This window comes from Botryllus schlosseri, chromosome 13, assembly GCF_051294905.1.
Source record: "Botryllus schlosseri isolate E-star chromosome 13, Bs_hap1, whole genome shotgun sequence".
Classification (NCBI taxonomy): Eukaryota; Metazoa; Chordata; class Ascidiacea; order Stolidobranchia; family Styelidae; genus Botryllus; species Botryllus schlosseri.
In genome coordinates this window covers 20027588-20272775 of record NC_137248.1, presented here as the reverse complement: position 1 = coordinate 20272775, position 245188 = coordinate 20027588, and the positions used below count along the sequence as shown (strand labels likewise).

Below are 245188 nucleotides of genomic sequence, written 5' to 3'. Positions count from 1 at the left end.
CACGCCATTCCAAATATTTGGGCCCATATATTCAATGGACTGTTGGGTCAATCTGGAGTTCATGCGGTGAACATAAAGATGACCAGATTCCGATGATCTAGTAGAATACCCATGCACAGTGGAAGATTGCTCAAACAAGCTATTAAAGTAAGGGGAGATATTTCCATTTGTAAATTTATGCATCAGGTTGGCTATTTCATAATTATACAAATCGGGTGGCTTAAGTATCTTGAGAGCTAAATAACCAGGAGTAGCAGATGACCTAGAATCTATTCTACATATATTTCTTATGGCTCGATTATGGATGACACAGATTCTGTTTAAATCCGTCTGATTGGCCTTCCCTCATACACATAATCCATAAAGCAGATGAGGGTGAAATAATGAGAAATAAATGGTTCTCAAGGTCTGTCTAGGGAGAGAATTCCGGCCGTAGCAGATAGCTTTTTACATAGATTGAAAATGTGGGTATTCCATTTAAGATTGGAGTCAATGATAATTGCCAGATATCGTGTATCGGTTGAGGGTGCAATAATGACATCAGATACACTTAGTGAAAAAGTTGAGGTAGCTTTACAATTGAAGACCAGCACCTGAGTCTTAATTGGATTAATGGTTACTCGGTTGGTTTTCATCCAAGCAGTCATCTGACAAATCTCAGAATCAGCTTTGGTTTGTAGAGAGATCAAGTCTGTAGCAGATATAAGTACACATCGAAAGAAATGTATCTCTAATTTTGGTATGCTAGACGTTTTGAGGTGCATTTATGAAATAGAGAAGGTGCTGACAACCAGTTGTACGCCTGACAGTTCTATGAAACAATAATTACAAAAATTCATTGATTCAGTCACGTTGATGTCACTGAAATTTCTTCTTCATAGTTTTATTGTACGACGTTTTTTGTTCTTTTCGATGCATGCATCGATGGTTTCCATCCTTTTCCTTTTAATCACAACTCACAAGCTCCTCGCAGCAAATTTTGAAGCTCCCGTAATCCTGGATCATTGAAATTGGCGACTAATTTCATATTACCAAGCACTGAAAATTAATGTCCGCCAATATGCTAGTATTCAGCGCAGGACCGTAACTGCCGTGCCCCAACCCCATCAGTTCAGGCGGACAAGATTGAAGATGCCCCAGCATTATAATGTAAATCGGCAAAAAGTAGTCTTTACAGACATATTTTACTGGTCTTGAAAATGTTCTTCGCGCGTGGCGCGAATTAGTTTAGTTGGATTTCGACATTTTTATATGGGTATATGGAAAAAGATATTGCAACGAACAACACATTCATATTCGCAATTTATTCACTCTAAGCTTTTTAACTGACACTCGTCGGTAGTGGCCGTCAGTAAATACGGAGACTGCAATTCGAAATATAAAGATATGCGTAACATACAGAAATGAGTCCATGGTAATTATGAGAGAATGGCATCTTACTCGCATGAGCATTTTGGATTATTTAGTCTATGGGTGTAAAATGTGTGGGAGTACGTAAAAAATTCAGATTTCGCGTCATCTATGCAGACATGGGTAATCGCGATTAGTAATCGTAATCGATTACTATGATTAAAGCATTTTGAAGTAATCGTAATCGCAATCGATTACATTCGAAAAAAATCTGAAGTAATCGTAATCGTAATCGACTACTTCCCATATATAATCGATTTTTTTGTGAAAGAACGATTACTTTTTGTTTGTACAGGGACTATGACATAAACTGAATATTCGTGAACAAGAATGAGATAATATACCACCTTAGCGATAGCACAAACGTCTGTTTTCAAACGCCACTGACTCATTATTACGTCAGAAGTATTAGCTCCGCTCGTCATTGCGTAACTAGTATCCACACATAGTAAACAGACATGCGATGGACATTGTAGTATGATTGTAAGAACACCTCCCGTGGTGTATATCAGGCTATCAATACACTACAGAAGCCGCTACCTCGCAGCAGGATATTGATCACCACTCTGCCTATAGATTCAAATAGTAACTTATGTATTAATGTTTGGTTGTGCTTAGTTAAACGCAGTTTACCATTGCTGCTTGGCGAGCCTGACGAAGATTCGGAATTTTTTACTCGTCGAATAAGACATTGCAGTTTCCACAACGAAGCATTACAAATAAACAGCTGCAGATATATATCATAACCGAGCCGTGCTTAGCCGTTTCTCGTAACAGCAGCTCGCTGTATATGTATTAAGTTAAAGGCAGAATTTTTATGTTAACTATATCTTAGTCCAGTGGTTCCCAACCTTTTTCGTCTCGTGCCCCCCTTGGCCGATATTTGAGCTAAAATTCCCCCCTATAAAAAAGTTGCCTGTGACTGAAAAAATGTGCTTTTTATCGCGCAACCACTTGTTGAAAGAAAAGGAAAGGACGTAGTTTATTTTTGTCCTTGATGTTTTTCCGGCATATACACCGACTCATGATACACATAGGCCTACATACGATCTGTGCATATACATACCATTAGCGTATGGTGTGTATATGCCGCTGGACAAGGAAGTGCAGATATAGCCTTTACGGCTTTTTAAGTCATGCACCACCCATCCATGCTATCCCAGTAATGCATGAGCGCCAAGCAGGGAAGTCATGGATACCAGTGTTACTGTAATCAGGTCTTTGGTCTGACCCGGCCGGGGATCGAACCCACGACCTACCGATCAAGAAGCCGGACGCTTCACCATTACGCTATCTTGGCCAATTCAGATATGTCCGAAGTATGGCGAATGCGGACCTCACTAAACTTTGGTGAAGTACAGTCAGATTTGACCTGTTTTTCACCGGTTGGGTAGCGGCTGACGAAAAATAAATCACCAAGTCCGCTCGCTATGGACTTGAGTTGAATCGATGAATTGGTACGGTATGTTTTCACGTTAGCTCATATGTTGGCTTAAAGTTAAACAATTTCATTAGCGGCCTTGTGCTGAAGTCGGCTTGACGTTTTCCTGCTTAGTAGCAATTTGGTCGAGAGGCTGTCGTGGACCCAACGAAATCGTCTCTTGAGTCTCACTTTATCAGGGGGTGTAATATATACGGAAGGCATTTGAACATACACCTAGCTTGAAATACGCCAAAGAAACATACAATTGTTAAGAATTAATTTCTACTTAACAGTTCTATACCATAAAAATCTAAAAACCTTGTGAACCCAGTGTATCTTCCGATACAATGCAAAAGCCAGATTCCCCCTAAAAAAGTTAAGACAGATTCCCCCCTAAGAATATCAAAATTCCCCCCAAGTGGGGAATTCCCCCCCGGTTGGGAACCACTGTCTTAGTCTCATATAACTACTTGAAACGGGCGTCAATCGTTATTTCACAGTTCGTTACTTAGCATTTGAACCTGCCGCCATAACCATCCGCTTATATAGCCTGACATGTTAGCGTGGGTTGTCGCTAGAATCAGCAAATCAGCCAAAACAGCAATTCCCCTGTCCAACCGTTGGTCAATTTTCAAAACTGAATTTCGTCAATAATATTGGTAATTGCATTATATCACTATTCATTTATAACCTCTCTGAGCCCCGAGTGTCAGATTTACCTGTAAAGCTGGGGCACGTAATTCATATTCATAGCATCTGGTATGTTGTTATAATTATTATACTGTATGTTGTTAATTCGCGACCTCCAGTCCGTTGTATAATCACAAGATATTGTACTCGCCCAAACGTAGCAGACTAAAGAATATTTTTTGTGAGACGCACACACAAATTGTCATGGCTTTAATCCTTTGTGGATGCGCCGGGTGACAGTTGCATTGTGGGCCCAGATTGGAAGGACAGGAGTTTTTAATCACGCCCACTCAGCGCGGCTATTGATAATGGACGAATACCCTAAGTTTCGGCCAAGGTATTTCTTTGGTATCACATCTCGTGGAGTTGCGTGTTGGCCGAAACTGCATATGTCTTTTGGTGTGTTGTGGGATCGTGGTGCGGTAATGACCGGCTCCGAAATGCCTGTTCCCATAAAATATAGCCTATGTATGTTTTTTCTTGAGAGGAAGAGGTATGCATTTCAAACCCAGCTATCTACTGGAGCAGGGGTCACCAACTGTTTTGAAACAAAAAGCTACTTCTTGTGTAGTGTGTACTGATTATCGCGACGACCGACGGGTTACCACGTACTCCCGTCGTTTATCCTACCGCATGCAGAGACGTGATGATTATCGGGATATGGTAATTTTCTAACAAATGCAGAGATTTGATGATGATTGACACATCTGTACGGAATCCTATTCTTGCTTTACGCGGATTTCCATGTTTATTCGTTATTATCTTCGAAAAAAGCGCATAATCTAAATAGGGGAGCCCTTCGACCAGCGCCCCCCCCCCGGCGACCGCCCACCTCGCCCACCCCAAAAGCCACCAATACTACAGTGACCGCGGGCGACTCATTTGGTCCGCGTTGGTGACCCCTGTACTAGAGACATTTGAATCGCAAAGCTCGAAAAACATTTTCAAGAATTAATTAAATTCTCGAAAATACTCTATAATATATGTTGGTTTACGAAATACTTTTGAGTCCACTTCGAGCACGCTCCCCACTCTATTAAGGAATTTGGGGTGCGGAAGGTAAAGACCTGGCAATAATGCAAATCGTTGGATGCGATAAATCATCCACTATAAAGTTGGGCAATTGATATATCATGACGTAATTACCAAATGACGCATGATGTATGAAGAAAGTTGATATCTCATTAAGCCTTTTCATCCCAATCCTTGTATTGTCTTCCCATATATCATTTAAGATTATAGTCCTAAGCAAAACAAATGTAATCGTGAGTAATCGTGATTACTTTTTCAATGTAATCGTAATCGTAATCGACTACTGCCTGATTTTGCTGTAATCGTAATCGTAATCGTAATCGCGTGATTCCGAAGTAATCGTAATCGCAATCGATTACATTCATAAAGTAATCACCCCATGTCTGCATCTATGGCGTTTATAAGTTGTGCCTGTATAATCGGCTGGCAGTCAACGCTAGGAAGGAGGGCGATGCCAAAAAAGGAGTATATTTGGGCGTCGTTGACGATATTTTCGATTTACTGAAAAAAGAAGACAAATCCTCCTAAAGGAGGTCGTATGGTAATCCTAAACGAGATCCATTCTGTAAACATTGCACACTTCACGAGCACGTGTAATTCAGAATTTCTTGGCAGGAATATGAGACACTCGACAATGAGGGAAGCGAGTGGTGCAGTTGGTTAAACACTGTAGTCACGACATCGATGGTTGATGGTTCGAGTCTCGGCTCTGCCATGTTTCTATGTGTCGGCGGTTTATCTGGGCTCCTCATCGCCGATCCCGCTATAATACAGCGCATTGAAAAGCCCAGACGAAGAGAGAGCCGAACTCGTGAAAGGAGGCAGCAAATGAGCCGGAAAAAGACTGAAGTTCATGAAGACATGCGATTATGAAATTTACTGTGTGGGCGCAAATAACCACGAGTTGCAAGCGCCAATTATATGCGTTAATAAAAACAACAACAACACTCGACAATGACAATATGCAATACTCAGGAAAAATGTTGGCCGTTTTCAATAGCGGCCAATCCCTAGGAAAAATGTCATTAAAGGCATCTTTTAGAGATAGGCTGTATCCGCGTGAGGTGGTGACTTCTGTTGGACTTGTCGTAGCGTCGGTCGTTACGATGTCGGGCTCACCAATGAATGTAATCTCGGTTGTAAATCCCATCGCGTATGTATGACCTTCGCTGTAGTACACAGAATAGTCAACCTCATTGACTGGAATTGCCCACTCTGACGTGTAGCCTCCTCCGCAAATGGACGACGAAGTAGTAGATGTATCAGTCCTGCTCTCCGAAGCAAAGCAGACGGAATACTAGGTCAGGTTGCTGACGTGAAAATGGTAATAGCATGTGGTCCGCATGTATATGGTCGTACCCGGTGGTGCTCGTATTCTCCATGGACATTCCTGTATCGAGAAGGTATTTGTCTGGTACGTGGGTATATATTAAATTGTTGGTTTGATTAATTACAAAGGGTGGAAAATTTAATCTGAAATGAGTATGTGAACGCTGACGGTCTATTGGTTGCGGTTATGCGGACTTTTGTCACTTCAGGTGGCTTTATTATTTCCAACTCACATGGAAGAGTCCTGGGAAGGTTAGCTTGTTTAAGAACATTGGCGCAACAAGTCTGTCTGGCAAACGAGACTATGCAGCTCATAAATAGCCAGACAGTTTGTTGCGTCACAATGTTCAACTCGATCACAATGCAAAAATTGTGGTTGATTTTGGGGGTTCCAGTTCCATGAGCTGAATATAATTTATATTTTAATAATCAGTACTGCGGCGGCTTCTCATTGATACCCGTTTTATCAAAGTTAGCGCTCGACAAGCCGGTCAAAAATGGTCGTAAAATTGCCTTTGGACAAATGGAAAGTATGACGTAAACCAAATGCAGTCAGCCGTCCAATCTCGCTGTGCCACACCATTTTGGACACCATGCTTTCACCCCTAATGGGCGGGCTGTACCCAGATTAAGAAACCTGCCTTTCACAAACGCTCTTCTCGCTTGTAACGCGGTCCTGTTAACACAACACCGTGAACGAAATACACTATTCGGCAGGCCGTGTTATTTTTGGCATATGCCAAAAATAGCTTATTTTTGGCATTTTCAAATTTTTATTTTTGGCAGTTTTGGCATCTGGCTCCTGAAATGCCAAAAATAACACGGCCTGATGATAACCCATTACCCTTACATGAAGGTGTTCTGAGTCATCATAGCATAAACATTGTACTTTCGCAAGATTTAACACATATTGTTGAATCAAGTCTATGCCTACAGAAGGAGTTCGTGTACTTTCTAAAAATTGCCCATTGAGCTAAAGCTCTCTCTTCGCCCCGATTATTCTAAATTTCATGCCGGTGACGTCATAGTTTGTGATACGATTGTTGATATATGATGTTCTTTCTGATTCTCCACTAGTTGCTGACGAATAGCCTACCCCTCACAAGTGTCAGCCAAAAATATTCGGATCCATTTCAACAGTATATTGAAGTTCTGTACCTTCAAGAAGCTCTTCACTTCATCTATGTACCACTTATTGTGTCATGGTCGTAATTTTTTAGAAATCGAGGGTTGGATATCATATAGAGCAGGGCTCTTCAAGCGGATGTGTCGCACACCACAGGGAGTACCATAATGCGTAAAGGGTTCATAGGGTGTACTGTGTACCAGATATCGCATTACAAAATACTAATGACTAGTTTTCACAAAGCAAGTTCATGTTTCACAGCAGGTTGACCGGGTGCGCAGTATCGTACAATGTTCATTGTTCATATCAACTGTATGCTTGTAAATTACATTCCTTTTGTGATGTCCCCAGCAAATCTTTCGCCTCATCATTCAACCGTTGATAATGGGATTATTGGTTCCTTTTGAAGTAGGCCTACAACACGAATTAGTCAATATGAGTTCAGATTGCGATATCTGTCTATAATGATTCTAGCGGAAAAATCGCCACGATTTCTTAGAAATTTTGAATTGGTACTTCCTGCCAGGTGGTTATAAAAGCGGAGTGTAGGCCGACATAATTGCAGGGGTATAGCCAGTGGTAATTGGGTTCGATTATGAGAACCACTGTCTTAGATGGTAGCCCGAGAACCTCGAACCCGGATTAGTATTTAGCATTTACTATACATTGCAGCTTTGCTCATTCTTATTTCGATTAGGCCAGGGGTGGCCCGCCTATAGACTAGTACGGAGCAGATCGACAAATTCTCTGGTCCTACTCCGATCCCGTTTTTTAAAAATCTGGTCCGACTCCGGTTCGACTCAAAAGCCGGATTCTGGACGTGTACCGTGATCAGGTCCGAAAAACCCCGATAGTAGTTATTCACTCTCAGGATAGTATTGAATAATTATTGACACAATGCAAACAGACATTTAAAAACTCGAAGATCAAGCATAACCCCTATCTGCAGTATTTATGCCAACTTGGACTTAGCATGTGGATTATTTCCATGAACGTTTCACTTCAACTCTTGATTGAATTTAACTATTGGTGGAAGAGGGTAAGGCTGCCCCATAAACTACTGATCCGGCTCCGGCCATATCAGAAAAAGTACTGAACCGGCTCTGAACCGGTTCCGGCCAAAAATGAGAAGTCCGGCTGGACATCCAATCCCGCTCCGGTCAATGCTCCGCCCTACTGTGGACGCATGCAGCCGCAAATCCGTTTATAATTAAACGGCCATCCGCACATATTTATGTTAGCGTGTGTTGGGGGCCGTTAATATGCAATTTGAATTGGTTCTCAAATCCTTTAAGTCGACTTTAAAAAATTCTCCATGGTCAGCACGGTCTCGGGTAACTTGGATTTATCCGTTTTTAATATTAATAGTGTCCTTGCAATCTGAGCCCCACCGTACGAATGCGAAACGCACAAGAAATTGATGCGTCTCACGAATAACGGTTTTCCTAGTATATTTGAGTGATTCCAATATATTTTGGCTATACCGACAATCCTGATGGGAGGTCAAGAAATAACAACATGGAGAAAAGTGATTAACAGTACTATAGAGGATGCATCATCATTAATTTTGTGACCAAAAGTTTCGAAGCCAGCCCCTCAATCAAATCTACTCATTAATTTGATCACGTAGGCCAACATTATCGAAGAAATTCATTCATGAGGTTGAAATTATTTTCGCGAATATCAAATGAATCCCAGGTACTTTTTTCCTAACAATAATACTCGCAATTTGGGTGCATAGTACTCCTGTGGGGATGTTCTACTTCTACACTTAGAAAATAGAAGAAGAAAACAGAGATGGCACAGAACCTCGCGAGGGCTCTCCGCGGTGCGATATGTTGCCGATACGGCTGGAATGCGGCCGTAGGAATAAGGTTGAACACCCCCGTATAAGGCTGAGCAAACGTTAAACGGGTGTACCACGACGAAAAAACTTGAAGAGCACTGATGTAGCGTGGCGGTACACGTCTAACCCGTAACCCCACGCACTTAACCGAGCTATATTGTGAAACGGTTGGAAAGCTGGATCAGAATTAATTAATACCGTATCGCGAGATCGGTTCAGGAGCAGAAAACGACTCTATCGCTCACCTCTAACTATAGCCTTCAGTTTACGGTTTTGGGATGCTGGTTATACACAGAATAGCATGTGTATACATCCACACATAGCCTACTTACCTTGCTCGGTATGTAATGGGTGATATGAGAGAGAGAGAGAGAGAGAGTCTTTATTTTAATCGAACCAAAATACATAACAAACGGCAGTGATGGTGGTACAGAAAATATGCGTGCACAGTATTCGGTATTAGATAGGAATGATCGATAAGACCGTGAAGGTCATCTAGTCTGATCACACCAGCATCAAACAGGTACACTTGACTCTGAACAGTCTGGCTGTAAAGAAATGTTTAGTTAAAGGAAAATAGAAAAAAAAATTAAACAATGAGTTAAATTTCCGCGCTCATACCGCAAGATGGTATTGTTGGTACTGATAGTATTATTGCAGGGGATTACTTCTTCATCTGGGCAGCTATCATCCTCTGGAAAGAAATCGTTTTGATTTGAGGAGACGTGCGGAAATGAAATGATGATGAAGCGGTGACAGTTAAGCTTTCACCAGGGTAGTAGTTGTGACACTTTTGAAGTTCGCATCCGTAAGATTTAAATGTGTCTGAATCGGCAGTAGATGAAATTACATTCGTGATGATCGAAAAAAACGAGACTGGAATCAGTTATGAAAATACAGGGATTTATATCCCTGTGAAAATAGTTGCTGCCATTCTTTCTCTTAAGCTTAGTTGAACGCACCTTGCTCCTCTACAATATTAGTCGAGTTCCACCCCGTCGTCGCTATACTTTTCGATATATATATATGCATAGGTTAGAATCGATGCAAGTAGCTTATGCATATTGCGGTAGTTAAAAACTACCACGTTTATTCTGTTCAATTAAAATAGCTTACAATATATTTTATTAACTGATCAAGTCATGTCAGTCAGTCAGTCATCAGGACGGAATACAAGAACACGCATTGCTCTATCAAGTATGCCGGACCCCAATTGTGGAACAGCATCTCGCCGGCTATCCGACAATCGTCAAGCATGTCCGCATTCAAGTCGAAATACAAGCAATTTCTGCTAAATCAGGAGGGAGCAACATACGGCCCGCGGGCTGGATCCGGCCCGCGAAGGGATTTTGAGCGGCCCGCCGAGAGTTTCTGGTCATACATGATAATGTAGCTCGCGGCCGGAGAAAGATGGCCATGAAACTAGTTTTTCTGTTTGGATCCACATACATTTGCGAGCTAACATTTTCGACCATGAAAATGAACAGACAAACTGCGTTCCAATCTAACTGATGCTCATATGCAGTTCAAAGAGTTCAAAGAACTAATCGACAAATTTGATCGACCACAGATCTCATTGACTTCAACAAGTCTTCAAGTATAGAATACGGTAATAATATTTCATTAAATACTGTTTCTGCCCTCTATGCTTTCAACTTAAAATGTACTTCAAATATGATTTATTCATTGTATAGGTGTATAAATACACGAAAAATGTATAGATTCCGGATTCAGACCAGCCAACTACTTGATTTTCCTACATCCGGCTCGCCGACTGGAGAAGTTGCCCTCCCCTGTTCTAAATGAATACTAGCCAGCCTTCAGGATTACCGGGCCACGACCCAACATCGACCTCGCCCTCCGCCACATGCCACCTCATTTTGTCGCTTGTGTAGCTGCACATAATACACCTACAAACTATATCCAAGCGATCGTGACTCACAAATGTATTACGCTTATTCCTGACGCGTTACCATTCGAATATTAACATTCTGATACATTCGTACCGCTCTGACTTGCACGCTCAAAAGGTGCCAGTCAGAGAGCATGTTCATATTATTGTTGTTGTGATTACAGATTGAGTGTAACTATAGAGTATGACTGGAGTGACGACTCGATTGTTCTCCCATTGTTAGCCGGCAGAATGGTCACGGTCAGATGGATCCACCCAAAACAGGATAGCTCAGTGCTTGTTTCAATGGCGTTCAAGGCGATTCTTCGTGTATTTCTTGAAGTTGCGTCGGAATTAGTTAGACAGTTCAACATTTAGGTAGCGGTGGCGAGTCGTTATGACTAGTGAATAATACCGTGTAGCCTCTGTTATATTTTTCGCCAGATTTAGATCATATTTCGTCACGGAGAAATCGGTATCATGACTGATTCAGCTGCATCACTTTGGGATGACTGGGAGGGACTGACTGAAATGGAAATTAAAGAATGTTTCGAAGGACTCGATAACTGGAAAGGTGTGATTTGTGAGGAATGCGAAGCATCCTTTCCGACTGTGAAAGCTCTGAAAAAACATTACAAAAATCATTAAGTTCCCACCAGTACTTGGGATATATCTGAGGATGCTGTAATTGCTGTTTTGAAGAGGGTTTGTGTAAATACCAAACAATACTTTGAATGCGCCCCATCATTCGAGGAGCTAGACGTGACCAAAGCTGTTCCATTGGTGAAACAACTCTATTCTGAATATTGCAAACTTGGTGTTGACGGATTTTATCAACATTATTCCAATATCTGTCACCAAGCTAACAAGTTGCTGGGTTTGCCGCAATTGCCAGCTTCAGCATTAGGCTACTTTTGAAGATGTTTGATTCTCTCGTGTTCGGTAAAGAACAGGATCCAATCACAGAGATTAAAGGAGTCAACAGCAAGGAATCTGGTAAGTAAATAGCCTTTGATACTTTGCCTTTCCATGGAAAAACTTTGACATGTTTTTAGACATACTTGAATATATTGGTGGAGTGCTTTTGGGAGCCATTTCTAAGCAAGCTAACGAAGCAATTGCCACATGCCTAACATCTGCAGCGCCATCGGAAACCTCATTAAAGTGATGCAGAAAAAAGTCGGTGGATTGAAGAGCCTGTCTGAACAGTTTCATGGCATGGTTCTCCGCTTTTATGTTATCCACAGTAAAGAAATGGCAAAACCCCTGAAAAAGATCAATTTTTTTAGGGTACTTGACGCAATTCACTGTGATCCATTCTTTAACAAATTAATTCATACTGTGTCACTTCAATCCGGCTCAGACCTAAATGAGGTTGAGGATGCCATGGACAAGGCAATGAGACACTTGAATAACATCTTGTCTCACAATTTTGCAAAGTTTGGATTGCATGAGAAGCAAAAAAGTCCTCCAAATTTTCCAAAAGTTTGCGAGATGGCTTGAAAAAAAAATGAACAATATGCTCTATTAGTATGGTAGTTTTTTCTCTCTGTGGCAAATGCTGCCTATCCACATTGAGGTTCCCTACCTAAAAAAGGAAACCAATGCGTTGGTCGAAACCTTGACGTGGTGCATTGGCTTACTACTAATGTCGACCGGCAGACGTCTTCCCGTGTTCTTGGCAATGACAACGAGTTCCCTTCAAGTGCGATTTTGCACACTTTCAAGGAGTAAGCTCTGGCAATTGTGAGTCGAGCTCAAGCAGAACATTAACATTACACAAGGCTCTTGTTCTAGTCATCAGGGCCGTAACAACACTTCGTCAGCCCCCCCCAAAACGTTGGTCATGGCCCCCTCATAGGGTGATAAACCGAACTTCTAGGGGGCTTCACCCCCCCCCAGCCCCCCCATTGGCTATACGCTGTGTACCGCTACTCATCTTCTGTGTTCACCGTCCGTTTAGTGGGGCAGCTTTGGGCGTCCACACACGCGAAGCGCAAAAAATTTCAAAATTCATGATTTAATCGGTCAATATGATCGGGAATTGAATATATATTGTTATCAATTTTTATCCTCTCTCTGCCCACGTAATCAGATTTAATGGTAGACCTGAGTGAGGTGTGTTTGAAATGGTAGGACCCCTCAATAATAATTGAACATCTTCAGGCGTAGACCCGTTCGCAGGAACGAAACAGCACTTGGCCAGGCCCCCCTTATAAAACTTAGGTCTTGGGCTCCCATAGGGTGATAACCCCCCCCCCCCCCCCCCATCACGTTGTTCGCCTTTGCCACAAAATAAGGGCCACCGTTTAGTGAGCCAGCGCGAAGCGCGAAAATATTCGATATGTCATGATAAAATCGGTCAATAATATTGGGAATTGCATATATATTGCTATCAATTTCTTGTTCTCTCTGTTCACGTTGTCAGATTTACCGGTAGAGCTGAACGAGGTGGCTTGGAAACTGTAGGGCCCGTAAATAATAATTAAACATATTCGGGCGGGCGGCCCCATTGGTATGACTTCGTTACATGATGTCATTTCGTGATCTCCTGTCTGTTATATCAAAAAATACAGAATTGCCCAAATGTACTAGACTAACGACGCACGAGATTTCAAATTGGTACTTCTTCACGGGCATACAATTTTTCCCTGCGTAATGGTATTTGTCTTCTGAGGCTCGGATTGCCAAGACAGGAACATTCGGCGCCAGTCATTTAGGCACCTATGGAAAATTAAACCTATATGCATTTTGCATGTATAACGAAGTTTTCGGTCAGCGTAAGCGGGCAGTCCTTTTTTGCCCAGGTTTTCTCGCTGCCGATCGTTCTGGCACACTTCTTGGAGTCGCATGTTACATGTTCTAAAACTTGAAATGTCTCGCCGATATGTCCATTTCAATAAATCTTGCGTATTTTGTCTAGGTGAAGAGTAGGCTACCAAATAACCAAGAAAGTTGGCAACTTGAAATCACACGCAGCGTGAAATTTTTTTGAAAAAGTTGCATAAATTTTTGAAAAATACTCAATAATTTATGCTAATTCGCGAAATAATTTTGGGCCCCCTTCGGGATCGCCCCCCCCCAATTGGGGGGTTTGGGGTGAGGCAGTTACGGTCCTGCTAGTCATACTCAAGTTTCTGCGGTTATCGGACAGACATTATATAAGACTACAAGACAGTTGCAATATTATTTGTTATATTCATACTCGAGTTTCTGCAGTAAATATAGGACATTTTTTCAATCAACAATATTGTGAATTGCATATCGTTATAGTTCAAGATCTTGTTCACTTGTTCACTTTGTAGTATTCTTCAGTCTTTCTTTCCATTAATTCATCTCCCAATAGCCAATGCACACGAACCAGATATTCTATACCTTCTGTCATTATATTCATATACGTATAGTAAACTCTACAAAGGATCAAAGCCACAATATCACATCAATCTCATGAGAAATGTAACATAGGCTACACAGTATTATTCACTAGTCATAACGACTCGCCAGCGGTAGGGGAGATGTGGTACCGATGGATCAAAAATTGCAAAATGATCTCTGGCCCTCAAATCTTCAGCCGAGAATAGCAGATCTTTTGCTGTCTCAACACTTCGATACAAGCTCTACCTATTGCAGACATTTACATGAATATCCGTCTTTTCAAAAAATATTTATGAACGTTTAAAATTTGTTGCTCGAACGTGTCATCGGTCCCCACCCGGTGGGTCCGAAGGCACACGACCATGGGACCTATGAGACACACGCTCAAAAATTCAAATTAGTTTACTTGTTTTGTTGTGTACTATAAGCTAAGCTACCGCAAGTCAATGAAGAATGTTTCGTCGCGACCTTCAAGAATAAAATAGATTATATCAACTCAAATGTTGGCATAAAATCTTGTTTTAATTTACGCTAAAATTTACAAAATTAATACCACATACATATTACCCGCAAATCGACATTTTGACTTCAAAATACCTCGTAATAGCGATAAAACACCACAGGTAACTATGATTTACAGCCTATATATATGTAGGCGAGTTTCTGTTGCTAAGTGATTAGTTGGTCCATCTATTTTGCTTGATTTTGCCATGGTACCATAGGTCCCCCACCCATAAATATTGTAATTGACTTGAAAATAGTCCACTAGAGGATGGTATTGAATAAAAAAATATGTGCCAATATATAGCCTGATACAAGCCCTATACTTCACATCAAAAATTATGGCGGGTTTGTTAGTCTGAAAGATGATATAGAAAAATGCAAATGTCGATCGAAATTTACTTTACACCCCCTAAAACGTAAATCATTCGTCACAGACCCCATAACTCACGCGGGTCGAATTTTTTTGCATGTGAGGAAAGATTCTGCCAGCATGCAATTGTAGACAAATTCACGGAGTGAAATCATGGAATTATCATGGAGAATTTCTAAAGTATTTTCGGTCCCAGTGATCCATCGGTACCACATCTCCCCTACCTAAATGTTGAACTGTCTAACTAATTCCGACGCAACTTCAAGAAATACACGACGAATCGCCTTGTACGCCATTGAAACAAGCACTGAGCTATCCTGTTTTGGGTGGATCCATCTGACCGTGACCATTCTGCCGGCTAACAATGGGAGAACAATCGAGTCGTCACTCCAGTCATACTCTATAGTGTAACTATAGAGTATGACTGGAGTGACGACTCGATTGTTCTCCCATTGTTAGCCGGCAGAATGGTCACGGTCAGATGGATCCACCCAAAACAGGATCGCTCAGTGCTTGTTTCAATGGCGTTCAAGGCGATTCTTCGTGTATTTCTTGAAGTTACGTCGGAATTAGTTGGACAGTTCAACATTTAGGCAGCGGTGGCGAGTCGTTATGACTAGTGAATAATACCGTGTAGCCTCTGTTATATTTTTCGCCAGATTTAGATCATATTTCGTCACGGATGGAAATCGGCATCATGACTGATTCAGCTGCATCACTTTGGGATGACTGGGAGGGACTGACTGAAATGGAAATTGAAGAATGTTTCGAAGGACTCGATAACTGGAAAGGTGTGATTTATGAGGAATGCGAAGCATCCTTTCCGACTGTGAAAGCTCTGAAAAAAACATTACAAAAATCATGAAGTTCCCACCAGTACTTGGGATATATCTGAGGATGCTGTAATTGCTGTTTTGAAGAGGGCTTGTGTAAATACCAAAATAAAATACTTTCAATGTGCCCCATCATTCGAGGACCTAGACGTGAGGAACTAGACGTGATCAAAGCTGTTCCATTGGTGAAACAACTCCATTCTGACTATTGCAAACTTGGTGTTGACGGATTTTATCAACATTATTCTAATATCTGTCACCAAGCTAACAAGTTGCTGGGTTTGCCGCAATTGCCAGCTTCAGCATTACTTTTGAAGATGTTTGATTCTCTCGTGTGCGGTAAAGAACAGGATCCAATCACAGAGATTGGAGGAGTCAACAGCAAGGAATCTGGTAAGTAAATAGCCTTTTATACTTTGCCTTTCCATGGAAAAACTTTGACATGTTTTTAGACATACTTGAATATATTGGTGGAGTGCTTTTGGGAGCCATTTCTAAGCAAGCTAACGAAGCAATTGCCACATGCCTAACATCTGCAGACTGCAGCGCCATCGGGAAACCTCATTAAACTGATGCAGAAGAAAGTCGGTGGATCGAAGAGCCTGTCTGAACAGTTTCATGGCATGGTTCTCCGCTTTTATGTTACACAAGGCTCTTGTTCTAGTCATCAGGGCCGTAACCGCACTTCGTCAGCCCCCCCCCAAAAAAAACGTTGGTCATGGGCCCCTCATAGGGTGATAAACCGAACTTCTGGGGGCCTCGCCCCCCAGACCCCCCATTGGCTATACGCTGTGTACCGCTACTCATCATCTGTGTTCACCGTCCGTTTAGTGGGGCAGCTTTGGTCGTCCACACGCGCAAAGCGCAAAAAATTTCAAAATTCATGATTTAACCGGTCAATATGATCGGGAATTGAATATATATTGTTATCAATTTTTATCCTCTCTCTGCCCACGTAATCAGATTCAACGGTAGACCTGAGTGAGGTGTGTTTGAAATGGTAGGAGCCCTCAATAATAATTGAACATCTTCGGGTGTATACCCGTTCGCAGGAACGAAACAGCACTTGGCCAGCCCCCCCCCAATAAAACTTGGGTCTTGGGCTCCCATAGGGTGATAAGCCGCCCCCCCCCATCACGTTGTTCGCTTTTGTCACAGGCCCCCATAGGGTGATAAGCCGCCCCCCCCATCACGTTGTTCGCTTTTGTCACGAAATAAGGGCCACAGTTCAGTGAGCCAGCGCGAAGCGCGAAAATATTCGATAATTCATGATAAAATCGGTCAATAATATTGGGAATTGCATATATATTGCTATCAATTTCTTGTTCACGTTGTCAGATTTACCGGTAGAGCTGAATGAGGTGGCTTGGAAACTGTAGGGCCCATAAATAATAATTAAACATATTCGGGCGGGCGGCCCCGTTGGTATGACTTCGTTTGATGATGTCATTTCGTGATCTCCTGTCCGTTATATCAAAAAATACAGAATCGCCCAAATGTACTAGACTAACGACGCACGTGATTTCAAATTGGTATTTCTTTATGGGCAATGGGCATACAATTTGTCCCTGCGGATTATGGTATTTGTCTTCTGAGGTTCAGATTGCCAAGACAGGAACATTCGGCGCCAGTCATTTAGGCGCCTATGGAAAATTAAACCTATAGCCTATGCATTTTGCATATATAACAAAGTTTTCGGTCAGCGTAAGCGGACAGTCCTTTTTGGCCCAGGTTTTCTCGCTGCCGATCGTTCTGGCACACTTCTTGGAGTCGCATGTTACATGTTCTAAAACTTTAAATGTCTCGCCGATATGTCCATTTCGATAAATCTTGCGTATTTTGTCTTGGGGAAGAGTAGGCTACCAAATAACTAAGAAAGTTGGCAAATTGAAATTACACGCAGCGCGAAAATTTTTTGAAAAAGTTGCATAAATTTTTGAAAAATACTCAATAATTTATGCTAATTCGCGAAATAATTTTGGGCCCCCTTCGAGCTCTCCCCCCCCAATCGGGGGGTTTGGGGTGCGGCAGTTACGGTCCTGCTAGTCATACTCAGTTTCTGCGGTTATCGGACAGGCATTATATAAGACTACAAGACAGTTGCAATATTATTTGTTATATTCATACTCGAGTTTCTGCAGTTAATATAGGACATATTTTCAATCAACGATATCGTGAAATGCATATCGGTATAGTTCAAGATCTTTCCACTTGTTCACTTTGTAGTATTCTTCAGTCTTTCTTTCCATGAATTCATCTCACAATAGCCAATGCACACGGACCAGATATTCTATATAGAATCTATACCTTCTGTCATTATATTCATATACGTAGCAGACTCTACAAAGGATCAAAGCCACAATATCACATTAATCTCGTGAGAAATGTAACATCGGCTACACAGTATTATTCACTAGTCATAACGACTCGCCACCGCTACCTAAATGTTGAGCTGTCTAACTAATTCCGACGCAACTTCAAGAAATACACGACGAATCGCCTTGAACGCCATTGAAACAAGCACTGAGCGATCCTGTTTTGGGTGGATCCATCTGACCGTGACCATTCTGCCGGCTAACAATGGGAGAACAATCGAGTCGTCACTCCAGTCATACTCTGTCTGGCGTTCTCAGTATCGAAATGAGAGTTACGTAGTTAGTTAACTACTCAGTAGGAAACGAGTTCCTACATTGGTGACCCCGAACTACCTGGAAGACTCCAGAAGACCGCAAGTATTGTGCACAGCCAGGATTATACGGACGCTTTCCAACATGGATACCGGTACCGCCGCTATGCAAGGATTGACCGACGCACTGAAGAAACTCGTCATCCCTTCGTCAGCTAATGCGGTAAGCGTTAAACTTCCGTCACTCTGGACTGACAACCCTACTTTGTGGTTCGCTAGAGCTGAAGCTCAGTTCGAGGCTGCAGGCATCACTCGCGATGATACGAAATTTAACGATGTGGTTTCGGTGTTGGATAACGCCACTGCTAGCGAAATTTCCTCTCTGCTTACTGAACCGCCAGCAACAGAAAAGTACCCTGCTATCAAAAGCGCGCTAATCAAAGTATATGGCAAGCCACAAGAAGTTAAGGACTCTGAACTTCTTAACATAGCCGGCTTAGGAGACAGAAAGCCGTCTGGTTTGTTGAGACACACGCGTGCGCTAGGTGGCAGTCAAGAGACATTACTGCGAGCGTTCTGGTTGGCCCAGCTACCTGCTGCAGTGCGAACAGCGCTGGCCACATCCGCAGAAACAGATGTTGAAAAACTGGCCGAAGTTGCGGATAGAGTGTTTTTCGCAACTCAGACAGTCAACGTGAGCGCCCTACGCCACGACGCGCAGGATATCGCCCCACAGGCAGAAGTAGACAGCGCAACCGGAGTTTTCATTTGTCACTACCACAAAACTTTCGGTATGAAGGCTACGAACTGCAAACAAGGGTGCACATTTGCCCAGTTGGTGTCTAAGCAGAAAAGTGAATCTTCGGCACCGCACACGGTGCGCTACGCCCGTCGCAGAAAGACCCGACAGGGAAATGACGACGCCGATCGCGGTTAGAGGCTGACGCGGTTGGTGGAATTCGTAGCTGCCTCTTGATCATCAACGATGCCAAATCCGGCCGCGGGTTCCTGGGAGACACAGGAGCCCAGGTTAGCATCCTTCCCGCTCTACGCTCTGATCGCCTCTCTCGCAATACCGGTCCCCTTCTGGTAGCAGCAAATGGCTCAGAGATCAAGACTTATGGATACAGAACGGAAATACTGCACATCGGTACCAAAACGTACGAGTGCCGGTTTGTCCTCGCGGACGTTTCTCGTCCCATTCTCGGAGCAGATTTCCTTTTGCGGCATAGCCTCCTAGTTGACATAGGTGGGCGACGGCTCCTTGAAGCTTCTACATGCCTTACAGCTGTCGTAGGCCACCTGTCATGGTCTCGTCACATGCAACTCCATGTAGTCGAAAAGCATCCACATACGGTATACTCGAAGCTTCTCGATGAATTCTGCGAGATTACCAAACCGTCTTTTGAACTACAACAGCCGAAACACGGTGTGGAACACCACATCGTAACGACCGGCCAACCCGTCTTTTCGCGCCCACGCAGATTGCGCCCTGACCGTCTCAAAGCCGCGAAAGATGAGTTTGACAACATGGAAAGACTGGGGATTATACGCAGGTCCAGCAGCCAGTGGGCGTCTCCTCTGCATGTAGTTCCAAAAGCCAATGGCGAAAGCCGCCCCTGCGGCGATTATAGGCGCTTGAACGATGCCACGACACCGGATCGTTACCCGGTCCCTAACATTCAAGATTTCTCACACAACTTGGATGGAAAATCGGTGTTTTCAAAAGTCGACCTTGTGAAGGGATATTTTCAAATCCCCGTCAGGCCGCAGGACGTGGCGAAGACTGCAATCACCACGGCTTTCGGACTCTTTGAATTTCTACGAATGCCGTTCGGTTTGAAAAACGCGGCACAAACATTCCAACGCTTGATGGATTCTGTCTGTCAAGGGCTTCAAAACGTGTTTGTTTATCTTGACGACGTCTTAATTGCGAGCCAAGACCAAGAACAGCACTTAGCAGACTTACGGACATTATTCTCCCGTTTTCGTGAACACGGGCTTGTGATAAACCCCACCAAATGTCAATTTGGCCGGTCCACGCTCGATTTCCTCGGGCATCGAGTTTCAGCCAGCGGCATCAAGCCTCTTCCTGAGAAGGTGGAGGTAATCCGCAATTTTCCTGCGCCTCGGACGGTCAAGCAACATATGGAATTCAATGGAATGGTGAACTTTTACCACAGATTTCTACCGAGTGCTGCGGAAATTATGCAGCCTCTATACAGAGCAACCGCAGGTCGTAAATCCAAGACTCAAACTGTCCAGTGGTCAACAGACATGACCACGGCTTTCAACGCTACTAAGGCTGCTTTAGCCAAGGCCACGCTCTTGGTGCATCCTAAAACAGACGCGCCAACCGCCTTAACAGTAGACGCGTCGGATGTGGCTGTTGGAGGCGTCCTCCAACAGAAGTTGGGGAGTGTTTGGAAGCCGTTAGCCTTCTTCAGCCGTCAACTGAATAATGCTGAAAGAAAGTACAGTGCTTTTGATAGGGAACTGCTGGCGATTCATCTGAGCATCAGAAAATTCCGCTACTTTCTGGAAGGACATCACTTCACCGTCTACACCGACCATAAACCGTTGACTTTTGCTATGGCGAAGAAATCTGTACCGTGGTCGGCCAGGCAATCCAGACAATTGGCCGCAATCAGTGAGTACACGACTGATATACGGCACGTTTCTGGGAAAAGCAACTCGGTAGCGGACACACTGTCGCGTGCCACCGTCAACGCTACGGTATCGACGACGGCCTTGATTTCCAAGCGATGGCACGAGAACAAACGGACCTTGATCTACGCGATACCAGCCTTGAGTTACAGAGGATTCCATTTGACGGTGGGCGGTCCACCTTGCTTTGTGACGTCAGCACTGGGACACCGAGGCCGGTGGTTCCACCATCGTGGCGACGACGGGTTTTCGACGCTGTACACACCTTGTCCCATCCGGGCATTAGGACCACCAAGAATTTGGTAAACGCCAAGTATGTGTGGAAGGGTCTTGCAAAAGACGTGAACCAGTGGAGCAGGTCTTGCATCGCCTGCCAACAGTCGAAGGTCACCCAACACACGAAAACTGCTCTTGAAACGTTTCGTGTTCCGGAAAGGCGTTTCAGTCATCTGAACATCGACCTCGTAGGCCCCTTGCCTCACTCGCGGGGATACACGTATCTCCTTACAATTGTCGATAGGTTCACAAGGTGGGCCGAAGCCATACCGATTTCCGACATTTCCGCCGCCGGATGTGCCCGCGCACTGCTGTATAATTGGGTGGCGAGATTTGGCGTTCCGGCAGATATGTGATCTGACCGAGGGCCTCAGTTCACTTCCAGACTATGGGACGCAGTTTGTGAACTTCTTGGCACCAAACTTCACAGGACCACTTCGTACCATCCCCAAGCCAACGGACTGGTGGAACGCTTCCACCGTTCTATGAAGGCTGCCTTGCGTGCTCGATGCACGCATCCAGGCTGGGTAGACGAGCTACCGTGGGTTTTACTTGGACTTCGAACCACGCCAAAAGCGGACCTAGGGTCGACTTCGGCGGAGCTTGTGTACGGTGAGACAATAGCAGTGCCAGCAGATTTCATGGCCACGCCTGAGACCGTTACAAACTACAATCCACTGCTTAACCGCCTCCGAGAAACTGCCGGAAGTTTGCGCCCAACCCCTACCTCGTCTCATGGAAACACATCAGCTCATGTGACTTCGGACTTATCAAACAGTAAATTCGTTTTCGTGCGAAGAGGCGCACATGGGCACCCGCTGACAAGACCGTATGACGGACCATACGAGGTAATCTCCCCAGGAGAGAAGGTCTTCAGACTGAGGATTGGCTTGCGCGAAGAACTTGTTTCGGCGGACAGACTCAAGCCAGCCTACATTGACAAAGAGCATCCATTCGTGGCGGCGCAACCACCTACAAGAGGTAGACCACCCTTGCGTGATCGTTCGATACCATCTCCAGATCATGAGCAACGATCACCCGAAAGCTCCCAACGTGAACAGGATGACACGACGTATACGCGCAACAAGCAGATGAAGACTCGCTTCGGAAGAATGATTAACGTGCCCCCTCGATTCCGAGCATGAAAAGGCTAGTCACGATCTGGTGGAGGGTGGTGTAGCTGCACATAATACACCTACAAACTATATCCAAGCGATCGTGACTCACAAATGTATTACGCTTATTCCTGACGCGTTACCATTCGAATATTAACATTCTGATACATTCGTACCGCTCTGACTTGCACGCTCAAAAGGTGCCAGTCAGAGAGCATGTTCATGTTCATATTATTGTTGTTGTGATTACAGATTGAGTGTAACTGTATTTGTCTGGCGTTCTCAGTATCGAAATGAGAGTTACGTAGTTAGTTAACTACTCAGTAGGAAACGAGTTCCTACACTTGCGTCTTATATTCTCTGCATTACTTTTCATTCTGTGTGCATGCCTCTTCTTTACTTCACCTAGGCTAAAGGTGGGTGTCTGATCTGAAAGGCTATACTCCAAGTTGTTTCGAATCTTTCATATCTTTCCATTGTATCGCAGTCTTGCAATGCTTTGAAATGATGAGAATATTAATAAAAACTGATTGAAAAACTAATTGATTCATTTTATTTAAATTATCATCAGATCAAATTACAGCAATATTGAGATACAGCGAAAGAGATCTCGTCCCTCAATTTTGGTACATTCAATAGGATTTTGATGTATGCATGTTGATGATATGGACGCTTAGGCTTCTATCATAACCTGTACCATATTTCATCAGGTATTCGAGGCTATACGCACAATGGGTGTCGATTAACGCTGTAGTACAAAACTATGAATATTCGGTAGCACGACTCCTGAAAAATCAAGCCATTTTTTAATGTCTAGTCATGTATTGATAGTAGAGTTTTACATACGCTGTAATTCTGCCTGAAACGTATACAATTTAAGTTTTCTCATACGCTGGCAAAATAACTACAGTCTAGCCTGCCAACGGAAATCTCATTGACTGCCTAATAGACTTCTCAGGCCCATTGCATGCTCATGCTCATAATACAATGCTGATCGCTACGGATCCCTTGACGCAATGTCGTACTGTTGACAAAATAGGAAATTGGATCCCTCGGTAAATATTGTGACATTTGGTAAAAGTAAGCTGACTTTGTGAGCATAGTTTGGGCGTTTTCATAGCGATCCTTTTAAAAATACAGCAAACGCCTTCACGCGAAGCAGACTTTACAATCCCCGTTCAGTGATCCAAGACCAATTTGAACATAGCGCTTCAGTGGAGAGAATGTAGTAGGAACACGTAATCCTACAGAACGCAAAGAATAGTAGATATAAGATATGCGTTGAGTATAACGCCATGTAAACCTTGTTGTTTCATTTGACCGTTTATGATTCACAGTGAGCAGACAATGGCTTACGACATCGGTAGGCCGATCAAGTAGGCTACAAGCTGCAAAATGTCAAATGATAAGTTCTCCGACAGTGCAAACATCGACGACATAAACGAAATGCAGGTTGCAAAATTTCTTTGACTTTGTAAACAGTTTTTACAATTTTTGACTTATTTTGACATGTCAAAAACATCGCCCTAATTATGAGTGTCATTGATGATGGCTGGATGCGAAAACCTATGTCCGGTATATGAACAATGCACATGGTTGTCCAATAATGAACCACATTCACGCTTCTCTCCAGAGAATAAAACAGCCGCAAAAATCACTAAAATCAGCGCGGTGGAATTAAAATAAAAAATCAAGGGGAAATACCGGAAATAAATCGAGCTGATTTAAATCAGCCTGGTTTAAACCAGCATTCTACATACATGTCCATAAAAGCGCAGCATACTAATATTAAAAATGCATTCTTTTTGATGTGTGAGGCTTGGGTCGCGAGATGCCATTAATACTCAAATTCGGGTCGCGGTCTAAAAAGAACCACATGTGTAAGCAATGCGATGGCTGCTTGGCACCAATGTTCCCTTTAATTTTTGACGAGTCTGCGCACACTCACCAACTCACTGCGCATACCCTTGGACAGCAGTGCGTAACGACTAAAAAAAAGGTCATCACTTCAGATTTTTTGTGCGCAAAGACCGTGTGAGCACTGCGCATTTGCGCACGTGCGCAGCTTAGAGGGAACATTGCTTGGCACTATATTTTCCTGCGCGAGAGGGACTAGTCAACTGTTTCAAAATGCCGCGGACAAAGAAGCATTTCAAGAAAACAATAATTTAGATTAGAAATAAATTATTAACATTAGACCGCAGAAATAACATTTCACAAATCGGACTACAATTGGCATTTCGCTCTATTTTATTTTAATTAGTAGGGCAAGTTTTTGCAAAATTTGCAACATTCTTTACAGCTTCTGGGAGCTGTATTGTATTGCGCAAAATGCAAATGAGTTATTTAAAAAGACGAGCTATAAAACTATTCCTTGTATGGTTCTCTTTGATTTGCCTAACAATGAGCTGTGTGATCGATTCACCATGTAACAAAAATTTAGTTGAGCCGATTTTTTGATATGTTTCCGGCATTTTTTGCCACAAGTGTCGTTTAAATATGTCATTTTAAGCTTTTTAAACCTCCCGCACCATGTTTTTAAGCTCCTTTATTGAATTTCATATTACATGTGACGTCACATTGATCCATCATTCAATTCATAATAGTTTTTTTTGTTAGTAACAATCATCTTCTCAGTCACAGTCAGTCAGTATTGGCTACACTGCAGTGGTCGGGAACCTTTTTGGTCCAAAGAGCCATGCTGGACCTATTTTTCCATTTTAACTCCCAAAGAGCCATACATGCAAATCAGCTGTTACGTCACAATTGAAAAATCGTGACGTCATGGTAGCACTTATTCGAACTCACTACATGGGATTTGTCCAGTGTGCTACATTTTCCCAGTAAAAACTGGTATTTTTATTCTTCGAAAATAAATCTCGAAACGGTAGGTAAGGCACAGACTGGCCAAGCCTCACTATTGATAACGCAATCCATCGTAAATAGCATAGGATTTATTATAACTAGGGCAAGTTTTTGCAACTTTTGCAACTTTTTTTTACAGCTTCCAGCAGCTTCCTAAATACCTGTAAGATATGTAGAATGCCGTTTTAAGCTGTTTGAAGGAATCTTATAGTGCAAATTTTTGCAACTTTTATCCACTTTTTTCATGCAACTTTTTGCAACATTTTGCAACTTTTTCGATTTTTCATGAAAGTAATTTTGATTTTGGTGAAATAAACGGCCAAATTCGACTGAAATACTCTAAATCAGCACTGAAGATACGCTCTTACGGGTATTTCGGGAGCTGATCCGGAAAATGGACTTTTTTTTTAGTCAAACTGGGAAGTTGACCTTTTTTCTTTTTTAGTCAACCGAGAGCAAAATGTGGTCCTTTAGTGCAACTTTTGTGCGATAATAAATGCAACTTTTTACTGCAACTTTTGTCAAAATTAAATGCAACTTTCCACGGATTTAACTGCAACAAAAACATGCCCTAATTATAACTGATATTAATCGAATGTAACTGTCACACTGATTCCGAAAATCTAAACACTAATCGACTTATCAATTCTCAAAGTATTTGGCGGTAATTCAAGTTTGCGCTACACGCATAGCCTATGTGTTTCAATTTGTTACGTGATATGTTTCCAAATCCCTAATTAGTAAAACAAGTGATCAGTGCTTGCGATTACAATAAGACTATATTTATCACTCATAAAGTATTAACGGGCACGCCAAAAAAGAAAGCCGAAAACTAAAATTCAAAGAAGGTTTAGGTTTATAATTTACAGAACTGAATATTCGCATACTGGAGTCAGGGGTGGACTCGCCCTTTTAGTTTTTGCCGAACATGTTGCCGAGAATAAGGATTGTAATTATGAAGTCGGTCTTATGACAAAAGCACGAAACACTCGGTCAAGGGAGGGCGAAGTTCAGAAAAACTGCAAGCTTCGCTCAACATAAAGGATATTTAAGCTGCACAATGCTCGGAAGGCAGCGACCAAGAAAATAAGATTTGTACTATTGCACATACATTTTAAAGCAGTGGTTCTCGAACTGGGAAACGTGAAAGCATCAGAATGGTGGCGCGAAGCCGAAACTTATAGAAAAAAGTTTTCGCGCCCCGCGCGATAGCCCCAGCTTATAGTTGTTGCTCCGTGTATTGTCGGACTTTTGTATTCAACAATTCTCTCATCAACAGCCATAATCTTCCATGCCATTAAACTATCCGATGGGATTGCGAGCGTTCTGGTTGCACTTTTTATCATTTTGTGATATCATGATACGAGGGATCAAAATCTTTCACCATCATAAAGGGAGGCGTGCTTAAAAAGTTTGAGAATCACTGTTTTATAGGCCTAATAGACGAACGTGGATAGGGGTTTAAAGCGAGCTAAAATGTATCATGTTTAAAATTGTTTCAAACAGACATGAGGTGATTACTTCATGAATGTAATCGATTGCGACTACGATTATTTCTGAATCACGCGATTACGATTACGATTACAGCAAAATCAGCAAGTAGTCGATTACGATTACGATTACTTTGGAAAAGTAATCACGATTACTCACGATTACATTTATTTTGCTTCTTAGAAGTTATCTTTAAGACAACAATGATGCGATGAAAAGGCCTCATGAGAGAAGGCCTTTTTTTCAATATAAGACGTCATGACGTCATTTCCTGCATATGACATAGGCCTAATATACCATATTGCATGATTTACAGAAATAGGCATTTCGGTGCCGGCCGCGCCGACACCGCGCCGCGTCACACCAAGACATGCTACCTTGGCCGAAACATTGTGTATTTGTCCGTTGTCCATAGCCGTGCTCAATGGTTCCGACAAATAGTCTTCTCAATCTCATACCCACAATACAAATGCCATCCGGGGCACCCACTGAGGAAATTGATAAACCCCGTGTAGAAATGACAATTTCTGGGTGCGTCTCACGAAAGTTTTTCGTTTAGTTTTCTTATCGTTTGCTACGTTTGGCTGACTCCATTCTCTTTTGCTTTATAGCAGACAGGAGGTCACGAATTAACAACATACAATGAAGTTATAATTGTAAATATTCGCGCTTGGGGCGATTTGACAGCATGCACACAGCGAATCCACAATTCCACACCGCATCGAATCGTGTTTTCCAGTTCTTGTGAAAAGCCCGGTCGTTAAAGGGGGTCTGGGGGACTTCGCCCGCCAGAAGTTTTATTGATCGCCTTATGGGGGGGGGGGGGGCAATATCACCATTTGTGAGAAGGGGGTGGCGAAATGCTGTTTCGGTACTGATTTTAGCTGCAATCCACGCTAACATGGTATGTAAGCGGATGGCTATGAGTGGCAGATCCAAATAATTAGTATGAAATTGCGAAATAGAAATTGTTGCCCGTTTCAAGTAGGGCCGTAGGATAATATGATAAGGAAACATAAACTTCCCTCTACAGTCCACTTGATTAATACGGTTATTCCGAGCTGCCGTTATAACGAAAAATAACGGCTCGGTTATGATTTTTTATCAGCAGCCGTTGGTTTTTAAGGCTTCGATATAGAAATTGTCATGTTTAATTTGACGACTACAAGATTTCAAATATTTGTCGCGTGTATACGTGAATGGGCCTACCGCTCGCCAATCAACAATGGTCAAACTGCGTTTGCCTAAGCATAACAAAGCACCAATACGTAGTAGCCTACATACGTTACTGTTCGAAACCAGGCAGAGTTGTAATTATTATCCTGCTGCGAGGTAGTGGCGTCTGTAGCATATTGATAACCTGACATAATGTATAGCGGGTGTTTTTACAAACACAGTAAGTACTACATGTATATGGAATATCAATTTACTACGTGCGGATAATTCGTTACGCAATGAAGAACCAAGCTAATACTTGTGACGCAATATGAGCTGAGGCGTTTGAAAATCCGACATTTTTGCTATCCGAAACCTGTTTTAAATTGCACAATACAAAAGTAATCGTTCTTTCACAAATAAATCGATTAAATATGTGAATTAGTCGATTACGATTACGTTTACTTCGAATTTTTTAAGAATGTAATCGATTGCGATTACGATTACTCGGAAATGCTGTAATCGTCGTAATCGATTACGATTACTAATCACGATTACCCCATGTCTGGTTTCAAATCATGACAGAGAATAGATATTTTTTAATTAACCGTCACTTTCTCATTATCTAATATCAACACATTTACCGAGCAGCAGCATTTATTAGCAATGTAATTTAGAAATAAAATTATTATACGCTGGTGAATATAGCAAAAATTTTTGACTCGGCCCGCCAACGTATTTATTTTTCTTATTTGGCCCGCGGAGGAAAATAATTGCCTACCCCTGATCTAGAGAATATATAATCTCATCATTAATGTCAAAATCACAAATGCAATCTGCCTGTTGGTTATTGTTTTTGCTCTATCTGTGGTATGTATATCAGTTTGAAACAAGTTGAGTATAAAATATAGATAGAAGTAAGTTTTTTTATATACTTATATTACCTTTACTTTGGCATGAAAATTGGAGACAAAGATAAAAACTGGGCAATTCATGTAATCTGCAGGACATGCCGATGGAATATGGATTGATGTCTAAGAGGAGATCGGCATTCAATGTCATTGCTATTAAAGAATTAAAGAATTCGAAACCTTATAGATGACTGCTACTGTTTCTGTATGGGTGACATTCCAAGATTCAGAATAACTAAAAAAAAATGACTTCACATTGAAAATCCTTCTATGCCATCTCCTCTTAAGTAGCCTACCGCCTGTTCCGTATTGCAGTGAGTTTTGACTGCTCACACTATCAGGCAAAAAAGCTCCAGAAGACTCGGCAGGGGTTAATGATACAGAAAATGACTCTGATGACGACTTCAACATCTCTCATATAAATCCAGAACCACACATTCCGAACCAACACAAACTTGATGACTTAGTTGGGATTCACTATAATTAAAATGCGGAAATTCTGACTCCAAGGTTGAAACTAGGGAACATTTCGCATCCATGGTGTCGATGCACTTCGTCGAGAAAAGGGCATAAACGATTTTTCGCGATATTTTTCTGCGGCAGGTTCTCCTTGCTTATGCGGGAATGTTGGCAATCTTTTGTAAAGCACTTGACAATAAAATGACCGCGAGAGAAGCAGGAGCATTCAAGTTATTTCGAAATGTAGCCTAGTTGAAAGACAAAATGATCGCGATTTATAAATAAATAAAGTGGGGCATGTCCTTAAAAACGCATTGCCTGCACTTTCACCTTGATTTTATTATTTCAAATATGGGTGATGTATGCGAGGAACAAAGTGACGTATTTAAGCAGGATATGTATATGATTTGGAAAGAAGATCACTTAGGGTGGTGAAGTTGCGTCATGATGGAGGATTATTTGCAGTGCATAATACCAGCAGATTTCTCAGGTTTTGCAAAATTTTGTTGCATGGTGTTATTTGGGTTCCAAGAGAAGATTTCTCATTTCGCAGACGCAAGTCCCGCAAGCGAAATCACTTCTGACGATTTTTAAAGTGTTTACATTGCTACTTGATGCAAGAGTAGAAGCTATATTTGTTCACATTATCCTTTTCATTAGCGTTTTCTCACGTCCAATGAAGAATTATTGTGAATAATACGGATAAATTATGAGTAAAATCAAAAATTAGAAAAATTAACATTTCTTTAAAATTTGAGACACTTCAGGAAAAATTTTGGTATTTTGGTAATTATAGTTTAGAATACTAAAACACAATAGAATAGTATATTCATATTGAAATGAACCCGAATATTTTCGGCTGACTCTCGTCAAGGGTAATCGTCAGCAACTAGTAGAGAATTGGAAAGAACATTGTATATCAACAATCGTATCAAAAAATATGACGTCACCAAACACAATGCATAAAAATTTTTGCCAACTAACACTTTTGCAAAATTTTGTTACATGGTGTTAGCTGCATCGGCATCTCAAAGTTATCTATGACGTAATATGTCGTGAAGCTATAGAACGGTGGTTCTCAACCTTTTTGTCTTCGCGGACCCCTTTTGTACCGTCAAGGCCCCCGCGGACCCTCCCCCCTACACACACAAGTTTTAGTTCAAATTGAGCTCCATTATCGAGCAACCGTCATCTGTCTTGTGCAAATATTAACTGTAGTCTAGTGATTAGGAGCAACAAAATGACTTTTCTGAAGATAACATCAGTTCTGTATAAATTAGGTACACTTTGATTATTTCAAAGCGAATTATGCGGCTGCATTTTTTGAAATACGTGGCCGCGTGTTTTGAAAATTCGCACCTTCGATGTGATATGAGCTGAAATGAGTGCTGAAAATCGATTTTCGCAGAGATATGAGGTGGAGAATGTATTAATAACGCATAACGCTCCCGACAACACCTTTTCGGTAGGATCGAAACATATATAGGCTACCACCAAATATTTCTGAAGGAACTTATAGAACATCCAGCCTATAGTCATTTCTGTGTATCTTGTACTTCACAGGAGAAAATGGATTTTGCAAACATTTCGAATTCACCCTGATTGATCTTACTACTCCAACAACTTTTTCCACAATCCTCAACATACAATTTTCAGCGAAAATATATGTTTGCCTTAGTAGGCAATTTGGCAATTAAAATGAGTTTGCGCAATCATATATTTAATCTCAGACGGCCATTCTGTTGATGTCAGTAATGAAGCAAAACTGCCCAGTGATTAGGTTATTATTAATCATTTTGCAAATTATTTCAGAGGTTTCGCGGACCCCCTGAAAACGCTACGCAGACCCCCTGTTGAGAACCACTGCTATAGAAGCTCCACAACCCCAGCCAAGCACGACTGTGCCTGAACTATATGGAAATAGATCGCTTGATTCATTCACTGTCGTTTAAATTTAAGGCACTCCGTCATTTGTCGGATACGATACCCTTCTTCGGTAATGGAAACAGTTGATAGGCATATTTTCGATTTTCCCCCTACTGTATTAGCTTCAAGCAACTAGGTCTCGTCATTAATTGAAACGAGCCCCTTGATTGTAATGCAATCGATATTTTCGATTTTTAATGAGATCGCAGATCATATTCAACTTGAATATGGACATTGAACAAGGGACTATTGGACTGAATTGGTAGGCTCGAATTCTACGTGCCTTCGAATGGGGACGTAGCTCCGTGGCAAAAACGAAAGCCTTGCATGAGGTCTTGGGTTCAATCCACTGCGTCTCCCTCTTCTATTTTGTCGCACATAAATGTCTTGCAAAAATGAACAGTGGTGGTCAAAGTAGCGATGCAGGGTTGCTACTCAAGTAGAAGTATCGCTGTATTATGATTAGGGCAAGTTTTTGCAACTTTTATTTACAGCTTCCTAAATACTCGTAAGACAGGGGTTCTCAACCCGCGGCCCAGTTGTGAAATTCAACCGTGGCCAGGAGAGTAACAACAATCTTTTGACGCATGTTCTGAAACGCGTTGCGGCGCAGAATACTTAGGCCTAGCATTGGACGAAGCCACCGACTCCACAAACATTGCATAGCTAATAATTGTCCGGGTGTATTTTATCAGAGTGGACATATGTGCATGTGCAGAGGAAATGCTGCCAGGGCATACATGGGGAGAGGACCAGCAAATACATCAATTTGACAAAGCTGACTTCTGTAACTATTGGTGCAGGGCTCCAGCCATAGAAGAATTGGAGAAGGGTTGATTTCGCTCAGAAATGACCCCGAACGCCAGACGTCTTCTTATATCAATGAAAGGTCAAAGTGATAATGGCCTCACAAACGAAAAAGTTACCATAATATTAAGCTTTCTCACTCGAACATTGAAACAAGGGGTTCTGTTCGCTGGTTGAAGGTTTGCACATTGCACATACCGAGTTGGCAACGAACGCAATGCACGCTCCATGGAGAGATTCACTTGCGCCGCTGAAATATGACATATTCTCACAAGAGACAGCAACTGCAAACTCACGAAGGCTGTCCATTAAGGCTTTAGAATTCATAAAAATCTTCTAATGCCGGTATACGACTGGTAAATAGGCTACAATAGCCTAAATTTAATAGTAGCTCACAAATACACGGTAATAATGGTCTGCGGCCCGCGACGTTTTTTGCTGTTAAAATGCGGCCCGTGATACAAGGGAAGTTGAGAACCCCTGTCGTAAGATATGTAGAATTCTGTTTTAAGCCCGTTGAAGGAAACTTATAGTGCAACTTTTTGCAACTTTTGCGATTTTTCATGAAATAATTTTAGATTTTGGTGAAATACACGGCCAAATTCGACTGAAACACCGTAAATCAGCATCGAAATAACGCTTTTACGGGCATTTCGGGAGCTGAGCCGGAAAAGTGCTTTTTTTTAGTCAACCGAGCAAAATGTGGTCAAAATGCCACTTCTGCAACTTTTGTTACAATTAAAAAAATAAAAGCAACTTTCTCAGGTTTTTAGTGCAACAAAAACTTGCCCTAATTATGATTATTATACGACAACAACAGTGGTGCTTATCGCCTATTCAGGCCTTCTCCGCCACGACAATACGTTTGATAAAGTTTAGTGTCTTTGCTTTCATGGACGACTTATCATTCTCGCGCACTCCCATTATTCATACCACAGTGTCCTATATGGTGTGGACACAGCGAGAATGAACGGCTCACTCTACCACGTCATACTTTCCATTGGAACAAAGGCAACTTTACGGCTATTTTTGACCGGCTTGGCGAGCGCTAAATGTGATAAAACGGGTATCAATGGAAAGCTGCGAGAACATAAATTTATTTCTGCTCATGGCCCTGGAACCCCCTAAAATCAGCGTCGAAATTTGCAACGTGATCGAATTTGGCATTGTGATTTATGCGACGATGAGTGTGCTTTACAGCAGCCACTTGGCGGATATGGCTATGCGCCAGGATTCTATAGGGTGGTAAAATGAGGCTACACAGTGCACACAACACGAAGATGGCCACTCACGACTCGCGAGTTATTTGTATTTGTATTTATATTTGTGTCCTATATGGTGTGGACACAGCGAGAATGAACGGCTCACTGCACTTGAGTTAGGTCATATACTTTCCATTTGACCAAAGGCAACTTTACGGCCATTTTTGACCGGCTTGGCGAGCGCTAAATGTGATAAAACGGGTATCAATGGAAAGCTGCGAGAACATAAAATTTTATTCTGCTCATGGCCCTGGAACCCCCAATATCAGCGTCGAAATTTGCAACGTGATCGAGTTTGGCATTGTGATGGCTCTTTCTTCAGCATTTATGCGACGATGAGTGTGCTTTACAGCAGCCACTTGGCGGTTCTGGCTATGCGCCAGGATGCTATGGGGCGGAAAAATGAGGCTGCACAGTGCACACAACACGAAGATAGCCACTCACGACTCGCGAGCTATTTGTTACGAATACGATTTGGTTTCGCTGACCAAGAAAACTGTGGAAGGTGAAGTATGCTTCGGCAAATGATCGAAAAGTTCAAGTTTAGGGCCGCTATTGATCTTTTATTTGGCTAATACATTTGTTCTCCATTTTTTGTCTTAACGCTGATACAATGAGGCTTCTTTCTGCAAGCAATTATAAAACTTCCGAGACGCGGCACATTATGTGTAATGATTTTTATTGAAAAGATTGCTTTAACATGAAACTATTTCAAAATTTGCTGCAGTCTACTTGGGGTGGCATTTTCAACGAAAGCCAGGTGCTGCAGCACACGCTTAGTCTCTCATACACCACTGCTTTACAGAGGCGGTTAGTAACAAGTAGATTCTGCCTACTCGCACAACTTCCTCAAGTAGTTAAAATTTTAGACTACTTGTACTTCTACTGGTCAGAGTTCAGCTTTTTAGGAAAAGTAGGCCTAGAATACCGACCTATATGCAGAGGTGGTCAGTAACGAATTACTTCTACTTTTTCGAAGTACTCATGTAGTTTTCCTCTACTTCTGGTACTTACTCAAGTAGATCTGAATTTCACTACTTCCACTTCATAATATTTGGTGATCTACTTACTTACTTTTCGCTATTTTCAGTCTGTCAAGTAGAAGTAGTTTGATCCTCCAATCAGGAAGATAGCCTGAGAAATTTCGGGGCTGTTTTCACGGAGTATCGACTTTTAATTTTCATAAAAGTTGAGTTAAGCCCAGAATTTTCGTCGCGCTTCGCGCGCAGTGAAGTAACCAGTATGATTTCACGAAAGGAGTGGTGAATATCATTTCGGTAGCGGGTTGGAGTGGTTCCGTTCACACTGCATCGTCGCCCATCGCCATATGACGCATTTCATCAGAGTTGGCAATATATGGCTTATCATAACGTTTGAAACTGATGTTTCGCAATCTAGCATTTACTCATCATATTGTAATCAAGCTGTCCAATGTCCATGGTATGTCCTAATCTGGAAAAGTGGACTCTGACTTTTTATAGTTTTAGAGCTGTTTTAGCATACCAACCTTCGAAACTATCTAGACTAAAGACATTAAATACATGTTTTATATCACTTCTTTTGTCTGGATAACGTACATGTTGAAGTATAAATACAAGTGTAGGAATGACTTGAATTTCCAGAAATAAAGCTACACAATATTGCTTACGGTCCACCATATTTTTTATTAACGTTTACTAATCGCACAAAGTGTTTACACCGTATCCAACACAACATCTCCGCACTGCTCTTCGACTAAACTACAGGCCTTATAATATGGGGGAGTGCGCAGTACCATATTTTCTAAAACGTGTTGTTTGAGTAAACAGAGAATTAGTATCGCATTTCCATATCAATACTATCATTTTCATCCCATGTGGACAAATGCTTATATGCTATCGAAAATTGGAGACCTGCTGGTATGCGTCAATATGAATCAAGCTCGTCACCTTTCGCATAGCTCAATTTGCACCTTGTTACAATCCATGTGAACGAATTAGGATGGTTTTCACAACTACTTACTTACTTGAGTACTTTTAAAGTCAGTCAATTCTACTTCCACTTCAATTAGTTTTAGGTTGCTCATGGAAGAAGCACTTCTACTCGTACTTGAGTAGATTTTTTCGTCGCTACTTCTACTTCTACTTGAGTAGCTTTTTTGACTACTTTGACCACCTCTGCCTATATGTAGTTTATCTGACATCCTTGTTATACGTTTTATGGTAGGTTTTTCGACTTGCACCACTTACTAAATAGTTATGTTTTAGACAACTGCTTCTACTTAAAAGCACATATATATGGGATCTAAACGGATCTATATATCGATTTGTGTCTAAAAATACGATATTGATTAGTTACTGTAGCCGAGTATCAGTATCAGCAACAATTCTATCAATTCCAAACAGCACAAGACTGCGATACAAAAGATAGGAAGGTGTCAAAACGACTTGGAGTAGCCTTTGCAATCTGTCATCCACCCGGGCCTATGCGATGTAAAGATGAGGCATGCATATTGGATGGGAAGATATATGGGATAACCAACATTTATCCTCATTACAGTGCAGTTCGGTTCTATTGAGCACAAAGATAGTGAATAAAGTCCCGCTGAGGCTATATCGAACGTACAAGCTGTACGGAATCATTCGAAATATCACTGTAGGATCTCGTCTCGCACGAAGAAGCCAGAGAAAAGCAACACCGGGATGGTGGTAATCGAGATCGACGAAGGTTGCAACCTGTAAAGCGAATTGAAGTCCTCAAATAAAGCGCGGATTCAATGCGTCCGTGCGTATCGGAGATGAGCGTGGATATGAAGATTTTAACCGGATTTCGAGAGGTGATTTACATGCGACTATTTTTAACCTAGACTTCGACATGGAATTCTTGGAAAAATCTCAATTTTAAATAAATTAAGTCCACAAAGGATACGTAAAGTATTTCATTTCTTTGTTCTATTGTTTGCTTGTTTAAACTAACATTCCCTACAGCCAGACCACCTAGACCAGCGTTTCTCAACCTCTTTGGACATGCGCCCCCCTTGGACATGGTCAAAAATATTGCGCCCCCCTATACTTATCGTCATGTCAAAAAGGGTCCATCATCTAATACAGAGGTGGGCATCCTTTTTGCTGATCACGGCCAATTTTGATTACTTATGTAGCCTAAGGCCGCATTCCAGAGCATAACCGTGATGAGCTAACTGGACGCAAAATACATTTGTTTATCCGTCCATATCCATTCCCGGTGAACTCCGGACTATTATATCTATTCTACGCACCGAAATCACGAGTCGCAATGTTATGAATAGATGCTAGGATTGCCTAATATCGCGCGGAGCGCGAAAATTTTCAGATTCACGAATGAATTCCGTAATTAATAGTAGCAGTATCACATATTACTATTAAATATTTATCCTCTCTCAGTTCATGTGATCAAATTCGCCGGTAGGGCTCATCAAGGGAGTGCTTTCGAAAATTTAGGACAAGTTATAAATGATAATGCATCTTCGGGTGGGCCAAATGTTATTAGTCACTTTGTTACATGTTGTTATTTTTTGACCCCCGATCAGGATTGTCGATTGTATCGGTGTATCGATAGTGGAAATATATTAAAATCGCCCAAATGTACAATAAACAAATTTCTTTCATGAGAAGCACACGATTCCAGCTCAGAATAAGAAGGCTGCTACAGTATTAAAATCGAAAAATTAAGTAATATTGAATTGCGCGGAGCGTGAATAAAATTTCAAAATTAATTAAAATCTCTCAAAAATATGGGAGTGAATTCGTGATTTCAATTTGCATGTCTACGGATGCAAACACATACTAATTGAATTAGGTGTCGACGGCCGCACAAATTCCCTTCTACGGCAGAAGGCTGCCCATCCCTGGATCTAATAGTATCAATATGGTATGTCTTAAGCCAAGTTTGAATCCGCATTCCAGTTGTTCTTTAACATTTCTGACAAATCTCCCCAAACTTGTTTGAAAATAGCAAAAAAACATAGAACAGGACATCAATTTATTTCAAGGTAGGTTGCACTGAGACTAATCCTAATGCTGTTAGTGACTACTGAGAGCACGGTGTCGTTCTGTACTGCCATGCTAAATTTGATCAGTTTTGGAATTGAGTTAAATTGTGTTGATTTAGGGTAGCTTAATTGAGGGCGAAACCGGGCAACTTATATTGTATCTAAATCTGTCTTATTCAGTGCAGTTCGCTAACTATAAACAACAGCTACCCAGCGCACCGAGCTTTAGGCTACTGCCAAAGATATGAAGTAATGAATGACTTACACGTGGGAATTGCTCTAAATTTTCAAAGGATATCAAAAATTTGCTCAAATGAAGTTGAAATCAGCCTATAATCCGTTGAGCGCCACTGCTGGAGTTGGAATTTGACGAACTTTCTTGAATACGAAATAAGTTTCATCTTTAACAATCGTCTTCTTATAATGATTGTGAAACACATTTTTAGTCAGAATTCATACAGACTTGGTCAATTTCTCGCCCCCCCCCTGGGAGCCTCTCGCGCCCCCCAAGGGGGGCAAGTCCCCAGGTTGAGAATCACTGACCTAGACACACTGTACTTGTTTGATGCGGGTGTGATCAGAGACAGATAATTGACATTTACGTCGTATTGATTATTTCTATCCGATAATGAATACTCTGCATGCATACCGGTATTTGAGACGTTTCATCATTTTGAGCTCTGTTTGATCTGAATTTTGGTTCGATGAAAATAAAGACTCTCTCCCTGTCCCGGAATCAATATCAAATCTGTTAATCTCAGACCATCTCCCTCTGCAGGTACCTACCTGCAAAGAAGTGTCCAGTACCATAGGCGCCGAGTTACGGGGTGGCGGCCACCCCATACAAAATGCTTAAACGCCCGGCGTCTGTGCTGTCAGTTAGCGAGTCTGTGATTATCGCTTAAATGCCAACTATATTTACTATTAACCGATACGCACGCCAATAATTGAATACGCAGCTTAAACTAGTTCTCGAAACGCCACAATAAATTGTAATCCGTGATTAGTAATCATTAGGGCGGTTTTTTTACCTAAAAAAAGAAAATTTTGACCTATCAGCGCAAACTTACCGGCCGATTGTACAGTCCGATAAAATTGATCACTACTATGTATTTCGCACAGCGTACTGATGCTGATTTCACCAAACTAACGATCCTTATTAGATGTACAAATTCGACCTCATCGTTAGAAACGTAGATTTGATCCGCGCACTCTGAGAAACACAACCTCCTATCGGGATTTTACGTTCACTTTTTACAAATTAAAGTGTATTATTGCATCGATTACGGCCGCGAGCCGAGTTTAAAATATTTTGTGAGCCATATTTGTGATAAATATTCTCGTAGCGCAAAGTTGAACAGTGTTTTATGATGTGTGCCTGCTAGTTGGAATTTATTCCAGTGCCATATTATTAATCCAATATGCTTTGCGAACGTAAATCGGGAAATGCAGCAATGCAGTCATATTCGATGTTTTAATCAGCAATCAATTGTTGCGATGCGAGCTACTCAATACTAATGTATAAAAACATATTGGGTTGGCGGCAAGGGATAATTACTGATTGGCTGCACACATTTGTAATCATCATTCTTGCCTTCTTTCGTGTTCCAGAATTGTCGTGCCGTGCTACTGCTCAGTCCAGTGACGAATGCCGAGTGCACGGCAATCACTGACCTAATTTTGCAATCATCTCACCGGAAAATCGCTTAGCGTTACATTGTGCGATGCGATATGCCGTGCACACTGCACAGACGAATCTCGCTAATAGGCCCCGCGTAACACTGATAACGGGACTTGTTAAATTGCAACTGAATATTAGCGTCAGAATGGTCATTTCTAAAGGACAGTTTTTTGCGTTTCAAAAGGAGGGGGTTTCGACACCCCCTGGCTACGCGCCCGCCGCCACCCCATGCAAAAATAAAAGACGGCGCCTATGTCCAGTACCACATTCGAAACAGAACCTGTGAGATTCTATGGATATATTAATGCAGGGCTGTCGAACGAGACCTTGAATTACGATGGCTTACTTACTTGAAAGGTAACGTCGGCAAGCGTCTTGGCGATATAAAATGACCTGAGCGTATACCACTTATTCATGTCTTCCCGAATAAAGACTGACATCTCAACCAGACCTGTGAAATACCGAAAATGAATTATCCACGAAATAAAGAGAATGGACGCGGCATTATTTGAAGAATGCATTTTGGTACATATAAACATATGTAGGGTTGCATTTCAAACAAAAATCAATTGGAAACAAATTCCACGTGTAAGCAGGTTCTACGACACTAGCCTACTATAGGTCAGTGCTACTAGGCTACTAGCCTACTAGGTCAGTGCTTTCCAACTGGTGAGTTGCGTAGAACTTCCGAATGCTACAGCTTCCCATTTAATTTTCCAGATATGCCTAACACCTTATCTTCTTACGATTAGACGAGCAAATATTCGTCCTCCTCCTATAAATTAAATTCTTTTTATGTCCATAAGTGACAATCATTTTGCTTCGAGCGCAAAATAGGACAGCATGTTTTTGCATATCCCCTAAAATACGAAGTCACTCCTTACCCCAAGGCTTTGCCAACGTTGATTGAAAAATACAGACTGCGTGTTTATGGTGAAACGCTCTCCCATGTTTTGATAGTATCGATCGAATTAGTTCAGCAAAAGCGATCATTCAAGGCTTGTTTTGAAAGAAGTATTCTCTGTAGCAGTGAATAGCACCTACTAATTCGCACTAGGTATACGTTGTGGACTCTACTAGGAAGTAATCAAAACTAGTTTTATATTTTTAGAACAAGGTTGTCTCGTCTTCTTGATTATATACACGCTCGGTTGCCCTGCTATCGTCTAGCATCGTGGCGTAGTTGGTTAGGAGTTGAAATTCTGAATCTAACAATATATTACTTGTTGGTTTCGCATCCCATCGAGGTCGTGTTTTACAGTTTTGAAAAGTGAAGCAAAAATTTTCAGAAAAACCCGACGGTTAATGCAGTCATATTCGTATTGAGCCTGTAGCCTACATCTCTGACCCTTTCAAAGAACGAAGCACTACGAGATTCGAATTCAAATAATAACACCTACCATTTGTAGGAGTCAGACATGGGGTGATTACTTCATGAATGTAATCGATTGCGATTACGATTACTCACGAATCACGCGATTACGATTACAGCAACATCGGGAAGTAGTCGATTACGATTACATTGGAAAAGTAATCACGATTACTCACGATTACATTTATTTTGCATCGTAGTAGTTATATTGGAAGACAATACATGGATTGCGCTGGAAAGGCCCAATGATATAACAACTGTCTTTAAAAAAGATGGGACATTTCCTTGTTACGTCATAATGTACCCATTGCCCATTTTATAGAGGACGGTTTATCGCACCCAATGATTTGCATTCTTGGCAGCTCCATAAATGCCGCACCCCCAATAGGGTGGGGAGCGTGGTTGGAGGGGACTCAAAAGTATTTTGTAAACCAACATAAATTATAGAGTACTTTCGAGAGATTTCATTAGCTTGGAATTTCTCTTTGAGCTTTGCGATTTAAATGTCTCTAGATAGCTTGATTTCGAAATGCATACGTCTCCGCCTCAAGAAATAAAGCATGCATAATTCATAGTACCATAGGCCAGTCAATACCGCTCCTTGACACCAGACATGGGGTAATCGCGATTAGTAATCGTAATCGATTACGACGATTACAGCATTTTGAAGTAATCGTAATCGCAATCGATTACATTCGAAAAAAATCCGAAGTAATCGTAATCGTAATCGACTACTTCCCATATCTAATCGATTTGTTTGTGAAAGAACGATTACTTTTTGTTTGTACAAGGACTATGACATAAACTGAATATTCGTGAACAAGAATGAGATAATATACCACGTTAGCGTTAGCACAAACGTCTGTTTTCAAACGCCACTGACTGATTATTACGTCAGAAGTATTAGCTCCGCTCGTCATTGCGTAACAAGTATCCACGCATAGTAAACAGACATGCGATGGACATTGTAGTGTGATTGTAAGAACACCTCCCGTGGTGTATATCAGGTTATCAATACACTACAGAAGCCGCTACCTCGCAGCAGGATATTGATCACCACTCTGCCTATAGTTTCAAATAGTAACTTATGTATTAATGTTAGGTTGTGCTTAGTTAAACGCAGTTTACCATTGCTGCTTTGCGAGCATGAGGCCTACGTACGCACGTGCACCTGACAAAGATTCGGAATTTTGAACTCGTCGAATAAGACATTGCAGTTTCCACAACGAAGCATTACAAATAAACCGCTGCTGATATATCATAACCGAGCCGTGCTTAGCCGTTTCTCGTAACAGCAGCTCGCTGTATATGTATTAAGTTGAAGGCAGAATTTTTATGTTAACCATATCTTATTCTCATATAACTACTTGAAACGGGCGTCAATCGTTATTTCACAGTTCGTTACTTAGCATTTGGGCCTGCCGCCATAACCATCCGCTTATATAGCCTGACATGTTAGCGTATGGGTTGTAGCTAGAATCAGCAATTCAGCCAAAACAGCAATTCCCCTGTCCAACCGTTGGTCAATTTTCAAAAGTGAATTTCGTCAGCAATATTGGTAATTGCATTATATTACTATTCATTTATAACCTCTCTGAGCCCCGAGTGTCAGATTTAACTGTAAAGCTGGGGCACGTAATTAATATTCATACCATCTGGTATGTTGTTATAATTACTGTATGTTGTTAATTCGCGACCTCCAGTCCGTTGTATAATCACAAGATGTTGTACTCGCCCAAACGTAGCAGACTAAAAGAATATCTTTTGTGAGACGCACACACAAATTGTCATGGCTTTATTCTTTTGTGGATGCGCCGGGTGACATTTGCATTGTGGGCCCAGATTGGAAGGACAGGAGTTATTAGTCCCGCCCACTCAGCGCGGCTATTGACAATGGACGAATACCTTAAGTTTCGGCCAAGGTGTTTCTTTGGTATCACATCCCGTGGAGTTGCGTGTTGGCCGAAACTGCATGTGTTTTGGTGTGTTGTGGGATCGTGGCGCGGTAATGACCGGCTACGAAATGCCTGTTCCCATAAAATATAGCCTATGTATGTTTTTTCTTGAGGGGAAGAGGTATGCATTTCAAACCCAGCTATCTACTGGAGCAGGGGTCACCAACTGTTTTGAAACAAAAAGCTACTTCTTGTGTAGTGTGTTCTGATTATTGCGACGACCGACGGGTTACCTCGTACTCCCGTCGTTTATCCATGTTCAGTTGGATTTCTTCACTTAGAGTAAGACAATCAGAGCACTGGGCCGGGTTTCCGCCTCTTACCAAGAAAAAAAACGCTCACTCGCAGGGACTCACACCAGCTCCTCCAAGCTCAGTTGCGTTGCTGCAGTGCGCGCAGAAGCGCCGATCTCCGCGTCTAGACTCGGGAATATGAACTATAGATTCCCGTTGAGCCGCCGCGTGGGCGAAGACAAGCAATGCCCCGAGCGACTGCGTTCGTATGTTCCTTGGCGTCGGCCGACCCATGTTCAACTGCTGCTCATATGAAACGAGCTTCAACTATCAAATCTCTCATTTGGATATTTGCTACAGCGCAGTGGTGGCCATACGAACGGGGGAGCCTGGGCGAGACTTACCGGGGGCCGCCCTATAAGTATCTATCCGTAACCATGCCGATTTCGCATCTGTTATTATTATCCATCTATTAAGGTTTGGCCAGGTGCTGGATTCGGCCATGTCTATTTTTTCATGTGTGCAAAGTAAATCGACCGCATGCAGAGACGTGATGATTATCGGGATATGGTACTTTTCTAACAAATGCAGAGATTTGATGATGATTGACACATCTGTACGGAATCTTATTCTTGCCTTACACGGATTTCCATGTTTATTCGTTATTATCCTTGAAAAAAGCGCATAATCCAAATAGGGGAGCCCTTCGGCCAGCCCCCCTGGCGACCGCCCACCTCGCCCACCCCTAAAGCCACCACTACTACAGCGACCGTGGGCGACTCATTTGGTTAGCGTTGGTGACCCCTGTACTAGAGATATTTGAATCGCAAACCTCGAAAAACATTTACAGGAATTAATTAAATTCTCGAAAATGCTCTATAATGTATGTTGGTTTACGAAATACTTTTGAGTCCCCTTCGAGCACGCTCCCCACTCTATTAAGGAATTTGGGGCGCGGCAGGTAAGGACCTGGCAATAATGCAAATCGTTGGATGCGATAAATCATCCACTATAAAGTTGGGCAATTGATATATCATGACGTAATAAGCAAATGACGCATGATGAAGAAAGTTGATATCTCATTAAGCCTTTTCATCGCAATCCTTGTATTGTCTTCTCATATATCATTTAGGATTATAGTCCTAAGCAAAACAAATGTAATCGTGAGTAATCGTGATTACTTTTTCAATGTAATCGTAATCGTAATCGACTACTTCCTGATTTTGCTGTAATCGTAATCGTAATCGTAATCGCGTGATTCCGAAGTAATCGTAATCGCAATCGATTACATTCATAAAGTAATCACCCCATGTCTGCTTGACACATCAAAAGACGTATGCAGTTTCGGCCAACATGAGACTCCATGCAGTGTGCTATTAAAGAAAGACATTGGCCCAAACTTAGGGTATGTGTCCACTGGTAATAGCCGCGCTGGGTGGGCGTGACTAACAGTGCATTCCTTCCAATCTGAGCCCACGATGCAAATGCCACCCGGGCACCCACAGAGCATTAGACATGACAATTTGTGTGTGCGTCTCATGCAAGTTTTTCTTTTAGTCTTCTGTTTGGGCCACCACAATCAATATCTATTGGCTATATAACAGAGCGGAGGTCACGAATTACCAATATACAATAAAGTAATTATTGCAAGATACCAGATGTTATAATTATGAATTACACCCCCCTCCCCCCCCCCCGCTCTTCAGGTAAATCTGACCATCGGGCCCTGAGATAGGATTAAAAATGCAATATAATGCGATTACCAATATTATTGACGAAATTAAATCTTCAACTTCAAAATTGACTACCCTATGGGGGCCCAAGACCAAAGTTTGGTTGGGGGACGCTTTTGCTGTTTTGATCCTGATTCTAGCTACAACCCTCGCTAACATGGTAGGCTATATAAGTCGATGGCTATGGCGGCAAGTCCAAATGTTCAGTAAAGAATTGTGAAATAGCGATTGGCGCCCGTTTTGAGTAGAATAATATGAGAATAGCAGAAAGTAAACATAAAATTCTGCCTTCAACTCAATGCAGATAATATAATGCAAGCTGCCATTACGAGAAACGGTAAAACAACGGCCAAGTTATGATATATATCAACACCTGTTGATTTTAATGCTTCGTTGTGGAAACCGCAATGTTTTATTTGACGAGTACAAAATTTTAAACCTTTGTCTGATGTACGTTCGTACCATATAGGTCAAGTAGCAACGGTGAAACTGCATTTAACTCTAGAATTAGAACTATTAAATTCTATAGTTTAACTAAGCTTAACCAAACATCAAAACAAAAGTTGCTATTTGAACTTAGGCAGAGAGGTGATTATGATTAATTATCCTGATGCGAGGTAGTGGCGTCTGAAATGTATTGATAAACCGATATACAGCACAGTGGGTTTTCTTACAATCACACTAATGTACATCGAATATCTATTTACTATGTGTGGACAATTCCTACGCAAAGACGAGCAAAGCTAATAGGCTACCTCTGACGTAATAATGAGCAGTGGCATTTGAAAATCAGACGTTCGTGCTCTCAATAACTGGTATAATTTCTCTTCCTTGTTCACGAGTGTGAGTGCGCGTGGTAGGTCTGTGTTTCATTTAAAAGTGTTGGAGTCTACTATTATTCAGTTGAGCAAACCTATTTTATGCAGACAGAAAGATTTCCTCTATGACCTACAAATTTCTCATTAGTGCGTGTTGTTCCGTGCGTGTAATTGTTTATTTACAAATTGTGCTGCTATTATAGTACCGTATGTCCATATACTTCGTAGTTTGTTATTGTTGCCATTGATACGATGCGAATTTCATGGTCTGTGATTTTGATTGTTGCGTCATACTTTGCCTTTTTGGTTTTGCTTTTATATCTGTTTAAATCCCTTTAGTGTGCCGATAACTCTTGAAAAGAGGCACCCGAAAAGTCTTCGAGTTTAATAAATATACTGCTACAATGGATGTTGTATTGAAAGCTATATTCAAGTTCTGTACCACGAACCAGCTATTTAAGTGTTCAGTTTATGTCACAGTCCTTGTACAAATAAAAAGTAATCGTTCTTTCAGAAAGAAATCGATTAAATATGGGAAGTAGTCGATTACGATTACGTCGAGATTTTTTCGAATGTAATCGATTGTGATTACGATTACTTGAAAATGCTGTAATCGTCGTAATCGATTACGATTACTAATCGCGATTACCCCATGTCTGGTAGGAGTAGACTACATTCTAAAGAAGAAGTCTATTCAAAATGAAAACTACCATTGGTTATAATATGAAAACCAACCCATATCGATTGATTTGAAGTCCCGGTTTGCTATCGATCAATTTCATGAGCTGGTGGAAGTCTCGTGATTCTTTACTGCATATGCCAGTTGCATCGGGCTATTCACCAACAGGTTTCTCTGTCTCTGCATTACCATCACCTGTAAAATGAATCATGAATAACCTGATACAACACTTTGACAATATTTGGGCATTTGCTACGAATGCTGAAGAAATATATATTAGTTTCAGTGTATATTATGTTGAAATTTGATACGGCAGGTTCCCCTCCTCCTTACGATGTTCTAAAAATAGCTACACTCGCAATGGAACCCATTAGGCACTGGAATTTGCACAGCTAGTTGGCGACTCCGCGATGTGGTTCAAGGTATCACTGATATCAGATCATAGATAAGATAGGGCTGGACAAAATCAAGGTCCTGAGTGATTCAATTCTTAATCGAGTAGCCTATTAGGCTTCGAGCCGAGTATTCGAATCACTCATTTTGACATCACAACAGTACGAATGATGTGGAAATCAGTGTTGAAATCAAGTCACTGCAAGTGACGAGTCATTGCACATTTTGACTCGAGTCAAGTCCATCGATTATTGGATGCGACTCGAGTCGAGTCAAGTCTCAATTCAAGTCAAGCTGATTTTTCGAAGTACGAGGCATAAATACCTCATTGCATTTTGATAGCTGTTCGAAAGTTGCCATTTATTTTGAATCGAGGTATGAATAGCCTATTGACTTAAAAGTGACCGTCTACATTGGCGTATCCATGGGTTAGAAAGAGCAGATGAATTCTTCCTAAAAAAAATTTGCGCGATTAGTGTACCTACATTTCCTAATTTTATACCGGGAAACCATAAGGTGATCACTAGGGCAATTTTTTTTTGGCATGTCAAAAAAAGTCAAAATTAGGTCAAAATTGTAGCGTTAGGTCAAAATTTGTCAAAAATGTTTACAAAGTCAAACATTTTTTGACCTCTGCATTTCGTTTGTATCGTAGATTTTGCGCTGTCGGTGAACTTATCATTTGATATTTTACAGCTTGTAGCCTACTTTATAGGCCTACCGTTGTAAACGGACCATCGTCTGCTCATTGTGAATCATAAATGGTCAAATGAAACAAATAGTGACATGGTTTTATGGTCAACGTACCGCAATATCCTAGCTGAAGCAAGACTGCTTGGACATTGCATGGTTCTTATATCAAGAAGCGCAAGGTGAAAAATTGTGATATAGACAACATTGTCAGGATGAAGCAACACGGTTTGTCACCAGCAGTGTGCACACAACTTGAGTGTAGTCAGTCAACAAATGCTGCTGTTGAACGTTCTTTCTCCGTTCTTGGCAAGCTACGTAGTAAGGACAGACACTTTCTACCCGAGAATGTAGGAAAGGATCTTTCGTTGTACTACAACAAATTTTAATTATTTCCACCAGAATACGTAATGTAACTACTGGAATTCTTCATAGGGCCAGATTTCGTTAAAATACTAGTTTTTCATGTAAAAATCTGTCAGTTTTTGTGCCAAAAACGTTTTTTCAGGCTTATCTACTTTGTAAGGACAGACAGTTCCAACCAGAAATGAAGATAAGTGGTACAATTTTAACATTATATGCGAAAACACCTAATTTGCATACGTGAGGTTAAAATTTGGTCAAATTTCAGTTTTTTTAGGTCAAAAAAGGTCAAAATTTAGATTTTTTAGGTCAAAATCTTCCGTTTTTTAGGTAAAAAATTGCCCTAGTGATCACTGATCACAATGAGAGATAAATAGATACTTTTGCCATTAGATATTACTTTACTACTAGTTTCCGACGACGTAATCTGTAGGCGCCGATCATTTCGTTTGCGGTCAATGTATAATATGTGATAGAACCATGTGGGCTCAATAAAACGCACAGTTATTGAGTGACTGCTCACTCTCACAGGTCACACCAGCGTTCCATGTAGGCTTTATTCCGGATATATACAAGATCAGCCATTTTTATCGACACCGTTACTTGATGACTTGAAATTGACTCGCAAATTTTGATCCGAGTCACGAGTCAATCCACATTCTGAAACGCCGAGTCAAGTCAAGTCAATTTTGCAAAGTGACTCGACCCAAGTCAAGTCATGCGTAAAAGTGACTCGACTCGAGTCATCCCAACACTGGTGGAAAGTTCACATATGGACCATTTATCTTTGCCGCAAATAATATACCGCCAGTTGTACAACAAATTAAAGATTACTTGTATTTTTGTGACCATACCAATTTCATTGCACTTTGTGACAATGCTGTGGATTGATCACGGCTTCACAGATAAGTCATTGACACTAACGCGAGTAGTAGGGTTGTCCAAAATTTGGAAAATCTTAAAAAGTCTCCGTGATTGTGTCTCATTCTATAGATTACTGATAAAAAACAATACCGTAATTAGCCTGAAAGAAGCTTACAGAAATGCCGTTAAGATTTCGGTCAAAGCGTTTGAAAGTAGCTGCTCAAGAATGGGCGTGCCACCGACCATAGAACGTCGAGAAGACTAGTAATCAAAATACAACGGCTCTTGATTCGCTAATTGGCTATGCTCCAATGATCACGGCAGCAGCAGCTTGCTGATTAGGTGTTCAAGAAGTCTGCTACCGGCGGGGATTCCGAGTGCGCATTGTTAGTATTTTGGCAGGTGTATTTCGTAACTCAACATGTCCTGATTTAATCTTAAATCATCACCTGCCAAAATACTAACAATGCGCACTTAGAATCCCCGCCGGTAGCAGACTTCTTGAACACCTAATCAGCAGGCTGCTGCTGCCGTGATCATTGGAGCATAGCCGATTAGCCAATCAAGAGCCGTGGTTATTTGATTACTAGTCTTCTCGCCGTTCTATGGTCGGTGGCACGCCCATTCTTGAGCAGCTACTTTCAAACGCTTTGCCCGAAATCTTAACGGCTTTCCTGTAAGCTTCTTTCAGGCTAATTGTTGTTTTTCATCAATAATCCATAGAATGAGACACAATCACAGAGACTTTTTAAGATTTTGCAAATTTTGGACAACCCTAGCGAGTAGCTTTGTATTGAATGCTTCGTATGAGGGCTGCGATACCACCAATCGAGGTCTACAGCCTTCTAAAGTGGAAAATAGTATTGAAACTATATAATTTTCAGTACCATTGACTATTTAGTCTTGTTTTGAATATTTAGTGCAAGTAGACGGTAAAACCTACTTGAGCACTCTGAAAGAGTAGAAGTACTATTGTTACTGACTACCTCTGCTTACGGATGTACAGATGCAGCCTTTCTAGTTCATTTCGTGTCCAAGTATAGCAACAACCGCAAAGTTTCAAGCCTGTTTCACATCACATATATCAACTCACTTTTTGATAAGAAGACATGCGGCAGGTGATGCATAATAGGGTGGAGTGAAAAATGGAAAATTTTGAATTTCAAAACGGACACTTGATATGTGGTGCCAAATTAAAAAAAAAAAATTTCTATAATAATTTTGGGCTCGTGCACCCTCTAGTGGTCGTGCAACTGCACCGAACGAGCCAAAAATAGCTAATTTCGCTATATATTGATTACCGCTTATGCTAGAAAGCTGGTTTTGGGCTTAAAAGATGCGGAAGCAACAAGTTTCTATCTCACTTCCACAGAACTTTGTCTCAAAAATGAACAGAAAAAAAGTTACAAGCAAATTATTGATTTTTAGGCTGTTTTTAGGTAAAATTAGGCACTGAAGCAGGCGCTATTATGCCACAAGCTTGTAGTGATTGATCGTATGACTGACAACTCTATATTAAAAGCACATAAATTGCAAATCCATATTGAAAACACAAAAACATCAATTCTATATTGAAAAAAGATATATTTCGAATATGGTTTCACTACCAAAGTATTAGTATGCACAAACTTGAAAATCTTGTTTTGTAATAAAGGATTTCATCTGCTTTCGAGATTTCAGTTTTTGTGTGATGAGGCCATCTCTACGTTCAACTCCCGACACATGGACAATGGGCATATGCTTCGGTCACCACTTTAAAGTCTCTTTCCACTGCCTGGTTGTGCCATGTGCCAAGGATGATTGATCCTTGAAGGTGATGACCTTAGATTCTCCAGCTCGAGATATGAAAAGTTTTTGATTGCTGGTGGCTGTTCCGCATCTTTTAGATACAACTTGACAATTTGGTGGTATGATTTGGCCTTGATGTTTATAATTGGGATTTTTAACAATCTGATTCTAGTGACAACGTTGTTCTTAGGTTTCGGTTCATTAACATATCCTCCTTCTAAGTCGTCAATTGGAATCTGATATTCTGTTTGATCTGCTCATAGTTGTAGTCTTGCAAATCTTCTGAGGCCTTCATCATCATCAACGAGCATTCCCAAATGGGCAAAACATGCCTTTTGTTGTAGCAAAGATAGTGCAAGGTTACGAATTGTGTATTAGAAAGCTTTTGTAACATGGGAAACTATGTTGCAGAAGTGTTTAGCACCATCAACAATGGAATTATGCCTTTTTATTTCAAACCATGACGGAAAATAAACCTCAATGCAGAATTGAGCAAGATAGTTCAGATTGCTTGATGGATGACTCTTTCGCACATAGCTACTCAATATTCGGCATGTTCTATGTGGGACTGAATCACCCATAATTGTGCCTTTTTATTTCAAACGATTTCAGAAAATAAACCTCAATGCAGAATTGAGTAAGATAGTTCAGATTACCTGATGGATGACTCTGTCCCAGGTAGAACATGCCAAATTTTGACGTTCTATACATAGCATACATGTGCGACAGAGTCATCCATCAAGCAATCTGAACTATCTTGCTTAATTCTGCATGGAGTTTTATTTTCCGTCATGGTTTGAAATGAAAAGTCACAATTGTTGACGGTGCTAAAACTTGTGCAATATAGTTTCCCATATTACGAAGCTTTCTGATACACGAATTCGCAACCTTGCACTACCTTTGCTACAACGAAAAGAATATTTTGCACATACGGATAATGTTTTTTGGGAATTCTCGGTGATGATGATGAAGGCCTCGGAAGACTTGCAAGATTACAACTATGAGCAGATCAAACACAATACCAGATTCCAATTAGCGACTTTGAAGGAGGATATGTTGATGAAACGAAACCTAAAAACAACGTTGACACTAGAATCAGATTGATTTAAATCTCAATTACATACATCAAGGCCAAATCATACCACTAAATTGTCAACTTGAATCTAAAAGATATGGAACAGCCACCAGCAATCAAAAACCCGCCATATCTCGAGATGGAAAATCTAAGGTCATCTCCTCATTCATCCCTGGCACAACCAGGCAGTGGAAAGAGACGTTAAAGTGGTGACCAAATCATCTGCCCATGTGTCGGGAATTAACCGTAGAGATGGCTTAATATCAGCGAAAAACAGATGAAATCCTTTATTACGAAACAAGATTTCAAAGTTTGTGCATACTAATACTCTGGTGGTGAAACCATATTCGAATTCGAAATATATCTTTTTTTATATAGAATTGATGTTTTTGTGTTTTCAATATGGATTTGCAATATATGTACTTTTAATATAGAGTTGTCAGTCGTAAGATCAATCACTACACGCTTTTGGCCTCGTACCCTGCTTCAGTGCGTAATTTTACCGAAAAATAGTCTAAAAATCAAAAATTTGCTCGTAACTTTTTTTCTGTTCATTTTTAAGACGAAGTTCTGTGGAAGTGAGATAGAAACTTGTTGCTTCCGCATCTTTTGAGCCCAAAATCAGCTTTCTAGCGGAAGCGGTCATCAATATATAGCGAAATTAGCTATTTTTGGCTCGTTCGGTGCAATTGCACGACCACTAGAGGGTGCACGAGCTCAAAATTATTACAGAATCTTTTTTTTTTTAATTTGGCACCACATATCAAGTGTCCGTTTTGAAATTCAAAATTTTCCATTTTTCACTCCACCCTAATGCATAAGCCGGGATCCTGTAATCGTTCATCTCGATGCTGTAGTGGTCATAGTGGCTTTCCTTCGAAAACGGAGGCTTGTCCACTAACAACAGTACAGCATAGCAATGACTGTAAAGCTGTTCAAATAAATGCTCTGGATTTAGGAAATGAGCACTAAGCTAGATGCCATATCTTTTGAACATAGGCCGAATACATTGGGGTAACGATGAAAGTACTTGTTACCAGTGTTATTGACCGGTATCAGCTTAATAATGTAAGCATGTAACAGTGTAGATAACTAACCTACTGATAGATGCGCAACACCCGTCGTCATGCATGCTTGCCAAGAGGAAATTACTGCTCAGCAATCTGATCGCCACGAGATTGCTAATCTCATAGCTGACGACCCAAGCTCTCAAATTAAATAAGGTTGGTCTTATTTGAAAGCTACTGTCGCGCTGATTCCGCAAATATAGAATAAAATTTCATCATGGCAATGAAACCACGCTGAAATAGCCTTCAAAGTTTGAAAATCGGCATTATTCTAAACAATCGCAGCGACGCAGCACAATGAACATAACAATGACCCTTGCATGCTTGCTATTGTTCAGAACAATGCCGATTTTGACACTTTGAAGTGTATTTCGAGGGGGTTCCATTGCACGGATCAGATTTTAATGTTTATTTTCGAAATCAGTGCGACAGTAGCTTTCAAATAAGATCAACTTTACCGGTATTTAATTTGAGCGCTCGGGTCGTCAGCTATGGGATTAGCAATTATGGTGGGTTCAGATAGCCGAGCAGTAACATCCTCTGGGCAAGCAAGCGTAACGTAGGTTAGTTATCAATAGTAAGAGGCAACTTGGCAGAGTTCTTGGCAAATATAATCAGTCACATGGATTCGAAGGTGTCAATAAAGTCGACTCACCTTTGGCACAATTTTGCATGAAAAAACATGTTTTGTTGCGTCTTCGGTGATTTTAGAGCATTTTGTGAACCCCCCTTTGCCAAGAAATGGATCTCTCGTTTATCGTTTCCCAGTAGAGTCATCTCACACGACTTCAAAGGTCTCTTTCACAGCTAAGTCTACTTTTTCACAAATTATCATGATATCAAACACAAATCAGTCTGCGAAAGGAAATATCGTACATTAACAAACTGGCACCAGACTTAAACAAACTACTGGATTTTCCAAATGCACAACCAGAACTAGAACTAATCCGCAACTAACGAAAACTGACTAAATAAATACAATTCCAAAGCATTTTTATATTATCAGAATCAGATTGGCTTTCCAAGAATAACACAGACCAACCTACCAGAATACAGAATAAACTAGGCACTTACTACTAGCTAGCAATAGAATGTTCCCCATAAACCAGTAGTCACCAACCTTTTTGAAACCAAGAGCTGCTTCTCGGGTACTGGTTAATGCAGAAGGGCAACTAGTGACTCCCGCCGTTTATCCGTGCTAGGTTATATTTTATCACTCAGAGTAGACATGCAACGCCCCGATCGAAAACTGCGTTCGTATGTTCCTCAGGGTCGACTGACGCATGTTCAACTGCTGCGGGGCTACCGCTACCGCTTTGGTGACCACTGCAATAAACAAATGTCACAATTTAGCAAAGACAGGTATTTGTCAAAATCATGCCTCAGTGTGTATAATGGTGGGTACAACACAATATTTAGGAAACTCTTGAACACACAGAACTTTGATACAAAATTAAAAAATATATTTCTGTTGAAATGAGCCCGATTATTTTCTGATGACACTCGTCAGCAACCACTAGAGAATTAAAAACGATTGTTGATGTACAGAGCTGATGATAATCCCTGACGAGCGCCCGCCCGAAAAAATCAGATTCATTTTAACATCAATATATTATATATTATTCAATTAAAATAATGATTACTGAAATTATCAAACGCTTTGATGAAGCTGTAGCAAAACGCAATTGGTTCTTACCGCGTCAATGCCTCGTTATACTCTCAGAAGACTTCGGGTCCCCTTTAGAATCTTTCACACTGCCCATTAGGGCTGTTCAAAAATAACTTTTTTTCCTGAATCTTGCTGGTTACTTGATTAAATCGTTAGGTTGCCTTAAAAAACGACGCACACCAAATTTGAATTCATTCCGACAAATATTCGCGGGTTACGTAGAGTTTGAAAATTTTGGATTTGCCCATGAACGCAAAAAAAAATTTTTCTCACATTTTTCTGCCAACCCCATGAAATTGTTGGGCTGTCTTCAAAAACTATGCAAAACAAATTTGACTCAATTCCAAGCCGTAGAAGCGGAGTTATTCCAGTTTTTCGGTGATAATTCTTGGATTATCCACCAATCAAGGATAATCCCAGAATTATCGAATAAAAACTGAAATAACTCCGCTTCTACGGCTTGGAATTGAGTCAAATTTGTTTTGCATAGTTTTTGAAGACAGCCCAACAATTTCATGGGGTTGGCAGAAAAATTTGAAAAGAAATTTTTTTTGCGTTTTTGGGCAAATCCAAAATTTTCAAACTCTACGTAACCGGTGAATATTTGTCGGAATGAATTCAAATTTGGTGTGCGTCGTTTTTTAAGGCAACCTAACGATTTAATCAAGTAACCAGCAAGATTCAGGAAAAAAAGTTATTTTTGAACAGCCCTACTGCCCATGTTGCAAACCTGTGTACTAGACGTATAGGCTATAGCCTATGAACACTCTTAAAATAAGTCCTGAAAAATAAATACAATAATATATAAAGAATGAAAGTCCCATATTTCTTTATAATTTTGTAAAATCTACATGCGGAACCACAAAAAATACTTCCCCATATTGAATATCACTTGGGAAATACACTTTCCTGTATTGCAATGTGAAGTATTCTATCTCCATATTGGATCATCACTTTATTGTGGCTATCTCACCTCACTCAAGACAGAGTTGCAAAACAAGAATACGTTCAACTTTTCCAAATTAGATTCAAATAAGAATAATAGCTACAGCGTGTTTTACATAGTATATCAGAATTGGAATATTACTGATTCACAAAAATTATACAGAAATACAGCAAAAGTCAAGTTTAATTCACGTCAAATCCGAGCTCATTCTCTTAAGCCCTAGAATTAAAACTATAGAACTAAACGCAATTATAAATATCAGAACTAGAACTAACAACCTTCAAAAACTCACAGCAAACTAACTAAAACACAACAAACTAGATTCAAATTACATGCCACTCTAATTAATTTTTATTTTAACCGAGTCGGTACAAGTTTGAAATGAGACAGTTTTCGTCACCCAAAATCAACTCTTTGGCTACGTCACTCTTTTAGTGATGACTCTGAGCTAGCAATGACTGCAGTAAAACTACGGTTCATTTCAAATAACGACATTTCTTTTCCATACTCGTTCGTCAACTGATTTTTTTAATGTAAATGTCCAACTATAGAATTAGAACTATAGAACTACTCACTTACGGTAGCTGACCTACAACAAACTAACTGGATTTGAAATTTGTACAAGTCTGCGCAGAGCTTACTGTAAAACAGATAAGATTATGATATCAGAACAGATCTTTAGCAGTCGACAGACGTCGACCAGCACCCAGCAGTGACAAAACCGTGATTTAAAAGTGTGTTGGTAATACTAATACTATAGCGTCCGGACACAATAGATCGACGATAATACAATAAAGACTACTGAAACTAACCTGCATATAAATTGCTTGCGAGTTGAGCATGAACAAACGAACAATCCTGACATCTCGTTCAATTCAATTCCATCAATACCAAATGTAAACAAGGAATGGCGATGGGTGATCTTGCAATGTCGTTCTGCTTCGCTGAGGCTGTACTCAACTCAATATTGCTTTGCGGCAGCGACTGTACGATTTCTGATTTCCGATTATCTTCTAGAGCGCAGAATTTACTAAATCTGTTCTTGGTCGAAAGCTACTGTGGCACCGATTCCGAAAGTATCAGTTAAAATATTTCTCCTATATACATGCCGTGTAGGCCAGAGGTCCGGAACCTTTTTCGACCAGAGCCATAGGCTTACATTTTATTCAACTGTTACGTCACAATCAAAAAGTTTTAACGTCTTGATAGCAGTGCGCAATATTTTCTCTTATCACATGCGTACGTGGTACAGAACATGATCACTACATAAGTACATAACCACTGCAGGGTGTAATAAGTCAGTGTAGTGGGATCAGGGGAGGCAAGTTAGGCACTGCCTCACATGTCGTTAGGGATGAGTGAAGGAAAATTGTGAAGCTTTCAATGCTTGCTATTTTCTGTCGATGCTTACGAGTGACTAGATTTTGAACATTTTCACCCCAAAATCATGGATTTTTCTTACCGTATTTGTTGTTTAAGGTGCGAAAGGGGAGGTAAGGCACAGGTGATGCCCAGACGAACTTAAGCTTCTAACGTGAAACAGTGAAAGCACAACTCATCGTAAATAGCGTAGAATTTATGATCACTGATAGTAATCGAATGTAAATATCGCAGTGATTCCGAAAGTCTCTCTATCGATCGATTTCTCAAGTGTTTGGCGTAATAAAACGTGCTACAATCTACATTTTGACGGCGGTAGGCTACTAGAAAGCGACTTACCAATCAAGGACATAGATAGCTATGATGACGCTGTTTTTAATTTTATTATGTGAATGTAATATTGAGCGTCTTTGATGGTCAGTGATCGATTGCATCACCCTCAGGTACCGTACGTCATAAGTTCAGTTTTCAACAGTTCTGTGCTTTTTTTAAGGTCAAATTAGTATTTTACTTCAAAAATTTTGGTCTCCCGCTTTTTCGTAGTTGTCTCGTTACTTTCTGCTAGGTCGCGTTGGACGTAGCCTATGCAATGTTCACTGATTAATTTTCTTACCCGCATGGTTACTTCATAAGTTTAATTTTCCGACCATAATTAACTATTCTCGAAAGGAGGCTTTGTCTTCTTTCGCATTAAAACTAGATGGAACATACCACCATTGATTCAAGACCCTACTTCTTTACTATATTATTCATATCTTTGAAAGGGGAGTGTCTTTCGCCTCGTCAAATTTTTGACCCCACTATATTTTTTTCCGGCTATGCCTCTGGTACTGTGCTTCGTTGTGATCTCATATTATAAATAGAGGTTGATTACTATGTTTTACAGTTCCCAGATGCGCACAATATTACATTGTCTAAATATCTTCTGATAATGAAATCTATAATAGGCGATTATGACACTGCGATATCACTGGTTCACATACCAAACTCTGCTCTGCAATATGTAAAGGTAAAGAACACCGCTGCTGCCCAGACACCGCTTCGCTACATGAGCGGTTTCGGTACTCATATCCATAAAACAGTAACCAAAAAACCCGGAATATACGACTTCGAACTTCGAGGTATACCAGTGGCGTACAATGTAAATACTGCAACAGTTAAAGAATACCATGCAACATCCATTACCATGTATCAATCCATCAAATGCGAGTATGTCTTGTTTAGTCCGAACTTGAGTGACATTCTCAAAGGTGTTGTTAACAAGGTTGAAAACGACACGGTAGGCTGCCTGATTCATGGATGCTTCTACGCGACTGTCTGGGCCGACAAAGAAGAACTGACCGGTATCAAAATCGGCGATAATGTTGCAATTCGAGTAACGAAAATCGAGGTAGACAATAGTGCGCTTTCAATAACGGGAAAATTACTTGACTTTCAAAGAAATAGCATGGAAAAGCGTACCAACGTAATAATCCATAATGATGATGGATTAGACACACCATCCAGTGACGGAATCAAGGATGTTGCCACCACAAATGATTTACTCGTAAATACTGTCGGTAGTACACTCGATGCAAAGTTTGAGGGTGTCACAGTCAAAATTAAACCGGCGTCTGGTGAGCTGTCACTCTGTCACCCGAGGCAGGGTCAAAAAAGCAACTTGAAAAGGAATAGAAGAAGAAGAGCAAGAAAAAAAAAGAAAGTGAAGCATCGCTTGCAGTCAAATGAAGTCAGCCCAGAAAAGCGAAAGCAGAATGAGAAATCCGAGGTTAAAATCGCCAATCCAGACGTCCACAAAGAATATGATTCTTCGCAAGAGACATCAGGGGCAGGGGAATCGTCGACAAACATTGCCATGTCAGAAATTATGTCTGGGGAAGCGTCGGGAAACTGTTTTGCACAACTGCCCTCGGAGCAATACTGCAATCTCACCGATGAAGTAGAACCGGAATCACCGGCAAAAAAGTGCAGAACCCAAAAAAGAAAAAACAAGAGTATGGCTGCCATATCCGATTTTGTTCAGGAAGATCCACAATCATTAACCAATCCTATTATTTCTGGCGTGCTTCCCAAAGGTAAGAAAACACCGAAAAAGCTGGCAGCAAGCACCAAACAAGCCAAGGCATTGCCAAAAAAGCGAACATGGACTCAACTACGTCTGCCAGAATTATTGAGGCCTTCCAAACCTAAGGCAACATCAAAAAAAGCAAAATTGCAACCAGAAAACCCTATACATCTGTGCTGTAAGCCTGTGTCTGTTACTATGTGATGCAACACTGTGGCAGTCAAATCCTGAAATTCCTGTGCTGCCAAATCATTTGTACATTATTGGAATGCAATAAATACCAGAATTTCGTTTGAATATGTCGTTTTGTGATCAGTAATTGAAAACGAGACTATAGTATGGATATTTTTGCATGCGATCGCAGTGACAGATATTTCTAATGGATTGCAATATGGTCCTTCAAGCAAAATCAGTAAATCTGCTGGTTGCGCTAGACTTAAGTTGTTATCTTCTACTACGGAACTTGCTCAGAGCTTGACAATAGGCTTTGAGTTTTTGATCACATTTTATTACTTTTTCTAGAAAAGAGGACACTTGGCCTAAGCGTCCTCCAAAGACACTTTCCATTTATTGAAAAAAGAGGACGCATGGTAACCCTAATTTAACTTCAGTTGCATCATTGTGGGCAACTATCTCGACGGTATACTTACCGCAATAATTGTTTTTGGTTTATTCGTATTCAAGTGGAGACAGTTGCTGTTATTGGTGCCACTCAAAATTGGCAGACTTTGTTGATTCTCGACATTAGCGGCATTGACAAAATAGATACACCCCAACCAAACAACTGATATTGCAATTTTAGTACAAGGATGTTGTGTTGTGTAGTCACATCAGCCTGTCAACTCGGGCATGAGACATGAATGACGATGAAGGGGCATGAGCAAGGAAGGAGTCGTCAGGTGCCGGTATTTTCAGACATACCATAACTGTTGAAACAATTTCGCATCATATGTGCTTTGTACCAGTAGGTCTACATGCATACGGCCTGCCAATTGATCAACAGTTGAGTTTTTTTAGGGTGTGATGTTGATTTTATACTGATGTATGAGTTGTCGAACATACTTCCGCCATCAAAAAGAAGACACCACTTTCTGTGAAGATGTTAAAATTTGCAAAATCTGTACGCCCAGATTGAGAATATTCGTACAGAGAGATACGATGATGATAGACCACTATAAACGTAAAAATGATCAAAGCTGTAAGGGCCTGGCCATCCCAATACCTCGGATTCAGACCCTCACTTCCCGATGTAGGATACAAGTTCGCATGTTCTGCGAAAATATATTTCGTACCGACAGTTATGGACCAAAGATCATAACCCGTCTCTGCAAACTGTTAGTAGGGGCATGTCATCACTCGAATGAGGAAAGTAGAACAGTATACGATTGCGCATTCCACGCATGGCTGTGGGATCAAAATTTGAGCTTGGTTGTTTTCGACATGGTGGCATTCCGATAGGAAACTCAAAATAAAAGTAATGTTCGCGTGAGTTTATTCATCGACCGGGTAGCATCATGAGCACGACCGCGGATTCTTCAAACACCATTGAAATCTGCTGGATTAATATACATTAACAGATAAAATGTCATTCCTATGAAGCATAAAATATCTATACCTGATGCATATTTGTAACATCGGCCGTCATTTTACAGCAATGCAAAGGCTTTTGCCAAAGCCATCGATTCGCGGAGTCACAGCATGAGCGATGAAGATGCCACGAAATTTGTGGGTGTCCTTTATTCATAGATTGTCACATCCCATTGCCGACAGCACCTCACTGAAAGAGAAATGTTGAAAACTTGTTCAACTTGTTGTCGGCAAAATCGCATGACGAATTTCTGGTGAGCAGTACAGAATTTTGTGATTTCGAATCCACAGCAAGTTTACGCATAACACAAGTTTGTTTTCATGTCATATTGATTGACTAGGTGAAAGGAACTTTTTGAATGTCTTGAATGATGTGTGTGTGATGTGATTATTTTCTTCCAGCTACTTCCAACTGGCAAGTATGACATTCACGGAAACTGTGATCCCGTGAATGAACGTCAGTACTTCGCTCCCAATGTGCTGCTACTCTAAACGAATCAAAACGATGATGTATCCCGCGCCACAGCAGAAGCGAAACTTGCGTACAAGGTTTTTGAATGGCAACGCGACGGCACTAGACATATTTTGCATCCGGTAATAGCCCCCCAATCGTCTGAAAATTTGCGGATCCTCCTCGACAGGACTTGTTTGAAATGGTTTTCATTATCGGATCTTTGACGAAAGACGGTGGAGGATGCAAACTCTAGGATGGCGTAAGTTGAAATTATTGAACGTTGCCCTTATCATACCATCGCTATGACGATGACACGTTCGTGATCTTCAATAATGAATCTGACTGTGATAGTTTCCTGGAAAATTTGAACAAATTACATCCAGCATTGCAATTCACGTCGGAAAAAGAAATTAACAACCGGCTGGCGTTCCTTGACGTTCTTGTGGAGAAACGGGATGTTCAATTCCTTACCTCCGTTTATAGGAAGCCTATAGCGTGCTCTGTCGTGGGCGCGCGTTCTTCTTGGTCCGCGGCTCGATAAGTCGTAGTAGACACGTCAGCATTGCTCTTTTAATAAAACAACTAAAACATGACGATGCTCGTCCGACGGGGACTAAAGACGACTGGCTCGGACGGTGACTAAAAGCGACTGCACCTCCGACGGTGACTAAAGGCCGACTGACACAACATAGGTTCGCAACAGCAACAAGTATAGAAGCATAATCAGTGATCAGCGAGGGTAATTAGGATAATCGTGGAGCGGTACGCTACAAGGGCCCCCCTGGTTGGTAAAAGCTTTAGGATATTATGGAAACTAGAGACAACGATTTAACTACTAGTGAAGGACTCTACCAGCGTGACACGGTAGGGATTACAGACTAAGATAGAATACTTAGTACAACTCTAATGGTTCAACGGCGAACGAAAGTGGGGTGGGTACGGTGGTAAAGACATGAACGACAAAATAATGTTAAGCGATAAATAGACATTACAATTGCGGCACGCTTTATATGACATACAGAGAGGTGAATAAGCTTGCGGCGAAACTAATATAAGTGATGACGGAAAAGTGAACGAGTATCACAATAAATATACATTTCAAATACTGGTGACAACACAAAATCATTCAAGTGACGTGGGGTACGAATTACGGCCACTGGCATATTAACAAAGCCAATCGGTTGACGCGTCATGCGGACAGTTATTCGTTCGAATTGTGAAAAAAGATGTCAGTGCGGATCAAAACTTGATGTGGACAGAATAAACTGGATCGAGTGATGTACATTTCAATGCACGTGTGCGTAATTGTATAATCATTTGGGGCGCGTGACTTTGAATTCGAATTAAAGTTATCTGTGATATGCGCAACCCAGAGAAAAAGCGTTTGGATATAGGCTACTAGCGTAGCCGATATCATCGGAGTGAATAGTGAATAATACTAGAAGGATTCACTAAATGGCGAGGCAGCACATTCAAGGCCATGGACATTACAGAGCTTTCGATGGCAAAATAGTATAGTTGATCCAGAAACGTTTGAGCGAGATTTTTTTAGAATTGCGCGACTACAAGCGTTGTCAAATCCTATATGGTACGCAAGTAGGTATGGGTTGCGAAAGATTTTGGGCGTAAGAGATAACGTCATAATTCGCTAACATAAGTCGAAGTTAGTAATATCATATCAGGGGATGATCAACTTACAACAGTTTTGGGATATGTAACGTCTAGTCGTGACTGACGGCGTAAAATCACAATAAGAATTCATTAGAGTCAACTGAAAAACGGTCAATACGCACATGGAACAACTGAATGAATATGCAGATATTGCTAGAGGAACGTCTATCAACATCACGGAGCGGAATTGTTCGACAAGTACACTGGGAATGGATTAAGAGAATCCCTACATTTCGATTGAACTTCGAGCGTTATTGGACCAGCACGTTGATGTTGCACGAATTAACTCTGTCGTGCTCCATATTTCGCAAGTCGTGTCGTTAAGGTCCGTGAGAAGTCTAGTAGATTCTCGGATGCGTGAGCGGGTGATGTAAAACAGAACTTCGAAAGCGTCTGCCACATAATACTGAGACGAAGAGCGTTTTCATTCGGAATATGCCTATCAAGGTGATAGGTTAGTTGCAAAGTCGTCGCTCGACAAGATTGAGTGAAGGGTGATTTGCGTTCGAGCGCATTTCCCGCCGTTTCTGTCGACGTCGAGGTGATTCGATTCGGTTCGGTTCTTGGTCCCATCAGGAATAATGGTTCCGTCGGTCTCGTGTAGTTTCGTTCGGCTCATATTTCGTTCTACAGTTGGAATCCGTAGTTAGACAGATACGGTATAGCTGCCTCTATTTACGTAGAAACTAGTATATCGGTGTCGGGCGATCGGAGATATGAAGTTGCGAAGAGAATTCAGTGTTATTGGTCGCTGTGCTAAGGCTCGGTCATGTCGTCGTCGTGCTGTGAATATGCGAGTCCGCAAGTGATGCAGGAAGTAGTACTTGGTGAAGCATTCAGCATGCAGATTTGAGTTGTTCTGGGGTCTTGAATGGACAAAGTCTCAGCGGTAGAAGCGTCGTAACAAAGCAAGTACGTGTAGAAAGGTCCGAATTCCATGTCGTTGAAATCCCGCATCCATGCAAACAAACTAACGATTCCTATGTAGCTATGTAGCCAGTGCATATCTCGTTTTCGCATATCGTGGGTTCATGGCTTTCCATCGTTGATCCTTGTTGAGCTTTCGGTATTGCATTTCCAAAAACATCACGTCGGGGTCACCAAAATATAGCGTGCTCTGTCGTGGGCGCGCGTTCTTCTTGGTCCGCGGCTCGATAAGTCGTAGTAGACACGTCAGCATTGCTCTTTTAATAAAACAACTAAAACATGACGATGCTCGTCCGACGGGGACTAAAGACGACTGGCTCGGACGGTGACTAAAAGCGACTGCACCTCCGACGGTGACTAAAGGCCGACTGACACAACATAGGTTCGCAACAGCAACAAGTATAGAAGCATAATCAGTGATCAGCGAGGGTAATTAGGATAATCGTGGAGCGGTACGCTACAAGCCCACATTTTCGGGTCATTACCTTAGATGGAGCTCTTTCAGCCCAAAAAGTCGTAAAATCCATTTAATCGGCACCTTGATCCACCGGCCGTTGATGATTTTTTCCGAGGTCAAATTGAATAGTGAACTTGAGTACGTCCGTAAAATTTTCAATGACAACGGATACCCAGAGTATGTCATCAAGCGAACAATAAATAATAAGTTAAGTCATCGGAATGATACCAAACCAAATGAAACCCCCGAAGAAGTCTCTCGTGAACGTAGGGATGTGTTGTACATTCATCTACCTTGGATTGGCCTGGTTTATTATAGATTCGAGAAACAGATAACTTCAGCAGTCTATCGCTGTTATCCAGCGGTGAAAACCAATGTGGTTTTTATCACGATACCAATGTTTCCTGCAGCCCGAAAGGACGTTCTCCCAGCTTTACAACAGAGTAACGTCATTTATGAATTCAAGTGCCACTGCGATTGTCGGTACGTAGGGAGAACTTCTAAACGGTTGCAGGACCGTATTAAAGAACACATCCCACCGTCTGTCAAATCTTATATCTCGAAATCGCAGCATTACAATCCGCTTGTTCTAGAACAGTGGTTCTCAACCGCCGGTCGGCGGACCGGTGCCGGTCCGCGACGACATTCCCGCCGGTCCGCCAGACATATTGCAATTTTATACCTTAATTTCAAGATGCAATGTTGAAGGCTTGTCCATTGGTAAAATAAATAAAACGATAAATTCTAAACTTATTCAGAACTTCGTGAGGTAAGATTAGGACTAGAAACATGTTCGATTTGACTTGAAGTTCAAGACATGTCTTTTAACGACATGCGAGCGACAAGTACAAAACAGATACGAGCTGACTCATTGCTAAACAGCGCAGTTTGCGGATCATTCGTTTTCGATTCATTCGTTTTGTGCAGGAACGTCCCAAACCGCCCGATTGGAGAGGGCCGAACTTAAAAAGGGCCCGAAATTATTTTGCAAGTGAACATATATCATAGCGTATTTTTTTTTTTAACTTTTTTCAACATTTTTCAATTTCTTTTCGCACTTTGCGCGATTTGGCGTCACTAAATGTCTTGCGTATTAGGTGACCTTCACTGATGTGATTTATAGAAATAGGCATTTCGGAGTCAGCCATTACCGCGCCACGGCGTAATAACACGTAATGAAGTTTTAGCTAACACGGGACTCAGAAATGTGTGCCGAAATTTCGCCAGCGAGAAAACCGATTCAGTTATGAATGAGCGAAATTTTTTGCTATTGGCGTGATTAAGCTACGTAGACCAGGGGTGGCCAACCTGTGGCCGTGGACACGTAATTCAGTTAGTATGTTTTGGCGGCCATCGACATGCAATTTGAATTTACGAATTAACTCCCGGTCTCTCGAGAGATTTTAATTAATCTTGAACCGCGCGATTCAACGTGACATCATTTTCTTTTTAAATGTAGTAGCGTCCTTTGCAATCAGATCCCTACAGTACGGAGGCGAACAGCAGAGGAAAATGATGTGCCTCATAAGTAGTAGTATAGATCGCTCTGGGGGTGGCAGGGGCTCTTATGGGTGCGGTCGCACATCGTATGGAAAACTCGTGGTGGCACATCGTACTTTTTGACCCCCCTCTCGGTCGCACATCGTAATGCGTTCTTATGGGTGCGCTCGCACATCGTACTTTCAGGTATAGGCATCTGTCGCATGTCGTATTGAAAACTCGTGTTGGCACATCGTACTTTTAGGTATAGGCATCTGTCGCACGTCGTACTTTCGCATGTCATACTTTCGCGTATAGGCAGTGGTGGTGATTCGCCATGTGTTCTTATGGGTGCGTCGGCATATCGTACTTTCGGGTATAGGTATCTCTCGACTGGTGTTGAATAAGTATCAAGTAAATAGTCACGTGATTGGTTCTTAGTTATTGTGTATATCACAAATTATTATATATGACCGGTCCGAGTTGATCCCAACGTTTACCGTGAGTGCGACAATGATATATCGTTATTCTTATGGCGGGGGTCGCAAGCGGCTCTTATGTCTTATGGCGGGGGTGGCAAGCGGCTATTGTGTCTTGTGGTCGCACGGTAACCCTTTTCAGCATAGGGATCGGTCGCACGCGGCTTAGTTGTTGGCATGTCGTACTTTCGGGTATAGGCTGCGGGCGGAATGTCGTACTTTCAACAAAAAGGTGTGAAAATAGTTTGCTAAATCTAGGAATCAGTCGCATAGTAATGTTTGGGCAATTAGATTACCACAGTGCCGGCGTAGACGGCGATACGAATATCAACAATAGCCGCGTTCACAAACTAACACTTCAAATAGGTGTGAAATAGTTTGCAAAACCCCGCAATCGCTGACAAGATAATGTCTCGGACATAGCCATCTTTCGCGGCTTCGTGTTACAGGCATATCGATCGCTCACGCGGTGAAATTTTCGTAAGCAGTTTGTCACAGAACTTGATTTCGCTCGTAAGATTTAATAAGTAACGAATAACAGACCGCCAGTGTCGGTAACTTGAATAGCGACAAATTGTCACTTATTTCTACTCTAACCCTAATCCTTTGTGAAGTGAACGCTTATTGAAAGAGGTGCGAAATAATTCTAAAATCCTACGATCGCTCACAAGATAACACCTATAAGACATAACCATCTCTCGTGACTTGTGGTTACATACATCGCAATCGCTACAATGTAATATGTTGGTAGTTTGGTGCAGAACTGGATTTCACGAGTCTGATACAATAAGAATATTACCTATTAAGTAATAAGCCCCGAATAACAGAACCGTCGCAGACGGTGACTTGAATGTCCAAGATTTGATACTTTTCGCGATCGCTATATGTTTCACGTTGACTTTGGTTGCGTGATGCGAATCATGAGAATATTCAATCAATGTGTCAATTTGTCAACTTGAAATGAAACTCACTACACAAACCAAGTTGATTCATATTTGAATGTGTTGATCCGGTACAACTCTAATCCTTTGAGAAATCCATTTACCGCGATCAGTTGATTCGAACGTAACTTGAATATTGCTGACTCCAACTTCAGTCGCATCGAATTATTCACACATTCCACGCTGCTGTTTTCACACCTATAGAATCAATACCAACTAACTAAACAAGAATCAAGAATCACAAGTATGTGCATTATACAGTTATTATCTTTATAAACATGAATTTAAACTCTTAACAAAAACACACAACTAATCATTCGCCAGCTCTAACATTATCAAAAAAATTCCAGTATTGTTGATTGAAAATCCTTGAACTTGTATTATTAAGAGTGTTATAGCACGACGTCGGAATCCACTCGCGAGGTGTACTAAAGGTAAATTCAGATAATCCAGAATGAAATATTTTGACTTTGACATAGTGTGAATTGAAATAGGATTGACAAACATGACTAACAACTTTCAACCCAGTCATATTTAGAGATTATACGCACATTGATTCGAAACAAGTAATGAAACATTACAACTCTATTCGCGACCTGTCTTTACGTTTGTCAAAGAGAGTTTCAGAAATATTATCACTATGACATCTCAACATTTTAACATCTTGCCATCAACAAAAGAGTAAAATACAAAAACCTTGTCAAGTCAATCCGTTTGTAACTCACCGAACCAAAGCAAAAAGTGTCCATACGAAAAGTAGACAAGACTACGCAAGTAATCACTACAACCCACAAACATAGCAAGTTCGGTTTTAGGCATATGCCACCAACTCGTCTTTTTTGTTCAAATATAAAAGTCGTTACTATGCCGCAAGACCAAGAAATTACTATGCGGTATATTTTGTAAGACAAAAGTAATTACTTCTCGGTGTCGGCGACTTGAGATTAACATAATATATTTGAGTATACGACATTTGAAAGTATGGCCATCGTAGTTTCTTACAATCGAACGCAGGTGTTACATCGAAAATTATCGTGATGTAAACATAAGGATTGTCACATCGATTTAACATATGAGATTTTGTAATAGTTGATCATGACTTGACTATTAAATTATTTGCGTTAATTAGACCCGGCGTTGTGGTAAAGATTATTGTGACAGCAACAAACTTTTCAGTACCGTTGTTATTAACATATTGAGTTGTAAACTATGTGTGTCTAAATGTTCTCGATTGGAAAATTATTCAGCCTTGGTACAAACCACGCAGAGTATTGTGGATATCAGGAAATATTTTACAAATGTAATTGTCTGCAGTAAACAAGACTAAAGATGAAACAACAATTTCCTTTGTTGAACAATAACCGGTGCAATACTTTATTGTCGGTGAGAATTGAAACACTTTCGCGCATTACCTGGTGTCAAGATATCACACTAGGTGAATTGACATACCACCATTTGATTAATGCTTAATCCGTTCGCATCATTTCACACTCACTTTGATCATTACAAAAGTAAATTGGAATATGTTTGCTAGGCACCACCTATTCAACTATACTTGAGTAATACAGAAACCTCTCAGCATTAATAAAATCGAAATGTGCGCTACACTGAAATCTACAAAAATGTGTTTGTATTGCTGTTCGTAGTAGCGATATCGATTTGAACCTCCATCATCTAACCAAACTACTGAGAGTCGTTGTCAATTTACATGACGTTCACTGATTACATACTAGAACTATTTGTGCAACGCACACGATCGGAGAAATTGGACATTTTTCCATTACCATTCGTCAAAGTAAATGTCGTCACAATAATCAGTCACTAAAAGACCATATACTTGTATGTGATTGAATCGCCGACAATTAACTCGGTAAATCAAACCCCTGAGAAATTTCACTCAGTCATTGGATAGGAAACAGCGTCGCTTAATCGGTGTGAGTCGTTTTTTCTAAATGCTAATCATATCTGTCCAGCCAAGAACAATTTTCACTCACTTGGGTAACGAAACCAGTGTCCAATATCAATACAAGATATTTTCGTCACACAAAAATAATCAACTTCACTCGATATCCCCGTACTACGAAACTGTACAAAGGTTACATGTTTTTGTATGACATGGAATTAATACCGATCGAAGTAACCGTATTGGAAATAACTTTTAAACAAACACACTCTACGTGGTTAACATTCTCGTCGATTCTATTGTGATTAATGTATAATTCATGTGATCTGGATTCATTTCGATATGGCTAAACATTCAACCTCGACGGATACGAATTGTCACACACTCAAGTATAACATCATACCAAATAGTTATTTACAAGACACAGAAAATTTGTTTTGGTCGTTTCGACTTTATTACTGTAGATACTCATCACTTCGCTTAATACAATCTAGATTTAAACTTCATCGAACCTTTGGTGTCTATCGTTTTGCTGGATACGAATTATGTTAGTCTAAGAGTACACAATTTTCACTATCTTGGGTTATGCACTCAGTGTGTTAGCGATCATTCAATATTTTGTAGTATCAACTAGCTACTTCGTAGGATACGAATGATCATCCCCACAACTCTTACAAAAGTACAAAGGATATTTACATCACACAAAGTAATCGACTTTACTCGATATCCTCACACTACGAAACTGAATGGTTGGTTTGACTCTACAAACTGTTCTGATGTCACAAGAACTTTTTCATACGAATGGTTACGTATCTAAATATTCAAATAATCCAACACACGACTATAGTACTTACAGAAATATCATAGTTCTTGTAACAAAGTTGTATGAATATACTATTGAATTGCATACTAAAGTTTTGTACCTTCAAGAACCTCTTCAAAGTTGTATGTGTACAATGTTTATCGTGAGTCCTACACATTCATGATACCCGTCCGAGTTTGACTTTTAGAAAATATTATACCGACATCGCGACATCTTTCAAAATTAAAACCACGATGACTGCTTCAGAGACCTACCAATGATATTGCAGTAATACAGTTACTTCCACAAAAGAGTATGTATTCGACTTACTTACCACAAATCTAACGCACAAAACAATTTACTTTACTAACGAGAAGCGCCGAGTCTCACATCAAAACAACTAGAAAGTGGAACTATATTAAAAAACGTCGCTAACCTTTGTGCACCAGCTGTAAATCACACAAGCAACATGTTTCAAGATTCTGGTTATTGAAAAACGTTAAAGTGTTTCTCCTGCACCAAGTCGTTATGTTGACGAAAGCGTATATTGTAATACCATGTTCGATTTGCATTCGTTGGTCACAAACTGTCACTACTCTAAATAATTATTTTTCACTCAAACACAAAAGCATACTTGTCCCCAATCGTTTTCATCAAGCACGAGTTCAAGAAGCTTACTTACTACGACATGAATTGGTATTTTTATGTTGTGTAAATAGGTAATAATTTTAGTAACACTACATCAACATCATCGAGTTGTGCGAATAGATTTACATGTGGTTTTAATCGAAGTACACAGCACGGTCTAATGTAGATTCATCTCTATTGTACAGTAACTCGGTAATCGAAATGCATTAACATTTAAACAACGATCTTGGTTCGTCACGCGAAAAATATCTTTACTGTCGCAACACTCTGATACTCTGCACAAGATGTGTAAATCCTTTTCACACTCATAATAATACACTAACGGGATACCGACGTCAAGCAACAACGTTTAACAACATCACTGACACTGAACATACGATACCTACCCAAGTAAAAATATCATTTTCACCAGGAGGTCAGCCGTTACTTGTGTACAATTACCATTTTCCCTTGGGGGTTTAGCGTTACCCGAGTAACAAAACCATTTTTACTTGGAAATATATGTTTTCCCTCAACAACAAACGTTTTTCACTTGGAAATATATTTTTTCCCTGGGTAACAATCCTTTTTCACTTGGAAATCTATTTTTTCCCTGGGTAACAATCCTTTTTCACTTGGAAATCTATTTTTTCTCTGGGTAACAATCCTTTTTTCACTTGGTGGTCCGTCGTTTACCTGAGTAAAAATATCATTTTCCTTTTGAGATCCGACGTTTACCCAGTGTAACAATACATTTTCTCTTGGCCATCTAGCTTTTCCTAGAGTAACAAAAACATTTCATTTTGAAATCTGACAAACACACCTGCCAATTTGGTATTTGTTGTATTGACGACAGTTTGAAATAGATTACAACGAACAGTGACGAAAATATACACGGACTACCAGTTTCAAAGTATTCCCGCATCAGTCGTATCACATCAATATCATCGGTTAACCACATGAAATAACAATATGCCGTTGTACACCGAAATGCATGTTTTGGAAAATTGGACAATAGGCTTCGATAGGTCTGTGATGTCCGGGTTCGTACTTTAGTTTTTGCACAGAGTCCATACGTCTTGATAAAACACCACCTCGACTTTGGTACCTGGCTGGTACATGGATAACGGTGGTCGGAAATCGATGAAAATAGGTTCTCGTCGTGCTAACAGTTCCGGGCTACTTGTGATTTTTCTCACACGTGTTTACTATATTGTGTCACTCTTTATTGGTCAATACATATCCCACCGTTCAGTCTGAAATCGGAAACCCGAGCAAGTATTAACCGGATCCGGATATCAACTCTGAATCAAAAAACCAATGAAACATGTCACACCCTGTGTTTCCATGGAAGTAACAAGACATTACACATCAAGTATACTTCGCGATTGTTCATAGATACCAAGTATTCGCGTAAACGAGGTGTGTGACATTACATACATCATGGATAACATCATGGCCGACATTACAAGCATCATGGATGACAAATTCATGTTCTCAAGTCTCATACATGAACCGACTCTGTACATTCAATGTGGGGTAGATGACTTGGAGACAGATAAACACACATATTTGACCGTAACATGATCTTAGTATGAACCGACATGTATTCAACTTGGAGAAAAATGAGTAGCACCGTATTTCACCGAGATTGCATCTCCTTTCGTGGTTCACATCTTGATCTACCCCTTCACAAGGTAGTTCGGATTCTCAGACGGATTTACAACGTGTATCAGGAACTCCGAGTATAGTAAAGGCGGGATATGTAGTTTAATTACTTACTCACTACCCTGTATGTTTGTGATGGTCATACCCTGCAAACTTTTTTGCTGATAACGTAGTGTTTCACCTTACATCAGTTGGTTCAATGTATGTACCGGGTTGTGAAAGGTGTAGCAGAATATCATGTCCATCCGTTTTACCACCCACAGATTTCTCCATCCTCACACTTTAGTGCTAAGACACAGACAAGACGCGGTGGTGGAAATATTGAAAATGAGAAAGCAGACCTTGGTGTCATTTGATTTGGATTTTACACCCGATGAACCCACCATTCGTACTGCACATTGGGGTCAGGATTCTATCGTTGATGTCGAGGGAAAAGAAATGTACAGATTTGTTGGTGTCGTGGATATTCAACGAAAATCGGGGTACATGATTGTACGTGGTTCGCGTATATAACTGTGAAGATATCGCTATACATAACGTGCTGTTCGCCGTATCGAGAGCATCAACGGATATCCATGTTACGGTCAAATATGTGTGTTTTTCTGTCTCCAAGTCATCTACCCCCCACATTGAATGTACAGAGTCGGTTCATGTATGAGACTTGAGAACATGAATTTGTCATCCATGATGCTTGTAATGCCGGCCATGATGTTATCCATGATGTATGTACACCTCGTTTACGCGAATACTTGGTATCTATGAACAATCGCGAAGTATACTTGGTGTGTAATGTCTTGTTACTTCCATGGAAACACAGGGTGTGACATGTTTCATTGGTTTTTTGATTCAGAGTTGATATCCGGATCCGGTTAATACTTGCTCGGGTTTCCGATTTCAGACTGAACGGTGGGATATGTATTGACCAATAAAGAGTGACACAATATAGTAAACACGTGTGAGAAAAATCACAAGTAGCCCGGAACTGTTAGCACGACGAGAACCTATTTTCATCGATTTCCGACCACCGTTATCCATGTACCAGCCAGGTACCAAAGTCGAGGTGGTGTTTTATCAAGACGTATGGACTCTGTGCAAAAACTAAAGTACGAACCCGGACATCACAGACCTATCGAAGCCTATTGTCCAATTTTCCAAAACATGCATTTCGGTGTACAACGGCATATTGTTATTTCATGTGGTTAACCGATGATATTGATGTGATACGACTGATGCGGGAATACTTTGAAACTGGTAGTCCGTGTATATTTTCGTCACTGTTCGTTGTAATCTATTTCAAACTGTCGTCAATACAACAAATACCAAATTGGCAGGTGTGTTTGTCAGATTTCAAAATGAAATGTTTTTGTTACTCTAGGAAAAGCTAGATGGCCAAGAGAAAATGTATTGTTACACTGGGTAAACGTCGGATCTCAAAAGGAAAATGATATTTTTACTCAGGTAAACGACGGACCACCAAGTGAAAAAAGGATTGTTACCCAGAGAAAAAATAGATTTCCAAGTGAAAAAGGATTGTTACCCAGGGAAAAAATAGATTTCCAAGTGAAAAAGGATTGTTACCCAGGGAAAAAATATATTTCCAAGTGAAAAACGTTTGTTGTTGAGGGAAAACATATATTTCCAAGTAAAAATGGTTTTGTTACTCGGGTAACGCTAAACCCCCAAGGGAAAATGGTAATTGTACACAAGTAACGGCTGACCTCCTGGTGAAAATGATATTTTTACTTGGGTAGGTATCGTATGTTCAGTGTCAGTGATGTTGTTAAACGTTGTTGCTTGACGTCGGTATCCCGTTAGTGTATTATTATGAGTGTGAAAAGGATTTACACATCTTGTGCAGAGTATCAGAGTGTTGCGACAGTAAAGATATTTTTCGCGTGACGAACCAAGATCGTTGTTTAAATGTTAATGCATTTCGATTACCGAGTTACTGTACAATAGAGATGAATCTACATTAGACCGTGCTGTGTACTTCGATTAAAACCACATGTAAATCTATTCGCACAACTCGATGATGTTGATGTAGTGTTACTAAAATTATTACCTATTTACACAACATAAAAATACCAATTCATGTCGTAGTAAGTAAGCTTCTTGAACTAGTGCTTGATGAAAACGATTGGGGACAAGTATGCTTTTGTGTTTGAGTGAAAAATAATTATTTAGAGTAGTGACAGTTTGTGACCAACGAATGCAAATCGAACATGGTATTACAATATACGCTTTCGTCAACATAACGACTTGGTGCAGGAGAAACACTTTAACGTTTTTCAATAACCAGAATCTTGAAACATGTTGCTTGTGTGATTTACAGCTGGTGCACAAAGGTTAGCGACGTTTTTTAATATAGTTCCACTTTCTAGTTGTTTTGATGTGAGACTCGGCGCTTCTCGTTAGTAAAGTAAATTGTTTTGTGCGTTAGATTTGTGGTAAGTAAGTCGAATACATACTCTTTTGTGGAAGTAACTGTATTACTGCAATATCATTGGTAGGTCTCTGAAGCAGTCATCGTGGTTTTAATTTTGAAAGATGTCGCGATGTCGGTATAATATTTTCTAAAAGTCAAACTCGGACGGGTATCATGAATGTGTAGGACTCACGATAAACATTGTACACATACAACTTTGAAGAGGTTCTTGAAGGTACAAAACTTTAGTATGCAATTCAATAGTATATTCATACAACTTTGTTACAAGAACTATGATATTTCTGTAAGTACTATAGTCGTGTGTTGGATTATTTGAATATTTAGATACGTAACCATTCGTATGAAAAAGTTCTTGTGACATCAGAACAGTTTGTAGAGTCAAACCAACCATTCAGTTTCGTAGTGTGAGGATATCGAGTAAAGTCGATTACTTTGTGTGATGTAAATATCCTTTGTACTTTTGTAAGAGTTGTGGGGATGATCATTCGTATCCTACGAAGTAGCTAGTTGATACTACAAAATATTGAATGATCGCTAACACACTGAGTGCATAACCCAAGATAGTGAAAATTGTGTACTCTTAGACTAACATAATTCGTATCCAGCAAAACGATAGACACCAAAGGTTCGATGAAGTTTAAATCTAGATTGTATTAAGCGAAGTGATGAGTATCTACAGTAATAAAGTCGAAACGACCAAAACAAATTTTCTGTGTCTTGTAAATAACTATTTGGTATGATGTTATACTTGAGTGTGTGACAATTCGTATCCGTCGAGGTTGAATGTTTAGCCATATCGAAATGAATCCAGATCACATGAATTATACATTAATCACAATAGAATCGACGAGAATGTTAACCACGTAGAGTGTGTTTGTTTAAAAGTTATTTCCAATACGGTTACTTCGATCGGTATTAATTCCATGTCATACAAAAACATGTAACCTTTGTACAGTTTCGTAGTACGGGGATATCGAGTGAAGTTGATTATTTTTGTGTGACGAAAATATCTTGTATTGATATTGGACACTGGTTTCGTTACCCAAGTGAGTGAAAATTGTTCTTGGCTGGACAGATATGATTAGCATTTAGAAAAAACGACTCACACCGATTAAGCGACGCTGTTTCCTATCCAATGACTGAGTGAAATTTCTCAGGGGTTTGATTTACCGAGTTAATTGTCGGCGATTCAATCACATACAAGTATATGGTCTTTTAGTGACTGATTATTGTGACGACATTTACTTTGACGAATGGTAATGGAAAAATGTCCAATTTCTCCGATCGTGTGCGTTGCACAAATAGTTCTAGTATGTAATCAGTGAACGTCATGTAAATTGACAACGACTCTCAGTAGTTTGGTTAGATGATGGAGGTTCAAATCGATATCGCTACTACGAACAGCAATACAAACACATTTTTGTAGATTTCAGTGTAGCGCACATTTCGATTTTATTAATGCTGAGAGGTTTCTGTATTACTCAAGTATAGTTGAATAGGTGGTGCCTAGCAAACATATTCCAATTTACTTTTGTAATGATCAAAGTGAGTGTGAAATGATGCGAACGGATTAAGCATTAATCAAATGGTGGTATGTCAATTCACCTAGTGTGATATCTTGACACCAGGTAATGCGCGAAAGTGTTTCAATTCTCACCGACAATAAAGTATTGCACCGGTTATTGTTCAACAAAGGAAATTGTTGTTTCATCTTTAGTCTTGTTTACTGCAGACAATTACATTTGTAAAATATTTCCTGATATCCACAATACTCTGCGTGGTTTGTACCAAGGCTGAATAATTTTCCAATCGAGAACATTTAGACACACATAGTTTACAACTCAATATGTTAATAACAACGGTACTGAAAAGTTTGTTGCTGTCACAATAATCTTTACCACAACGCCGGGTCTAATTAACGCAAATAATTTAATAGTCAAGTCATGATCAACTATTACAAAATCTCATATGTTAAATCGATGTGACAATCCTTATGTTTACATCACGATAATTTTCGATGTAACACCTGCGTTCGATTGTAAGAAACTACGATGGCCATACTTTCAAATGTCGTATACTCAAATATATTATGTTAATCTCAAGTCGCCGACACCGAGAAGTAATTACTTTTGTCTTACAAAATATACCGCATAGTAATTTCTTGGTCTTGCGGCATAGTAACGACTTTTATATTTGAACAAAAAAGACGAGTTGGTGGCATATGCCTAAAACCGAACTTGCTATGTTTGTGGGTTGTAGTGATTACTTGCGTAGTCTTGTCTACTTTTCGTATGGACACTTTTTGCTTTGGTTCGGTGAGTTACAAACGGATTGACTTGACAAGGTTTTTGTATTTTACTCTTTTGTTGATGGCAAGATGTTAAAATGTTGAGATGTCATAGTGATAATATTTCTGAAACTCTCTTTGACAAACGTAAAGACAGGTCGCGAATAGAGTTGTAATGTTTCATTACTTGTTTCGAATCAATGTGCGTATAATCTCTAAATATGACTGGGTTGAAAGTTGTTAGTCATGTTTGTCAATCCTATTTCAATTCACACTATGTCAAAGTCAAAATATTTCATTCTGGATTATCTGAATTTACCTTTAGTACACCTCGCGAGTGGATTCCGACGTCGTGCTATAACACTCTTAATAATACAAGTTCAAGGATTTTCAATCAACAATACTGGAATTTTTTTGATAATGTTAGAGCTGGCGAATGATTAGTTGTGTGTTTTTGTTAAGAGTTTAAATTCATGTTTATAAAGATAATAACTGTATAATGCACATACTTGTGATTCTTGATTCTTGTTTAGTTAGTTGGTATTGATTCTATAGGTGTGAAAACAGCAGCGTGGAATGTGTGAATAATTCGATGCGACTGAAGTTGGAGTCAGCAATATTCAAGTTACGTTCGAATCAACTGATCGCGGTAAATGGATTTCTCAAAGGATTAGAGTTGTACCGGATCAACACATTCAAATATGAATCAACTTGGTTTGTGTAGTGAGTTTCATTTCAAGTTGACAAATTGACACATTGATTGAATATTCTCATGATTCGCATCACGCAACCAAAGTCAACGTGAAACATATAGCGATCGCGAAAAGTATCAAATCTTGGACATTCAAGTCACCGTCTGCGACGGTTCTGTTATTCGGGGCTTATTACTTAATAGGTAATATTCTTATTGTATCAGACTCGTGAAATCCAGTTCTGCACCAAACTACCAACATATTACATTGTAGCGATTGCGATGTATGTAACCACAAGTCACGAGAGATGGTTATGTCTTATAGGTGTTATCTTGTGAGCGATCGTAGGATTTTAGAATTATTTCGCACCTCTTTCAATAAGCGTTCACTTCACAAAGGATTAGGGTTAGAGTAGAAATAAGTGACAATTTGTCGCTATTCAAGTTACTGACACTGGCGGTCTGTTATTCGTTACTTATTAAATCTTACGAGCGAAATCAAGTTCTGTGACAAACTGCTTACGAAAATTTCACCGCGTGAGCGATCGATATGCCTGTAACACGAAGCCGCGAAAGATGGCTATGTCCGAGACATTATCTTGTCAGCGATTGCGGGGTTTTGCAAACTATTTCACACCTATTTGAAGTGTTAGTTTGTGAACGCGGCTATTGTTGATATTCGTATCGCCGTCTACGCCGGCACTGTGGTAATCTAATTGCCCAAACATTACTATGCGACTGATTCCTAGATTTAGCAAACTATTTTCACACCTTTTTGTTGAAAGTACGACATTCCGCCCGCAGCCTATACCCGAAAGTACGACATGCCAACAACTAAGCCGCGTGCGACCGATCCCTATGCTGAAAAGGGTTACCGTGCGACCACAAGACACAATAGCCGCTTGCCACCCCCGCCATAAGACATAAGAGCCGCTTGCGACCCCCGCCATAAGAATAACGATATATCATTGTCGCACTCACCGTAAACGTTGGGATCAACTCGGACCGGTCATATATAATAATTTGTGATATACACAATAACTAAGAACCAATCACGTGACTATTTACTTGATACTTATTCAACACCAGTCGAGAGATACCTATACCCGAAAGTACGATATGCCGACGCACCCATAAGAACACATGGCGAATCACCACCACTGCCTATACGCGAAAGTATGACATGCGAAAGTACGACGTGCGACAGATGCCTATACCTAAAAGTACGATGTGCCAACACGAGTTTTCAATACGACATGCGACAGATGCCTATACCTGAAAGTACGATGTGCGAGCGCACCCATAAGAACACATTACGATGTGCGACCGAGAGGGGGGGTCAAAAAGTACGATGTGCCACCACGAGTTTTCCATACGATGTGCGACCGCACCCATAAGAGCCCCTGCCACCCCCAGAGCGATCTATACTACTACTACTCTCATATAGAAATACCAGCTCGGAATCGTGTGCTCCTCCCTATACTGACAATCCTGATGGGAGGTAAAAAAAATAACAGCATGTAACAAAGTGACTAAAAACAATTGGCCCAGCCGAAGATACATTATCATTTATAACTTGCCCTAAATTTTCGAAAACACCCCCTCCATCAACTCTACCAGTGAATCAGATCACATGTGTTGAGAAAGGATAAATGTTTGATCAGTAATATGTAAAACTACTAATATCAATGACGAAATTCATCAGCGAATCTGAAATTTTTTTCACACTTCGTGCGACTGTCGACAGTCCCATGGCATGACCACTGACCACTCGGCATTTCGGTGCGTAGAGTAAGCCTATGTCATTAAAGAGATTAGTACTGAGTGTACCGGAAATACACATAGATAGTTTAACATGGGTGTATGGCGTCCAGCTAGTTTATTATGACTACGCCCTGGAATGCGGCCGTAGGCGTCATGGGCAGTCGCAATGCGGCTGTGAATGGCAATAAGGTTGGCCACCCCTGACATAGACTCTCTGCTTACACGGAGTAGAAGGAATGTGCTCACATGTACAGGTAAAAACAGCCACCCAACTGTGGGGTCTGTGGGCGAAGCTTCCGGAAGTTTGGCTCATCGCCCTGTGGCGGCCCAAGACCAACGTTTTTTTGGGGTGGGCGGACGAAGTGCTTTTTCGGCCCGAATTTGCGGATGGCCGGTATAGCTGCTGTAAGGTGTCTTAGTGCAGCGCATTTTATTCGTAGTTGCCAGGTTAGCCTGCGTCTGGTGATAGTGAGCCATGAGCAAGGTAGCATGACAAGGTGCTTGGTTCGACTCCGAAACGCGTCTTCTCTCGATACTGTCAAAGAGAAGAATATTATTCGAGTTGGCGTGGTCGGTTAAACCAACGACCTTCGCCGCGAAAGACTGTAAACAACTCTCGGCGGTAGCACGTTTATCTGGACAGGGCAATTATACTTCGGTTCAGCAAACTTATGAAGATAATAATTTATTACGATCAAAACCATCTAAAAGTCACTCTCTAGCACAGGGGTCGCCAACTCAAAATGGGTCGCGGGCCACTTTTCAAAATTCCTAGAGGTCGCGGGCCGCATGTCATCAATATCGAGATTAAATTAAAGTAGGCAACACAGTCAGCCACGTCTGATAACTCTACGTTATTACAATGCTATGCTCTTTAACAGGGGCGACGGGCATATTCACCACAAAAGAGACAACATTTTATTGAACAAACACAAATACAACAAAAATATCATCATAATGAATTTCATTATATTCTTAACTATGAGCTGTGCACCATACCTGACAACACTCTGTAGCAGCTAAGTCAGGACTGGCCAACCTAATTGTTATTCACGGCCTCATTGCTATTACTCATGTAGCCTGCGGCCGCATTCCGGTTAATAGTCGGAATGACCTAACTGGGGCCAAATACCCACGTTTAACTGCCCATGCCCATTGCTGGTACACTCCGGACTAATATATTTACGCAGGGATTCGTTCCGTGGTCGCGCGAAGCGCAAAAAATTTTTCATGTTCATGAGTGAATTTCGTTATTTAATATTACTATAGTTTCACATATTCCTGTAAAATATTTATCCTTTCTCGGCCAATGTGATCAAATTCACCGGTAGAGCTGATGCAGAGCGTGTCTTCGAAAAAGCGAAAGGGAAGTTATTAATGCTGTGCTGCATCTTTGGTTGGGCCAATTCTTATTAGTCCCCTCTGTTGCATGCAATTATTTCTTGACCTCCCATCAGAGTTGTCGGTATAGTGGAGATATAGCCTATTTGATTCGCCCGAATGCAGGCCTACCAGAAACAAATTTCATTCATGATGAGAACACGATTAAAAATTTTGTATTTCTTTATGGGGCGCATGCATCTGTACTGCATGACTCAGATTACAAAGGACACTACTATATTAAAATCGAAAATCAACACGCATGGAACTGCGCGAAGCGTGAAGAAAATTTCAAGAATAATTCAAACCTCTCATTAATTAAAGAGTCAATTCGTAAATTCAATTGCAAATATTGACGGCCGCCAAGACATCCTAATTGAATTAAGTGTCGACGGCCGCATAATTATCTTTCTGCTGCCGCAGATTGGCCACCCCTGGATTAAAGAATCGATATTGGCGTTAGCTAGACACGGTAGCCTACTTGCTGGAAAACGATCTCCTCGTGAAGCATAGTATTTTGGAGAAACAGAAGTCGTTTTTCAAGCGTCTCGGTCTTGGTAGTGGTAGGCCATTGCACATCACGGCAATATGCCCATTCATACTAGCAAATTCCTCCTTCATGGAATGATATTACCATGCCGATGCCGTATCACCTACTGAGGAATAGCGATATAGAACACAGTAGAATGGCTTATTTTAAACAAAAACAACAATATCAATTTCAGCATTTCAAAATGCTTTACTAAGCGTTCTTCCGAAATTTTTCCAAATCAGGTCGCGGGCCGCAAAATATGACTTCGCGGGCCGCGTGTTGGTGACCCCTGCTCTAGCACCATATAATTGCAAAAAACGGTTGCATATTTACATTTTGGCTTCATTTCAATTTTCGAAAGGTCACCGTTCCGCAAGACATTTGTTGAAATTTTACCGGTCTGCGAGGTGAATAAGGTTGAGAACCACTGTTCTAGAACATAACCAGGCCATAGGTCAAAAATCTTCTATCGGCAAACATTTACTAGAAAATCATACATGTGCTGCTAACTACCACGAGGACATGTTCTCTGTATTGGCTAAGGGTCGCAATTTATTTCATTTGTCTGTTCTTGAGTCCACCATCATCACTATGAGTAAACCTAGTCTATGCCAACAGAAAGAATTTGTGTATCATTTGAAAATCGCGCACTAACTTGTTTTGTTTCGCTATCTCCATGCCAACGCTTCAGTTCTCTCGTTTTCCCAACTTTGTAAATTTTCTGTGTGACGTCATAATTAGCGATATATATTGTTGTTGAACATAGTTATTCGAATTCTCGCAATACTGCTGACGATATCGCCTGACGAGGGTCAGCCGAAAAGCTTCGGGAATAAATATGAATATTTTATTCAAATGTGTTATCATGTTCTGTACTCCTAAGCGTCTCTTTGCAAGGAATGACTCATGAAATGTCTTGAAAGATATAGTTGATTACATACGGTACTATCGTTCACTTCAATTTATATCCCACTGACACCGATAGACCGTTTACATTTACTTACTATGGAAATTTTAGGTAATATTGAGTGTTGTTGAAATTCTTGACTGACTGCACAACGTTATTAAAGGGGCACTGCACTCTTAAAATGATGTGGTCTCAAATTGAAGGGCAAACCGAAATAAAAATTTTGGCCGCAGCCGTTTTCTTTAGAATGCCACCGTAATGGAGCTGTAATGTATTGAAATTTTCACAGATACATCTCGCTCCAGCAGTCACGCAGAGATCGAACAAAAAATAATGATCAAATTTACTGCCAACTGATTCAACGATGCCACATGGACATGGTAATGAGTTCATAGCAAATCGGATATATGGAACTTTGTTGCCAACGTCAGTCACAATATTCAGTGAAGTAACCTTGTAGCAGTGTTGGGATGACTCGAGTCAACTTTTTCGTGTGACTTGACTTGACTCGAGTCACTTTGCAAAAATGACTTGATTTGACTTGACCCGGCGCTTCAACATTGTCAATTGACTTGTGACTAGGAGGAAAATTTACGAGTCAATTTCAAGTCATCAGGTAAACGGTGTAAATTAAATCACCGGTGTAAATTAAATCACCCTATCTTTTGTATGTTCGGATTGTTCGCGATACGCCGATATCACTTGAGAGGGTACCCAGTCTTTCACTGATTGTAAATTGACCGCAAAAAAAACGATCACAGTTTATTATGTCGTAGTAGTAGTAGATTAATCTGATAGCAACGTATCTTTGTTTTTTAGACGGCAAAGGGCTTACATTACGCAGTGCTCACCGTTACCAACCCTCTTGTATTATTTAAATCGAACGAACACAGTTTATGCGTTTATATTCTTGCGGATGTGTAGATGGGTAGTGTAGGATACCATACCATATCAATTTCTTTCGACTTCTAAAGTCTTCGTATTCGATCCTCTATTTTGTTTGATAATGACAGACTGTAGCATGTAGCGATATCCAGCAGTTACTCACGTATTTTATTAGCAGTTCTAAGTGTGCGTGAGCGATACAATGCCTTGTTGCATGTACATTTAACTTTATAATTGTTATTTGATTCAACATAAATGGCCAATTAATCTGTCTTCCACCCAGTCAGTAAAACGTAATGACTTTGCATCATCACTCATACTTCAAAAATTCAATTTCACTTGAATCGTGACTTGACTCGTGACTTGACTTGACTTGACTCGACTTGACTCGAGTCACCTCCAAAACACGAGTGGCTTGACTTGACTCGAGTCGCCTTCGAAAATCGATTGACTCGTGACTCGAAGGTGATGACTTGATCCCAACACTGCCTTGTAGCGAGGACTCGCCACATCATTCAATTTCTGACAGATCAGTGTGATTTATATATCTACTCAACTGTGCATATGTTGGTTCTATAATTATAGATTAATTGGATGTTGTTATTGTTCGGGAGGAAAGAAGAGAAGATACACACGCCTTATTTCCGTGCCATCCTTCTCGCGTTCAAATGGCGAATTGCGTGGACTGCGAAATCGTGAAATCTATCGCTATGCTTCGTTGATATTGCCTTTTTGTACCAAGGAGGGTCGAAAGACCTGCCAGGTGAGTGGGTGAGCTTTACAGTCATTCGTCCATCTGATTAAAACCACGATTGGATTGATCACAAAGATTCTACCTCATCATATCTTGTAGCTGTAATATAGCAAGCAGTAGCTTTCCTATGTCGCTTTATTCTGACGAATAGCTAAACTGTCCAAATTTGCTATAAACGATTGCCTACCGAGCGACAGAAATAGTTACAACGTGGGGATGGACTATCATTTAACTCAGTAAATTCCATTAAACATACCATGCAACTACGCATCCATATAAGCTCAGAAAGTATATCTACCAATGCCGAACGCTGGTTACCGCAGTATGGCAATATACACTGTAAATTCTGAAGTGTTGCTCAACACGGAAAATTGAACACGAAACGTGATCCAAAAATTGAACGCCTAGAAGTGTTGCGAAGTGTTTAAATTAAAAGCGTTTACCTAAAAAGTGTTCAGCCTCAAAGTGGCTGGTTGACTAGTCACCGGAACGCAGGGCTCAAAATAAAATCAGATTTTATTGATTCATGAATAGATGACGCTTATAATACCCAACCTGGGTGATTAAATACGTGCAAACATTGAAATTTACAATAGCTGCTGTGACAGGGTTTCATAAATTCAGATCAGCAGTTGAAACCGTTTCCGGAATAGTCCATGAAATCACGAACATCACAAATGATCAAGAGCAAACTCACTACAAATATCATGCAACTCGTTCAATCATGAAAATGAATGCATAGGGAATTAGGGATAGTGATAACAAAATATCATTTAGTATCTTTAACTTTCGTGACAATGGCATGGAATCAAATTCATTGGTTACGTCCGTTAACGGAAAACATGATCAACACAAATCATTAAAACAAATGCTTTCTCCTGTTTGAGAACCACTCCTTCAGGGTATGACAATCCAATGCATAGTAGCTCAAAACGTCAACAATGTTTCTGAATACTTCATTTTCACTGAAGCAGTTTTATATTCTTGGCATCAGCTACAATCCAGGATCGGTCAATCTCTGATTCGTGGCGTGCCATGATGTTTGCTTCTTTTCTACTGGTCGACTCCAAGTTGTGCTCCCTGAAAATGTGATTAAATTCCAAAGTTTTGAATATGTCAATGAAAATTCTAAATTTTATGCAGAAATAAATATAAATATTTCACACATGCAGCCCAGCAAACACAGTACAGACCAAAGATGTAGAAAAGCCGAGCCGATATAGTAGATATTAGATCTTGGCAGGTCGTAGAAAGGGGGATTTTGTGTCGACTCAATTCAACGTCTTTTCCATGTCCTTCAATAATGTAAATATTATGCAGATGCTACAGCCTTTAAACATGGTGAGTAGAATGTAGATCCTACGTTAGAAGAAGAAGATCCTGATATAATAACCTGTTTTCTACCACTATGGGCTTAACCTGATCACGGCTGCGTACACACACCACATTATTTACTACATATTAATCACATTTGTGATAATTTAATTTCAAACGAATTGGCAATAATGCCGTTGTAAAAAATGAAACGAACAAACGAACGAATGTCTTCAGAAAGAAAGTGAAAACAGTCCTTATCATCAGGTTTCATCTTCTGATGAGCCAGTTAAACAACCAGCATGCGGCCTTTTCTTTTCAACACCCTGCAGAATGAAAATGAAAATGATGATTGATAGCTAAGACATTCGTACTGCGAAAATGGCAGAGGTAGCGACTAACGAATGACTCCTACATTTTTTTCGCCCATACTTACTAAAATGGATTCGATTCTGAACTATTTCCACTCAAGTTTTATTATTATATTTTTTAATATTATATGACTAGAGAACTGACTTCAATCGTCACTTCTACTTGATCATCAAGATCAACGATGACTACTTCAGCACTCTTTGAAAACAGCCACTAACACAAAAAGAATTCTTGACTAAAATTTCTTCACATTCTGTCCAAAATGATCAATTCAACAATCCAAATGAATCAGTTATTTGGCAGCTAGTTGGAGAGATATATACTCAAGTCTAGAAAGTGTAATGATACTCTGCATGGAAAGCTGAAGACCTAATAATATTGTGTACAGAGAACGAAACATTTGAGTGGCGGCACTGGTATAGACATTAATAAATTATTAGAATTGACAGCAAGATAACCAGCAAGACATTAAAATGAGAATTAGTGCAGTTTCTTAGGCTGTAGTGATACTCAGCCAGTAATTGACCTAGCAGAGAGCAAAACGTTGTAAATAAAGCGAGCGAAACCTCCGACAAATGATACGATAAAACATTAGAATCGACAGTCTTACTAGAAGCAGAATAACAATCATGAGGGGTTAGAGAACAGAAGCCCGGGAAGTGACCATCAGAAATTACTGCATACTGGCCGAACAAATCCATGACCACTAACAAATGGTCTTTCAATAGTCAATATTGATACCAAATGACACCACCCCATTTCATAGCAACATTTAGCAAATACAGCGCTGGAGTCAACCTTATATAAGCGCTAACCAAACGCCCATTAGTTTTCCCACCTACTACTTCGCGGATGGAAATACGCATTAAAGCGAACGGACGCGACTTGTCACACTCTTGCTATTTCTGCTCCTTTTTTCTCTTCGTTCCTCTTCTCTGTCGCTTCCGCTTGAGGAGAGAAACAGTCGGCCGCGTTTACGGATCGTGAATTCCCGGTGGGTGATTCTTCCTCGAATGGTCAGCACCTTGAAAATTGAGAACAATGTTGTTGCAAAATGCATGACAATTTGAAAGTTACATCATTCTAATTATTCCAGTTATGGCCGTGAATCGTTACAAGTGCGGTAACCATAAGAATTATTACTATACTTCAACTACAAATACAATATATTGTATAAAATGATTACCAATTCTTTTACGTTGATCGAGTCCCAAATAGATGAAATATGTCAAAGAATTTGCTAAATTTTTGTATAATTTGACAGATTCCGAAATCTTCTCAAAGTGCACCTTTCAAAAATTTGATATCAAGACTCCCAACATTTTACAATTCGAAGTTGGATGGCTTTACCAATACAAGCAAACAGTTTGTATCGCAATTGACAATTATGTAGAGAACGCTGCGAGACATATGAGTAGGCCTACCCTAAAACGTTTCTCTGACATGGACATTAGGGCTCTTAAAATATGACTTTTTTTCTCAAATCGTTCTGGCTACTTGATAAAATTGTTAGGTTACCTAATTTAAGCCTAAACACAAAATTTGGTTCAATTCCAGCCAGTAACCGCTTTGCTACAGGAGAAGAAAGTTTCTATTTATTATATAAAAATAAATAGGTAATAAAAATTTGAAAATTTTCTGTTCACCCCATGAAAGTGTTAGGCTGTCTATAGAAACGATGCTCACCAAATTTGGTTCAATTCCAACCAGTGGAAGCGGAGATATTGCCGTCGAAAAAATTGGATTTGAATAAAATAGTATTTACGGTGACCGATTCTTTGTTTACTTATTAAAGTTGTGCTCACCGTAAGTACTATTTTATTAAAATCCAAATTTTTCGACAGCAATAACTCCGCTTCCACTGGTTGGAATTGAACCAAATTTGGTGAGCATCGTTTCTATAGACAGCCTAACACTTTCATGGGGTGAACAGAAAATCTTCAAATTTTTTATTATTCATTTTTATATAATAAATAGGAACTTTCTTCTCTTGTAGCAAAGCGGATACTGGCTGGATTTGAACCATATTTTGTTTGTAGGCTTAAATTAGGTAACCTAACAATTTTATCAAGTAGCCAGTACGATTTGAGAAAAAAAGTCATTTTTGAAGAGCCCTACTGTTCATGACCGTCCACGTTTAGAGTTGCATCTCAAAGATGCTAAAATAAGCCTAAATATAATCCAAGCAATACGATCGTCCACTTTGACTGACTGAATTTCAAAAAACACCTTGATAGCTTCCACATCTTACGTTTATATATACCGTCTGCTATCGGCACAACAAAGTAGGCCTATTTAAAAATACCAAAACAGATTCAACATACCACATCTCTTGCTTTTGCTTTCATTCAATTTTCCATCAAACTTCTTTAAATCCTCCTTTGTGGTGAGTTGCTTTGGAATTCTCCTAGGATCAATTCCGATATCGTTTTATCATATACAATCTATGGCGGAATAAAAGTTTCGGATAAGTTCTAAAACGAACACAATTTTCCACACAAAAGTCAATTGCCACACGAAATGCCAAATGCTACGGTCTCATTTTACAAGGTATGGCGAGGAAACGTAGTGGTACGTTCCATTATAGCTAAACACCAATGAATTGCGGGTTCGAGCGTGACACGTCGACTCCATAATTCCTACCGAAGTGTTGGCCGTTTATCTAGGCTCCTCCTCGCCATCTGATTCGCATAGCCATGTCTTAAAAAGCCTAGGAGTGGGCCGTGCTGTAAGTGGGCAGATGGTTGCCGATGCACCCGGCACTTGGTGAATTCGGCCGCACAAACTCGGCACTTGGTGAATTCGGCCCTCGGGAAATTTTGAAATGAAGTGTATTTACAGCTATTAATATGAATTATCAAACTAATAATAGTATTATCAAGTGATTCGTCAATCTTGTAAGGAGGTCAGGGCATCCGTAGATCGCGCAGTCACGGCGTGATTAGATCACGGATTGCGTAGCCACGGGAAATAACACAGCGCTCATATACCGACCACACGCGGTGTGCTTGGAATCGATGGCGTGAGTCACGGGCCTGTGTCGTGTAAGTTTTGAGAAGATGGATCTTGGTGTTGTATGTGAGATCAAAACTGTGGAACATCAAGCGGCGCTTCTTCGTTTATCGATCACGACAAGCCAGTGTTCCTCATCAACAAATGTTTCGCATGATCACGTCAAAATAAATTATTTTTTGCCTTTGGAGAGACGATTCCACTCTGGGATTAGGGTGTCTCGATAACACGGTTGAAGGATCCCAAGATTACGAGATCTACCACGAGCCACGACACGTTTAAATTTCCTTTTTGATACTGTTCATTCATACTAAATGCATTTTTAATGCGAAGGTGTTCTAGTGCCAATTCCTCCAAGGGCCGAGTTCACCAAGTGAAGAGCGTCGCGTTATTTCCCGCAATTACGCAATCTGTGATCTAATCACGCCGTGACTGTGTGATCTACGCATGCCCTGACCCCCGTACAACATTGACAACCACTCAAAGTGCCAAGTTCACCGGCAAACATTCCAGTAACCAATCATGGTGACCGGTACCGCTACGAGATCTACCACGGCCGAATTCACCAAGTGCCGAGTTTGTGCGGCCGAATCCACCAAGTGCCGAGTTCACTGATAATCGGGCAGATACGGAATAATAATAATAAGAACCGGCCTGGTGTAAAATGACCAGTGTAGTCGAACCACCACCATGAACACCACAAACAAACAAATAAACATCTAACATGGAAAAGAAATTACCTATGCAGCCTTTGACAAACACAGTTACCATTGAAACCAGCAATTAAGGTCTTGTTCGAAAGCAGAATAACAACTGTTTTAGTGGACATATCAAATCAAATGTTGGAAAGTTCATGTAAAATAGCCCAAAATATCATCTTACTGTGACCATATTCCATCAATATAGTCTGGCTAGCCAAATTCTCTGGGCCAACATAATCAAGCTGCGTTTGGTTTCAACGATTAATAATCTTGTCACTGGATTCGAGGTATAATTGCACTCAAATATCAAATTTTGCTCCATTAATCAACATCAAGTTGAAAATGTCCATTCTTGCACCAACTTTTATAAAATCATGAATCAGTGTTCTACAGGAATGTATCTATATGACTTATATACCTAGAAAATTCGGCACTTCTTCGGTATTCTCCACTCAGCGACCAGTGTTCCCCCATGACACCAACAAATGTTTCCCATGAACACGAACAAAAATTTATAAACGTCAAAATAAATTGTTTTTTTTTGTGTCTTTGTAGAGACGGATATTTGGGTGGGGGTGGGGGTATTAGGGTTGGGGAAAGGGGGATTGGATGCGGGTTAGGGCCAAGGTTGGGGTAGGGTATCCCAAAATTAGGGTTGGGGGATATTAGGGTTAGGGGAGGTGGGATATTAGGGTTAGGGGTGGTGGGATATTAGGGTTAGGTTAGGATTAGGGGAGGTGGGATATTAGGGTTAGGGGTTAGGGGTGGTGGGATATTAGGGTTAGGGGTTAGGGTTATGATTAGGGTTAGGGGAGGTGGGATATTAGGGTTAGGAGTTAGGGTTATGGTTAGGGTTAGGTTAGGGTTATGATTAGGGTTAGGGGAGGTGGGATATTAGGGTTAGGGGTTAGGGGAGGTGGGATATTCGGGTTGAGGTAGAGGGTGATGTTAGGGGAGGCGGGATATAGGGTTGGAGAGAGGGGTGATATTAGGGTTGGAGAAGAGGGTTAGGGACATGATATCCAACCCTAACATCCCCCTCTTCCCCAACCCTAATATCTCCCCTCTCCTCAACCCTAACCCTAAGCTAACCCTAATATCCCACCTCCCCTAACCCTAACATCCCCCTCTCCCTCAACCCTAATATCTCCCCCCAGCCATACAACCCTAATATCCCCGTTCCCCTAACCCCAACTTTGACCCTAACCCACCTCCAATCCCCCCTTCCCCAACCCTAATATACCCTCATTACACCCCTAATCTTGGGATACCCTAACCCACCTCCAATCTCCCTTTCCCGCAACCCAGTAGTACAAAGACACAAAAAAACAATTTATTTTGACGTTTATAAATTTTTGTTCGTGTTCATGGGAAACATTTGTTGGTGTCATTGGGGAACACTGGTCGCTGAGTGGAGAATACCGAAGAAGTACCGAAAATTCAAGCATAAATATTATGATATACCGTAGGTATAGTTACCGGTAATTCAGATGTTTGAAGCGAATTGTAGTGGTCTAATTTCACTAAATTAGAGCGAAATGCCAGCAATATAATTGTCATCTAATTCGGAAAAACGGTTTAGCTCTAATTCTAACCTGGAAAAGCTGAAACTTTTCTATAGTTGTCTACACCTGTTTTGCAGAAAGTCAAACAGCTCTAGGCGTCATATACTACAGGCAATTCGAAATACCCCATAAGCTATATGCTACTGCATATATAATTTCAACCCGCTACCTCAGTCAGTCACAATTCCTATATATTTACGGCATTTACCATACAGAAAGAGCGAACTACGCCTGGCTGCGACCTGTTGCGTGTCAAATCTTTGTATGGCGCGATGACGTAAAATTTGAATCGCCGAAATATTCTAGAAGTCACGCATCGATAATCATATTCCTAAACGTACAACATATCACTTTTATTTAGTTATTCTCTGAATAAAACTATTAACCATTCTCGTTGAACATGCGAGATTACCGAAAGAGCGAATATATATATAATGAAGATCATATATATCAGAGGAAAACAAAACTATTCGACCTTAGATTAACAACACGAATATACAACACCGGTGACATCCTCACGCAATAAAACGAAGGGAGAACATTGTTTTCTAATGGATAGAACGAAGCTACCGCATGAGATCGAACAAAACCGGATAGAATTCATCGTGATTGAATGTACCGACAAAGTCATCCTTTCTACGTATTTTAGTCGTACCCGCGAGAGATAGAAAATTTGCATTATTAGGTTAAGTACCGGATATAACGAAGCCTAATGCATGAGATGGAACAACACCGAGTATGAATTTATTCTGATTGAATATAACCACAAGACCATCCTACTACGTATTTTAGACATTCCCTCGACACTTAGAAAATCAGAACCTAATCGAGATGATCCCGGATGATCCTTTTACGGTTTTGTGTTTGCTGGGAGGTTACACAAGCGCAGAAAAGGCGCTCGGGTACATGTGAAATGCTATCACTGAGAAGAACTAAAATTCGCATAACGACTAATAAAAATATCTTGAATTAGGTCCGCGCTTTTTTCAATTCGGCCATTTTGACATTTACATTGACATTCAGACGCACAGGCCACAGTGAGAATGCAGAACTGTAACTCAGGATGAAATTTATAGCAGAACGTCTATGTACGTCTACGAACGGTCTATGTATATTTGTATGGTCCACAAAACAGAAAGATTACGATACCTGTTTCAATAAGACATGCGCTTGGGTCTTGGATTGTATTTGCTTGTCTCTCAATTTGGCTTGGAGAAGAAGACAGTTGACTTCATCAACCTCGTTTTGCTGAAAATGTAATTGATTGCAAACAAGATCCGAAAATAAATATAGTAGAATCGTTATTCCTATGGGTTTGGATTTCCATTACAATAATTGACCAGACAAAGGACACATTGATTGTCTTTAGTAAAGACTTTGTGACATCTTATCGAAGGTGTTGAATACTTTTCCTTCATTGCAGTAATTGTAATTGTTCTCAATCTTTCAAAATACTTCCTTCCTGATTAAATTTAATTAACGAAATTATTTGGAATTAGCATGGTGTTTGCTTTTTTTCTACTGGTCGACTCCAAGTTGTGCTCCTTGAAAATGTGATTAAATTCCAAAGTTTTGAATATGTCAATGAAAATTCTAAATTTTATGCAGAAATAAATATAAATATTTCACACATGCAGGTTACACAAGCGCAGGAAAGGCGCTCGGGTACATGTGAAATCCTATCACTGAGAAGGACTAAAATTCGCATAACGACTAATAAAAATATCTTGAATTAGGTCCGGGCTTTTTTCAATTCGGCCATTTTGACATTTACATTGACATTCAGACGCACAGGCCACAGTGAGAATGCAGAACTGTAACTCAGGATGAAATTTATAGCACAACGTCTATGTACGTCTATGAACGGTCTATGTATATTTGTATGGTCCACAAAACGGAAAGATTACGATACCTGTTTCAATAAGACATGCGCTTGGGTCTTGGATTGTATTTGCTTGTCTCTCAATTTGGCTTGGAGAAGAAGACAGTTGACTTCATCAACCTCGTTTTGCTGAAAATGTAATTGATTGCAAACAAGATCCGAAAATAAATATAGTAGAATCGTTATTCCTATGGGTTTGGATTTCCATTACAATAATTGACCAGACAAAGGACACATCGATTGTCTTTAGTACAAAAAACTTTGTGACATCTTATCGAAGGTGTTGAATACTTTACCTTCATTGCAGTAATTGTAATTGTTCTCAATCTTTCAAAATACTTCCTTCCAGATTAAATTTAATTAACGAAATTATTTGGAATTAGCACGAAATGGGAAATGATCTCAATTTGATGTTCCAAGTATAGATCAGTAAGCAGTAGTTTAAATACAAGTTACCCCAGCTCTTTACATTCAACAACACCTCTGTTCAGGGCTGTGGAGTCGGTAAATTTTACCACCGGCTCCGGCTCCGACTCCACACATTTTCAATATACCGACTCCGACTCCTGAGTTCTTGAACGTACCGACTCCGACTCCTGGGTCTTTAAACGTACCGACTCCGACTCCAGCATTATTACCAATTTACTTCGAAAATCATATGCCACATTGTCGGTTGAATGACTATCATACAACCATTAAACATATGCAAACATATGATTAACTGTGGCATGCTAAATTGTTTCATTGTGGCACAACTCGAATTATCCACTTGCAATTAACATGAAATAAAGATTTGCTAAATATCCTTCCTTATTCAAGTTTTTATAACATGGACTCTCTAATATCCTGAAATGTATGAATCATTCAAATATGGCAGATATCCAATCCTGTTTAATAAAAATGTAGATAAAAAATCCAAGTGTAGCTCTTACATATGACTCAGCAACTAATAAAGAAATTTAACTTACTAATTTTGTCATTGCACACTATCCTGATTACAAGCACATACAGTCTTACTGCTAACAATAGACATTGGTCAGAAATGGAATTTAGTTAAGTAGTCAAAGACCATAGCCTATGTCTAGTCTGCATGTACTTAATCAAGTATTCAAGGATTGGGACTTGCAGTCTTTCTTAATCATTTGTTCGACCCAAACAGCTAAGCTACACTACAATATTTTTAATTTTGTCAAGCGGGGAGCACTCGCGCGAAAATTTTTTGCAAGATAACGTCTGAATTAGGCTATAGCTATATCAAGAAATATGTCGCTATCATACATTGGGGGTCGCATCTGTATATCACTGGGCTCATTTGGCAAGGACAGGATTATTCGACGTTTAGACATAGAAAAATCGATGGTATCAGTGAACATGCCTCTATCATTTTGTGCAAATGTTTTGTCGACGATCTCGCTGCGAGTGCACAAGCGAAGCCGTATCTCCTAATTGCGAATACACTTAGACTCAATTCTGTGAATAATACGTATTTAAAATTTTCAGAAGTGGGCTCAAATACTGAATGCAAGAAATCTAGTGACAATGAATCATGCGAAGTACCGAGAAAAATTTCAAGTCCAATAAATCTGCTATGAAATATTCTACTTCATGGTCATATACGAAGATCTGGGATAAATGTAGCTGGCCCCTGGATACGTCAATGCGTCAGAACTGTTGTTTTAGTCATCATCAAATTTCGCGGTCATGCTAATCAAATTTTGGTTGGCCTTGCGATTGTACCTGATGTCATAAATAATTTCGAGAATTACCTCGCAGGCCACACCTAACCTTCTCGTGTGCCAAATTTGGCCTTCGTGCCACGGGCTGGCCGCACCTGATCTGCATGTATGGTTAATAATAACAGTGGTTGGTGGTACATAAAAATTCTATTGAAAATTCTTTGAAAGCAAATGTTTTCATGATAGAGAAGTTGGAGTCGGAGTCGAAGTCATAGTCATTCTCACAAACTCCGACTCCGACTCCAGTCAGTATTTTCCCACCGACTCCGACTCCAGCTATTATAGTTTTAACGACTCCGACTCTATCAAGCGAAAATTACCCCGACTCCACCGACTCCACAGCCCTGCCTCTGTTCAATGTACACAGATCAAGCCTCTCTTCAGCTCATATCGCATATATAGATAGTTATTAGGAAAATTAGGACTGCAAAAACCAGCACATTACATGATCAATGGTGATATATGAAATGAGTAAATAGACTTACATGATCACATGTTTCCATGGGTTCTTGAGGCAAAAGTATTATCGCAAAAGATGACTGCACCGGCACAAAATCCGTTCAGATGACTCCTCACTTCACTATCAACATTGTCTGTTAGCACACGCACGGTAGAACCAGGGGGTCTCTTCGAAGAGTCGACACCAGTTGGATGAATTTGAAGATCAATCCAAGACTGTTGAAAAGAAAATACTTGTTTCAAAAATTTGCAATACAAGGGAACTATTCAATATTCGAACAGCTTCTCCGAGGTGCAAAACTTCAATATAAAATTGAATAGTATATGCATATTGAAATGAGCCCGAATATTTTCGGCTGAGACTCGTCAGGGGTAATCGTCAGTAACTAGTAGAGAACTCGAAAGAACGTTGTACATCAACAATCGTATCACAAAATATCACGTCACCGGCATTTAGTATTACGCAGATATCACACTGGATACATTTGTATGTGACAAAAGGGTGTCTTTCATAGAACAAATAATTATTGTAATGGAAAGTTGCATGTGACCGTACCACCAATTTTTCTACAGCACGAGTAGCATACTTTCCTGGATTGTTAATCATTTTAGTGGAATTTTACCAGCAAACATTCATAAAAATAACCAAATGCAGCAGAATCAAATTCATTATCGAAGGATATACCAGTTTACTTACGAAATACCGCGATGCTTACCAGTATTTAAAACAACAAATGCATTTCAAGAAGGTGCCAATTGCAATACATACTACCTGCACATTAGGGTATTTTTCATATTCTTTCCATCAGCCGCAACCCAGGCTTGATGAGTCCCTGATTCGTGGCGTGCCATGGCGGATCTTTTTTTTACTGCTCAAATCCAAATGCTGCTCCTAGAAAATACGAAACATTACAAAGGAAAATTGTAAATTTGATGCAGAAGTAAATATAAATATTTCACACAGATAGGTTACAGAAGCGCAGGAGAGGTGCTCAGCCCCCCAGGTTGAGAACCACTGACCTAGCCCATTATAGTTCAGTAAGCAATAGTTAAAGTACAAGTTACACGAGCTCATTACGTTTAACTACATCTCTGTTCAGTGTAAACAGTTCAGGATACACTTTACTGTGCAGTCTACACAGATGAAGCCTTTTTCAGCTCATATCGAATAGCCCGTAAGCTACTCTGCGAGATAGTTCGTGAGAAAAGTAGGACTGCAAAAACCAGCAAATTACATATTCAATGGTGATATATAAAATGAAAAAATAGGCTTACATAATCACATGTATCCATGGGCTCTTGAGACAAAGGTCTGTATCACATAAGATGACTGTGCCGGCACAAAACCCGTTACGGACGACTCCTCACGTCACTGTCAACATTGTCTGATAGCGCAGGCACGGTAGACCCAGGGGGCTCTTTTTAAAGAGTGGACATCAGTTGAACGAATTTGAGGATCAATCCAAGACTATTGAAAAGAAAATATTTGTTGCAAAATTTCGCAATTCAATTGAACTGCTCAGTAATCACGCAGATATCATACTGGATACAGTTTTTTTTTCTGCAATAAGTTGTGCGTGACAGAAGGGTGTGTTTCATAGAATAATTGAGTAATGGAATGGAAAGTTGCACATGACGTTACCACCAATTTTACTCTGGCACAGTTAGTATACTTCCTGGATTGTTAACAATTTTTGTGAAATTTTACCAGTAAACTTTCATAAAAATCTTTATCACAAAGATAACCGATTGCAACAGAATCAAATTCATTCTCTAAGGATATACCAGTTCACTTACAAAACAACGTGATGCTTACCAGTATTCCATACAGCAAATGCATTTCAAAAAGGTGCCAAGTTCAATACATACTACCTGCAAAATAGAGTTTAGTTCAGTTACCGTATCACAATAAACTCAGAAAAGTCAAATTTGGGGATTGGGCAAAACAAATACTACCCCTTGTGATCCATGGTTTGTTGAAAAGATTGTTTGTTTGGCTGTGCTATTATTGGGGCGATTTTTTGGACCTAAAAAGGTAAGATTTTGACTAAAAAATTCAAATTCACACATATTTTGATGATGAAAAACTTAATTTTGACCTCATGTACTTAAATTAGGTTTTTCTCACATAGTGTTAGAATTGTATTACCAGAACTTATCTTTATTTCTGGCTGGAGCTCTCTGTTCTTCCGAAGTAATTTGATCTGAAAAAATCTTTTAGCATGAAAATTGACAAATTTTTACATGAAAAAGAACTTATTTTATCGAAATCTGGACCCATGAATAATTCTAGTATTAGTTACATCTCGTATTATGGTAGAAATAATTAAAAATTTGTTGTAGTACAACGAAAGATACTTTCCTACATTTTCGGGTAGAAAGTGTCTGTCCTAACTAAGTAGCTTGGCAAGAATGAAGAAAGAACGTTCACCAGCTGCAGTTGTTGGCCGGCAACACTGAAGTTGTGCGTACACTGCACTCTCTCTCTCATTATGACAAAGTTGTCTACATTGCAAGTATTCATCATACGGTTTTTAATCGAAGAACCAATGCCCACGCAGTCTTGCTTCAGTTAGGATAGTGCAATAGGCTACGTTGAGTATTTGTTTCATTTGACAGTTTATGATTCACAATGAGCAGACGATGGTCCGTCTACAACGGTAGGACTATAAAGTAGGCTACAAGATGTAAATTGTAAAATGATAAGTTCACCGACAGTGCAATCATCTATGATACAAACGAAATGCAAGTTGCCAACAAAATTTTGATGTTGTAAAGAATTTTGGCAATTTTTGACCTAACGGTACAATTTTGACAAAATTCTGACCTATTTTGACATTTCAAAAATCGCTTTAGTTAACACCTTACCACTTGGAATAAACAGTAGGCCTACAGTGTAAAACGTGTTGCAGTTGAAAAACAATCAAAACCGTTGCATGACTGTCATACCGGCATTCAATTGCTGACATTGCAGTACTTGTCCACAATGGACCACAATATCGCCTACATAGTGACATTTCAGTGTGGATAGAGAGAACATCCCTTTATCAATATGTCAAAAAAGTTAATTTTATAGCAGCTTCCCATCAGTACCGTAGTACTGGACCTGGTCGCAGCCTGGTATATTATCAGATTCGAAGCTCGATCATCCAGCAATAATATCAGACGAATCATATACTACAAAACATCTAAAGAACATTCTTATGAATAAGGGATATGAGCAGCCTGCTAAAACATCTAAAACAAACGACGTTACTGCAATGTCAAAACGAGTTAATTTTATGACTATTCTCACATTACATACATTCAATAACATTTACCGCATCTCCATACCTTACAGTACATGGAATTTATGATCCTTTACGCCATCAGGTAGCAGAAACTGCTTCAATATATCCATTTCGCCAAGTTTTTTCGTGTACCTTACTCTCTGCCTGAAGCCTGACGAACCACCAATTCAAATCCAAACTGAAATCGAGCGCGCTCTACCGCGACGAAGGTTGTGACCCCTCTGCGTCACAGGGAAATATGTATATTTCATTGAAAAATTACCCTTAAACTTAGTGTTGGGTCAAGTGAGTAATATTATTTTACATATACCGTGATTTAATGTGATCTCCAAACGTAGCGATGGTTTATGAATGCAAAATTGATGATAAATTACCAAGTATAAATTTTCCTGAAAATAAGCCGCAGTGACGAAGTGTTACAAGTAAACGGAGAAATACGCAGAAGCGTTGCGACGATAATGGCCCAATGCGTTTATATGCCCAAAAAGTGTGTCTGTACGCAGAAAAAAGTGTTATGAAGTGTTCAATACGACCTTGCGGATTTACAGTGTAGCAGAATTCTTTCATTTTACAGAGTAGCGTACGACATTGCCTGGCAACGGTGGCTTACCCTACAGTAGATATCGTACTGCGCGAAAAGCTGGTGACCTCCGATGGGTGTAAGACGCAATGGAAAATTGTTAGCAGAAGTGCGTACGACGAATTGATGCAACACTTTTTTCTAAAGAAGCGTTTGATCAATTGCAGAAAGCAAACGACGGTAACAGTAAGTGTTGTATGGAAATCGACATTTCCGCCATCCTGAAAATTAAGTTTAGGCCCGAGAATATGCATCTCTGTCATGTTTGATGCACATCGCATGGCAAAACAGGCCGTACTAAGCTGTCAATTACCTTTAGGTAGGAAATGTTGATAATGTCTATTTTAAGTGCTGCATCCTTGCAATATTTATTTTAAGTTCGATTTTGTTCTAGACCAAGGGTCGGCAACCTACGGCCCGCGGGCCGGATCCGGCCCGCGACATAATAATTAGTTATCACAAGAATACGGCCCGCCGTTTCATGAGTTTCAATCTGTAGCCTAGTGCAGCACTGCATGAAAAAAATGTGGCATTGCTACGATATAATAGTAGCCTACATCATATTAGTCTATTGTTACGCCATAGAACGAAGGTGGTTGAAATAGGAGATGGAGATAGACTAGACTGGATCAGTGCTTATCAATCGAGTGTATCTCGCAACCGAAGGTGTTCCATACTTTTTTAAAGGGTTTACCACTCTAATGGGGTGTGACAATAAAGGTGTCCTTCCTTTGCTTCAAAAACGCTTGGAACATCTCAGACGCAATGACAGAATCTCAAACTGTTCAATTATAACTAGCCTCCGTATGTTAGTTAGCCTATCTATAGTTTAATTCTCCAGAAGGCATTGTGTGCCAAGACAACAAACCTGAATAGTGTTTTGGCCACAACGCTGTAAACTGTTAATATGATTTTTGTCTCATTAACTAAATCAGTTACGCCAGATATTACTAGAAGCAGAGAATCAATATGGTGATGTCATGTAGGCCTATATCTGTCATGTTCGCGCATTAAGTCGAGCAGCTATATGCTTACACCAGTGTATGAAATGAAAAATGAAATAGCAACTTTCCTCGAAAACACAAATATCGCCGACTGTAATCTTGTAATCGAAAATGGGTATCTCATCTTGCTTTCCTGGTACATTTAACGTCACATCTGAACAAATTGAATTTGCAACTTCAGGGGAAAAACAACTAAATACATGAGATGTTGAGGCGCATTCAAATAAATCTGTGACTCTGGAAATGTCAACAGTACAAAGAGAATTATGCTCACTTTCTTATACTGGAGGAGGGAAAACCTAGTACCAACACTTCATTTGTAAATGTGATACAAAATTTAACTACGGAATATTCACCCGCTTTTCCGACATTCCTTCTCTACAAAATGAATTCTGACTATTCAGTACTCCGTTTAATGTGGACGCAAACACCATTGCCTGAAAATTTCAAATGGGCCTTTCTGAAATGCGATGCAGTTGAATTGAATGACAAATTTCATAAAAAGAGCATATCGCTGCATGACTTTGACAAAGAGTACGTTTTTGAAATTGGTCTTTATCCCAGCTTGACCAACAATGCAAAAAGAAATTGCATCGATTTTTGGAAGCAGGTACGCATGTGAACAATAGTTTTGAACAATGAAATTCACGAAGAGCAAGCTAAGATCACGTATTTTTGACGTCCATTTTGAATAGGGTCTGATTCTTGTTTCATCTGACTTGTTACCAGAAGTTGAAAACCTTTCACAAAGCAAGCTGCGTCAATTGTCACATTTATTCTGTGTTGTTGAAGTGTAAATACATGTGTATTCTGATAGGTATGATTGAGATTGCAGCAATGTAGGATAATATACCGAAGTGAGCGTAAAATATAGTACTAATAAAAATTCCGGCCCGCTAAAAAGTTGTACACCCGAAATTTGGCCCGCGACTGGCAAAAGTTTGCCGACCCCTGTTCTAGACATTGGGCTTGTAAAAGTGTTTTGCACTCAGCTGTCTCTTGGCGTGATTAAACCCTGAAAATTTGCTGAATTTGCTTCTCTCTAACATGGATATAAAATATTCCTCATCAAGACACCTCTTGCTGCTGCAGGAATTTTATTTCAGTGGTGTAGCAATTTAAGATGAAGATGATTGGTTCAAACTACAGAAGATTCGTAGCGCTTGTTGTGTGACCAGCAGCAATCTTTTGTGCACTTGAGCAAGCGACATTCCCAGAAGACAGGTATGGAGGACTGTTGTTGGCATCACATAGATATGAAAGATTCAAGTTCGGTCTCTGCTTTCCACTGTAACATTGAATTGTTGAGATTTTAGATTAAGTCAGTGGTTCTCAATCTTTTTGACCTCGTTGCACCCTCGCAAAGGGAAAAATATTTAGCGGCACACTATCACTTGACCAATGCCATATCACTGTGCAGTGTGCAGCCAAGATTATGCTGATGATGACTAAAAAATAGTCAGCAATTTTGAGCAAGTCTATAAATCACCGCCGCACTATCAGTATTGACTTTTTTTGGTCATCAGCTTTCTAAATTTGATGGGGACTGCGCTCTAAATATGACGTAGTCTCAACATGAACTAAGAAGTGAAAAATATTTTGACAGCAGCCATCTTCTTCAGAAGTCCACCTCATTCCGATGGCAGCTAATATATTTTAGTGAAAAGTCGCATACAAATCCACTGATGCATCATCGATTTGCAACCCTCTGCACAATTTCTGCCACGCATTTCCTCACCGTTGTACTATATCGACAAGTTTAAGGCAGACAATGAATACTACATAGTTGTCCTCATCCTATTACGTTGGATTATAATTATACGCAAGTATACAATCAGAAATGTACACCGTTCTGAAAGTTTAGGCCCGAGACTGTCACGTTTGAGAAACAACGCCTGGCAAAACACATACTAAACTGTCAATTAAGGAAAGGAAAGGACGTAGTTCATTTTTGCCCTTGATGTTTTGCGGCATGTAGACCGACTCATGATATACATACACACGATCTGTGCATGCATAATTGCATATGCATACCATGAGTGCGTGATGTGCATATGCTACTGGACAAGGAAGGTGGAGATATAGCCTGTACGGCTTTCTAAGTCTTGCACCACTTATCTTGGTTGAGAAATGTCAAAGATGCTTATATTTCAAGTGCTACGTCCTTGTGATATTTATTTTGTGTTCAATTTTCAGATTGAGTTCGGGAAATATTTGATGAGAATCCCCAACTGCGACTTATTGGATGCAGACTGTTCGTTCGTAGATGTGGGCCAACCTCGCCGTTATCTGCCAGATGCCCCACTTGCCAGGACACAAATCATCACAACAACCTCTTTATGTATGGTTGTGAAGATTTTCACACTGCACCATCGCATCCTGTACCAATTTAGAATTCATCTGTATCACATAGTCGAGAAGCATGTCAAATAAAGACGGATCGATGCTGGTGAAAGCAATAATAGTACATTTACCTACAACAGACTATGGTGCATCAATTTACAACCCACATTTAGTTGCGTTATCATTTCTTATATCACGTTTTGGACTTACAAACAAATTTATATTTTTTTATGCTTTCTAATCGTTTTCATGATGCTAATATATACTTAATCAGAAAATGTGTATGAATTCGATGTTCCAAGAAATTATATTGTGGACTTGACGTTGTAGACCGGACTTATGTGATACAATATGAACGACGATGATGATGCCTGCGGTATTGTTACGGAGTAGATAGATGTAAATGGACTCCATTTACTTGTTCATTTGGTCGTAGCCTCAACTCAGAGATTACCAGTCAGCTTTTGAATCTGTATTGGCGTTCTTTCAGAAGCACCAAAGCGACGGATCTATCACGGAATCATCAATAAGAAGTTAGCATACTAAGGGTTTCGGCCGTTCTAGGAAATCTAATAGTCTTCCTGGTGGCAGATTTCGATATTGGGCTTACCAATATCGTGTTCCGGGCATGCCTGAAGAAAGAATGATGCCTTTTCCACGCGTTGGCACCTTGACAGGTGCCATTGATAGAATTTGCATTAAGACATCGGTAATAAACGGAGAAAATCTTATATAAAAATTAGTCAACTTCATTGAAATAGCCTCGTCAGAACGGAGGCAATATCATTCGCAAAAAAAAATTGATTTCAAAATCCAAAAATGCCCTGCTCACAGTTACGAGATATAAAATCTCAAAGATTTCAAATTCAATTGTATTGCATCCAGGGCTTTGGTAGCTGTAGCTGGAGCCGGAACCGGAGCTCTACATAAAATTCAGCCGGAGCTGGAGCCAGTTATTTGAGGGGTAGCTCCGGCTCCGACGTGTTTTATACGATGCCATTATATATGCAACAACCATATCTGTTGAGTTCACATAATTCAACAGCAGGCCTTCGTGAAATTAAGAATATTTTCCTCTTTGGCGCTCCTTTTTCCGACTAACCATGTTCCTGGGAATTTAACAGCAGACCAGTCGTATGTTCAATGTTCAATTTTCGTACATGAATGCCGAACCTCGATATGCGAAATATGCCTGTGAATTGTGGGTATTCGGCATACCCGTAATTTCATCATCAGCACGACATTGTTGGCCAATTGTATACGGTTCGAAAATACTGATCACTATGTATTTTCGTTGCACATGTCGATATGACGGGCACGAGCCGAGCATTCCATGTCATCGTTGTTATGAATCGGATGAGCAAATACTCGTTTTTTCGTGATAGTTCTTTAATCGGGTCGCGAAATTGGACATCATCGTCATTCACTCCAGTAAGGATTTTCGAGCGTAAATAGGGGATGCCAGAAGAGTAGCCCAGAACCCCATGGTATTTTATGTTGGAGACAAATTACTGATTTGATACGCGATTTTCAATTTCAAGGCTAATTATCTGTTTCGTAACCTTGTAAATGTGCAATGTGCATACTGCATAGTTTAATTCGTTATAGGCATGGCACGTGTTTAATTCGATTATTCGATTCGTTTCAACGGAAAATATTATATTCCGATAAACTTGATCGACACCGGGTGGACTGGTAACGAGCGCACCAATATCGAACTTCAAACCATTGGCCATTTGGTACAAATCTTATTTCTGTTGATCACGTCGTTATATCCGCCCATATTGCTCTAGCAGTTACAGTTGAATAATAATCGCACATTTAAAGATTGAATCGAGCTGTATGGCTTAATATTAACGAGTACAGGGCCAGTGTTAAAACGCCGCATCAGAATTTTAATGCTGTACACAGCAATGGCACGGAGTAAAGTGCGTTCTAGTGCAACTATGATGTTATCTACAATTGACAAGTATTTATTATGTCGTCACAAGCCGGCATGGCGACACCTATGTCTTCGTTGCTGCATCCGATGTTACTGACGGCTGACTGACTCTAGATTACTATAGATACCCAACCTACGGGTAAATTAGTCATATATATAGACGAGGGGTGGCAAACCATTTCGACTAAAGGGCCACATGAAATTGACGAACGAGTGCGCTGCCCACTAGCCGTGCCAGGCGTGCCAGGCTAAATTGACGTCATTTCGAATCCAGATTACACATGCGAGGTAGCCTACATAGCCTAGGCTGCGTAATCCCGGCATATTAATGGACAGGCTTGAAAGTAATCGAATTTTCGGTTCAGTCAATACAGCCTATGGTTTTAGTCCACGCAGCAATGTTAAGAAGTAAGTTTTATGTTTTGAGTTCCAAAGCAACTTTTCGCGGGACGCTGAGAATAGCTCCGCGGGCCGCACTTTGCTCAGGTCTGTCCTACATGACAAAGAAATTTACAATAGGATATAAATGCTTATTACATTCTAAAGTAATTCGAACCTTATTGGTTAACAAGAAGACAGCGAAAGTCGGATGGAGTCGTCTAATGATATATATCAGAAATATAATATACGAAATATTTGGCTCTAGTGCAATATTCAACAGGTTTTTGTCGAGTATCATTGGGAACACGACATTACATGAAATAAAGGTATAATTGGAAGATAATTGTCTCAAGCATAGTGATTAAATGGTTATGATGGATGCGGCCTCACGGAATAAGTGAGTCTATCATAGGGTTACCATATTTGTGTGAAACAAATTCCGGACACTCTTTAGCGCCAACTAGCGGATTCAAAAATGAGCAGTGACACGTTGTCTGTCAATATGACGTCACACTAGCAAAGCATTGCCTATCGACTGTATGCGAATAGAGTGGAACATAGGTCATGAATAGACACTTACGTGACCTTTGACACGGACCAATCAGATTGCAGTGTGATGTAAACAAACCGCGACATAGGGCAAACTTACTATTTGTGAGCTCTTAGTCTTATGTCAAAAAGGTGAACGGATGAAGTCATAGTTCAATTACATTGTATCAGCCATATCTGATTTTGATGAGTGGTAATAATATAGATCTAGTATGTATTTACAGTAAGTCTAGTCACGGTTTTCTTTTCAAAATACCCTACTACACCCAGCAATGAAGGCAATTACGCAGCAGTATTTAACAACTTTTCGGGTGAAGCAAGAAGTGGAATTTCTTGCTACAAGTATTCGTCTACTGCAGGATAGCGGTACTGAATTGCATATGTTAGTGGTGGTTTGAGTCAGAATAGGTTGTGGTATTAATTATGCGCGCTCAAAGTGATCTATTTAAGGAATCCTATAAGTTTCCTACACGCTACACCACTACATCATATATAGGCTACCGCAGGGGTGGGCAAACTTTTGAGCTCGCGGGCCGCATTCAATATCTGAATCCATTCGCGGGCCGCACTATATAAAATTGGGATTACAAACCAAAACGCAATATTGATATTTGATTATATAGCGAGGACAAGGAGATAACATATATGCTTATTTAAAACAATCTAAAGATTGCTTTGATGATATCCTACACTTGTCAGAAACAGTGACGAGATTTCATAGGCTAGTCGACCTCAATAACCAATTTGTCAAAACTATAGAGATGAAAGTAGGTTGTCCCGATTCTTAGAACAGGAATGAAATTTAAATCTGTGAGCAGTGACAAGTTCGTAGATTTGCTAATTCCACTTTTGGATCAGTTCCAGGACACACAATACTGACAGCATCATAACCATGTTAGCTTCAAACACGCTTCTACTATATGTGTAGATAAAATATAAATACCCTAATTCTGCGCACACAGAGAACGAATCTATCTAAGGCACGCGCGAATCGTTTTTATAAGCATGTCACTAAAATAATGGATTGGCCAATCAGTAATCACACAAGCGATCCGAATTATATAAATCTCGTTTAGGATTTCTGTGATGTTTAGCAGTTGAAACCTTTCAACCTGCGGGGGCCTTGAGATCGGGATTTCGCGCCAGAAATTGAACATAAAAATGATATACGAAGTATTCACCTTAGTACAGTGGTTCTCAAACATTTTAACACACGCCAGTAGTGTATATGATCGGTCGTGACCACACCCCCTTTTGCATAGGGCTCTTATGGGTGCGGTCGCATGCTAACGCGAAACTCGTGGTGGCATGCTAACCTTTTTGACCCCCCCTCTCGGTCGCATGCTAACGTTTTCAGGTATAGGCTCCGGTCGCATGCTAACGTTTTCGGGTATAGGCGGCGGTGGCATGCTAACGTGAAAACTCGTGGTGGCATGCTAATGTTTTTTGGTATACGTGCGGCGACATGCTAACGACGATGTGTCTGTCATGTATTCTTACGGGATCTCTGGTGACCTGTCGTTGTGTCTTATGGCGGAGGTCGCATGCTAACGTTTCAGGTATAGGCGGCGGCGGCATGCTAACGTGAAAACTCGTGGCGGCGTGGTTGGTCCTTAGTTAATGTGTATATCGTAAATTATTATATATGATGTAGTTTAGTCGTGACAAATGACCGATCGTGTTCTAAGTCTTTCCTCGCTATTGATCGCTAGCTGAATAGTACTTTCAGATCGGATTATTCGCACCTTGTATACCGCTGTTTCGCACCTACAGAATAGTCTGCTGTTCACAGTCGTGACTTCACCGCGATAGCGCAATTTTCGAATCAGTCGCATGGTAATGTTTTGCTATTTAGTTTACCGCAGAGCCGGTGTAGACGACGATTCGAATACCAACAATAGCCGCGTTCACATATTAACACTCCAAAAAGGTGTGAAATATTTCCTACGACCACTCACAAGATAGCACATCAGAATAGTCATCTCTCGTGGTTTGATGTTACAAAGATAGGGATCACGCACAAGTAATATTTTGGTAATAAGTTTGTCACATAACCGGCGTAGACGGTGATACCAACAATAGCCGCGTTCACAAACTAACACTTCAAAAAGGTGTGAAATAGGTTGCAAACCCCGCGATCGCTGACAAGATATTGTCTCGGACATAACCATCTTTCGCGACTTGCTGTTACATACATTCCAATCACTCACAAGATACTATTTTGGTACTTAGTTTGTCACAGAACCGGATTTCACTGGTAAAATTTAATAAGTAACGAATAACAGAGCCGGCGTAGACGGTGATTCGAATACCGACAAATTTTCACTTATTTCTGCCCCAACCCTAATCCTCTGTGAAGTTGACGCTTATTCAAAAAAGGTGTGAAATAATTGTAAAATCCTACGTCGGTGACGCGATAATGCATCAGACATAGCGATCTAGTTATAGTACGGTGTCGGAATCCATTCGCGAGATGTTCTATAGGTAAATTGAGATAATCCGAAACGAAATATTTTGACTTTGGCGTAGTGTGAATTGAAATAGGATTGACAAACATGACCATCAACTTTCCCACAGTCCCATATTGATATTATACGCACATTGATTTGAAACAAGTAATGGAACATTGCAACTCTATTCGCGATCCGACTTTTCGTTTGTCAAAGCGACATTTTAACATCTTACCATACACTCTTAGAAATATTCGTAGATTTACTCAAATTATACCGGTAAATTTGTCCCGTCAGTTATATTAACGGTAAATGCCCGTTAAATTAATATACGGGCACGTCGAAAGTAAATTTACTTGTTTTTAGAGGGTAAAAAAATTACAGATTAAATTCGTAGAAGCAATTTACGGGATAACCAGTATTTCATATTTACTTTTGGATTTGTAAAAGCAATTTACTGGATAATCGGTATTCTGGATTTACTTTTGCATTCGTACAAGCGATTTACTGGATAATCATTAGTTGCAACATTGCTATTGCACTTACAATTCGATCATTTTACACGCTTACGGTCTTATGGACATATATATGTGATTTTCGTCATTACATCATGTTTCAATCATCAAGCAAATTACGACATCGATGGCCGTGCTGAATGCTAATCGGTGAATGGTATCCGAACATTTGGGCATTGCAGATACCATCGTTTATATCGCTTTATAAATAGTATGCTTTGAGACATAACGGTCTAGCAATAGTAGCATGCCAAGCGAATTTGGTATGTTATGTAGTTTTGGTGCAGGTATGATCTTTTGTGTAATTATCTGTTGGACCAGTTCTGCCACCATTGCAGACTCCTTGACGCATGTATGATGCAAACTATATATCGAAACACTGGAGCTGGTGTATACTGTATAGCCGCCATGCTCCTTTGCCATTGCGACGAGAGTAGTAAACGTCCTTTACCTTTTTCCTGCGAATGGCCTTATGAATTGTTTGATCATGAATTCGTAGCTGCTCGAGCGAACAGTACTTTGTGACGTCATAGATATTCGAGACATAGCGGCGTCAGACGTCAGACATATCTGAGCCTGAGCACGTGCGGCTGAATTTTCCGAGATAGATGTTATATCGACGTGATGTTATCGTATTGGATGATAACAAGATGCGTTGCTGTAAGATATTGAGGGTTTGGAAGCCACAGCTTAACTTTAGATTTAGAATATTGCAGGTGTTGATTGCAGATATTGTAGGTATAGCAGTATCCGAGCTGTTTCTGAAGGCCTATGTATTTTCATTACAGTTTAATGGTGAACAGAAGCTATGGCTTATAAGAATGTATTACATTTTCTGACATTGAACTAAATGAAAATGGAAGCGTTATGGCATTATGAATCATGACTTCCCAGTATGGAATCGGTGTCCAAGGCACGCATGATCACGCCGACTTGGTCGCCAGTTGCACGCGATCACGCCGTCACGGGTCGTTGATTTCATTAAAAAAAAAAAAATTAAAAAAAAAAAATTGAAAAAAAGTCAATGTTCTCAGCCACCCCAAATGCTATATTCCAGTTAGTATGTGGTATATAATGTTTAGACCTAATCCTCTAGCCAGGATCTGTTGATTACTGTCTGTTGGTAAAGTACTTGCACCTTACCAGTTGCTAACCCAAGTAACCATTAGCATCTGATCTCCTCCCACTGGCTTAACACAGTCATTTGAAGTCAGTAACCTAGCTTGTCACGCCGCTAAGTTGACCCTGTCACGCGAAAAAAGCTTCTATCACGCAGGATTTATTTCAAAAAAAGAACGGAGATTCCAATCAGGATGACTTCGAATGCTTATGTGATAGAAAGGGATCATTTCGCTTCTAGCACGGTGCCGTGCGAAATGCATTGGACGTGCGATGCAAAGGAATATTGCCAGAAAAGATTGCAATCACGCTGGAAAAGATGATTCAGGTACGAAGTCCTAGGCCAGGGGTATCAAACTCAACTAGCGTCGCTGGCCGGAGTCAAACTTTCAAACCACTCGCGGGCCGGATCACTCAAATCATTTCAAAATGTTACGGTAGGCCTACATTAAAACGCCCGCCCTTACTTTTCGCTTGAATAGTTTATTATCAATCCTGTATACATTTTGGTATTTTACATAACATTCACGATCATATCATATGGATATATTCTAGCAGCACCTTTACTCGCAAACAACGGAATTTTGGCAAAAATTCAGATTGATCGTTTGAATTTAATCGCTAAAACACTGACTCTAACGACGGAATAAGCTGACGTATCTGTATGCTCCCTTTGTTTTATTCGTAATCTGCCGTTAACTCATCGTATGCGCTTTGAGGAACACAAGTGATTTAATTGTAAACGCAGACGTTAGAATTTGGCTCATTATTATTCGTCATTCGGGTTTCTCTGTCTGTCTGGGGCCTTTGAGTATAAGCGATACTGCAGTGCGACCAAATATATTTGAATTGTATTTTTTGTAACTATTATATTCTCCATGCGACCTGCATATAACAGTTTCTTTTTCACTTCACAAATAACTACTTTTTGGCTCATTTTTTCATAAAAATATGAACTCAGTGTGCACTTTTGGGAGTTTTGGGAATTGGATGTCAGTATCACCAACTTGCTCCTGATGATGACTAGAGTAAAACCATAACACCACTGTCGGATAGTTATATTATGGCCTATGATCTTGACATTTGTGGCCTTGCGGGAAGTATTTTTTACAATAATATCTCAACATTTGTTAGAAAATGTGCTGGGTAATACAGGGGTTTTTCAAACTACTCAGAATTGCTTCGCAGGCCGCATGCGGCCTGCGGGCCTTATGTTCGACACCGCTATCCTAGGCCATCATTATTCGAGAAATTGACAAGAATATGAAAAGTCGCACTATGTCATACTATAGCGTCTCAAAGTTCCCAAATTGTAACTGTGTTGATGACTGCATATACTTTGTTCAGATTATAGAAGAACCTACAAAAGAGCATGGCCCAAAGAACAGTCCTTCAACTGCCGTTGAAGATTTGATGAAGCCCTCTTCATTCAGGCAGTTGCTGACTGATGCTCTTCACAAGAAAGACTGGATTTTCGTCATTATCCACACTTACTTTTTTTTAACGTGTGCCCGCAACAAATAAACCTGATTCAAATTTACTGGTCTCAGGAACGTAAAACTGCTGCAAGGGACCAGACGAGTATATTGATGTTACAGGAGATTTCTGTTACCTTTAGTTACGGAAATTTTCCGTAAAACTTCCTACGGTCAGCATATGTAAAATCATATTACGGGGAGAGTTATTTCTAATTTACTGGTCTCATCAGCGTAAAACTGCTGCACTGGACCAGACCAGTAACTTGGTATTACAGCCGTTTTCCGTTACGTCAGGTAACGGGACTTTTCCGTAAAAATTTTAACAGTCAGTCTTAGTAAAAATAAATTACGGTCAATATTATTTACGGGAAAATATTTTTCAAATTTACCGGTCTCTGAGTCGTAAAACTGCTGCCAGGACCAGACCAGTAATTTGGCATGGAATATTTTTAACAGTGTACTCAAAAGAATTATTTGCAACATTAACAAGTGTTCAAAATCTAGTTTTCACTAACTTGATTATATCACTGCAACTCACAAATTTGAATTAATTCATCCTGGTTGTATTCGTATGATCGGTCTTTTTTATTCAATTGTAAAGGTCGTTACTATTCTGAAGACAAAGTAAGCTATTGACTAATCGGCACATAAATGACTTGACATAAACATATTATATTTTGAGTATACGAGATTTGAATGTCTGAACAATAACTGAGAAATAATTTATCACAATAAAATACGTATATTACAGCGTAAAAGATGTTTGAATGTCAGCAACTCTGTACGGTCATAGTTACTACCACTAATTTACCCGACCAACTCGTCATGATCATTCCTGAAATCAACACAAATATGACCACTGACTTGAGTTAACCACAAAACAGCATCAAGTTTTAAATCCACTTGTAGCTTACGGGTTATTTGAATGCTGGTTATGTTTTGTTGTAATTGAGTTAACGGAAATAGTATTACGTCTCGACATCTGACCATCTTACCATATTCAAAGAATCAACCACGAAAACATTGTCAAGTAAATCCGTTAACCGACCAACTCAAACAGTATCAATATGAAAAACAGCCAAACATACACGAATCCATACAAGCACTAAAACCTAAAATCCATAACAAGCCTGGTTGTATTCATATCCCTACACGTCTTTTTTATTCAACTTGAAAAGTCGTTACTATTCTGTAAGACAAAGAAATTACTATGCGGTATATTTTGTAAGATAAAAGTAATTACTTCTCGGTGCCCGCGACTTGAGATTGACATAATATGTTTGAGTATGCGAGATTTGAAAGTCTACCCAACATGTTGAGAATTCATTTCTTACAATCGAACGCAGGTGTTATATTGAAAATTATCATGATGTAAACTTAAGGATTGACACATTGATTTGACATATGTAATAGTTGATCATGACTTGACTATTAAATTATTTGCGTTAATTAGACCCGGCGTTGTGGTAAAGATTATTGTGACAGCAACAAACTTTTCAGTACCATTGTTATTAACATATTGAGTTGTAAACTATGTGTGTCTAAAATGTTCTCGATTGGAAAATTATTCAGCCTTGGTACAAACCACGCAGAGTATTGTGGATATCAGGAAATATTTTACAAATGTAATTGTCTGCAGTAAACAAGACTAAAGATGAAACAACAATTTCCTTTGTTGAACAATAACCGGTGCAATACTTTATTGTCGGCGAGAATTGAAACACTTTCGCGCATTACCTGGTGTCAAGATATCACACTAGGTGAATTGACATACCACCATTTGATTAATGCTTAATCCGTTCGCATCATTTCACACTCACTTTGATCATTACAAAAGTAAATTGGAATATGTTTGCTAGGCACCACCTATTCAACTATACTTGAGTAATACAGAAACCTCTCAGCATTAATAAAATCGAAATGTGCGCTACACTGAAATCTACAAAAATGTGTTTGTATTGCTGTTCGTAGTAGCGATATCGATTTGAACCTCCATCATCTAACCAAACTACTGAGAGTCGTTGTCAATTTACATGACGTTCACTGATTACATACTAGAACTCTTTGTGCAACGCACACGATCAGAGAAATTGGACATTTTTCCATTGCCATTCGTCAAAGTAAATGTCGTCACAATAATCAGTCACTAAAAGACCATATACTTGTATGTGATTGAATCGCCGACAATTAACTCGGTAAATCAAACCCCTGAGAAATTTCACTCAGTCATTGGATAGGAAACAGCGTCGCTTAATCGGTGTGAGTCGTTTTTTCTAAATGCTAATCATATCTGTCCAGCCAAGAACAATTTTCACTCACTTGGGTAACGAAAGCAGTGTCCAATATCAATACAAGATGTTTTCGTCACACAAAAATAATCAACTTCACTCGATATTCCCGTACTACGAAACTGTACAAAGGTTACATGTTTTTGTATGACATGGAATTAATACCGATCGAAGTAACCGTATTGGAAATAACTTTTAAACAAACACACTCTACGTGGTTAACATTCTCGTCGATTCTATTGTGATTAATGTATAATTCATGTGATCTGGATTCATTTCGATATGGCTAAACATTCAACCTCGACGGATACGAATTGTCACACACTCAAGTATAATATCATACCAAATAGTTATTTACAAGACACAGAAAATTTGTTTTGGTCGTTTCGACTTTATTACTGTAGATACTCATCACTTCGCTTAATACAATCTAGATTTAAACTTCATCGAACCTTTGGTGTCTATCGTTTTGCTGGATACGAATTATGTTAGTCTAAGAGTACACAATTTTCACTATCTTGGGTTATGAACTCAGTGTGTTAGCGATCATTCAATATTTTGTAGTATCAACTAGCTACTTCGTAGGATACGAATGATCATCCTCACAACTCTTACAAAAGTACGAAGGATATTTACATCACACAAAGTAATCGACTTTACTCGATATCCTCACACTACGAAACTGAATGGTTGGTTTGACTCTACAAACTGTTCTGATGTCACAAGAACTTTTTCATACGAATGGTTACGTATCTAAATATTCAAATAATCCAACACACGACTATAGTACTTACAGAAATATCATAGTTCTTGTAACAAAGTTTTATAAGTATAATGTTTATCGTAAGTCCTACATAGCCATGATATCCGTCCGAGTTTGACTTTTAGAAAATATTATACCGACATCGCGACATCTTTCAAAATTAAAACCACGATGACTGCTTCAAAGACCTACCAATGATATTGCAGTAATACAGTTACTTCCACAAAAGAGTATGTATTCGACTTACTTACCACAAATCTAACGCACAAAACAATTTACTTTACTAACGAGAAGCGCCGAGTCTCACATCAAAACAACTAGAAAGTGGAACTATATTAAAAAACGTCGCTAACCTTTGTGCACCAGCTGTAAATCACACAAGCAGCATGTTTCAAGATTCTGGTTATTGAAAACGTTAAAGTGTTTCTCCTGCACCAAGTCGTTATGTTGACGAAAGCGTATATTGTAATACCATGATCGATTTGCATTCGTTGGTCACAAACTGTCACTACTCTAAATAATTATTTTTCACTCAAACACAAAAGCATACTTGTCGCCAATCGTTTTCATCAAGCACGAGTTCAAGAAGCTTACTTACTACGACATGAATTGTTATTTTTATGTTGTGTAAATAGGTAATAATTTTAGTAACACTACATCAACATCATCGAGTTGTGCGAATAGATTTACATGTGGTTTTAATCGAAGTACACAACACGGTCTAATGTAGATTCATCTCTATTGTACAGTAACTCGGTAATCGAAATGCATTAACATTTAAACAACGATCTTGGTTCGTCACGCGAAAAATATCTTTACTGTCGCAACACTCTGATACTCTGCACAAGATGTGTAAATCCTTTTCACACTCGTAATAATACACTAACGGGATACCGACGTCAAGCAACAACGTTTAACAAGACCAACGACACTGAACCCACGACGTTTACCTATGTAAAATTACCACTTTCACCTGACAGTCCGTCGTTTACCTGACTAAACATATCATTTTCCTTTGGAGATCTGATGTTTACCCAGAGTAAGAAACCTTTTTCACTTGGAAATCTATTTTTTCCCTGGGTAACAAACCTTTTTTCACTTGGAAATATATTTTTTCTCTGGTTAACAAACCTTTTTTCACTTGGAAATATATTTTTTCCCTGGGTAACAAACCTTTTTCACTTGGAAATATATTTTTTCTCTGGGCAACAAACCTTTTTCCCCGGGTAACAAACCTTTTTCCCTCAGCAACAAACCATTTTCACTTGGTGGTGCGTCGTTTACCTGAGTAAAAATATCATTTTCCTTTGGGGATCTGGCGTTTACCCAGTGTAACAATACATTTTCTCTTGGTCATCTAGCTTTTCCTAGAGTAACAAAACCATTTTCATTTTGAAATCTGACAAACACACCTGACAATTTGTTGTATTGACGATAGTTTGAAATAGATTACAACGAACAGTGACGGAAATATACACAGACTACCGGTTTCAGAGTATACCCCATCGGTCGTATCACATCAATATCATCGGTTAACCACATACAATATGCTCTTGTACACCGAAATACATGTTTTGGAAAATTGGACAATAGGCTTCGATAGTTATGTGATGTCCGGGTTCGTGCTTTGGATTTTTCAGAGTCAAAATGTCTGAATAAAACACCTCCTTGACGACGGTTGGTATGTGGATAACGGTGTTCGGAAAACGGTTGGATTTATGTCACCCATCGCGATAACAATTCCTGGTCGAGTTTTCCTCCGGCATGTTTGCTATATTGTGTCTTTATTGGTCAATGTATGTCTCGACATTCAGTTTGAAATCGGAAATGATAAAGTATGTAACCGGATCCGGATATCAACTGTGAATCGATAAACCAATGGACAATATTCAAAGTAAACATGTTACACCCTGTGTTTCCACGAAAAAATACCATCCAGACATACGTCGCGTTTGTTTGCCCACACCAGTATACGCGTAAATGGAGGTGTGTGACATTGCATGCAATGTGTTGGTATACAAACATCGATCCACAGACATTATCATGGCCGGTAGTTTTGATGTAGATCGAATGTCACCCGATAACAATACCAATAAGCCACATTGCAATGACTCTGAGTCAATCTGAAGCATGACATACAGACACGCAAACATGGAGTCGTAACATGGTTATTCACACGACGGTGAAAGTGAACTGTACAACATAAATCAATAGAGCGTTCACAGTCAAATAGGCGAGTCGTGTACGACTGTATACCCATTTTTTTGTTGGATATGTACAAATCCGATAAATCGATACATTTCCTTCCCTACGACATCAATAATACAAGCGTCGTTCCAATGCATCGCTCGAATGTAAGGTTCGTCGGGTGTAAAATCCATGTCAAATAACACCAAAGTGTGCCTTCCGTGTTTTATTATTTCCACCGATGCATCTTGCCTGTGTCGTAACACTATGGTGCAGGGACTCGAAAAACGGTACTTTGTAAAACGGATTGACATGACCAACTGAATCGACGTCAATAGCCTTGTGGTGATGCCGTTTCAAAATGATACCGATCTCTTGTGGCGATGACCGTTTCGAAATGTCACCGGACGAGTGGGACCCTCAAGATGGTGTGTTTTATGATTGCTTGTGAAATCACGAGGTAGTGTTGTTTTGTGGTGTACGATTGCAGTCTTCACAGAAACACGCCTTATTGGATCACAGTATCAGTCCCAGATTTACAGAATCACCGTTCACGATATTTATCTGGAGTCGTTATGTGGTAGTAGCGACGTCCATGCATCGTGACTGAAAGACTGATCGCAATCATTTCGAGCACCCGTGATTCGATAGTTCACCTTGGTCAACCGCTGCAGTCTCAGCAGAAAACTTCGGTGTCGACAACACGCTGGATATTGACCGATGTATCCAATTGGTCTGGGTGGTCTGTCTGGAGATAGGGTCATGACTATCTTGTAATGTTACAACGCGATAAAACCATCGACTAAATCAGTGAACGGTGTCGCAATATCGATGTAATAGCGCGGACTCAGAGTCATTGTAATGTGGCTTATTGGTATTGTTATCGGGTGACATTCGATCTACATCAAAACTACCGGCCATGATAATGTCTGTGGATCGATGTTTGTATACCAACACATTGCATGCAATGTCACACACCTCCATTTACGCGTATACTGGTGTGGGCAAACAAACGCGACGTATGTCTGGATGGTATTTTTTCGTGGAAACACAGGGTGTAACATGTTTACTTTGAATATTGTCCATTGGTTTATCGATTCACAGTTGATATCCGGATCCGGTTACATACTTTATCTTTCCGATTTCAAACTGAATGTCGAGACATACATTGACCAATAAAGACACAATATAGCAAACATGCCGGAGGAAAACTCGACCAGGAATTGTTATCGCGATGGGTGACATAAATCCAACCGTTTTCCGAACACCGTTATCCACATACCAACCGTCGTCAAGGAGGTGTTTTATTCAGACATTTTGACTCTGAAAAATCCAAAGCACGAACCCGGACATCACATAACTATCGAAGCCTATTGTCCAATTTTCCAAAACATGTATTTCGGTGTACAAGAGCATATTGTATGTGGTTAACCGATGATATTGATGTGATACGACCGATGGGGTATACTCTGAAACCGGTAGTCTGTGTATATTTCCGTCACTGTTCGTTGTAATCTATTTCAAACTATCGTCAATACAACAAATTGTCAGGTGTGTTTGTCAGATTTCAAAATGAAAATGGTTTTGTTACTCTAGGAAAAGCTAGATGACCAAGAGAAAATGTATTGTTACACTGGGTAAACGCCAGATCCCCAAAGGAAAATGATATTTTTACTCAGGTAAACGACGCACCACCAAGTGAAAATGGTTTGTTGCTGAGGGAAAAAGGTTTGTTACCCGGGGAAAAAGGTTTGTTGCCCAGAGAAAAAATATATTTCCAAGTGAAAAAGGTTTGTTACCCAGGGAAAAAATATATTTCCAAGTGAAAAAAGGTTTGTTAACCAGAGAAAAAATATATTTCCAAGTGAAAAAAGGTTTGTTACCCAGGGAAAAAATAGATTTCCAAGTGAAAAAGGTTTCTTACTCTGGGTAAACATCAGATCTCCAAAGGAAAATGATATGTTTAGTCAGGTAAACGACGGACTGTCAGGTGAAAGTGGTAATTTTACATAGGTAAACGTCGTGGGTTCAGTGTCGTTGGTCTTGTTAAACGTTGTTGCTTGACGTCGGTATCCCGTTAGTGTATTATTACGAGTGTGAAAAGGATTTACACATCTTGTGCAGAGTATCAGAGTGTTGCGACAGTAAAGATATTTTTCGCGTGACGAACCAAGATCGTTGTTTAAATGTTAATGCATTTCGATTACCGAGTTACTGTACAATAGAGATGAATCTACATTAGACCGTGTTGTGTACTTCGATTAAAACCACATGTAAATCTATTCGCACAACTCGATGATGTTGATGTAGTGTTACTAAAATTATTACCTATTTACACAACATAAAAATAACAATTCATGTCGTAGTAAGTAAGCTTCTTGAACTCGTGCTTGATGAAAACGATTGGCGACAAGTATGCTTTTGTGTTTGAGTGAAAAATAATTATTTAGAGTAGTGACAGTTTGTGACCAACGAATGCAAATCGATCATGGTATTACAATATACGCTTTCGTCAACATAACGACTTGGTGCAGGAGAAACACTTTAACGTTTTCAATAACCAGAATCTTGAAACATGCTGCTTGTGTGATTTACAGCTGGTGCACAAAGGTTAGCGACGTTTTTTAATATAGTTCCACTTTCTAGTTGTTTTGATGTGAGACTCGGCGCTTCTCGTTAGTAAAGTAAATTGTTTTGTGCGTTAGATTTGTGGTAAGTAAGTCGAATACATACTCTTTTGTGGAAGTAACTGTATTACTGCAATATCATTGGTAGGTCTTTGAAGCAGTCATCGTGGTTTTAATTTTGAAAGATGTCGCGATGTCGGTATAATATTTTCTAAAAGTCAAACTCGGACGGATATCATGGCTATGTAGGACTTACGATAAACATTATACTTATAAAACTTTGTTACAAGAACTATGATATTTCTGTAAGTACTATAGTCGTGTGTTGGATTATTTGAATATTTAGATACGTAACCATTCGTATGAAAAAGTTCTTGTGACATCAGAACAGTTTGTAGAGTCAAACCAACCATTCAGTTTCGTAGTGTGAGGATATCGAGTAAAGTCGATTACTTTGTGTGATGTAAATATCCTTCGTACTTTTGTAAGAGTTGTGAGGATGATCATTCGTATCCTACGAAGTAGCTAGTTGATACTACAAAATATTGAATGATCGCTAACACACTGAGTTCATAACCCAAGATAGTGAAAATTGTGTACTCTTAGACTAACATAATTCGTATCCAGCAAAACGATAGACACCAAAGGTTCGATGAAGTTTAAATCTAGATTGTATTAAGCGAAGTGATGAGTATCTACAGTAATAAAGTCGAAACGACCAAAACAAATTTTCTGTGTCTTGTAAATAACTATTTGGTATGATATTATACTTGAGTGTGTGACAATTCGTATCCGTCGAGGTTGAATGTTTAGCCATATCGAAATGAATCCAGATCACATGAATTATACATTAATCACAATAGAATCGACGAGAATGTTAACCACGTAGAGTGTGTTTGTTTAAAAGTTATTTCCAATACGGTTACTTCGATCGGTATTAATTCCATGTCATACAAAAACATGTAACCTTTGTACAGTTTCGTAGTACGGGAATATCGAGTGAAGTTGATTATTTTTGTGTGACGAAAACATCTTGTATTGATATTGGACACTGCTTTCGTTACCCAAGTGAGTGAAAATTGTTCTTGGCTGGACAGATATGATTAGCATTTAGAAAAAACGACTCACACCGATTAAGCGACGCTGTTTCCTATCCAATGACTGAGTGAAATTTCTCAGGGGTTTGATTTACCGAGTTAATTGTCGGCGATTCAATCACATACAAGTATATGGTCTTTTAGTGACTGATTATTGTGACGACATTTACTTTGACGAATGGCAATGGAAAAATGTCCAATTTCTCTGATCGTGTGCGTTGCACAAAGAGTTCTAGTATGTAATCAGTGAACGTCATGTAAATTGACAACGACTCTCAGTAGTTTGGTTAGATGATGGAGGTTCAAATCGATATCGCTACTACGAACAGCAATACAAACACATTTTTGTAGATTTCAGTGTAGCGCACATTTCGATTTTATTAATGCTGAGAGGTTTCTGTATTACTCAAGTATAGTTGAATAGGTGGTGCCTAGCAAACATATTCCAATTTACTTTTGTAATGATCAAAGTGAGTGTGAAATGATGCGAACGGATTAAGCATTAATCAAATGGTGGTATGTCAATTCACCTAGTGTGATATCTTGACACCAGGTAATGCGCGAAAGTGTTTCAATTCTCGCCGACAATAAAGTATTGCACCGGTTATTGTTCAACAAAGGAAATTGTTGTTTCATCTTTAGTCTTGTTTACTGCAGACAATTACATTTGTAAAATATTTCCTGATATCCACAATACTCTGCGTGGTTTGTACCAAGGCTGAATAATTTTCCAATCGAGAACATTTTAGACACACATAGTTTACAACTCAATATGTTAATAACAATGGTACTGAAAAGTTTGTTGCTGTCACAATAATCTTTACCACAACGCCGGGTCTAATTAACGCAAATAATTTAATAGTCAAGTCATGATCAACTATTACATATGTCAAATCAATGTGTCAATCCTTAAGTTTACATCATGATAATTTTCAATATAACACCTGCGTTCGATTGTAAGAAATGAATTCTCAACATGTTGGGTAGACTTTCAAATCTCGCATACTCAAACATATTATGTCAATCTCAAGTCGCGGGCACCGAGAAGTAATTACTTTTATCTTACAAAATATACCGCATAGTAATTTCTTTGTCTTACAGAATAGTAACGACTTTTCAAGTTGAATAAAAAAGACGTGTAGGGATATGAATACAACCAGGCTTGTTATGGATTTTAGGTTTTAGTGCTTGTATGGATTCGTGTATGTTTGGCTGTTTTTCATATTGATACTGTTTGAGTTGGTCGGTTAACGGATTTACTTGACAATGTTTTCGTGGTTGATTCTTTGAATATGGTAAGATGGTCAGATGTCGAGACGTAATACTATTTCCGTTAACTCAATTACAACAAAACATAACCAGCATTCAAATAACCCGTAAGCTACAAGTGGATTTAAAACTTGATGCTGTTTTGTGGTTAACTCAAGTCAGTGGTCATATTTGTGTTGATTTCAGGAATGATCATGACGAGTTGGTCGGGTAAATTAGTGGTAGTAACTATGACCGTACAGAGTTGCTGACATTCAAACATCTTTTACGCTGTAATATACGTATTTTATTGTGATAAATTATTTCTCAGTTATTGTTCAGACATTCAAATCTCGTATACTCAAAATATAATATGTTTATGTCAAGTCATTTATGTGCCGATTAGTCAATAGCTTACTTTGTCTTCAGAATAGTAACGACCTTTACAATTGAATAAAAAAGACCGATCATACGAATACAACCAGGATGAATTAATTCAAATTTGTGAGTTGCAGTGATATAATCAAGTTAGTGAAAACTAGATTTTGAACACTTGTTAATGTTGTAAATAATTCTTTTGAGTATGGTAAGATGTTAAAATGTCGCTTTGACAAACGAAAAGTCGGATCGCGAATAGAGTTGCAATGTTCCATTACTTGTTTCAAATCAATGTGCGTATAATATCAATATGGGACTGTGGGAAAGTTGATGGTCATGTTTGTCAATCCTATTTCAATTCACACTACGCCAAAGTCAAAATATTTCGTTTCGGATTATCTCAATTTACCTATAGAACATCTCGCGAATGGATTCCGACACCGTACTATAACTAGATCGCTATGTCTGATGCATTATCGCGTCACCGACGTAGGATTTTACAATTATTTCACACCTTTTTTGAATAAGCGTCAACTTCACAGAGGATTAGGGTTGGGGCAGAAATAAGTGAAAATTTGTCGGTATTCGAATCACCGTCTACGCCGGCTCTGTTATTCGTTACTTATTAAATTTTACCAGTGAAATCCGGTTCTGTGACAAACTAAGTACCAAAATAGTATCTTGTGAGTGATTGGAATGTATGTAACAGCAAGTCGCGAAAGATGGTTATGTCCGAGACAATATCTTGTCAGCGATCGCGGGGTTTGCAACCTATTTCACACCTTTTTGAAGTGTTAGTTTGTGAACGCGGCTATTGTTGGTATCACCGTCTACGCCGGTTATGTGACAAACTTATTACCAAAATATTACTTGTGCGTGATCCCTATCTTTGTAACATCAAACCACGAGAGATGACTATTCTGATGTGCTATCTTGTGAGTGGTCGTAGGAAATATTTCACACCTTTTTGGAGTGTTAATATGTGAACGCGGCTATTGTTGGTATTCGAATCGTCGTCTACACCGGCTCTGCGGTAAACTAAATAGCAAAACATTACCATGCGACTGATTCGAAAATTGCGCTATCGCGGTGAAGTCACGACTGTGAACAGCAGACTATTCTGTAGGTGCGAAACAGCGGTATACAAGGTGCGAATAATCCGATCTGAAAGTACTATTCAGCTAGCGATCAATAGCGAGGAAAGACTTAGAACACGATCGGTCATTTGTCACGACTAAACTACATCATATATAATAATTTACGATATACACATTAACTAAGGACCAACCACGCCGCCACGAGTTTTCACGTTAGCATGCCGCCGCCGCCTATACCTGAAACGTTAGCATGCGACCTCCGCCATAAGACACAACGACAGGTCACCAGAGATCCCGTAAGAATACATGACAGACACATCGTCGTTAGCATGTCGCCGCACGTATACCAAAAAACATTAGCATGCCACCACGAGTTTTCACGTTAGCATGCCGCCGCCGCCTATACCCGAAAACGTTAGCATGCGACCGGAGCCTATACCTGAAAACGTTAGCATGCGACCGAGAGGGGGGGTCAAAAAGGTTAGCATGCCACCACGAGTTTCGCGTTAGCATGCGACCGCACCCATAAGAGCCCTATGCAAAAGGGGGTGTGGTCACGACCGATCATATACACTACTCACGCCCTCACCCCTTATGATGGTAAAAGAGCTCACGCCCCCCTATAGTCATTTCACAATACGCAACCGATGCTAGCAAACCTAACGGATAGTTATATGGCATGGTAGGTTACGACTGTGGATGAGAGATTTTGAAATATGAAATTCTGACAAAAATACAGAGTAACCAGTATGAATGGGATGTAGATCGCGCGAAGCGCGAAATTTTTTTTTTTGAGCTTAGCTTCGTGCTCACCTTCAGATGGTTTCACCCCCACAAGGGGGTTGCGCCTCAGTTTGAGAACCACTGCCTTAGGATTATCATTGTGAAATATACTAAGAAAAATTTAATCAAATCCCAGCTTTAATTCGATTTTTAGTACGCATTTTATCAATATTTTTAATAATTTTCTTTATACTCTCGCGGGCCGCACAGAACGGTGTGGAGGGCCGCATGCGGCCCGCGGGCCGTAGTTTGCCCACCCCTGGGCTACCGTATGTAAGTAGTAAATTCCTGATTTTTTCTAGCTTATTTATTGAATCTATCAATACAAATGCCGCATAAACACTGTTCCTATGGCCGTTGTAACAGTGACAGTCGCTACCCAGACCGTAATCCCGATGTGCAGTTCATACCTTTTCCAAAGCCAAAAACACGCATGGAAGAATGTAAAATATGGATAAAGGCCTGCGGACGTCCTCATAGTCAGCTAAATCCTGATTCGATTAGAAGATTCTCGTATGTATGCTCCAAGGTACATTGTTCAAAAACCAAACCATTGCTTGAATTATTAGTCTAGTTCTCCTTTCCTCAGCATTTTCACAATCAGATTGGTCATACGGAGCAGTATCCCTATCCAATACCACATGATGGTAAGGAAATACGTTCAAGGAAGAGGCGTAAAGCAGGCAACAGGTGATTGAGTATGTCCCTATTCCCAACCTACCATTTTCTTATTGAAGGTATCCAAAATCTTTGCAAGATTACACTATATCTGTTTCCTAAAATGATGTAAAATTATCACTTTTTACCTTCCATTTTCAGCAGTACAAGTCTTCCGAGCAAGAATCAAGATATGCCTGACGAGCCTAATGAAGTGCAAGAGATAGCAGCGGAGATGGTTGAGATACATCATTCACAGTATCAGCCTAGTCAGTCAGTTAAATCATTCAACAAGCAATCAGTGTATTAATTTAACATGGAAAACAATGTTGCAGTAGTTAAAGATCGCGTATGTACGGCTGGCAATATTCATTGTAGAAGTGGCATAGGCGAGATAGCATGTCTTGAATTGCTGGAATATCTGGGTATATTCTGATTACTTCCAAGCTAATTTTAGTATAGACAACAAGGTCGCACCAAGGGGCACCAGTTACCAAAATTTGACCTTGGATTTGGTAATAATATATACTGCCAGGTTGAAGACAGTAGCCAGTCGTGGGGGACCTAGTAAGCCAGCCAATTTTTATTTTGGCGACAGCTTCCTCAATTGACATTTCCCGAGCAGAATATGGACACTTGATTTCCATAATTCCAAATCCGTCGCCGTCACAAACTGTTCCATCAGGAGTGGCACCCAAAAATGGGAATTCTGGGTTGACTACCAAGCCGCAGTCATGAGTGTGGACAGTTTTCAATCTGCTGTACTGTTGCCGAGCTTTTCGTTCATTGACCTGGCCATACTTGACTGATGCAGCAATAACTTTCCGTGGCTTAAATATGGAATCGAGAAATAATTTAGAAGGCACACTTTTCCGTTTCAGAATAAGTCCAAACTGAGATGCGGTCAGACGGAGCTTTCTTTCATGGTGCCATAACCGGCTTAATGTTTGCATCCTAGTATTCCGCTCTAGTGCTGTTGCTTGGTGATGTGTAATGGCTTGAAATTGCTTGAGACCGTTATATTCAGTAGGGAGGCGGATAGTTGATGCTATTGGTAGTGGTGAAACATTGCAGGAGTTGGAGGAGTATGCCTTGACAGGTGCCCGCACAGCGGAATTGCTCTGTAAAATAAAAATATGTTTCTACAGGCTCATTGGACGTCTTATGTGAAGCTGCTCAGATCCAGTGTATGAAAGAGGAAATTGATGGAAAGAACACAAGAATAAAATTCCTAGAAGGGTTAGAAGCAGAGAACAGGAAACTCCACCAGGAAAATAACAAATTGACAAATGAACTAATGCTAGCAAAGTTCAGTTTTCAAAGTATCATGATGTCAAAAGATTCGGAGAAACTTATGAAATTCTATACTGGACTACATCCAAATTCTTTTTCGGCATTACATAAACTTCTGACATGTGATGGTAATGTGAATTATCCGGATAATCGCTTCGAGTTATCCCTGCATGGTAGTGCAGATCATCTGCTATTAACATTGGCAAGACTGAGGAGAAATTTCCAATTGTTGGACTTATCCCACAGATTTCGAATTTCTATCAATACTGTAAGCATAATATTCAACAATTGGGTGAATCACATGTATAGCTGCTTAATCAAAATTTCAATCTGGCCACATAGAGATGTGATTCTAAAAAATGCACCATCTGAATTCATTCGTGAATTTCCACAAACTATAATGATTATTGACTGTACCGAGCTGAAGACTCAAACCCCAAGCTCTTTGCGACTACAATCACAGTTTTATTCGGACTATAAATCACATACGACTTTAAAAGGATTGGTGGGTTGTGACCCAGGCGGTGCAGTGATTTTTGTGGGAGAACTATTCACAGGAAGCATATCAGATAAAAATATTACCGAGCAATGTGGATTATACAGGAAATTGCAGAAAATGATGGACTTGGGCTATATCGCAGCAGGAGATGCTATTATGGCAGACAAGGGATTCACCATTGAGTCAGATCTCAAAAAATTGAATCTAAATTTGAATATTCCTCCACGGGCTTCTGCACACCGTCAAATGCCAGGGCCGGACTGCTCCACAACAAGAAGGATTGCACGACACCGTATCCATATTGAACGACTGATCGGAAGAATCAAAGAGTATAGAATTTTGACCGGTGTCATACCATGCAGCATTATGTATCAACTCAACAAAATCTGGACTATCTGTGCTTTGCTGACTCTATTTCAAGACAAGTTGATTAAAAACAAAATTTAATGAAAATTATTATCCTGCAATTGTTCAAGTTCTAATGTATAGATCGTAAACGTATATCTTGATCACCTGATAACATGCTACTGATCCTAACTGTGCGATTCCGTGGTCAGTGGGTACCAACGGTGCATCTTTGTTCACAATATATTCCAGTGGTGTGCCTTGAAGCTCAATCAGATGTCCGATTTGTCGAATGAACTGTTCTCCAGGTGCAGATGTCCTAAGATTAGTTATGTTCGGTAGCGCATTAGAAAGGCGAAGGCTCCAGATATAGTAAAATTTACCTTAAGGCAGACGGAGTAGATGGGTTGCGATATCGATCAATAGATGGCTTGGCAATCACGATTGAGCTCACTGGTGCCGGCTGAATTTTTTCTCCACGTGGAACATTCCATGATTGCGGCATGCTTGTGCATGACAAATCCCTTGGGATGTCTTTCAGTCCTTGAAGCTTCAGGTACTGAATTGTCTTTATTAATGCATATGCATGAGAGCATATATCAGAACCAAGTCTGAAAGAAATCAACAATATCTATTGCAAGATTCTCTGAAGAAACGATAGTTTTGATACTTACCCTGCCTTACAAGTGCAAGATGAATCAATAATGGATTTTCCAAAAACTTTGATTTCCATCGAATGTGGCACTTCACTTTTCCGCATACTGCGATAACATCGCCCGCTCACCAGAATATTGCTTCCACAATAAGAGTGGATTGTCTCCTCAATCTTTATGCCCAAATCGTGTACATAGCACTCCATGAAATACTTCGTAGCTTTTACCGCGGCGTTAGGAGAAAATGTTATACCACTCAAATCAAAAAAATCTGGTAGCATCTCCATAGCTTCTAATCAAATCAATGTAAATCATAAATTTCTGAAGACAATATATGCTTGTATAAGTTGCTGACCTTAGCCCATGAAACAGTCGAAATATGCGGTATCGCAATCCTACAGTATACGAATAACAAGAAACAGCTAAGTGCTGGGCTTTATCCGTAATGCATTCATTTTAGGACACATCATACTGCTGCGTAGTTGCCACCATTGCTGGTTATTTTGGTTTAGAATTACTGTAAATACATACTAGATCTATATTATTACCATTCATCAAAATCAGATATGCCTGATACAATGTAATTGAACTATAACTTCATCCGTTCACCTTTTTGACATAAGACTAAGAGCTCACAAATAGTAAGTTTGCCCTATGTCGCGGTTTGTTTACATCACACTGCAATCTGATTGGTCCGTGTCAAAGGTCACGTAAGTGTCTATTTGGCCATCTGTAATGTGAGCTCTGGTGATTGCTACTTGCTAGGGTCTGCAATAGATTTCTCCACGGGCCGGATGAAATCGTCTGGCGGGCCGTGTCTGGCCTGTTGCGATTGTGTTTGACAGCCATGCTATACTGTTAGGTCGGTGCGGCTATCTGGTTGTTTGTTTCAATCAGGTCCGAAACAACATTTTTTCAGCCCCCTTCCGCCACTCGAAAAAACACTGATGTTGGGCCCACCATTGGGTAATCGATATACCGTCTTGGGAACTTACTATATGCATTCGTCTGCTAAAATTTATGAATGAATTCTGTCAATAATATTGATTTTTCCATATATTAGGCCACTATAAAATGCACCAGCAGGTTGCACTTCCGGTGATTTCCAACTTTTTATGGTCGCGGCCTCATTTCCAACTTGAAAATGTTCCGGGGCCCAGCTCAAAACTTGATAAGCTGAAGCTGGTCACTAAAAAATTTCAACTTGCCAAAACTTACTCACGGCCTAGGAAGCTGATTACCTCCAACATCATCGCGATTCCCAGATGAAGGCAAACGGTCCCAAGATTTGGAACCACTGTCTGTGACTGAAGCATCCAATCGGCCTAAACCAACTCTAGGAATATACCGTTAGCTTATCATTGCGATCACAATCAGACTTATTTCATTACATGATGGCTATTTATATTGATTTTGATTGTATTTATGACGAGGTTGATGCCTGGTGACCATACTAATATCAATATACGTTGCATTAACTTGCACGCGACACGAAGAAGAATTTTTAATAGCATAAATCTGCTTGAAAATAATATCGTTTATGTTCATTTACGAAAAAAATTAGAGCCCACTTCATGCGTTCAAAATTCCGGACATTTAGGCACATTTTGAAAATTCCACCCGGACGCAGATTTTTCAGTGAAATTCCGGACATGTCCGGGAAATTTCGGACGTATGGCAACCCTACTCTATCACCCAATAGAATTAGTAATATATAGAGACCTAAAAATAGCAGAAAAATACAGAACAATAATTGCTAGAGAAATGGGTCAGGTATAGAAATCAATCACCTATAATTGAACAATTATTATCGGACAAATTTAATTGGAAGTGGTCACGTTTCGAAAATCTTAGCAAAAAATTACAGAGCAATAATTAGCCATAATTGCTAGAGAAATGGGTTAGGTATAAAAATTGGGCACTTATAATTGAACAGTTATTGGACAAAGTTAATTGGAAGTGGTCGCGTTCGGAAAATCTTGTATCTAAAACCTGCGCTTATACATAATGGACAATTTAATTAGAAATGGCCACGTTTCAAAAACCTATCCTAAACTTCGACTTACCACGTCATGAGAACAAATTATAGTTTTTTTTTAAAGCATAGTTAATTGATTTGGTAAGGAAAGGGTAGCCCATATATCAGTGGCTCGGGTGGCTCGGCTCTGAAGACTATGTCATATCGAGCCTCTCGTCTACCTGGCATGTCACATTTCACTGTTACATTTTTCTAGTGTTATGTTGATATGTAATGTATACGAATAAAGATTCTTTCTCTCTCTCTCGCTCTCTCTCTCTCAGTGGTTGGGTATGAAAATTTTAATTCGACCAAGATTTTTCTATGTTCCCGAGGGCCTACAGCTACAACCCCAGTAGTAGTATAGATCGGTCGTGACCTGGCAGGGGTTCTTATGGGCCCCTCTGGTGATGTGCCTGGAAACTCGTGTGGTGATGGTACCCTTTAGACCCCCTTCCGCTCGTGATGTGACATGTGTTCTTATGGGATCTCTGGTGATGGTACCCTTTCAGGTGTAGGCATCTCTAACACGGTGCCTCGAAAACTCATGTTGGCATGTCGTACTTTCAGGTATAGGCATTATGCATCTCTGGCATGGTGACTCTTTCAGGTATAGGCTGTGGTGGTGAAGGGGCATTGAATATCAAGTATAGTGATTATGTGATTTATCCTTACATAATGTGTATATCCCAAATTATTATATATGACCGATTCGAGTTAATCCTAACGTTTACGGTGAGTGCGAAAGTGCTATATTGTTATTCTTATGGGCGCGGCGATGATTCGTACTTTCAGGTATAGGCTGCGACGGTGTCTCGTACTTTCAGCAAAAAGGGTGTGAAATAGTTTGCTAAATCTAGGAATCAGTCGCTTGGTAATTAGTTTGCCACAGAGCCGGCGTAGACGGCGATTCGAATACCAACAATAGCCGCGTTCACATACTAACACTTCAAAAAGGTGTGGAATATTTGTAAAACTACGCGATTGCTGACAAGATAATGTCTCGGACATAGCCATCTTTCGCGACTTGGTGTTACAGGCATGCCGATCGCTCACGCGGTGAAATTTTAGTAAGCAGTTTGTCACAGAACTTGATTTCACTCGTAAGATTTAATAAGTAACGAATAACAGAACCGTCGCAGACGGTGATTCGAATACCGACAAATTCTCACTTATTTCCACTCTAACCCTAATCCTTTGCGAAGTTAACTCTTATTCAAAAAGGTGTGAAATAATTTTAAAATCCTACGACCGCACAGAGGGTAATGCTTCAGACAGAGATCGCTCACAAGGTAATATTTCGGTAATTAGTTTGTCACAGAGCCGTCGCAGACGGTGATTCGAAAACCAACAATTTGACACTTTCTGGTGGTCGCTATATGTTTTGACACTTCGGAACAGTGGTTGACTTAAGTTGTATGATGATAAGAATCATGAGAATATTCAAGCAATGTGTCAATTTGTCAACTTGTAATGAAACTCACTACACAACTCAAGTTGATTCGTATCTGAATGTTTTAATTCGGTACAACTCTAATCCTTTGAGAAATCCTTTCAACGCGTTTCTGTTGAATCGAACGTAACCTGAATATTACTGACGCCAACATTCAGCCGCATCGGATTATTCACACATTCCGCGCCGCCGTTTTCACACCTATAGAATCAATACCAACTAGCTCTGCAAGAATCAAGAATCACAAGTATACACATACAATAATTGTATTTATTACTGAGAAATCAAACGCTTAACAAAAACACGCATCTTATCATTTGCCAGCTCTAGCATTACCAAAAAATTCAGGTATTGTGGATTGAAAATCCTTGAGTCCTTATTATCAAAAATGTTATAGTGCGGTGTCGGAATCCATTCGCAGGATGTACTAAAGGTAAATTCAGATAATCCAAAATGAAATATTTCGACTTCGACAGTCTGAATTGAAATAGATTGACAAACATAACTACCAACTTTCACCCAGTCACATTTCGAAATTATACCCACATTGTTTTGAAACAAGTAATGAAACATTAGAACTCTATTCACGATTCCGTTTCCGTTTGTAAAATAGAGTTTCAGAAATACTATCACTATGACATCTCAACATTTTAACATATTGCCATACGCAAAAGAGTGAAATACAAAAACCTTGTCAAGTCAATCCGTTTGTAACTCACCCAACCAAAGCAAAAAGTGTCCGTACGAAAAGTAGACAAGACTAAGCGAGTAATCACTACAACCCACAAACATATCAAGCTCAGTTGTATCCATATCACGTCTTTTTTATTCAACTGTAAGATGAGAATAACTTGAGATTAACATATGCTTCTAGTATACAAGCTTTGAATGTCTGACCAACCTAGTTAAGAATTCATTTCTTACGATCGAACGCTGGTGTTGCATCGAAAGATATCATAATGTAAACATCCATATTAACACATTGGTTTGACATACGAGATTTTGTAATAGTCGATCTTGACTTGGTTATTAAAGCATGGCGTAATTGAACCGGTGTTGGTTATTGTGATATCAACAAACTTTTCAGAGATATTTTTAATAACACATAAGTTTGTAAAACCAGACTTGCATGTGTGAAATGTTTTGATTGGGAAATTATTCCGGGTTGGTACAAAACAATCGTTGTATTGCAGACAACAGAAAATACTTTACAAATGCAATCGTCTACAATAATTAGGACTAAAGATGAAACACCAATATCGGTATTATTACATTCAACAACCAGTACAGTTATCAAAATCTATCGTTTGCGATAACCGGTGCTAAAGATGTAATAATTCCATTATTCATACATTGAACACCCGATACAAAATGCTTTATTATCGCAATTCGTGACGAGTAATTGAAACGACTATACGTATGGAGTTAGTATATCACAATGGCATATCGTTACAATTGAATCCAACAATTGATATGATTTATTGTCGGAATTTGTGACAGCGAATTGAAACATCCGTACCTTACAGAGTGTGAAAATATCACTTTTGGTATCGAGTACCAGTCGAAGCAGGTGAACAATACTCCTTTCAGTGACTCGCTGTTGTACGTGCTAAATGTAAAACATTACGAGGTTACACTCTAAGACTTTGATCAGCACAAGAGCAATTTGGAATATCTTTACTGGCTGCAACCTATTCTACTAGACAAAACTCACAGCATTGATATAATCAAAATATGTGCTACACTGAAATCTACAAAATGTGTTTGTATTGTTGCTAGTAGCGATCATACATTATCATTTTAATCTTCTAAGGTAATTGTAATCATGAAACCAAACTACTCAAAGTCATTACCAACCAGTGTTGGGATCAAGTCACTACCTTCGAGTCACGAGTCATCTCGAGTCATTGCAGATTTTGACTCGAGTCAAGTCAAGTCAATCGATTTTCGAAGGTGACTCGAGTCAAGTCGAGTCAAGTCAAGTCAAGTCACGAGTCAAGTCACAAGTCAAGTCAAATTGAATTTTCGAAGTATGAGTGATGATTCAAAGTCATTACATTTTGCTAGCTGTGTGAATGACAGATTGATTGGTGATATTCCTTGAATAAAATTACGAGTATAAGGTTAAATATACGTGCAAAAAAGCGTTGTATCGCTCTGGCACGCTTAGAGCTGCAAATAAAATACGTGAGCCAAAATAGAGGTTCGAATACGGAGCGCCGAGAAGTTCAAACAAATTGATATGGTGCAATACACTACCCATCCACACATCCGTGAGATTTCAAACGCATAAACTATATTCGTTCGATTTAAATCATACAAGAGTCGTCTAACAAACAGAGATACGTTGCTATTAGATTATTCTACAGCTAGTACATAAACGTCATCTGTGATAATTTCGTTTTCGGTCCATTTTTTGTGATGTAACAATGAATGATCAGTGAACAGTACAATCAGTGAATGACTGATTGCTCTCACAAGTCACACCGGCGTATCGCGAAAAATCCGAACATCAAAAAGATGCAGTGATTTAATCGACACCGTTTACTAGATGACTTGAAATTGACTCGTAAATTTTGCTCTGAGTCACGAGTCAATCCACATTTCTGAAGCGCCGAGTCAAGTCATGTCAAGTCATTTTTGTAAAGTGACTCGAGTCAAGTCAAGTCATGCGAAAAAGTTGACTCGAGTCTGACTCGAGTCAAGTCATGACTCGAGTCATCCCAACACTGTTACCAACCCAAAAACAGTTTGCATGATATTCGCCAAACGCATCCTACCTCAGTATGCAGAAATTATTTGTAGAGTGCATACCGGCAAAGAAATCAGGAACACAACCAACACCGAAAATGATAAATGCGTTTCGCGCTACTATTGATACAAGTTCATTTCTATCGGCCGAAATAAATGCCATCACAAAACTCAGAGCATGCAAAGATCTTGATTGATATGAATTTCGATTTGTGTCTTATGATACCAGCAAGCATTTTAGAAATATTACGATTTGTAAAACCAAAGTCGTATGTCCGATTAATAGTTGATTGGAACTTGTTCATGTATCTCAACCATTACGAAGAGTATAACACCGTTGTCAGACAATCTTTTACAAAAAGGAACGAAACCAAGTCACCGAAAGTCGTTATCGTCACATAAACAATTTGTACGACGTCTGCTAAATGCGTCCTATAGTTATGTGTACTAGAATTATTTGTAAAACACACTCGGGTAGAGAAATCGAAAAGATATTCTACACCAAAATCTGATAAAACTGTTTTGTACTTTTTGTTCATTAGTAGTATCCATTTGAATTTTTCCATTTCCTTTCGTCAAAGTAAATGTAATCATAGTCGCTAAAGAACTTACTCGTTTGTGTTTAAATTCTAGACACAGTTCTGATTTATTCGACGAAAGACCCAAGAACAACCGTAGTTTACAACCGAGCACACATATCCAAAATATCGCACACTCCGCTATATCTAAAGTACTAACACCCGATACAAAATATTACTTGTTGTGTTGTTGCGGCATCATCTTCACAATATCACCCTCAATACAAATGACGTTTATGTGTAACATGCTATTGATTTGAATTACACCAACCTGGAAGAGGATTTACTCAATCCTTACATAATGGATATTGACCAATATCACGTCATCGGTCTGTATCGTTTTTGCTGGATACTAGTTATGTTAGTGTAACAGTAAACAAATTTCACCCTCTTGGATTATGAACTCAATGTGTTAACGGTCATTCAATATTTTGTTTGTGTTCACTAGGTACTTTGTAGGATACGAATGATCATCCCCACAACTCTTACAAAAGTACGAAGGGTATATTTACAGCACACAAAATAACCGACAATACTCGATATTCTCACACTACGAAACTAAAGAATGGTTGGTTAGACTCTACAAACTGTTTTGGTATCACAAGAACATTTTTTTACACGAATGGTCAGTGGTCACGCATCTAAATATTCAAATTTGTATGCGTAAAATATATGTTTATCGTAAGTCCCACAGATTCATGATATCCGTCCTAGTTTGACTTTTAGATAAAACTATATCGACATCGCGACATCTTTCGAAAACAAAATCATAGTCACTGCCTGAGATACCTACTAATACCATCCCAGTAATCTAGTTACTTCCACCAAAGATTATGTATTCGACTTACGTTCCACAGATCTAACGCACAAAACAATTTACTTTACTAACGAGAAGCACCGAGCCTTACATCAAAACAACAAGAAGGTGGAACTATATTAAAAAAACGTTGCTAACCTTTGTGCACCAGCTGTAAATCACACAAACAACAAGTTTCAAGAATCGAGTTATTGAAAAACGTGAAAGTGTTTCTCCTGTGCCAAGTCGTTATGTTGACAAAAGTGTATATTGTAATCTCAGGATCAATTTGCACTCGTTGGTCACAAACTGTCACTACTCTAAATAATTACTTTTCGCTCGTCATCAATCGTTTTCATCAAGCCCAGGGTTCAAGAAACAGGGTTCCAGAAACTACGACATGAATCCCAATTTTTTGTTTTGTAAATAGGTAATCCTTATTTTTAGTAACACTATATCAATGTCATCGAATGGTGCGAAAAGATTTACATGTGGTCTTGTGGTTTTTATCGGGACATACAGCGCGAACTAACTGTAGACTCTACTCTGTTGTACAGTTACTCGATAATCGAGATACACGCGGTCACATTTGAACAACGATCTTGTTTCGTCGCACCAAAAATATGTTCACTGTCGCGATACTCTGCACAAGACGTGCAAATCCTTTTCACACTCATAATAGTATACCAACGGCTACCGGCGACAACGTTTAACAATACCAACGACACTGGAAACACTGAACCCACGACACCTACCCGACTAACAATACATTTTCCTTTGGGTACACGACGCTTACCCGAGTAAAAATACAGCGAGTAATTGAACTACGCAACGCGATTTTACTATATTCCAAGGTACGGTCCAAGTCTGTCTGAGAATACGAACTACCTTGCAAAATAGACAAAATCAAGCTCTGAACCCGTGAAAGCGCTCTACTCTCGGTGAAATATCGTGAGATTTAATTTTCACAAGTTGGGTGCATGCTGGTACATACTAAGACCCTGTTACGTCCAAATATGGCTGCTTGCCTGTCTACAAGTCATCTATGCCCACATTGAATGTACAGAGTCACAGCTACAACTCCGCTATCATATTGTATAACTCCAATAATTACATCGAATGAGAGTATCGGTTTATTCCTCGCTATTGTAGTTTAGGAGATATTGGCAACTATGAATATTTTTGGGGGTATTAAAATTTAAATTCGACCAAGATTATTCTATGTTCCCGAGGGCCTACGGCTACAACTCCGCTATCATATTGTATAACTCCAATAGTTACATCTTATGAGCGTATCGGCTTATTCCTCGCTATTGTAGTTTAGGAGATATCGGCAACTATCCACATTTTTGGGGGTATGAAACTTTATGAAAATTTCAATTCCACCAAGATTTTTCTATGTTCCCGAAGGCCTACAGCTACAACTCCGCCATCAAATTGTATAACTCCAATAGTTACATCGAATGAGCGTATCGGCTTATTCCTCGCTATTGTAGTTTAGGAGATATTGGCAAATATAGACATTTTGGGGTGTGTGAAAATTTTAATTCGACCAAGAGTTTTCTATGTTCCCGAGGGCCTAAAGCTACAACTCCGCTCTCAGATTGTATAACTCCAATAGTTACATTTTATGAGCGTATCGGCTTATTCCTCACTATTGTAGTTTAGGAGATATTGGCAAATATAGACATTTTCCGGGGTATGGGTATTTCAATTCGACCAGGTTTTTTCTATGTACCCGAGGGCCTACAGCTACAACTCCGCTATCAGATTGTATTACTCTAATAGTTACATCTTATGAGCGTATCGGCTTATTCCTCGCTATTGTAGTTTAGGAGATATTGGCAAATATAGACATCTTTCGGGGTATGGGTATTTCAATTCGACCAGTTTTTTCTATGTTCCCGACGGCCTACAGCTACAACTCCGTTATCAGATTGTATTACTCTAATAGTTACATCTTATGAGCGCATCGGCTTATTCCTTGCTATTGTAGTTTAGAAGATATTGGCAAATATACACATTTTTGGTGGTAAGAAAATTTCAATTCGACCAAGTTTTTTTTATGCTCCCGAGGGCCTACAGCTACAACTTCTTTATCAGATTGTATAACTTCAATAGTTACATCTTCTGAGCTTATCGGCTTGTTCCTCGCTATTGTAGTTTAGGAGATATTAGCAAATATAGACATTTTGGGGTGTGTGAAAATTTTATTTCGACCAAGATTTTTCAATGTTCCCGAGGGCCTACAGCTAAAACTCCGCAACCAGATTGTAGCAGTCCGAAAGTTACAGCGTATGAGCCTATCGGCGTATTCCTCGCTATTGTAGTTTAGGAGATATTGGCAGATTTAGCCATTTTGGGGGGTATGAAAATTTATGAAAAGTTCAATTATACCAAGATTTTTCTATGTTCCCGAGGGCCTACAGCTACAATTCCGCTACCAGACTGTAGCAGTCCGAAAGATACACCAAATGAGCCTATCGGCGTATTCCTCGCTATTGTAGTTTAGGAGATATTGGCAGATTTAGCCACTTTGGGGGGTATGAAAATTTATGAAAAGTTCAATTATACCAAGATTTTACTATGTTCCCGAGGGCCAACAGCAACAACTCCGCTACCAGATTGTAGAAGTCCAAAAGTTACACCGAATGAGCTTATCGGCGTATTCCTCGCTATTGTAGTTTAGGAGATGTTGGCAGATTTAGCCATTTTGGGGGGGTAATAAAATTTATGAAAAGTTCAATTGTACCAAGATTTTTCTATGTTCCTGATGGGCTACAGCTACAACACCGCTACCAGATTGTAGCAGTCCGAAAGTTACACCGAATGAGCCTATCTGCATATTCCTGGCTATTGTAGTTTAAGGAATATTGGCAGATTTAGCCATTTTGGGGGGTATTAAAATTTATGAAAAGCTCAATTGTACCAAGATTTTTCTATGTTCCCGAGGGCCTACAGCTATAAGTCCGCTACAAGATTGTAGCAGTCCAAAAGTTACACCGAATGAGCCTATCGGCGTATTCCTCGCTATTGTAGTTTAGGAGATATTGGCAGATTTAGCCATTTTGGGGGGTATGAAAATTTATGAAAAGTTCAATTATACCAATAATTTTCTATGTTCCCGAGGGCCTACAACTACAACTCCGCTACCAGATTGTAGCAGTCCGAAAGTTACACCGAATGAGCTTATCGGCGTATTCCTCGATATTGAAGTTTGGGAGATATTGGCAGATTCAGCCATTTTGGGGGGTATGAAAATTTATGAAAAGTTCAATTATACCAAGATTTTTCTATGTTCCCGAAAGCCTACAGCTACAACTCCGCTACCAGATTGTAGCAGTCCGAAAGTTACACCGAATGAGCCTATCGGCGTATTCCTCTGTATTGCAGTTTAGGAGATATTGGCAGATTTAGCCATTTTGGGGGGTATGAAAATTTATGAAAAGTTCGATTATACCAAGATTTTTCTATGTTCCCCAGGGCCTACAGCTACAACTCCGCTACCAGATTGTAGCATTCCGAAAGGTACACCGAATGAGCCTATTGGCGTATTCCTCGCTATTGTAGTTTAGGAGATATTGGCAGATTTAGCCATTTTGGGGGGTATGAAAATTTATTAAAAATGTTCAATTATACCAAGATTTTTCTATATTCCCGAGGGCCTAATGCTACAATTCCGCTACCAGATTGTAGCAGTCCGAAAGATACACCAAATGAGCCTATCGGCGTATTCCTCGCTATTGTAGTTTAGGAGATATTGGCAGATCTAGCCATTTTGGAGGGTATGAAAATTTATGAAAAGTTCAATTGTACAAAGATTTTTCTATGTTCCCGAGGGCCTACAGCTACAACTCCGCTACCAGATTGTAGCAGTCCGAGAGTTACACCGAATGAGCCTATCGGCGTATTCCTCGCTATTGTAGTTTAGGAGATATTGGCAGATTTAGCCATTTTTAGAGGTATGAAAATTTATGAAAAGTTCAATTGTACCAAGATTTTTCTATGTTCCCGAGGGCCTACAGCTAGAACTCCGATACCAGATTGTAGCAGTCCGAAAGTTACACCTAATAAGCCTATCGACGAATTCCTCGCTATTGTAGTTTAGGAGATATTGGCAGATTTAGCCATTTTGGGGGGTATGAAAATTTATGAAAAGTTCGAATCGACCAAGATTTTTCTATGTTCCCAAGGACCTACAGCTACAACTCTGCTACCAGATTGTAGCAGTCCGAAAGTTACACCGAATGAGCCTATCGGCGTATTCCTGGCTATTGTAGTTTAGGAGATATTGGCAGATTTAGCCATTCTGGGGGGTATGAAAATTTATGAAAAGTTCAATTACACCAAGATTTCTCTATGTTCCCGAGGGCCTACAGTTACAACTCCGCTACCAGACTGTAGCAATTCAAAAGTTACGTCGAATGAGCCTATCGGCATATTCCTGGCTATTGTAGTTTAGGAGATATTGGCAGATTTAGCCATTTTGGGGGGTATGAAAATTTATGAAAAGTTCAATTACACCAAGATTTCTCTATGTTCCCGAGGGCCTACAGTTACAACTCCGCTACCAGACTGTAGCAATTCAAAAGTTACGTCGAATGAACCTATCGGCGTATTCCTGGCTATTGTAGTTTAGGAGATATTGGCAGATTTAGCCATTTTGGGGGGTATGAAAATTTATGAAAAGTTCAATTACACCAAGATTTCTCTATTTTCCCGAGGGCCTACAGTTACAACTCCGCTACCAGACTAAAGCAATTCAAAAGTTACGACGAATGAGCCTATCGGCGTATTCCTGGCTATTGTAGTTTAGGAGATATTGGCAGATTTAGCCATTTTGGGGGGTATGACAATTTATGAAAAGTTCAATTACACCAAGATTTCTCTATGTTCCCGAGGGCCTACAGTTACACTCCGCTACCAGACTGTAGCAATTCAAAAGTTACGTCGAATGAGCCTATCGGCATATTCCTGGCTATTGTAGTTTAGGAGATATTGGCAGATTTAGCCATTTTGGGGGGTATGAAAATTTATGAAAAGTTCAATTACACCAAGATTTCCCTATGTTCCCGAGGGCCTACAGTTACAACTCCGCTACCAGACTGTAGCAATTCAATAGTTACGTCGAATGAGCCTATCGGCGTATTCCTGGCTATTGTAGTTTAGGAGATATTGGCAGATTTAGCCATTTTGGGGGGTATGAAAATTTATGAAAAGTTCAATTACACCAAGATTTCTCTATGTTCCCGAGGGCCTACAGTTACAACTCCGCTACCAGACTGTAGCAATTCAATAGTTACGTCGAATGAGCCTATCGGCGTATTCCTGGCTATTGTAGTTTAGGAGATATTGGCAGATTTAGCCATTTTGGGGGGTATGAAAATTTATGAAAAGTTCAATTACACCAAGATTTCCCTATGTTCCCGAGGGCCTACAGTTACAACTCCGCTACCAGACTGTAGCAATTCAATAGTTACGTCGAATGAGCCTATCGGCGTATTCCTGGCTATTGTAGTTTAGGAGATATTGGCAGATTTAGCCATTTTGGGGGGTATGAAAATTTATGAAAAGTTCAATTACTACAAGATTTCTTAATGTTCCCGAGGGCCTACAGTTACAACTCCGCTACCAGATTGTAGCAATTCAAAAGTTACGTCGAATGAGCCTATCGGCGTATTCCTGGCTATTGTAGTTTAGGAGATATTGGCAGATTTAGCCATTTTGGGGGGGTATGAAAATTTATGAAAAGTTCAATTACACCAAGATTTCTCTATGTTCCCGAGGGCCTACAGTTACAACTCCGCTACCAGATTGTAGCAATTCAAAAGTTACGTCGAATGAGCCTATCGGCGTATTCCTGGCTATTGTAGTTTAGGAGATATTGGTAGATTTAGCCATTTTGGGGGGTATGAAAATTTATGAAAAGTTCAATTACACCAAGATTTCTCTATGTTCCCGAGGGCCTACAGTTACAACTCCGCTACCAGATTGTAGCAATTCAAAAGTTACGTCGAATGAGCCTATCGGCGTATTCCTGGCTATTGTAGTTTAGGAGATATTGGCAGATTTAGCCATTTTGGGGGGTATGAAAATTTATGAAAAGTTCAATTACACCAAGATTTTTCTATGTTCCCGAGGGCCTACAGTTACAACTCCGCTACCAGATTGTAGCAATTCAAAAGTTACGTCGAATGAGCCTATCGGCGTATTCCTGGCTATTGTAGTTTAGGAGATATTGGCAGATTTAGCCATTTTGGGGGGTATGAAAATTTATGAAAAGTGCAATTACATCGAGATTTCTCTATGTTTCCGAGGGCCTACAGTTACAACTCCGCTACCAGATTGTAGCAATTCAAAAGTTACGTCGAATGAGCCTATCGGCGTATTCCTGGCTATTGTAGTTTAGGAGATATTGGCAGATTTAGCCATTTTGAGGGGTATGAAAATTTATGAAAAGTTCAATTACACCAAGATTTCTCTATGTTCCCGAGGGCCTACAGTTACAACTCCGCTACCAGATTGTAGCAATTCAAATGTTACGTTGAATGAGCCTATCGGCGTATTCCTGGCTATTGTAGTTTAGGAGATATTGGCAGATTCAGCCATTTTGGGGGGTATGAAAATTTATGAAAAGTTCAATTACACCAAGATTTCTCTATGTTCCCGAGGGCCTACAGTTACAACTTCGCTACCAGATTGTAGCACTCCGAAAGTTACATCGAATGAGCCTATCGGCGTATTCCTCGCTATTGTAGTTTAGGAGATGTTGTCAGATTTAGCCATTTTGAGGGGTATGAAAATTTATGAAAAGTTCTTTTATACCAAGATTTTTCTATGTTTCCGAGGGCCTACAGCTACAATTCCGCTACCAGATTGTAGCAGTCCGAAAGATACACCGAATGAGCCTATCGGCGTATTCCTCGCTATTGTAGTTTAGGAGATATTGGCAGATTTAGCCATTTTGGAGGGTATGAAAATTTATGAAAAGTTTAATTGTACCAAGATTTTTCTATGTTCCCGAGGGCCTACAGCTACAACTCCGCTACCAGATTGTAGCAGTCCGAGAGTTACACCGAATGAGCCTATCGGCGTATTCCTCGCTATTGTAGTTTAGGAGATATTATCAGATTTAGCCATTTTTGGGGGTATGAAAATTGATGAAAAGTTCAATTGTACCAAGATTTTTCTATGTTCCCGAGGGCCTACAGCTACAACTCCGCTACCAGACTGTAGCAATTCAAAAGTTACGTCGAATGAGCCTATCGGCATATTCCTGGCTATTGTAGTTTAGGAGATATTGACAGATTTAGCCATATTGGGGGGTATGAAAATTTATGAAAAGTTCAATTACACCAACATTTCTCTATGTTCCCGAGGGCCTACAGTTACAACTCCGTTACCAGACTGTAGCAATTCAAAAGTTACGTCGAATGAGCCTATCGGCATATTCCTGGCTATTGTAGTTTAGGAGATATTGGCAGATTTAGCCATTTTGGGGGGTATGAAAATTTATGAAAAGTTCAATTACACCAAGATTTCTCTATGTTCCCGAGGGCCTACAGTTACAACTCCGCTACCAGACTGTAGCAATTCAAAAGTTACGTCGAATGAGCCTATCGGCATATTCCTGGTTATTGTAGTTTAGGAGATATTGGCAGATTTAGCCATTTTGGGGGGTATGAAAATTTATGAAAAGTTCAATTACACCAAGATTTCTCTATGTTCACGAGGGCCTACAGTTACAACTCCGCTACCAGACTAAAGCAATTCAAAAGTTACGTCGAATGAGCCTATCGGCGTATTCCTGGCTATTGTAGTTTAGGAGATATTGGCAGATTTAGCCATTTTGGGGGGTATGACAATTTATGAAAAGTTCAATTACACCAAGATTTCTCTATGTTCCCGAGGGACTACAGTTACAACTCCGCTACCAGACTGTAGCAATTCAAAAGTTACGTCGAATGAGCCTATCGGCGTATTCCTGGCTATTGTAGTTTAGGAGATTTTGGCAGATTTAGCCATTTTGGGGGGGTATGAAAATTTATGAAAAGTTCAATTACACCAAGATTTCTCTATGTTCCCGAGGGCCTACAGTTACAACTCCGCTACCAGATTGTAGCAATTCAAAAGTTACGTCGAATGAGCCTATCGGCGTATTCCTGGCTATTGTAGTTTAGGAGATATTGGTAGATTTAGCCATTTTGGGGGGTATGAAAATTTATGAAAAGTTCAATTACACCAAGATTTCTCTATGTTCCCGAGGGCCTACAGTTACAACTCCGCTACCAGATTGTAGCAATTCAAAAGTTACGTCGAATGAGCCTATCGGCGTATTCCTGGCTATTGTAGTTTAGGAGATATTGGCAGATTTAGCCATTTTGGGGGGTATGAAAATTTATGAAAAGTTCAATTACACCAAGATTTTTCTATGTTCCCGAGGGCCTACAGTTACAACTCCGCTACCAGATTGTAGCAATTCAAAAGTTACGTCGAATGAGCCTATCGGCGTATTCCTGGCTATTGTAGTTTAGGAGATATTGGCAGATTTAGCCATTTTGAGGGGTATGAAAATTTATGAAAAGTTCAATTACACCAAGATTTCTCTATGTTCCCGAGGGCCTACAGTTACAACTCCGCTACCAGATTGTAGCAATTCAAATGTTACGTTGAATGAGCCTATCGGCGTATTCCTGGCTATTGTAGTTTAGGAGATATTGGCAGATTCAGCCATTTTGGGGGGTATGAAAATTTATGAAAAGTTCAATTACACCAAGATTTCTCTATGTTCCCGAGGGCCTACAGTTACAACTTCGCTACCAGATTGTAGCACTCCGAAAGTTACATCGAATGAGCCTATCGGCGTATTCCTCGCTATTGTAGTTTAGGAGATGTTGTCAGATTTAGCCATTTTGAGGGGTATGAAAATTTATGAAAAGTTCTTTTATACCAAGATTTTTCTATGTTTCCGAGGGCCTACAGCTACAATTCCGCTACCAGATTGTAGCAGTCCGAAAGATACACCGAATGAGCCTATCGGCGTATTCCTCGCTATTGTAGTTTAGGAGATATTGGCAGATTTAGCCATTTTGGAGGGTATGAAAATTTATGAAAAGTTTAATTGTACCAAGATTTTTCTATGTTCCCGAGGGCCTACAGCTACAACTCCGCTACCAGATTGTAGCAGTCCGAGAGTTACACCGAATGAGCCTATCGGCGTATTCCTCGCTATTGTAGTTTAGGAGATATTATCAGATTTAGCCATTTTTGGGGGTATGAAAATTGATGAAAAGTTCAATTGTACCAAGATTTTTCTATGTTCCCGAGGGCCTACAGCTACAACTCCGCTACCAGACTGTAGCAATTCAAAAGTTACGTCGAATGAGCCTATCGGCATATTCCTGGCTATTGTAGTTTAGGAGATATTGACAGATTTAGCCATATTGGGGGGTATGAAAATTTATGAAAAGTTCAATTACACCAACATTTCTCTATGTTCCCGAGGGCCTACAGTTACAACTCCACTACCAGACTGTAGCAATTCAAAAGTTACGTCGAATGAGCCTATCGGCATATTCCTGGCTATTGTAGTTTAGGAGATATTGGCAGATTTAGCCATTTTGGGGGGTATGAAAATTTATGAAAAGTTCAATTACACCAAGATTTCTCTATGTTCCCGAGGGCCTACAGTTACAACTCCGCTACCAGACTGTAGCAATTCAAAAGTTACGTCGAATGAGCCTATCGGCATATTCCTGGTTATTGTAGTTTAGGAGATATTGGCAGATTTAGCCATTTTGGGGGGTATGAAAATTTATGAAAAGTTCAATTACACCAAGATTTCTCTATGTTCACGAGGGCCTACAGTTACAACTCCGCTACCAGACTAAAGCAATTCAAAAGTTACGTCGAATGAGCCTATCGGCGTATTCCTGGCTATTGTAGTTTAGGAGATATTGGCAGATTTAGCCATTTTGGGGGGTATGACAATTTATGAAAAGTTCAATTACACCAAGATTTCTCTATGTTCCCGAGGGCCTACAGTTACAACTCCGCTACCAGACTGTAGCAATTCAAAAGTTACGTCGAATGAGCCTATCGGCATATTCCTGGCTATTGTAGTTTAGGAGATATTGGCAGATTTAGCCATTTTGGGGGGTATGAAAATTTATGAAAAGTTCAATTACACCAAGATTTCCCTATGTTCCCGAGGGCCTACAGTTACAACTCCGCTACCAGACTGTAGCAATTCAATAGTTACGTCGAATGAGCCTATCGGCGTATTCCTGGCTATTGTAGTTTAGGAGATATTGGCAGATTTAGCCATTTTGGGGGGTATGAAAATTTATGAAAAGTTCAATTACACCAAGATTTCTCTATGTTCCCGAGGGCCTACAGTTACAACTCCGCTACCAGACTGTAGCAATTCAATAGTTACGTCGAATGAGCCTATCGGCGTATTCCTGGCTATTGTAGTTTAGGAGATATTGGCAGATTTAGCCATTTTGGGGGGTATGAAAATTTATGAAAAGTTCAATTACTACAAGATTTCTTAATGTTCCCGAGGGCCTACAGTTACAACTCCGCTACCAGATTGTAGCAATTCAAAAGTTACGTCGAATGAGCCTATCGGCGTATTCCTGGCTATTGTAGTTTAGGAGATATTGGCAGATTTAGCCATTTTGGGGGGGTATGACAATTTATGAAAAGTTCAATTACACCAAGATTTCTCTATGTTCCCGAGGGACTACAGTTACAACTCCGCTACCAGACTGTAGCAATTCAAAAGTTACGTCGAATGAGCCTATCGGCGTATTCCTGGCTATTGTAGTTTAGGAGATATTGGCAGATTTAGCCATTTTGGGGGGGTATGAAAATTTATGAAAAGTTCAATTACACCAAGATTTCTCTATGTTCCCGAGGGCCTACAGTTACAACTCCGCTACCAGATTGTAGCAATTCAAAAGTTACGTCGAATGAGCCTATCGGCGTATTCCTGGCTATTGTAGTTTAGGAGATATTGGTAGATTTAGCCATTTTGGGGGGTATGAAAATTTATGAAAAGTTCAATTACACCAAGATTTCTCTATGTTCCCGAGGGCCTACAGTTACAACTCCGCTACCAGATTGTAGCAATTCAAAAGTTACGTCGAATGAGCCTATCGGCGTATTCCTGGCTATTGTAGTTTAGGAGATATTGGCAGATTTAGCCATTTTGGGGGGTATGAAAATTTATGAAAAGTTCAATTACACCAAGATTTTTCTATGTTCCCGAGGGCCTACAGTTACAACTCCGCTACCAGATTGTAGCAATTCAAAAGTTACGTCGAATGAGCCTATCGGCGTATTCCTGGCTATTGTAGTTTAGGAGATATTGGCAGATTTAGCCATTTTGGGGGGTATGAAAATTTATGAAAAGTGCAATTACATCGAGATTTCTCTATGTTTCCGAGGGCCTACAGTTACAACTCCGCTACCAGATTGTAGCAATTCAAAAGTTACGTCGAATGAGCCTATCGGCGTATTCCTGGCTATTGTAGTTTAGGAGATATTGGCAGATTTAGCCATTTTGAGGGGTATGAAAATTTATGAAAAGTTCAATTACACCAAGATTTCTCTATGTTCCCGAGGGCCTACAGTTACAACTCCGCTACCAGATTGTAGCAATTCAAATGTTACGTTGAATGAGCCTATCGGCGTATTCCTGGCTATTGTAGTTTAGGAGATATTGGCAGATTCAGCCATTTTGGGGGGTATGAAAATTTATGAAAAGTTCAATTACACCAAGATTTCTCTATGTTCCCGAGGGCCTACAGTTACAACTTCGCTACCAGATTGTAGCACTCCGAAAGTTACATCGAATGAGCCTATCGGCGTATTCCTCGCTATTGTAGTTTAGGAGATGTTGTCAGATTTAGCCATTTTGAGGGGTATGAAAATTTATGAAAAGTTCTTTTATACCAAGATTTTTCTATGTTTCCGAGGGCCTACAGCTACAATTCCGCTACCAGATTGTAGCAGTCCGAAAGATACACCGAATGAGCCTATCGGCGTATTCCTCGCTATTGTAGTTTAGGAGATATTGGCAGATTTAGCCATTTTGGAGGGTATGAAAATTTATGAAAAGTTTAATTGTACCAAGATTTTTCTATGTTCCCGAGGGCCTACAGCTACAACTCCGCTACCAGATTGTAGCAGTCCGAGAGTTACACCGAATGAGCCTATCGGCGTATTCCTCGCTATTGTAGTTTAGGAGATATTATCAGATTTAGCCATTTTTGGGGGTATGAAAATTGATGAAAAGTTCAATTGTACCAAGATTTTTCTATGTTCCCGAGGGCCTACAGCTACAACTCCGCTACCAGACTGTAGCAATTCAAAAGTTACGTCGAATGAGCCTATCGGCATATTCCTGGCTATTGTAGTTTAGGAGATATTGACAGATTTAGCCATATTGGGGGGTATGAAAATTTATGAAAAGTTCAATTACACCAACATTTCTCTATGTTCCCGAGGGCCTACAGTTACAACTCCACTACCAGACTGTAGCAATTCAAAAGTTACGTCGAATGAGCCTATCGGCATATTCCTGGCTATTGTAGTTTAGGAGATATTGGCAGATTTAGCCATTTTGGGGGGTATGAAAATTTATGAAAAGTTCAATTACACCAAGATTTCTCTATGTTCCCGAGGGCCTACAGTTACAACTCCGCTACCAGACTGTAGCAATTCAAAAGTTACGTCGAATGAGCCTATCGGCATATTCCTGGTTATTGTAGTTTAGGAGATATTGGCAGATTTAGCCATTTTGGGGGGTATGAAAATTTATGAAAAGTTCAATTACACCAAGATTTCTCTATGTTCACGAGGGCCTACAGTTACAACTCCGCTACCAGACTAAAGCAATTCAAAAGTTACGTCGAATGAGCCTATCGGCGTATTCCTGGCTATTGTAGTTTAGGAGATATTGGCAGATTTAGCCATTTTGGGGGGTATGACAATTTATGAAAAGTTCAATTACACCAAGATTTCTCTATGTTCCCGAGGGCCTACAGTTACAACTCCGCTACCAGACTGTAGCAATTCAAAAGTTACGTCGAATGAGCCTATCGGCATATTCCTGGCTATTGTAGTTTAGGAGATATTGGCAGATTTAGCCATTTTGGGGGGTATGAAAATTTATGAAAAGTTCAATTACACCAAGATTTCCCTATGTTCCCGAGGGCCTACAGTTACAACTCCGCTACCAGACTGTAGCAATTCAATAGTTACGTCGAATGAGCCTATCGGCGTATTCCTGGCTATTGTAGTTTAGGAGATATTGGCAGATTTAGCCATTTTGGGGGGTATGAAAATTTATGAAAAGTTCAATTACACCAAGATTTCTCTATGTTCCCGAGGGCCTACAGTTACAACTCCGCTACCAGACTGTAGCAATTCAATAGTTACGTCGAATGAGCCTATCGGCGTATTCCTGGCTATTGTAGTTTAGGAGATATTGGCAGATTTAGCCATTTTGGGGGGTATGAAAATTTATGAAAAGTTCAATTACTACAAGATTTCTTAATGTTCCCGAGGGCCTACAGTTACAACTCCGCTACCAGATTGTAGCAATTCAAAAGTTACGTCGAATGAGCCTATCGGCGTATTCCTGGCTATTGTAGTTTAGGAGATATTGGCAGATTTAGCCATTTTGGGGGGGTATGAAAATTTATGAAAAGTTCAATTACACCAAGATTTCTCTATGTTCCCGAGGGCCTACAGTTACAACTCCGCTACCAGATTGTAGCAATTCAAAAGTTACGTCGAATGAGCCTATCGGCGTATTCCTGGCTATTGTAGTTTAGGAGATATTGGTAGATTTAGCCATTTTGGGGGGTATGAAAATTTATGAAAAGTTCAATTACACCAAGATTTCTCTATGTTCCCGAGGGCCTACAGTTGCAACTCCGCTACCAGATTGTAGCAATTCAAAAGTTACGTCGAATGAGCCTATCGGCGTATTCCTGGCTATTGTAGTTTAGGAGATATTGGCAGATTTAGCCATTTTGGGGGGTATGAAAATTTATGAAAAGTTCAATTACACCAAGATTTTTCTATGTTTCCGAGGGCCTACAGTTACAACTCCGCTACCAGATTGTAGCAATTCAAAAGTTACGTCGAATGAGCCTATCGGCGTATTCCTGGCTATTGTAGTTTAGGAGATATTGGCAGATTTAGCCATTTTGGGGGGTATGAAAATTTATGAAAAGTGCAATTACATCGAGATTTCTCTATGTTTCCGAGGGCCTACAGTTACAACTCCGCTACCAGATTGTAGCAATTCAAAAGTTACGTCGAATGAGCCTATCGGCGTATTCCTGGCTATTGTAGTTTAGGAGATTTTGGCAGATTTAGCCATTTTGAGGGGTATGAAAATTTATGAAAAGTTCAATTACACCAAGATTTCTCTATGTTCCCGAGGGCCTACAGTTACAACTCCGCTACCAGATTGTAGCAATTCAAATGTTACGTTGAATGAGCCTATCGGCGTATTCCTGGCTATTGTAGTTTAGGAGATATTGGCAGATTCAGCCATTTTGGGGGGTATGAAAATTTATGAAAAGTTCAATTACACCAAGATTTCTCTATGTTCCCGAGGGCCTACAGTTACAACTTCGCTAACAGATTGTAGCACTCCGAAAGTTACATCGAATGAGCCTATCGGCGTATTCCTCGCTATTGTAGTTTAGGAGATGTTGTCAGATTTAGCCATTTTGAGGGGTATGAAAATTTATGAAAAGTTCTTTTATACCAAGATTTTTCTATGTTTCCGAGGGCCTACAGCTACAATTCCGCTACCAGATTGTAGCAGTCCGAAAGATACACCGAATGAGCCTGTCGGCGTATTCCTCGCTATTGTAGTTTAGGAGATATTGGCAGATTTAGCCATTTTGGAGGGTATGAAAATTTATGAAAAGTTTAATTGTACCAAGATTTTTCTATGTTCCCGAGGGCCTACAGCTACAACTCCGCTACCAGATTGTAGCAGTCCGAGAGTTACACCGAATGAGCCTATCGGCGTATTCCTCGCTATTGTAGTTTAGGAGATATTATCAGATTTAGCCATTTTTGGGGGTATGAAAATTGATGAAAAGTTCAATTGTACCAAGATTTTTCTATGTTCCCGAGGGCCTACAGCTACAACTCCGCTACCAGACTGTAGCAATTCAAAAGTTACGTCGAATGAGCCTATCGGCATATTCCTGGCTATTGTAGTTTAGGAGATATTGACAGATTTAGCCATTTTGGGGGGTATGAAAATTTATGAAAAGTTCAATTACACCAACATTTTTCTATGTTCCCGAGGGCCTACAGTTACAACTCCGCTACCAGACTGTAGCAATTCAAAAGTTACGTCGAATGAGCCTATCGGCATATTCCTGGCTATTGTAGTTTAGGAGATATTGGCAGATTTAGCCATTTTGGGGGGTATGAAAATTTATGAAAAGTTCAATTACACCAAGATTTCTCTATGTTCCCGAGGGCCTACAGTTACAACTCCGCTACCAGACTGTAGCAATTCAAAAGTTACGTCGAATGAGCCTATCGGCATATTCCTGGTTATTGTAGTTTAGGAGATATTGGCAGATTTAGCCATTTTGGGGGGTATGAAAATTTATGAAAAGTTCAATTACACCAAGATTTCTCTATGTTCACGAGGGCCTACAGTTACAACTCCGCTACCAGACTGTAGCAATTCAAAAGTTACGTCGAATGAACCTATCGGCGTATTCCTGGCTATTGTAGTTTAGGAGATATTGGCAGATTTAGCCATTTTGGGGGGTATGAAAATTTATGAAAAGTTCAATTACACCAAGATTTCTCTATGTTCCCGAGAGCCTACAGTTACAGCTTCGCTACCAGACTGTAGCAATTCAATAGTTACGTCGAATGAGCCTATCGGCGTATTCCTGGCTATTGTAGCTTAGGAGATATTGGCAGATTTAGCCATTTTGAGGGGTATGAAAATTTATGAAAACTTCAATTACACCAAGATTTCTCTATGTTCCCGAGGGCCTACAGTTACAACTCCGCTACCAGATTGTAGCAATTCAAATGTTACGTTGAATGAGCCTATCGGCGTATTCCTGGCTATTGTAGTTTAGGAGATATTGGCAGATTCAGCCATTTTGGGGGGTATGAAAATTTATGAAAAGTTCAATTACACCAAGATTTCTCTATGTTCCCGAGGGCCTACAGTTACAACTTCGCTACCAGATTGTAGCACTCCGAAAGTTACATCGAATGAGCCTGTCGGCGTATTCCTCGCTATTGTAGTTTAGGAGATGTTGTCAGATTTAGCCATTTTGAGGGGTATGAAAATTTATGAAAAGTTCTTTTATACCAAGATTTTTCTATGTTTTCGAGGGCCTACAGCTACAATTCCGCTAACAGATTGTAGCAGTCCGAAAGATACACCGAATGAGCCTATCGGCGTATTCCTCGCTATTGTAGTTTAGGAGATATTGGCAGATTTAGCCATTTTGGAGGGTATGAAAATTTATGAAAAGTTTAATTGTACCAAGATTTTTCTATGTTCCCGAGGGCCTACAGCTACAACTCCGCTACGAGATTGTAGCAGTCCGAGAGTTACACCGAATGAGCCTATCGGCGTATTCCTCGCTATTGTAGTTTAGGAGATATTATCAGATTTAGCCATTTTTGGGGGTATGAAAATTGATGAAAAGTTCAATTGTACCAAGATTTTTCTATGTTCCCGAGGGCCTACAGCTACAACTCCGCTACCAGACTGTAGCAATTCAAAAGTTACGTCGAATGAGCCTATCGGCATATTCCTGGCTATTGTAGTTTAGGAGATATTGACAGATTTAGCCATTTTGGGGGGTATGAAAATTTATGAAAAGTTCAATTACACCAACATTTCTCTATGTTCCCGAGGGCCTACAGTTACAACTCCGCTACCAGACTGTAGCAATTCAAAAGTTACGTCGAATGAGCCTATCGGCATATTCCTGGCTATTGTAGTTTAGGAGATATTGGCAGATTTAGCCATTTTGGGGGGTATGAAAATTTATGAAAAGTTCAATTACACCAAGATTTCTCTATGTTCCCGAGGGCTTACAGTTACAACTCCGCTACCAGACTGTAGCAATTCAAAAGTTACGTCGAATGAGCCTATCGGCATATTCCTGGTTATTGTAGTTTAGGAGATATTGGCAGATTTAGCCATTTTGGGGGGTATGAAAATTTATGAAAAGTTCAATTACACCAAGATTTCTCTATGTTCACGAGGGCCTACAGTTACAACTCCGCTACCAGACTGTAGCAATTCAAAAGTTACGTCGAATGAACCTATCGGCGTATTCCTGGCTATTGTAGTTTAGGAGATATTGGCAGATTTAGCCATTTTGGGGGGTATGAAAATTTATGAAAAGTTCAATTACACCAAGATTTCTCTATGTTCCCGAGGGCCTACAGTTACAACTCCGCTACCAGACTAAAGCAATTCAAAAGTTACGTCGAATGAGCCTGTCGGCGTATTCCTGGCTATTGTAGTTTAGGAGATATTGGCAGATTTAGCCATTTTGGGGGGTATGAAAATTTATGAAAAGTTCAATTACACCAAGATTTCTCTATGTTCCCGAGGGCCTACAGTTACAACTCCGCTACCAGACTGTAGCAATTCAAAAGTTACGTCGAATGAGCCTATCGGCATATTCCTGGCTATTGTAGTTTAGGAGATATTGGCAGATTTAGCCATTTTGGGGGGTATGAAAATTTATGAAAAGTTCAATTACACCAAGATTTCCCTATGTTCCCGAGGGCCTACAGTTACAACTCCGCAACCAGACTGTAGCAATTCAATAGTTACGTCGAATGAGCCTATCGGCGTATTCCTGGCTATTGTAGTTTAGGAGATATTGGCAGATTTAGCCATTTTGGGGGGTATGAAAATTTATGAAAAGTTCAATTACACCAAGATTTCTCTATGTTCCCGAGGGCCTACAGTTACAACTAAGCTACCAGACTGTAGCAATTCAATAGTTACGTCGAATGAGCCTATCGGCGTATTCCTGGCTATTGTAGCTTAGGAGATATTGGCAGATTTAGCCATTTTGAGGGGTATGAAAATTCATGAAAAGTTCAATTACACCAAGATTTCTCTATGTTCCCGAGGGCCTACAGTTACAATTCCGCTACCAGACTGTAGCAATTCAAATGTTACGTCGAATTAGCCTATCGGCGTATTCCTGGCTATTGTAGTTTAGGAGATATTGGCAGATTCAGCCATTTTGGAGGGTATGAAAATTTATGAAAAGTTCAATTACACCAAGATTTCTCTATGTTCCCGAGGGCCTACAGTTACAACTTCGCTACCAGATTGTAGCACTCCGAAAGTTACATCGAATGAGCCTATCGGCGTATTCCTCGCTATTGTAGTTTAGGAGATGTTGTCAGATTTAGCCATTTTGAGGGGTATGAAAATTTATGAAAAGTTCTTTTATACCAAGATTTTTCTATGTTTCTGAGGGCCTACAGCTACAATTCCGCTACCAGATTGTAGCAGTCCGAAAGATACACCGAATGAGCCTATCGGCGTATTCCTCGCTATTGTAGTTTAGGAGATATTGGCAGATTTAGCCATTTTGGAGGGTATGAAAATTTATGAAAAGTTTATTTGTACCAAGATTTTTCTATGTTCCCGAGGGCCTACAGCTACAACTCCGCTACCAGATTGTAGCAGTCCGAGAGTTACACCGAATGAGCCTATCGGCGTATTCCTCGCTATTGTAGTTTAGGAGATATTATCAGATTTAGCCATTTTTGGGGGTATGAAAATTGATGAAAAGTTCAATTGTACCAAGATTTTTCTATGTTCCCGAGGGCCTACAGCTACAACTCCGCTACCAGACTGTAGCAATTCAAAAGTTACGTCGAATGAGCCTATCGGCATATTCCTGGCTATTGTAGTTTAGGAGATATTGACAGATTTAGCCATTTTGGGGGGTATGAAAATTTATGAAAAGTTCAATTACACCAACATTTCTCTATGTTCCCGAGGGCCTACAGTTACAACTCCGCTACCAGACTGTAGCAATTCAAAAGTTACGTCGAATGAGCCTATCGGCATATTCCTGGCTATTGTAGTTTAGGAGATATTGGCAGATTTAGCCATTTTGGGGGGTATGAAAATTTATGAAAAGTTCAATTACACCAAGATTTCTCTATGTTCCCGAGGGCTTACAGTTACAACTCCGCTACCAGACTGTAGCAATTCAAAAGTTACGTCGAATGAGCCTATCGGCATATTCCTGGTTATTGTAGTTTAGGAGATATTGGCAGATTTAGCCATTTTGGGGGGTATGAAAATTTATGAAAAGTTCAATTACACCAAGATTTCTCTATGTTCCCGAGGGCTTACAGTTACAACTGCGCTACCAGACTAAAGCAATTCAAAAGTTACGTCGAATGAGCCTGTCGGCGTATTCCTGGCTATTGTAGTTTAGGAGATATTGGCAGATTTAGCCATTTTGGGGGGTATGAAAATTTATGAAAAGTTCAATTACACCAAGATTTCTCTATGTTCCCGAGGGCCTACAGTTACAACTCCGCTACCAGACTGTAGCAATTCAAAAGTTACGTCGAATGTGCCTATCGGCATATTCCTGGCTATTGTAGTTTAGGAGATATTGGCAGATTTAGCCATTTTGGGGGGTATGAAAATTTATGTAAAGTTCAATTACACCAAGATTTCTCTATGTTCCCGAGGGCTTACAGTTACAACTCCGCTACCAGATTGTAGCAATTCAAAAGTTACGTCGAATGAGCCTATCGGCATATTCCTGGCTATTGTAGTTTAGGAGATATTGGCAGATTTAGCCATTTTGGGGGGTATGAAAATTTATGAAAAGTTCAATTACACCAAGATTTCCCTATGTTCCCGAGGGCCTACAGTTACAACTCCGCAACCAGACTGTAGCAATTCAATAGTTACGTCGAATGAGCCTATCGGCGTATTCCTGGCTATTGTAGTTTAGGAGATATTGGCAGATTTAGCCATTTTGGGGGGTATGAAAATTTATGAAAAGTTCAATTACACCAAGATTTCTCTATGTTCCCGAGGGCCTACAGTTACAACTCCGCTACCAGACTGTAGCAATTCAAAAGTTACGTCGAATGAGCCTATCGGCATATTCCTGGCTATTGTAGTTTAGGAGATATTGACAGATTTAGCCATTTTGGGGGGTATGAAAATTTATGAAAAGTTCAATTACACCAACATTTCTCTATGTTCCCGAGGGCCTACAGTTACAACTCCGCTACCAGACTGTAGCAATTCAAAAGTTACGTCGAATGAGCCTATCGGCATATTCCTGGCTATTGTAGTTTAGGAGATATTGGCAGATTTAGCCATTTTGGGGGGTATGAAAATTTATGAAAAGTTCAATTACACCAAGATTTCTCTATGTTCCCGAGGGCTTACAGTTACAACTCCGCTACCAGACTGTAGCAATTCAAAAGTTACGTCGAATGAGCCTATCGGCATATTCCTGGTTATTGTAGTTTAGGAGATATTGGCAGATTTAGCCATTTTGGGGGGTATGGAAATTTATGAAAAGTTCAATTACACCAAGATTTCTCTATGTTCACGAGGGCCTACAGTTACAACTCCGCTACCAGACTGTAGCAATTCAAAAGTTACGTCGAATGAACCTATCGGCGTATTCCTGGCTATTGTAGTTTAGGAGATATTGGCAGATTTAGCCATTTTGGGGGGTATGAAAATTTATGAAAAGTTCAATTACACCAAGATTTCTCTATGTTCCCGAGGGCCTACAGTTACAACTCCGCTACCAGACTAAAGCAATTCAAAAGTTACGTCGAATGAGCCTGTCGGCGTATTCCTGGCTATTGTAGTTTAGGAGATATTGGCAGATTTAGCCATTTTGGGGGGTATGAAAATTTATGAAAAGTTCAATTACACCAAGATTTCTCTATGTTCCCGAGGGCCTACAGTTACAACTCCGCTACCAGACTGTAGCAATTCAAAAGTTACGTCGAATGAGCCTATCGGCATATTCCTGGCTATTTTAGTTTAGGAGATATTGGCAGATTTAGCCATTTTGGGGGGTATGAAAATTTATGAAAAGTTCAATTACACCAAGATTTCCCTATGTTCCCGAGGGCCTACAGTTACAACTCCGCAACCAGACTGTAGCAATTCAATAGTTACGTCGAATGAGCCTATCGGCGTATTCCTGGCTATTGTAGTTTAGGAGATATTGGCAGATTTAGCCATTTTGGGGGGTATGAAAATTTATGAAAAGTTCAATTACACCAAGATTTCTCTATGTTCCCGAGGACCTACAGTTACAACTCCGCTACCAGACTGTAGCAATTCAATAGTTACGTCAAATGAGCCTATCGGCGTATTCCTGGCTATTGTAGCTTAGGAGATATTGGCAGATTTAGCCATTTTGAGGGGTATGAAAATTCATGAAAAGTTCAATTACACCAAGATTTCTCTATGTTCCCGAGGGCCTACAGTTACAACACCGCTACCAGATTGTAGCAATTCAAATGTTACGTCGAATGAGCCTATCGGCGTATTCCTGGCTATTGTAGTTTAGGAGATATCGGCAGATTCAGCCATTTTGGAGGGTATGAAAATTTATGAAAAGTTCAATTACACCAAGATTTCTCTATGTTCCCGAGGGCCTACAGTTACAACTTCGCTACCAGATTGTAGCACTCCGAAAGTTACATCGAATGAGCCTATCGGCGTATTCCTCGCTATTGTAGTTTAGGAGATGTTGTCAGATTTAGCCATTTTGAGGGGTATGAAAATTTATGAAAAGTTCTTTTATACCAAGATTTTTCTATGTTTCCGAGGGCCTACAGCTACAATTCCGCTACCAGATTGTAGCAGTCCGAAAGATACACCGAATGAGCCTATCGGCGTATTCCTCGCTATTGTAGTTTAGGAGATATTGGCAGATTTAGCCATTTTGGAGGGTATGAAAATTTATGAAAAGTTTATTTGTACCAAGATTTTTCTATGTTCCCGAGGGCCTACAGCTACAACTCCGCTACCAGATTGTAGCAGTCCGAGAGTTACACCGAATGAGCCTATCGGCGTATTCCTCGCTATTGTAGTTTAGGAGATATTATCAGATTTAGCCATTTTTGGGGGTATGAAAATTGATGAAAAGTTCAATTGTACCAAGATTTTTCTATGTTCCCGAGGGCCTACAGCTACAACTCCGCTACCAGACTGTAGCAATTCAAAAGTTACGTCGAATGAGCCTATCGGCATATTCCTGGCTATTGTAGTTTAGGAGATATTGACAGATTTAGCCATTTTGGGGGGTATGAAAATTTATGAAAAGTTCAATTACACCAACATTTCTCTGTGTTCCCGAGGGCCTACAGTTACAACTCCGCTACCAGACTGTAGCAATTCAAAAGTTACGTCGAATGAGCCTATCGTCATATTCCTGGCTATTGTAGTTTAGGAGATATTGGCAGATTTAGCCATTTTGGGGGGTATGAAAATTTATGAAAAGTTCAATTACACCAAGATTTCTCTATGTTCCCGAGGGCTTACAGTTACAACTCCGCTACCAGACTGTAGCAATTCAAAAGTTACGTCGAATGAGCCTATCGGCATATTCCTGGTTATTGTAGTTTAGGAGATATTGGCAGATTTAGCCATTTTGGGGGGTATGAAAATTTATGAAAAGTTCAATTACACCAAGATTTCTCTATGTTCCCGAGGGCTTACAGTTACAACTGCGCTACCAGACTAAAGCAATTCAAAAGTTACGTCGAATGAGCCTGTCGGCGTATTCCTGGCTATTGTAGTTTAGGAGATATTGGCAGATTTAGCCATTTTGGGGGGTATGAAAATTTATGAAAAGTTCAATTACACCAAGATTTCTCTATGTTCCCGAGGGCCTACAGTTACAACTCCGCTACCAGACTGTAGCAATTCAAAAGTTACGTCGAATGAGCCTATCGGCATATTCCTGGCTATTGTAGTTTAGGAGATATTGGCAGATTTAGCCATTTTGGGGGGTATGAAAATTTATGAAAAGTTCAATTACACCAAGATTTCTCTATGTTCCCGAGGGCTTACAGTTACAACTCCGCTACCAGACTGTAGCAATTCAAAAGTTACGTCGAATGAGCCTATCGGCATATTCCTGGTTATTGTAGTTTAGGAGATATTGGCAGATTTAGCCATTTTGTGGGGTATGAAAATTTATGAAAAGTTCAATTACACCAAGATTTCTCTATGTTCACGAGGGCATACAGTTACAACTCCGCTACCAGACTGTAGCAATTCAAAAGTTACGTCGAATGAACCTATCGGCGTATTCCTGGCTATTGTAGTTTAGGAGATATTGGCAGATTTAGCCATTTTGGGGGGTATGAAAATTTATGAAAAGTTCAATTACACCAAGATTTCTCTATGTTCCCGAGGGCCTACAGTTACAACTCCGCTACCAGACTAAAGCAATTCAAAAGTTACGTCGAATGAGCCTGTCGGCGTATTCCTGGCTATTGTAGTTTAGGAGATATTGGCAGATTTAGCCATTTTGGGGGGTATGAAAATTTATGAAAAGTTCAATTACACCAAGATTTCCCTATGTTCCCGAGGGCCTACAGTTACAACTCCGCAACCAGACTGTAGCAATTCAAAAGTTACGTCGAATGAGCCTATCGGCATATTCCTGGCTATTGTAGTTTAGGAGATATTGGCAGATTTAGCCATTTTGGGGGGTATGAAAATTTATGAAAAGTTCAATTACACCAAGATTTCCCTATGTTCCCGAGGGCCTACAGTTACAACTCCGCAACCAGACTGTAGCAATTCAATAGTTACGTCGAATGAGCCTATCGGCGTATTCCTGGCTATTGTAGTTTAGGAGATATTGGCAGATTTAGCCATTTTGGGGGGTATGAAAATTTATGAAAAGTTCAATTACACCAAGATTTCTCTATGTTCCCGAGGGCTTACAGTTACAACTCCGCTACCAGACTGTAGCAATTCAAAAGTTACGTCGAATGAGCCTATCGGCATATTCCTGGCTATTGTAGTTTAGGAGATATTGGCAGATTTAGCCATTTTGGGGGGTATGAAAATTTATGAAAAGTTCAATTACACCAAGATTTCCCTATGTTCCCGAGGGCCTACAGTTACAACTCCGCAACCAGACTGTAGCAATTCAATAGTTACGTCGAATGAGCCTATCGGCGTATTCCTGGCTATTGTAGTTTAGGAGATATTGGCAGATTTAGCCATTTTGGGGGGTATGAAAATTTATGAAAAGTTCAATTACACCAAGATTTCTCTATGTTCCCGAGGGCCTACAGTTACAACTCCGCTACCAGACTGTAGCAATTCAAAAGTTACGTCGAATGAGCCTATCGGCATATTCCTGGCTATTGTAGTTTAGGAGATATTGACAGATTTAGCCATTTTGGGGGGTATGAAAATTTATGAAAAGTTCAATTACACCAACATTTCTCTATGTTCCCGAGGGCCTACAGTTACAACTCCGCTACCAGACTGTAGCAATTCAAAAGTTACGTCGAATGAGCCTATCGGCATATTCCTGGCTATTGTAGTTTAGGAGATATTGGCAGATTTAGCCATTTTGGGGGGTATGAAAATTTATGAAAAGTTCAATTACACCAAGATTTCTCTATGTTCCCGAGGGCTTACAGTTACAACTCCGCTACCAGACTGTAGCAATTCAAAAGTTACGTCGAATGAGCCTATCGGCATATTCCTGGTTATTGTAGTTTAGGAGATATTGGCAGATTTAGCCATTTTGGGGGGTATGGAAATTTATGAAAAGTTCAATTACACCAAGATTTCTCTATGTTCACGAGGGCCTACAGTTACAACTCCGCTACCAGACTGTAGCAATTCAAAAGTTACGTCGAATGAACCTATCGGCGTATTCCTGGCTATTGTAGTTTAGGAGATATTGGCAGATTTAGCCATTTTGGGGGGTATGAAAATTTATGAAAAGTTCAATTACACCAAGATTTCTCTATGTTCCCGAGGGCCTACAGTTACAACTCCGCTACCAGACTAAAGCAATTCAAAAGTTACGTCGAATGAGCCTGTCGGCGTATTCCTGGCTATTGTAGTTTAGGAGATATTGGCAGATTTAGCCATTTTAGGGGGTATGAAAATTTATGAAAAGTTCAATTACACCAAGATTTCTCTATGTTCCCGAGGGCCTACAGTTACAACTCCGCTACCAGACTGTAGCAATTCAAAAGTTACGTCGAATGAGCCTATCGGCATATTCCTGGCTATTTTAGTTTAGGAGATATTGGCAGATTTAGCCATTTTGGGGGGTATGAAAATTTATGAAAAGTTCAATTACACCAAGATTTCCCTATGTTCCCGAGGGCCTACAGTTACAACTCCGCAACCAGACTGTAGCAATTCAATAGTTACGTCGAATGAGCCTATCGGCGTATTCCTGGCTATTGTAGTTTAGGAGATATTGGCAGATTTAGCCATTTTGGGGGGTATGAAAATTTATGAAAAGTTCAATTACACCAAGATTTCTCTATGTTCCCGAGGGCCTACAGTTACAACTCCGCTACCAGACTGTAGCAATTCAATAGTTACGTCGAATGAGCCTATCGGCGTATTCCTGGCTATTGTAGCTTAGGAGATATTGGCAGATTTAGCCATTTTGAGGGGTATGAAAATTCATGAAAAGTTCAATTACACCAAGATTTCTCTATGTTCCCGAGGGCCTACAGTTACAACACCGCTACCAGATTGTAGCAATTCAAATGTTACGTCGAATGAGCCTATCGGCGTATTCATGGCTATTGTAGTTTAGGAGATATCGGCAGATTCAGCCATTTTGGAGGGTATGAAAATTTATGAAAAGTTCAATTACACCAAGATTTCTCTATGTTCCCGAGGGCCTACAGTTACAACTTCGCTACCAGATTGTAGCACTCCGAAAGTTACATCGAATGAGCCTATCGGCGTATTCCTCGCTATTGTAGTTTAGGAGATGTTGTCAGATTTAGCCATTTTGAGGGGTATGAAAATTTATGAAAAGTTCTTTTATACCAAGATTTTTCTATGTTTCCGAGGGCCTACAGCTACAATTCCGCTACCAGATTGTAGCAGTCCGAAAGATACACCGAATGAGCCTATCGGCGTATTCCTCGCTATTGTAGTTTAGGAGATATTGGCAGATTTAGCCATTTTGGAGGGTATGAAAATTTATGAAAAGTTTATTTGTACCAAGATTTTTCTATGTTCCCGAGGGCCTACAGCTACAACTCCGCTACCAGATTGTAGCAGTCCGAGAGTTACACCGAATGAGCCTATCGGCGTATTCCTCGCTATTGTAGTTTAGGAGATATTATCAGATTTAGCCATTTTTGGGGGTATGAAAATTGATGAAAAGTTCAATTGTACCAAGATTTTTCTATGTTCCCGAGGGCCTACAGCTACAACTCCGCTACCAGACTGTAGCAATTCAAAAGTTACGTCGAATGAGCCTATCGGCATATTCCTGGCTATTGTAGTTTAGGAGATATTGACAGATTTAGCCATTTTGGGGGGTATGAAAATTTATGAAAAGTTCAATTACACCAACATTTCTCTGTGTTCCCGAGGGCCTACAGTTACAACTCCGCTACCAGACTGTAGCAATTCAAAAGTTACGTCGAATGAGCCTATCGGCATATTCCTGGCTATTGTAGTTTAGGAGATATTGGCAGATTTAGCCATTTTGGGGGGTATGAAAATTTATGAAAAGTTCAATTACACCAAGATTTCTCTATGTTCCCGAGGGCTTACAGTTACAACTCCGCTACCAGACTGTAGCAATTCAAAAGTTACGTCGAATGAGCCTATCGGCATATTCCTGGTTATTGTAGTTTAGGAGATATTGGCAGATTTAGCCATTTTGGGGGGTATGAAAATTTATGAAAAGTTCAATTACACCAAGATTTCTCTATGTTCCCGAGGGCTTACAGTTACAACTGCGCTACCAGACTAAAGCAATTCAAAAGTTACGTCGAATGAGCCTGTCGGCGTATTCCTGGCTATTGTAGTTTAGGAGATATTGGCAGATTTAGCCATTTTGGGGGGTATGAAAATTTATGAAAAGTTCAATTACACCAAGATTTCTCTATGTTCCCGAGGGCCTACAGTTACAACTCCGCTACCAGACTGTAGCAATTCAAAAGTTACGTCGAATGAGCCTATCGGCATATTCCTGGCTATTGTAGTTTAGGAGATATTGGCAGATTTAGCCATTTTGGGGGGTATGAAAATTTATGAAAAGTTCAATTACACCAAGATTTCTCTATGTTCCCGAGGGCTTACAGTTACAACTCCGCTACCAGACTGTAGCAATTCAAAAGTTACGTCGAATGAGCCTATCGGCATATTCCTGGTTATTGTAGTTTAGGAGATATTGGCAGATTTAGCCATTTTGTGGGGTATGAAAATTTATGAAAAGTTCAATTACACCAAGATTTCTCTATGTTCACGAGGGCATACAGTTACAACTCCGCTACCAGACTGTAGCAATTCAAAAGTTACGTCGAATGAACCTATCGGCGTATTCCTGGCTATTGTAGTTTAGGAGATATTGGCAGATTTAGCCATTTTGGGGGGTATGAAAATTTATGAAAAGTTCAATTACACCAAGATTTCTCTATGTTCCCGAGGGCCTACAGTTACAACTCCGCTACCAGACTAAAGCAATTCAAAAGTTACGTCGAATGAGCCTGTCGGCGTATTCCTGGCTATTGTAGTTTAGGAGATATTGGCACATTTAGCCATTTTGGGGGGTATGAAAATTTATGAAAAGTTCAATTACACCAAGATTTCTCTATGTTCCCGAGGGCCTACAGTTACAACTCCGCTACCAGACTGTAGCAATTCAAAAGTTACGTCGAATGAGCCTATCGGCATATTCCTGGCTATTGTAGTTTAGGAGATATTGGCAGATTTAGCCATTTTGGGGGGTATGAAAATTTATGAAAAGTTCAATTACACCAAGATTTCCCTATGTTCCCGAGGGCCTACAGTTACAACTCCGCAACCAGACTGTAGCAATTCAATAGTTACGTCGAATGAGCCTATCGGCGTATTCCTGGCTATTGTAGTTTAGGAGATATTGGCAGATTTAGCCATTTTGGGGGGTATGAAAATTTATGAAAAGTTCAATTACACCAAGATTTCTCTATGTTCCCGAGGGCCTACAGTTACAACTCCGCTACCAGACTGTAGCAATTCAATAGTTACGTCGAATGAGCCTATCGGCGTATTCCTGGCTATTGTAGCTTAGGAGATATTGGCAGATTTAGCCATTTTGAGGGGTATGAAAATTTATGAAAAGTTCAATTACACCAAGATTTCTCTATGTTCCCGAGGGCCTACAGTTACAACACCGCTACCAGATTGTAGCAATTCAAATGTTACGTTGAATGAGCCTATCGGCGTATTCCTGGCTATTGTAGTTTAGGAGATATTGGCAGATTCAGCCATTTTGGAGGGTATGAAAATTTATGAAAAGTTCAATTACACCAAGATTTCTCTATGTTCCCGAGGGCCTACAGTTACAACTTCGCTACCAGATTGTAGCACTCCGAAAGTTACATCGAATGAGGCTATCGGCGTATTCCTCGCTATTGTAGTTTAGGAGATGTTGTCAGATTTAGCCATTTTGAGGGGTATGAAAATTTATGAAAAGTTCTTTTATACCAAGATTTTTCTATGTTTCCGAGGGCCTACAGCTACAATTCCGCTACCAGATTGTAGCAGTCCGAAAGATACACCGAATGAGCCTATCGGCGTATTCCTCGCTATTGTAGTTTAGGAGATATTGGCAGATTTAGCCATTTTGGAGGGTATGAAAATTTATGAAAAGTTTATTTGTACCAAGATTTTTCTATGTTCCCGAGGGCCTACAGCTACAACTCCGCTACCAGATTGTAGCAGTCCGAGAGTTACACCGAATGAGCCTATCGGCGTATTCCTCGCTATTGTAGTTTAGGAGATATTATCAGATTTAGCCATTTTTGGGGGTATGAAAATTGATGAAAAGTTCAATTGTACCAAGATTTTTCTATGTTCCCGAGGGCCTACAGCTACAACTCCGCTACCAGACTGTAGCAATTCAAAAGTTACGTCGAATGAGCCTATCGGCATATTCCTGGCTATTGTAGTTTAGGAGATATTGACAGATTTAGCCATTTTGGGGGGTATGAAAATTTATGAAAAGTTCAATTACACCAACATTTCTCTATGTTCCCGAGGGCCTACAGTTACAACTCCGCTACCAGACTGTAGCAATTCAAAAGTTACGTCGAATGAGCCTATCGGCATATTCCTGGCTATTGTAGTTTAGGAGATATTGGCAGATTTAGCCATTTTGGGGGGTATGAAAATTTATGAAAAGTTCAATTACATCAAGATTTCTCTATGTTCCCGAGGGCCTACAGTTACAACTCCGCTACCAGACTGTAGCAATTCAAAAGTTACGTCGAATGAGCCTATCGGCATATTCCTGGTTATTGTAGTTTAGGAGATATTGGCAGATTTAGCCATTTTGGGGGGTATGAAAATTTATGAAAAGTTCAATTACACCAAGATTTCTCTATGTTCACGAGGGTCTACAGTTACAACTCCGCTACCAGACTGTAGCAATTCAAAAGTTACGTCGAATGAACCTATCGGCGTATTCCTGGCTATTGTAGTTTAGGAGATATTGGCAGATTTAGCCATTTTTGGGGGGGGGGGTATGAAAATTTATGAAAAGTTCAATTACACCAAGATTTCTCTATGTTCCCGAGGGCCTACAGTTACAACTCCGCTACCAGACTAAAGCAATTCAAAAGTTACGTCGAATGAGCCTGTCGGCGTATTCCTGGCTGTTGTAGTTTAGGAGATATTGGCAGATTTAGCCATTTTGGGGGGTATGAAAATTTATGAAAAGTTCAATTACACCAAGATTTCTCTATGTTCCCGAGGGCCTACAGTTACAACTCCGCTACCAGACTGTAGCAATTCAATAGTTACGTCGAATGAGCCTATCGGCGTATTCCTGGCTATTGTAGTTTAGGAGATAATGGCAGATTTAGCCATTTTGGGGGGTATGAAAATTTATGAAAAGTTCAATTACACCAAGATTTCTCTATGTTCCCGAGGGCCTACAGTTACAACTCCGCTACCAGACTGTAGCAATTCAATAGTTACGTTGAATGAGCCTATCGGCGTATTCCTGGCTATTGTAGTTTAGGAGATATTGGCAGATTTAGCCATTTTGGGGGGTATGAAAATTTATGAAAAGTTCAATTACACCAAGATTTCCCTATGTTCCCGAGGGCCTACAGTTACAACTTCGCTACCAGACTGTAGCAATTCAATAGTTACGTCGAATGAGCCTATCGGCGTATTCCTGGCTATTGTAGCTTAGGAGATATTGGCAGATTTAGCCATTTTGGGGGGTATGAAAATTTATGAAAAGTTCAATTACACCAAGATTTCTTAATGTTCCCGAGGGCCTACAGTTACAACTCCGCTACCAGATTGTAGCAATTCAAAAGTTACATCGAATGAGCCTATCGTTGTATTCCTGGCTATTGTAGTTTAGGAGATATTGGCAGATTTAGCCATTTTGGGGAGGTATGAAAATTTATGAAAAGTTCAATTACACCAAGATTTCTCTATGTTCCCGAGGGCCTACAGTTATAACTCCGCTACCAGATTGTAGCAATTCAAAAGTTACGTCGAATGAGCCTATCGGCGTATTCCTGGCTATTGTAGTTTAGGAGATATTGGTAGATTTAGCCATTTTGGGGGGTATGAAAATTTATGAAAAGTTCAATTACACCAAGATTTCTCTATATTCCCGAGGGCCTACAGTTACAACTCCGCTACCAGATTGTAGCAATTCAAAAGTTACGTCGAATGAGCCTATCGGCGTATTCCTGGCTATTGTAGTTTAGGAGATATTGGCAGATTTAGCCATTTTGGGGGGGGTATGAAAATTTATGAAAAGTTCAATTACACCAAGATTTTTCTATGTTCCCGAGGGCCTACAGTTACAACTCCGCTACCAGATTGTAGCAATTCAAAAGTTACGTCGAATGAGCCTATCGGCGTATTCCTGGCTATTGTAGTTTAGGAGATATTGGCAGATTTAGCCATTTTGGGGGGTATGAAAATTTATGAAAAGTGCAATTACATCGAGATTTCTCTATGTTTCCGAGGGCCTACAGTTACAACTCCGCTACCAGATTGTAGCAATTCAAAAGTTACGTCGAATGAGCCTATCGGCGTATTCCTGGCTATTGTAGTTTAGGAGATATTGGCAGATTTAGCCATTTTGATGGGTATGAAAATTTATGAAAAGTTCAATTACACCAAGATTTCTCTATGTTTCCGAGGGCCTACAGTTACAACTCCGCTACCAGATTGTAGCAATTCAAATGTTACGTCGAATGAGCCTATCGGCGTATTCCTGGCTATTGTAGTTTAGGAGATATTGGCAGATTCAGCCATTTTGGGAGGTATGAAAATTTATGAAAAGTTCAATTACACCAAGATTTCTCTATGTTCCCGAGGGCCTACAGTTACAACTTCGCTACCAGATTGTAGCAATTCAAAAGTTACGTCGAATGAGCCTATCGGCGTATTCCTGGCTGTTGTAGTTTAGGAGATATTGGCAGATTTAGCCATTTTGGGGGGTATGAAAATTTATGAAAAGTTCAATTACACCAAGATTTCTCTATGTTCCCGAGGGCCTACAGTTACAACTTCGCTACCAGATTGTAGCAATTCAAAAGTTACGTCGAATAAGCCCATCGGCATATTCCTGGCTATTGTAGTTTAGGAGATATTGACAGATTTAGCCATTTTGGGGGGTATGAAAATTTATGAAAAGTTCAATTACACCAAGATTTCCCTATGTTCCCAAGGGCCTACGGTTACAACTCCGCTACCAGACTGTAGCAATTCAAAAGTTACGTCGAATGAGCCTATTGGCGTATTCCTGGCTATTGTAGTTTAGGAGATATTGGCAGATTTAGCCATTTTGGGGGGTATGAAAATTTATGAAAAGTTCAATTACACCAAGATTTCCCTATGTTCCCAAGGGCCTACGGTTACAACTCCGCTACCAGACTGTAGCAATTCAATAGTTACGTCGAATGAGCCTATCGGCGTATTCCTGGCTATTGTAGTTTAGGAGATATTGACAGATTTAGCCATTTTGGGGGGTATGAAAATTTATGAAAAGTTCAATTACACCAACATTTCTCTATGTTCCCGAGGGCCTACAGTTACAACTCAGCTACCAGACTGTAGCAATTCAAAAGTTACGTCGAATGAGCCTATCGGCATATTCCTGGCTATTGTAGTTTAGGAGATATTGGCAGATTTAGCCATTTTGGGGGGTATGAAAATTTATGAAAAGTTCAATTACACCAAGATTTCTCTATGTTCCCGAGGGCCTACAGTTACAACTCCGCTACCAGACTGTAGCAATTCAAAAGTTACGTCGAATGAGCCTATCGGCATATTCCTGGTTATTGTAGTTTAGGAGATATTGGCAGATTTAGCCATTTTGGGGGGTATGAAAATTTATGAAAAGTTCAATTACACCAAGATTTCTCTATGTTCACGAGGGCCTACAGTTACAACTCCGCTACCAGACTGTAGCAATTCAAAAGTTACGTCGAATGAACCTATCGGCGTATTCCTGGCTATTGTAGTTTAGGAGATATTGGCAGATTTAGCCATTTTGGGGGGTATGAAAATTTATGAAAAGTTCAATTACACCAAGATTTCTCTATGTTCCCGAGGGCCTACAGTTACAACTCCGCTACCAGACTAAAGCAATTCGAAAGTTACGTCGAATGAGCCTGTCGGCGTATTCCTGGCTATTGCAGTTTAGGAGATATTGGCAGATTTAGCCATTTTGGGGTGTATGAAAATTTATGAAAAGTTCAATTACACCAAGATTTCTCTATGTTCCCGAGGGCCTACAGTTACAACTCCGCTACCAGACTGTAGCAATTCAAAAGTTACGTCGAATGAGCCTATCGGCATATTCCTGGCTATTGTAGTTTAGGAGATATTGGCAGATTTAGCCATTTTGGGGGCTATGAAAATTTATGAAAAGTTCAATTACACCAAGATTTCCCTATGTTCCCGAGGGCCTACAGTTACAACTCCGCTACCAGACTGTAGCAATTCAATAGTTACGTCGAATGAGCCTATCGGCGTATTCCTGGCTATTGTAGTTTAGGAGATATTGGCAGATTTAGCAATTTTGGGGGGTATGAAAATTTATGAAAAGTTCAATTACACCAAGATTTCTCTATGTTCCCGAGGGCCTACAGTTACAACTCCGCTACCAGACTGTAGCAATTCAATAGTTACGTCGAATGAGCCTATCGGCGTATTCCTGGCTATTGTAGTTTAGGAGATATTGGCAGATTTAGCCATTTTGGGGGGTATGAAAATTTTTGAAAAGTTCAATTACACCAAGATTTCCCTATGTTCCCGAGGGCCTACAGTTACAACTTCGCTACCAGACTGTAGCAATTCAATAGTTACGTCGAATGAGCCTATCGGCGTATTCCTGGCTATTGTAGCTTAGGAGATATTGGCAGATTTAGCCATTTTGGAGGGTATGAAACTTTATGAAAAGTTCAATTACACCAAGATTTCTTAATGTTCCCGAGGGCCTACAGTTACAACTCCGCTACCAGATTGTAGCAATTCAAAAGTTACATCGAATGAGCCTATCGTTGTATTCCTGGCTATTGTAGTTTAGGAGATATTGGCAGATTTAGCCATTTTGGGGGGGTATGAAAATTTATGAAAAGTTCAATTACACCAAGATTTCTCTATGTTCCCGAGGGCCTACAGTTACAACTCCGCTACCAGATTGTAGCAATTCAAAAGTTACGTCGAATGAGCCTATCGGCGTATTCCTGGCTATTGTAGTTTAGGAGATATTGGCAGATTTAGCCATTTTGGGGGGTATGAAAATTTATGAAAAGTTCAATTACACCAAGATTTCTCTATGTTCCCGAGGGCCTACAGTTACAACTCCGCTACCAGACTGTAGCAATTCAATAGTTACGTCGAATGAGCCTATCGGCGTATTCCTGGCTATTGTAGTTTAGGAGATATTGGCAGATTTAGCCATTTTGGGGGGTATGAAAATTTATGAAAAGTTCAATTACACCAAGATTTCTCTATGTTCCCGAGGGCCTACAGTTACAACTCCGCTACCAGACTAAAGCAATTCGAAAGTTACGTCGAATGAGCCTGTCGGCGTATTCCTGGCTATTGCAGTTTAGGAGATATTGGCAGATTTAGCCATTTTGGGGTGTATGAAAATTTATGAAAAGTTCAATTACACCAAGATTTCTCTATGTTCCCGAGGGCCTACAGTTACAACTCCGCTACCAGACTGTAGCAATTCAAAAGTTACGTCGAATGAGCCTATCGGCATATTCCTGGCTATTGTAGTTTAGGAGATATTGGCAGATTTAGCCATTTTGGGGGCTATGAAAATTTATGAAAAGTTCAATTACACCAAGATTTCCCTATGTTCCCGAGGGCCTACAGTTACAACTCCGCTACCAGACTGTAGCAATTCAATAGTTACGTCGAATGAGCCTATCGGCGTATTCCTGGCTATTGTAGTTTAGGAGATATTGGCAGATTTAGCAATTTTGGGGGGTATGAAAATTTATGAAAAGTTCAATTACACCAAGATTTCTCTATGTTCCCGAGGGCCTACAGTTACAACTCCGCTACCAGACTGTAGCAATTCAATAGTTACGTCGAATGAGCCTATCGGCGTATTCCTGGCTATTGTAGTTTAGGAGATATTGGCAGATTTAGCCATTTTGGGGGGTATGAAAATTTTTGAAAAGTTCAATTACACCAAGATTTCCCTATGTTCCCGAGGGCCTACAGTTACAACTTCGCTACCAGACTGTAGCAATTCAATAGTTACGTCGAATGAGCCTATCGGCGTATTCCTGGCTATTGTAGCTTAGGAGATATTGGCAGATTTAGCCATTTTGGAGGGTATGAAACTTTATGAAAAGTTCAATTACACCAAGATTTCTTAATGTTCCCGAGGGCCTACAGTTACAACTCCGCTACCAGATTGTAGCAATTCAAAAGTTACATCGAATGAGCCTATCGTTGTATTCCTGGCTATTGTAGTTTAGGAGATATTGGCAGATTTAGCCATTTTGGGGGGGTATGAAAATTTATGAAAAGTTCAATTACACCAAGATTTCTCTATGTTCCCGAGGGCCTACAGTTACAACTCCGCTACCAGATTGTAGCAATTCAAAAGTTACGTCGAATGAGCCTATCGGCGTATTCCTGGCTATTGTAGTTTAGGAGATATTGGCAGATTTAGCCATTTTGGGGGGTATGAAAATTTATGAAAAGTTCAATTACACCAAGATTTCTCTATGTTCCCGAGGGCCTACAGTTACAACTCCGCTACCAGACTGTAGCAATTCAATAGTTACGTCGAATGAGCCTATCGGCGTATTCCTGGCTATTGTAGCTTAGGAGATATTGGCAGATTTAGCCATTTTGGGGGGTATGAAAATTTATGAAAAGTTCAATTACACCAAGATTTCTTAATGTTCCCGAGGGCCTACAGTTACAACTCCGCTACCAGATTGTAGCAATTCAAAAGTTACGTCGAATGAGCCTATCGGCGTATTCCTGGCTATTGTAGTTTAGGAGATATTGGCAGATTTAGCCATTTTGGGGGGGTATGAAAATTTATGAAAAGTTCAATTACACCAAGATTTCTCTATGTTCCCGAGGGCCTACAGTTACAACTCCGCTACCAGATTGTAGCAATTCAAAAGTTACGTCGAATGAGCCTATCGGCGTATTCCTGGCTATTGTAGTTTAGGAGATATTGGTAGATTTAGCCATTTTGGGGGGTATGAAAATTTATGAAAAGTTCAATTACACCAAGATTTCTCTATGTTCCCGAGGGCCTACAGTTACAACTCCGCTACCAGATTGTAACAATTCTAAAGTTACGTCGAATGAGCCTATCGGCGTATTCCTGGCTATTGTAGTTTAGGAGATATTGGCAGATTTAGCCATTTTGGGGGGTATGAAAATTTATGAAAAGTTCAATTACACCAAGATTTTTCTATGTTCCCGAGGGCCTACAGTTACAACTCCGCTACCAGATTGTAGCAATTCAAAAGTTACGTCGAATGAGCCTATCGGCGTATTCCTGGCTATTGTAGTTTAGGAGATATTGGCAGATTTAGCCATTTTGGGGGGTATGAAAATTTATGAAAATTGCAATTACATCGAGATTTCTCTATGTTTCCGAGGGCCTACAGTTACAACTCCGCTACCAGATTGTAGCAATTCAAAAGTTACGTCGAATGAGCCTATCGGCGTATTCCTGGCTATTGTAGTTTAGGAGATATTGGCAGATTCAGCCATTTTGGGGGGTATGAAAATTTATGAAAAGTTCAATTACACCAAGATTTCTCTATGTTCCCGTGGGCCTACAGTTACAACTTCGCTACCAGATTGTAGCAATTCAAAAGTTACGTCGAATGAGCCTATCGGCGTATTCCTGGCTATTGTAGTTTAAGAGATATTGGCAGATTTAGCCATTTTGGGGGGTATGAAAATTTATGAAAAGTTCAATTACACCAAGATTTCTCTATGTTCCCGAGGGCCTACAGTTACAACTCCGCTACCAGATTGTAGCAATTCAAAAGTTACGTCGAATGAGCCTATCGGCGTATTCCTGGCTATTGTAGTTTAGGAGATATTGGCAGATTTAGCCATTTTGGGGGGGTATGAAAATTTATGAAAAGTTCAATTACACCAAGATTTCTCTATGTTCCCGAGGGCCTACAGTTACAACTCCGCTACCAGATTGTAGCAATTCAAAAGTTACGTCGAATGAGCCTATCGGCGTATTCCTGGCTATTGTAGTTTAGGAGATATTGGTAGATTTAGCCATTTTGGGGGGTATGAAAATTTATGAAAAGTTCAATTACACCAAGATTTCTCTATATTCCCGAGGGCCTACAGTTACAACTCCGCTACCAGATTGTAGCAATTCAAAAGTTACGTCGAATGAGCCTATCGGTGTATTCCTGGCTATTGTAGTTTAGGAGATATTGGCAGATTTAGCCATTTTGGGGGGTATGAAAATTTATGAAAAGTTCAATTACACCAAGATTTTTCTATGTTCCCGAGGGCCTACAGTTACAACTCCGCTACCAGATTGTAGCAATTCAAAAGTTACGTCGAATGAGCCTATCGGCGTATTCCTGGCTATTGTAGTTTAGGAGATATTGGCAGATTAAGCCATTTTGGGGGGTATGAAAATTTATGAAAAGTTCAATTACACCAAGATTTCTCTATGTTCCCGAGGGCCTACAGTTACAACTCCGCTACCAGACTGTAGCAATTCAAAAGTTACGTCGAATGAGCCTATCGGCATATTCCTGGCTATTGTAGCTTAGGAGATATTGGCAGATTTAGCCATTTTGGGGGGTATGAAAATTTATGAAAAGTTCAATTACACCAAGATTTCTTAATGTTCCCGAGGGCCTACAGTTAAAACTCCGCTACCAGATTGTAGCAATTCAAAAGTTACGTCGAATGAGCCTATCGGCGTATTCCTGGCTATTGTAGTTTAGGAGATATTGGCAGATTTAGCCATTTTGGGGGGGTATGAAAATTTATGAAAAGTTCAATTACACCAAGATTTCTCTATGTTCCCGAGGGCCTACAGTTACAACTCCGCTACCAGATTGTAGCAATTCAAAAGTTACGTCGAATGAGCCTATCGGCGTATTCCTGGCTATTGTAGTTTAGGAGATATTGGCAGATTCAGCCATTTTGGGGGGTATGAAAATTTATGAAAAGTTCAATTACACCAAGATTTTTCTATGTTCCCGAGGGCCTACAGTTACAAATCCGCTACCAGATTGTAGCAATTCAAAAGTTACGTCGAATGAGCCTATCGGCGTATTCCTGGCTATTGTAGTTTAGGAGATATTGGCAGATTTAGCCATTTTGGGGGGTATGAAAATTTATGAAAATTGCAATTACATCGAGATTTCTCTATGTTTTCGAGGGCCTACAGTTACAACTCCGCTACCAGATTGTAGCAATTCAAAAGTTACGTCGAATGAGCCTATCGGCGTATTCCTGGCTATTGTAGTTTAGGAGATATTGGCAGATTTAGCCATTTGAGGGGTATGAAAATTTATGAAAAGTTCAATTACACCAAGATTTCTCTATGTTTCCGAGGGCCTACAGTTACAACTCCGCTACCAGATTGTAGCAATTCAAATGTTACGTTGAATGAGCCTATCGGCGTATTCCTGGCTATTGTAGTTTAGGAGATATTGGCAGATTTAGCCATTTTGGGGGGGTATGAAAATTTATGAAAAGTTCAAATACACCAAGATTTCTCTATGTTCCCGAGGGCCTACAGTTACAACTCCGCTACCAGATTGTAGCAATTCAAAAGTTACGTCGAATGAGCCTATCGGCGTATTCCTGGCTATTGTAGTTTAGGAGATATTGGTAGATTTAGCCATTTTGGGGGGTATGAAAATTTATGAAAAGTTCAATTACACCAAGATTTCTCTATGTTCCCGAGGGCCTACAGTTACAACTCCGCTACCAGATTGTAGCAATTCAAAAGTTACGTCGAATGAGCCTATCGGCGTATTCCTGGCTATTGTAGTTTAGGAGATATTGGCAGATTTAGCCATTTTGGGGGGTATGAAAATTTATGAAAAGTTCAATTACACCAAGATTTCTCTATGTTTCCGAGGGCCTACAGTTACAACTCCGCTACCAGATTGTAGCAATTCAAATGTTACGTTGAATGAGCCTATCGGCGTATTCCTGGCTATTGTAGTTTAGGAGATATTGGCAGATTTAGCCATTTTGAGGGGTATGAAAATTTATGAAAAGTTCAATTACACCAAGATTTCTCTATGTTTCCGAGGGCCTACAGTTACAACTCCGCTACCAGATTGTAGCAATTCAAATGTTACGTTGAATGAGCCTATCGGCGTATTCCTGGCTATTGTAGTTTAGGAGATATTGGCAGATTCAGCCATTTTGGGGGGTATGAAAATTTATGAAAAGTTCAATTACACCAAGATTTCTCTATGTTCCCGAGGGCCTACAGTTACAACTTCGCTACCAGATTGTAGCAATTCAAAAGTTACGTCGAATGAGCCTATCGGCGTATTCCTGGCTATTGTAGTTTAAGAGATATTGGCAGATTTAGCCATTTTGGGGGGTATGAAAATTTATGAAAAGTTCAATTACACCAAGATTTCTCTATGTTCCCGAGGGCCTACAGTTACAACTCCGCTACCAGATTGTAGCAATTCAAAAGTTACGTCGAATGAGCCTATCGGCGTATTCCTGGCTATTGTAGTTTAGGAGATATTGGCAGATTTAGCCATTTTGGGGGGGTATGAAAATTTATGAAAAGTTCAATTACACCAAGATTTCTCTATGTTCCCGAGGGCCTACAGTTACAACTCCGCTACCAGATTGTAGCAATTCAAAAGTTACGTCGAATGAGCCTATCGGCGTATTCCTGGCTATTGTAGTTTAGGAGATATTGGTAGATTTAGCCATTTTGGGGGGTATGAAAATTTATGAAAAGTTCAATTACACCAAGATTTCTCTATATTCCCGAGGGCCTACAGTTACAACTCCGCTACCAGATTGTAGCAATTCAAAAGTTACGTCGAATGAGCCTATCGGCGTATTCCTGGCTATTGTAGTTTAGGAGATATTGGCAGATTTAGCCATTTTGGGGGGTATGAAAATTTATGAAAAGTTCAATTACACCAAGATTTTTCTATGTTCCCGAGGGCCTACAGTTACAACTCCGCTACCAGATTGTAGCAATTCAAAAGTTACGTCGAATGAGCCTATCGGCGTATTCCTGGCTATTGTAGTTTAGGAGATATTGGCAGATTAAGCCATTTTGGGGGGTATGAAAATTTATGAAAAGTTCAATTACACCAAGATTTCTCTATGTTCCCGAGGGCCTACAGTTACAACTCCGCTACCAGACTGTAGCAATTCAAAAGTTACGTCGAATGAGCCTATCGGCATATTCCTGGCTATTGTAGCTTAGGAGATATTGGCAGATTTAGCCATTTTGGGGGGTATGAAAATTTATGAAAAGTTCAATTACACCAAGATTTCTTAATGTTCCCGAGGGCCTACAGTTACAACTCCGCTACCAGATTGTAGCAATTCAAAAGTTACGTCGAATGCGCCTATCGGCGTATTCCTGGCTATTGTAGTTTAGGAGATATTGGCAGATTTAGCCATTTTGGGGGGGTATGAAAATTTATGAAAAGTTCAATTACACCAAGATTTCTCTATGTTCCCGAGGGCCTACAGTTACAACTCCGCTACCAGATTGTAGCAATTCAAAAGTTACGTCGAATGAGCCTATCGGCGTATTCCTGGCTATTGTAGTTTAGGAGATATTGGCAGATTCAGCCATTTTGGGGGGTATGAAAATTTATGAAAAGTTCAATTACACCAAGATTTTTCTATGTTCCCGAGGGCCTACAGTTACAAATCCGCTACCAGATTGTAGCAATTCAAAAGTTACGTCGAATGAGCCTATCGGCGTATTCCTGGCTATTGTAGTTTAGGAGATATTGGCAGATTTAGCCATTTTGGGGGGTATGAAAATTTATGAAAATTGCAATTACATCGAGATTTCTCTATGTTTTCGAGGGCCTACAGTTACAACTCCGCTACCAGATTGTAGCAATTCAAAAGTTACGTCGAATGAGCCTATCGGCGTATTCCTGGCTATTGTAGTTTAGGAGATATTGGCAGATTTAGCCATTTGAGGGGTATGAAAATTTATGAAAAGTTCAATTACACCAAGATTTCTCTATGTTTCCGAGGGCCTACAGTTACAACTCCGCTACCAGATTGTAGCAATTCAAATGTTACGTTGAATGAGCCTATCGGCGTATTCCTGGCTATTGTAGTTTAGGAGATATTGGCAGATTTAGCCATTTTGGGGGGGTATGAAAATTTATGAAAAGTTCAAATACACCAAGATTTCTCTATGTTCCCGAGGGCCTACAGTTACAACTCCGCTACCAGATTGTAGCAATTCAAAAGTTACGTCGAATGAGCCTATCGGCGTATTCCTGGCTATTGTAGTTTAGGAGATATTGGTAGATTTAGCCATTTTGGGGGGTATGAAAATTTATGAAAAGTTCAATTACACCAAGATTTCTCTATGTTCCCGAGGGCCTACAGTTACAACTCCGCTACCAGATTGTAGCAATTCAAAAGTTACGTCGAATGAGCCTATCGGCGTATTCCTGGCTATTGTAGTTTAGGAGATATTGGCAGATTTAGCCATTTTGGGGGGTATGAAAATTTATGAAAAGTTCAATTACACCAAGATTTTTCTATGTTCCCGAGGGCCTACAGTTACAACTCCGCTACCAGATTGTAGCAATTCAAAAGTTACGTCGAATGAGCCTATCGGCGTATTCCTGGCTATTGTAGTTTAGGAGATATTGGCAGATTTAGCCATTTTGGGGGGTATGAAAATTTATGAAAATTGCAATTACATCGAGATTTCTCTATGTTTTCGAGGGCCTACAGTTACAACTCCGCTACCAGATTGTAGCAATTCAAAAGTTACGTCGAATGAGCCTATCGGCGTATTCCTGGCTATTGTAGTTTAGGAGATATTGGCAGATTTAGCCATTTTGAGGGGTATGAAAATTTATGAAAAGTTCAATTACACCAAGATTTCTCTATGTTTCCGAGGGCCTACAGTTACAACTCCGCTACCAGATTGTAGCAATTCAAATGTTACGTTGAATGAGCCTATCGGCGTATTCCTGGCTATTGTAGTTTAGGAGATATTGCCAGATTCAGCCATTTTGGGGGGTATGAAAATTTATGAAAAGTTCAATTACACCAAGATTTCTCTATGTTCCCGAGGGCCTACAGTTACAACTTCGCTACCAGATTGTAGCAATTCAAAAGTTACGTCGAATGAGCCTATCGGCGTATTCCTGGCTATTGTAGTTTAAGAGATATTGGCAGATTTAGCCATTTTGGGGGGTATGAAAATTTATGAAAAGTTCAATTACACCAAGATTTCTCTATGTTCCCGAGGGCCTACAGTTACAACTCCGCTACCAGATTGTAGCAATTCAAAAGTTACGTCGAATGAGCCTATCGGCGTATTCCTGGCTATTGTAGTTTAGGAGATATTGGCAGGTTTAGCCATTTTGGGGGGTATGAAAATTTATGAAAAGTGCAATTACATCGAGATTTCTCTATGTTTCCGAGGGCCTACAGTTACAACTCCGCTACCAGATTGTAGCAATTCAAAAGTTACGTCGAATGAGCCTATCGGCGTATTCCTGGCTATTGTAGTTTAGGAGATATTGGCAGATTTAGCCATTTTGGGGGGTATGAAAATTTATGAAAAGTTCAATTACACCAAGATTTCTCTATGTTCCCGAGGGCCTACAGTTACAACTCCGCTACCAGACTGTAGCAATTCAAAAGTTACGTCGAATGAGCCTATCGGCATATTCCTGGTTATTGTAGTTTAGGAGATATTGGCAGATTTAGCCATTTTGGGGGGTATGAAAATTTATGAAAAGTTCAATTACACCAAGATTTCTCTATGTTCCCGAGGGCCTACAGTTACAACTCCGCTACCAGACTAAAGCAATTCAAAAGTTACGTCGAATGAGCCTATCGGCGTATTCCTGGCTATTGTAGTTTAGGAGATATTGGCAGATTTAGCCATTTTGGGGGGTATGAAAATTTATGAAAAGTTCAATTACACCAAGATTTCTCTATGTTCCCGAGGGCCTACAGTTACAACTCCGCTACCAGACTGTAGCAATTCAAAAGTTACGTCGAATGAGCCTATCGGCATATTCCTGGCTATTGTAGTTTAGGAGATATTGGCAGATTTAGCCATTTTGGGGGGTATGAAAATTTATGAAAAGTTCAATTACACCAAGATTTCCCTATGTTCCCGAGGGCCTACAGTTACAACTCCGCTACCAGACTGTAGCAATCCAATAGTTACGTCGAATGAGCCTATCGGCGTATTCCTGGCTATTGTAGTTTAGGAGATATTGGCAGATTTAGCCATTTTGGGGGGTATGAAAATTTATGAAAAGTTCAATTACACCAAGATTTCTCTATGTTCCCGAGGGCCTACAGTTACAACTCCGCTACCAGACTGTAGCAATTCAATAGTTACGTCGAATGAGCCTATCGGCGTATTCCTGGCTATTGTAGTTTAGGAGATATTGGCAGATTTAGCCATTTTGGGGGGTATGAAAATTTATGAAAAGTTCAATTACACCAAGATTTCCCTATGTTCCCGAGGGCCTACAGTTACAACTCCGCTACCAGACTGTAGCAATTCAATAGTTACGTCGAATGAGCCCATCGGCGTATTCCTGGCTATTGTAGCTTAGGAGATATTGGCAGATTTAGCCATTTTGGGGGGTATGAAAATTTATGAAAAGTTCAATTACACCAAGATTTCTTAATGTTCCCGAGGGCCTACAGTTACAACTCCGCTACCAGATTGTAGCAATTCAAAAGTTACGTCGAATGAGCCTATCGGCGTATTCCTGGCTATTGTAGTTTAGGAGATATTGGCAGATTTAGCCATTTTGGGGGGGGGGGGTATGAAAATTTATGAAAAGTTCAATTACATCAAGATTTTTCTATGTTCCCGAGGGCCTACAGTTACAACTCCGCTACCAGATTGTAGCAATTCAAAAGTTACGTCGAATGAGCCTATCGGCGTATTCCTGGCTATTGTAGTTTAGGAGATATTGGCAGATTTAGCCATTTTGGGGGTATGAAAATTTATGAAAAGTTCAATTACACCAAGATTTTTCTATGTTCCCGAGGGCCTACAGTTACAACTCCGCTACCAGATTGTAGCAATTCAAAAGTTACGTCGATTGAGCCTATCGGCGTTTTCCTGGCTATTGTAGTTTAGGAGATATTGGCAGATTTAGCCATTTTGGGGGGTATGAAAATTTATGAAAAGTGCAATTACATCGCGATTTCTCTATGTTTCCGAGGGCCTAAAGTTACAACTCCGCTACCAGATTGTAGCAATTCAAAAGTTACGTCGAATGAGCCTATCGGCGTTTTCCTGGCTATTGTAGTTTAGGAGATATTGGCAGATTTAGCCATTTTGAGGGGTATGAAAATTTATGAAAAGTTCAATTACACCAAGATTTCTCTATGTTTCCGAGGGCCTACAGTTACAACTCCGCTACCAGATTGTAGCAATTCAAATGTTACGTTGAATGAGCCTATCGGCGTATTCCTGGCTATTGTAGTTTAGGAGATATTGGCAGATTCAGCCATTTTGGGGGGTATGAAAATTTATGAAAAGTTCAATTACACCAAGATTTCTCTATGTTCCCGAGGGCCTACAGTTACAACTTCGCTACCAGATTGTAGCAATTCAAAAGTTACGTCGAATGAGCCTATCGGCGTATTCCTGGCTATTGTAGTTTAGGAGATATTGGCAGATTTAGCCATTTAGGGGGGTATGAAAATTTATGAAAAGTTCAATTACACCAAGATTTCCCTATGTTCCCGAGGGCCTACAGTTACAACTCCGCTACCAGATTGTAGCAATTCAAAAGTTACGTCGAATGAGCCTATCGGCGTATTCCTGGCTATTGTAGTTTAGGAGATATTGGCAGATTTAGCCATTTTGGGGGGTATGAAAATTTATGAAAAGTTCAATTACACCAAGATTTTTCTATGTTCCTGAGGGCCTACAGTTACAACTCCGCTACCAGATTGTAGCAATTCAAAAGTTACGTCGAATGAGCCTATCGGCGTATTCCTGGCTATTGTAGTTTAGGAGATATTGGCAGATTTAGCCATTTTGGGGGGTATGAAAATTTATGAAAAGTGCAATTACATCGAGATTTCTCTATGTTTCCGAGGGCCTAAAGTTACAACTCCGCTACCAGATTGTAGCAATTCAAAAGTTACGTCGAATGAGCCTATCGGCGTATTCCTGGCTATTGTAGTTTAGGAGATATTGGCAGATTTAGCCATTTTGAGGGGTATGAAAATTTATGAAAAGTTCAATTACACCAAGATTTCTCTATGTTTCCGAGGGCCTACAGTTACAACTTCGCTTCCAGATTGTAGCAATTCAAAAGTTACGTCGAATGAGCCTATCGGCGTATTCCTGGCTATTGTAGTTTAGGAGATATTGGCAGATTTAGCCATTTTGGGGGTATGAAAATTTATGAAAAGTTCAATTACACCAAGATTTTTCTATGTTCCCGAGGGCCTACAGTTACAACTCCGCTACCAGATTGTAGCAATTCAAAAGTTACGTCGAATGAGCCTATCGGCGTATTCCTGGCTATTGTAGTTTAGGAGATATTGGCAGATTTAGCCATTTTGGGGGGTATGAAAATTTATGAAAAGTGCAATTACATCGAGATTTCTCTATGTTTCCGAGGGCCTAAAGTTACAACTCCGCTACCAGATTGTAGCAATTCAAAAGTTACGTCGAATGAGCCTATCGGCGTATTCCTGGCTATTGTAGTTTAGGAGATATTGGCAGATTTAGCCATTTTGAGGGGTATGAAAATTTATGAAAAGTGCAATTACATCGAGATTTCTCTATGTTTCCGAGGGCCTAAAGTTACAACTCCGCTACCAGATTGTAGCAATTCAAAAGTTACGTCGAATGAGCCTATCGGCGTATTCCTGGCTATTGTAGTTCAGGAGATATTGGCAGATTTAGCCATTTAGGGGGGTATGAAAATTTATGAAAAGTTCAATTACACCAAGATTTCTCTATGTTCCCGAGGGCCTACAGTTACAACTCCGCTACCAGATTGTAGCAATTCAAAAGTTACGTCGAATGAGCCTATCGGCGTATTCCTGGCTATTGTAGTTTAGGAGATATTGGCAGATTTAGCCATTTTGGGGGGTATGAAAATTTATGAAAAGTTCAATTACACCAAGATTTTTCTATGTTCCCGAGGGCCTACAGTTACAACTCCGCTACCAGATTGTAGCAATTCAAAAGTTACGTCGAATGAGCCTATCGGCGTATTCCTGGCTATTGTAGTTTAGGAGATATTGGCAGATTTAGCCATTTTGGGGGGTATGAAAATTTATGAAAAGTGCAATTACATCGAGATTTCTCTATGTTTCCGAGGGCCTAAAGTTACAACTCCGCTACCAGATTGTAGCAATTCAAAAGTTACGTCGAATGAGCCTATCGGCGTATTCCTGGCTATTGTAGTTTAGGAGATATTGGCAGATTTAGCCATTTTGAGGGGTATGAAAATTTATGAAAAGTTCAATTACACCAAGATTTCTCTATGTTTCCGAGGGCCTACAGTTACAACTCCGCTACCAGATTGTAGCAATTCAAATGTTACGTTGAATGAGCCTATCGGCGTATTCCTGGCTATTGTAGTTTAGGAGATATTGGCAGATTCAGCCATTTTGGGGGGTATGAAAATTTATGAAAAGTTCAATTACACCAAGATTTCTCTATGTTCCCGAGGGCCTACAGTTACAACTTCGCTACCAGATTGTAGCAATTCAAAAGTTACGTCGAATGAGCCCATCGGCGTATTCCTGGCTATTGTAGTTTAGGAGATATTGGCAGATTTAGCCATTTTGTGGGGTATGAAAATTTATGAAAAGTTCAATTACACCAAGATTTCTCTATGTTCCCGAGGGCCTACAGTTACAACTCCGCTACCAGACTGTAGCAATTCAATAGTTACGTCGAATGAGCCTATCGGCGTATTCCTGGCTATTGTAGTTTAGGAGATATTGGCAGATTTAGCCATTTTGGGGGGTATGAAAATTTATGAAAAGTTCAATTACACCAAGATTTCCCTATGTTCCCGAGGTCCTACAGTTACAATTCCGCTACCAGACTGTAGCAATTCAATAGTTACGTCGAATGAGCCTATCGGCGTATTCCTGGCTATTGTAGTTTAGGAGATATTGGCAGATTTAGCCATTTTGGGGGGTATGAAAATTTATGAAAAGTTCAATTACACCAAGATTTCTTAATGTTCCCGAGGGCCTACAGTTACAACTCCGCTACCAGATTGTAGCAATTCAAAAGTTACGTCGAATGAGCCTATCGGCGTATTCCTGGCTATTGTAGTTTAGGAGATATTGGCAGATTTAGCCATTTTGGGGGGGTATGAAAATTTATGAAAATTCAATTACACCGAGATTTCTCTATGTTCCCGAGGGCCTACAGTTACAACTCCGCTACCAGATTGTATCAATTCAAAAGTTACGTCGAATGAGCCTATCGGCGTATTCCTGGCTATTGTAGTTTAGGAGATATTGTTAGATTTAGCCATTTTGGGGGGTATGAAAATTTATGAAAAGTTCAATTACACCAAGATTTCTCTATGTTCCCGAGGGCCTACAGTTACAACTCTGCTACCAGATTGTAGCAATTCAAAAGTTACGTCGAATGAGCCTATCGGCGTATTCCTGGCTATTGTAGTTTAGGAGATATTGGCAGATTTAGCCATTTTGGGGGGTATGAAAATTTATGAAAAGTTCAATTACACCAAGATTTTTCTATGTTCCCGAGGGCCTAAAGTTACAACTCCGCTACCAGATTGTAGCAATTCAAAAGTTACGTCGAATGAGCCTATCGGCGTATTCCTGGCTATTGTAGTTTAGGAGATATTGGCAGATATAGCCATTTTGGGGGGTATGAAAATTTATGAAAAGTGCAATTACATCGAGATTTCTCTATGTTTCCGAGGGCCTACAGTTACAACTCCGCTACCAGATTGTAGCAATTCAAAAGTTACGTCGAATGAGCCTATCGGCTTATTCCTGGCTATTGTAGTTTAGGAGATATTGGCAGATTCAGCCATTGTGGGGGGTATGAAAATTTATGAAAAGTTCAATTACACCAAGATTTCTCTATGTTCCCGAGGGCCTACAGTTACAACTTCGCTACCAGATTGTAGCACTCCGAAAGTTACATCGAATGAGCCTATCGGCGTATTCCTCGCTATTGTAGTTTAGGAGATGTTGTCAGATTTAGCCATTTTGAGGGGTATGAAAATTTATGAAAAGTTCTATTATACCAAGATTTTTCTATGTTTCCGAGGGCCTACAGCTACAATTCCGCTACCAGATTGTAGCAGTCCGAAAGATACACCGAATGAGCCTATCGGCGTATTCCTCGCTATTGTAGTTTAGGAGATATTGGCAGATTTAGCCATTTTGGAGGGTATGAAAATTTATGAAAAGTTTAATTGTACCAAGATTTTTCTATGTTCCCGAGGGCCTACAGCTACAACTCGGCTACCAGATTGTAGCAGTCCGAGAGTTACACCGAATGAGCCTATCGGCGTATTCCTCGCTATTGTAGTTTAGGAGATATTATCAGATTTAGCCATTTTTGGGGGTATGAAAATTGATGAAAAGTTCAATTGTACCAAGATTTTTCTATGTTCCCGAGGGCCTACAGCTACAACTCCGCTACCAGACTGTAGCAATTCAAAAGTTACGTCGAATGAGCCTATCGGCATATTCCTGGCTATTGTAGTTTAGGAGATATTGACAGATTTAGCCATTTTGGGGGGTATGAAAATTTATGAAAAGTTCAATTACACCAACATTTCTCTATGTTCCCGAGGGCTTACAGTTACAACTCCGCTACCAGACTGTAGCAATTCAAAAGTTACGTCGAATGAGCCTATCGGCATATTCCTGGCTATTGTAGTTTAGGAGATATTGGCAGATTTAGCCATTTTGGGGGGTATGAAAATTTATGAAAAGTTCAATTACACCAAGATTTCTCTATGTTCCCGAGGGCCTACAGTTACAACTCCGCTACCAGACTGTAGCAATTCAAAAGTTACGTCGAATGAGCCTATCGGCATATTCCTGGTTATTGTAGTTTAGGAGATATTGGCAGATTTAGCCATTTTGGGGGGTATGAAAATTTATGAAAAGTGCAATTACATCGAGATTTCTCTATGTTTCCGAGGGCCTACAGTTACAACTCCGCTACCAGACTGTAGCAATTCAATAGTTACGTCGAATGAGCCTATCGGCATATTCCTGGTTATTGTAGTTTAGGAGATATTGACAGATTTAGCCATTTTGGGGGGTATGAAAATTTATGAAAAGTGCAATTACATCGGGATTTCTCTATGTTTCCGAGGGCCTACAGTTACAACTCCGCTACCAGACTGTAGCAATTCAATAGTTACGTCGAATGAGCCTATCGGCGTATTCCTGGCTATTGTAGTTTAGGAGATATTGACAGATTTAGCCATTTTGGGGGGTATGAAAATTTATGAAAAGTTCAATTACACCAACATTTCTCTATGTTCCCGAGGGCCTACAGTTACAACTCCGCTACCAGACTGTAGCAATTCAAAAGTTACGTCGAATGAGCCTATCGGCATATTCCTGGCTCTTGTAGTTTAGGAGATATTGGCAGATTTAGCCATTTTGGGGGGTATGAAAATTTATGAAAAGTTCAATTACACCAAGATTTCTCTATGTTCCCGAGGGCCTACAGTTACAACTCCGCTACCAGACTGTAGCAATTCAAAAGTTACGTCGAATGAGCCTATCGGCATATTCCTGGTTATTGTAGTTTAGGAGATATTGGCAGATTTAGCCATTTTGGGGGATATGAAAATTTATGAAAAGTTCAATTACACCAAGATTTCTCTATGTTCCCGAGGGCCTACGGTTACAACTCCGCTACCAGACTGTAGCAATTCAAAAGTTACGTCGAATGAACCTATCGGCGTATTCCTGGCTATTGTAGTTTAGGAGATATTGGCAGATTTAGCCATTTTGGGGGGTATGAAAATTTATGAAAAGTTTAATTACACCAAGATTTCTCTATGTTCCCTAGGGCCTACAGTTACAACTCCGCTACCAGACTGTAGCAATTCAAAACTTACGTCGAATGAGCCTATCGGCATATTCCTGGTTATTGTAGTTTAGGAGATATTGGCAGATTTAGCCATTTTGGGGGGTATGAAAATTTATGAAAAGTTCAATTACATCAAGATTTCTCTATGTTCCCGAGGGCCTACAGTTACAACTCCGCTACCAGACTGTAGCAATTCAATAGTTACGTCGAATGAGCCTATCGGCGTATTCCTGGCTATTGTAGTTTAGGAGATATTGGCAGATTTAGCCATTTTGGGGGGTATGAAAATTTATGAAAAGTTCAATTACACCAAGATTTCCCTATGTTCCCGAGGGCCTACAGTTACAACTCCGCTACCAGACTGTAGCAATTCAATAGTTACGTCGAATGAGCCTATCGGCGTATTCCTGGCTATTGTAGTTTAGGAGATATTGGCAGATTTAGCCATTTTGGGGGGTATGAAAATTTATGAAAAGTTCAATTACACCAAGATTTCTCTATGTTCCCGAGGGCCTACAGTTACAACTCTGCTACCAGATTGTAGCAATTCAAAAGTTACGTCGAATGAGCCTATCGGCGTATTCCTGGCTATTGTAGTTTAGGAGATATTGGCAGATTTAGCCATTTTGGGGGGTATGAAAATTTATGAAAAGTTCAATTACACCAAGATTTTTCTATGTTCCCGAGGGCCTAAAGTTACAACTCCGCTACCAGATTGTAGCAATTCAAAAGTTACGTCGAATGAGCCTATCGGCGTATTCCTGGCTATTGTAGTTTAGGAGATATTGGCAGATATAGCCATTTTGGGGGGTATGAAAATTTATGAAAAGTGCAATTACATCGAGATTTCTCTATGTTTCCGAGGGCCTACAGTTACAACTCCGCTACCAGATTGTAGCAATTCAAAAGTTACGTCGAATGAGCCTATCGGCTTATTCCTGGCTATTGTAGTTTAGGAGATATTGGCAGATTCAGCCATTGTGGGGGGTATGAAAATTTATGAAAAGTTCAATTACACCAAGATTTCTCTATGTTCCCGAGGGCCTACAGTTACAACTTCGCTACCAGATTGTAGCACTCCGAAAGTTACATCGAATGAGCCTATCGGCGTATTCCTCGCTATTGTAGTTTAGGAGATGTTGTCAGATTTAGCCATTTTGAGGGGTATGAAAATTTATGAAAAGTTCTATTATACCAAGATTTTTCTATGTTTCCGAGGGCCTACAGCTACAATTCCGCTACCAGATTGTAGCAGTCCGAAAGATACACCGAATGAGCCTATCGGCGTATTCCTCGCTATTGTAGTTTAGGAGATATTGGCAGATTTAGCCATTTTGAAGGGTATGAAAATTTATGAAAAGTTTAATTGTACCAAGATTTTTCTATGTTCCCGAGGGCCTACAGCTACAACTCGGCTACCAGATTGTAGCAGTCCGAGAGTTACACCGAATGAGCATATCGGCGTATTCCTCGCTATTGTAGTTTAGGAGATATTATCAGATTTAGCCATTTTTGGGGGTATGAAAATTGATGAAAAGTTCAATTGTACCAAGATTTTTCTATGTTCCCGAGGGCCTACAGCTACAACTCCGCTACCAGACTGTAGCAATTCAAAAGTTACGTCGAATGAGCCTATCGGCATATTCCTGGCTATTGTAGTTTAGGAGATATTGACAGATTTAGCCATTTTGGGGGGTATGAAAATTTATGAAAAGTTCAATTACACCAACATTTCTCTATGTTCCCGAGGGCCTACAGTTACAACTCCGCTACCAGACTGTAGCAATTCAAAAGTTACGTCGAATGAGCCTATCGGCATATTCCTGGCTATTGTAGTTTAGGAGATATTGGCAGATTTAGCCATTTTGGGGGGTATGAAAATTTATGAAAAGTTCAATTACACCAAGATTTCTCTATGTTCCCGAGGGCCTACAGTTACAACTCCGCTACCAGACTGTAGCAATTCAAAAGTTACGTCGAATGAGCCTATCGGCATATTCCTGGTTATTGTAGTTTAGGAGATATTGGCAGATTTAGCCATTTTGGGGGGTATGAAAATTTATGAAAAGTGCAATTACATCGAGATTTCTCTATGTTTCCGAGGGCCTACAGTTACAACTCCGCTACCAGACTGTAGCAATTCAATAGTTACGTCGAATGAGCCTATCGGCATATTCCTGGTTATTGTAGTTTAGGAGATATTGACAGATTTAGCCATTTTGGGGGGTATGAAAATTTATGAAAAGTGCAATTACATCGGGATTTCTCTATGTTTCCGAGGGCCTACAGTTACAACTCCGCTACCAGACTGTAGCAATTCAATAGTTACGTCGAATGAGCCTATCGGCGTATTCCTGGCTATTGTAGTTTAGGAGATATTGACAGATTTAGCCATTTTGGGGGGTATGAAAATTTATGAAAAGTTCAATGACACCAACATTTCTCTATGTTCCCGAGGGCCTACAGTTACAACTCCGCTACCAGACTGTAGCAATTCAAAAGTTACGTCGAATGAGCCTATCGGCATATTCCTGGCTCTTGTAGTTTAGGAGATATTGGCAGATTTAGCCATTTTGGGGGGTATGAAAATTTATGAAAAGTTCAATCACACCAAGATTTCTCTATGTTCCCGAGGGCCTACAGTTACAACTCCGCTACCAGACTGTAGCAATTCAAAAGTTACGTCGAATGAGCCTATCGGCATATACCTGGTTATTGTAGTTTAGGAGATATTGGCAGATTTAGCCATTTTGGGGGATATGAAAATTTATGAAAAGTTCAATTACACCAAGATTTCTCTATGTTCCCGAGGGCCTACGGTTACAACTCCGCTACCAGACTGTAGCAATTCAAAAGTTACGTCGAATGAACCTATCGGCGTATTCCTGGCTATTGTAGTTTAGGAGATATTGGCAGATTTAGCCATTTTGGGGGGTATGAAAATTTATGAAAAGTTTAATTACACCAAGATTTCTCTATGTTCCCTAGGGCCTACAGTTACAACTCCGCTACCAGACTGTAGCAATTCAAAACTTACGTCGAATGAGCCTATCGGCATATTCCTGGTTATTGTAGTTTAGGAGATATTGGCAGATTTAGCCATTTTGGGGGGTATGAAAATTTATGAAAAGTTCAATTACACCAAGATTTCTCTATGTTCCCGAGGGCCTACAGTTACAACTCCGCTACCAGACTGTAGCAATTCAATAGTTACGTCGAATGAGCCTATCGGCGTATTCCTGGCTATTGTAGTTTAGGAGATATTGGCAGATTTAGCCATTTTGGGGGGTATGAAAATTTATGAAAAGTTCAATTACACCAAGATTTCCCTATGTTCCCGAGGGCCTACAGTTACAACTCCGCTACCAGACTGTAGCAATTCAATAGTTACGTCGAATGAGCCTATCGGCGTATTCCTGGCTATTGTAGTTTAGGAGATATTGGCAGATTTAGCCATTTTGGGGGGTATGAAAATTTATGAAAAGTTCAATTACACCAAGATTTCTTAATGTTACCGAGGGCCTACAGTTACAACTCCGCTACCAGATTGTAGCAATTCAAAAGTTACGTCGAATGAGCCTATCGGCGTATTCCTGGCTATTGTAGTTTAGGAGATATTGGCAGATTTAGCCATTTTTGGGGGGTATGAAAATTTATGAAAAGTTCAATTACACCAAGATTTCTCTATGTTCCCGAGGGCCTACAGTTACAACTCCGCTACCAGATTGTAGCAATTCAAAAGTTACGTCGAATGAGCCTATCGGCGTATTCCTGGCTATTGTAGTTTAGGAGATATTGTTAGATTTAGCCATTTTGGGGGGTATGAAAATTTATGAAAAGTTCAATTACACCAAGATTTCTCTATGTTCCCGAGGGCCTACAGTTACAACTCCGCTACCAGATTGTAGCAATTCAAAAGTTACGTCGAATGAGCCTATCGGCGTATTCCTGGCTATTGTAGTTTAGGAGATATTGGCAGATTTAGCCATTTGGGGGGGGGGGTATGAAAATTTATGAAAAGTTCAATTACACCAAGATTTTTCTATGTTCCCGAGGGCCTACAGTTACAACTCCGCTACCAGATTGTAGCAATTCAAAAGTTACGTCAAATGAGCCTATCGGCGTATTCCTGGCTATTGTAGTTTAGGAGATATTGGCAGATTTAGCCATTTTGGGGGGTATGAAAATTTATGAAAAGTTCAATTACACCAAGATTTCTTAATGTTACCGAGGGCCTACAGTTACAACTCCGCTACCAGATTGTAGCAATTCAAAAGTTACGTCGAATGAGCCTATCGGCGTATTCCTGGCTATTGTAGTTTAGGAGATATTGGCAGAGTTAGCCATTTTTGGGGGGTATGAAAATTTATGAAAAGTTCAATTACACCAAGATTTCTCTATGTTCCCGAGGGCCTACAGTTACAACTCCGCTACCAGATTGTAGCAATTCAAAAGTTACGTCGAATGAGCCTATCGGCGTATTCCTGGCTATTGTAGTTTAGGAGATATTGTTAGATTTAGCCATTTTGGGGGGTATGAAAATTTATGAAAAGTTCAATTACACCAAGATTTCTCTATGTTCCCGAGGGCCTACAGTTACAACTCCGCTACCAGATTGTAGCAATTCAAAAGTTACGTCGAATGAGCCTATCGGCGTATTCCTGGCTATTGTAGTTTAGGAGATATTGGCAGATTTAGCCATTTTGGGGGGTATGAAAATTTATGAAAAGTTCAATTACACCAAGATTTTTCTATGTTCCCGAGGGCCTACAGTTACAACTCCGCTACCAGATTGTAGCAATTCAAAAGTTACGTCGAATGAGCCTATCGGCGTATTCCTGGCTATTGTAGTTTAGGAGATATTGGCAGAGTTAGCCATTTTTGGGGGGTATGAAAATTTATGAAAAGTTCAATTACACCAAGATTTCTCTATGTTCCCGAGGGCCTACAGTTACAACTCCGCTACCAGATTGTAGCAATTCAAAAGTTACGTCGAATGAGCCTATCGGCGTATTCCTGGCTATTGTAGTTTAGGAGATATTGTTAGATTTAGCCATTTTGGGGGGTATGAAAATTTATGAAAAGTTCAATTACACCAAGATTTCTCTATGTTCCCGAGGGCCTACAGTTACAACTCCGCTACCAGATTGTAGCAATTCAAAAGTTACGTCGAATGAGCCTATCGGCGTATTCCTGGCTATTGTAGTTTAGGAGATATTGGCAGATTTAGCCATTTTGGGGGGTATGAAAATTTATGAAAAGTTCAATTACACCAAGATTTTTCTATGTTCCCGAGGGCCTACAGTTACAACTCCGCTACCAGATTGTAGCAATTCAAAAGTTACGTCAAATGAGCCTATCGGCGTATTCCTGGCTATTGTAGTTTAGGAGATATTGGCAGATTTAGCCATTTTGGGGGGTATGAAAATTTATGAAAAGTGCAATTACATCGAGATTTCTCTATGTTTCCGAGGGCCTACAGTTACAACGCCGCTACCAGGTTGTAGCAATTCAAATGTTACGTTGAATGAGCCTATCGGCGTATTCCTGGCTATTGTAGTTTAGGAGATATTGGCAGATTCAGCCATTTTGGGGTGTATGAAAATTTATGAAAAGTTCAATTACACCAAGATTTCTCTATGTTCCCGAGGGCCTACAGTTACAACTTCGCTACCAGATTGTAGCACTCCGAAAGTTACATCGAATGAGCCTATCAGCGTATTCCTCGCTATTGTAGTTTAGGAGATGTTGTTAGATTTAGCCATTTTGAGGGGTATGAAAATTTATGAAAAGTTCTATTATACCAAGATTTTTCTAAGTTTCCGAGGGCCTACAGCTACAATTCCGCAACCAGATTGTAGCAGTCCGAAAGATACACCGAATGAGCCTATCGGCGTATTCCTCGCTATTGTAGTTTAGGAGATATTGGCAGATTTAGCCATTTTGGAGGGTATGAAAATTTATGAAAAGTTTAATTGTACCAAGATTTTTCTATGTTCCCGAGGGCCTACAGCTACAACTCCGCTACCAGATTGTAGCAGTCCGAGAGTTACACCGAATGAGCCTATCGGCGTATTCCTCGCTATTGTAGTTTAGGAGATATTATCAGATTTAGCCATTTTTGGGGGTATGAAAATTGATGAAAAGTTCAATTGTACCAAGATTTTTCTATGTTCCCGAGGGCCTACAGCTACAACTCCGCTACCAGACTGTAGCAATTCAAAAGTTACGTCGAATGAGCCTATCGGCATATTCCTGGCTATTGTAGTTTAGGAGATATTGACAGATTTAGCCATTTTGGGGGGTATGAAAATTTATGAAAAGTTCAATTACACCAACATTTCTCTATGTTCCCGAGGGCCTACAGTTACAACTCCGCTACCAGACTGTAGCAATTCAAAAGTTACGTCGAATGAGCCTATCGGCATATTCCTGGTTATTGTAGTTTAGGAGATATTGGCAGATTTAGCCATTTTGGGGGGTATGAAAATTTATGAAAAGTTCAATTACACCAAGATTTCTCTATGTTCCCGAGGGCCTACGGTTACAACTCCGCTACCAGACTGTAGCAATTCAAAAGTTACGTCGAATGAACCTATCGGCGTATTCCTGGCTATTGTAGTTTAGGAGATATTGGCAGATTTAGCCATTTTGGGGGGTATGAAAATTTATGAAAAGTTCAATTACACCAAGATTTCTCTATGTTCCCGAGGGCCTACGGTTACAACTCCGCTACCAGACTGTAGCAATTCAAAAGTTACGTCGAATGAGCCTATCGGCATATTCCTGGCTATTGTAGTTTAGGAGATATTGGCAGATTTAGCCATTTTGGGGGGTATGAAAATTTATGAAAAGTTCAATTACACCAAGATTTCTCTATGTTCCCGAGGGCCTACAGTTACAACTCCGCTACCAGACTGTAGCAATTCAAAAGTTACGTCGAATGAGCCTATCGGCATATTCCTGGTTATTGTAGTTTAGGAGATATTGGCAGATTTAGCCATTTTGGGGGGTATGAAAATTTATGAAAAGTGCAATTACATCGAGATTTCTCTATGTTTCCGAGGGCCTACAGTTACAACTCCGCTACCAGATTGTAGCAATTCAAAAGTTACGTCGAATGAGCCTATCGGCGTATTCCTGGCTATTGTATTTTAGGAGATATTGGCAGATTTAGCCATTTTGGGGGGTATGAAAATTTATGAAAAGTTCAATTACACCAAGATTTCTCTATGTTCCCGAGGGCCTACAGTTACAACTCCGCTACCAGACTGTAGCAATTCAATAGTTACGTCGAATGAGCCTATCGGCGTATTCCTAGCTATTGTAGTTTAGGAGATATTGGCAGATTTAGCCATTTTGGGGGGTATGAAAATTTATGAAAAGTTCAATTACACCAACATTTCTCTATGTTCCCGAGGGCCTACAGTTACAACTCCGCTACCAGACTGTAGCAATTCAAAAGTTACGTCGAATGAGCCTATCGGCATATTCCTGGCTATTGTAGTTTAGGAGATATTGGCAGATTTAGCCATTTTGGGGGGTATGAAAATTTATGAAAAGTTCAATTACACCAAGATTAATCTATGTTCCCGAGGGCCTACAGTTACAACTCCGCTACCAGACTGTAGCAATTCAAAAGTTACGTCGAATGAGCCTATCGGCATATTCCTGGTTATTGTAGTTTAGGAGATATTGGCAGATTTAGCCATTTTGGGGGGTATGAAAATTTATGAAAAGTTCAATTACACCAAGATTTCTCTATGTTCCCGAGGGCCTACGGTTACAACTCCGCTACCAGACTGTAGCAATTCAAAAGTTACGTCGAATGAACCTATCGGCGTATTCCTGGCTATTGTAGTTTAGGAGATATTGGCAGATTTAGCCATTTTGGGGGGTATGAAAATTTATGAAAAGTTCAATTACACCAAGATTTCTCTATGTTCCCGAGGGCCTACGGTTACAACTCCGCTACCAGACTGTAGCAATTCAAAAGTTACGTCGAATGAACCTATCGGCGTATTCCTGGCTATTGTAGTTTAGGAGATATTGGCAGATTTAGCCATTTTGGGGGGTATGAAAATTTACGAAAAGTTCAATTACACCAAGATTTCTCTATGTTCCCGAGGGCCTACAGTAACAACTCCGCTACCAGACTGTAGCAATTAAATAGTTACGTCGAATGAGCCTATCGGCATATTCCTGGTTATTGTAGTTTAGGAGATATTGGCAGATTTAGCCATTTTGGGGGGTATGAAAATTTATGAAAAGTTCAATTACACCAAGATTTCTCAATGTTCCCGAGGGCCTACGGTTACAACTCCGCTACCAGACTGTAGCAATTCAAAAGTTACGTCGAATGAACCTATCGGCGTATTCCTGGCTATTGTAGTTTAGGAGATATTGGCAGATTTAGCCATTTTGGGGGGTATGAAAATTTATGAAAAGTTCAATTACACCAAGATTTCCCTATGTTCCCGAGGGCCTACAGTTACAACTCCGCTACCAGACTGTAGCAATTAAATAGTTACGTCGAATGAGCCTATCGGCGTATTCCTGGCTATTGTAGTTTAGGAGATATTGGCAGATTTAGCCATTTTGGGGGGGGTATGAAAATTTATGAAAAGTTCAATTACACCAAGATTTCTCTATGTTCCCGAGGGCCTACAGTTACAACTCCGCTACCAGACTGTAGCAATTCAATAGTTACGTCGAATGAGCCTATCGGCGTATTCCTGGCTATTTTAGTTTAGGAGATATTGGCAGATTTAGCCATTTTGGGGGGTATGAAAATTTATGAAAAGTTCAATTACACCAAGATTTCCCTATGTTCCCGAGGGCCTACAGTTACAACTTCGCTACCAGACTGTAGCAATTCAAAAGTTACGTCGAATGAACCTATCGGCGTATTCCTGGCTATTGTAGTTTAGGAGATATTGGCAGATTTAGCCATTTTGGGGGGTATGAAAATTTATGAAAAGTTCAATTACACCAAGATTTCTCTATGTTCCCGAGGGCCTACAGTTACAACTCCGCTACCAGACTGTAGCAATTCAAAAGTTACGTCGAATGAACCTATCGGCGTATTCCTGGCTATTGTAGTTTAGGAGATATTGGCAGATTTAGCCATTTTTGGGGGGTATGAAAATTTATGAAAAGTTCAATTACACCAAGATTTCTCTATGTTCCCGAGGGCCTACAGTTACAACTCCGCTACCAGATTGTAGCAATTCAAAAGTTACGTCGAATGAGCCTATCGGCGTATTCCTGGCTATTGTAGTTTAGGAGATATTGTTAGATTTAGCCATTTTGGGGGGTATGAAAATTTATGAAAAGTTCAATTACACCAAGATTTCTCTATGTTCCCGAGGGCCTACAGTTACAACTCCGCTACCAGATTGTAGCAATTCAAAAGTTACGTCGAATGAGCCTATCGGCGTATTCCTGGCTATTGTAGTTTAGGAGATATTGGCAGATTTAGCCATTTTGGGGGGTATGAAAATTTATGAAAAGTTCAATTACACCAAGATTTTTCTATGTTCCCGAGGGCCTACAGTTACAACTCCGCTACCAGATTGTAGCAATTCAAAAGTTACGTCGAATGAGCCTATCGGCGTATTCCTGGCTATTGTAGTTTAGGAGATATTGGCAGAGTTAGCCATTTTTGGGGGGTATGAAAATTTATGAAAAGTTCAATTACACCAAGATTTCTCTATGTTCCCGAGGGCCTACAGTTACAACTCCGCTACCAGATTGTAGCAATTCAAAAGTTACGTCGAATGAGCCTATCGGCGTATTCCTGGCTATTGTAGTTTAGGAGATATTGTTAGATTTAGCCATTTTGGGGGGTATGAAAATTTATGAAAAGTTCAATTACACCAAGATTTCTCTATGTTCCCGAGGGCCTACAGTTACAACTCCGCTACCAGATTGTAGCAATTCAAAAGTTACGTCGAATGAGCCTATCGGCGTATTCCTGGCTATTGTAGTTTAGGAGATATTGGCAGATTTAGCCATTTTGGGGGGTATGAAAATTTATGAAAAGTTCAATTACACCAAGATTTTTCTATGTTCCCGAGGGCCTACAGTTACAACTCCGCTACCAGATTGTAGCAATTCAAAAGTTACGTCAAATGAGCCTATCGGCGTATTCCTGGCTATTGTAGTTTAGGAGATATTGGCAGATTTAGCCATTTTGGGGGGTATGAAAATTTATGAAAAGTGCAATTACATCGAGATTTCTCTATGTTTCCGAGGGCCTACAGTTACAACGCCGCTACCAGGTTGTAGCAATTCAAATGTTACGTTGAATGAGCCTATCGGCGTATTCCTGGCTATTGTAGTTTAGGAGATATTGGCAGATTCAGCCATTTTGGGGTGTATGAAAATTTATGAAAAGTTCAATTACACCAAGATTTCTCTATGTTCCCGAGGGCCTACAGTTACAACTTCGCTACCAGATTGTAGCACTCCGAAAGTTACATCGAATGAGCCTATCGGCGTATTCCTCGCTATTGTAGTTTAGGAGATGTTGTTAGATTTAGCCATTTTGAGGGGTATGAAAATTTATGAAAAGTTCTATTATACCAAGATTTTTCTAAGTTTCCGAGGGCCTACAGCTACAATTCCGCAACCAGATTGTAGCAGTCCGAAAGATACACCGAATGAGCCTATCGGCGTATTCCTCGCTATTGTAGTTTAGGAGATATTGGCAGATTTAGCCATTTTGGAGGGTATGAAAATTTATGAAAAGTTTAATTGTACCAAGATTTTTCTATGTTCCCGAGGGCCTACAGCTACAACTCCGCTACCAGATTGTAGCAGTCCGAGAGTTACACCGAATGAGCCTATCGGCGTATTCCTCGCTATTGTAGTTTAGGAGATATTATCAGATTTAGCCATTTTTGGGGGTATGAAAATTGATGAAAAGTTCAATTGTACCAAGATTTTTCTATGTTCCCGAGGGCCTACAGCTACAACTCCGCTACCAGACTGTAGCAATTCAAAAGTTACGTCGAATGAGCCTATCGGCATATTCCTGGCTATTGTAGTTTAGGAGATATTGACAGATTTAGCCATTTTGGGGGGTATGAAAATTTATGAAAAGTTCAATTACACCAACATTTCTCTATGTTCCCGAGGGCCTACAGTTACAACTCCGCTACCAGACTGTAGCAATTCAAAAGTTACGTCGAATGAGCCTATCGGCATATTCCTGGCTATTGTAGTTTAGGAGATATTGGCAGATTTAGCCATTTTGGGGGGTATGAAAATTTATGAAAAGTTCAATTACACCAAGATTTCTCTATGTTCCCGAGGGCCTACAGTTACAACTCCGCTACCAGACTGTAGCAATTCAAAAGTTACGTCGAATGAGCCTATCGGCATATTCCTGGTTATTGTAGTTTAGGAGATATTGGCAGATTTAGCCATTTTGGGGGGTATGAAAATTTATGAAAAGTGCAATTACATCGAGATTTCTCTATGTTTCCGAGGGCCTACAGTTACAACTCCGCTACCAGATTGTAGCAATTCAAAAGTTACGTCGAATGAGCCTATCGGCGTATTCCTGGCTATTGTATTTTAGGAGATATTGGCAGATTTAGCCATTTTGGGGGGTATGAAAATTTATGAAAAGTTCAATTACACCAAGATTTCTCTATGTTCCCGAGGGCCTACAGTTACAACTCCGCTACCAGACTGTAGCAATTCAATAGTTACGTCGAATGAGCCTATCGGCGTATTCCTAGCTATTGTAGTTTAGGAGATATTGGCAGATTTAGCCATTTTGGGGGGTATGAAAATTTATGAAAAGTTCAATTACACCAACATTTCTCTATGTTCCCGAGGGCCTACAGTTACAACTCCGCTACCAGACTGTAGCAATTCAAAAGTTACGTCGAATGAGCCTATCGGCATATTCCTGGCTATTGTAGTTTAGGAGATATTGGCAGATTTAGCCATTTTGGGGGGTATGAAAATTTATGAAAAGTTCAATTACACCAAGATTAATCTATGTTCCCGAGGGCCTACAGTTACAACTCCGCTACCAGACTGTAGCAATTCAAAAGTTACGTCGAATGAGCCTATCGGCATATTCCTGGTTATTGTAGTTTAGGAGATATTGGCAGATTTAGCCATTTTGGGGGGTATGAAAATTTATGAAAAGTTCAATTACACCAAGATTTCTCTATGTTCCCGAGGGCCTACGGTTACAACTCCGCTACCAGACTGTAGCAATTCAAAAGTTACGTCGAATGAACCTATCGGCGTATTCCTGGCTATTGTAGTTTAGGAGATATTGGCAGATTTAGCCATTTTGGGGGGTATGAAAATTTATGAAAAGTTCAATTACACCAAGATTTCTCTATGTTCCCGAGGGCCTACGGTTACAACTCCGCTACCAGACTGTAGCAATTCAAAAGTTACGTCGAATGAACCTATCGGCGTATTCCTGGCTATTGTAGTTTAGGAGATATTGGCAGATTTAGCCATTTTGGGGGGTATGAAAATTTACGAAAAGTTCAATTACACCAAGATTTCTCTATGTTCCCGAGGGCCTACAGTAACAACTCCGCTACCAGACTGTAGCAATTCAAAAGTTACGTCGAATGAGCCTATCGGCATATTCCTGGCTATTGTAGTTTAGGAGATATTGGCAGATTTAGCCATTTTGGGGGGTATGAAAATTTATGAAAAGTTCAATTACACCAAGATTAATCTATGTTCCCGAGGGCCTACAGTTACAACTCCGCTACCAGACTGTAGCAATTCAAAAGTTACGTCGAATGAGCCTATCGGCATATTCCTGGTTATTGTAGTTTAGGAGATATTGGCAGATTTAGCCATTTTGGGGGGTATGAAAATTTATGAAAAGTTCTATTACACCAAGATTTCTCTATGTTCCCGAGGGCCTACGGTTACAACTCCGCTACCAGACTGTAGCAATTCAAAAGTTACGTCGAATGAACCTATCGGCGTATTCCTGGCTATTGTAGTTTAGGAGATATTGGCAGATTTAGCCATTTTGGGGGGTATGAAAATTTATGAAAAGTTCAATTACACCAAGATTTCCCTATGTTCCCGAGGGCCTACAGTTACAACTCCGCTACCAGACTGTAGCAATTAAATAGTTACGTCGAATGAGCCTATCGGCGTATTCCTGGCTATTGTAGTTTAGGAGATATTGGCAGATTTAGCCATTTTGGGGGGGTATGAAAATTTATGAAAAGTTCAATTACACCAAGATTTCTCTATGTTCCCGAGGGCCTACAGTTACAACTCCGCTACCAGACTGTAGCAATTCAATAGTTACGTCGAATGAGCCTATCGGCGTATTCCTGGCTATTTTAGTTTAGGAGATATTGGCAGATTTAGCCATTTTGGGGGGTATGAAAATTTATGAAAAGTTCAATTACACCAAGATTTCCCTATGTTCCCGAGGGCCTACAGTTACAACTTCGCTACCAGACTGTAGCAATTCAAAAGTTACGTCGAATGAACCTATCGGCGTATTCCTGGCTATTGTAGTTTAGGAGATATTGGCAGATTTAGCCATTTTGGGGGGTATGAAAATTTATGAAAAGTTCAATTACACCAAGATTTCTCTATGTTCCCGAGGGCCTACAGTTACAACTCCGCTACCAGACTGTAGCAATTCAAAAGTTACGTCGAATGAACCTATCGGCGTATTCCTGGCTATTGTAGTTTAGGAGATATTGGCAGATTTAGCCATTTTGGGGGGTATGAAAATTTATGAAAAGTTCAATTACACCAAGATTTCTCTATGTTCCCGAGGGCCTACGGTTACAACTCCGCTACCAGACTGTAGCAATTCAAAAGTTACGTCGAATGAACCTATCGGCGTATTCCTGGCTATTGTAGTTTAGGAGATATTGGCAGATTTAGCCATTTTGGGGGGTATGAAAATTTATGAAAAGTTCAATTACACCAAGATTTCTCTATGTTCCCGAGGGCCTACAGTTACAACTCCGCTACCAGACTGTAGCAATTCAAAAGTTACGTCGAATGAGCCTATCGGCATATTCCTGGCTATTGTAGTTTAGGAGATATTGGCAGATTTAGCCATTTTGGGGGGTATGAAAATTTATGAAAAGTTCAATTACACCAAGATTAATCTATGTTCCCGAGGGCCTACAGTTACAACTCCGCTACCAGACTGTAGCAATTCAAAAGTTACGTCGAATGAGCCTATCGGCATATTCCTGGTTATTGTAGTTTAGGAGATATTGGCAGATTTAGCCATTTTGGGGGGTATGAAAATTTATGAAAAGTTCAATTACACCAAGATTTCTCTATGTTCCCGAGGGCCTACGGTTACAACTCCGCTACCAGACTGTAGCAATTCAAAAGTTACGTCGAATGAACCTATCGGCGTATTCCTGGCTATTGTAGTTTAGGAGATATTGGCAGATTTAGCCATTTTGGGGGTTATGAAAATTTATGAAAAGTTCAATTACACCAAGATTTCCCTATGTTCCCGAGGGCCTACAGTTACAATTCCGCTACCAGACTGTAGCAATTCAATAGTTACGTCGAATGAGCCTATCGGCGTATTCCTGGCTATTGTAGTTTAGGAGATATTGGCAGATTTAGCCATTTTGGGGGGGTATGAAAATTTATGAAAAGTTCAATTACACCAAGATTTCTCTATGTTCCCGAGGGCCTACAGTTACAACTCCGCTACCAGACTGTAGCAATTCAATAGTTACGTCGAATGAGCCTATCGGCGTATTCCTGGCTATTTTAGTTTAGGAGATATTGGCAGATTTAGCCATTTTGGGGGGTATGAAAATTTATGAAAAGTTCAATTACACCAAGATTTCCCTATGTTCCCGAGGGCCTACAGTTACAACTTCGCTACCAGACTGTAGCAATTCAATAGTTACGTCGAATAAGCCTATCGGCGTATTCCTGGCTATTGTAGCTTAGGAGATATTGCCAGATTTAGCCATTTTGGGGGGTATGAAAATTTATGAAAAGTTCAATTACACCAAGATTTCTTAATGTTCCCGAGGACCTACAGTTACAACTCCGCTACCAGATTGTAGCAAATCAAAAGTTACGTCGAATGAGCCTATCGGCGTATTCCTGGCTATTGTAGTTTAGGAGATATTGGCAGATTTAGCCATTTTGGGGGGGTATGAAAATTCAGGAAAAGTTCAATTACACCAAGATTTCTCTATGTTCCCGAGGGCCTACAGTTACAACTCCGCTACCAGATTGTAGCAATTCAAAAGTTACGTCGAATGAGCCTATCGGCGTATTCCTGGCTATTGTAGTTTAGGAGATATTGGTAGATTTAGCCATTTTGGGGGGTATGAAAATTTATGAAAAGTTCAATTACACCAAGATTTCTCTATGTTCCCGAGGGCCTACAGTTACAACTCCGCTACCAGATTGTAGCAATTCAAAAGTTACGTCGAATGAGCCTATCGGCGTATTCCTGGCTATTGTAGTTTATGAGATATTGGCAGATTTAGCCATTTTGGGGGGTATGAAAATTTATGAAAAGTTCAATTACACCAAGATTTTGCTATGTTCCCGAGGGCCTACAGTTACAACTCCGCTACCAGATTGTAACAATTCAAAAGTTACGTTGAATGAGCCTATCGGCGTATTCCTGGCTATTGTAGTTTAGGAGATATTGGCAGATTTAGCCATTTTGGGGGGTATGAAAATTTATGAAAAGTGCAATTACATCGAGATTTCTCTATGTTTCCGAGGGCCTACAGTTACAACTCCGCTACCAGATTGTAGCAATTCAAAAGTTACGTCGAATGAGCCAATCGGCGTATTCCTGGCAATTGTAGTTTAGGAGATATTGGCAGATTTAGCCATTTTGAGGGGTATGAAAATTTATGAAAAGTTCAATTACACCAAGATTTCTCTATGTTCCCGAGAGCCTACAGTTACAGCTTCGCTACCAGACTGTAGCAATTCAATAGTTACGTCGAATGAGCCTATCGGCGTATTCCTGGCTATTGTAGCTTAGGAGATATTGGCAGATTTAGCCATTTTGAGGGGTATGAAAATTTATGAAAACTTCAATTACACCAAGATTTCTCTATGTTCCCGAGGGCCTACAGTTACAACTCCGCTACCAGATTGTAGCAATTCAAATGTTACGTTGAATGAGCCTATCGGCGTATTCCTGGCTATTGTAGTTTAGGAGATATTGGCAGATTCAGCCATTTTGGGGGGTATGAAAATTTATGAAAAGTTCAATTACACCAAGATTTCTCTATGTTCCCGAGGGCCTACAGTTACAACTTCGCTACCAGATTGTAGCACTCCGAAAGTTACATCGAATGAGCCTATCGGCGTATTCCTCGCTATTGTAGTTTAGGAGATGTTGTCAGATTTAGCCATTTTGAGGGGTATGAAAATTTATGAAAAGTTCTATTATACCAAGATTTTTCTATGTTTCCGAGGGCCTACAGCTACAATTCCGCTACCAGATTGTAGCAGTCCGAAAGATACACCGAATGAGCCTATCGGCGTATTCCTCGCTATTGTAGTTTAGGAGATATTGGCAGATTTAGCCATTTTGGAGGGTATGAAAATTTATGAAAAGTTTAATTGTACCAAGATTTTTCTATGTTCCCGAGGGCCTACAGCTACAACTCCGCTACCAGATTGTAGCAGTCCGAGAGTTACACCGAATGAGCCTATCGGCGTATTCCTCGCTATTGTAGTTTAGGAGATATTATCAGATTTAGCCATTTTTGGGGGTATGAAAATTGATGAAAAGTTCAATTGTACCAAGATTTTTCTATGTTCCCGAGGGCCTACAGCTACAACTCCGCTACCAGACTGTAGCAATTCAAAAGTTACGTCGAATGAGCCTATCGGCATATTCCTGGCTATTGTAGTTTAGGAGATATTGACAGATTTAGCCATTTTGGGGGGTATGAAAATTTATGAAAAGTTCAATTACACCAACATTTCTCTATGTTCCCGAGGGCCTACAGTTACAACTCCGCTACCAGACTGTAGCAATTCAAAAGTTACGTCGAATGAGCCTATCGGCATATTCCTGGCTATTGTAGTTTAGGAGATATTGGCAGATTTAGCCATTTTGGGGGGTATGAAAATTTATGAAAAGTTCAATTACACCAAGATTTCTCTATGTTCCCGAGGGCTTACAGTTACAACTCCGCTACCAGACTGTAGCAATTCAAAAGTTACGTCGAATGAGCCTATCGGCATATTCCTGGTTATTGTAGTTTAGGAGATATTGGCAGATTTAGCCATTTTGGGGGGTATGAAAATTTATGAAAAGTTCAATTACACCAAGATTTCTCTATGTTCACGAGGGCCTACAGTTACAACTCCGCTACCAGACTGTAGCAATTCAAAAGTTACGTCGAATGAACCTATCGGCGTATTCCTGGCTATTGTAGTTTAGGAGATATTGGCAGATTTAGCCATTTTGGGGGGTATGAAAATTTATGAAAAGTTCAATTACACCAAGATTTCTCTATGTTCCCGAGGGCCTACAGTTACAACTCCGCTACCAGACTAAAGCAATTCAAAAGTTACGTCGAATGAGCCTGTCGGCGTATTCCTGGCTATTGTAGTTTAGGAGATATTGGCAGATTTAGCCATTTTGGGGGGTATGAAAATTTATGAAAAGTTCAATTACACCAAGATTTCTCTATGTTCCCGAGGGCCTACAGTTACAACTCCGCTACCAGACTGTAGCAATTCAAAAGTTACGTCGAATGAGCCTATCGGCATATTCCTGGCTATTGTAGTTTAGGAGATATTGGCAGATTTAGCAATTTTGGGGGGTATGAAAATTTATGAAAAGTTCAATTACACCAAGATTTCCCTATGTTCCCGAGGGCCTACAGTTACAACTCCGCAACCAGACTGTAGCAATTCAATAGTTACGTCGAATGAGCCTATCGGCGTATTCCTGGCTATTGTAGTTTAGGAGATATTGGCAGATTTAGCCATTTTGGGGGGTATGAAAATTTATGAAAAGTTCCATTACACCAAGATTTCTCTATGTTCCCGAGGGCCTACAGTTACAACTTCGCTACCAGATTGTAGCACTCCGAAAGTTACATCGAATGAGCCTATCGGCGTATTCCTCGCTATTGTAGTTTAGGAGATGTTGTCAGATTTAGCCATTTTGAGGGGTATGAAAATTTATGAAAAGTTCTTTTATACCAAGATTTTTCTATGTTTTCGAGGGCCTACAGCTACAATTCCGCTACCAGATTGTAGCAGTCCGAAAGATACACCGAATGAGCCTATCGGCGTATTCCTCGCTATTGTAGTTTAGGAGATATTGGCAGATTTAGCCATTTTGGAGGGTATGAAAATTTATGAAAAGTTTATTTGTACCAAGATTTTTCTATGTTCCCGAGGGCCTACAGCTACAACTCCGCTACCAGATTGTAGCAGTCCGAGAGTTACACCGAATGAGCCTATCGGCGTATTCCTCGCTATTGTAGTTTAGGAGATATTATCAGATTTAGCCATTTTTGGGGGTATGAAAATTGATGAAAAGTTCAATTGTACCAAGATTTTTCTATGTTCCCGAGGGCCTACAGCTACAACTCCGCTACCAGACTGTAGCAATTCAAAAGTTACGTCGAATGAGCCTATCGGCATATTCCTGGCTATTGTAGTTTAGGAGATATTGACAGATTTAGCCATTTTGGGGGGTATGAAAATTTATGAAAAGTTCAATTACACCAACATTTCTCTATGTTCCCGAGGGCCTACAGTTACAACTCCGCTACCAGACTGTAGCAATTCAAAAGTTACGTCGAATGAGCCTATCGGCATATTCCTGGCTATTGTAGTTTAGGAGATATTGGCAGATTTAGCCATTTTGGGGGGTATGAAAATTTATGAAAAGTTCAATTACACCAAGATTTCTCTATGTTCCCGAGGGCTTACAGTTACAACTCCGCTACCAGACTGTAGCAATTCAAAAGTTACGTCGAATGAGCCTATCGGCATATTCCTGGTTATTGTAGTTTAGGAGATATTGGCAGATTTAGCCATTTTGGGGGGTATGAAAATTTATGAAAAGTTCAATTACACCAAGATTTCTCTATGTTCCCGAGGGCTTACAGTTACAACTGCGCTACCAGACTAAAGCAATTCAAAAGTTACGTCGAATGAGCCTGTCGGCGTATTCCTGGCTATTGTAGTTTAGGAGATATTGGCAGATTTAGCCATTTTGGGGGGTATGAAAATTTATGAAAAGTTCAATTACACCAAGATTTCTCTATGTTCCCGAGGGCTTACAGTTACAACTCCGCTACCAGACTGTAGCAATTCAAAAGTTACGTCGAATGAGCCTATCGGCATATTCCTGGCTATTGTAGTTTAGGAGATATTGGCAGATTTAGCCATTTTGGGGGGTATGAAAATTTATGAAAAGTTCAATTACACCAAGATTTCCCTATGTTCCCGAGGGCCTACAGTTACAACTCCGCAACCAGACTGTAGCAATTCAATAGTTACGTCGAATGAGCCTATCGGCGTATTCCTGGCTATTGTAGTTTAGGAGATATTGGCAGATTTAGCCATTTTGGGGGGTATGAAAATTTATGAAAAGTTCAATTACACCAAGATTTCTCTATGTTCCCGAGGGCCTACAGTTACAACTCCGCTACCAGACTGTAGCAATTCAAAAGTTACGTCGAATGAGCCTATCGGCATATTCCTGGCTATTGTAGTTTAGGAGATATTGACAGATTTAGCCATTTTGGGGGGTATGAAAATTTATGAAAAGTTCAATTACACCAACATTTCTCTATGTTCCCGAGGGCCTACAGTTACAACTCCGCTACCAGACTGTAGCAATTCAAAAGTTACGTCGAATGAGCCTATCGGCATATTCCTGGCTATTGTAGTTTAGGAGATATTGGCAGATTTAGCCATTTTGGGGGGTATGAAAATTTATGAAAAGTTCAATTACACCAAGATTTCTCTATGTTCCCGAGGGCTTACAGTTACAACTCCGCTACCAGACTGTAGCAATTCAAAAGTTACGTCGAATGAGCCTATCGGCATATTCCTGGTTATTGTAGTTTAGGAGATATTGGCAGATTTAGCCATTTTGGGGGGTATGAAAATTTATGAAAAGTTCAATTACACCAAGATTTCTCTATGTTCACGAGGGCCTACAGTTACAACTCCGCTACCAGACTGTAGCAATTCAAAAGTTACGTCGAATGAACCTATCGGCGTATTCCTGGCTATTGTAGTTTAGGAGATATTGGCAGATTTAGCCATTTTGGGGGGTATGAAAATTTATGAAAAGTTCAATTACACCAAGATTTCTCTATGTTCCCGAGGGCCTACAGTTACAACTCCGCTACCAGACTAAAGCAATTCAAAAGTTACGTCGAATGAGCCTGTCGGTGTATTCCTGGCTATTGTAGTTTAGGAGATATTGGCAGATTTAGCCATTTTGGGGGGTATGAAAATTTATGAAAAGTTCAATTACACCAAGATTTCTCTATGTTCCCGAGGGCCTACAGTTACAACTCCGCTACCAGACTGTAGCAATTCAAAAGTTACGTCGAATGAGCCTATCGGCATATTCCTGGCTATTGTAGTTTAGGAGATATTGGCAGATTTAGCCATTTTGGGGGGTATGAAAATTTATGAAAAGTTCAATTACATCAAGATTTCCCTATGTTCCCGAGGGCCTACAGTTACAACTCCGCAACCAGACTGTAGCAATTCAATAGTTACGTCGAATGAGCCTATCGGCGTATTCCTGGCTATTGTAGTTTAGGAGATATTGGCAGATTTAGCCATTTTGGGGGGTATGAAAATTTATGAAAAGTTCAATTACACCAAGATTTCTCTATGTTCCCGAGGGCCTACAGTTACAACTCCGCTACCAGACTGTAGCAATTCAATAGTTACGTCGAATGAGCCTATCGGCGTATTCCTGGCTATTGTAGCTTAGGAGATATTGGCAGATTTAGCCATTTTGAGGGGTATGAAAATTCATGAAAAGTTCAATTACACCAAGATTTCTCTATGTTCCCGAGGGCCTACAGTTACAACACCGCTACCAGATTGTAGCAATTCAAATGTTACGTCGAATGAGCCTATCGGCGTATTCCTGGCTATTGTAGTTTAGGAGATATCGGCAGATTCAGCCATTTTGGAGGGTATGAAAATTTATGAAAAGTTCAATTACACCAAGATTTCTCTATGTTCCCGAGGGCCTACAGTTACAACTTCGCTACCAGATTGTAGCACTCCGAAAGTTACATCGAATGAGCCTATCGGCGTATTCCTCGCTATTGTAGTTTAGGAGATGTTGTCAGATTTAGCCATTTTGAGGGGTATGAAAATTTATGAAAAGTTCTTTTATACCAAGATTTTTCTATGTTTCCGAGGGCCTACAGCTACAATTCCGCTACCAGATTGTAGCAGTCCGAAAGATACACCGAATGAGCCTATCGGCGTATTCCTCGCTATTGTAGTTTAGGAGATATTGGCAGATTTAGCCATTTTGGAGGGTATGAAAATTTATGAAAAGTTTATTTGTACCAAGATTTTTCTATGTTCCCGAGGGCCTGCAGCTACAACTCCGCTACCAGATTGTAGCAGTCCGAGAGTTACACCGAATGAGCCTATCGGCGTATTCCTCGCTATTGTAGTTTAGGAGATATTATCAGATTTAGCCATTTTTGGGGGTATGAAAATTGATGAAAAGTTCAATTGTACCAAGATTTTTCTATGTTCCCGAGGGCCTACAGCTACAACTCCGCTACCAGACTGTAGCAATTCAAAAGTTACGTCGAATGAGCCTATCGGCATATTCCTGGCTATTGTAGTTTAGGAGATATTGACAGATTTAGCCATTTTGGGGGGTATGATAATTTATGAAAAGTTCAATTACACAAACATTTCTCTATGTTCCCGAGGGCCTACAGTTACAACTCCGCTACCAGACTGTAGCAATTCAAAAGTTACGTCGAATGAGCCTATCGGCATATTCCTGGCTATTGTAGTTTAGGAGATATTGGCAGATTTAGCCATTTTGGGGGGTATGAAAATTTATGAAAAGTTCAATTACACCAAGATTTCTCTATGTTCCCGAGGGCTTACAGTTACAACTCCGCTACCAGACTGTAGCAATTCAAAAGTTACGTCGAATGAGCCTATCGGCATATTCCTGGTTAATGTAGTTTAGGAGATATTGGCAGATTTAGCCATTTTGGGGGGTATGAAAATTTATGAAAAGTTCAATTACACCAAGATTTCTCTATGTTCCCGAGGGCTTACAGTTACAACTGCGCTACCAGACTAAAGCAATTCAAAAGTTACGTCGAATGAGCCTGTCGGCGTATTCCTGGCTATTGTAGTTTAGGAGATATTGGCAGATTTAGCCATTTTGGGGGGTATGAAAATTTATGAAAAGTTCAATTACACCAAGATTTCTCTATGTTACCGAGGGCCTACAGTTACAACTCCGCTACCAGACTGTAGCAATTCAAAAGTTACGTCGAATGAGCCTATCGGCATATTCCTGGCTATTGTAGTTTAGGAGATATTGGCAGATTTAGCCATTTTGGGGGGTATGAAAATTTATGAAAAGTTCAATTACACCAAGATTTCTCTATGTTCCCGAGGGCTTACAGTTACAACTCCGCTACCAGACTGTAGCAATTCAAAAGTTACGTCGAATGAGCCTATCGGCATATTCCTGGTTATTGTAGTTTAGGAGATATTGGCAGATTTAGCCATTTTGGGGGGTATGAAAATTTATGAAAAGTTCAATTACACCAAGATTTCTCTATGTTCACGAGGGCATACAGTTACAACTCCGCTACCAGACTGTAGCAATTCAAAAGTTACGTCGAATGAACCTATCGGCGTATTCCTGGCTATTGTAGTTTAGGAGATATTGGCAGATTTAGCCATTTTGGGGGGTATGAAAATTTATGAAAAGTTCAATTACACCAAGATTTCTCTATGTTCCCGAGGGCCTACAGTTACAACTCCGCTACCAGACTAAAGCAATTCAAAAGTTACGTCGAATGAGCCTGTCGGCGTATTCCTGGCTATTGTAGTTTAGGAGATATTGGCACATTTAGCCATTTTGGGGGGTATGAAAATTTATGAAAAGTTCAATTACACCAAGATTTCTCTATGTTCCCGAGGGCCTACAGTTACAACTCCGCTACCAGACTGTAGCAATTCAAAAGTTACGTCGAATGAGCCTATCGGCATATTCCTGGCTATTGTAGTTTAGGAGATATTGGCAGATTTAGCCATTTTGGGGGGTATGAAAATTTATGAAAAGTTCAATTACACCAAGATTTCCCTATGTTCCCGAGGGCCTACAGTTACAACTCCGCAACCAGACTGTAGCAATTCAATAGTTACGTCGAATGAGCCTATCGGCGTATTCCTGGCTATTGTAGTTTAGGAGATATTGGCAGATTTAGCCATTTTGGGGGGTATGAAAATTTATGAAAAGTTCAATTACACCAAGATTTCTCTATGTTCCCGAGGGCCTACAGTTACAACTCCGCTACCAGACTGTAGCAATTCAATAGTTACGTCGAATGAGCCTATCGGCGTATTCCTGGCTATTGTAGCTTAGGAGATATTGGCAGATTTAGCCATTTTGAGGGGTATGAAAATTTATGAAAAGTTCAATTACACCAAGATTTCTCTATGTTCCCGAGGGCCTACAGTTACAACACCGCTACCAGATTGTAGCAATTCAAATGTTACGTTGAATGAGCCTATCGGCGTATTCCTGGCTATTGTAGTTTAGGAGATATTGGCAGATTCAGCCATTTTCGAGGGTATGAAAATTTATGAAAAGTTCAATTACACCAAGATTTCTCTATGTTCCCGAGGGCCTACAGTTACAACTTCGCTACCAGATTGTAGCACTCCGAAAGTTACATCGAATGAGGCTATCGGCGTATTCCTCGCTATTGTAGTTTAGGAGATGTTGTCAGATTTAGCCATTTTGAGGGGTATGAAAATTTATGAAAAGTTCTTTTATACCAAGATTTTTCTATGTTTCCGAGGGCCTACAGCTACAACTCCGCTACCAGATTGTAGCAGTCCGAAAGATACACCGAATGAGCCTATCGGCGTATTCCTCGCTATTGTAGTTTAGGAGATATTGGCAGATTTAGCCATTTTGGAGGGTATGAAAATTTATGAAAAGTTTATTTGTACCAAGATTTTTCTATGTTCCCGAGGGCCTACAGCTACAACTCCGCTACCAGATTGTAGCAGTCCGAGAGTTACACCGAATGAGCCTATCGGCGTATTCCTCGCTATTGTAGTTTAGGAGATATTATCAGATTTAGCCATTTTTGGGGGTATGAAAATTGATGAAAAGTTCAATTGTACCAAGATTTTTCTATGTTCCCGAGGGCCTACAGCTACAACTCCGCTACCAGACTGTAGCAATTCAAAAGTTACGTCGAATGAGCCTATCGGCATATTCCTGGCTATTGTAGTTCAGGAGATATTGACAGATTTAGCCATTTTGGGGGGTATGAAAATTTATGAAAAGTTCAATTACACCAACATTTCTCTATGTTCCCGAGGGCCTACAGTGACAACTCCGCTACCAGACTGTAGCAATTCAAAAGTTACGTCGAATGAGCCTATCGGCATATTCCTGGCTATTGTAGTTTAGGAGATATTGGCAGATTTAGCCATTTTGGGGGGTATGAAAATTTATGAAAAGTTCAATTACATCAAGATTTCTCTATGTTCCCGAGGGCCTACAGTTACAACTCCGCTACCAGACTGTAGCAATTCAAAAGTTACGTCGAATGAGCCTATCGGCATATTCCTGGTTATTGTAGTTTAGGAGATATTGGCAGATTTAGCCATTTTGGGGGGTATGAAAATTTATGAAAAGTTCAATTACACCAAGATTTCTCTATGTTCACGAGGGCCTACAGTTACAACTCCGCTACCAGACTGTAGCAATTCAAAAGTTACGTCGAATGAACCTATCGGCGTATTCCTGGCTATTGTAGTTTAGGAGATATTGGCAGATTTAGCCATTTTTTGGGGGGGGGGTATGAAAATTTATGAAAAGTTCAATTACACCAAGATTTCTCTATGTTCCCGAGGGCCTACAGTTACAACTCCGCTACCAGACTAAAGCAATTCAAAAGTTACGTCGAATGAGCCTGTCGGCGTATTCCTGGCTGTTGTAGTTTAGGAGATATTGGCAGATTTAGCCATTTTGGGGGGTATGAAAATTTATGAAAAGTTCAATTACACCAAGATTTCTCTATGTTCCCGAGGGCCTACAGTTACAACTCCGCTACCAGACTGTAGCAATTCAATAGTTACGTCGAATGAGCCTATCGGCGTATTCCTGGCTATTGTAGTTTAGGAGATAATGGCAGATTTAGCCATTTTGGGGGGTATGAAAATTTATGAAAAGTTCAATTACACCAAGATTTCTCTATGTTCCCGAGGGCCTACAGTTACAACTCCGCTACCAGACTGTAGCAATTCAATAGTTACGTTGAATGAGCCTATCGGCGTATTCCTGGCTATTGTAGTTTAGGAGATATTGGCAGATTTAGCCATTTTGGGGGGTATGAAAATTTATGAAAAGTTCAATTACACCAAGATTTCCCTATGTTCCCGAGGGCCTACAGTTACAACTTCGCTACCAGACTGTAGCAATTCAATAGTTACGTCGAATGAGCCTATCGGCGTATTCCTGGCTATTGTAGCTTAGGAGATATTGGCAGATTTAGCCATTTTGGGGGGTATGAAAATTTATGAAAAGTTCAATTACACCAAGATTTCTTAATGTTCCCGAGGGCCTACAGTTACAACTCCGCTACCAGATTGTAGCAATTCAAAAGTTACATCGAATGAGCCTATCGTTGTATTCCTGGCTATTGTAGTTTAGGAGATATTGGCAGATTTAGCCATTTTGGGGAGGTATGAAAATTTATGAAAAGTTCAATTACACCAAGATTTCTCTATGTTCCCGAGGGCCTACAGTTATAACTCCGCTACCAGATTGTAGCAATTCAAAAGTTACGTCGAATGAGCCTATCGGCGTATTCCTGGCTATTGTAGTTTAGGAGATATTGGCAGATTTAGCCATTTTGGGGGGTATGAAAATTTATGAAAAGTTCAATTACACCAAGATTTCTTAATGTTCCCGAGGGCCTACAGTTACAACTCCGCTACCAGATTGTAGCAATTCAAAAGTTACATCGAATGAGCCTATCGTTGTATTCCTGGCTATTGTAGTTTAGGAGATATTGGCAGATTTAGCCATTTTGGGGAGGTATGAAAATTTATGAAAAGTTCAATTACACCAAGATTTCTCTATGTTCCCGAGGGCCTACAGTTATAACTCCGCTACCAGATTGTAGCAATTCAAAAGTTACGTCGAATGAGCCTATCGGCGTATTCCTGGCTATTGTAGTTTAGGAGATATTGGCAGATTTAGCCATTTTGGGGGGTATGAAAATTTATGAAAAGTTCAATTACACCAAGATTTCTTAATGTTCCCGAGGGCCTACAGTTACAACTCCGCTACCAGATTGTAGCAATTCAAAAGTTACATCGAATGAGCCTATCGTTGTATTCCTGGCTATTGTAGTTTAGGAGATATTGGCAGATTTAGCCATTTTGGGGAGGTATGAAAATTTATGAAAAGTTCAATTACACCAAGATTTCTCTATGTTCCCGAGGGCCTACAGTTATAACTCCGCTACCAGATTGTAGCAATTCAAAAGTTACGTCGAATGAGCCTATCGGCGTATTCCTGGCTATTGTAGTTTAGGAGATATTGGCAGATTTAGCCATTTTGGGGGGTATGAAAATTTATGAAAAGTTCAATTACACCAAGATTTCTCTATGTTCACGAGGGCATACAGTTACAACTCCGCTACCAGACTGTAGCAATTCAAAAGTTACGTCGAATGAACCTATCGGCGTATTCCTGGCTATTGTAGTTTAGGAGATATTGGCAGATTTAGCCATTTTGGGGGGTATGAAAATTTATGAAAAGTTCAATTACACCAAGATTTCTCTATGTTCCCGAGGGCCTACAGTTACAACTCCGCTACCAGACTAAAGCAATTCAAAAGTTACGTCGAATGAGCCTGTCGGCGTATTCCTGGCTATTGTAGTTTAGGAGATATTGGCACATTTAGCCATTTTGGGGGGTATGAAAATTTATGAAAAGTTCAATTACACCAAGATTTCTCTATGTTCCCGAGGGCCTACAGTTATAACTCCGCTACCAGATTGTAGCAATTCAAAAGTTACGTCGAATGAGCCTATCGGCGTATTCCTGGCTATTGTAGTTTAGGAGATATTGGCAGATTTAGCCATTTTGGGGGGTATGAAAATTTATGAAAAGTTCAATTACACCAAGATTTCTCTATGTTCACGAGGGCATACAGTTACAACTCCGCTACCAGACTGTAGCAATTCAATAGTTACGTTGAATGAGCCTATCGGCGTATTCCTGGCTATTGTAGTTTAGGAGATATTGGCAGATTTAGCCATTTTGGGGGGTATGAAAATTTATGAAAAGTTCAATTACACCAAGATTTCCCTATGTTCCCGAGGGCCTACAGTTACAACTTCGCTACCAGACTGTAGCAATTCAATAGTTACGTCGAATGAGCCTATCGGCCTATTCCTGGCTATTGTAGCTTAGGAGATATTGGCAGATTTAGCCATTTTGGGGGGTATGAAAATTTATGAAAAGTTCAATTACACCAAGATTTCTTAATGTTCCCGAGGGCCTACAGTTACAACTCCGCTACCAGATTGTAGCAATTCAAAAGTTACATCGAATGAGCCTATCGTTGTATTCCTGGCTATTGTAGTTTAGGAGATATTGGCAGATTTAGCCATTTTGGGGAGGTATGAAAATTTATGAAAAGTTCAATTACACCAAGATTTCTCTATGTTCCCGAGGGCCTACAGTTATAACTCCGCTACCAGATTGTAGCAATTCAAAAGTTACGTCGAATGAGCCTATCGGCGTATTCCTGGCTATTGTAGTTTAGGAGATATTGGCAGATTTAGCCATTTTGGGGGGTATGAAAATTTATGAAAAGTTCAATTACACCAAGATTTCTTAATGTTCCCGAGGGCCTACAGTTACAACTCCGCTACCAGATTGTAGCAATTCAAAAGTTACATCGAATGAGCCTATCGTTGTATTCCTGGCTATTGTAGTTTAGGAGATATTGGCAGATTTAGCCATTTTGGGGAGGTATGAAAATTTATGAAAAGTTCAATTACACCAAGATTTCTCTATGTTCCCGAGGGCCTACAGTTATAACTCCGCTACCAGATTGTAGCAATTCAAAAGTTACGTCGAATGAGCCTATCGGCGTATTCCTGGCTATTGTAGTTTAGGAGATATTGGCAGATTTAGCCATTTTGGGGGGTATGAAAATTTATGAAAAGTTCAATTACACCAAGATTTCTCTATGTTCACGAGGGCATACAGTTACAACTCCGCTACCAGACTGTAGCAATTCAAAAGTTACGTCGAATGAACCTATCGGCGTATTCCTGGCTATTGTAGTTTAGGAGATATTGGCAGATTTAGCCATTTTGGGGGGTATGAAAATTTATGAAAAGTTCAATTACACCAAGATTTCTCTATGTTCCCGAGGGCCTACAGTTACAACTCCGCTACCAGACTAAAGCAATTCAAAAGTTACGTCGAATGAGCCTGTCGGCGTATTCCTGGCTATTGTAGTTTAGGAGATATTGGCACATTTAGCCATTTTGGGGGGTATGAAAATTTATGAAAAGTTCAATTACACCAAGATTTCTCTATGTTCCCGAGGGCCTACAGTTACAACTCCGCTACCAGACTGTAGCAATTCAAAAGTTACGTCGAATGAGCCTATCGGCATATTCCTGGCTATTGTAGTTTAGGAGATATTGGCAGACTTAGCCATTTTGGGGGGTATGAAAATTTATGAAAAGTTCAATTACACCAAGATTTCCCTATGTTCCCGAGGGCCTACAGTTACAACTCCGCAACCAGACTGTAGCAATTCAATAGTTACGTCGAATGAGCCTATCGGCGTATTCCTGGCTATTGTAGTTTAGGAGATATTGGCAGATTTAGCCATTTTGGGGGGTATGAAAATTTATGAAAAGTTCAATTACACCAAGATTTCTCTATGTTCCCGAGGGCCTACAGTTACAACTCCGCTACCAGACTGTAGCAATTCAATAGTTACGTCGAATGAGCCTATCGGCGTATTCCTGGCTATTGTAGCTTAGGAGATATTGGCAGATTTAGCCATTTTGAGGGGTATGAAAATTTATGAAAAGTTCAATTACACCAAGATTTCTCTATGTTCCCGAGGGCCTACAGTTACAACACCGCTACCAGATTGTAGCAATTCAAATGTTACGTTGAATGAGCCTATCGGCGTATTCCTGGCTATTGTAGTTTAGGAGATATTGGCAGATTCAGCCATTTTGGAGGGTATGAAAATTTATGAAAAGTTCAATTACACCAAGATTTCTCTATGTTCCCGAGGGCCTACAGTTACAACTTCGCTACCAGATTGTAGCACTCCGAAAGTTACATCGAATGAGGCTATCGGCGTATTCCTCGCTATTGTAGTTTAGGAGATGTTGTCAGATTTAGCCATTTTGAGGGGTATGAAAATTTATGAAAAGTTCTTTTATTCCAAGATTTTTCTATGTTTCCGAGGGCCTACAGCTACAACTCCGCTACCAGATTGTAGCAGTCCGAAAGATACACCGAATGAGCCTATCGGCGTATTCCTCGCTATTGTAGTTTAGGAGATATTGGCAGATTTAGCCATTTTGGAGGGTATGAAAATTTATGAAAAGTTTATTTGTACCAAGATTTTTCTATGTTCCCGAGGGCCTACAGCTACAACTCCGCTACCAGATTGTAGCAGTCCGAGAGTTACACCGAATGAGCCTATCGGCGTATTCCTCGCTATTGTAGTTTAGGAGATATTATCAGATTTAGCCATTTTTGGGGGTATGAAAATTGATGAAAAGTTCAATTGTACCAAGATTTTTCTATGTTCCCGAGGGCCTACAGCTACAACTCCGCTACCAGACTGTAGCAATTCAAAAGTTACGTCGAATGAGCCTATCGGCATATTCCTGGCTATTGTAGTTTAGGAGATATTGACAGATTTAGCCATTTTGGGGGGTATGAAAATTTATGAAAAGTTCAATTACACCAACATTTCTCTATGTTCCCGAGGGCCTACAGTTACAACTCCGCTACCAGACTGTAGCAATTCAAAAGTTACGTCGAATGAGCCTATCGGCATATTCCTGGCTATTGTAGTTTAGGAGATATTGGCAGATTTAGCCATTTTGGGGGGTATGAAAATTTATGAAAAGTTCAATTACATCAAGATTTCTCTATGTTCCCGAGGGCCTACAGTTACAACTCCGCTACCAGACTGTAGCAATTCAAAAGTTACGTCGAATGAGCCTATCGGCATATTCCTGGTTATTGTAGTTTAGGAGATATTGGCAGATTTAGCCATTTTGGGGGGTATGAAAATTTATGAAAAGTTCAATTACACCAAGATTTCTCTATGTTCACGAGGGCCTACAGTTACAACTCCGCTACCAGACTGTAGCAATTCAAAAGTTACGTCGAATGAACCTATCGGCGTATTCCTGGCTATTGTAGTTTAGGAGATATTGGCAGATTTAGCCATTTTTTTGGGGGGGGGGTATGAAAATTTATGAAAAGTTCAATTACACCAAGATTTCTCTATGTTCCCGAGGGCCTACAGTTACAACTCCGCTACCAGACTAAAGCAATTCAAAAGTTACGTCGAATGAGCCTGTCGGCGTATTCCTGGCTGTTGTAGTTTAGGAGATATTGGCAGATTTAGCCATTTTGGGGGGTATGAAAATTTATGAAAAGTTCAATTACACCAAGATTTCTCTATGTTCCCGAGGGCCTACAGTTACAACTCCGCTACCAGACTGTAGCAATTCAATAGTTACGTCGAATGAGCCTATCGGCGTATTCCTGGCTATTGTAGTTTAGGAGATAATGGCAGATTTAGCCATTTTGGGGGGTATGAAAATTTATGAAAAGTTCAATTACACCAAGATTTCTCTATGTTCCCGAGGGCCTACAGTTACAACTCCGCTACCAGACTGTAGCAATTCAATAGTTACGTTGAATGAGCCTATCGGCGTATTCCTGGCTATTGTAGTTTAGGAGATATTGGCAGATTTAGCCATTTTGGGGGGTATGAAAATTTATGAAAAGTTCAATTACACCAAGATTTCTCTATGTTCCCGAGGGCCTACAGTTACAACTTCGCTACCAGATTGAAGCACTCCGAAAGTTACGTCGAATGAGGCTATCGGCGTATTCCTCGCTATTGTAGTTTAGGAGATGTTGTCAGATTTAGCCATTTTGAGGGGTATGAAAATTTATGAAAAGTTCTTTTATACCAAGATTTTTCTATGTTTCCGAGGGCCTACAGTTACAACTCCGCTACCAGATTGTAGCAATTCAAAAGTTACATCGAATGAGCCTATCGTTGTATTCCTGGCTATTGTAGTTTAGGAGATATTGGCAGATTTAGCCATTTTGGGGAGGTATGAAAATTTATGAAAAGTTCAATTACACCAAGATTTCTCTATGTTCCCGAGGGCCTACAGTTATAACTCCGCTACCAGATTGTAGCAATTCAAAAGTTACGTCGAATGAGCCTATCGGCGTATTCCTGGCTATTGTAGTTTAGGAGATATTGGTAGATTTAGCCATTTTGGGGGGTATGAAAATTTATGAAAAGTTCAATTACACCAAGATTTCTCTATATTCCAGAGGGCCTACAGTTACAACTCCGCTACCAGATTGTAGCAATTCAAAAGTTACGTCGAATGAGCCTATCGGCGTATTCCTGGCTATTGTAGTTTAGGAGATATTGGCAGATTTAGCCATTTTGGGGGGTATGAAAATTTATGAAAAGTTCAATTACACCAAGATTTTTCTATGTTCCCGAGGGCCTACAGTTACAACTCCGCTACCAGATTGTAGCAATTCAAAAGTTACGTCGAATGAGCCTATCGGCGTATTCCTGGCTATTGTAGTTTAGGAGATATTGGCAGATTTAGCCATTTTGGGGGGTATGAAAATTTATGAAAAGTGCAATTACATCGAGATTTCTCTATGTTTCCGAGGGCCTACAGTTACAACTCCGCTACCAGATTGTAGCAATTCAAAAGTTACGTCGAATGAGCCTATCGGCGTATTCCTGGCTATTGTAGTTTAGGAGATATTGGCAGATTTAGCCATTTTGAGGGGTATGAAAATTTATGAAAAGTTCAATTACACCAAGATTTCTCTATGTTTCCGAGGGCCTACAGTTACAACTCCGCTACCAGATTGTAGCAATTCAAATGTTACGTCGAATGAGCCTATCGGCGTATTCCTGGCTATTGTAGTTTAGGAGATATTGGCAGATTCAGCCATTTTGGGAGGTATGAAAATTTATGAAAAGTTCAATTACACCAAGATTTCTCTATGTTCCCGAGGGCCTACAGTTACAACTTCGCTACCAGATTGTAGCAATTCAAAAGTTACGTCGAATGAGCCTATCGGCGTATTCCTGGCTGTTGTAGTTTAGGAGATATTGGCAGATTTAGCCATTTTGGGGGGTATGAAAATTTATGAAAAGTTCAATTACACCAAGATTTCTCTATGTTCCCGAGGGCCTACAGTTACAACTTCGCTACCAGATTGTAGCAATTCAAAAGTTACGTCGAATAAGCCTATCGGCGTATTCCTGGCTATTGTAGTTTAGGAGATATTGGCAGATTTAGCCATTTTTGGGGGTATGAAAATTTATGAAAAGTGCAATTACATCGAGATTTCTCTATGTTTCCGAGGGCCTACAGTTACAACTCCGCTACCAGATTGTAGCAATTCAAAAGTTACGTCGAATGAGCCTATTGGCGTATTCCTGGCTATTGTAGTTTAGGAGATATTGGCAGATTTAGCCATTTTGGGGGGTATGAAAATTTATGAAAAGTTCAATTACACCAAGATTTCTCTATGTTCCCGAGGGCCTACAGTTACAACTCCGCTACCAGACTGTAGCAATTCAATAGTTACGTCGAATGAGCCTATCGGCGTATTCCTGGCTATTGTAGTTTAGGAGATATTGGCAGATTTAGCCATTTTGGGGGGTATGAAAATTTATGAAAAGTTCAATTACACCAAGATTTCCCTATGTTCCCAAGGGCCTACGGTTACCACTCCGCTACCAGACTGTAGCAATTCAATAGTTACGTCGAATGAGCCTATCGGCGTATTCCTGGCTATTGTAGTTTAGGAGATATTGGCAGATTCAGCCATTTTGGAGGGTATGAAAATTTATGAAAAGTTCAATTACACCAAGATTTCTCTATGTTCCCGAGGGCCTACAGTTACAACTTCGCTACCAGATTGTAGCACTCCGAAAGTTACATCGAATGAGGCTATCGGCGTATTCCTCGCTATTGTAGTTTAGGAGATGTTGTCAGATTTAGCCATTTTGAGGGGTATGAAAATTTATGAAAAGTTCTTTTATACCAAGATTTTTCTATGTTTCCGAGGGCCTACAGCTACAACTCCGCTACCAGATTGTAGCAGTCCGAAAGATACACCGAATGAGCCTATCGGCGTATTCCTCGCTATTGTAGTTTAGGAGATATTGGCAGATTTAGCCATTTTGGAGGGTATGAAAATTTATGAAAAGTTTATTTGTACCAAGATTTTTCTATGTTCCCGAGGGCCTACAGCTACAACTCCGCTACCAGATTGTAGCAGTCCGAGAGTTACACCGAATGAGCCTATCGGCGTATTCCTCGCTATTGTAGTTTAGGAGATATTATCAGATTTAGCCATTTTTGGGGGTATGAAAATTGATGAAAAGTTCAATTGTACCAAGATTTTTCTATGTTCCCGAGGGCCTACAGCTACAACTCCGCTACCAGACTGTAGCAATTCAAAAGTTACGTCGAATGAGCCTATCGGCATATTCCTGGCTATTGTAGTTTAGGAGATATTGACAGATTTAGCCATTTTGGGGGGTATGAAAATTTATGAAAAGTTCAATTACACCAACATTTCTCTATGTTCCCGAGGGCCTACAGTTACAACTCCGCTACCAGACTGTAGCAATTCAAAAGTTACGTCGAATGAGCCTATCGGCATATTCCTGGCTATTGTAGTTTAGGAGATATTGGCAGATTTAGCCATTTTGGGGGGTATGAAAATTTATGAAAAGTTCAATTACATCAAGATTTCTCTATGTTCCCGAGGGCCTACAGTTACAACTCCGCTACCAGACTGTAGCAATTCAAAAGTTACGTCGAATGAGCCTATCGGCATATTCCTGGTTATTGTAGTTTAGGAGATATTGGCAGATTTAGCCATTTTGGGGGGTATGAAAATTTATGAAAAGTTCAATTACACCAAGATTTCTCTATGTTCACGAGGGCCTACAGTTACAACTCCGCTACCAGACTGTAGCAATTCAAAAGTTACGTCGAATGAACCTATCGGCGTATTCCTGGCTATTGTAGTTTAGGAGATATTGGCAGATTTAGCCATTTTTTTGGGGGGGGGGGTATGAAAATTTATGAAAAGTTCAATTACACCAAGATTTCTCTATGTTCCCGAGGGCCTACAGTTACAACTCCGCTACCAGACTAAAGCAATTCAAAAGTTACGTCGAATGAGCCTGTCGGCGTATTCCTGGCTGTTGTAGTTTAGGAGATATTGGCAGATTTAGCCATTTTGGGGGGTATGAAAATTTATGAAAAGTTCAATTACACCAAGATTTCTCTATGTTCCCGAGGGCCTACAGTTACAACTCCGCTACCAGACTGTAGCAATTCAATAGTTACGTCGAATGAGCCTATCGGCGTATTCCTGGCTATTGTAGTTTAGGAGATAATGGCAGATTTAGCCATTTTGGGGGGTATGAAAATTTATGAAAAGTTCAATTACACCAAGATTTCTCTATGTTCCCGAGGGCCTACAGTTACAACTCCGCTACCAGACTGTAGCAATTCAATAGTTACGTTGAATGAGCCTATCGGCGTATTCCTGGCTATTGTAGTTTAGGAGATATTGGCAGATTTAGCCATTTTGGGGGGTATGAAAATTTATGAAAAGTTCAATTACACCAAGATTTCTCTATGTTCCCGAGGGCCTACAGTTACAACTTCGCTACCAGATTGAAGCACTCCGAAAGTTACGTCGAATGAGGCTATCGGCGTATTCCTCGCTATTGTAGTTTAGGAGATGTTGTCAGATTTAGCCATTTTGAGGGGTATGAAAATTTATGAAAAGTTCTTTTATACCAAGATTTTTCTATGTTTCCGAGGGCCTACAGTTACAACTCCGCTACCAGATTGTAGCAATTCAAAAGTTACATCGAATGAGCCTATCGTTGTATTCCTGGCTATTGTAGTTTAGGAGATATTGGCAGATTTAGCCATTTTGGGGAGGTATGAAAATTTATGAAAAGTTCAATTACACCAAGATTTCTCTATGTTCCCGAGGGCCTACAGTTATAACTCCGCTACCAGATTGTAGCAATTCAAAAGTTACGTCGAATGAGCCTATCGGCGTATTCCTGGCTATTGTAGTTTAGGAGATATTGGTAGATTTAGCCATTTTGGGGGGTATGAAAATTTATGAAAAGTTCAATTACACCAAGATTTCTCTATATTCCAGAGGGCCTACAGTTACAACTCCGCTACCAGATTGTAGCAATTCAAAAGTTACGTCGAATGAGCCTATCGGCGTATTCCTGGCTATTGTAGTTTAGGAGATATTGGCAGATTTAGCCATTTTGGGGGGTATGAAAATTTATGAAAAGTTCAATTACACCAAGATTTTTCTATGTTCCCGAGGGCCTACAGTTACAACTCCGCTACCAGATTGTAGCAATTCAAAAGTTACGTCGAATGAGCCTATCGGCGTATTCCTGGCTATTGTAGTTTAGGAGATATTGGCAGATTTAGCCATTTTGGGGGGTATGAAAATTTATGAAAAGTGCAATTACATCGAGATTTCTCTATGTTTCCGAGGGCCTACAGTTACAACTCCGCTACCAGATTGTAGCAATTCAAAAGTTACGTCGAATGAGCCTATCGGCGTATTCCTGGCTATTGTAGTTTAGGAGATATTGGCAGATTTAGCCATTTTGAGGGGTATGAAAATTTATGAAAAGTTCAATTACACCAAGATTTCTCTATGTTTCCGAGGGCCTACAGTTACAACTCCGCTACCAGATTGTAGCAATTCAAATGTTACGTCGAATGAGCCTATCGGCGTATTCCTGGCTATTGTAGTTTAGGAGATATTGGCAGATTCAGCCATTTTGGGAGGTATGAAAATTTATGAAAAGTTCAATTACACCAAGATTTCTCTATGTTCCCGAGGGCCTACAGTTACAACTTCGCTACCAGATTGTAGCAATTCAAAAGTTACGTCGAATGAGCCTATCGGCGTATTCCTGGCTGTTGTAGTTTAGGAGATATTGGCAGATTTAGCCATTTTGGGGGGTATGAAAATTTATGAAAAGTTCAATTACACCAAGATTTCTCTATGTTCCCGAGGGCCTACAGTTACAACTTCGCTACCAGATTGTAGCAATTCAAAAGTTACGTCGAATAAGCCTATCGGCGTATTCCTGGCTATTGTAGTTTAGGAGATATTGGCAGATTTAGCCATTTTTGGGGGTATGAAAATTTATGAAAAGTGCAATTACATCGAGATTTCTCTATGTTTCCGAGGGCCTACAGTTACAACTCCGCTACCAGATTGTAGCAATTCAAAAGTTACGTCGAATGAGCCTATTGGCGTATTCCTGGCTATTGTAGTTTAGGAGATATTGGCAGATTTAGCCATTTTGGGGGGTATGAAAATTTATGAAAAGTTCAATTACACCAAGATTTCTCTATGTTCCCGAGGGCCTACAGTTACAACTCCGCTACCAGACTGTAGCAATTCAATAGTTACGTCGAATGAGCCTATCGGCGTATTCCTGGCTATTGTCGTTTAGGAGATATTGGCAGATTTAGCCATTTTGGGGGGTATGAAAATTTATGAAAAGTTCAATTACACCAAGATTTCCCTATGTTCCCAAGGGCCTACGGTTACAACTCCGCTACCAGACTGTAGCAATTCAATAGTTACGTCGAATGAGCCTATCGGCGTATTCCTGGCTATTGTAGTTTAGGAGATATTGACAGATTTAGCCATTTTGGGGGGTATGAAAATTTATGAAAAGTTCAATTACACCAACATTTCTCTATGTTCCCGAGGGCCTACAGTTACAACTCAGCTACCAGACTGTAGCAATTCAAAAGTTACGTCGAATGAGCCTATCGGCATATTCCTGGCTATTGTAGTTTAGGAGATATTGGCAGATTTAGCCATTTTGGGGGGTATGAAAATTTATGAAAAGTTCAATTACACCAAGATTTCTCTATGTTCCCGAGGGCCTACAGTTACAACTCCGCTACCAGACTGTAGCAATTCAAAAGTTACGTCGAATGAGCCTATCGGCATATTCCTGGTTATTGTAGTTTAGGAGATATTGGCAGATTTAGCCATTTTGGGGGGTATGAAAATTTATGAAAAGTTCAATTACACCAAGATTTCTCTATGTTCACGAGGGCCTACAGTTACAACTCCGCTACCAGACTGTAGCAATTCAAAAGTTACGTCGAATGAACCTATCGGCGTATTCCTGGCTATTGTAGTTTAGGAGATATTGGCAGATTTAGCCATTTTGGGGGGTATGAAAATTTATGAAAAGTTCAATTACACCAAGATTTCTCTATGTTCCCGAGGGCCTACAGTTACAACTCCGCTACCAGACTAAAGCAATTCAAAAGTTACGTCGAATGAGCCTGTCGGCGTATTCCTGGCTATTGTAGTTTAGGAGATATTGGCAGATTTAGCCATTTTGGGGTGTATGAAAATTTATGAAAAGTTCAATTACACCAAGATTTCTCTATGTTCCCGAGGGCCTACAGTTACAACTCCGCTACCAGACTGTAGCAATTCAAAAGTTACGTCGAATGAGCCTATCGGCATATTCCTGGCTATTGTAGTTTAGGAGATATTGGCAGATTTAGCCATTTTGGGGGGTATGAAAATTTATGAAAAGTTCAATTACACCAAGATTTCCCGATGTTCCCGAGGGCCTACAGTTACAACTCCGCTACCAGACTGTAGCAATTCAATAGTTACGTCGAATGAGCCTATCGGCGTATTCCTGGCTATTGTAGTTTAGGAGATATTGGCAGATTTAGCAATTTTGGGGGGTATGAAAATTTATGAAAAGTTCAATTACACCAAGATTTCTCTATGTTCCCGAGGGCCTACAGTTACAATTCCGCTACCAGACTGTAGCAATTCAATAGTTACGTCGAATGAGCCTATCGGCGTATTCCTGGCTATTGTAGTTTAGGAGATATTGGCAGATTTAGCCATTTTGGGGGGTATGAAAATTTTTGAAAAGTTCAATTACACCAAGATTTCCCTATGTTCCCGAGGGCCTACAGTTACAACTTCGCTACCAGACTGTAGCAATTCAATAGTTACGTCGAATGAGCCTATCGGCGTATTCCTGGCTATTGTAGCTTAGGAGATATTGGCAGATTTAGCCATTTTGGAGGGTATGAAACTTTATGAAAAGTTCAATTACACCAAGATTTCTTAATGTTCCCGAGGGCCTACAGTTACAACTCCGCTACCAGATTGTAGCAATTCAAAAGTTACATCGAATGAGCCTATCGTTGTATTCCTGGCTATTGTAGTTTAGGAGATATTGGCAGATTTAGCCATTTTGGGGGGGTATGAAAATTTATGAAAAGTTCAATTACACCAAGATTTCTCTATGTTCCCGAGGGCCTACAGTTACAACTCCGCTACCAGATTGTAGCAATTCAAAAGTTACGTCGAATGAGCCTATCGGCGTATTCCTGGCTATTGTAGTTTAGGAGATATTGGTAGATTTAGCCATTTTGGGGGGTATGAAAATTTATGAAAAGTTCAATTACACCAAGATTTCTCTATATTCCCGAGGGCCTACAGTTACAACTCCGCTACCAGATTGTAGCAATTCAAAAGTCTCGTCGAATGAGCCTATCGGCGTATTCCTGGCTATTGTAGTTTAGGAGATATTGGCAGATTTAGCCATTTTGGGGGGTATGAAAATTTATGAAAAGTTCAATTACACCAAGATTTTTCTATGTTCCCGAGGGCCTACAGTTACAACTCCGCTACCAGATTGTAGCAATTCAAAAGTTACGTCGAATGAGCCTATCGGCGTATTCCTGGCTATTGTAGTTTAGGAGATATTGGCAGATTTAGCCATTTTGGGGGGTATGAAAATTTATGAAAAGTGCAATTACATCGAGATTTCTCTATGTTTCCGAGGGCCTACAGTTACAACTCCGCTACCAGATTGTAGCAATTCAAAAGTTACGTCGAATGAGCCTATTGGCGTATTCCTGGCTATTGTAGTTTAGGAGATATTGGCAGATTTAGCCATTTTGGGGGGTATGAAAATTTATGAAAAGTTCAATTACACCAAGATTTTTCGATGTTCCCGAGGGCCTACAGTTACAACTCCGCTACCAGATTGTAGCAATTCAAAAGTTACGTCGAATGAGCCTATCGGCGTATTCCTGGCTATTGTAGTTTAGGAGATATTGGCAGATTTAGCCATTTTGGGGGGTATGAAAATTTATGAAAAGTGCAATTACATCGAGATTTCTCTATGTTTCCGAGGGCCTACAGTTACAACTCCGCTACCAGATTGTAGCAATTCAAAAGTTACGTCGAATGAGCCTATTGGCGTATTCCTGGCTATTGTAGTTTAGGAGATATTGGCAGATTTAGCCATTTTGGGGGGTATGAAAATTTATGAAAAGTTCAATTACACCAAGATTTCTCTATGTTCCCGAGGGCCTACAGTTACAACTCCGCTACCAGACTGTAGCAATTCAATAGTTACGTCGAATGAGCCTATCGGCGTATTCCTGGCTATTGTAGTTTAGGAGATATTGGCAGATTTAGCCATTTTGGGGGGTATGAAAATTTATGAAAAGTTCAATTACACCAAGATTTCCCTATGTTCCCAAGGGCCTACGGTTACAACTCCGCTACCAGACTGTAGCAATTCAATAGTTACGTCGAATGAGCCTATCGGCGTATTCCTGGCTATTGTAGTTTAGGAGATATTGACAGATTTAGCCCTTTTGGGGGGTATGAAAATTTATGAAAAGTTCAATTACACCAACATTTCTCTATGTTCCCGAGGGCCTACAGTTACAACTCAGCTACCAGACTGTAGCAATTCAAAAGTTACGTCGAATGAGCCTATCGGCATATTCCTGGCTATTGTAGTTTAGGAGATATTGGCAGATTTAGCCATTTTGGGGGGTATGAAAATTTATGAAAAGTTCAATTACACCAAGATTTCTCTATGTTCCCGAGGGCCTACGGTTACAACTCCGCTACCAGACTGTAGCAATTCAAAAGTTACGTCGAATGAGCCTATCGGCATATTCCTGGTTATTGTAGTTTAGGAGATATTGGCAGATTTAGCCATTTTGGGGGGTATGAAAATTTATGAAAAGTTCAATTACACCAAGATTTCTCTATGTTCACGAGGGCCTACAGTTACAACTCCGCTACCAGACTGTAGCAATTCAAAAGTTACGTCGAATGAACCTATCGGCGTATTCCTGGCTATTGTAGTTTAGGAGATATTGGCAGATTTAGCCATTTTGGGGGGTATGAAAATTTATGAAAAGTTCAATTACACCAAGATTTCTCTATGTTCCCGAGGGCCTACAGTTACAACTCCGCTACCAGACTAAAGCAATTCAAAAGTTACGTCGAATGAGCCTGTCGGCGTATTCCTGGCTATTGTAGTTTAGGAGATATTGGCAGATTTAGCCATTTTGGGGTGTATGAAAATTTATGAAAAGTTCAATTACACCAAGATTTCTCTATGTTCCCGAGGGCCTACAGTTACAACTCCGCTACCAGACTGTAGCAATTCAATAGTTACGTCGAATGAGCCTATCGGCGTATTCCTGGCTATTGTAGTTTAGGAGATATTGGCAGATTTAGCAATTTTGGGGGGTATGAAAATTTATGAAAAGTTCAATTACACCAAGATTTCTCTATGTTCCCGAGGGCCTACAGTTACAACTCCGCTACCAGACTGTAGCAATTCAATAGTTACGTCGAATGAGCCTATCGGCGTATTCCTGGCTATTGTAGTTTAGGAGATATTGGCAGATTTAGCCATTTTGGGGGGTATGAAAATTTTTGAAAAGTTCAATTACACCAAGATTTCCCTATGTTCCCGAGGGCCTACAGTTACAACTTCGCTACCAGACTGTAGCAATTCAATAGTTACGTCGAATGAGCCTATCGGCGTATTCCTGGCTATTGTAGCTTAGGAGATATTGGCAGATTTAGCCATTTTGGAGGGTATGAAACTTTATGAAAAGTTCAATTACACCAAGATTTCTTAATGTTCCCGAGGGCCTACAGTTACAACTCCGCTACCAGATTGTAGCAATTCAAAAGTTACATCGAATGAGCCTATCGTTGTATTCCTGGCTATTGTAGTTTAGGAGATATTGGCAGATTTAGCCATTTTGGGGGGGTATGAAAATTTATGAAAAGTTCAATTACACCAAGATTTCTCTATGTTCCCGAGGGCCTACAGTTACAACTCCGCTACCAGATTGTAGCAATTCAAAAGTTACGTCGAATGAGCCTATCGGCGTATTCCTGGCTATTGTAGTTTAGGAGATATTGGTAGATTTAGCCATTTTGGGGGGTATGAAAATTTATGAAAAGTTCAATTACACCAAGATTTCTCTATATTCCCGAGGGCCTACAGTTACAACTCCGCTACCAGATTGTAGCAATTCAAAAGTTACGTCGAATGAGCCTATCGGCGTATTCCTGGCTATTGTAGTTTAGGAGATATTGGCAGATTTAGCCATTTTGGGGGGTATGAAAATTTATGAAAAGTTCAATTACACCAAGATTTTTCTATGTTCCCGAGGGCCTACAGTTACAACTCCGCTACCAGATTGTAGCAATTCAAAAGTTACGTCGAATGAGCCTATCGGCGTATTCCTGGCTATTGTAGTTTAGGAGATATTGGCAGATTTAGCCATTTTGGGGGGTATGAAAATTTATGAAAATTGCAATTACATCGAGATTTCTCTATGTTTCCGGGGGCCTACAGTTACAACTTCGCTACCAGACTGTAGCAATTCAATAGTTACGTCGAATGAGCCTATCGGCGTATTCCTGGCTATTGTAGCTTAGGAGATATTGGCAGATTTAGCCATTTTGGGGGGTATGAAAATTTATGAAAAGTTCAATTACACCAAGATTTCTTAATGTTCCCGAGGGCCTACAGTTACAACTCCGCTACCAGATTGTAGCAATTCAAAAGTTACGTCGAATGAGCCTATCGGCGTATTCCTGGCTATTGTAGTTTAGGAGATATTGGCAGATTTAGCCATTTTGGGGGGGTATGAAAATTTATGAAAAGTTCAATTACACCAAGATTTCTCTATGTTCCCGAGGGCCTACAGTTACAACTCCGCTACCAGATTGTAGCAATTCAAAAGTTACGTCGAATGAGCCTATCGGCGTATTCCTGGCTATTGTAGTTTAGGAGATATTGGTAGATTTAGCCATTTTGGGGGGTATGAAAATTTATGAAAAGTTCAATTACACCAAGATTTCTCTATGTTCCCGAGGGCCTACAGTTACAACTCCGCTACCAGATTGTAACAATTCTAAAGTTACGTCGAATGAGCCTATCGGCGTATTCCTGGCTATTGTAGTTTAGGAGATATTGGCAGATTTAGCCATTTTGGGGGGTATGAAAATTTATGAAAAGTTCAATTACACCAAGATTTTTCTATGTTCCCGAGGGCCTACAGTTACAACTCCGCTACCAGATTGTAGCAATTCAAAAGTTACGTCGAATGAGCCTATCGGCGTATTCCTGGCTATTGTAGTTTAGGAGATATTGGCAGATTTAGCCATTTTGGGGGGTATGAAAATTTATGAAAATTGCAATTACATCGAGATTTCTCTATGTTTCCGAGGGCCTACAGTTACAACTCCGCTACCAGATTGTAGCAATTCAAAAGTTACGTCGAATGAGCCTATCGGCGTATTCCTGGCTATTGTAGTTTAGGAGATATTGGCAGATTTAGCCATTTTGAGGGGTATGAAAATTTATGAAAAGTTCAATTACACCAAGATTTCTCTATGTTTCCGAGGGCCTACAGTTACAACTCCGCTACCAGATTGTAGCAATTCAAATGTTACGTTGAATGAGCCTATCGGCGTATTCCTGGCTATTGTAGTTTAGGAGATATTGGCAGATTCAGCCATTTTGGGGGGTATGAAAATTTATGAAAAGTTCAATTACACCAAGATTTCTCTATGTTCCCGAGGGCCTACAGTTACAACTTCGCTACCAGATTGTAGCAATTCAAAAGTTACGTCGAATGAGCCTATCGGCGTATTCCTGGCTATTGTAGTTTAAGAGATATTGGCAGATTTAGCCATTTTGGGGGGTATGAAAATTTATGAAAAGTTCAATTACACCAAGATTTCTCTATGTTCCCGAGGGCCTACAGTTACAACTCCGCTACCAGATTGTAGCAATTCAAAAGTTACGTCGAATGAGCCTATCGGCGTATTCCTGGCTATTGTAGTTTAGGAGATATTGGCAGATTTAGCCATTTTGGGGGGGTATGAAAATTTATGAAAAGTTCAATTACACCAAGATTTCTCTATGTTCCCGAGGGCCTACAGTTACAACTCCGCTACCAGATTGTAGCAATTCAAAAGTTACGTCGAATGAGCCTATCGGCGTATTCCTGGCTATTGTAGTTTAGGAGATATTGGTAGATTTAGCCATTTTGGGGGGTATGAAAATTTATGAAAAGTTCAATTACACCAAGATTTCTCTATATTCCCGAGGGCCTACAGTTACAACTCCGCTACCAGATTGTAGCAATTCAAAAGTTACGTCGAATGAGCCTATCGGCGTATTCCTGGCTATTGTAGTTTAGGAGATATTGGCAGATTTAGCCATTTTGGGGGGTATGAAAATTTATGAAAAGTTCAATTACACCAAGATTTTTCTATGTTCCCGAGGGCCTACAGTTACAACTCCGCTACCAGATTGTAGCAATTCAAAAGTTACGTCGAATGAGCCTATCGGCGTATTCCTGGCTATTGTAGTTTAGGAGATATTGGCAGATTTAGCCATTTTGGGGGGTATGAAAATTTATGAAAAGTTCAATTACACCAAGATTTCTCTATGTTCCCGAGGGCCTACAGTTACAACTCCGCTACCAGACTGTAGCAATTCAAAAGTTACGTCGAATGAGCCTATCGGCATATTCCTGGCTATTGTAGCTTAGGAGATATTGGCAGATTTAGCCATTTTGGGGGGTATGAAAATTTATGAAAAGTTCAATTACACCAAGATTTCTTAATGTTCCCGAGGGCCTACAGTTACAACTCCGCTACCAGATTGTAGCAATTCAAAAGTTACGTCGAATGAGCCTATCGGCGTATTCCTGGCTATTGTAGTTTAGGAGATATTGGCAGATTTAGCCATTTTGGGGGGGGTATGAAAATTTATGAAAAGTTCAATTACACCAAGATTTCTCTATGTTCCCGAGGGCCTACAGTTACAACTCCGCTACCAGATTGTAGCAATTCAAAAATTACGTCGAATGAGCCTATCGGCGTATTCCTGGCTATTGTAGTTTAGAAGATATTGGCAGATTCAGCCATTTTGGGGGGTATGAAAATTTATGAAAAGTTCAATTACACCAAGATTTTTCTATGTTCCCGAGGGCCTACAGTTACAACTCCGCTACCAGATTGTAGCAATTCAAAAGTTACGTCGAATGAGCCTATCGGCGTATTCCTGGCTATTGTAGTTTAGGAGATATTGGCAGATTTAGCCATTTTGGGGGGTATGAAAATTTATGAAAATTGCAATTACATCGAGATTTCTCTATGTTTTCGAGGGCCTACAGTTACAACTCCGCTACCAGATTGTAGCAATTCAAAAGTTACGTCGAATGAGCCTATCGGCGTATTCCTGGCTATTGTAGTTTAGGAGATATTGGCAGATTTAGCCATTTTGAGGGGTATGAAAATTTATGAAAAGTTCAATTACACCAAGATTTCTCTATGTTTCCGAGGGCCTACAGTTACAACTCCGCTACCAGATTGTAGCAATTCAAATGTTACGTTGAATGAGCCTATCGGCGTATTCCTGGCTATTGTAGTTTAGGAGATATTGGCAGATTTAGCCATTTTGGGGGGGTATGAAAATTTATGAAAAGTTCAATTACACCAAGATTTCTCTATGTTCCCGAGGGCCTACAGTTACAACTCCGCTACCAGATTGTAGCAATTCAAAAGTTACGTCGAATGAGCCTATCGGCGTATTCCTGGCTATTGTAGTTTAGGAGATATTGGTAGATTTAGCCATTTTGGGGGGTATGAAAATTTATGAAAAGTTCAATTACACCAAGATTTCTCTATGTTCCCGAGGGCCTACAGTTACAACTCCGCTACCAGATTGTAGCAATTCAAAAGTTACGTCGAATGAGCCTATCGGCGTATTCCTGGCTATTGTAGTTTAGGAGATATTGGCAGATTTAGCCATTTTCGGGGGTATGAAAATTTATGAAAAGTTCAATTACACCAAGATTTTTCTATGTTCCCGAGGGCCTACAGTTACAACTCCGCTACCAGATTGTAGCAATTCAAAAGTTACGTCGAATGAGCCTATCGGCGTATTCCTGGCTATTGTAGTTTAGGAGATATTGGCAGATTTAGCCATTTTGGGGGGTATGAAAATTTATGAAAATTGCAATTACATCGAGATTTCTCTATGTTTTCGAGGGCCTACAGTTACAACTCCGCTACCAGATTGTAGCAATTCAAAAGTTACGTCGAATGAGCCTATCGGCGTATTCCTGGCTATTGTAGTTTAGGAGATATTGGCAGATTTAGCCATTTTGAGGGGTATGAAAATTTATGAAAAGTTCAATTACACCAAGATTTCTCTATGTTTCCGAGGGCCTACAGTTACAACTCCGCTACCAGATTGTAGCAATTCAAATGTTACGTTGAATGAGCCTATCGGCGTATTCCTGGCTATTGTAGTTTAGGAGATATTGGCAGATTCAGCCATTTTGGGGGGTATGAAAATTTATGAAAAGATCAATTACACCAAGATTTCTCTATGTTCCCGAGGGCCTACAGTTACAACTTCGCTACCAGATTGTAGCAATTCAAAAGTTACGTCGAATGAGCCTATCGGCGTATTCCTGGCTATTGTAGTTTAAGAGATATTGGCAGATTTAGCCATTTTGGGGGGTATGAAAATTTATGAAAAGTTCAATTACACCAAGATTTCTCTATGTTCCCGAGGGCCTACAGTTACAACTCCGCTACCAGATTGTAGCAATTCAAAAGTTACGTCGAATGAGCCTATCGGCGTATTCCTGGCTATTGTAGTTTAGGAGATATTGGCAGGTTTAGCCATTTTGGGGGGTATGAAAATTTATGAAAAGTGCAATTACATCGAGATTTCTCTATGTTTCCGAGGGCCTACAGTTACAACTCCGCTACCAGATTGTAGCAATTCAAAAGTTACGTCGAATGAGCCTATCGGCGTATTCCTGGCTATTGTAGTTTAGGAGATATTGGCAGATTTAGCCATTTTGGGGGGTATGAAAATTTATGAAAAGTTCAATTACACCAAGATTTCTCTATGTTCCCGAGGGCCTACAGTTACAACTCCGCTACCAGACTGTAGCAATTCAAAAGTTACGTCGAATGAGCCTATCGGCATATTCCTGGTTATTGTAGTTTAGGAGATATTGGCAGATTTAGCCATTTTGGGGGGTATGAAAATTTATGAAAAGTTCAATTACACCAAGATTTCTCTATGTTCCCGAGGGCCTACAGTTACAACTCCGCTACCAGACTAAAGCAATTCAAAAGTTACGTCGAATGAGCCTATCGGCGTATTCCTGGCTATTGTAGTTTAGGAGATATTGGCAGATTTAGCCATTTTGGGGGGTATGAAAATTTATGAAAAGTTCAATTACACCAAGATTTCTCTATGTTCCCGAGGGCCTACAGTTACAACTCCGCTACCAGACTGTAGCAATTCAATAGTTACGTCGAATGAGCCTATCGGCGTTATCCTGGCTATTGTAGTTTAGGAGATATTGGCAGATTTAGCCATTTTGGGGGGTATGAAAATTTATGAAAAGTTCAATTACACCAAGATTTCCCTATGTTCCCGAGGGCCTACAGTTACAACTTCGCTACCAGACTGTAGCAATTCAATAGTTACGTCGAATGAGCCTATCGGCGTATTCCTGGCTATTGTAGCTTAGGAGATATTGGCAGATTTAGCCATTTTGGGGGGTATGAAAATTTATGAAAAGTTCAATTACACCAAGATTTCTTAATGTTCCCGAGGGCCTACAGTTACAACTCCGCTACCAGATTGTAGCAATTCAAAAGTTACGTCGAATGAGCCTATCGGCGTATTCCTGGCTATTGTAGTTTAGGAGATATTGGCAGATTTAGCCATTTTGGGGGGGGTATGAAAATTTATGAAAAGTTCAATTACACCAAGATTTCTCTATGTTCCCGAGGGCCTACAGTTACAACTCCGCTACCAGATTGTAGCAATTCAAAAATTACGTCGAATGAGCCTATCGGCGTATTCCTGGCTATTGTAGTTTAGAAGATATTGGCAGATTCAGCCATTTTGGGGGGTATGAAAATTTATGAAAAGTTCAATTACACCAAGATTTTTCTATGTTCCCGAGGGCCTACAGTTACAACTCCGCTACCAGATTGTAGCAATTCAAAAGTTACGTCGAATGAGCCTATCGGCGTATTCCTGGCTATTGTAGTTTAGGAGATATTGGCAGATTTAGCCATTTTGGGGGGTATGAAAATTTATGAAAATTGCAATTACATCGAGATTTCTCTATGTTTTCGAGGGCCTACAGTTACAACTCCGCTACCAGATTGTAGCAATTCAAAAGTTACGTCGAATGAGCCTATCGGCGTATTCCTGGCTATTGTAGTTTAGGAGATATTGGCAGATTTAGCCATTTTGAGGGGTATGAAAATTTACGAAAAGTTCAATTACACCAAGATTTCTCTATGTTTCCGAGGGCCTACAGTTACAACTCCGCTACCAGATTGTAGCAATTCAAATGTTACGTTGAATGAGCCTATCGGCGTATTCCTGGCTATTGTAGTTTAGGAGATATTGGCAGATTTAGCCATTTTGGGGGGGTATGAAAATTTATGAAAAGTTCAATTACACCAAGATTTCTCTATGTTCCCGAGGGCCTACAGTTACAACTCCGCTACCAGATTGTAGCAATTCAAAAGTTACGTCGAATGAGCCTATCGGCGTATTCCTGGCTATTGTAGTTTAGGTGATATTGGTAGATTTAGCCATTTTGGGGGGTATGAAAATTTATGAAAAGTTCAATTACACCAAGATTTCTCTATGTTCCCGAGGGCCTACAGTTACAACTCCGCTACCAGATTGTAGCAATTCAAAAGTTACGTCGAATGAGCCTATCGGCGTATTCCTGGCTATTGTAGTTTAGGAGATATTGGCAGATTTAGCCATTTTCGGGGGTATGAAAATTTATGAAAAGTTCAATTACACCAAGATTTTTCTATGTTCCCGAGGGCCTACAGTTACAACTCCGCTACCAGATTGTAGCAATTCAAAAGTTACGTCGAATGAGCCTATCGGCGTATTCCTGGCTATTGTAGTTTAGGAGATATTGGCAGATTTAGCCATTTTGGGGGGTATGAAAATTTATGAAAATTGCAATTACATCGAGATTTCTCTATGTTTTCGAGGGCCTACAGTTACAACTCCGCTACCAGATTGTAGCAATTCAAAAGTTACGTCGAATGAGCCTATCGGCGTATTCCTGGCTATTGTAGTTTAGGAGATATTGGCAGATTTAGCCATTTTGAGGGGTATGAAAATTTATGAAAAGTTCAATTACACCAAGATTTCTCTATGTTTCCGAGGGCCTACAGTTACAACTCCGCTACCAGATTGTAGCAATTCAAATGTTACGTTGAATGAGCCTATCGGCGTATTCCTGGCTATTGTAGTTTAGGAGATATTGGCAGATTCAGCCATTTTGGGGGGTATGAAAATTTATGAAAAGATCAATTACACCAAGATTTCTCTATGTTCCCGAGGGCCTACAGTTACAACTTCGCTACCAGATTGTAGCAATTCAAAAGTTACGTCGAATGAGCCTATCGGCGTATTCCTGGCTATTGTAGTTTAAGAGATATTGGCAGATTTAGCCATTTTGGGGGGTATGAAAATTTATGAAAAGTTCAATTACACCAAGATTTCTCTATGTTCCCGAGGGCCTACAGTTACAACTCCGCTACCAGATTGTAGCAATTCAAAAGTTACGTCGAATGAGCCTATCGGCGTATTCCTGGCTATTGTAGTTTAGGAGATATTGGCAGGTTTAGCCATTTTGGGGGGTATGAAAATTTATGAAAAGTGCAATTACATCGAGATTTCTCTATGTTTCCGAGGGCCTACAGTTACAACTCCGCTACCAGATTGTAGCAATTCAAAAGTTACGTCGAATGAGCCTATCGGCGTATTCCTGGCTATTGTAGTTTAGGAGATATTGGCAGATTTAGCCATTTTGGGGGGTATGAAAATTTATGAAAAGTTCAATTACACCAAGATTTCTCTATGTTCCCGAGGGCCTACAGTTACAACTCCGCTACCAGACTGTAGCAATTCAAAAGTTACGTCGAATGAGCCTATCGGCATATTCCTGGTTATTGTAGTTTAGGAGATATTGGCAGATTTAGCCATTTTGGGGGGTATGAAAATTTATGAAAAGTTCAATTACACCAAGATTTCTCTATGTTCCCGAGGGCCTACAGTTACAACTCCGCTACCAGACTAAAGCAATTCAAAAGTTACGTCGAATGAGCCTATCGGCGTATTCCTGGCTATTGTAGTTTAGGAGATATTGGCAGATTTAGCCATTTTGGGGGGTATGAAAATTTATGAAAAGTTCAATTACACCAAGATTTCTCTATGTTCCCGAGGGCCTACAGTTACAACTCCGCTACCAGACTGTAGCAATTCAATAGTTACGTCGAATGAGCCTATCGGCGTTATCCTGGCTATTGTAGTTTAGGAGATATTGGCAGATTTAGCCATTTTGGGGGGTATGAAAATTTATGAAAAGTTCAATTACACCAAGATTTCCCTATGTTCCCGAGGGCCTACAGTTACAACTTCGCTACCAGACTGTAGCAATTCAATAGTTACGTCGAATGAGCCTATCGGCGTATTCCTGGCTATTGTAGCTTAGGAGATATTGGCAGATTTAGCCATTTTGGGGGGTATGAAAATTTATGAAAAGTTCAATTACACCAAGATTTCTTAATGTTCCCGAGGGCCTACAGTTACAACTCCGCTACCAGATTGTAGCAATTCAAAAGTTACGTCGAATGAGCCTATCGGCGTATTCCTGGCTATTGTAGTTTAGGAGATATTGGCAGATTTAGCCATTTTGGGGGGGGGTATGAAAATTTATGAAAAGTTCAATTACATCAAGATTTTTCTATGTTCCCGAGGGCCTACAGTTACAACTCCGCTACCAGATTGTAGCAATTCAAAAGTTACGTCGAATGAGCCTATCGGCGTATTCCTGGCTATTGTAGTTTAGGAGATAATGGCAGATTTAGCCATTTTGGGGGTATGAAAATTTATGAAAAGTTCAATTACACCAAGATTTTTCTATGTTCCCGAGGGCCTACAGTTACAACACCGCTACCAGATTGTAGCAATTCAAAAGTTACGTCGATTGAGCCTATCGGCGTTTTCCTGGCTATTGTAGTTTAGGAGATATTGGCAGATTTAGCCATTTTGGGGGGTATGAAAATTTATGAAAAGTGCAATTACATCGCGATTTCTCTATGTTTCCGAGGGCCTAAAGTTACAACTCCGCTACCAGATTGTAGCAATTCAAAAGTTACGTCGAATGAGCCTATCGGCGTATTCCTGGCTATTGTAGTTTAGGAGATATTGGCAGATTTAGCCATTTTGAGGGGTATGAAAATTTATGAAAAGTTCAATTACACCAAGATTTCTCTATGTTTCCGAGGGCCTACAGTTACAACTCCGCTACCAGATTGTAGCAATTCAAATGTTACGTTGAATGAGCCTATCGGCGTATTCCTGGCTATTGTAGTTTAGGAGATATTGGCAGATTCAGCCATTTTGGGGGGTATGAAAATTTATGAAAAGTTCAATTACACCAAGATTTCTCTATGTTCCCGAGGGCCTACAGTTACAACTTCGCTACCAGATTGTAGCAATTCAAAAGTTACGTCGAATGAGCCTATCGGCGTATTCCTGGCTATTGTAGTTTAGGAGATATTGGCAGATTTAGCCATTTAGGGGGGTATGAAAATTTATGAAAAGTTCAATTACACCAAGATTTCCCTATGTTCCCGAGGGCCTACAGTTACAACTCCGCTACCAGATTGTAGCAATTCAAAAGTTACGTCGAATGAGCCTATCGGCGTATTCCTGGCTATTGTAGTTTAGGAGATATTGGCAGATTTAGCCATTATGGGGGGTATGAAAATTTATGAAAAGTTCAATTACACCAAGATTTTTCTATGTTCCCGAGGGCCTACAGTTACAACTCCGCTACCAGATTGTAGCAATTCAAAAGTTACGTCGAATGAGCCTATCGGCGTATTCCTGGCTATTGTAGTTTAGGAGATATTGGCAGATTTAGCCATTTTGGGGGGTATGAAAATTTATGAAAAGTGCAATTACATCGAGATTTCTCTATGTTTCCGAGGGCCTAAAGTTACAACTCCGCTACCAGATTGTAGCAATTCAAAAGTTACGTCGAATGAGCCTATCGGCGTATTCCTGGCTATTGTAGTTTAGGAGATATTGGCAGATTTAGCCATTTTGAGGGGTATGAAAATTTATGAAAAGTTCAATTACACCAAGATTTCTCTATGTTTCCGAGGGCCTACAGTTACAACTTCGCTTCCAGATTGTAGCAATTCAAAAGTTACGTCGAATGAGCCTATCGGCGTATTCCTGGCTATTGTAGTTTAGGAGATATTGGCAGATTTAGCCATTTTGGGGGTATGAAAATTTATGAAAAGTTCAATTACACCAAGATTTTTCTATGTTCCCGAGGGCCTACAGTTACAACTCCGCTACCAGATTGTAGCAATTCAAAAGTTACGTCGAATGAGCCTATCGGCGTATTCCTGGCTATTGTAGTTTAGGAGATATTGGCAGATTTAGCCATTTTGGGGGGTATGAAAATTTATGAAAAGTGCAATTACATCGAGATTTCTCTATGTTTCCGAGGGCCTAAAGTTACAACTCCGCTACCAGATTGTAGCAATTCAAAAGTTACGTCGAATGAGCCTATCGGCGTATTCCTGGCTATTGTAGTTTAGGAGATATTGGCAGATTTAGCCATTTTGAGGGGTATGAAAATTTATGAAAAGTTCAATTACACCAAGATTTCTCTATGTTTCCGAGGGCCTACAGTTACAACTCCGCTACCAGATTGTAGCAATTCAAATGTTACGTTGAATGAGCCTATCGGCGTATTCCTGGCTATTGTAGTTTAGGAGATATTGGCAGATTCAGCCATTTTGGGGGGTATGAAAATTTATGAAAAGTTCAATTACACCAAGATTTCTCTATGTTCCCGAGGGCCTACAGTTACAACTTCGCTACCAGATTGTAGCAATTCAAAAGTTACGTCGAATGAGCCTATCGGCGTATTCCTGGCTATTGTAGTTTAGGAGATATTGGCAGATTTAGCCATTTAGGGGGGTATGAAAATTTATGAAAAGTTCAATTACACCAAGATTTCTCTATGTTCCCGAGGGCCTACAGTTACAACTCCGCTACCAGATTGTAGCAATTCAAAAGTTACGTCGAATGAGCCTATCGGCGTATTCCTGGCTATTGTAGTTTAGGAGATATTGGCAGATTTAGCCATTTTGGGGGGTATGAAAATTTATGAAAAGTTCAATTACACCAAGATTTTTCTATGTTCCCGAGGGCCTACAGTTACAACTCCGCTACCAGATTGTAGCAATTCAAAAGTTACGTCGAATGAGCCTATCGGCGTATTCCTGGCTATTGTAGTTTAGGAGATATTGGCAGATTTAGCCATTTTGGGGGGTATGAAAATTTATGAAAAGTGCAATTACATCGAGATTTCTCTATGTTTCCGAGGGCCTAAAGTTACAACTCCGCTACCAGATTGTAGCAATTCAAAAGTTACGTCGAATGAGCCTATCGGCGTATTCCTGGCTATTGTAGTTTAGGAGATATTGGCAGATTTAGCCATTTTGAGGGGTATGAAAATTTATGAAAAGTTCAATTACACCAAGATTTCTCTATGTTTCCGAGGGCCTACAGTTACAACTCCGCTACCAGATTGTAGCAATTCAAATGTTACGTTGAATGAGCCTATCGGCGTATTCCTGGCTATTGTAGTTTAGGAGATATTGGCAGATTCAGCCATTTTGGGGGGTATGAAAATTTATGAAAAGTTCAATTACACCAAGATTTCTCTATGTTCCCGAGGGCCTACAGTTACAACTTCGCTACCAGATTGTAGCAATTCAAAAGTTACGTCGAATGAGCCCATCGGCGTATTCCTGGCTATTGTAGTTTAGGAGATATTGGCAGATTTAGCCATTTTGTGGGGTATGAAAATTTATGAAAAGTTCAATTACACCAAGATTTCTCTATGTTCCCGAGGGCCTACAGTTACAACTTCGCTACCAGACTGTAGCAATTCAATAGTTACGTCGAATGAGCCTATCGGCGTATTCCTGGCTATTGTAGCTTAGGAGATATTGGCAGATTTAGCCATTTTGGGGGGTATGAAAATTTATGAAAACTTCAATTACACCAAGATTTCTTAATGTTCCCGAGGGCCTACAGTTACAACTCCGCTACCAGATTGTAGCAATTCAAAAGTTACGTCGAATGAGCCTATCGGCGTATTCCTGGCTATTGTAGTTTAGGAGATATTGGCAGATTTAGCCATTTTGGGGGGGGGGGGTATGAAAATTTATGAAAAGTTCAATTACATCAAGATTTTTCTATGTTCCCGAGGGCCTACAGTTACAACTCCGCTACCAGATTGTAGCAATTCAAAAGTTACGTCGAATGAGCCTATCGGCGTATTCCTGGCTATTGTAGTTTAGGAGATATTGGCAGATTTAGCCATTTTGGGGGTATGAAAATTTATGAAAAGTTCAATTACACCAAGATTTTTCTATGTTCCCGAGGGCCTAAAGTTACAACTCCGCTACCAGATTGTAGCAATTCAAAAGTTACGTCGAATGAGCCTATCGGCGTATTCCTGGCTATTGTAGTTTAGGAGATATTGGCAGATTTAGCCATTTTGAGGGGTATGAAAATTTATGAAAAGTTCAATTACACCAAGATTTCTCTATGTTTCCGAGGGCCTACAGTTACAACTCCGCTACCAGATTGTAGCAATTCAAATGTTACGTTGAATGAGCCTATCGGCGTATTCCTGGCTATTGTAGTTTAGGAGATATTGGCAGATTCAGCCATTTTGGGGGGTATGAAAATTTATGAAAAGTTCAATTACACCAAGATTTCTCTATGTTCCCGAGGGCCTACAGTTACAACTTCGCTACCAGATTGTAGCAATTCAAAAGTTACGTCGAATGAGCCTATCGGCGTATTCCTGGCTATTGTAGTTTAGGAGATATTGGCAGATTTAGCCATTTAGGGGGGTATGAAAATTTATGAAAAGTTCAATTACACCAAGATTTCCCTATGTTCCCGAGGGCCTACAGTTACAACTCCGCTACCAGATTGTAGCAATTCAAAAGTTACGTCGAATGAGCCTATCGGCGTATTCCTGGCTATTGTAGTTTAGGAGATATTGGCAGATTTAGCCATTTTGGGGGGTATGAAAATTTATGAAAAGTTCAATTACACCAAGATTTTTCTATGTTCCCGAGGGCCTACAGTTACAACTCCGCTACCAGATTGTAGCAATTCAAAAGTTACGTCGAATGAGCCTATCGGCGTATTCCTGGCTATTGTAGTTTAGGAGATATTGGCAGATTTAGCCATTTTGGGGGGTATGAAAATTTATGAAAAGTGCAATTACATCGAGATTTCTCTATGTTTCCGAGGGCCTAAAGTTACAACTCCGCTACCAGATTGTAGCAATTCAAAAATTACGTCGAATGAGCCTATCGGCGTATTCCTGGCTATTGTAGTTTAGGAGATATTGGCAGATTTAGCCATTTTGAGGGGTATGAAAATTTATGAAAAGTTCAATTACACCAAGATTTCTCTATGTTTCCGAGGGCCTACAGTTACAACTTCGCTTCCAGATTGTAGCAATTCAAAAGTTACGTCGAATGAGCCTATCGGCGTATTCCTGGCTATTGTAGTTTAGGAGATATTGGCAGATTTAGCCATTTTGGGGGTATGAAAATTTATGAAAAGTTCAATTACACCAAGATTTTTCTATGTTCCCGAGGGCCTACAGTTACAACTCCGCTACCAGATTGTAGCAATTCAAAAGTTACGTCGAATGAGCCTATCGGCGTATTCCTGGCTATTGTAGTTTAGGAGATATTGGCAGATTTAGCCATTTTGGGGGGTATGAAAATTTATGAAAAGTGCAATTACATCGAGATTTCTCTATGTTTCCGAGGGCCTAAAGTTACAACTCCGCTACCAGATTGTAGCAATTCAAAAGTTACGTCGAATGAGCCTATCGGCGTATTCCTGGCTATTGTAGTTTAGGAGATATTGGCAGATTTAGCCATTTTGAGGGGTATGAAAATTTATGAAAAGTTCAATTACACCAAGATTTCTCTATGTTTCCGAGGGCCTACAGTTACAACTCCGCTACCAGATTGTAGCAATTCAAATGTTACGTTGAATGAGCCTATCGGCGTATTCCTGGCTATTGTAGTTTAGGAGATATTGGCAGATTCAGCCATTTTGGGGGGTATGAAAATTTATGAAAAGTTCAATTACACCAAGATTTCTCTATGTTCCCGAGGGCCTACAGTTACAACTTCGCTACCAGATTGTAGCAATTCAAAAGTTACGTCGAATGAGCCTATCGGCGTATTCCTGGCTATTGTAGTTTAGGAGATATTGGCAGATTTAGCCATTTAGGGGGGTATGAAAATTTATGAAAAGTTCAATTACACCAAGATTTCTCTATGTTCTTGAGGGCCTACAGTTACAACTCCGCTACCAGATTGTAGCAATTCAAAAGTTACGTCGAATGAGCCTATCGGCGTATTCCTGGCTATTGTAGTTTAGGAGATATTGGCAGATTTAGCCATTTTGGGGGGTATGAAAATTTATGAAAAGTTCAATTACACCAAGATTTTTCTATGTTCCCGAGGGCCTACAGTTACAACTCCGCTACCAGATTGTAGCAATTCAAAAGTTACGTCGAATGAGCCTATCGGCGTATTTCTGGCTATTGTAGTTTAGGAGATATTGGCAGATTTAGCCATTTTGGGGGGTATGAAAATTTATGAAAAGTGCAATTACATCGAGATTTCTCTATGTTTCCGAGGGCCTAAAGTTACAACTCCGCTACCAGATTGTAGCAATTCAAAAGTTACGTCGAATGAGCCTATCGGCGTATTCCTGGCTATTGTAGTTTAGGAGATATTGGCAGATTTAGCCATTTTGAGGGGTATGAAAATTTATGAAAAGTTCAATTACACCAAGATTTCTCTATGTTTCCGAGGGCCTACAGTTACAACTCCGCTACCAGATTGTAGCAATTCAAATGTTACGTTGAATGAGCCTATCGGCGTATTCCTGGCTATTGTAGTTTAGGAGATATTGGCAGATTCAGCCATTTTGGGGGGTATGAAAATTTATGAAAAGTTCAATTACACCAAGATTTCTCTATGTTCCCGAGGGCCTACAGTTACAACTTCGCTACCAGATTGTAGCAATTCAAAAGTTACGTCGAATGAGCCCATCGGCGTATTCCTGGCTATTGTAGTTTAGGAGATATTGGCAGATTTAGCCATTTTGTGGGGTATGAAAATTTATGAAAAGTTCAATTACACCAAGATTTCTCTATGTTCCCGAGGGCCTACAGTTACAACTCCGCTACCAGACTGTAGCAATTCAATAGTTACGTCGAATGAGCCTATCGGCGTATTCCTGGCTATTGTAGTTTAGGAGATATTGGCAGATTTAGCCATTTTGGGGGGTATGAAAATTTATGAAAAGTTCAATTACACCAAGATTTCCCTATGTTCCCGAGGGCCTACAGTTACAATTCCGCTACCAGACTGTAGCAATTCAATAGTTACGTCGAATGAGCCTATCGGCGTATTCCTGGCTATTGTAGTTTAGGAGATATTGGCAGATTTAGCCATTTTGGGGGGTATGAAAATTTATGAAAAGTTCAATTACACCAAGATTTCTTAATGTTCCCGAGGGCGTACAGTTACAACTCCGCTACCAGATTGTAGCAATTCAAAAGTTACGTCGAATGAGCCTATCGGCGTATTCCTGGCTATTGTAGTTTAGGAGATATTGGCAGATTTAGCCATTTTGGGGGGGTATGAAAATTTATGAAAATTCAATTACACCGAGATTTCTATATGTTCCCGAGGGCCTACAGTTACAACTCCGCTACCAGATTGTATCAATTCAAAAGTTACGTCGAATGAGCCTATCGGCGTATTCCTGGCTATTGTAGTTTAGGAGATATTGTTAGATTTAACCATTTTGGGGGGTATGAAAATTTATGAAAAGTTCAATTACACCAAGATTTCTCTATGTTCCCGAGGGCCTACAGTTACAACTCTGCTACCAGATTGTAGCAATTCAAAAGTTACGTCGAATGAGCCTATCGGCGTATTCCTGGCTATTGTAGTTTAGGAGATATTGGCAGATTTAGCCATTTTGGGGGGTATGAAAATTTATGAAAAGTTCAATTACACCAATATTTTTCTATGTTCCCGAGGGCCTAAAGTTACAACTCCGCTACCAGATTGTAGCAATTCAAAAGTTACGTCGAATGAGCCTATCGGCGTATTCCTGGCTATTGTAGTTTAGGAGATATTGGCAGATTTAGCCATTTTGGGGGGTATGAAAATTTATGAAAAGTGCAATTACATCGAGATTTCTCTATGTTTCCGAGGGCCTACAGTTACAACTCCGCTACCAGATTGTAGCAATTCAAAAGTTACGTCGAATGAGCCTATCGGCGTATTCCTGGCTATTGTAGTTTAGGAGATATTGGCAGATTTAGCCATTTTGGGGGGTATGAAAATTTATGAAAAGTTCAATTACACCAAGATTTCTCTATGTTCCCGAGGGCCTACAGTTACAACTCCGCTACCAGATTGTAGCAATTCAAATGTTACGTTGAATGAGCCTATCGGCGTATTCCTGGCTATTGTAGTTTAGGAGATATTGGCAGATTCAGCCATTTTGGGGGGTATGAAAATTTATGAAAAGTTCAATTACACCAAGATTTCTCTATGTTCCCGAGGGCCTACAGTTACAACTTCGCTAACAGATTGTAGCACTCCGAAAGTTACATCGAATGAGCCTATCGGCGTATTCCTCGCTATTGTAGTTTAGGAGATGTTGTCAGATTTAGCCATTTTGAGGGGTATGAAAATTTATGAAAAGTTCTTTTATACCAAGATTTTTCTATGTTTCCGAGGGCCTACAGCTACAATTCCGCTACCAGATTGTAGCAGTCCGAAAGATACACCGAATGAGCCTGTCGGCGTATTCCTCGCTATTGTAGTTTAGGAGATATTGGCAGATTTAGCCATTTTGGAGGGTATGAAAATTTATGAAAAGTTTAATTGTACCAAGATTTTTCTATGTTTCCGAGGGCCTACAGCTACAACTCCGCTACCAGATTGTAGCAGTCCGAGAGTTACACCGAATGAGCCTATCGGCGTATTCCTCGCTATTGTAGTTTAGGAGATATTATCAGATTTAGCCATTTTTGGGGGTATGAAAATTGATGAAAAGTTCAATTGTACCAAGATTTATCTATGTTCCCGAGGGCCTACAGCTACAACTCCGCTACCAGACTGTAGCAATTCAAAAGTTACGTCGAATGAGCCTATCGGCATATTCCTGGCTATTGTAGTTTAGGAGATATTGACAGATTTAGCCATTTTGGGGGGTATGAAAATTTATGAAAAGTTCAATTACACCAACATTTCTCTATGTTCCCGAGGGCCTACAGTTACAACTCCGCTACCAGACTGTAGCAATTCAAAAGTTACGTCGAATGAGCCTATCGGCATATTCCTGGCTATTGTAGTTTAGGAGATATTGGCAGATTTAGCCATTTTGGGGGGTATGAAAATTTATGAAAAGTTCAATTACACCAAGATTTCTCTATGTTCCCGAGGGCCTACAGTTACAACTCCGCTACCAGACTGTAGCAATTCAAAAGTTACGTCGAATGAGCCTATCGGCATATTCCTGGTTATTGTAGTTTAGGAGATATTGGCAGATTTAGCCATTTTGGGGGGTATGAAAATTTATGAAAAGTTCAATTACACCAAGATTTCTCTATGTTCACGAGGGCCTACAGTTACAACTCCGCTACCAGACTGTAGCAATTCCAAAGTTACGTCGAATGAACCTATCGGCGTATTCCTGGCTATTGTAGTTTAGGAGATATTGGCAGATTTAGCCATTTTGGGGGGTATGAAAATTTATGAAAAGTTCAATTACACCAAGATTTCTCTATGTTCCCGAGAGCCTACAGTTACAGCTTCGCTACCAGACTGTAGCAATTCAATAGTTACGTCGAATGAGCCTATCGGCGTATTCCTGGCTATTGTAGCTTAGGAGATAATGGCAGATTTAGCCATTTTGAGGGGTATGAAAATTTATGAAAACTTCAATTACACCAAGATTTCTCTATGTTCCCGAGGGCCTACAGTTACAACTCCGCTACCAGATTGTAGCAATTCAAATGTTACGTTGAATGAGCCTATCGGCGTATTCCTGGCTATTGTAGTTTAGGAGATATTGGCAGATTCAGCCATTTTGGGGGGTATGAAAATTTATGAAAAGTTCAATTACACCAAGATTTCTCTATGTTCCCGAGGGCCTACAGTTACAACTTCGCTACCAGATTGTAGCACTCCGAAAGTTACATCGAATGAGCCTATCGGCGTATTCCTCGCTATTGTAGTTTAGGAGATGTTGTCAGATTTAGCCATTTTGAGGGGTATGAAAATTTATGAAAAGTTCTTTTATACCAAGATTTTTCTATGTTTCCGAGGGCCTACAGCTACAATTCCGCTACCAGATTGTAGCAGTCCGAAAGATACACCGAATGAGCCTATCGGCGTATTCCTCGCTATTGTAGTTTAGGAGATATTGGCAGATTTAGCCATTTTGGAGGGTATGAAAATTTATGAAAAGTTTAATTGTACCAAGATTTTTCTATGTTCCCGAGGGCCTACAGCTACAACTCCGCTACCAGATTGTAGCAGTCCGAGAGTTACACCGAATGAGCCTATCGGCGTATTCCTCGCTATTGTAGTTTAGGAGATATTATCAGATTTAGCCATTTTTGGGGGTATGAAAATTGATGAAAAGTTCAATTGTACCAAGATTTTTCTATGTTCCCGAGGGCCTACAGCTACAACTCCGCTACCAGACTGTAGCAATTCAAAAGTTACGTCGAATGAGCCTATCGGCATATTCCTGGCTATTGTAGTTTAGGAGATATTGACAGATTTAGCCATTTTGGGGGGTATGAAAATTTATGAAAAGTTCAATTACACCAACATTTCTCTATGTTCCCGAGGGCCTACAGTTACAACTCCGCTACCAGACTGTAGCAATTCAAAAGTTACGTCGAATGAGCCTATCGGCATATTCCTGGCTATTGTAGTTTAGGAGATATTGGCAGATTTAGCCATTTTGGGGGGTATGAAAATTTATGAAAAGTTCAATTACACCAAGATTTCTCTATGTTCCCGAGGGCTTACAGTTACAACTCCGCTACCAGAATGTAGCAATTCAAAAGTTACGTCGAATGAGCCTATCGGCATATTCCTGGTTATTGTAGTTTAGGAGATATTGGCAGATTTAGCCATTTTGGGGGGTATGAAAATTTATGAAAAGTTCAATTACACCAAGATTTCTCTATGTTCACGAGGGCCTGCAGTTACAACTCCGCTACCAGACTGTAGCAATTCAAAAGTTACGTCGAATGAACCTATCGGCGTATTCCTGGCTATTGTAGTTTAGGAGATATTGGCAGATTTAGCCATTTTGGGGGGTATGAAAATTTATGAAAAGTTCAATTACACCAAGATTTCTCTATGTTCCCGAGGGCCTACAGTTACAACTCCGCTACCAGACTAAAGCAATTCAAAAGTTACGTCGAATGAGCCTGTCGGCGTATTCCTGGCTATTGTAGTTTAGGAGATATTGGCAGATTTAGCCATTTTGGGGGGTATGAAAATTTATGAAAAGTTCAATTACACCAAGATTTCTCTATGTTCCCGAGGGCCTACAGTTACAACTCCGCTACCAGACTGTAGCAATTCAAAAGTTACGTCGAATGAGCCTATCGGCATATTCCTGGCTATTGTAGTTTAGGAGATATTGGCAGATTTAGCCATTTTGGGGGGTATGAAAATTTATGAAAAGTTCAATTACACCAAGATTTCCCTATGTTCCCGAGGGCCTACAGTTACAACTCCGCAACCAGACTGTAGCAATTCAATAGTTACGTCGAATGAGCCTATCGGCGTATTCCTGGCTATTGTAGTTTAGGAGATATTGGCAGATTT

General features: G+C 40.2%; 7 protein-coding genes and 4 long non-coding RNA genes across 19 annotated transcripts in view; 7 read left to right on the top strand and 4 right to left on the bottom strand.

Annotated features, from left to right (window-relative positions):
* Window positions 1-15229: 15229 nt before the first annotated feature.
* LOC145454770 (uncharacterized) lies at window positions 15230-16412 on the top strand. The gene is made up of 2 exons (XM_080332754.1): window positions 15230-16222; window positions 16282-16412. Exons 1-2 carry the CDS (start codon window positions 15952-15954, stop codon window positions 16395-16397), a joined length of 387 nt encoding a protein of 128 aa, XP_080188880.1. The 5' UTR covers window positions 15230-15951; the 3' UTR covers window positions 16398-16412.
* Window positions 16413-18600: 2188 nt separating this feature from the next.
* LOC145454288 (uncharacterized) lies at window positions 18601-19392 on the top strand. Its single transcript, XM_080332284.1, has one exon. The coding sequence runs from the start codon at window positions 18601-18603 to the stop codon at window positions 19390-19392; it is 792 nt and encodes a 263-aa protein (XP_080188410.1).
* A 14659-nt stretch (window positions 19393-34051) lies between these two features.
* LOC145454497 (ATP-binding cassette subfamily G member 4-like) lies at window positions 34052-55486 on the bottom strand. Of its 3 annotated transcripts, XM_080332492.1 has the most exons (8): window positions 53806-55486; window positions 53230-53435; window positions 52765-52964; window positions 49273-51973; window positions 45926-46064; window positions 39430-39530; window positions 38048-38184; window positions 34052-36103 (listed from the first exon to the last, which is right to left on the bottom strand). In XM_080332492.1, exons 5-8 carry the CDS (start codon window positions 45927-45929, stop codon window positions 36019-36021), a joined length of 327 nt encoding a protein of 108 aa, XP_080188618.1. In that variant the 5' UTR covers window positions 45930-46064; window positions 49273-51973; window positions 52765-52964; window positions 53230-53435; window positions 53806-55486; the 3' UTR covers window positions 34052-36018. The 3 variants fall into 3 exon arrangements, with proteins under 3 accessions (XP_080188618.1, XP_080188616.1, XP_080188617.1); XM_080332490.1 differs by lacking the exon at window positions 38048-38184; XM_080332491.1 differs by lacking the exons at window positions 38048-38184; window positions 49273-51973; window positions 52765-52964; window positions 53230-53435; window positions 53806-55486 and having other exon boundaries at window positions 45926-49266.
* A 486-nt stretch (window positions 55487-55972) lies between these two features.
* LOC145454494 (uncharacterized) lies at window positions 55973-58466 on the top strand. The gene is made up of 2 exons (XM_080332487.1): window positions 55973-58098; window positions 58180-58466. The coding sequence occupies exons 1-2, from the start codon at window positions 57036-57038 to the stop codon at window positions 58371-58373; spliced, it is 1257 nt and encodes a 418-aa protein (XP_080188613.1). The 5' UTR covers window positions 55973-57035; the 3' UTR covers window positions 58374-58466.
* Window positions 58467-58556: 90 nt separating this feature from the next.
* LOC145454495 (uncharacterized) lies at window positions 58557-101346 on the top strand. Of its 2 annotated transcripts, XM_080332489.1 has the most exons (8): window positions 58557-59068; window positions 59822-60010; window positions 60159-60469; window positions 81461-81551; window positions 82676-82819; window positions 97716-97907; window positions 99818-99949; window positions 100922-101346. In XM_080332489.1, the coding sequence occupies exons 3-7, from the start codon at window positions 60465-60467 to the stop codon at window positions 99845-99847; spliced, it is 462 nt and encodes a 153-aa protein (XP_080188615.1). In that variant the 5' UTR covers window positions 58557-59068; window positions 59822-60010; window positions 60159-60464; the 3' UTR covers window positions 99848-99949; window positions 100922-101346. The 2 variants fall into 2 exon arrangements, with proteins under 2 accessions (XP_080188615.1, XP_080188614.1); XM_080332488.1 differs by having other exon boundaries at window positions 97716-99949.
* LOC145454498 (uncharacterized) lies at window positions 83682-97695 on the bottom strand. 4 transcript variants are annotated; one of them, XR_013920142.1, is made up of 9 exons: window positions 97185-97695; window positions 96001-96055; window positions 95668-95723; window positions 95127-95319; window positions 94624-94743; window positions 93878-94067; window positions 91687-91785; window positions 90924-91022; window positions 83682-83890 (listed from the first exon to the last, which is right to left on the bottom strand). It is a non-coding gene; the product is annotated as an uncharacterized LOC145454498 (long non-coding RNA). The 4 variants fall into 4 exon arrangements; XR_013920140.1 differs by having other exon boundaries at window positions 96001-97695; XR_013920143.1 differs by lacking the exon at window positions 96001-96055.
* On the bottom strand, window positions 83970-88930 carry LOC145454499 (uncharacterized). Of its 2 annotated transcripts, XR_013920145.1 has the most exons (3): window positions 86821-87487; window positions 85335-85520; window positions 83970-84450 (listed from the first exon to the last, which is right to left on the bottom strand). It is a non-coding gene; the product is annotated as an uncharacterized LOC145454499 (long non-coding RNA). The 2 variants fall into 2 exon arrangements; XR_013920144.1 differs by lacking the exon at window positions 83970-84450 and having other exon boundaries at window positions 85361-85520; window positions 86821-88930.
* A 6879-nt stretch (window positions 101347-108225) lies between the features above and the next one.
* LOC145453573 (uncharacterized) lies at window positions 108226-109903 on the top strand. The gene is made up of 2 exons (XR_013919828.1): window positions 108226-108352; window positions 109372-109903. It is a non-coding gene; the product is annotated as an uncharacterized LOC145453573 (long non-coding RNA).
* Window positions 109904-121786: 11883 nt separating this feature from the next.
* On the top strand, window positions 121787-122937 carry LOC145454056 (uncharacterized). Its single transcript, XM_080332041.1, has 3 exons — window positions 121787-122499; window positions 122560-122660; window positions 122790-122937. The coding sequence occupies exons 1-3, from the start codon at window positions 122299-122301 to the stop codon at window positions 122935-122937; spliced, it is 450 nt and encodes a 149-aa protein (XP_080188167.1). The 5' UTR covers window positions 121787-122298.
* LOC145454055 (uncharacterized) lies at window positions 122911-125704 on the bottom strand. Of its 2 annotated transcripts, XM_080332039.1 has the most exons (4): window positions 125439-125704; window positions 125148-125375; window positions 124933-125083; window positions 122911-123748 (listed from the first exon to the last, which is right to left on the bottom strand). In XM_080332039.1, the coding sequence occupies exons 1-4, from the start codon at window positions 125702-125704 to the stop codon at window positions 122966-122968; spliced, it is 1428 nt and encodes a 475-aa protein (XP_080188165.1). In that variant the 3' UTR covers window positions 122911-122965. The 2 variants fall into 2 exon arrangements, with proteins under 2 accessions (XP_080188165.1, XP_080188166.1); XM_080332040.1 differs by lacking the exon at window positions 124933-125083.
* A 102760-nt stretch (window positions 125705-228464) lies between these two features.
* The window catches only part of LOC145453747 (uncharacterized), a 39118-nt gene continuing 22394 nt past the window's right edge, over window positions 228465-245188 (top strand). The window contains exon 1 of the long non-coding RNA XR_013919894.1: window positions 228465-232789. This is a non-coding gene — a long non-coding RNA (uncharacterized LOC145453747). The remainder of the gene's footprint in view (window positions 232790-245188) is intronic.

Bases quoted from the DNA above. Each gene is read 5' to 3' on its own strand.
- LOC145454056 (XM_080332041.1), top strand. From the start codon at position 122,299: ATGCCGCATAAACACTGTTCCTATGGCCGTTGTAACAGTGACAGTCGC. The intron at 122,500-122,559 runs GTACATTGTTCA...TCCTTTCCTCAG, and splicing joins TCTCGTATGTATGCTCCAAG to CATTTTCACAATCAGATTGG. The intron at 122,661-122,789 runs GTGATTGAGTAT...TTCCATTTTCAG, and splicing joins AGGCGTAAAGCAGGCAACAG to CAGTACAAGTCTTCCGAGCA.
- LOC145454055 (XM_080332039.1), bottom strand. From the start codon at position 125,704: ATGGAGATGCTACCAGATTTTTTTGATTTGAGTGGTATAACATTTTCT. The intron at 125,376-125,438 runs GTAAGTATCAAA...GATTTCTTTCAG, and splicing joins TCTTGCACTTGTAAGGCAGG to ACTTGGTTCTGATATATGCT. The intron at 123,749-124,932 runs GTGATCAAGATA...TTTATTTTACAG, and splicing joins GATCAGTAGCATGTTATCAG to AGCAATTCCGCTGTGCGGGC.
- LOC145454497 (XM_080332490.1), bottom strand. The intron at 36,104-39,429 runs GTAAGTAAGCCA...TTCGCTTTACAG, and splicing joins TTGCCGACGTTACCTTTCAA to GTTGCAACCTTCGTCGATCT.
- LOC145454770 (XM_080332754.1), top strand. From the start codon at position 15,952: ATGTGCCCCATCATTCGAGGACCTAGACGTGAGGAACTAGACGTGATC. The intron at 16,223-16,281 runs GTAAGTAAATAG...ACATGTTTTTAG, and splicing joins AGTCAACAGCAAGGAATCTG to ACATACTTGAATATATTGGT.
- LOC145454494 (XM_080332487.1), top strand. From the start codon at position 57,036: ATGAAATCTATAATAGGCGATTATGACACTGCGATATCACTGGTTCAC. The intron at 58,099-58,179 runs GTATGGCTGCCA...TGCTTCCCAAAG, and splicing joins CCAAAAAAGAAAAAACAAGA to GTAAGAAAACACCGAAAAAG.
- LOC145454495 (XM_080332488.1), top strand. The intron at 81,552-82,675 runs GTAATGAGTTCA...TCGGGAGGAAAG, and splicing joins AACGATGCCACATGGACATG to AAGAGAAGATACACACGCCT. The intron at 82,820-97,715 runs GTGAGTGGGTGA...TTCATTTTACAG, and splicing joins AGGGTCGAAAGACCTGCCAG to AGTAGCGTACGACATTGCCT.
- LOC145454288 (XM_080332284.1), top strand. From the start codon at position 18,601: ATGGATACCGGTACCGCCGCTATGCAAGGATTGACCGACGCACTGAAG.